Source organism: Pan troglodytes, chromosome 13 (genome assembly GCF_028858775.2).
Source record: "Pan troglodytes isolate AG18354 chromosome 13, NHGRI_mPanTro3-v2.0_pri, whole genome shotgun sequence".
Classification (NCBI taxonomy): Eukaryota; Metazoa; Chordata; class Mammalia; order Primates; family Hominidae; genus Pan; species Pan troglodytes.
In genome coordinates, this window is record NC_072411.2 from 57,768,413 (window position 1) to 58,056,770 (window position 288,358).

The 288,358-nt window shown below is 35.4% G+C and overlaps 2 long non-coding RNA genes and 1 pseudogene across 3 annotated transcripts in view; all 3 read right to left on the reverse strand.

Annotated features, from left to right (window-relative positions):
- Nucleotides 1-21,792: 21,792 nt before the first annotated feature.
- On the reverse strand, nt 21,793-232,076 carry LOC107973709 (uncharacterized). The gene is made up of 14 exons (XR_010149759.1): nt 232,011-232,076; nt 231,790-231,845; nt 227,795-227,917; nt 164,893-165,155; nt 163,957-164,076; nt 163,109-163,182; nt 157,292-157,380; nt 91,862-92,243; nt 90,911-91,064; nt 88,363-88,467; nt 65,206-65,308; nt 63,112-63,209; nt 61,189-61,269; nt 21,793-23,551 (listed from the first exon to the last, which is right to left on the reverse strand). It is a non-coding gene; the product is annotated as an uncharacterized LOC107973709 (long non-coding RNA).
- A 39,417-nt stretch (nt 232,077-271,493) lies between these two features.
- The window catches only part of LOC101056880 (uncharacterized), a 130,129-nt gene continuing 113,264 nt past the window's right edge, over nt 271,494-288,358 (reverse strand). Inside the window, exons 2-4 of one of the 2 annotated variants that reach the window (XR_010149761.1) lie at nt 275,438-275,560; nt 273,629-273,774; nt 271,494-272,857 (exon numbers count right to left, since the gene is read on the reverse strand). This is a non-coding gene — a long non-coding RNA (uncharacterized LOC101056880). Of the gene's footprint in view, nt 272,858-273,628; nt 273,775-275,418; nt 275,561-288,358 lie in introns of both variants that reach the window. The other variant, XR_010149760.1, reaches the window with a different exon arrangement.
- LOC100615788 (heme-binding protein 2-like) lies at nt 284,179-285,018 on the reverse strand (annotated as a pseudogene).

Below are 288,358 nucleotides of genomic sequence, written 5' to 3' on the forward strand. Positions count from 1 at the left end.
TCACTTTAATGTTGACAATTAGAATTTACCATTAAGGATATTGCTACCGAATGATCTCTGTAGTTCAAGTCAAATTTATGAGGTATAGTATGGGAAAAATTGTAGCTTACTCATCTTTGGAATTTAATAAAGTCTTCACGTTCAGTTTAAATTTTTTTGATTTATTGTTTTTGCAATAAAGAGAATATCTCTTTTAATGCTTTTAAACAGTTACATTCAGACATATTGTCCTGTTCGATAATTTATTAATGTTTGCTTCCTTATGATCTTACTAATAAGCAATATGACCAAACTTAAAGTAGATTCAAAGTGTCTCAGTTTGTATTCTGTATTACCCATGCTTCAATTTTTAAAAAATAAACTGAAGGAATAAAATCTCAATTTTGGGAAAAGAGAAACTATATTATACACACAAAAATTAAATATATAGAAATTGTCAAACTTCCCTGCAGATATAATACAATCCAAAAACAACAATCCACTTGACTAAAGTAATTAGTAGCAATCAAACTGACTTATAATTGAGTGGAAAATAAAACCAGGTGAAAAGAGAGTGCTATGTGGTGCTTCCAGATGGGTTAATTGCACTAAAGTCTTAATGAAGTATCTTAATTTCTAATAGAAATTGGAACTGGATACTAACATTTTTTCCCTGCCTTTGATGTCAAATCAAAGCAAAGTTTTTCTGAACACTTTGGTATGATATTACTAAATATGCTGCTGATAGTTCTTTCTACATTGTTTATTTTTCATCGTTGTCTTAGGATAGACTATCTTCATTGCCTAGTCCAAAAAATTCCGACTTTGATACAAGCCAAAATTTCTTCTTGCATGTAGTACACATTCCGAATACTTACAGTACTCTTCTTAAACCTTGGGTTTTTGTCCAATTTTTCCTATTTTCTAGGTTGCTTTGATTGAATTCAGGAGATCCTACTTTGTACTTGAATAGTTTTCAAGAACATTTTTTTCTGAGTCTCTCTCTTGCTGGCCTTTCTTTCTCTCACTACCACCGCCCACCACCTCATCTCATATCACATTTTTTCTCAATAATTCTTGAGAGTGGGGCCTTAGATGAGCAAGCCCTTCACTTTTTAAATGACATTAAAGTTTTATAAAGATCTTAACCACATGGATGAAAGTAGGAAGAAAATAAAATAGCTGCAATTATCAAACATTACAGGTGAAAGCAAGTATTTCCTTTCATTTCATAATTTTAAGTAACTGCTTTGTTTTCAGAAATCTAGTCACTATATTGAAATGTGGAACATGTAAAAGCTAAGAAATTAAAGCTTTATTATAGGTTTCAGGCCAACTGCTATTGGGTTAATTTTGTCAACATGAAGACCTTTTTAAAAATGAAATCATATTTCTTGAAATAAACTTATTTTCAGGACAGACATTCTAAATTATTCAATTGTATTTATTGGTGTAAATTGATTTAGAAAAAATGAATTAAATACATGAACTAATAATAGTTTCTATAAGATCACTGTGGTAAATTTTGCTTCTATATTTCACAGTTAAAATTTGCTATCTGGCTACTACAGACAGCAGCCAGTGAATCTCGCTCAGCTTTATCAGACTATTGGTTGGCAATTCCTCATGTAGGGGATTGTATTTAAAATTTTCTTTGCCTTATGAACTGACAAGTTGATTGGCCTTCAGGCCTGGGATCTTGGGTCAGGCCATTGGTAAAGTTCAGTGGCTAAGAAAGAGGTCACTGATTACTATTTATAATTTGTTTTCTGATAATTTTAGCATGCACATGAACTCAGAGGCCATGGGTTGCAGTTTATAAATTGAAACAAATGAATAAAAATATGTACAACTAATTCTGGCCATTTTCAAAGCACTAAGATATTTGTTATATTCATTTCAATTGGTATGACATTATGCTTAACTTTAAGGCAGAGGTGGACAATAACAAAATATCATCTTGTCTGTTTCCTTCTGAATTTTCAGATGAGTATTTATAAAAATAACGCTGATGAAAAATTACAAAAGTCATAACAAAATATTAAAGGGGGACTATATTCATTTAAACCCAATTAATAATTCTTTATTGCTATTTACTTTATTTCTTAATATTCAAGACTTTAAAAAATTACTTTATCTGTTTTATATTTACCATATAATGTTTCATATAAAAAATATCTTCTAGGCTTCTTGTCATTGGTAAATCTTCATCTCTTGCTATTTATTATTTATTGGTAAATTCTACTAATAATTTTTTGGGGTCAATGGTTTTATTCTGCTTGACAAACAAAAATTTGATATAAAATTTCTTATAGTTTTGTAGCAAATTTTGTTCTTATACTTAGTTAAGAAAATTCTTAATACCTTAAAAGAAGATATAACCATACTTTAAGTATTTTACTAAAAACAAAAAAACAAAACAGTAAATTAAATTTTTGTCTGCACACTAAGCATTAGTTAAATCAAAGTTTTTATAAATGTTATATAATAAATTAATTCTGAAAATGCTTTCTTTCCATTTGTATTTTCTTTTTGCTTGATTTTGATGGGACTCTATATCAATGAGGAATATAAGGTCATTTCAAAAGAACATGATTATATAACCTAAATCTAATCAAATTGGGAACAACAAAAAGAGACTGGAGATCAGAAATTTAGCTATTTTTAACATGATCCTTATATGCAGAGGGCATAGGAAAAAGAGATTCTATGTTATAAAAATGCTCAGTCATTACTCAAAAATTACTTGACATGAAAATAATATACATGAGAATTTTAATAAAAAAGAGATGAATAGAAACTAACCTAGAGATTACCCAGATGTAAAATTTAACAATGAATTTGAAGCAATTATTATGAGTCTGTTCTGTTTCAACACGGATGAACCTAGATCACATTCTGTTAAGTGAAATAATCTGCACACAGAAAAACAAATACTGCATGCTCTCACATATATGTAGATGTAAGTTCTGTAAAAGTTAAACTCGAGCCAGGCACAGTGGCTGACACTTATAATGCCAGCACTTTGGGAAGCTGAAGTGAGTAGATTGCTTGATTCCAGGAGTTCAAGACCAGCCTGGGCAACATGGCAAAACCTCATATCTACAGAAAAATAATAATAAAAAAAAAAATAGTGGTGCATGGTGGTGCACATCTGTAGTCCCAGCCACTCAGGAGGCGTGGAAAGATCAATCAATCCCAGGAGATAAGGTTGCAGTAAGCCATGATCACACCACTACACTCCAGCAAGGGTGACAAAGTGAGACACTGTTAAAAAATTAATAATAAAAATTAAAACTTACACTTATAGAAGCAGAGAATAGTATGGTAGTTGCCTGGGACTGGAGTGTGAGGGAAATGGGAAGATGTTAGTTTAAGGATACAAACTTTCAGTTACAAGATGAAAAAGTTCTGGGGATCTAATTTTCACCATGGGTAGTGATAGATGTGTTAGCTAATTTCATGTGCTAATCATTATATAATGTATACATATATGAAATCATCACATGTACACCTTAAATATATACAGTTCTTATTATAAAACCAATTATTTTTAAAGAACATTAGAAAATATGTAAACATAAAATGCAAAGATGACAATATTGCCATAAGATAAAAAAGTAGTTTTTAAAAAGGCAATATTATATTGAGATATATTCCAAATAAGGAAATTAATCAACATACACTAGAATAAACATGTAAGTCAAAGAAAAATTATAAAGAAAATTTAAAAATATTTTGAAGTGAATCATAATAAAATACATCATATCAAAATTTTAGGGATGCATAAAGAACATTTATGCTATAACAAAAATAAGAACAGAACACTCTGAAAGAAAAATATTTAAGAAAATTAACAAACACAAAAATCTGTTTTTTGAAAATATACAATTTGTAAAAATCTTAGTAAGAGTTATCAAACAAAAATAAACCAAGGATTTGAGAGAACTCACTTTTTCCCCATTTTTCCACTTTGTGGGCAGCCTTGGATATAGACTTGTGTGACAAGATGTCATTGAAGGAATGCCTTGACAGGACATTTATTTTTCTGGTGAGAGAGAATAGGAAAAGAAGAACTTGTGGTTAAAATGCTGAAGGAAGTCTTTATTAACTTTGTATGCTTTTTTATCTTGTTGCTTAGTCCTGAGGGTGATCCCAAGAGAGTGAAACTCAGTCATAGTGAGAAACAAAGTTTCTGAGACTAAAACCTATTTTTCTAGCCAGAGAACCAAGAACTGGAAAGTGTAACATAGAGAAAATCTACATTAAGTGATCTGGAGAAAACGATGCACTAAATGTGCATATTAACTCATAAAACTCTTGGGCTAATCCCCAAATGGAACTTGCGCAAGATAAAACCAAAACAACACAGAACATGCTGAGAACTAACTATAAAGTCAACTGCAGCCCAAATCCAAGACTAACCACTAAAAGGAACATGGGCAATATAGAGCTCAGTCATTTAGAAAAAGCTGTGAAAATTGAACTTATATTAGAACCATTGCCCACAGAAGTTGACATACAAGACTGATCAAACCTAACCAAGCTTATTGTCTGCAAAAACAAACAAAAATTAACTTTGAAGTGAGTATTAACAGCAGCAATAACCCCACAATATACTTTTCAAAATTTCATAGATACATCCAAAATTACTTGACATACTAAGAACTAGAACAATGTGACAAATTCCAAATGGTAAAAATAATGTCGATTTCAAGATGGCTTAAAGGTGGAAATTATTAGTTAACAACTTTAAAGCACCTATTATAACAATGCTTCTTGAGGTAAAGGAAAACACTTGAAATGAACAGAAAAATTTAAGTACTCTTCTGACAAAACCTGTATTAAAAATATAAATTTTGGCACAAAAATATATTAATAATAAATGAATTTAAAACCCATTCACTTGATTGGATCAAGATGACAGAATAGTGTCCATGCACTTGAAGATAGATCAATAGAAATTATACAAGCTTAAAAATAAAAAGAAAAACTTGAAAAATAACAGTCTCTGAAACTTATAAAACATCAAAAAATAATAGCATTTGTCCCAGAAAGAGAGGCAAGAGATTAGTGTGGAAAGTATATTTGATGAAATGGTGACCAAAACCTTTTCAAATTTGGTGAAAGACATAAATTTATAAATTTAACAAGCTCAGCCATCTTAAACAGAATAAACTCAAGGAAAGCCATTCCTAGACACAGTGGATTGAAAACACTAAAACCCACAGATGAAGAAAAATTATTGGAAGCATCCAGCGAAAAATGGCATGTTAATGGTCCACATTGTTTTATATAACTGTGGATAAACCAGACAGGCCAGGAGACAGTAAAATGAAACATTTAAAGTACTGAAAGAGCAGTCTGTTCAGTATTTTGTTGATGAGTTAATGTCCTTTGAAGGGACATGGATGACACTGGAAACCGTCATTCTCAGCAAACTAACACAAGAACAGAAAACCAAATACCGCATGTTCTCACTCACAAGTGGGAGTTGAACAATGAGAACACGTGGACACAGGGTGGGGACACATCACACACTGGGCCTGTTGGGGGAAAGGGAGCTAGGGGAGCGATAGCATGGGGAGAAATACCTAATGTAGGTGACGGGTTGATGGGTGCAGCAAACCATCATGGTACGTGTATACCTATGTAAAAAAACTGCACATTCTGCACATGTACCCCAGAACTTAAAGTATAATTTTTTTAAAAAACCACCATGACACGAGTTTATCTATGTAATAAACCTGCAATTGTACCCCTAAACTTAAAGTAAAAGTTTTTAGAAAAGAGAACAACTGGAAAGGAGCATGAAAAAATTCTCTGAAGTAATAAAAAGGCTCTCTATATTAATAGGGATGGGGATTACATGGCTGTTTGCTTTTGACAAAATTGAGTTAAAGACTTCATTAATGCATTTCATACTTTGTAAATTTTATCCAAATAAAAGACAGAATAGTAAATAAATATCAAATTTCTTTTTTGTAGTAATATTTTAGTAATTTTGAAACTACTTTCTGTGTGTTATAGGCTTGAACAAATGAATAAAAATTTTGAAAATAATGAAATCCCAGTTTCTCGCATTTGGGAATTTGAAATATCAATATGAACTCGTAGTTTTTAAGACAGATAGACATAAACAAATAGATGAAGAAATGATATGACGTATGTCATACTCCGTTTCTCTGCCCATTAAGAAAGAGGGCCTAGGAGCAATGACAGAGGTAGAAAATGAGCACACCTAGTACACTGATCTTGGTTTCTAAATACCATTTTCCATTAAAGTTTGCCAGGGCTTCATGAAGAAAAAGCTGACTCCAAGCTTGAGATATGAAAGTTAATAAATGAGCCTGAAATATCTTCTACTGTGTTCAATAACAAAATACTCAAAGAATGATGGAGACACATCAAAAAGACATAAATTCCAGATTTAAGACAGTCTCACTGAACAAATGTAATATACACTGGGAATCAAAAATAAACAATGATATTTATGGAATACATTGCACAAAATATAAATCCATGAGCAATCCTAATGAAAATAAATAAACAAATAAATAGAAAACTCTGTAGAGTTTATCAGACATTCATAGCTGTTTTTAGGAGGATGTATCTGTTTCATTATACTGGTGAAAAGAGAATTTCTTACAATCAAATTGGATTGCTAAATATATACCACTGTGGCTTATACCTCATATGAACATAATAAACATCTGTAAAATTTGGGAATAAAATATAGTAAGAAAAGCAAGTGATATTATATTCACTCAATGGTTTTCTTTTCAATAAAAATACCAATATAATGTTTTCAATGAATATTGAGACAATTTACCCAAACTACATGTTTTTATCATGTTTCAACAGATTACTTACTCAATCATAGAAAAAACTACTCCTCCAAACAGCAGTCTCTTCTCGATGCTTTCCATGATAGAGTTCCCAAATATTTCACAAGGGAATCCCACACAGAGAAGAAGAGACACACACACTGCCAGAAATGGGACACCAGGGAGCTTACTAGGATATTAATACACGTGAGTTACAGTAAATTAACCTAAATGAAGAGCTGCCACATACGGCATTGTGCCTACTGATTGCATATGAACAATTCTGGATGAACTGCCAGCTATCACCTATTCACTAGGCATCAGTAATGTTTGCTTCTAGTTGCAACAGTGACAAAGAACAAAATTTGAGACTAGTTTTAGTAATTTTGCTCCTGTTATATTCTCAAACACAGAATATGCATTATTTGCTATTGATTATTTTTATTTTTAAAGGTCATGGCCCCCAAATTCTGTTATAGTTTCAAATTTTGCTAACCTAAATGCTTAAAAAAATACTTGTCATGTCTTTTCTTGTTTTAATTTGCAGTGATTCTCTTCTAACCCTTTTTTCCCTGGCTTTCACATTTCTCAACAAAAATGATACTTTTTCTCTTAATTAAAACATATTGAATTTAATATGGACTTTCAGAAAAATAAATGACACAAGAAAGCCACTAAGGCAAGTTCATAAACCTAGTTATCCAATACCAGCTAAAGCATTGCTATACTAAATCTAAGCCTCAGTTGATCTTTTTCTGTCTGGTAACTGACCTTTTACATTTCAGTGGAATGAAGTGATTCGTTTCATCCACTAACTTTCAAGTCAACATCACAGCCTCAGCTTTTTATGCCAAACACCTCCTTCCATTCATGTTCTGTTATAGTAGATACTATGTTCCAGGGAAAAAAGTAAATAGCTCAATTTATGTGCCATATGAAACCTTACAAATTCTCAATGTCACATCTCCTGTTATCTTTTATTGAGATATCCTCATAGAGCACAAGCATGGAATAGTAAGAAGATCCTTGGATTTTACATACATTCATATTCACTCTTTGTGTTGTAAAGTTCTATAGGTTTTGACAAATGCTTAATGCCATGTATATTAGAACCAACAGGAGGTATATATGTGGATATATACATATATATATGCATATGTGTATGTATGCATATGGATACACACAAATATATTAACACACATATACACATATCAATACATGTGCATATATATAGAGAGAGAGAGAGAGACAGAGAGACTTTTTATGGGAATTTGCTCACATGATTATAGAGGCCAAGAAGTCCCATCTGCTATCTGTAAGCTGGAGAATGAGGTAAACCAGTAGTGTAATTCAATCTCTATCTGACAACCTAAGAACCAGGGGAGCTGATGGTAAAACTCCCAGTCTAAGTCTGAGACCTGAGAAAATATAGGTGGGGTGCAGAATTGGTCTGGAGGGAGGGTAGGGAAAATACTAAAGTTCAAAAGCCTGAGGATCAAGACCTTCAATGTCTAAGGACAGGAGAAGATGAATATCCCAGCCCAAGAAAAGAGAGAGAATTCAGGGTTACATTTGGGCCCTCAATGGATTTAATGATGCTCTCCTACATTGGTAAGTCATCTTTATTCAGTCAGCTGATTCAAATACTAATTTCTTCTGAAAACACCCTCACAGACGTACACTGGAAATGTGGAAGTGACTTTGAAATTGGGTAATGGACAGAGGTTGGAACAGATTAGAGTGCTCAGAGGAGGACAGAAAGATGAGGGACAATTTGGAACTTTCTAGACTTGTTAAATTATTGTGACCAAAATGCTGATAGTGATATGGACAATAAAGTCCAGGCTGAGGGGGGGGGGTCTCGGAGATGAGGAAGTTATTAAAAACAGGACCAAAAGTCACTTTTGTTATGCTTTACCAAAATGGTTGGAGGAATTGTGCCCCTGTTCTAGAGATCTGTGGAACTTGGAACTTGTGATAATTTAGTGATAATTTAGGTTATCTGGCAGAAGAAATTTCTAAGCAGCAAAACATTCAAGATGTTGCTTGACTACTTCTAGCAATCTATGCTTATATTCATGAGCAAAGAGATAATCTTAAATTGGAACTTATATTTAATAGGGAAGCAGCACATAAAGGTTTGGAAATGTTCCAGGCTCACCACGTGGTAGAAAAAAAAAATTTCCTGGGGAGGAATTCAATCTGGCTGCAGAAATTTGCATAAGTAAAAAGAGCCGAATGTTAATAGCCAAGAAAATAGGCAAAGTGCTTTGAAGTCATTTCAGACCTTTGCAGCGGCCCCTCCATTACGGCTCTGAGGGCTAGAAGTGAAGAATGGTTTCATGGGCAGGCCCAGGACCATGATAACAGCAAAACCTTGGAATGCTGCTCCTTGTACCTCAGCTGCTCCAGCTCCAGTTGTGGCTAAAAGGGCCCCAGACACACCTCAGGCTGCTCCTCAGATGGTACAAGTCATAAGCCTTGGTGGCTTCGCTGTGGTGTTAAGCATCCAGGTGTACAGAGAGCAAGATTTGAGGCTTGGGAGCCTCTGACTAGATTTCAGAGGATGTATTGAAATCCCTGGATGTCCAGGAAGAATTCTGCTCCATTGGGGGAGCCCTCATGAAGAACTTCTACTAGGGCAGTACAAAGAGGAAATGTGGGATTGGAGCCCCCACACAGTCCCTCCTGGGACTGCCTAGTCGAACTGTGAGAAGACAGCCATGGTCCTTTAGATTCCAGAATGGTAGATCCATTGACAGGTTTCAATGTGCTCCTGGAAAAGCCACAGGCATTCAATGGCAGGCCATGAAAGGAGCTGAGGGGGGACGTACCTTGCAGAGCCACAGGGGTTTACATGTTCCAGGTCTCAGGAACCCACCTCTTGCATCAGCATGGCCTGGATGTGAGACAAGGAGTCAAAGGAGATTATTTTGGCTTTAATATTTAATGACTGTCCTGCTGGGTTTTAAACTTTCATGGGGCCTGTAGCCCCATTGTTTTGTCTGATTTCTCCTTTTTTGAATGGGACTATTTACCAAAGTCTGTACTCCCATTTTATCTTGGAAGTAACTAACTTGTTTTATTTTACAGGCTCTTAAGTGGAAGGGACTTGCCTTGTCTCAAATGAGACTTTGGACTGTGGATTTTTGAACTAATGCTGAAGTGAGTTAAGACTTGTGGGACTCTTGAGAAGAGATTATCGTATTTTGCAACGTGAGAAGGACACAAAATTTGGAAGGGCCAGGGGCAGAATGATATGGTTTGGATTTGTGCTTCTGTACAAATCTCATGTTAAGTTGTAATTCCCAGTGTTGGAGGAGGGCCCTGGTAGGAGATGACTAATCATGATGGCAGATATCCTCGCTGTTCTTGTGAGAGTGAGTGGGTTCTCATGAGATCTGGTTGGATAAAAGTGTGTACCACCTCCCCATTCACTCTTTCTCTTGCTCCAGCTATGTAGGACATGCTTGCTTCCCCTTCACCTTTTGCCATCATTGTAAGTTTCTTTAGGCTTCCTCAGCCATGCTTCCTGTACATCCCATGGAACTGTGAGTCAATTAAACCTCTTTTTTTAATAAATTACCCAGTCTCAGGTAATTCTTTGTAGGAGGGTGAGAATGGACTAACACAAACACAATTTGCATGTTGTAGTGTAGAAATAACTTTTGAACTTGATTGCATAGAAATAAACCTTCAACTCTATTAGTTTTAAAACATACTGATGAATTGTCTTCCAAAATGGCTGTCTCATTTTGAATCTCACCAAAAATAAATGTAAGTTCCTTTGCTCTGCAATTCTCATCAGCATATTAAACTGTTAGGGTTTTTAAAAATTTTATTTTAGCTTTTCTACTAAGTGTGCACTGATACCTTGTTGTTTTTAACTTCCAATTTCAAATGACAAATGATGTGAGAAGATTTTCATATTATTGGACATATATATGTCTTCTTTGGTGAGCTGTCTGTACAAATAGTTCGATTATCTAATTGTATCATTTGTTTTCAGAAAATGTAAGTCCTCTAACTTCATTCTTGTTTTTCAGTATTATTTCTTCTCTTCTAGTTTGTTTTTACCTTTCTATGTAAATTTTAGAATTAGTTTGTTCATATACATAAAATAGCTTGCTGGTACTTTCATTAGAATTGTGATAAATCTGTAGATCAAGTTGGAAAGAATTAACATCTTAACATTATGGCATCTTCCAATCAATAAATATGGAATATCTTTTATTTAATTGTCCCCTCTTTAAATTTTTCTCTAGACTTATAATTTTCTGTATTGAATTTCTATAAATATTTAGTTAGACTTACACATATGTATTTATGTTTATGCTATCATAACTAGTATTATGGTTATTACAAAATCAAATCTTTCAGTATGGATGTAAAACAATTGACTTTTGTTTACTAACCTCATATAATGTGACCTTGCTATAATTGCTTATTAGTTTCAAAAGTTTGTTTGTTTTTTAGATTTGTGGAGAATTTCTATTAGACAATCATGTCATCTTTGAACAAAGACAGTTTTATTTCCCTTTACAATCAATAAACGTTTTATTTTCTTTTCTTGTCTTATTGCAATTGTTAAGGTTTCCAGTACAATATTGAAAAACAGTGGTGGGAATGGACATCCTTGCCTTGTTTCTGGTCTTTGAGGAAAAGTGTCCAGTTTCTCACCATTAGTTATGATTAAAGCTGTAGAAAAGCTGTGGTTTGGGGGTGAAAATTTATATATCCAGTTTTATCAAGTTTCAATTCCTAATCTGTTCAGAGTTCTAATCATGAATATGTTAGATTTTGTCAAATGTTTTCTCCATCAATTGATATCATCATATAATTTTTCTTGTTTGGTGTTTTGATGTGGAAGAATATATTAATTGATTTTTAAATGTTGAAACTGCTTTACACAACTGGAATAAATCTTACTCAATTGTGCCATATAATTCCTCTCTTTACATTGTCAGATTTAATTTGATAATTTTTTATTGAGAATTTTTTGTCTTCGTCTATAAGATTAGTTTTCTATTCTTGAAATGTCTTTATTTGGTTTTAGTAAAAATAGAGTAATGCTGGACTTATAGAATTAGTTTCAAAGTATTCTCTCTGATTTTATTTGTTGGAAGAAATTATAAAGAATTCCTATCACCTCTTCCTTCAGTGTTTGATAGAATTCTCATGTGAAACTGCCTGGACATGGTGATTTCTTTTTTGGAAGATTATTAATTATCAATTCAATCTATTTAATGGTTACAGGCCTATTAGGAATATCTGTTTGTCCTTGGGCAGGTTTTGATAGTTTGCATCTTACAAATAATTGACCCATTTCAACTAAGTTATTAAGTTTTTGGAAATAGATATGTTCACAATATTTGCTATTCTTTAATATTCATGAAATCAGTATTTATAATTATTTATTCAACTTTGAAATCACTAGTTTATGTCTTATTTTGTTGTTGGTTAGCCTGGCTGAAGGATGTAATTTTATTGATTTTTTGCAAAGAACCAGCTTTTGTTTACATAAAATTTTGTTATTAATTTCCTGTTTTCAGTTTTATTGATTTCTGTTAAAAGTTTTGCTAAAGTTTTGCTTATTTTCTTTTTTTTTATACTTTAAATTCTGAGGTACATGTGCAGAATGTGCAGGTTTGATATATAGGCATACATGTGCCATGGTGGTTTGCTGCACCCATCAACCCAACATCTAAATTAGGTATTTCTCCCAATGCTATCCCTCCCCTAGCCCCCCACCCCACACAGACCCTAGTGTGTGATGTCCCCCTCCTCGTGTCCATGTGTTCTCATTGTTCAACTCCCACTTATGAGTGAGAACAAGCAGTGTGTGGTTTTCTGTCCTTGTGTTAGTTTGCTGAGAATGACGGTTTCCAGTGTCATCCATGTCCCTGCAAAGGACACGAACTCATCCTTTTATATGGCTTCATAGTATTCCATGGTATATATGTGCCACATTTTCTTTATCCAGGCAATCCTTGATGGGCATTTGGGTTGGTTCCACGTCTTTGCTATTGTGAACAGTGCCACAATAAACATACGTGTGCATGTGTCTTTATAGTAGAATGAATTATAATCCTTTGGGTATATACCCAGTAATGGGATTGCTGGTCAAATGGTATTTCTAGATCTAGACCCTTGAGGAATCACCTCACTGTCTTCCACAATGGTTGAACTAATTTACACTCCCTCCAACAGTGTAAAAGTGTTCCTATTTCCCCACATCCTCTGCAGCATCTGCTGTTTCCTGACATTTTAATGATCGCCATTCTAACTGGCATGAGACGGTATCTCATTGTGGTTTTGATTTGCATTTCTCTTAAGACCAGTGATGACGAGCATTTTTTCATATATTTCTTGGCTGCATAAATGTCTTCTTTTTAGAAGTGTCTGTTCATATGCTTTGCCCACTTTTTGATGGGGTTGTCTGTGTTTTTCTTGTAAATTTGTTTAAGTTATTTGTAAATTCTAGATATTAGCCCTTTGTCAGATGAATAGATTGCAAAAAATTTCTCCCATTCTGTAGTTTGCCTGTTCACTCTGATAATAGTTTCTTTTGCTGTGCAGAAGCTCTTTAGTTTAATCAAAACCCATTTGTCTATTTTGGAGTTGGTTGCCATTGCTATTGCTGTTTTAGTCATGAAGTCTTTGCCCATGCCTATGTCCTGAATGGCATTGCCTAGGTTTTCTTCTAGGGTTTTTATGGTTTTAGGTCTTACTTTTAAGTGTTTAATCCATCTTGAGTTAATTTTCATATAAGGTGTAAGGAAGGGTCCAGTTTCAGCTTTCTACATATGGTTAGCCAGTTTTCCCAACACCATTTATTAAATAGGGAATCCTTTCTTCATTGCTTGTTTGTGTCAGGTTTGTTAAAGATCAGATGGTTGTAGGTGTGTGGTGTTATTTCTGAGGCTTCTGTTGTGTTCCCCTGGTCTCTATATATGTTTTGGTACCAGTACCATGCTGTTTTGGTTACTGTAGCCTTGTAGTATAGTTTGAAGTCAGGTGGCATGATGCCTCCAGCTTTGTTCTTTTTGCTTAGGATTCTCTGGGCTATGTAGGCTCTTTTTTGATTTCATATGAAATTTAAAGTAGTTTTCTCCAATTCTGTCAAGAAATTGGAAAAAAATTCAGTGCTATATTGGGGTAGCACTGAATCTGTAAATTACTTTGGGCAGTATGGCCATTTTCAAGATATTGATTCTTCCTATCCATGAGCATGGAAAGTTTTTCCATTTGTTTGTGTCCTCTCTTATTTCCTTGAGCAGTGATTTGTAGTTCCCCTTGAAGAGGTCCTTCACATCTCTTGTAAGTTGTATTCCTAGGTAATTCATTCTCTTTGTAGCAATTGTGAATTGGAGTTCACTCATGATTTGTCTGTTTTTGGTGTATAGGAATGCTTATAATTTTTGCACATTGATTTTGTATCTTGAGAATTTGCTGAAGTTGCTTATCAGATTAAGGAGATTTTGGGCAGAGATGATGGGGTTTTCTAAATATACAATGATGTCATCTGCAAACAGAGACAATTTGACTTGCTCTGTTCCTAATTGAATACACTGTATTGCTCTTTCTTGCTTGATTGCCCTGACCAGAACTTCCAATAGTACGTTGAACAGGAGTGGTGAAAGAGGGCATTCTTGTCTTGTGCCAGTTTTCAAAGGGAATGCTTCCAGTTTTTGCCCATTCAGTATGATGTTGGCTGTGGGTCTGTCATAAACAGCAATCATTATTTTGAAGTATGTTTCATCAATGCCTAGTTTATTGAGAGTTTTTAGCATGCAGGGCTGTTGAATTTTGTCGAAGGCCTTTTCTGCATCTATTGAGATAATCATGTGGTTTTTGTCATTACTTCTGTTTATGTGATGGATTACATTTATTGATTTGCATACATTGAACCAGCCTTGCATCCCAGGGATGAAGCCAACTTGATTATGGTGCATAAGCTTTTTGATGTGCTGTTGGCTTCGGTTTGCCAGTATTTTATTGAGTATTTTTGCATCAATGTTCATCAGGGATATTATTCTGAAATTTTCTTTTTTTGTTGTATCTCTGCAAGGTTTTGGTATCAGGATGATGCTGGCCTCATAAAATGAGTTAGGGAGGAGTTTCTCTTTTTCTATTGTTTGGAATACTTTCGGAAGGAATGGTACCAGCTCCTCCTTGTACCTGTGGTAGAATTTGGCTGTGAATCCATCTGGTCCTGGACATTTTTTGGTTGGTAGGCTATTAATTGCTGCCTCAATTTCAGACTTGTTATTGGTCTACTCAGGTATTCAACTTCTTCCTGGTTTAGTCTTGGGATGGTGTATGTGTCCAGGAATTTATCCATTTCTTCTAGATTTTCTACTTTATTTGCATAGAAGTATTTATAGTATTATCTGAGGGTAGTTTGTATTTCTGTGGGATTGGTGGTGATACCCTTTTTATCATTTTTATTGCATCTATTTGATTCTTCTGTCTTTTCTTCTTAATTAGTCTGGCTAGTGGTCTATCTATTTATTGATCTTTTCAAAAAATACCTCCTTGATTCATATATTTTTTGAAGGGTTTTTCATGTCTCTATCTTCTTCAGTTCTGCTCTGATCTGAGTTATTTCTTGTATTCTGCTAGCTTTTGAATTTGTTTGCTCTTGCTTCTGTAGTTCTTTTAATTGTGATGTTAGGGTGTTGATTTTAGATCTTTCCTGCTTTCTCTTGTAGGCATTTAGTGCTATAAATTTCCCTCTACATACTGCTTTAAATGTGTCTCAGAGATTCTGGTACGTGTGTCTTTGTTCTCATTGGTCCCAAAGAACATCTTTATTTCTGCCTTAATTTTGTTATTTACCCAGTAGTCATTCAGTAGCAGGTTGTTCAGTTTCCTTGTAGTTGTGCAGTTTTGAGTGAGTTTCTTAATCCTGAGTTCTAATTTGATTTCACTGTCTGAGAGACTGTTATGATTTCTGTTCTTTTGCATTTGCTGAGAAGTGTTTTACTTCCAATTCTGTGGCCAATTTTAGAATAAGTGCGATGTGGTGCTGAGAAGAATCTATATTCCATTGATTTGGGGTGGAGAATTCTGTAGATGTCTATTAGGTCTGCCTGGTGCAGAGCTGAGTTCAAGTCCTGGATATCCTTGTTAATTTTCTGTCTCATTGATTTGTCTAATATTGACAGTAGGGTGTTAAAATCTCCCACTATTATTGTGTGGGAGTCTAAGTCTCTTTGTAGCTCTCTAAGAACTGGTTTTATGAATTTGGGTGCTCCTGAATTGGGTGCATATATATTTAAGATAGTTAGCTCTTCTTGTTACATTTATCCCTTTACCATTTTGTAATGCCCTTCTTTGTCTTTTTTGAGTTTGTTGGTTTAAAGTCTGTTTTATCAGAGACTAGGATTGCAACCCCTGCTTTCTTTTGGCTTTCCATTTGCTAGGTAAATATTCCTCCATTCCTTTATTTTGAGCCAAAGTGTGTCTCTGCACATGAGATGGGTCTCCTGAGTACAGCACACCAATGGGTCTTGACTCTTTATCCAATTTGCCAGTCTGTATATTTTAATATGCGCATTTAGCCCATTTACATTTAAGGTTAATAAATTTGTGTGTGAATTTGATCCTGCCATTGTGATTCTAACTTGTTATTTTACTCAGTTGATGCAGTTTCTTCATAGCATCGATGGTCTTTACAATTTGGTATGTTTTTGCAGTGGCTGGTACTGTTTGTTCCTTTTCATGTTTAGTGCTTCCTTCAGGAACTCTTGTAGGGCAAACCTGGTGGTGAAAATAATCTCTCAGCATTTGCTTGTCTGTAAAGTATTTTATTTCTCCTTCGCTTATGAAGCTTAGTTTGGCTGGATATGAAATTCTGGGTTGAAAATTCTTTTCTTTAAGAATGTTGAATATTTGCTGCCACTCTCTTCTGGCTTGTAGGCTTTCTGCTGAGAGTTCTGCTCTTAGTCTGATGGGCTTCTTTTTGTGGGTAACCTGACCTTTCTCTCTGGCTGCCCTTAACATTTTTTCCTTCATTTCAACCTTGGTGAATTTGATGATTATGTGTCTTGGGGTTGCTATTCTCAAGGAATATCTTTGTGGTGTTCTCTGTATTTCCTGAATTTGAATGTTGGCCTGCCTTGCTAAGTTGGGGAAGTAATATCCTGAAGAGTGTTTTCCAGCTTGGCTCCATTCTCCCTATCACTTTCAGGTACACCAAACATAGGTTTGGTTTTTTCACATAGTCCCATACTTCTTGGAGTCTTTGTTCATTTCTTTTCACTCTTTTTTCTCTAATCTTGTTTTCTTGCTTTATTTCATTGAGTAGGTCTTCCATCTCTGATATCCTTTCTTCCACTTGATTGATTCAGCTATTGATACTTTTGTATGCTTCACAAAGTTCTCCTGCTGTGTTTTTCAGCTCCATCAGGTCATTTTTGTTCTTCTCTAAACTGGTTATTCCAGTTAGCAATTCCCCTAACCTTTTTTCAAGGTTCTTAGCTTCCTTGCATTGGGTTAGAATATGCTCCTTTATCTCAAAGGAGTTTGTTATTACCCACCTTCTGAAGCCTAATTCTGTTAATCTGTCAAACTCATTCTCCATTCAGTTTTGTTCCCTTGCTGGCGAGGAGTTGTGATCCCTTGGAGGAAAAGCAGCATTCTGGTTTTTGGAATTTTCAGCCTTTTTGCGCTGGTTTCTCCCCATCCTCATGGGTTTATCTACCTTTGGTCTTTGAAATTGGTGACCTTTGGATGGGGTATCTGAATGAACGTCCTTTTTGTTGATGTTGATACTATTCCTTTCTGTTTGTTAGTTTTCCTTCTAACAGTCAGGCCCCTCTACTGCAGGTCTGCTGGAATTTGCTGGAGGTCTGCTCCAGACCCTGTTTGCCTGGCTATCACTGGAGGAGACTGCAGACCACCAAAGATTGCTGCCTGTTCCTTCCTCTGGAAGTTTCGTCCCAGAGGGGCACTTGCCAGATGCCAGCCAGAGCTCTCCTGTATGTTGGCCTCTACTGAGAGGTGTCTCCAACTCAGGAGCCACGGGCATCAGGGACCCACTTGAGGAGGCAGTCTGTCCCTTTTCAGAGCTTGAATGCTGTGCTGGTCAATCTGCTGCTCTCTTCAGAGCTGCCAGGTAGGGACGTTTAAGTCTGCTGAAGCTGCACCCACAGCAGCCCCTTCCCCCAGGTGCTCTGCCCCATGGAGGTGGGGGTTTTGTCTATAATTCCCTGACTGGGGCTGCTACCTTTTTTTCAGAGATGCCTTGCCCAGAAAGGAGGCCTTCTGACTGCAATGGCCTTGTTGAGCTGGGGTCCACCACTTAGAACTTCCTTGCAGCTTTGTTTACACTGTGAGGGTGAAACCATCTACTCGAGCTTCAGCAACAGCCCCTCCCCTGACCAAGCTCCAGCGTCACCTGTCGATCTCAGACTGCTGTGCTGGTGTGAGAATTTCAAGCCAGTGGATCTTAGCTTGCTGGGCTTTGTGGGGGTGGGACCCACCGAGCCAGACCACTTTGCTCCCTGTCTTCAGCCCCCTTTCCAGGGGAGTAAATGGTTCTGTCTCACTGGTGTTCCAAGTGCCACTGGGGTACGAAAAAAAACTGTGGCTAGCTCGGTGTCTGCCCAAACAGCCACCCAGTTTTGTGTTGGAAACCCAGGGCCCTGGTGGTGTAGGCACTGGAAGGAATCTCCTGGTCTGTGGGTTGTGAAGATCATGAGAAAAGCACAGTATCTGGGCTGGAGAGCATGTTACAGTCCCTAATGGCTTCCCTTGGCTGGGAGAGGGAGTTCCCTGACCCCTTGTGCTTCCGCGGTGAGGTGACACCCCACCCTGCTTTGGCTCGCCCTCCTTGAGCTGCATCCACTGTTCAACCAGTCCCAGTGAGATGAACCGGGTGCCTCAGTTGGAAATGCAGAAATCACCCACCTTGTGCGTCAATCTCACTGGGAGCTACAGACTGGAGCTGTTCCCATTCAGCCATCTTGCCAGCCAACTCAAGTTTTGCTTATTTTTCTTGTGGATGTTTTAAGCTTAGATTTCTCTTCCTTCTCTAGTTTTCTATGATAGAAACTTAGATTATTTATGTTAGATATTTCTTTTCAAAAATATTCACTCAATTCTATAAATGTTCATCCAAGTACTTCTTTGGCTATATCAAATTTTGGTAAGTTGTAATTTCACATTTATTTATTAAAAAATATTTGCTTAACTTGCTCTGAGGCCATTAATAATGGCTCACAGTTGTAATTCCTGCACTTTGGGAGGCCAAAGTGGGCAGATTTCTTGAACTCAAAGAGTTTAAGACAAGCCTGTGCAACATAGCCAAACCCCATCACTACCAAAAAAAAAAAAAAAAAAATTAGCTGGGCAAGGTGATGTGCTGTAGTTCCAGCTACTTGGGAGGCTAAAGTGGCAGGATTGCTTGAGCCCAGCAGGTGGAGGTTGCAGTGAGCTGAGATCATGCAACTCACCCCAGCCTGGGTGACAAAGCCAGACCCTGTCTCAAAAATAAAATAAAATAAAATAAAATTCCTGGGGACTTCGTTAAGCTATGCATTATTTAGAAGTGTGTTGTTTAATGTAATGTAATGTAATTCTATTGATTTCCAATTTAACTTTATTGTGCTCTGAAAGCATACTTTTTATTCTTTTAAATTTGTTAAAGTGTGTTTTATGGCCCAGAATGTGGTCTATGCTGGTGAAGGTTCCAAGCTTAAAAAGAATGATTATTCTGCTGTCCCTGGCTGTAGCATTCTATAAATGTCAGTTGGATTCAGCTGATTAATGATGCTAGTCATTTCATATATATTTTTACTGATGTTCTACCCACTTGGTCTATCAAGTGAAAAAGAGATTCTTAACTTACTTTGATGTATTTAGACCATTCACATTTAAAGTAATCATTGATAGAGTAGGGTTAATATCTACCATGTTTGTAACTATTTTCTATTTTTTTGCACTTGCTCCTTCCTTCCTTTTACCCCTTTTCCTGCCTTTTCTGGTTTTAATTGAGAATCTTATGTAATTCCATTTTTCTCTCCTTTTCTAACATATCAATTGTACTTTAAAAAATTGTTGTCCAGGCATGGTGGCTCACACTTCTAATCTCAGCACTTTGGGAGGCTAAGGCAGGAGGATCACTTGAGCCCAGGAGTTCAAGGTCACATTGAACTGTGATCATGCCACTGCACTCCAGCCTGAGTGACAGAGCAAGACCGTGTCTCAAGAAAAAAACAAATGTGTTTCCTAAAGTTTGCCATATGATTGTAAAAGTAATGTAATTCTTGTTTGAATTAATACTAGCACTTCTCAACTAGTGCAGGTACATATAACAGAGTATACTCAATTCCTCCTTCCGGTTCTTAAAGAGAACATTGCAGTTATTCATTCATTTATTTATCTGTTATAATCACACAATACATTGCTACCATTATTACTTTGAACAATTCTCTAAGTCAATTAAGAATAAGAAAAATAATAAATATATTTTACCTTCATTTGCTTTTTCTCCAGCACTGTTTATGTAAATCTGAGTTTCCGATTTACATAAAGTTTCTGATTTTCTGCTAATCTGGCTGGGAGTTGAGCTGTGATGGAAGGTTGCCACAGTTATAGGTGTCAAGATTTTCTAATTTCTCCTATGGCTGTTGTTTTACCCTCCTTTGTTATATTTTAGTTCCCTAAGGATTCCTTCTAAAATACAGTCTGTACCTTGCAGCTCCTCCAGCTCTAATCAACTGTTACTATACCAGAGCCCTGAGTGTGGGTGTTCTATGATGTTATGATTAAATCTCAGTCTTTTAGTGGCCTATGTCCCTGTGCTGTGACCTTTATAAGTGTTTCTTATGTTGTTTTGTTGTTTGTTTCCCTTTCTTCCTTCTGAGGTGAGGTAGGAAGGCTAGACTTGACTAGAGTTGGGTAATTGCCCTTTCGCAGAATAGGTAAGATAAATTTCTGATAAAATCTTCTTCACTAGATTATAGGCCTTTGTTATATAAAACACACTGGGCATATTTCAAGTGTTCACTTCTTTCCTTCTCTGCCAATGACTAAAGATGTTTTTTCTTGGCTCTTCACAATGACTACCTGAAGGAGCTCCTGGAGGTAAAACCCATGGAAGTGTGAAGACTCTCTAAGACTGAATGCCCAGGAGCGTCTCACTCTCAGGCTAGCTCACACCCTGCATCCAGAAGTTTATCATAAATACTATACATGTCCCTTCCAGTTTATGGCTCAGATGGCTTCTGCTCCACTAAGGTAATCTCAGCTGTGCTTCTCTATACTAATCTCTCTTTTCAGATTTCAAAATAGTGATTTTCCTTGTGTTCTCAATTCTTTGATGGATCCAAAAATAGTCATTGATTTTGTTTCTTTAGTCTTCTTGTTCTAGAGACAGAAGTAATGCTTTTCCAGCACTGTACATTTAGGAGCTAAAATTAAAAGTCCTCAAAACTGGTTTGTAAAATAAGAAGGCACCTTGATGAATTCTATGCTGGTAATTGAAAAACTTACATGCAACTCTGTTATTGCTCAATTATTATCACATCACATGTGAATGAATTTTGGGAAGCATTATCAGTCATCGTTGTCATCATCATCACCAACATCATCATCATCATTTTGTTACACTTCCTCAGGTTGTAAAAGTTGGTAAAACTTGGTGGTGAAATTGTGTTTTCAACACAACTTCTTAAACAAAAACGTCTGCAAGTGCCTGTAATCCCAGCTACTTGGGAGGCTGAGGAAGGAGGACTGCTCGAGCCTGGGAGGTGGAAGTTGCAGTGAGCCAAGATCGTGCCACTGCACTCCAGTCTGGGTGACAGAGCAAGACTGCATCTAAAAGAAAAAAAAATTCCTTCCTGTGAAGTGACACCACCTACCTAAGGATTTACTTCAGTTACATACAAGAGCATATCTAGGTATAAAACATAAGTATAAATGTTTGTCTAACATACCAATTTCAAAATGAAAAAACAAAAAGGAGTAAACAACTTACCAGTGGTTTAATACACCAAAAAGTAGAACTGATGCATTTTTAGAATCATGTCTTCAGACTGATCAAGGACATCAAATTCTTTAAGACAGATGACTATTCTGGGATGAATTTTAAAATGCACTGTACATACCTCTGCAAACTAGACATAAAATGATAAGGAATTCTTGCTAACATTCCTAATGCTAACTTTCATGGGAACCAGACCTCTTGGGAAATATAGTCCTTTGGTGTAAATGCTTAAATACAGAGTTATGTGAGCTGTGCAGGCAATATGAAATATGATGAGGTTTACTTTTAGTTAGAACTTAACTGAGCCTTAGAATGATTCTGGAATGAGACTTCCAATGGTGAAAGATAAATGTCTAAATTTACTGTCCCTCTTAATCCTAAACTTTTTCCATAAATTCCCCCATTCCTCTTTATTAATGTAGTACAAGAATAAAAGACAAATTAGTGAAACCATGATCTAAGAATTTGTTTGCAGTACCACTGATTATGCCATTTTTTAATTCAAATGACTTTAGTGGCTAAGGTTTAGGTCCCCCAAAATTCTTATTTTTTGAGGCTTTTGAAAGTTATTTGCATAATTGCAAATAACCTAAAATTATTCTTACAGACATACAAAAAGTATTTTGTAAGTATTTACCAAGGGTAGGTGGTATTTCACCTATTATAAAGAAATTTGTGTAATTTTAAAAAGTCTCCTTTTTCCTAATACAAATTTATTTTTTCCTTGTCCTTCAGTGCTCAAAATAGAAAGAAGATTTAAAAAAACCCACATCTAAATCTAATTCTCTCATCATTTTCTTAAAGGCTACTGAAAGGCATTTTCAAATAGGAATAATCCAACTAGCAATGATGGTTCAATCCAAGAAAAAAAATTTAGTTTCTCAATAGGTACCCATGAAGAATTGTTTATGGGCTGGCCTACAAAACTACATAAAATTTAATTTATACGTAAGTTTATAATAAATACAAACATATGCATGAGGGCTAGATTATTTATAAAATGTTATATGTTTACAGAGGTCAAGACTTTTTTTCTTGTGTATCTTATAGCATATGGTATAGGCTAAAATTAGTGTAAACTTCAAACTACTACATTATCACATGTTTATGGACCCATCACCTCTACCATACTGGGAGTTTATCAAAGGTAGTATTCATTGCCTGTCTTATACTGGATCCTAAATACATTGCTATTAAATGAAACTGCACAAATTGAAATGTATGTGCTATGACTTCTTTCCCAAAATATGTTGTGAGATCCTTGAAGGTAGGCACATTTCTTTGATTCTTTTTTTTTTTTCCTTCACTTTTTGGTGCCTAGAACATGGTCAATTGAACAGCATACCCTAAGGATAGTGTAACCATTGTTACAAATCACTGGTTCTGGCCCGGATCACAGACTTACTTTCTTTGGATCATGCAATGACTTTTAAGAATTAGAATTAGGTGCCAATACTTTTAACGTTGGGAAATTTTATATTTTTTAAACAGATCTAGATGTTTTGCTTTAATCCAAAAAATTGGTAGGTGCAGTCACAAAAGACCTACACTCACACATACCACCCTCCACTGAAGACGCTCCTGTCGAGGTGGGGAGAGCACACTCCACTTAGCACAGTCTGCTACCAGGTTGTTTTGCTTATTTACATTACTTCCCTGGATCCTCTGGGGTTTGAATTTTCTACCATTTATCTTCTTTAAATATTACTTTTCATGAAGTGTTCTGGATATACTAGTCTCAGTGGATGCTCTAAGGAAAAAAGAAAAATCACAACAACAACAAACTTAACTAATCTTGTTTACCCAACATTTTCAGACACTATTGGCTGCAGAGGCCTTTAAAGATACGTAACAGATGTGTAATGATACATAACAGAACTAGCAATTCATGGTATATATTTCATATTTATATCAGTAAGTTAAATGTTCTCACCCACTGAAAATATATGACTTGTCTTGTCCAGGCTCCTTTAGTTTGAGGCAAAGTTTATATGCTAACATATTTTTGTGGAGCAAGAGGATGAAAAAGATTTGCAATCCCAGGGCAACAAGAGTATGGGTAAAAGGAGATTAAAACAGAGAAAGAGGAAACGCTATCCTAAGGTGGTACTCCACTAAGCCAGTCAGGCCTCATAATGACACGTAGCTGAATGCTCAACAACACCAGGTACCACTGGACTGGCCATATGGAGCCATCATGCCTTAGAACAACCATTGCTGGTTCCTTGCTGCCTTCTGTCTCTCACTGACGAAAATTCCCTGCCTATTTTAAGTTAGTTAGCTGTCCCCTCCAGGTAGACACTAGGAAAGCCATACTCAGCCACAAGCATTAGGAGATGAGATTGCTGGTGACGCCTAAGAATCTTCAGTAGGCAAATGGTCCAGAAGGTAAGTAGGAAGTATCAAACCTGGAAGGTAGATAGAGTTTGATATACTCCTTAAAAGGTGATACTTCACTCTGAAAATTTAATGCAGCAAGAACAAAGCAGGAGTTTTCCAGTTTGTATCTGTTTCCACTAAAATCATGGCATTTCTGCCTTCCAAGACTGGCTATCTTCCATTCTTACATGAAATCAAAAATATTGCAAATGTATTCACAATAATTATGTTTAAATGTACTTTATGTCAATAATGTGCAAATAAAGATTGTAACTAAAACCTGCTTTCTTCCTTGGAAGACAATAATTGTTTAAAAAAAAATGAAGACAAAGTATAAAATCCCACTTATACTCTCTGGGATCTAAGTTTGAAGAATTATAACAAATATACCATAATATTTTCCGCTAATGATGTAAACAGCTTAAAATTATCATTTCTTTAGAAAGAAAAGTTTCTATGTGGTATACTTACACCATGGAATACTATGCAGCCATTAGAAGAATGAAATCATGTCTTTTGCAGCAACATAGATGGAGCTGGAGGACATTGTCCTAAGTGAAGTAACTCAGAAATAGAAAGCCAAATATTGCATGTTTGCACTTGTAAGTGGAGGCTAAACAACGGTTACACATGGACATAAGATGGAATAATAAATACTGGAGACTCCAAAACAGGAAGACAAGGGATGAAAAATTATTTATTAGGAACAATATTTACTCTTTGGGTGATGGGTACGCTAGAAGCCCAATTCCCACCAGTATGCAATATATCCATGTAACAAACATGCACATGTACCCACTGAATCTAAAATAAAATTAAATCTTTAAAAATAGAGAATTCTCTTTCAGGATACTGGATATGAGGAGAGTATAAAGAAAGATTCAATTATTTCATTATTTGATAGACACATTTATTTTCCATTGCTTCATTTTTGTTTCTCCACTCTATATTCCTATGTTCATTTTTTTCACCTAGATATTACCTTTTTCAAAAAACTTCAGAGCAATTTTAGGTTTATAGCAAAATAGAGCAGAAAGTACATAGAGTTCCCATATGACCCCTGTACACACAGAAGCACAGCCTTGTCCACTACAATATCTTACACAGAGTGGTAAATTTGTTACAATCAGTAGGCATACACGGACACATAATTATCACTCAAACTCATGGATATGACCTTTGATGTTGCATCTAAAATGTCATTCAATACAATAGCAAATACAAATAGCAAAGAATTCTCAGTCTCTCCACCTACAAACACTTCACACTTTATTTTTCTGCATTTTTCCATAGGAGATTTTCTCCTATGTTATAGTCTAAGAGTTTTATAGTTTACATTTATGTGTAAAATCCCTTTAGAGTTAACTTTTGTAAAGGGTATAAGGTCTGTATCTAGATTCGTTTTTTATCATGTAGATACTGTATCCAGTTGTTCCAAGCACCATTTGTTGAAAAAACTACCTTTTCTTTGTTTCTTTGCCTTTGTTTCTTATCAAAGATCAGTTTACCTTATTTGCGTAGGTCTGTTTCTGAGCTATCTATCCTGTTCCATGGATCTATTTGTGTATTCTTCTGCCCACTACCATACTGTCTTGATTACTGTAGCTTTACAGTCAGTTTTAAAGTTTGATAGTGTCAGTCCTTTGACTACTTTTCTCATTCAATATTGTGTTGCCTATTTTGGGCTTTTCTCCTCTTCATATAAACCTTAGAATCAATTTGTCAACATGTTCAAAATATTTTGCTGGGATTTTGATTGTGATTGCATTAAATCCATGGACATGTTAATAATACTGAGTCTTCCTATCCATGAACATGAAACATCTCTTAATTTATTTTGTTCTTCTTTAATACCTTTCATCAGAGTGTTGCAATTTTCTTCACATATATTTTGTACTTATTCTGTATATGTATTTGTGGAATTCCTAAGTATTTCATTTTGGAGGGTGCTAATGTAAATGATACTGTGTTTAAAATTTCTAATTTCAGCTGTTCAACTTTGGTATGAATGCTTACTTAAAATTCACAATACTGTAAGGTGAGTTTTATTATATTTTTGATACACATGAAGCCACTGAGTCTTATAGAAGCTAAGTAATTTGGTCTTGGTCGCATCAACAGTTAAGTAGCAAATGGAATTTGATCCCAAAACTTTCTGGCTTCAAAGTTCTCCCCCACCTCTGTGACTCACAGCCTTCGGTGATCACAGTAATCTACACACAGCTATCACACATTTGATGGAAAATTATAAATATTGCACAACTATAGTAATGTGGACACCTTCAGTTCCTGAGTCTCTTCAGGGACAAGATTTAATATAAAATGGTTGCTGATAACACAGTTTACAGTCTCTTCATCTGTTCTTCTGCTCTCAGGTGAGTTTGCCCAAGCAAAGGTCAAGTTTGAAGTCCCTAAGCATTTTACGTGCTTTGAAAAGGGAGAGACTGAAGTTATATTTTCCTAGTCCTCTTTGAATATGACCTCAGAATATAACCGTGCCACAAAATATTCCAGAAAGCATCTCATTTGGAGAATTAAAGATGGCTTTGCTTTCCCCAAACTTCACTGAAATTAAGACAATTTTAATGAATTTTCAAAGACTGAGCAAGATATTTTTGGCAACATTACTTCTTACCTGGGACATTCAGAAAATATGTAAACTCTCAATGTTCTGTTGAAAACATGCAACAATTATTCTGTAAATGTTCCCAACACTTTACATATATATATAAAAGACAATTTTATTGTGCTTTCTTCATGCAGCTGCCTTCTCTTCTCATTTCATTAGTCTTAGAGTTTTCCTACATCACAACAAATACTTGTATCCATCCATAAATAAATTCAGGCTGTTTAGGTAAATGAAATTACAACATGTAAATATTGTTTTACATTTATTTATTCAGAAGAAGCAATTGTACAAACAGAAAAGTTGGAGTAGTGAATCATCCACCTTATAATGCCATCCAAGATAGCACTGGTATTCCAGTGGTAGCAAATACCTGCATATTCCCAAACTTGTCTTGAATACTTATGCCATCTCTTGGTATAAATGAAGCTTTTCTTTTTCAAGTTTTCCTTTCACTCTACATATACTTCAAGCACACCATTTGTATCAGTGGCTTCAAATCTCAACTGAAATATAGATTCTAAATATTGACCATTGCCAAATCTATGTCTCTAGCACAGAACTCAAAAGTTTTGGAATACTATGCAGCCATAAAAAAGGATGAGTTCCTGATCTTTGGAGGGACATGGATGAAGCTGGAAACCATCATTCTCAGCAAACTAACACAAGAACAGAAAACCAAACACCGTATGTTCTCACTCATAAGTGGGAGTTTAACAATGAGAAAACATGGACACAGGGAAGGGAACATCACACACAGGGGCATGTCAGAGGGTAGGGGGTTAGGGGAGGGATAGCATTAGGAGAAATACCTAATGTAAATGATGGGTTGATGGATGCAGCAAACCACCATGGCACATGTATACCTACGTAACAAACCCGCACGTTCTGAACATGTATCCAAGAACTTATAAAGTATAATTTAAAAAATAAAATAAATAAGAATTACTCACCCATTTAAAAAAAAAGATAATGTATTTTCCAGTGTGCTTTACTTTTATTTTCTTAGGCTCTATTTTTACATTTCCATTTAGCTTTATTTTCTCTCTTTCTCTTTTTGACCTCTCAGAGGATGCTACACTATAATTTCATGGGTATTCCCTATACATATTCAGTTGGTCTCTGTTCTCCCAGGGACTTAATCTTTGCACTGATGTCTTCACCTCAGCTTGCATTTACTCTATTCTCAATGGCTGACTCTTCTTTCATCACACCTGAAGGCTTTTTCTCCTTCCATCTGACACACAAAAAACTCCATTTTTATATAACTTTAAAAAATTTTTCCATTATAATCTAAATTTCTTGTAATTATATGTTTTAATAAATCTTATTTTATGAAGATCTAATTTCTGACTTCATCTTCCTTTATAAAATATACTAGATGACTGTAACATATATGTTAACATTTTTCTAGTACTTACCAATAGAAACCATTATATTGTTTTGTATATGCATTAACTCAGTTAATCCCATTTCAACACTATATTTGGCAGATATTATTACCTCAATTTTAGAAATGAAGAAATTTAAATATACAAAGTTAACTAACTTGCACCAGGTCACACCAATAGAAAGTGCAGGTTTTAAATCCAGGCTACCTGATTCCTGAGTCTGTCCTCTTTACCTCTATGCTATATTGCTTTGTTATTAGGTAAATATGAAGCATTCATTTAGAGATAATTGTGGCTTCTATGACATAATAAAAAAACTGAATAGGTTACTATAAAAAATAATGGGTTTTGAAATTAAAAACGCTTTTGTCAAAATACCAGTTTTATTTAGTAGCAGTGTGACCTTGAACAGTTCATTCCATCAGAAAACAACACTGAACGTTTAAGAATTAAAAAGCTGAAAAATAAAAGGGGGTGGGAAGGTAATCCCAAAGGATATGAAAGTCATAAAGAAAACAAAAGAGAACTCAAAATTTGTATTATGCAATTTAAAAGAGCTCTAAAAACACACATACATAAAACAAGAACAGATTACTGTAAGAAGTTTCTGAGAATTAAATACATAATTATCAAAGTTTCAAAAGTAATAATAATAGAATGCATAATACATGTAGCTGAAGTCTGAGTTTGTGAACTGGAAGATGGACAGAGAAGAATTCTTGAGGCAAGTGTAAAATTTCAAGCCTGATACTGAACACAGTGGAAGTGGCGTCTTTAGACAGAAAAAGAGAAGCAAATATCCTTGAACAAATACTGATGTCTAAAAACAAAAACAACAACAACAAAAAAAAAACGGGCCACTCCACATTTAGCGAAAAAACTGGGGAAGAGTATTTCTTACTAAACGATCTTGATGAAATTTAAGAATACTAAGAATCAAGAGGAAAATTCTCCAAACCTCCAGAAAGAAAACAGAGATAACCTACAAATCAGTAGGATCAGATTTCCATACACTTGCACATATGAATCTATAGAATAATGATCACAAAAATCTGAAGGAAAGGATTTTAAAATCTTATTTTTATAATCAACAGACCTATTTTTAAATACTGTTACACATTTTTAAAATATGCAAATTCAGAAATTATGTTATTCACATAAACCTAGAAACCATTTCCGAACAAAATAATTGCAGCAGTATATGCCAACAAAATACAAAGTAATACCAAACACCGGAGCCATAGAATACAAGAAAAATGAATTAATATCTACTAATAAAATGTATAATTAATATCAGATAATTGTCGCTATTATGATTGTATATGTTTTCTTTCAAATGGAGATTTCTGAAATAGAAGAAACACAATGGAAAACATTTATTAGCAATGTGAAAATAAAGTTGCAGAAGATTTAAGGGAAGGGATGGGCAATAGTCAAGTTGAAGAAGAAGGTCTTGTCTTACTTGAAGAAAAGCCGTACCTACTGATTTTTATATAGCCTTGATTTTTTCTATGTCTAAGAAAAGCAGAATAGTAGAATAAAAGTAAAACAATAATAAAGTAGAAATAGAAAACTTTGACTCTAGTAACAGATATAAAACCAAACATATCAGTTGCCAATTACAATGTTAGATAGACATTAGACAAAACATATCAATGACTATAATAAATGAATGTTTAAAATTTCTCCCCCTTACACATCTAAGACATTCAGAAGGAATTTTCTTTAGTGCCCCATATAATTCTAACTTGCACATGTCTTACTTTATCCCTTTTTGTTATCCCTTGCCCCTTCATGGGCCCTAATTTCTTTAAGCATTTATAATGGAACATGACTGATGTGTTACTAAGAGGAAAATGTATACCCTTAAATTATTCAGTTCTAAATGGCCCAGGGGTCTAGACAATTGTGAAGGACCTTTTTCAGGGGAACAGATTAAGTCAGATTTTATTTAATAGTTTGTTACTATAATATATAATTTTTAAATATTTAGAGATATGATGTCTAGGTTTCTATCTCTACTCCCACTCTATACCCTCCTAATGTCACAGGTGGGCCTGTACTTAAGATTTACAAATGTGTTTGACAATGTTTTGCATATTATTTTTGTTGCATTCTCCTCTTTCTTCTAAGATTAATTTCTATTTTGATGATATTTATAATTAAGTGTTCCTCTAATGAAGGCTTGTGAATTGTAATCCTCCTCGGTCTAGGCCAGGGAATACCTTCATTTTGTTCTTATATTTGAATCATAAGTAGAAAATTCTGGGAGATGTTTACCTTCAGCATCCTCAAAATATAATTCTGATATTTTTATTATTTATTTTGTTGGTAATGAATCTGCCAAGAATCCAATGATTTTTCCTTATAGCCTATCTCTTGTTTCTTGCCTCTTTAACAACTTTTTTTATTTTTCATGGTCTCAGTTCTCTATAATGCAACTTAGGTGCAAATTTATGTTTTTTATTCTACTCAACAAAAAATAATATCTTTCTTCAAACTGGAGACTGGTAGCTTTTATTTGATTTTTGATGTTCAGTTTTTTGCAAGTAACTCAAATTACCTCCCAAGTACACCAAAGCAGGCCTATTGGATTTTTCTCCCAGTATAAGCATTACGGCCTAAGCTCAAAAACATCCGAAGCAAAAACCCCCACGAGCTTCCTAGATTTAACATTTGCTCACAGTTCTTCTGTTTAGGCCCTTCTTCTTATAAGGCAACCTGGAATTCTCTTTTCTGGGATTCAAATTCAGCTAAGTAAATATTAGTTTCTGCTTGGTCCTACCTATCTACATATATATGGGGGAAGGGTATTAAGTTCTTTCCTCATCAATATAACCAGTCTCCATTACTGATTCAAAAATTTTATCTCTCCTTCATTTGCTCACTAAGGTAATCTCAGTTTGGGAATAAGATTTTTGTTGATATATAAATAAACACTGGAAATTTCTTATTATTTCCTTATTACTTTTTTATCAAGAATTAAGTAGAGGAAAGAAGATATTTATGCCATCCCTACATCTTTCCATCCCATTTTTAATGGTAAACCAAGGAAATCTACATGTTATCCTGTGAGTCACTCTGGTCATTATGTTCCATTTATGATATCATCTAATAACGTCCTTCTCTCTTTTTGTATTTCCCTAAACCAAAAACTATATGTGAAATATCTCTTACCACAAAGATTTTTAGTACTCACACAATAACAAAAACATGTGAGACTGGCAAGGTAGGGTGGCAGGGAGACCCTGTGTAAGAATAGTGTTATTTTTCACTTGGAATAGCGAAACTTATCCTTATTTCCAGGGATACCTGGAAGTCTCGTACTGATCCTTGGTCAGAAAAAAAATGAAGTGTAGATGCAATAGATAGTGATTATCATACCCGTTTTAAAGCTGGAAACACCACTAGAGAAATCCTCTACTATTAATAGCTTGTCTACGTTCTTTGGGATATATAAATAAATGTTCTGTATTTGGTTTAAATGGTTTCCCAGCCTGTCTTTAGCTGTGTGATACGTAGGAAAAAATGATTGCTCTGTAGTTCTGTGGTTGGACTTCCTGGAAACTGATCTACCTCACACTGATCTGAGCATTTCAGAATCTGAATGTGAAGCAAGTCCTTTGTGGCTGAGAAGGATCCTGAAGGGCTGCAGCTGTAAGTTTGAGACATCTCTGTGACTTTCTGCTCCTTGTTTCTCCTGTTGAGTGTATACTTTACCTTCCTTAAAGACTTTATTCCATCTTATCCTGTGGAGTCTTGTGAGTCCTTTCAATTAACTGACCCAGTGTAATTGAGGCAGGTAGAAATAAAATATGTAAAGTATCACTGTATTTATTAGAGACACTTTAAAAGGAAATTTCTAAATCTCTATCTCATTTTACAGATAGAGAAAATAAAGTAGAGAAGCTACACGATTTGTACCGTATTGTCACGTAAATTCTAAATTGTTGTGATTTTTTAATTATATAGAGGAATGGTTATTGAGTTAAAATTCGTAAGAATTGTGTTTCCAACAAAGATCAAAAAAGACAAATAAAAGCATTATATAACGGCAAAGGGTTCAATTCAACAAGAAGATCTAACTATCCTAAATATATATGCACCAAACACAAGAGCACCCAGATTCATAAAGCAATTTCTTAGAGACCTCCAAGGAGACCACAATAATAGTGGGAGATTTCAAAACTGCACTGATATTATTAGATGAATCATCGAGGCAGAAAAGTAACAAAGATATTCAGGACCTGAACTTAGCACTGGAACAAATACACCTAAAGAGTTCTACAGAACTCTGCACCTAAATGCAACAGAATACACATCCTTACTACCACATGGCACATATTCTAAAATTGATTATATAATCGGAAGTAAAACACTCCTCAGCAAATGCAAAAGAACTGAAATCAATAACAGACTCTTGGACCACAGCACAATCAAATTAGAAATCAAGACAAAGAAATTCACTCAAAACCATACAATGACATGGAGACTGAATAACCTGTTCCTCAAGACTGTTGGGTAAATGATGAAATTAAGGAAAAAATCAAGAACTTGTTTGAAACTAATGAGAACAAAGATACAACATACCAGAATTTCTGGGATGAAGCTAAGGCAGGGTTAAGAGGAAAATTTATAGCACTAAATGCCCAAAACAAAAAGTTAGAAAGATCTCAAGTTAACAACCTAACATCACAACTGAAAGAACTAGAGAACCAAGAGCAAACCAATCCCAAAGCTACCAGAAGAGAAGAAATAACCAAAATCAGAGCTGAACTGAAGGCGATAGAGACATGAAAAACCATTCAAAAGATCAACGAATTCAGGAGCTGGTTTTCTGAAAAAAATTAATAAAATAGACCAATATCTAGATTCATAAAGAAGAAAAAAATAGATGATTCAAATAAACACAGTCAGAAATGATAAGGGGGATATTACCACTGACCCCATAGACATACCAACGACCATCAGAGAATATTACAAACACCTCTATGCATATAAACTAGAAAGTCTAGAAGAAATGGATAAATTTCAGGACATATATACCCTCCCAAGACTGAATTAGGAAGAAAATGAATCCCTGAACAGACCAATAACAAGCTCTGAAATTGAGGCAGTAATAAATAGCCTACCAACCAAAAAGAGCTCAGGACTAGACAGATTCACAGCTGAATTCTACCAGATGTACAAAGAAGAGCTGGTACCATTTCTACAGAAACTATTCCAAAACAATTGAGAAGGAGGGACCCCTCCCTAACTCATTCTATGAGGCCAGCATCATCCCGATACCAAAACCTGGCAGAGATACAGCGGAAAAGAAAGCTGCAGGCCAATATCCCTGATGAAACTCGAGGCAAAAATTCTTAACAAAATACTGGTAAACCTTATCCACCACGACCAAGTAGGTTTTATCTCCAGGATGCAAGGTTGGTTCAGCATATGCAAATCAATAAATGTGATTCATGACATAAAGACAACTAAAGACAAAACCCACATGATTATCTCAATAGATAAGGAAAATATTTTTGATAAAATTCAACATCTCTTCATGTTAAAAACTCTCAATAAACTAGGAGTTGAAAATAATAAGAGCCATATACAATTGACACACAGCCAACATAATACTGAATGGACAAAAGCTGAAAGTATTCCCCTTGAAAACTGACACAAAACAAGGAAGCCATCTCTCACAACTCCTATTCAAAATAGTATTGGAAGCCCTGGCTGCGGCACTCAAGCAAGAGAAAGAAATAAAGGACATTCAAATAGGAAGAGGGGAAGTCAAACTATCCCAATTTGCAGATGACATGATCCTATATCTAGAAAACCCCATCGCCTCCACCCAAAAGATTCTAAAGTTGATAAACAATTTCAGCAGTTTCAGGATACAAAATTAATGTACAAACATCATTAGCATTTCTATATACCAATAACAGTCAAGCCAAGAGCTAAATCAGGAATGAACTCCCATTCACAACTGCCAAAAAAAGAATAAAATACCTAGAAGTACAGCTAACAAGGGAGGTGAAAGATCTCTACAAGGAAAACTACAAAACACTACTCAAAGAAGTCAGAGGTAACCCAAACAAATGGAAAAACATTCCATGCTCATGGATAGGAAGAATCAATATCATAAAAATAGACATACTACCCAAAGCAATTTATAGTTTCAGTGCTATTCCTATTAAATTACCATCGACATTCTTCATGGAACTAAGGAAAACTAGTTTAAAATTCCTAGGGAACCAAAAAAGAGCCTAAATAGCCAAGGCAATCCTAAGCAAAAAGAATACAGCTGGAGGCAACACGCTACCTGACTCCAAACTATACTAAAGGACTACAGTAACCAAAACAGCATGGTACTGGTACAAGAACAGAACATAGACCAATAGAACAGAACAGAAAACCCAGAAATAACACTGCACACCTACAACTATCTGATCGTTGGCAAATCTGACAAAAACAAGCAATGGGAAAAAATGTCCTATTTAATAAGTGGTGCTGGGATAACTGGCAAGCCATATGCAGAAGATTGAAACTGATCCCCTCCCTTACATCTTATACAAAAATTAACTCAAGATGGATTAAAACTTAAATGTATAACCCAAAATTATAAAAATCTGGGAAGACAACCTAAGCAATACCATTTAGAATACATGGGCAAAGATTTTATGACAAAGATGCCAAAAGCAATTACAATAAAAGCAGAAATTGACAAACGGGATCTAATCAAACTAAAGAGCTTCTGCACAGCAAAAGAGGCTATCAACAGAACGAACAGACAACCTACAGAATGGTAGAAAATTTTTGCAAACTACATATCTGACAAAGGTCTAATATCCAGCGTCTATAAGGAATTTAAACAAATTTCTGCATTAGCTTGATAAGGATAATGGCTCCATCTATGTCCCTGTTTTTTCCTACAAGAAAAAAAAATACTCTATTAAAAAGTGTTCGAAGTACATGAACAGACCCTTTTCCAAAGAAGACACATATGGCCAACAAACATATGAAAAAAAGCTCAATATCACTTATCATTAGAGAAATGCAAATAAAAACCACAATAAGATACCATCTAACACCAGTCAGAATAATTATTACTAAGAAGTCAAAAGACAATAAGCTGTTGAGGTTGTAGAGAAAAAGGAAGACTTACACAGTGTTGGCAGGAGTGTAAATTAGTTCAACCATTGTGGAAGACAGTATGGCAATTCCTTAAAGACCTAAATAAAGAAATACCATTTGACCCAGAAATCCCATTACTGGTTATAAAGCCAAAAGAATATAAATCATTTTATTATAAAGACATATGCACATGTTTATTCCTTGTGGCACTATTCACAATAGCACAGACATAGAATCAGCATAACTGCCCATCAATGGTAGGCTGGATAATGAAAATGTGGTACATATACACCATGCATTACTATGCAGCTATAAGAAAGAATCAGATAGTGTCTCTTGCAGGGACATAGATGGAGCTGGAGACCATTTTTTTTTAGCAAGCTAATGCACAAATAGAAAACCAAATACCAAATGTCCTCACTTATAAGTGGGAGCTAAATGATGAGAACACATGGACACATAAAGGGGAACAACACATACTGGAGCGTATTGGATGGTGAAGGTGAGGGAGGGAGAGAATCAGGAAAAATAATAGGTACTGGGCTTAATGCCTGGGTGATAAAATAATCTGTACAACAAACCCTCATGACACAAGTTTATCTGTGTAACAAACCTGCACATGTACCCCTGAACTTAAAATAAAAAGTAAAAAAAAAAAAAATTAAAGGAGCTCAATTGAGAATTCACAAATAGACTGAAGAGTTTTCTCTTTTAATAAAGTTAACAAAAAATGTATTAAAAAGAACAAGTATGTCAGAACAAGACATCCAATCTGTAGAGGAAATAATACTCAGAAGCAGATATTATCACAGAAATGAGTACCATTAAACTACTGAAAGTAACTTACTGATTTTGAACTAAATGTTTCTGTTTTCACTAGCATGAAAGACAGATACGAATTAAACACTAAGGAAAAACAGAAATGAGTGACACAAAGGGCATTTTATATGTATACAAATGTATAAAATGTATATATGCTTATCTCTTTCTATATAGAGATAAAGAAGATAGAATAGAGAGTAAGAGAGAGAATAGAGGACAATGAAGGGAATTCTCAAGAGTATACTCCAAATAAAATATATTTATTTCACAGAGTTCTTTCTACGAAAACCAATGTAAGAAGCAGGAGCATTCTGTGCTGGTAACTGGTGAAAAAAGTCAATGATTGCTACAAATGAAGACTTAAGAAGGAAATTTTTCAAGTTTAAAACATAAGGAAGTTTTTGATCAAACAATCCATGATTCTCCTTTTAAAACTATATAAATAACATCTAATGTTAAAAAAGTATAAAAAGCAGATACTGGCTTTATTCCTATATTAATAGTAAAAGAGAGGGTAATAAACTGGAGGTTACTAAGTATTGAAGTGAGATACAATGTTACAACTAAAAAATCAGCAAAACCTAGAAATGGAATCATCACAGGGTTTTAAATAATTGTTTACTATTTGGGGGAACCAATAAATGTTCACATAGAATTATTTTATAGTACATTATATTAAAAATTAAATACAAGTGGGGTTTAAAGTAAGCTATTAGAACTAGTGAGTTATTCTATAACATTTCTGTTTTTATTATAACCAGTGTTACAAAGAACATTTGTAAAGTCATATTTGCCTCCTTGCCTATTGCCTTAGGAGAAAACACAAGGAATTACACTGCTTGGTTAAATGAATTATATTGCTTGGTTGAAGTTAATTATTTAATATAAACTGGCATAAAGATTGATTAAAAAAATTGAAATCATGATTTTGTCTTTCTTGGTGTAGAATCATGATATAGACATTTAAATTGAATACAGATCACTTTACATTTTCTTCAGAGAAGGGTTAAGCTCATTTAACAGGTTGTTGACAAATCCTAAGACACTTCGCTTTTTGAGCTTACTTTGCTTTTATGTGGAAAGTCCAAATTTGAAAATTTCCACTAGATTTTATGACCTTCTGTTACACTCTTTCTAATTTAGTCATTCTGCCTTACAATCAGCCATTACATCCCTTGGGGAAATGTAAAATTTAAACAGACATTAAACTCAAATAACTTCCCTGCCTATCAGAGAAATGACAAGGAAATACTGTTACATATCATGTCATTTATGACACTTGTGATTAAGAGCATATATATATACATATATATATATATACACACACACACACATATACATGTTGAATGCTAAAGAACTGGATGTACTGAATGGATGTATTTGGATATTCCCAAATTTTAAAAGGAAAAAAATCATAGTAAAATAAATTATACAGTAAAAATACAGTTTTAGTTGGTATCAACTTTAAAAAGCTGTGCTTCAAATGTTGATAGAACTCTTCAAACTTTAGGATATACTTACATAGAATACTTTTATGATTGTAGATAAGATACCAAGTTATCCCACAGTAGATTATTTAAACCAAAATGGGATCAGTTTACAAATCTTGCAGTACTGGTTTGAAATCCGGACATTACAGAAAACAGAGGACAAAAGGGGAATAATATAAGCAAAAAGAATAAAATAAAATATGTGAAACATTGTTGGTACATATTAACCTATTCTGTATAATTTTTCACTTCACAGTATCATTTTCTTTGTGTCTGCAAGTACCCAATGTGCTAACTTTGCTCTAAGTCGCTTCCTAAGTCAAATCCTCTGTCCCCTGTAATTTAAAATAGCCCACCTCACCCCTCCTCCAAATTTGGAAACTACGTCTCTCAGAACAGTTAACCTCATTTACATATTAGATACAAGTTAACTTTACCAAACTAATTTAATGTTTGTCTAACTTGGCTGATGATAATAATAATCTGGGTTACATATCAAATACTAAAAAGTTTAGAAACTCCCAGGTCTCATTCAAGACCAGTTGATTGGTCTGTTTGAATTACTCATCCCAACCAGTGTTATGTGTGAATGATGTGTTTATGTGTATATGTGTGTGTATATCTATATCTGTAATATTATGTGTACTAATAATGTGCTTTTACTACCACGCAAGTATACATTGTAATATATATTTATATGCAACATAATGTATGTTGTAACAGTATATCATGTAAATATGCATTTTATGGCAAGCTATAAAATGCACTTACTAAGTGAAGGACATTTAAATTATTTCATAAAATTAAAATGTATTATGAATAACACTGACAAACCTCTTTTTTTGAGACACGGTCTCACTCTGTCACCCAGGCTGGAGTGCAGTGGTACAATCACTGCACCTCAACCTCCTGGGCCCAAGCAATCATCCCGCCTCAGCTTCCCAAGTAGCTAGGACTACAGGTGTGCACCACTGAACATCTTCATAAGTAAATTCCCTTTCCCTTTGTGACTTTTGCTTTGAATAGTCTTTTATCTAAAAACAATAGAAGAAAATGTTTTCAAATGTTTTGTGAAATCCTGACACTTAATCTGCTTTTTATATTTAGAAAGGTGCATAGTTTAGATAAAATAAGTTGACTTGTTGGGGGAGAAAATCATGTGGCAGATTGTATGTAGATAAAAGGCAAAGCTCTTGAAGAAAAGGAGCAAGAAAAAGGAGAGCTGAGGACTGAAATGTTCTGCATTAAAAAATTAGAGGAATTCAAAGTTTGTACCCAGTAGTAGGGAAAGAGAAAAAGAGATGCAGAGGAGAAAATGATGGGAATAGATGGAGGGAAAATAAGAAGGAAAAGTTTATCTAGAAAAAAATAAAAAGGAGAAAGTCAAGCAACATAGTAAGGAAAATATCGTGTAGAATGGAGGAGGGTCTTCTCTGTGCAGGAGTCTGTATGTATGTACAATTTATGCATATCTTTCTGATTCCTGTTAACTATGGGATAAATTCTATAGTTTCCTTTGTAAAAATATATTGCTGGAATTTCCCAAAGTCTTACAGCATCTTAAAGTAGACTAAATTTAATTATTGCATGGTATGACATTACAGAATTTTCACAATGTATTTAACCTAAATACCATTTGATCATAGTAATATAATTTTAGCTATTAGTAATACAATTTTAGGTATTATAAATTCTAAATTAGTGAGCATGTTCAAAAATGAATGTCATCACATAGCTTGATTATTCCCAAAATAGGAATTACTGTAACATATATTTCAAGTGTTTTCCTTAATTGAGATCTGTCAGTGACATAATGGATATTTTTAGGACCCTTTAGTTTATACTTCCAAATTTTCCTTTGGCCTACGAATTTGGCATTATTTCACACTTTATCCGGGTGCATAAGTTTGCCTCCTAGGGTACTCAAACTTCACTAGGTAGTAGATGCTTTTTCTTTTCTTAGCCAAATTGAGGTTAAAAAAAAAAAAGTCTCAATGTACATTTAAGGTGCATTACTGTGAACAATGTTTGCATGTTTATAGACCATCTGTATATCTATATTTTTTCTTTAATGAATTGCCTTGCAAAGTTTCTCTGCTGGGCGCAGTGGCTCACATTTATAATCCCAGCACTTTGGGAGGCCGAGATAGGCGGATCACAGGGTCAGGAAATAAAGACCAGCCTGGCTAACATGGTGAAACCCCGTCTCTACTAAAAACACAAAAATTATCCGGGTGTGGTGGCGGGCGCCTGTAGTCCCAGCTACTCGGGAGGCTGAGGCAGGAGAATGACGTGAACCACCTGGGAGGCGGAGCTTGCAATGAGCTGAGATCGTGCCACTGCACTCACCCTGGGTGACAGAGTGAGCCTCCATTTCAAAAACAAAAACAAACAAACAAACAAAAAAAAAAACAAAAAAAAAGAAAAACTTTTTCTCCTGTTAGATGTAGTGTAAAAGTCTTTTAGCTATTAAGATGATCAATAGTTTATGTATAAGATGTGCTATAACGTAGCCCAACATTATCATATTTTTATTTTGATATGGACATATACTTTCTTTTTTATGTTTATGCTATCCAAACTTCTAATATTTTTCCTTAGGCTTTTTATCACTCCTTGCATATTTAAATGCAAGGAGTTGCATTTAAATATTAAATGGTTCCTCCTAATGTTATTATTTAATTCTTATTTTATTAATATATGTTTAATATATCTAAGACTTCTTTGGCTAAATGGTGTAATATGACAATATAGCTATATCATTTTCCAAATTGCTAAATCAGTAGTCCAAATAATGTTTATTACAGAAGCCTCTTCTTCACTGATTTTTTAAATACTCCAAATTATATATGACATTTTAATGCAATATATTAGTATTTTACTGTTCTTATGTCAGCATCTCACTGTTAAAAATATCTTAACTCTCCTTTCTCCAACAATGGTAGAAGAAGGGAAACATAGTGGGAGAAACTTAGAAGTTACACAAATAGAAAAAAAAATTGGTGTTCTGGTAAACATTAGCATATGATTATAGGAGGAGGAAGTTTCCATGATCAAATGATATTAAGGGTGTATACTAAATAAATCCAAAATTCTACTTTGGTATTTCTGGAGAATGTAATGTGGTTTATCGCTTTTAAATAATTAATATGCTGTGTTACATTAATCAATTACCTAATATAACATTTCTTACATTCCTTAAATGAATATATTTGGTTATTTTGGATTATTTTGAATAATCTATTACACTAAATTGGCTAGTATGCTATTTAGCATTTTATCTATTTTGTAAGTAAAATTGGCATGTAGTTGCCTTTATTGTCTATCATTTAGTAGAGGAGCCATACCATCTTATTAAAATAAATTTGAGATGTCTTCAATCTATGTATACTTAGTAGAGATAGCATAGAAACTAATAAATTGATATTTTGAACTTACTTTTTATTCTGCTATCTCTTTAATTTCTTATTTACCCTAAGTTTCCTTTTAGAAATCTAAATTTGTACAGGCAGATAATATTTTCACCTTTTTAAAATTTTTTAAATCACTATGCTTTAGAGCAATAAGCAAACAGTCCATAAGAAAGCTAACCAGGCTGGGCGCGGTGGCTCACACCTGTAATCCCAGCACTTTGGGAGGCCAAGGCAGGTGGATCACGAAGTCAGGAGTTCAAGACCACCCTGGCCAAGATGGTGAAACCCTGTCTCTACCAAAAATACAAAAATTAGCCAAGTGTGGTGGTGGGCGCCTGTAATCCCAGCTACTCAGGAGACTGAGGCAAGAGAATTGCTTGAACCTGGGAGGCGGAGGTTGCAGTGAGCTGAGATCATGCCACTGCACTCTAGACAGTAAGAATCCATCTCAAAAAAAAAAAAAAAACGTAAAGGAAGAAAGCTAATTAATATGGGGTAGTTCTTTGTATTTGGCTTATGCTTTTAATAAGAATGGCTCTATTCTCTTATTATTCACATAACATTAAGTAATTAAATATTATTTACAGATGAATTAAAAGCATACAGTAATATATTGGATGTTCTTAACTGATCAAGGGCTATACTATTTTACCTATAGTTCATCAAGGTTATTTAAAAATCCCTGAACTACATCAGCATCTATTGATATTTCAATTTCTCTAGCATACATTTTAAGAGAAGCTTCTCTGGAGCCAAACTACCTGGGTTTAAATCCTAGCTGGAACACTTTGTCATTTGTGTGACCTTGTGTAGTTTGCTTACCCTCTTTTTGTCATTATTTGCATGTCTGAAAATAGAATGATCATAAAAGTACCTACCTCACAGGATTATTGTGAGAATTAAGGCTGTGTGTGTGTGTGTGTGTGTGTGTATAAATATATTATATATATTTATATATATATAAAATCTATATTTTTATTTTATTTTATTTCACTTTAAGTTCTGGGATACATGTGCTGAACATGCAGGTTTGTTACATAAGTATACAAGTGCCATGGTGGTTTGCTGCACCTATCAATCTGTCATCTAAGCACTTAAAACCATACCTGTCCCATAGGAAGTGCTAAACGTGTTTATTATTTTACTCTGAGATGTATTAAAGTGATTGATTTTATTTTCTAATATTAAATTCTTATACAAATGTATCTGCATATGTAAACCAATAGGTATTTTAGGTATCTTAGTGTTCACCTTCCTTTTTGTTGTTTTGTTTTGTTTTGTTTTTTTTCAGTAGAGATGGGGTTTCACCATGTCGGCCAGGTTGGTCTCGAACTCTGGACCTCAAGTGATCTGCCCACCTCAGCCTCCCAAAGCTGTGGGATTACAGGCGTGAGCCACCACACCCAGACTCACCCTCCTTATATTGTTTTCCTTAGTGTAGTTGGACTAATATTTTATTTATAGGCTATGGCAAGTTTTGACTGTGTATACTACTTGATGTGTCCATATGGTATGTCCTGTGGTCCAAATTTGCAGAATCTAATTTGTGTAGTTTTTTATTGCTGCCACTAAAAATGACTGCAAACTTATTGACTTAAAAAATAGAAATTTATTATCTAAAAAGTTTTGCAGTTCAGTATTCTGACATGAGTCACACTGAACCAAAATCAAGGTATCAAAAGGGCTGTCTTCTTTTCCAGAGGCTCAAGGGAAAAATCTGTTTTCCTGAGTTTTTCAGTTTCTAGAAGTTGCCTCTCTTTCTTGGTTTGTGGTCTCTGTTATTCCTCCTTAATGACACTTCAGTCATCACATCTCTTTCACTGACTACAGCCATGAAAGGTCCTTCATTTTAAGGATTCATGTAATTAGGTTGAACCCACGTGGATAATCTAAGTTAATTCCCCTAGCTCAAGGTCCATAATCTTAATCACATCTGCAAAGTTCTTTTTTGTTTTTTACATGTAAGTTTACAGATTCTTAAGATTAAGAGATGGACATCTTAGATTATTAGTTCTGCCTTTAATTGTGTATGGTATTTTAAACATCTCCTTACCTATCAAAACTGTAAAATCTCTTAAAATCTCTTGATACCTCATTTACTAATGCTTAGTGGATTCTCTCACTCACACCCTCTAAAATTCTTCCAAAGATTTTGTAACTACCTTGTTTAGTTGTTGCAGTTATTATGTACGAACTTCTGAGATGACTTTACTATGGCTTCTCTGTTTCAGAGACATTTCAGGGGGCACCTTTCAATTATTTCCTAGATACAGACATTAAACAGGAAAAATCATTTCAGTGTACTTTCTGATATTTTCCCTCTCCCCTGGCAGTTAAATTATTTCATGTCTAAATCATTCTTCTTCACCCAGTAATGATTAAAATATCTCCCTTTTTCCTCCCTGTATTGATCTGCTTGGGTTGCCATAAGAAAATTCCTTAGACTGGGTGGCTTAAGCAACATAGATTTATTTCTCACAGTTTTGGAGGCCAAGAAGTTCAAGATCAAGCTGCCAGCAAGATAGGTTTCATTCTGAGGGCTTTTTCCTTAGTTAGTAGATGGTCACGATTTTTCTATGTGCTCATATGACCTTTTCTACATGCATTCAGAGAGCTCTCTGGTGTCATATAGAAAATAAAATTTTGCAATATAAATAAGAGTCAACAAATATAAAAAGCAATAGGCTTACATCAACACCTCTCTAATTTTGGAATATAGAAGAACAATAGGTGATGGAAATAAAATAAATTTTATACTATAATTATATCTTCATTAGGACAAAAATCTCTTTAGCTCCCTCATGTATCCTTATAATCTATTCATATGATAGCATTAATAAAGCCTGTTTAAAATGATTACAAAGATAAACAAATATATAGAATATATGTGGAAATAACAATACACCAGGAAAATAAGAACAGGAAGTATTTTTATAAAGAATCATATAGAATTTCTAGAAATAAAAATATGAGGATAGAAATTAAAAACTCATTTTATGTGCTAGAAATCAGATTAGACACAGCTGAAGAGAAAATTTGTTAACTGGAAGATACATTTGAAGAAATTACCCAGTATAAAGAAAAAAATAAAGAATTTAAAATATAGAAGAGTCATGGATGATAAAATAAGAAAAAATAATATATGTCCAACAGAAATCCAATATATGTCTAAAAGTATAAAGGGAAAATACAGAGAATGGTGGGAGGCAATGCTTCCGGGTAACAGGTGAGAATTTACCAAAGTATTTGAAAGAGTTGAATACTCAGATTCAAGAAGTACAAGTGACCCTTATACAACATGGGTGTGACCCATGTGGGTTCATCTATACATGAATTTTCTTTGCCCTTTGCCATACCTGACATGACAAGTGTATTTTACAAATGATTTTTAAATAACATTTTCTTTTCTCTAGCTTACTTTATTATAGGAATACAGTATATATACCTATAACATCCAAAATATGTGTTAATTGACTGTTCATGGTATCTATAAGGCTTCCAGGTCAACAGTAAGCAACTAGTAGTTCCGTTTTGGAGGAGTCAGAAGTTATATAGATTTTCAACTGTGTAGAGGGTTGGCTCTCCTAATCCTAATGCTGTTCAAAGATCAGCTGTATAATATGCTGTAACTAACTTTCTTTATTTTTTTCATTGCTTTCCACTGTTTTAAGAATTCAGACTGAATAACAATATTTAATTTATTTAAAATATCTGTCAGTCAGACTGGTAAGTATACTATTGTAGTGGCAAATTAGTAAATATTGAGGCTTTTATTCTCGCACCATTTCATTTTGTTTTCATATTGGTCCTATGTAAAGCTATGGGATTATTGTTGGGGAGGGGGTAGATGTGAAAAGGCCATGTTATTGATTAATGAACTTTTATTCCAGAATTTGTTTTTCCACATTGGAAACCAAGCTTAACATGTATTTAATAAGCAAGCAGAGCACATTTGAAAACACAGGGTGTACTCTAAGAGAGACCAAAAGGAAAACTGATGAAGGAAATCTTCTACTTTAGATGGAGTTCAAAACAAGATAAAGTGAAACAGAATTTATGTGACCAATATAGTACCAACTATCAGAGCCTAAATCCAGTTATCAGGCCAATATCGCACATTTAAATTGCTGGTTTCATAGTGGTAATTTAAGGTGTGTCCCACCCCCTAGAAAACACTATAGTTTCTAACACTTAACCTAGTTTATAAAGTCTTTTCATTGTGTTTACATATGACAATAACATAATTAGATATAGAATTGCTGAACATTTCTCCACAGGTAGTATTTACATTTTTGTCTAAATAAATTTAGTTACAAAGAAAAGGCCAATGGCATCATATATTTGGTTTTTCATGTTATCTTTATTTTTATTTCCAGTAGGTGTGTATAATTTTTCAGTTCTTAAATATAAGAAATGAAAGTAATGAATATGTCTCCACAGAGTATATTTATATCAGTTTTATATAAAACAATATCTTTTTTTAATCCTTAGACTAAGTATTCAAATGCAAATATGTATTCTTTTCGGTTTTTTTTAGAAATAATTTTATTATGCAAAATTCATGCATATAAAAATATATAATGCTCATATGAAATACAAAGAATGATATTGAGCTAAATATTCATACAGCAAACACCTTGTTTAAGAATTATAACAGTAATAGTACATTGGCTTGGAAGACATTGTAATAAAATTGCATTCCCTGAGAAAATCACTATTCTGAATATAGTATTCACAATTAATTTGCCTTTAAACATTTTAAAAACATATGGATGCATTTCTAAATAAATATGGTTTATTTTTGCATAGTTTTTAACTTTATACGAATGGAAACATTATAAGTTCAGTATGTTGCTATCTACTATTTTTACTAAATCTTATATTTGTAGTAGTTATATTAGTTTGTTTTCACATTGCTATGAAGAAACACTTGAGACTGGGTAATTTATAAGGAAAATGGTTTAATTGACTCACAGTTCCACATGGATGGGAAGGCCTCAGGAAATTTGCAATCATGGCAGAAGGCACCTCTTCACAGGGAAGCAGGAGAGAGGATGAGTGTCAAGCAAAGCAGGAAGCCCCTTATAAAACCATAAGATCATGAGAGAACTATCACTCACACTCATGATAGTGAGAACACTCACTATGAAAACAGCATGGGGGAAACCACCTCCATCATTCAATTATCTCCACCTGGTCCTATCCTTGAAGCAAGGTGATTCTTACAATTCAAGGTGGGATTTGGGTGGCAACACAGAGCCAAACCACATTATTGCCCCACTGGCCCTTCCCAAATATCATGTCCTTATATTTCAAAATGCAGTCATTCCCTTCCAACAGTCCCCCATAGTCTTCACTCATTTCAGCATTAACCCAAAAGTCCAAGTCCAAAATCTCATCTGAGACAAGGCAAGTATCTTCCACCTATGAGCCTGTAAAACCAAAAGCAAGTTAGTTACTTCCTAGATACAATGGGGGTACAGGCACTTGGGTAAATACACCCATTCCAAATGGGAGAAGTTGGCCAAACCAAAGCTGGTACAGGTCCATGCAAGTCTGAGATCCAATAGGGCAGTAATTAAACTTTAAAGTTCTGAAATGATCTCCTTTGACTCTATGTCTCACAACCAGGTCACACTGATGCAAGAGGTAGGCTCCCACAGACTTGGACAGCTCCACCCCTGTGGCTTTGCAGGTTACAGTCCCCCTCCCAGCTGCTTTCACAGGCTGGTGTTGAGTGCCTGTGGCTTTACCAGGCACCCAGTACAAGCTGTCAATGGATCTACCATTCTGGGGTGTGGAGGATGGTGGCCCTCTTCTCACAGCTCCACTAGGCATACCCCAAATGGGGACTATGTATGGGGTCTCCAATCTCACATTTCCCTTCCACTCTGCTCTAGTAGAGGTTCTCCATGAGGGCTCCACCCTGCAGCAGACTTCTGTGTGGACATCCAGGCTTTTTCATACATCCTCTGAATTCTAGATGGAGATTCCCAAACCTAGATTCTTGACTTCTGTGAACCTACAGCCCCAACACCATGTGTAAGTCACCAAGTCTTGAGGCTTGCATTCTCTGTTCTCTGAAGAGCAATGGCCCGAGTTATACCTTGGCCCCTTTTAGCATGGCTGAAGCTGAAGCAGCTGTACTGTAGCACACCATGTCTCAAGTCTGCACAGAGCAGAGGGGCCCTGGACTCGGCCCAGGAAAACATTTTTCCCTCCTAGGCCTAAGAGCCTGTGATGGGAGGGGCTGCTGTGAAGGTCTCTGACATGCCCTGGAGACATAATCTTCATTGTCTTGATGACTAACATTCAGCTCCTTGTTACTTATGCAAATTTCTGCAGGCTGCTTTAATTTCTCCTCAGAAAATGGGTTTTTCTTTTCTGTTGCATCATCAGGCTGAAAATTTTCCAAACTTTTATGCTCTCCTTCCCTTTTAAACATAAGTTCCAATTCCAAACCGTATCTTCGTGAATGCTAAAACTGAATGCTTTTAAGAGAACCCAAGTCACCTCTTGAATGCTTTGCTGCTTAGAAATTTCTTCCACCAGATACCCTAAATCATCTCTCAAGTTCAAAGTTCCACAGATATCTAGGGCAGAGGTAAAAAGCCACCAGTCTCTTTGCTAAAGCATAGCAAGAGTCACCTTTACTCCAGTTCCCTACAAGTTTATCATCTCCATCTGAGATCACCTCAGCCTGGACTTCATGGTGCATACTACTATCAGCATTGTGGTCAAAGCCATTCATCTTGTCTCTAGGAAGTTCCAATCTTTCCCACCAATTTCTGTCTTCTAAGCTCTCCAAGTCTCTAGGAAGTTCCAAACTTTCCCACATTTTTCTGTCTTCTTCTGAGCCCTCAAAACTATTCTAACCTCTGCCTGTGACCCAGTTCCTAAGTCACTTCCAAATTTTCAGGTATCTTTATAGCAGCACCCCACTCTGCAGTACCAATTTACTGTATTAGTTCATTTTTACACTGCTATGGAGAAACACTGAGACTGGGTAATTTATAAGAAAAAGAAGTTTAATTGACTCCTGTTCCACATGGCTGAGGAGGCCTCAGGAAACTTACAATTACAGCGGAAAGCACCTCTTCACCGGGCGGCAGGAGAGAGAAAGAGTGCCGAGCAAAGTGGGAAGCCCCTTATATAAGTATCATATCTTGTGAGAACTCACTCACTATCAGGACAAAGGTATGGGAGAGACTGCCCCCATGATTCTATTATCTCCACCTGGTCCGGCCCTTGACAACTGGCCTTATCAAAATTCAAGGTGAGATTTTTGTGAGGACACAGAGCCAAACCATATCAGTAGTCTTCCATTTAGAGTTGCATCTCTGTATCTACATGATGTCTTTTCACTATACACATATATTTCCATTTATTTCTGCATTCAAATGTTGAACAAATTTTTGTGTTTGTTGTTATAAACAATATTTCTAATAACATTCTTTCATATATCTCCTTACGTAACATGCAAGGTTTCACTAGGGTATGTATCTAGAATTTTGAGCATCTTTTCATGTTTTTTAACTGTTTATATTTCCTTTTGCGTAAAATGTCTACTAATGTCTTTTCTCTTTTTTGATTATGTTGGGATTTTTTCCTAATTGCTTCTTAAAACAATTGCATAATGCTTTTTGCCTAAGTCTATTCTGATTGATATTAACATGGCTATAAATATTTCTTTCATGTATTCATGTAATATCTATATATCTATATATACTATTTACATTATTCTGTATATATATATACATATATACTTACAAAACTATTATTTTAGTAATTTGTATTGTTTTTGGTAGTCTATCTAGACATTTACAAATAATGACAGTTTTTATATTTTCCACACATTTGTACCATTTATTTTTATTTTTGTTTTTGGGTTACTATGTTGATGTCAAAATGCAATAAAATAAAGAACAGAAATGGGTAAATATGAGTATTCTTGTCTTACTCCCATCTTAATGGAAATAAATTTAACATTTCAACATTGCTATACTACTTGATACAGGATTTTGATACATATCTGTTTCAGATTAAATAATTTCTCTTCTTTCCCTGGTTTTCTAATAGGTGGTTTCTGTTTTACTAATTTACCATAAGTTGGTATTTACTTTATCCAAATGTTTTCCCCTGCATCTTTTATTAATTAAGTTCTTCTTTTGCTTTTAAAATTGTTCAGATAGAGAATTAAGTTGATGACTTTTCTAATGCTAAATCCATTTGCATTTCTGGGACAAATCCTACATGGTTTACACATTTTATACTTTGATGGATTTAATTTGCTCATCTTTATTGGTTTTTGCATCTGGGATCATGATTGATATTGGCCTACGATTTTTCTTTCTTATATGTTTCTTGTTTGATTTTGGTTTTAATATTATATCAGCCACACACATATTTGCATGTGTGTCTGTTTTGGGAAGTGCCCTTTCTTGTATTGTCTTCACAATTATTTGTTTATTTTTGCTATTAACTACATTTGGTATTGTTTAATTATTATTTGGTTGAACCACCCTGTAAAACTTTCTAGCTTTCTTTATGTGCTGATTTCAGTTACTATTTTAATATCTTTAGGAGTTATATGACCATATAAGTATTCTATGTCTTCTTGAAGCTCAATTATAAAGCTACATTTTGCTGGGAATATGACAAATTAGTATACATTTTCAAATTTCTAATTCACTGGCATAAACGTTGTTCATAATATTTTTAACATCATCTAAATCTTTACTGTATTTACTCCTGTTTTCTTAATTGGAAATGTACTTATTTGAGCCTACATTCTTTTTATTTTAAAAAGTCTTGCTGAAGACTTAACAATTTTGTTAGTCTATTCAAACAACATATTCTGGCTTTTTTGATCATGCTAAATGTTTCATTTCTGACATCAATTTTATTTTAATATTTTCTAGTCTTTATTTTTTAAATTCTTCTATTTAGGATTGTTTGTTCTGTTCTCATTATTGGAATTTGATTGCATAACTTATTTATGTTTGCCCTATCATAATATAAATATCTTAAGGCTACAATTTTTTTACTGTTAACTTTAGCTATATCCACTAAGTATTGATATATGAATTTTTCATTGATTTTTAAATATTGTCTAATTTTATTTTAGATAATAGATTCTTGAGATGTTCTTTTTAAGACCATTTTTATTTCTTCTAAACAATATCTTTTAAGTTAACTTGGGTTTGAATATTATTCAGTTTTTTTCTAGACATGAAGAAAAGGAAATACACTATCCTAAGGAAGATGAAAAATCCTGGAGGAACAGAATACTTGGAAGAGTTCTAGTTCAAAGTCAGATATTGCGACTTGAAATATCAGAATCCTAGACAAATGGAAATGTAAAGAAGGTAGATAGAACTCAGAGGGAAATACAGGCCCGAAATATAAGTTTAAAAGTTGTTGGCATAGAGATGTATCTAAAACCCCCAGGAATTAATATGATCTTCTGGGGAGAGAGTGAATGATTAGAACATAAGAGGGCCCAGGACTATAGACTAAGGAATCCCAGCATCTAGACATCAGGATATTTCAAGTGACAAAGTGGAGGTAGCTTAATTGATAAGGTGAAGAAACATACTTGTTAAGCAGAGTAGAGAAATAATTTGGTAGCTGAAGGGGGACATTGGTCAAAATTTTTGTTTTGCTTTGTTTTTTAAGGAGGAAAGTACAAGAGCATGTTTGAAGGCTGATAAAAAGAATTCTGGAGAAAGAGAGTGATTGAAGACAAGAGAAATGAGGAAAAATCTAGAGAAGTAAAAATGCAAGGAAACATAAAATAAAAAGCCTGACAATAACGGATGTTGTCAAGGAGGTGAGACAACCAGAATTTTAATTTAATGTTGGTGGGAATATAAAGATAAGCATTACTTTTGTAAAAAGGCCCATCAGTTTCTTATAAAAGTAGCAATATACCTACTCTATTATCAGCAATTCCATTCAGATATTTTTCCAAAGGAAATATAATCATATGTCCATAAAAAGAATGTTCAAGGGGGGTGAGGGATAAAAGACTACATATTGGGTAGAGTGTACACTGCTTAGGTAACAGATGCACCACGATCTCAGAAATTACCACTAACCAACTTATTCATGTAAGAAAAAGCCACCTGTACTCTCAAAACTATTGAAACTAAAATCATAAATAACAAAGAATGTTCATAGAAGTTTTATTTATAATACCTAAAAACTAGAAAAGGTCCAAGTGCCCATCAATATGAGAATAGATAAACAAACTTCGCTGTATTCAGAGAATGTAATACTATTCAGCCATAAAAAGAAACAAACTACTGATACATTTAACATGGATGGATCTCAAAAAAATGATTTGCAGAGCGAAAGAAGCCACCCACAAAGGAGTACATACTGTATTTTTCCATTTTATATGAAGTTCTAAAACAAGCAACACTAATCTGTATTGAAGAAACAGAACAGCAGTTTCCTCTCTTGGGGTGGAAGTAGAATATTGATTAGAAACGAGATGAAGGAATTTTCTGGGATACAGGTAGTGACCTATATCTTGATAGGGGGTTGGGTTATACAAACATATGCATTCATCAGAACTCAGCAAGTATATATGTCTTGTGTATGTAAAATGTACTTGAAGAGAAAAAATATGGTAAACATATATTAACCTCTAGTTAATTATAGGCATGCTGATGTATTTAGGGAAAGTGTAATGTTGTCTGCAATTTCTTAGAAATGCATTAAAAATTATAAGTTGGATTGATGGCTAGATAATTGGATATGTGATGAAATGTTTATAGTAAAATATCAATGGTAGAATTTAGGTAGTGGCCACATAGATGTTCACCTTGAATCTGTTTGAAATTTTGTATCACAAAATATTGGGAAAATAAGCAGTAAGGAGATAGTGTCTGGAGCTTTTTGGTTGGACTGGTTTTTTTTGTTTTTTTGTTTTTTTAATGCCACTGCGAGGGTTTAGATGGAAAAAAAGGGTTCAGAGAAGTGCTGATCCTGAAATGAACCAACACTGACTGAAAAAGAAGAAATGGACATAATTAAGTCACTTATGTAGGATAAAATTTTTCAGAAAACCCAGCGGCAAAATTATAAGAAATTTCTGCACATTTTCTATTACCCAACTTCTCATCAGTTTGTAAGATTCTTAAGGGTGTAGCCAACATATATTTTTCTCTGTACACTTGACCTGTGGTGACCATGCAATGACGTTTCAATTAATCAAGTGCTCCTCTTCTTCTTCTATCGTATTCCTGAACCATGCAAATAGCCAAAAATCATGATCTTGTAACTGCATAGAGAATCTTCTTTTCGATGTCTTTCGGTGAATTTAAAATCTATTCTTCACTTTAAGGATCTTTTCTTTTGCTCTCTAAATGTTTTGGAGTCAAATGCATCTTCATTTCCTTTTTTGCATGTCCCTCTGACAGCTGACGCAAGCTGGCAGAAGATGAAAAGTATTTAAAGTGTGGCAGCAGGGCTCAGTTCACATAAAGCAATCATCTTCTCCTCCAACACAGTCTTGATCACTCTGAACTATGCTGGTTAAACAAGTCCAATCTCACTATAGTACCTCATACAGGATTTGAATTTTCCTTAGAGGGGCATGCCCTCATTCATTTGTTTGCATGTTTGCATTTTCTGTGGCAAGCAAGGATGAAAAAACCAATGAAAGGTGACGGTCATCTCTAATGGAGAAATGCTGGTGTAGACTAACCTGAAATGTGCTGTTCCGGCATCAGGGCAAACCTAAGCATCCTTTATGGAAAAGGAAAACACCACACATAAGAAGCACTGCCATCCCTAAAATGTTCCTTAAATGCAGTGTGCCCTTTATGGGCACACTATATAAACTGGACCAAGAAATCAAAAGCACAATAAATCTTTTTGTTTCCTTCTTTAAATGACAGAAAGTTTCAGTAATGTTCTACCATCCAGGTTGAGGAAAAAAAAGTCAAAGCAAAATGAGTTGAAAAGTGGCATGTACATTCAAAATTTAAATTTCTTTCCAGTTCAGCAATGTTAGATGTCATAGGTAACACAGGGAATACTTATTTAAGTGGTTCATATACTCTTAAAAGGAATCAAGATTAAAATGAGGAGGTGCACATAATAGCATAAAAAGGAGCAAAATCTCAAGCTTTTTTCTAGGTGAAAGATTAGTCATTTAAGTCCTTTGAATCCAGAAAGCAAACAGCAACTGCTATATTTGCTTGCTTTAGAAACATGCTTGTTAAAAATAGTTCTCTAGACATTTCTACTCTGTTAAATATCTAACATACACTTTTTTAAAAACCACCCTTTTCTCTACTCATCAAAAATAAGGAACTTTGAGGTACATTTGATGTGATCAAACATGAGTGGACATATAAACTCAGCTTTAAGTAGCATGACACATCCAGGCATTTAAAAATATGTTTAGAAATTTTAGTACACCTTATATTGAGGAGTTTTGTTTTTATCTTTGGTATTGTTAGTGCTGTTCTAGAGTAGGTTAGTATATTCTTTTATTATCAAACATAAAAACAAATGAGAAAACATTTTTGTTTCAAATTCTGATTTTTTTCTTCCACATTCTAGTCGTTACTGGTATTAGACATGTAGACATGTAGAAAGATAAGGGACAAGACACAGATAACGCAAATAAAAATTGAACAAAACACAGGAAGATGACATTTACAATGCAGCTGACAAAGCCAGTCACTTCACTTTAAATAATGTGGCAGGCTGCAAAACTATAGTAATTACTAGAATTTCATTTTCATTAACTAATAAACCAAGGAAAACAATTTAAGTATCTGAATGTCATTTTTCAAATGAAAATAAACTGTAAACATTTGAATAACATCACAGCAGGGATAATATACCTAAGGAAATCTATTGAAATATGTTAGTGGATTCATCCTCTTCTATCACATTAAAACTGCAATTGACTGTAAACCTCCTACCACTCTCCACTGAGACTTTAATTGTAAAGATTCCTGTTACATATCATATTAGAATTTAGTTAAAATTGTAGAACACATTATTTCCAATCAGACAGCCAACCATCACTCACAAAGATTTTTAAAAAGGTGATTAATAATTCATCTCAGATAAGGAAAAGATCTATATTTATACCATCTTCTCAGCCACCATAAACTACCTGACAATTGTTCAGTAATGATGCCCAGTAAATTCTTTAAAATGGTAATTTGTCATTCTGTCACTTCATTTGTGACCTAAAATTCCTCACTTGAGGCATCATCAAATAAATTAATCACTTTCCAGGATCCATTTCTCTGTTCTGCACGTTATTATGCCGGGGCTCTCTTGTGTTTCTCTTCATTTACATATATTTAATGGCTGAGCCGTGGTTCACGATGGCACATAACGCACACATCTCATTACAGGTGAAATATTCTAACTGCCACTATCACTGGGAAAGAAAATAACTCTCCCAATTTAATTTTCCTGATGTAAGAAAACCATGATTCTTCACTATGAAATGTTGATGCCATCCATCAGTCACAATCAATAAAATCATCATAGAAGTACGCCTTCTTCAGCATCTTTCCTTCATACTGGTATTATTTGAGGAAGGTAATTAAACTCATAATACGTAATGAATGTAAATGAAGTAAAAATCCTCATGTTAGCTCTCTAACTATGCTTATATTACAGCGTTGATTTAAAATATTTTCCCCAACTTATAAATACATAAGACCCAAAAAAAGAGCTATCAGCTGTAAAGACAATATTCATCAATAAATAGAACTAATTTTTAAAGGAGCATTTTAAATGTAAAAGTACCAAGTATTAACTATTTATAGATTTTTCACTTAAAATGATACAATCTCTTTGGATTTATATATTTCCAAGCTTTCTGGAAATGTAGCTAGTACTTTGGATGTACATGTTATCATGTCACAAAATTAGTGATTTTTTTTCAGTAACCTGGTCTACTTGATTCCTGCCATTTAAAGGCTGCAGGTACCATCTGTTCTCAAGTAAGAAATTTTCTTGTTGAACTGGCAATCTCGCCAATCTCTGCCTTAAAAAGCCTATGAAAATGTAGATCAAAGAAGCAGGACATTTTGCAAACAGTGGTTTGGGAATTAGCCCTTCAGAACTATTTCCACGTACTGTAAATATTCATCTCAAATTGCTATCGTATTATTTTTGTAAAGGTCAATAGGGAGTGTTTTAAAGTAAACTAGTGTCACATAAACATCACCCTGACTCTAAGTATGTTACTACTTAATTTAACATTCATTAACTAGTTCTCCCCACATACCTAGGAACATTAATTTCAGGGGAATGGTGCCTTATAGAAGTCCATTTGGAATGAGGATTCCCTTCATTATGAATTCATCATCAAAAGAATGGCGACTTTCTTTATCTTGGAAGTGGTCCCTGTTTGCCTGTTTAAAATAATGCTTGCAAGAGTGTCTAAAATACAAAGTGAAATATTAATTGTACATCTCTGTAACAAAGGAGAAAGTAGGTGAATACCACTGCTCCACAGATGAATGACCTAACTACAATATTGACAAACCATCTACACAGTACTATTTTCCTTCCTCATTAATTATCATATAGTTATTTTTAATGGGCATTTATTCAAGAAAAAAAAAGACTGCAAGTGCAGTTTGTATGTGTTTTCATTAACACAGCAGCAGTCTGTTAACCTAAAGCAACACACCAACACTCACAGACGTAGCTGGAAAATAGTGATTGACCACTTTCTGGAGTTTTTGGGGGACTGCCTAAGGTGCATCTGCATTTTGGAAAATGCAATCAGTTCAGACTGAAGCAAGAACTGACAGCTTTCATGGGTGTTCCTATATGAGACTGGACTGTAGTCCCAGATGATCTTCTGGTATGGAATACAGCTCATTGAATCTTCAAGTACACATCAAAGTGACTTGGAATGGCTCATTGTGATGACGGTGATAGGGGATAGAAAATGAACTTCTACCATAATCTGACAAAACAGATACAACTCATGTCCTATAGATAATATTATTAGGATACAGTGGTGTGGATTAGAAGACGTAAGCTTGAAAAGTTTTCGGAACATCTTATAAAAACTATAGACAGATAATGCTAAATGTATTAAAACAGAGGCACTGGGCAGAATATATTAAACTGCTTTAAACAATAGGAAAAAGAGAGAAAAATGCTATTTACGAATCATGAATAAACTCTATGCATTTTAGCAAATTTGGTGCTCTGAACATTTAATGAACTAAAGTATACTTTAAGAATAGAAAAATGAAGGTGAATAAGGTTCATGGCATGAACAAAGGAAAGAGGAAAGATCCTTGCAAATACAAATGCCTATATTAATTATGTTAAATGTACCACAGAAACTAGTGATTGCCCACATTGTGGAAGAATGCACTTAACAAGACCACACCTTCAATGGGAATAGGAGACTTTTCTTTATTATTTAAATAATCATCTCTTTTTGCAGAAGCATTCACTCCCCCAGTCATATTTATATTATAATTCTGCTAACAAAAGCTGTCCAAGCTGAGATCCTTTGATATTTTACTCATAGACACCTAGCCATTAACATGTGTACCATAATAATAGCACTAGAAAATATTGTTACTACAATTGGTTGCCTCAAATATTGTTTTCTAAGATCACAGAAAATTTGAGTTAACAGTTAGTAAACAGTTGCTAAATTAATGCTGCTTGGGGACTTCCAAGTAAACTGAAGTTTCTATGGGGCTAATCTTAGTAAACCCAAGGTAGAAAGCTTAGTTTAGCCATCTGTCTATGGCCAAAGGCCAATGTTTATAGACTTAAATAACCAGTTTTGCCTGAGACAAATCATTGGCGAAAATCCGGATTACCCTAGAATGCAAAGCAGTGTACTGGGGCTCAACCAGGCTGTTTGATCCACTTGTTAACTATGTGACTTTGCATAAGTTACTTTTCCTCTTGAGAGTCTCTTTCTCCTGATCTGTAAAATGGGAACTAAAACAAAACAAAAACATAATTCATAGTGTGGCTATCAAAATAAATAAGTAAATGGATGAAAGGGAGTTATAGAGCTTTAAATATTAGGCTAAATTACATTTCTTTTTCTTTGGTGGTGCATTAGTCTGCTAGGGCTGCCATAACAAATTACCCAGACTGGGTGGTTTAAACAACAGAAATGTATTTTCTCATAGTTCTGGAGGCTGAAAGTCCAAAATCGAGGTGTTGGCAAGTTTGGTTTCTCCTGAGGCCCTCCTCTCCTTGGCTAGCAGACAACCACCTTTATGTTCTATACTTATACAACTTTTTCTCTATAAGCTTTATTTTCCCGTGTCACTTTATTTTCTCATAAGGACACCAGTTATTGGATTAGGACCCTACCTTATGACCTTATTTAACCCCAAGGCCCTATCTCCAAATACTCATGTTGGGGTTAGACCTTTAACATTACTTAGGCATTTGAGGCAGATTAGACATCCTGTCCTTTTGCAGTTAGGTAGGAACTTGTGGCTAGTTTTGGCCAATTGGTCATGATTCTGTGCAACCATTTTAACTCTTTGTGTGAAGCTCTCCAGCACTCTATTTTCCTGCCATAGTGATCTGATCTTGAGTTGAGATGAAGTTTCACAAGACCTCATGAGGCAGCCCAGTCAGCTGGGTCTCTACATGGAGGAAAACTACCCTGAGGTGACTCAAAACTGCAGCAGACTTTGCAGGCCCAAGAAATAAACCCTTATTTTGATAAACCACTGTAGAAGGCATGTCCTAAAGTGAACCCTGATGAGTTGTGCCCTTATATCATCTATTCTCGTTGAGTGTAGGCAAAACCAACAACTTGCTCTTACCAAGAGAACATAGCAAAGGTAAGTGGATGGTCAACTCCTTGAATAGGTTATGTCACATGGCAAAGATAATGAGATGTCATACCCATGACCATATTATGCTGTTAGAACAGACTCTGTCTTACAGACTACAGGAGAAAGACTCTCTTGGTGCCCTTAGAAGCTACTATGATATGAATTGCCCAAGGAAAAGGGCACACAGCAAGAAACTGTGAAAGGTCTCTAGGTCCTGAGGGCATCCCCTAGCCAATAGACAGCAAAAGAACTGGACTCTTAGTCTTAAAATTTTAAAGAACAGAATTCTACCAACAACTATGTGAACTTGGAAGAGGACCTCAATCTCTCGAAAGGAACACAGCCTGGTTAACTTCTTGTGTGTAGCTTTGTGCCATTCTGAGCAGAAAACTCTAGTAAATTGTGCTGAGACTTCTGATTCATTAACACTGTGAGATAATAAATGTATTTCACTTTGAGCTAATGAATTGGTAACAATTTGCGGGCTGTAGTAGAAATGTAATACAACTGCTGAGATTTGGAGGCTTTTTGCCTTTACAGAAAAGACCTGTCTTGACTGGCATTGGAACAATTGGTTAAGGTGAAAGCAATAGGGGCTGGTTGCCAAAGCATTTGGATAGAGGGTGGGTTGAACAGTCACAACCAATGTGAGTACAGAAGATTGGACTGATACCACTCAGAAGCATGTCACACACATCTCCTACCATTACTAGTCTCTCACTTGCATTTGTGTTTACTGGAAAATGGGAAGAGACATACTTCTTGAATTTCAAGATATCACAAAGTTTAGAGGGTTATCATAAAGATTGGATTTCAAAAATAAGATCTGAGGATACCTATAAGTATAAATATAACAAATATCAATTAAAATGAGACAAAAAGTAGGCTCGTTTTTACCAAATCCTGCTCTAAACTTTAACAACTACAACTACTTAATTTGCACACCATGAATTCAACTGCTCCTCTTACCTAATATAAGAGGAGTAAACCTGAAACAATTATCTTTCATTCTGGAATATTTGACACCACATTTAATCTGATGTCATCCTCTTTCCTCTCTTTAGTATCTTCAACAAAAGACATGTATTAAAGACCATGCGGGCTTATACACAGAATAAATAACAGAAACAATCCCTGCATATGGGATGCTTTACATCTAAGATACTCCTTTGCACTCATTGAAAAGAAAAGATGGATATAGTTAAAATACAGTAATGAGTTGCATAACGATGCTTTGGTCAACCTTGGACCACGTATATATGACAGTGGTCCCATAGATTATAATATGGTACTTTTACTGTAGGTTTTCTATGTTAGATATGTTTACATAAACAAATACTTATCACTGTGTTACAATTGCATAGAGTACTCACTACAGTAACATGATGTACAGATTTGTAGTCTAGAAGCAACAGGCTATACCATATAGTCTAGGAGTGCAGTAGGCTATACCATCTAGGTTTGTGTAAGTACACTCTAGGATGTTTGCGCAATGACAAAATCACCTAATGATGTATTTCTCAGAATGCATCCCTGTCATTAAGGGACACATGACTGTAGTGAAATACACAATTCTTAAGCATGCAAAGAACTAAATTCTCTAAAGCTTAGAAAAGGGCTGGCTGATGAATCACAAAATGGGATCTTAAAGCATGACAAATTCAGAGTCTTTGTTTGCTTGTTTTTGTTTGGGGGTTGGAACACCAAACAAAACATCAGAGACAGCCCTGTTACTTCAAAAAGGCAACATCACAATAGAAATAATAAAGTGCAATATTTTCTCTACAGTATGTAGAACATCAACAAGTACATTAAGTAAATAATGTCTCTTATACACATTGCCATGGGAATCCATGATAAGAAACCTCATGGTATCTGTTTGTGTATAAGCTTAATAATATTCTCTACTGTCCAATAGAATATAAACACAGACCTCATTGAAAGCATGGTACTGTCTCGTTTAGTCTTTGATTTTTTGTTTTTGAATGATTTTATAATACCTCATTCAAAAATGCTAAAGTGGTTTCCTTTTTTTCCTCTTTTGACAATGGATTGCAATAGGTACACTGAGTTCTATATCAAGGACTCTAGGCTGTCTATATTGAAACATTTAAAAGGGAGAAGTTGTTTATTGTGAATAATGCTGCTGTAATTCAGATGGGCAGTGGGTATGTGAACTTGAGCATTTTCAGTGAAACGATGCCCAGTAAATACACGAGCATTTTTTCAGCTCTGTATATTTTGCAAAATTGGATGGAATGGAACTGACAAGTACAACTAACTAATTCCAAAGTTTCTCCTAATTAAGTCATTTTAGTTCTAGAGAGGAAAACTTAAACCCTGAAATGTGGTCTCCCTGTTTTTCTTGTTACACAATATAGTAAGGGTTTTTTTTTCTTTTAAATTATTAACATCATCATTTGCTGTTTGGGTGTTCTGTGGTACTCAATTTCAATGACAACAATTAGTAGTAGATGTGCATTTGTTCCTCAATGCTGGGAATTGAATTTTTTTTATAAGCACATCCTGTTTTCAGTAATTGGATATACCACCAAGGAGTAAAACAAAAGATGAAACACCCTTCAAAGGAAGACAAATGGAATTAATATTCCAACTGGGTGATTACAATCCACGAGCCTAAAAAACTCTTGTCCTTTCATTTTCAGTCCCAGATTATTGTGCAACATGGCTCTGCTCTGTTACACTTAAAGACTACTTTCTTACACCAAACACAAGAATGCTTTTCAAGTTTGGGTTAAAATAATTTATTTTAATGTTTAGAGGAATGAGTTCTTTGACTTTTTTGGAATTTTCTGGCAAAATACAGCAAAAGAATTAATTTTTCTCAGTGTTCTTGCTGCTCCTATCTTAATTTAAGGTTCAAATAATATGCATCCTTTACATGACACAATGTAACATGTAAGATTTATTTTGCTGAATACAAGTGTGGAATTAATGTTAAGAATATGGACAGGAGTCATACGAACTTGGTTCAAATCTTAATAATGTCATTTGTTAGCAGCATGAAGCACAACCCTGGGAAAGTTACTTAAATATTCTTAGTTTTCGCCTATGCACAATAGTAATAGTTTTTATCTTATTGTACATAATAATAGTAGTTAACCTTTGTGAGCATTTAATATGCATCAATCACAGTTCTAAATCTTTACACATATATTGAGTCATTACATGAACCACTTGGAATAGTTTCTGGTATATTCCGAGCACTCAATAAGTGTTAGCAATAATAATGATAATTATTAGTATCAGTAGCAATCCTAATAATAGAAACAGAGGTAGTAGAGTTCTTACCTCATTGTAATACCATTTGTTGTTATAGATTACAAGCCAGGCTCTTAATCTAAAGGGTGTTTCAAAGGTTCTCTTTCAGTTCTGGTAAGAAATTCAGAGAATATGTTATGAATACATATCAAGGAGAATGAAAATTTCACATTAAATCCTTAATATTTTTAAACTGACTTAAAAATATACTATGTATTGGCACAAAGTAAGTTTCATATAGGTAAGTATAGGAAAGCAATCTGGAGAAAACATAGATTGTAATGTCAGTTCTGAAAATTAATAGAGCCTTACTGAAATACTGAACACTTGTCAACTCTCACCTTTTCTATTAAAAATACAGCTTTTGTGATGATGGGGAGATGCTGGGTGTAGGAATAAAAATTGAAAATGTTAGGCTGCCCTTCTTCCCTATGAATATTACAACTGCTCTGTCTTTGAACCCAAAAGGCGCGACACCTCTTAAGAGGGAATAGAGTAAGAAGCAACATATCACATGCATACACCTTTGTGCATGCTCACAAGTGTATCCACTGCACTCATGAGCACATTTTCTCCCTAGTTCACTCACTTATTCCCTGGAGAGAAAATTTACTGGAATAAATTTGTAATCTCATACATCAACTTTCTTTTGAAACTGTTAAAGGGTATCAATAATTATAAGTTTTGCCATCTATTTTAAAGTTAAGTCAGCATTTTGTTGTTCTTTCATATTTTTAAATGTCAAATAAACACATGCTTCTTGGTAAAAAATAAATCAGTTCAGTAGGACGTAAAGTAAAAGAGCTAAATCCTCCATTCTACTCCTTTGAGGGAACCATTGCTGATGATAGATTGGTTTACATTTTTGCAGGTATCTTCTAAACAAAAACAAATACATTCATACACACAGATTTTTCTACAAATTAAGAATATAAACACATCATTCTATGACTTGCTTTTTTCTCGACAACATATGACTATCCTTTCATGACAGTGTTCATAGGTTTCTTTTAACAAATATTTGAGTACTCTACACACATTGTGAAACAAAACAAAATCTGGAGCTTACATTAGATAGGGTGATCAAGAAAGTAGGAGGGGATATTTGAACAGAGGCTTGAATAAATATATGAGCATGCTGTCCCAGGAAATTGATTTATCATTAGGACATATAGATTGGTTCCATATTTCTACTATTTCAAGGAACTGAGTGATCAGTCCTATGTCAAATGAATGCTGTGTGCTTCTGAGTTTTTCCATCATAAAGATTTCTAAAAGTACGATACACATTTAAAATGTTGACAACTATTTCCAAATTGTCCTCCAGTCTAGTTTTACTAAAGTACCTCAATACCTGACACCAAGACTGTGTAAGTATTCTATTTTCCCAAAACCTTGCCAACCCTGTAGACTGTCACACTTTTTCATTGTTCTGTAAACTTAATGGTGAGAAATGGCATTTCTACTTCCATTTCCCTGATTACCAGTGAGTTTGCAGATCTTATCCTATGTTATGACAATTATTATTGTTTTTTATCTTCACTACCTATTTATATATGTATTATTTTTTTCCTAAGGGATGTGTAAGAGCTCTTTTTATATCCAATTTCCCTTTTCCATCAGTGGGGTTGAAAACAATTACCCAGTTTAATATTGATCTTTCGACTTTGCTTATGCTGCTTTTCTTAACAATTTTAGAAGTTTTATATAGTCAAAAATTACTAGTTTTCCCAGATCTATTCATCACTGAGTACCTACATTCTTTCCTAGGAGGCAAAGATATAGGATTAAAAACGATGTTTACAGGCCAGAAGCAGTGGCTTACACCTGTAGTTCCAACATTTGGGGAAGCCAAGGCAGGCGGACCACTTGAGCCCTAGAGTCTGAGACCAGCCTGAGTAACATGGCAAAACTCCATCTCTCCAAAAATTATCCCAGTCTGGTGGTGCGCACCTGTAGTCCCAGGTACTCAGGAGGCTGAAATGGGAGAATCACTTGAGCCAGAGAGGTCGAGGCTGCAGTGAGCTGTGTTTGTACCACTGCACTCCAACCTAAGAGACAGAGAAAGACCCCGTCAACAGAATGAGACCCTGTCTCAATTAAATATATATATATAGACATAGGAATATATATATATGATTCTTATGTTATGCAAAGTATGAGGATAAGCAAGAGAGAGAGTAAAAAGGTGTTAGGGGGAGGGGGCTACTCCTTTATATAAAGCAATCAAGAAAGGCCTCTCTGAGAGGACGATATTTAATAAGACTCTAAAAGAAAGTAAGGAAGTGAACCACATAGGGGAACAACAGATGAAGCAGGATCCTACTAAGTGCATGTGAAGAATGGCAAAGAGGCCAAAGGCTGAGGGGATCCATGAGTGCTAGGCTGTGATGCGAGAAGCCACCGGAAGATTTCGAGCAAAGGGGTGACATTATCTGACTTACATTACAAAGGATCATTCAGGCTGCACCACAAGGAATAGACCATAGGACATGAGAATGAAAGCTAAGTAGAGAAAACATTTATCAGGAAATTGCAATAGCCCAGGTAAGAGATGTTGAGAGCTTCTAGGCATTTGGACACACTTATAAAAAATGTACTTTCATTAAATGTACAAAGACAACCAAGCATGGTGGCTGACACCTGTAATCTTAGCACTTTGGGACCCAGAGGCAGAATCATCACTTGAGCTTCAGGAGTTCAAGTCCAGCCTGGGCAACACAGTGAGACTTTTATCTCTACAAAAAATTTAAAACGATTTGTTGAGTATGGTGACACGTGCCTATAGTCCCAGCTACTTGGGAGGCTGAAGTGGGGGGATCACTTGAGTCTGGGAGGTCAAGGCTGCAGTGAGCTGTGTTTGCACCACTGCCCTCCAGCCTAAGAGACAGAGAAAAACCCCGTCAAAAAAAAAAAAAGAGTAAAAAGACAGTATTTACATATATTTTCAATTTAATTTAGGTAACTTATTTTAAAGTAAAAGGTAAAATAATATTTCAGTGCCTTTTTCCCACATTTACCTATGTTAGGATTGAATGTTATACACTTAGATCTTTTATCCACTGAGAACCTATTTTGTGAGGGACAAATTGAACATCAAATTTTAAGGGTTTTTCTCACAAAATGCTTTTATTATAACAATCATTTATTGAAAAATTTATCTCTTCCCCACTGGTGTGAGAACTTTTATTTCTATATGTGCAGTCCTTCGTCACTTAACAATGGGGATATGTTCTACAAAATACATTATTAGACAATTTCGTCACTGAGCAAACATGCTAGAGTGCATTACACAAACCTAGATGGTATAGCCTACACCTAGGCTACATGGCATAGCCTGTTGTTGTTAAGCTACAGACCTGTGAAGCATATTAGTGCACTAAATACTATAGGCAATTTTAACAAATAGTAAGCATTTGTGTATCTAAGCATTTTTAAGCATACGAAAAGTACATAAAATACAGTATACAAGATTTTAAAAATGGTATACCTGTATAAGGCACTTACCATAAATGGAGCCTGCAGGAATCTGGCTGAGTCAGTGAATGAATGGTGATTGAACGTGAAGGCTTAGAATATTACTGAACACTACTGTAGACTTCATAAACATTGTATATTTAGGCTACACTAAATTTATTTAAAAATAAAGTAATTGAACTATAACATTATGATGACTACACCGTCACTAGGAGATAGTAAATTGTCAGCTCCTTTACCTTCTTACAGGATCACTACATTATATGCAATCTATCATTGACCAAAACATCTTTATGCACTGCCTGAGTGTACTTGAATATATTTCTGGACCGTGAATTCATGGATCTCTTTATCATTGTACCAGGAAAATGTTATTCTAATTATTGTTGCTTTTAATATATTTAATATATTTTTAGATTTAGTAAAGACAGGAAAATTATTATCTGATATAAACTAGCTACAACCCTTCTATAAAGCTATTTATGATAACTGATGTTCTCTATCATTATAAACTGAAAAAAGCAGAAAATAAGGGCTAAAAAAAATTATGGTTTTTGAAATGTTACTTACATTTCAGAATTGTTTGATGGCCATTAGCACATGTCCCCAAAACTAAATCCTTCCTCTGTCTTCTGTGTTTCTTCATCCTCTGTTTATGAATTTCTATGATCCTCTATGAAAACAAATACTTCATTATGCTGTGTCTTATGTCTAATTGTTTGTGCATCCAAATCTGCAGATTTCCAGATGCTGGAGGACAGAAACACTACATATTAAATTCAAAGAGCTTAGGCATTTAGCATAGTTTGAAGCGAGGCTTTTTAAAAATTTTTGATGAAGTCCAATTTATCTATCTTCTTTTGTTGTTCATATTGTTTTGCTCATATTTTGATGCCATATGTAAACAAACCATTGTCATATCTGCAGTTGTGCAGATTTAGCCCTATCTTTCAAGAGTTTTAGTTTTAGCTCTAGCATTTAAGTCTTTGAAAAACTTTTGAGTTACTTTTTATATATGATGTGATAGAATCTAATATCATTATTTTGTACATGGATATCCAATTTCTCAATGTCATTCACCTAAAACACAATTTTTCCCCCATTGAATGGTTTTGGCATCTTTGTCAAAATTAGATTAACTTTCTTTCTTTTTTCAAGATGGTTGACTAGAAACATCAGATACCAGTTTCCTTCAGGAAAAAAAAAAGTTATCAAGGGGAAAGTGCTGGAGCCTATGAAAAACTCACAGGAAGAAACTGGGGCACAGACAAAGAAGGAAGCACGAGGCTGGCAGGGATTGGCTGGGAACCCAAAGGACTTGTTACTTCATCAAAAGGGTAGGTGTGTGTGGTATTGTCTCCCGTTGCCCCTGCAGTAGACTACCAGTGTCTGAACTAAGAGTGCTCCTCTTTCCTTGAAAACCCAAACACTGCTGTGAGTGTCAATTTAGGGACTTCTTAAGAGCATTACGCCAGACTACCAGCTCACGCAAAGTCACTTGCGCTCCCGCTAGATCCAAGCTGTGGTCGTGGGTGCTATACTTTGAGTACACAGACTGGGGGACTGTGTCCAGCTCAGGAAACCTCAGCCCTTGTGTCACCATATCACGAGAGACACTGCAGACATTCCCTGGCACCCACTTGGATTGTAACAGCTACACAGGACTTGCTGGACCCAGGGGAGCGGCAGGATTACCAGTGGTCTAGCCCTCAGGGAGGGCTGCTCCAAAGAGAAGGGAAAGAGCAGCATACCAAGGGAGTGTGAACAGAGAGGAGACCAGTGCAAACACTCTCCTGGCCCGGGAGCTCCAGTTGGTAGGCTGAGAGTGACTGCGCCACTTCCAGCAGAGATGTGGGTGGTGTGCTTGTCTCTGCAACAAAGGATTGTGGTTCCATCCCAGTGGACAGAAAGCCTCAGTGCTCAGGCATGGACATGGAGAGGGAGAGAGGAACTTCTCCTCTCCCCACCTACAGCTTCAGAGACAGCCCTGGCTTCACATGTGATAGGTTGGTAAAGACACATCAGAGGATAGCCATTCTAGGGCTATTAGGGATGGCCATGTCCCCACTCGCAGTGTGCCCACTGGGCCCAGGATTGCATGAAAGATGAGGCCTGTCATCATCTCTACATGAACCGCCAGATTTCTGCAGTGGTGAGCAGGAGAGCCAAAAACCTGAGTGTTTTGGGCTGAAAGAGGAGATTTTGCACAGAAGATATTTCAGCAGTGAGCGAGAAGGCAAATGTCTTTCATGGCTCTTGGCTATACTGACTGCCGCCTGGAGATAGACGGCAGCGTCCATACTATTTGCATGTCCCAAGCACTGAGACAAGGGTGTGGCAGGGAGCAGATCACATTTTTGCCTGCCTAGGCCTAGGAGCTGGGGCAGCCCTGCTCCTCCTCTGCAGAGATCTTAATAAATTTGACCCTGCCATCCTAATCAGGGCTGGTGCTTGTGACTGATGTTGGGATTTCCAAGGGCAGCCTTGGTGGTTCAACTCAGCCCAGGTTTGTCCCCAACTCAAGGACTGAAAAGGGAGTTCAAGCCACTGTGCATTCCACAAACCAGTTCATGTCCCCAGACAAGTGAGAGCTTCACTAAGTAAACAAAGATCAAGCATATTCCCATCTGCCTTTGCTATATCCAGCTCTTACCCTTAAGCACCACCCACTGGCCTGAAGGTTGAATTGCACAACCCACTACAAAATCTGCTGACACAAGTGCACAGCACTGGGAAACAAAATAAGCTTCCTGAGACCTCCAGCATCCCAGCCCCACAGGAGGCAGTGAGTTAGCTCACACACCCAGTCCATCACTATTATAGCCAGCATTTAAAAAAGCCACCACACAAGAGTTATCTACAACCAAGGAACTTACACATTCTTTGCCACTGAAAGCACCCAGAACCAAACCTAAATGACCTTACACAACATACATTATAGTCACATCATCAATTGGAAAAGAAAAAATTTCTTCCCAAATGAAAGAATAAGTACATTACAAAATAAGAAGAGATAATTTATCCAGTTAAGAAGAAACCATAGAAACAATTTTGGATGTACAGAAAACAGAATATTACAACACACCAAAAGGATCATACTAACTGTCCAGCAATTGAACCTAAGCAAAATGACATCTTTGAAATATCAGATAAATAATTTTAAATATTTATTTTAAAGAAGCTTAATGAAATCTAAGAGAATGTTGAAAATCAACACACACAAAAATGAGAAAAATAATTCAAGGTATGAATGATAAATTTGCTAAATATATAGATGTTAAAAACAAAAAACAAGCCAAACATCTGGAATTTAAAAATTTGTTGAAGGAATTTAAAACTATTGCTGAAATCTTTAACAATAAACTAGACCAAGTGAAAGAAAGTTTCCCAGAGCTTGAAAACAGGTCATTCCAATTAACCCAGTGAGACAAAAATAAAGAAAAACATTTTTTAATGAATAAAGCGTTTGAGTAGTACAGGGTTATGAAAACAACCAAGCCTGCAAGTTGTAGGTATCCCTAAGGGAGAAGAAAGAGTAAAAAGTTTGGGAAACTTATTTGAGGAAATAAGTGAAAGTTTCTTTACTCTCGCTAGAGACTTAGACATCCAGATATAAAGACTCAAAGAACTTTAACAAGATACACTGCAAGACAGACTTCACAATGACACATAGTCATCAAATTACAGACAGTCAATATGAAGAAACAAGAGTCAAATGTCAACAAGAGAAAAAAAAGGCATCTCATAACATATAAAGGAAATTCCATAAGACTAACAGTGGATATCTTAGCAGAAACTCACAAGCCAGAAGAGATTGAAGTCCAATTTTCAGATTCTTAAATAAAAAATATTATCAATCATGAATTTTGTAACTTGCTAAATTAAGCTTTATAAATAAAGGAGAAATAAAGTCTTTCTGGCCAAGCAAACACTAAGAGAATTCACCATCACTAGGCCAGTTCTGCAAGAAAGGCTCAAGGCAATCTAAACCTTGAAATGAAAGGTTGATAATCTCCATCATAGAAACACATGAAATTATAAAACTCACAGGCCTTATAAAACAGTAATTGAGACTATAAAGCAACTAGACAACCGACATTATGACAAAACAAAACTTAACATATCAATATTAACTTTGAACATAAATGAATTAAATACTCCACTTAAATGGTATAGATTAGTGGAATGAATAAAAAAATAAGATCCAACTATATGCTGCTTATAAGAAACCAATCTAATTATTAAAGACACATAGATTCAAAGTAAAGGATGGAAAAAGATATTTCAAACAATTGGAGACCAAAATCAAACAGGATTAACTATATTTATGTCAAATGAAACAGACTAAATCTACAACAGTTAACAAAGACAGAGTCATTATATAATGATAAAAAGATCAATTGAATGGGAAGATATAATAATCCTAAATATATAAGCACCCAACACTGGAACACCCAGAATGATAATGCAAATACTACTTAATATGGTTTGGCTCTATATCCACACCCAAATCTCATCCGGAGTTGTAATCCCCACATGTCAAGTAAGGGACTTGCTCAGAGGTGACTGGATCATGGGGGTGGTCTCCCTCATGCTGTTCTTGTGATAGTGAGTGAGTTCTCATGAGAGCTGATGGCTTTAAAGTGTAGCACTTCCACTTTCTCTCTCTCTCCTGATACCTTCTAAGATGTGCCCTGCTTTCTCTTCACCTTCCACCATGATCATAAGTTTCCTGAGGCCTCCCCAACCATGCAGAACTGTGAGTCAATTAAATTTATTTCTTTATAAATTATCCAGTCTCAGGTGTTATTTTATAGCATTGTGAAAACAGATAACACAGAGAATTGGTACCAGCAGAGTAGGCTGCTGCTATAAAGAAAACCTGAAAATGTATAATTGACTTTGGAACTGGGTAATGGGCAGAGGTTGGAACAGTTTGAGGGGCTCAGAAGAAGACAGAAAGATGTGGGAAGGTTTGGAACTTCCTAGAAACTTGTTGAATTATTTTGACCAAAATGCTGACAGTGATATAGACAATGAAGTCCGCATCAGATGGGGATCTGGTACTATTGTGGACTGAAGCAAAGGTGACTCTTGCTATGCTTTAGCTAAGAGACTGGTGGCATTTTCTCCCTGTCCTAGAGCTCTGTGGAACTTTAAACTTGAGAGAGATGATTTAGGGTATCTGGTGGAAGAAATATCTGAGCAGCAAAGCATTCAAGAGGTGACCTTGCTTTTACAAAGAGATGATATGAAATTGGAACTTATGTTTAAAAGGGAAGTAGAGTGTAAAAGTTTGGAAACTTTGCAGCCTGACCATGGTAGAAAAGAAAAACCCATTTTCTCAGAGGAAATTCAAGCGGGCTGCAGAAATTTGCATAAATAATGAGGAGCCAATGTTAATCATCACTGACAATGGGGAAAATGTCTCCAGGGCATTTCAGAGATCTTCAAGGCAGCCCCTTCCATCACAGGCCCAGATGTCTAGGAGGAAAAAATAGTTTTTGTGGGTCAGGCCCAGAGCCCCACTGCTTTGTGCAGCCTTGGGATTTGGTGCTCTGTGTCCCAGCTGAAAGCTCCAGCCATGGCTATAAGAGGCCAACACACAGTTCAGGCCGTTGCTTCAGAGAGTGCAAGCACCAAGTCTTGGTGGTTTACACATGGTGTTGGAGGGAAAAATGGTTTTGTGGGGCAGGCTCAGGGCCCCACTGCTCTGTGCAGCTTTGAGACTTGGTGCTCTGCATCCCAGCCAAAAGTTCCAGCATGGGTAAAAGAGGCCAATGTACAGCTCAGGCCATTGCTTCATAGAGTGCAAGCTCCAAGCCTTCGTGACTTACATGTGGTTTTGGGCCTGCAGGTGCACAGAAGACAAGAGTTGAAGTTTGAGAACCTTCACCTAGATTTCAGTGGATGTATGGAAATTCCTGGATGTCTGGGCAGAAGTTTGCTGCAGAGGTGGAGCCTTCATGGCAAACCTCTTCTTGGGTAGTACAAAGGGGAAATGTGGGGTTGGAGCCCCCCACACAGAACCTCCAGTGGGGCGAAGCCTAATGGAGCTGTGAGAAACAGGCCACTGTCCTCTAGACCTCAGAAAGGTAGGTCCACCAACAGCTTGCACCATGCACCTGGAAAAGCTGCAGGCACTCAATGATAGTCCGTGAAAGAAACCATGGGGACTGTACCCTGCAGAGCCACAGAAATGGAGCTTCCCAAGGCCATGGGAGTAACCCCTTGCATCAGCATGCAGCATGACCTAGATGTGAGACATGAAATCAAAGATTATGGAGCTTTAAGGTTTTTTTTTTGTTTTTCTTTTTGTTTTGAGACAGAGTCTCACTCTGTCACCCAGGCTGGAGTGCAGTGGCATGATCTTGGCTCACTGCAACTTCCACCTCCCAGGTTCATGCAATTCTCCTGCCTCAGCCTCCCAAGGAGCTGGGATTACAGGTGCCCATCACCATGGCTGGCTAATTTTTGTATTTTTAGTAGAGACAGGGTTTCAGTGCATTGGCCAGGCTGGTCTTGAACTCCTGACCTCAGGTGATCTGCTTGGAGCTTCAAGATTTAATGACAGCCTGGCCAAGTCTTTGACTTGCAGAGGCCCTGTGGCCCCTTTGTTTTGGCTGAATTATCCCACTTAAAATGGGAACATTTACCCAATGCCAGTACCCCCAATTGTATCATGGAAGTAACTAACTTGTTTTTGATTTTACCATCCTATAGGTAGAAGAAACTTGCCTTGTCTCAGATGAGACTTTGGACTTGGACTTTTGGGTTAATGCTGGAATGAGCTAAGACTTTGGGGGACTGTTCAGAAGGAATGATTGGTTTTAAAATGTGAAAAAAAACATGAGATTTGGGAGAGGCCAGGGGCAGAATAATATGGTTTGGCTTTGTGTCCCCACTCATATCTCATCTTGAATTGTAATCCCCACATGTCAAGGGAGAAACCTGGTAGGAGGTGATTGGATCATGGGGGCAGTTTCACCCATGCTGTTCTTGTGACAGTGGGTGAATTCTAACAAGACCTGATGACTTTAAAGTGTGGCACTTCCTCACTCTCTCTCTCCTGCAACCATGTAAGACATGCCTTGTTTCCTCTTCACCTTCTACCATAATTGTTAGTTTCCTGAGGCCTCCCCAGCCATATGGAACTGTGAATCAATTAAACCTCTTTTTTTAATAAATTACCCAGTCTCAGGTAGTATATATATAGCAGTGTGAAAACTGACTAATACACTACCAGACCTAAGAAAAGAGATAGACAGCAATACAATAATAGTGGAATTTTAACACCCCACTGACAGCACTAGAAACATAATTAAAGCAGTAAATGAACAAAGCAACACTGGACTTAAATTAGACTGTAGACAAAATTGACCTGATAGACATTTACAGAATATTCTACCCAACAACTGCAGAATATACACTTTTCACATCATTACATGGAAGTTTTAAGGTAGACCAACTGTAAGCCCACAAAACAAATATTAATAAGTTTAAATAAATCAAAATTATATCAAATATCTTCTCAGACCACAGTAGAATGAAAGCAGAAATTCATTTTAAGAAGAACTCAGGAAACTATACAAATACATGGAAATGAAAGAACATGATCTTCAATTATTTTTGTGTCAACAATGAAATTAATGTGGAAATTTAAAATTTTTTTAAATGAATAAAAATAGATGCACAATAAAGCAAAACATTTGGGATACTACAAAAGCAGTATGGAAAGGGAAGTTAATAGCATTAAATGCCTACATCAAGAAAATAGAAAGACCACAAATTTACAATCTAACATTATACCTCAAGCAACTAGGAAAACAAGAACAAACAAAACCCAAAGCTAGCAGAAGAAAAAATTATAAAAGACATTAAAGAAGAGCTAAATGAAATTGAGACCAAAATACAAAAATAAAAAGGATTAATATAATTAAAAGTTAATGTTTTGAAAGGATGAACAAAATAAATAGACTGATAGCTATATTAACCAAGAAAGGATGAGAGAAGCTTCAAATTAGCAAAATCAGAGATGAAACTGGAGACATTACAAGTGATGCCATAGAACTATAAAGATCATGAGAGACTACTAGGAACAGCTAGCTCTACACTCACAAACTAGGAAACCTAGAGGAAATGGATAAAGTCATAAGTGACTTCAGTAAAGTTTCAGGATACAAAATCAATGCACAAATATTAGGAACATTTCTATACACCAATAATGACTAAGCTGAAAATCAAATTAATTCCATGTATTATAGCTACAAAAACAATAAATAAAATACCTAGAAATTCATTTAACCAAGGAGGTAAAAGGTCTCTACAAGGAAAACTACAAAACACTGATGAATAAATGAAAAAACATTCTGTGCTCAGGGGTTGGCAGAATCAATATTGTTAAAATGACCATACTCCCTAAAGCTAGATACAGATTCAGTGAAATTGCTATCAAAATACCAAAGTCAGAAAACTCACCTGGAACCTACAAGACCCTGAATAGCCAACCCAAGTCTAAATGAAAAGAATAAAACTGGAGACAACACATTAGCTGACTTTAAATTATACGATAAGTTTATAGTAACCAAAATAGCACGGTACTGGTATAAAAATAGACACATAGATCAGTGGACCAAAATAGGGAACCTAGAAATAAAGCCATATACCTATGACCAACTGCTCTTTGACGAAGTCAACTAAAAACGTACACTGGGGAAACAATACCCTATTCAACAAATTGTGCTAGGAAAATTGGATTGTCATATGCAGAAAAATGAAACTGGACTCCTATTTCTCACCATATACAAAAATTAACTCAAGGTGATTAGATATTTAAAATTAAACCTGAAACTATGAAATTCCTAAAATAAAACCTAGGAGAAACTTCTGGACATTGTTACCTAGGCCAAGAATTTATGACCAACACTTCAAAAGCACAAGCAACAACAACAACAAAAGTAGACAAATGGGACTTCCTCAAGTGAAAATGCTTCTGCACAGCAAAAGAAATAATCAGCAGACTAAATAGGTAATCTACGGAATGGGAGAAGATATTTCCAAACTATGCATCTGACAAAGAACAAATACCCAGATTCTCCAAGGAAGTCAAACAACTCAAGAAGAAAAAACAAAACAAATAACTTCATTTAAAAATGAGTAAAAAAACATGAAGACACTTCCTAAAAGAAGACATACACATTGCCAACAAACATGAAAAAACTTTAAACAACATCAATGATAGAGAAATGCAAATTAAAACCACAATGAGATATCATCTTATACCAGTCAGAATGGTTATTCTCAAAAAGTCAAAAAACAACAGATGTTGGTGAGAGTGTGGAGAAAAGGGAATACTTATACACTGTTAGTGGGAATGTAAATTAGTTCAATCTCTATGGAAAACAGTATGGAAGTTGACAAAGAACTGAAAATAGAGCCACCATTCGACCCAGCAATCCCACTACTGGTATCTACCCAAGGGAAAAGAAATCTTTATATGAACAACAAAAAAAAGACATATGCACTTTTATGTTTATCACAGCCCTATTCAGAATAGCAAAGATATAAAATTGACCTAAGTGCCCATCAACAGATGATTGGATAAAGAAAATGTGCTGTGTATATGTACACACAAACACACACTCATGTACACATACACCATGGAGCACTATTCGGTCATAAAAAAAGAATAAAATCATGTCTTTTGCAGCAAAATGTATGCAATCATAGGCCATTATATTACAGGAAATAAATCAGAAACCAAAAGTTAAATACTGACTTGTTCTCATGCGTAGGTGGGTGCTAAATAATGTGTACACATGGTCATAGAGAGTTGAATAATAGACATTGGAGACTTAAAATGTGAAATGGTGGGAGGGGGTGGGGGATGGAAATTATTTAATGAGTACAATGTACACTCTTCTGTTGATGGTTAAACTAAAAGCCCAGTCTGTTGTTTAATTTCCATGTATATGTAAGTTTCTCTAATCTGTGTTTTTTTGACATTATTTTATTGTAGTCAGTGAACATACTTTATATTATTTCTATTCTTTGAAACTTACTGAGCTTTTTTAAAATGACATAACATATTAACTACCTTAAAGAATATTCCCTGTGTACTTGAAAAGAATGTATATTCTTCTGATATTGAATGGACTGTTCTACATATATCTATTAGATTTCATTTGTTTATAATGTTGTTCAAGTCTTCTTTTTTGTTGATATGTGTATTTGATCTGTTATGAGAAGTGGGCATCTGAGTTCTCTATTAGTGTTTAATTATCTATTTCACCTTTCATTTCTGTCAGTTTTTGCTTTATGCATTTTGGTGCTCTGTTATTAAGTGCATATATATGTATAATTGTGATATCTTCCTGATGCACTGATTATTTTATCATTATAAATATCTTCCTTTATGTCTAGTAACATTATTTGTTTCAAAGTCTATTTTGTTTACTGTTATTATAGTCACTTCCTAATTTTTTCTTTGCATAAATCTTTTTTCCATTTTTTATTTTTTAAATTGATTCATATATTTAAACCTCAAGTGTCTTAGATCTTGTTTTCTTAATCCTCTCTAAAAATTGCTCCTTATGAATTGGAATATTTTATTCATGAAGATTTACTGTTACTATTGACATAATTGGATTTTCACGTACCATTTTGCTTTTTGTTTTTATATCTCCTGTGTCTTTTTCCTCCTCTTTTCCTCTTTTACTGCTTTTTTTGCATCAGGTAAATATTTTCTCTGGAAGTATTTTAATATATTTTTATGAATGGTTTACTCTATTGTTTAAGTTATTTCCATAGTGGCTGCTTTCAGGCTTATCATATAGATATTAACTTATAAGAAATGTCTTTATATTTATACAAACTTAATTTCACTGAGATAGGAAAACATTACTCCCATATAACTATTTTCTTTCCCTCCTTTTGTGATATTACTCTCAAACACACTACACTTATTTCTTCAAACCAAATGACGCTTATTAAAATCATAATTTTATATAGTATTATGTACTTTAAAGAAACTAAGGGATGAAGGGTGAGCAAATATTTATTTATAGCTGTTGTTATATTAACCTTCTCATCTATCATTTGTGATTCTGTTTGTTTATTCCCATGGTTTCAAGTTTTTATTCGTAGTCATTTCCTTAGCCCAATACAGCTTTGCATCCAACCCACATGTTCTGTGCTGTTATTAGACAATATATTACAATTGTATGTGTTATAAGTCCAACAATACTATATACACATATAGTGTATGAATGTATGCGTGTGTATATATATTATATATGTATTAAATAGGTATGTGTGTGTATACATGCGCAGACTAGGCATCCTCAATTCAAAAAATTCAAAATCTTTAATGCTCCAAAATCCAAAACTTTTGAGCATTGACATGATGCCACAAGTGGAAAATTTCACACCTAACTTCGGTGATGGGTCACAGTCAAAACACAGGCCCACAACACACAGTTCATTCAGCATCTGTACAGTAACCTTTTAATCAAGACACACAATTGCAGGTGGAGACTGAAAGCCTGCTGTTGTTTCCTGTTGCTGTTGTTTAACAGCCTACACAGGTATTCTGGTGCTGCTACTGTGCTTCTTAGTTACCATGAACACATCATTTTTTCACTATTACTGATATGTCATACTTTTTACTGTTAAGTACATATGTGTGAATAAGTATAAGAAAATAATTACTTACTGATAGCAGAGAAATTCAGATTCAGGAATGATGGTGATGCCAACAAAAACAGATTTTCCACGTGAGTGGCTGAGATAGTGACACTTTTGCTTTCTGATGGTTCAATATGCAGAAACTTTGTTTCATACACAAAATTATTAAAAATATTATACAAAATTACTTTCAGGCTATGTGTATAAGGCATATATGAAACATAAATAAATTTTGGGTTTACACTTGGGTCTCCTCTCCAAGATATCTCATTATGTATATGCAAATATTCTACAATTTAAAAAAATCTGAAATCTGAAACACTTCTGTTCCCAAGCATTTTGGATAAGGGATACTCAACCTGTATATAGATTTCCTCTGAATCTTTGTTTATTTTTCCTCATTAATGTCTTCAAATTTTCTAATTCTTTCCTCTGCCTGTTAAAATCTACTAATGAGCCCCTCTGGTAAATGCTTCATTTTAGTTATTACACTTTTCAGTTTCAGACTTTTCTATTTTTCAAATAATTTCCATGTTTTTGTTGATCTTCTCTATCTAATGTAACACTTTCATCATAGTTTACTTCTTTAATAATGGTTTTCTTTAGCTCTTTGAACATATTTATAAGGGCTACTTTGAAGTATTTATCTATTATACACAATTTCTGTTGTTTCTCACCAGCAGTTTTTGTTGCTTGCTTTTTTTCTAGTATTTGGCTCATCCTTTCATGTTTCTTTGAATGTCTCTTTTTTTTTTTTCTGGAAACTGAACAATTTAGATAATGTATTGTAGCAATTTTCCTCTCCATTCTAGAGCTGGTTATTGATATTTTCTTCTTTACTTGTTTAGTAACTGGCTGGGTTGTTTTAGTGAAGTCTGCGTGATGTTGCTTTTCAGAGGATACACCCTTTGGTAAGCCCAGAGTTATTCTAGGTTCGACAGGACTCTCTTTATCTCTCCTTACCACACCAGATGTTAAGCTCCAGCAATTGCTGGCTCATTGCTCTACTGTTTACAGTAATATCCCAGGGCATAAATTGTTCCACACACTAATCCAATCAAATTTAGGCTCCTTGAAGGTGTAGTTCCAAAGGTCAGTGTTTGAGATTTGTTCTGACACCAGAAGGGCTCTTGCAAGCTGTCTATTTCTCCACTTCTTTCCAACAAGCTAGCTTCTCTAAGAATAGCTCATGTTTCACATGAATGTGTTCATCACTTGTCAACTGCTTTTTACCTAGATGTCCTCCTGAGAGTGCTCCAGTGCCTGACTTTTTTGCATTTTGCTGCAAATGAAGTTCCTTTCTTTAAAGTGGCCTTTGAAGTTCTCTGTTCTATGGCCTGCTTGTTTTCTCAGACAAAATATTAACCCAGTGTTTGGCATTGGGTCAGGGAAAATGGCGAGCTTCTTTCTAAGTGACACCCCAGTTGAAGAGCTGAACACTCAGTGGATAAGAAGAGGGCAGCATCTTTAGGTATCTTTGGCATGCTTCCTTTGTTCTTATGAAATCCTCATCCCATGAGCCAGGGCAAGGGCAACTGGGGGCTCCAGTATGCCCAGACACCACTCCCATACTACATCATTTTTCCCATAAGTGAGGACTAGGCAATAAAAGGGGTCTTCCGTGCCTTAGCCATACTCATCCAGAATTTAGATTCAGAAACAGGTAGCTGGGATCAAGATGAAAAATGTTGATGTTCTGAACCATAAGGGAAGAGAGCCCTCCAACTTGATGCTGGAGAAAGAGAGAAGCCTGTGTTCTTGGCTGTTCCATTTTGGAGTAGAGTTTCTGTCCAGCTGATCTGGAAAAGGGGTGATGAAAGGCATGGGTCTTGGTTTAAGTATCCAGGCTTTTGCAGTTTTTACTAAGTATAATAGATTTCTTTGAATAAGTGCTTTTTTTTCATTTGCTGTATACAATTTTCTGAAAACTTCAATGTTGTTTTTATTTATAATACTCACAAGTTTCACTAGGGAGTGGACCCATGGAGCTCCTCACAGTGATATCAGAAGAGGAGCTCCCATTTTCCTCCCTGTTGAAGTACACATAAAGAGAATCACATAGAGGTACTTTTGTGATATCTGCTTCTTTTACTGAGCATTATGCATCTGAGATACTATTATGCTGTTATGTATAGCAATAATTTTTTCTCTTCCATTCCAATATAATACTTCATGGTATAAATATGCCATAACAAGTCATTGTTCTCTTCAGTGTCATTTGGATCATTTTCAGTTTGGGGGTATTATAAGTAAAGCTCTTATAACAATCATCATATACTTTCTAATCAACATAATCATTTATTCTCAGCATACTCCTATGAATGAAACTTACGAGTCATAAATATATGTATGTTTAACTTTAGTAATATTTGCCAATTTCTCAAGAACATGGTTCCAATATACACCAGCATCAGCAATAAATAAGAGTTTTAGTTGCTCCATACTTAGACAACCTTTGGTATTATCAGGTTCTTTTAATTTTAGCCCTTCTGGTAGCATATCTCATTCTGATTATATTTTCCATCTCCGTTATAACTAATGATGTTAAGTATCTTTCCATATGTTGGCCAAATGAATAGTGTTTTTTGGGTGCCATTTTGAGTTCTTTGCCCATTTTTTAAAAAAACTGGTTTGGCTGTCTTTTTCTATTTTATTTTTAGGAGTTCTTTATATATTATGTTAGATATATGCATTGCATATCTTCTCCTAAACTGTGGCCTACCTCTTCACTCTTTTTATTATATCTTCTGATGAACAAAATTATTTATTTTAAAATGAATTCCAATGTAGCAACCTTTTCTTTTAGAGCTAATTTTTTGTGCCCTTTTAAAGAAATATTTGTCTCCACCAAGGTCATAAATATATTGTCTTATATTTTTTTCTGGAAACATAATAGTTTTACATTTCACATTTGCAACTATAAACTATCCTAAATTACTCTATGTCTAGTATACAATCTATTTTAAAGTCCATTTTTATTCATATGGATATAGAATTTGTCCAGCATTATTTATTAAACAATCTTATGCTCACAAAATTGTCATGGCATAAGCAGGCCTATCTCTTAATTCTTAGTTGCTTTGTTGTTTTAAACTATAACTACATCAAACCACACTGTCTTAACTACTAAAGCTTTACAATACACTATGAAATCTGATAATGTATATCCTTCATCTTTGTTTTTATTTAAGATTGCTATGGCTATTTCTGGTCATTTATATTTTCATATAAGTTTAGAATCAGAATTTTTAAAGTCTAATCAGTGTGTCAAAATGATTAAATCAGAGAGTCATTTCTATCCGCTAGTAAAAAGAGACCCAAGAGATTTCTTTATAAATGTTTTAGAGGACAATAGGTGGGAATACACTAAAAGAAAAAAAACAAAAGATGTTTTAGCTAGATATTCTTGTCTGTAGAATGATGTAGAAGAGTTTGGCAAAGTAGTTTAAAAAATACTGCTTAATACATTTATATGTGTATTAGTTCATTTTCATACTGATATAAACAACATCCTGAGACTAGGTAATTTATAAATAATAGAGGTTTAATTGACTCACAGTTCCTCATGGCTGCGGAGGCCTTAGGAAACTTAAAATCATGGCAAAAGTGGAAACAGGCACACCTTACATGGCAGCACGAGAAGGAAAGCATGTGAAGTAAGAACCATCAAACACTTATAAAACCATCAGATCTCATAAGTACTCACTACTATCATGAGAACAGAATGGAGGAAACTGCTCCCATGATACAATCACCACCCTCCCTCAACACGTGGGGATTACAATTTGAGATGAAATTTGGGTAGGCACACAGAACCAAACCACATCATTCCACCCCTGGCTCCTCCCAAATCTCATGTCTTTTCACATTTCAAAACCAATTATGCCTTCCCAACAAAAACAGAAACTTCTTCTGCCTGATATCCTAAATCATCTCTCTCAAGTTCAAAGTTCACAGATGTCTAGGTCAGGAGCAAAATACCATCAGTCTCTTTGCTAAAGCATAGCAAGAGTCACCCTTGCTCCAGTTCCCAATAAATTCCTCATCTTCATTTGATGCCATCTCAGCCTGGACTTCATTGTGCATGTCAGTATCAGCATTCTGGTCAAAGCCATTCAACAAGTCTCTAGGAAGCTCCACTTTCCTACATCTTCCTGTCTTCTTCTGAGCCCTCCAAACTGTTCCAACCTCTGCCCATAACCCAGTTCCAAAGTCACCTCCACATTTTCAAGTATCCTTTTAACAGTACCTCACTCTCTGCAGTACCAATTTATTCTATCGGTCCGTTTTTACACTGCTATAAAGAACTTCCCAACACTGGGTAATTTATAAAGAAAAGAGGTTTAACTGAATCACAGTTCCCCATGGCCAGGGAGGCCTCAGGAAACTTACAATTATGGCAGAAGGGGAAGCAGGTACATCTTACATGGTAGCAGGCGAGAGACAGCATGTGAAGGAGGAACTGTCAAACACTTATAAAACCATCAGATGTCATAAAAACTCATTACTATTATGAGAACAGCATGGGAAAAACCACCCTCATGATCCAATCACCTCCCTCCCTCTACACATGGGGATTACAGGTCCCTCTCTCAACATGTGGGGATTATAATTTGAGATGAGATTTGGGTAGAAACATAGAGCCAAATCATATCAATATTCAAACCATAATTTTGGGTAAACAACTCCAGTTCTACTCTAGTTCAACTCTATCATAAAGCATTTCCTACATTCTGAGTATATACATTACCAACTACATGTTATCAACTAGAGCATATATACTGCAGTTTACAAAACAATTTATTTGTTTTGTGCATATGAGTCTTATTTTTCATATGAGTTATGAGTAAGATTATGAGTTCCCTAAGGGCAAAGGTCTTTTAGATTTCTTTTTACCCCTCATGACAAGGTAACCCATAGTACTTAGTGACATGCTCAAAATACTGAAACATTCAAGAAATGCCTCTTGATTGATTGGCCATTGACTGAGAGCCTGTCGACTGTCTGCTATTTAGCTGCTGGCATTTTCTATGTATTTCCCATCTAGCTTTGGTGATGATGTTCAATAGAGACAGATTTCTTTGCAAGTAATTATATTGCTTTTTACATTCTCCTTGAAGGAAGAGTGGTCATCAGTGTTAGAGATCTAGTATTAACACAAGAAAAGAAACATGAGTTTAAAAAAAAAAAATCTTTGAAGAGACCACAGCAAATGATAATGGAGAAAGCAGTCCACATGCAATGACACCTTTGGATCCCCTCATACCTAGTCAATCTTCTAATTATACACTGTAGAATGCTAACCACAAAACAGACATACTGTGATTATCTGTAAACATTAGAGGATATAGCATCGAGTTGTATTGCCTCTACCAGGACTCTAAGCCGTAAACTTGTAAGTACATTAGAAGCCGACACTCTTAGCAGACTTTGCTGAATTGCTGGCAGCATCAACATCTGATCGATATGCATGTTCACCAGCCAAGCTGACTAGTACATCTGTTCTGTGAAGAAACATACATTCTGCCTCTAGTACAATCAGTGTAATTAAAAATTAACATGCATTAATTGTTAGAGCTGATGTAAACAGCTGATGTTCCACTTAGCACTGTCTTCTGTACATATCATTAGGCAAAGCCAAATATTGTTAAGTAAACAGGCAGCGCTTACAAAAAGGAGAGAAATAGAAAACTAATTCCAACTAAATAAACTGACACTGTATTAAAAGTCAAATTAAAATGATTAACCAGAGCCAGATTAGGCTCTGGATCTTCAGAGGAAAACAATTATAAAAGTCACATTTAATTATTTGAATCTTATTTTGGTAAATGTATTTAGGCTTAGTCTGAAATAGAGTCAGTGCATGCATAATACACTAGGATTTCAAATGAGTAGAAAAGAACTCTAGGAAAAGTATGATTCAGGATTGATTTATGGCTGAAACATTCTGTGAGAATGCATCATTCACAGCCACTTCAGTAACCAGTGTTCTCTGGGGAAACCCAAATCTGATGTTTAATGTTAAAAGGGGTCTATTTTCTTCGGCATGCATCTGCATAACTACTGTCAGTGTCGATGAGAGTTTCAGGCACATACTGAGAAGAGAATATACACCTCACTACTTAAGTTTCGCCTGACTTCTTTTTTTAAATAATGTCATAGCAAAATGATTTATCTATCTTGATTCAAAACCAGGAAAAGAAAAAAAAAATCTCCAGCAAGCAAATCTGTCCAGTGAGATGCACTACCAGCATAAGTTCACAGACCAGTTCTGTAGTTACAGATTGCCTCGGGCATTCAGCTGCTGGGGCCCCCAGGCTTTTCCTCCCCTTCTGAGGTTTTCCCTGTAAGTGACTTGCCTGTCACTCTCAAGTCTAATTTAAAAATAGTGTGCATTTAAATTTTGAGAATGATTTCTTAGGTTATTTTCTCATGAAGTTTGACCAAGTTTCAAAATACCAAAGTCCCAATAAGTGTGATTTTTTTGAAAAAAAATTAAAATCACAGAGTGTTAAGGTCCAAGGGAGAAATGGATTTATCTAGAAATCACTAGGGAAAACATTGCTATTGAATGGTATTCACAAAGATTCAACCCTTTTTTGTTTTTTGTCATAATTACAGTCATTATAAAGAGAATAACTATAAAAATTTCCTTAGCATGTAGGCATGAAATGGTGAATCCTCCACGGTAAGTATACAGTGATTTAAGAAAGTGCCTACATTATTTATTCATAATTGTGTTAAATTTGAATACATACTGAATTCATTCATGTATTAAAAGTTATAAACATGTTAAAACTACTCATAACAAAAAACATCAGATATGTCAAGAATCACAGCAATCAAAATGAAGCCTATAAAAGGTAAATAAGTTATATAAGTGTAAGGCATGAATATAAAAGCTAGCTTAAGAGCTTCTAAGTTTTCTGTTGCTATTCAAAACCACCATTAATCTCCAAGCTTTAAACATAAAAGTTAAAAATTGGTAGTTATAGAATAACTGTTTTTGAAAATTTGAACTCAATTCCTAAAAGATATGATGATGATGATGATGATGATGATTAAAATGTCTGATATTTACAAAACAGTAAGGCTTGAATATTGTCTATATTATACAGTTTACACTTCTGGCATGATATTAAATATATTTTTCTCTTTTTTAAGATGGAAAAATCCATTTAAAATGCTGTTTATAAATGGCCATTTAAGCAAAATAATTTGAAATGATGTTATAGTTAATTAAAAACTAACATATACCCAATGCATGGATTATTAAGAAATAAGTATAATATGCATTCTATAGAACCTACATTAAATATTAAGTATTTCTTTGATTTTTTCAATTACTCAGAAAATGTTGATGGTCTCATGGTGCCTCGTACTCATGAAAATCTCTGAGCAGTAACTTACAAAATATTGTAGGTATTTATGGTTTATATCATTAGGATAAACTCGCTTTTTACCTTGAAGATTACTTTTTAAAATATTTCTCATATCAGTTGTCTTGACATTTAATGTTTATGTATATTTACATATATGTATATATATGTGTGTATATATGTATGTAAAATTGTATATACATATATATAATTGTATACATTTTGGATATGTAATTATATACAATATGTATATAAAATTGTAAAAATACATATATATATATATACATGTACATACACACACACACACACACACACACACACACACAATAATTCTGGGAAATTCTGCCTAATTGCAGTTTCCTGTGTTTCTGCTGGGACTAGAAAATAATTTGCTAAAATGAAAAATATGTGTCTCTCTTTAAAAAAAAATTGAAAATACTAAAGCTGTCTCCTTCACTTTCAAAGAAAGGCAAGATAAAAATAAATACATTGTTGTTCATGAAAGTAATATATCCTCTGTAGTATTTTTATAAGGACCTTACATAAAATATAATAATGATTATAAATCATCAGTGTATTCAGAAATTTCCTCAAAGAATAAAGCGTGAATTTGTATTATCTTAAGTCTCCTCCATTTCGTAGGAGGCCGTTATGAATGTAGTAGCAACTGAATACATGATTTTCACAGAAAGGATTGGAGAGTAGAATATAAATGTATAAAGAATATTTGTAGTTAAAAAAGCTTTATTACTACAAAGAATATTTATAGCTATAAAAGCTTCATTAATACTAGTGATTCTTAGAATGTAGTTAACACTATTAGAATTGTTTTTTCTCTAAATTACCATCATTTTCTATGTTATTTTATTTTGGAACATTGCTTTCACTCTCTTCTTCTTTGTGGGAACAGGTCAAAGTTGGTTTTCATATTCAATTGTGCTTCCAGGTGATGGAATTTTCAGCAAATGCTATCTATGTATAACTAACAGTTAAAAATGCATTTGTACTCTAAAATTCTTTATAGCACCTCAATCTACAAACAATTTTGCCAATGCAGTTTAAAAAATAAAATTAAGAAACTGATATGAACATTTTTCTGTGTGCAATAAAGCAACATCCAATGTTAATATCATAGGTAATCATTTTGTCTTTGTATTTATTTCAGAAAAAATAAAACTCATAGTTATCTCTGAATCTTATTACAATCAGTTTGTTGCTAAGGATTAGTTTTTCTTGCTGTAGGATACATCAGACTTTCACTTTTCTTCTCCATTCCTTTATCCAAAACTACAAATGTGATGTCTCAGAAAACCATAATTGCAAACATAATAACGTATCTTCAGGCTACTAATGTGGTGAAATATTAGCCATCATGGGCTCACTTTGAGTTTTCATTATTTATGAGTGGTGGGAATAAATGGCAGGTATAATATGGGAAGTAGGTCCACCTAGAGAACACAAATGTCTCAGGAGACATATCCAATGGAAAGGTGAGAAGAAATCAAAGATGCATTTTTATTGTTTTAGCATTTTGTTTAGTCAAGAACTAGAAATCAGGTAGCACTATTTATACTAAAGTGAGAGAGTCTCTCTACTACTATTAAAGGGACTCTCAAGATTTTTAAAGAAGCCAGATGTCTTGAAAGAACAATTACACTAGTTTGAAATCTCAGAGAAATGCTTTCATTTAAATTGCCCAAACAGCGAATGATAGTGACATGGATGTAGTCAGAACAATGTTGAAAATGGGGAAATTAAGATTAAACTTAAACTTTCAGCCTTCTATCACCCTGTAACAAAATTACTGTGCTCATTTTGGAAAGATAAAAGCAACCAACCAAATTTAACTTGGTCCTTGAAGCTGCCCTGGAGTCCTGCTGTTTCTTGGTTTGCTCTCTCTCAAATGCTGTACATTGTAGGGACCACAGTGTCTATTATTCTTCCTCCAATGTTCAATCTTCCCCTTCCCTCTCAAGGGATGCCTCACCTCCTAATTCATAGAATTTTTAAAAGCCAAGAAGTAACAATTGCTTTAATATCCTACCACTAAACCTATAAAATCACCTGCATCTTTATCCTACTTTCCTCCCCATTTTGTGAAAATGTAAGTGTTCTCCTTTTGCTAAGGCTACCATTTCTGCTGGCCTCCAGATTCTAACCTTTGTGACTTCTCAGAGAAACTTCTCTACTCATTTTATGGTCTCTCATTCCTGATAACCACACTTCTGGCAAATGTTCTTTGCATGGTAATGTCTCCAGTTTTCACCTCTTATTGATTCCTAAATGTCTTAGTCTGAGAAATCCAAGATCAAGGGGGCCACATCTGATGATAACCTTACTGTTGGTAGGGAATCTCTGCAGAGTCCCAAGGCAGCACAGGATATCACATGGTGAGGAGAATGAGTGTAGCAGCTCAGGTTTCTCTTCCTTTTCTTGTATACCCACCAGTCACACTCCCATCATAGCCCATTCATCTATTAACCCATTAATTCCTGAATTGATTAATTCATTCCTGAAGGCAGAACCCTCATTACCCCATCACCTCTTAAAGACCTCACCTTTCAACTTTTCCCAATTGGGGATTAAATTTCAATGCAGGGTTTTGAGGAGACAAATATTCATAGTGTTCAACATTAGTTTGCAATTTAGAGGAGCAGATATCAAGAAAAGATTTAATGTGCGTTAAGAGATGTCTGGGAAAATACCTGCAAAAGAGGAAGGGGAGGGATCATGAATAGGTGAGGAAAACCTTCACACTGTGATGAGGATCCCTGTGAAGGAGAGATTGAAGGAAGAATGATTGGTTAGGAAGAGTCTCAGACAATGGCACAGTTTTAAGATATTGTGTCCAGAAAATGGCACACTGAGTGAAAGATTATTTTGGAGCTGTGAGATTTAATGTCTGCCTTGCTGGGTTTCACGATTGTTTAGGGCCTGTTACTCCTTTCTTCCTGTTTATTTCTCCCTTTTGGAATAAGAATGTTTAACCTATACCTGTTCTGCCATTGTATTTTAGAAGTAGATAACTTGATTTTTGGTTTTACAGACTCATAGTTGGAAAGGGTTTGCCTTGAGTCTTAGATGACACCTTAGACCTTTGTGTTGGTGCCAGACCAAATTAAGACTTTGGGGACTATTGGGATGGAATGATTACATCTGGCATATAAAGAGGACACGAGTTGTGGGGGGATAGTAGAACGTTATGGTTTGGATGTGCTTTGTCTCTGCCAAAATTCATACTGAAATTTAATTGACAATATAACAGTGTTGGGAGGTAGAACATTTAAGAGGTGGTTAGGTTGTTAAGACAGATTAATGTCTTTCTTGTGAGAATGGGTTAGTTTCCACCAGATGAATTAGTTCTCATAGGAATTGATTAGTCCTTGTGAGAGCTGGTTGTTATAAAACAGGTCAGCCTTCTTGTCCTGTCTCTCTCTCACATGCTTTTTCTGTGTGATATCATCCACGATTTTATGATGCAGTTAGGAGACCCTCGCCAGACACCAGCACCATGTTTCCTGAACTATCCAGTCTCCAGGACCATGAGCCAAGATAAAACTCCTTTCTTTACAGATTACGCAGTCTCGGGTATTCTGTTATAGCAACAGATAATGGGCTAAGACACCCCCACTGTGTTCAGTCATTGGCGATAGGCAGCCAATGGTAAATATGGACTCTGCTCCAACAGTGGTGAATCCAGAAGTGCAAAACCTGGAGCTATCATTTGGTTGTCTTCCTGCAGCATGTTTGAGTGTAATATTCTTTTGGCAACACACTGAGCCTCCTCCAATTCAACAGTTATACCCCATCATTAAAATCATTCTCATCAAGCTTCCAATTGATAGAGTCAGTGAAATCTTTTTAGTTGTAAATTTTCTTGTTCTATCCACTGCATTTGACACTGCTGACCACTCTCTCTTTAAAATTATCTTTTCTTGACTTCTGTCACACTACACTTTCAGATTTTTTTTGTTTGTTTAAAATCTATTTCTTGTTAGCTTCCTCCTCTGAGAATTACATTTAAAAATCCACATTTCATTATTTCCAAAATTGGCAAATGTCACTATTATATACCAGGATAAAGGGATAAACTATAAAGTTTAGCATTGTTTTGATTTTTACATCTTGCTCTCTCACCATTCATACTATACTTAATTAGCACAATGCTTACCGTTCTGCCCCTCAAACCTCTCAAATCCATCCATTCCCCTCCATCTGCATGTGTTTACCAAAACAGCAAGACACTTTCTCTCTCACTTGGATTGTTGCTAAATGTCTCTTATACTAGTTTCTTTGTCATGAATCTACTCACACTACAGACTGGGTAATTTTGCGAAAATTTAAATCTGTTAAATACCAATTTCTTGTTAAAAACTCTTCAAGGTCCTTGAGATAAATTTCAAACTGCTTAATACTGTACTGAAGGCTCTTTAAAAACTGGCCCCTGCCTACCCTTTTATCTTCACCTTTCCCACTTCCCATTAGACTCTGTAATGAACTCAAACAACACTTTCTTAAAAGTTGCTCCTCTATGCAACACTCTCTTTTTTATGTCTGGCTGGATCTTTCTTTCCTCTAATTTTTCTCCTGACAAGCTTTTATCCATTTATTCAGTAAACATTTTTGAAACTTTCCCCGAAGTCTTTGAGTCCAGATTTGGTACCTGTTCTCCATGATCTGAAAGCATCCTCTTCTACTACAACCTTACAGCAGTCTTCCCTTATTCAAAAGGAGTACATTCCAAGACTCACAGTAGATGCTTGAAACCCTAGATAACACAAAAACTTATACATCTTATGCTTTTTTCCTAAATATACATATCTATGATAAAGCTTTTTTTATAAATTAGGCACGGTAACAACAATAATTAATAATAAAATAGAATAATAATAAAAATATATTGTAATAAAAGTTATGTAAATGCAGTCTCTCTCTCTCTCAAAATATCTATTGTTGAATTCACCCTTCTTCATGTGATGATGTGAGATGATAAAGTAGCTACATAATGAGATGAAGTGAGGTGAATGACAGTGGCATTGTCACATAGCGTTTGACTACTCTTGACTTTCTGGTGATACATCAGAAGGAGGATCATCTGCTCTGGGTGATCCTGAATCACTGAGCCCTGACAATATTGGCTGGATGTCAGGAGCAGATAATGTTAACTAACTGGGAGGCAGTATATACCGTGTGGATATGCTGGACAAAGGGGTAATTCATGTTCCAGGTAGGAAAGAGCAGGATGGCAGGAGATTTCATCACGCTACTCAAAATGGCATAGGATTTAAAACTTATGAATTATTTATTTCTGGAATTTTCCATTTAATGTTTTCAGACCACAGTTGACTGCAGGTAATTGAAACCTCAGGTGAAACCATGGATAAGAGCCTACTGTATTGTTGCTGACCCATTTCCTTTGCTAGCCATAGGATCCATGATAATTGGAGTCACATCTGTTCTATGTGTTATAATGCTTGAGACATAATAGATAGTCAATCAATATCCCCAGTATGCATTTTAGCAGTATGGCCTCAGAGATACTGTCTTTTTTCCCCTATTCTTCACCACGCATATATTTAATAATTTGATCTGGGAGTCAGAACAGCTGATTTGGAGCCTTTATCCTACTACTAATTATCTATGAAGTCTTGAGCTAATCGCTCCAGCCTTCAGTTTCTTCATATCAGGATGTGCTCTGCAAGTGAGTGTTGTCCTTCATTTTCTATCAGAAAAAATGTTGTGTTTCACTGAACTAGATGACCTTTAAGATCGTCTCCAGTTCAAAAATATATTGCCACTGGGGCTACAAACTATTAAGTTGAGGTAGAAGACAAGTGTACAGAGTAACATCACTTAATTATATTAGTATTTAATTTTTACATAGTCTTCTTTTATTAATACAACACTTAGTAATTTCTTTCATTAGTTCTAGTTGACCTCCTGACAACAGCTAGTGTCTCTGTACCTTTAGCCACAGTTCCCAACTCTTCTCAGTCATCCAGCTTGCACTTACTGGCTAATGTTCTAAAGGTTTGTCTATAGTGTCTTAGCTTCTCTCTTCCTCAGTCTCCTCCTCTGCCAAATGGGTATAGTAATAGTACCTGTACATTTTTTTATAAATAATTAAACGAGTTTATTTTCTTAAAGGGCCTGGCACACAGTAAGCTGTATATAATGCTATCAATTATTATTATGGTAAGGAACCAAATCCTTTTTCATTAACCCTGCATTGATACCGGGATTAATCATCCATCCTCATGAGTATGAGGTCATGATATGGACTTTCAACTGGTTTTTGTTTTATTTTATTTTTTCTCTCCAGGACTTTAAATATTTTTCTAGTTTGCTGGATGCCACAAACCTTCCACTTTTGTTTAATAATGTCAGGAGTTTTTTTCTCTTTGCATAAGCAATTTTTGTTACCAAAACAAAACAAGATAAAAAACATATACTAATTCCCTTTTCTTGTTGTTTCCAATTTTTACAGATTTCTCTTTATACCTATCCTTCTCACTCTTCAGCCTGACTGTGGAGTATCATATAGCTTAAACAAATTATGAAGAGTATTTTAGAGAAACTAACATTTATAATATGTTCTTGTATTTCTACTGCAATGACCATGGGCTCAGATCAATTGAACCCTCCAAATCCATTACAACTTTAAGGGAGAGAGAGTTTCATATCATAAATATTTACTAAAGATCACATGAGAACCGTAGTACTCTTGGAGAAAGATATAAACCATACTTTTGAAAAAGCTGTCTCTTACCATCCGGCCCCACAAAGCCCAGTTCTTCTTCTAAGATAAGAACTACAGTACTTAACATTTCAAGAAAGAAAGAAAACAAAAAGGGAAGCTTTTTTTATACTATACCTACTCTGTAGCGTTACAGAAATTTAGCAGAAAAGACCAGACATCCCCAATACTCCCTCCGACTCTAACCTCAGTCTGTCCTTACTTCCATTGCCGCCCCAGGCAATATGGCATGAAAAGGCTCAGCAAGAAATATTCATTTGTAAAAGAAAAACAAATCATTATAGCAACACTCACTGGTCATTCTGTAGCAAATGTGCAATGCTCAGATTTTGTATTTTCCTGAAATAACATGCACATTTTAGGCATGAAATTATGATTGTTTGACTGTGAAATACTGCACCCAAACACCATGTGGCTTTTAGCAGCGTATCATCATATCAAGAACTATTTTTACCCTTTGGCGATTTTTCCTGCTTTGGCTCTGAGAGCTAGTCCATACGGTATTTGTATGTGGCATCAGTGGCAAAGATTTTTTAGAAGAGTAGATTTCTTCATTTAAACAGCATCGCTGTGTAGTACCATGTACCAATGATAGCACAGAATCTAAACTAGAAATTAAAATAGTGTGATTTCAGGTTAACTGGCAAGAAATAAAGTCAGTGAGTATGAACAAGAGAGGAACAAAGATGACAAAGGACTTGGAACATACATGTCTTTTCATTTTCCTTAAAAGGTGATTTAAGTACATACTAGATTTTATAATACCAGAAGAATGACAGTATTTTTTAATGCAGTGTATTCTACATTTTTCCCCCAATGACTCTGAATCCTAGTGACAATGAACTTTGTCCGGCATCTCATTTGATGAAAGCAGGCAGAAAGACTTACAACTTCCATGTATTTGCTGCCTTTCAGAAGCCTGGGCAGAAGAAAAGAGCAACTTCTTGAAAGATTTAAGCATATATTGGTCCCCTTCCAGGACACAGACATGAAGCCATATAAGAAATATTTTGAAAAGACAACCAAAATTAGCCAAACTCTTTAAACTTTCAAAATGCTTGGAGCAAAAGTCTGTTTTAGTTTAATCCAAATTAGTTTGCAGACTTAACTAGAAAGAGAAGCTACAGGAAAATATGAGCTGGCTTAACGTGTGTGTCTTGTCTATAACTACAAAGTTGGCTTTTGTTTCTTGAAGAGACAAATCTGGTTATGGGGTTTTCCAAACCTGTGATGACATAAAAGTATAGTGCCTGTGATGCTGAGCATGGATTCTTAGATTCAAAAATTCAATTTACATTGAAAATAAAACAAAATTACACCAATTCATTTAAAATTTCTACCACCCGTTCTTTCTAAGGAAATAGCATCAGAAGGATTAATTACATCAGCATTATGTTATACTCACCCAATACGTATTGCTGCTTGAGTTCATGTGTAGATGATTTCAAAGCTGCAGAAATCACTTTTTAAGTTCTACTAGGTTAATCATAGATCTCCTTCTCATAGTTACTGGTGCAGTTACCCCTTTAAGTGGCTTTCCAGCACTATTGCTTTATAATAAAATGTTCCAGAGTGTCTATATATAAACTGAAGCTCAACTTGTCCATGCAAACTAACTTGTTGCATATGTATTGCAAAGAAATTCCATTTTGTCAGTTGATTTATTGTTGTATCAAAAGAAATAAACTCTTGAACCCCAGGGGGAAAAAATTATGCTGTTTCATTCTACTTATGATGTTTCAACATAGGCCAAAAAATAACCAGGCTTATTTTCTCCAGTGAGGAAACTGAAGTGAAAGCCAAAAAAAGTAAAATTTTGGTCAAAATCAATGTTTTTATATACTTTTAATTTTAAGAACTGCTCTTCTTTCTGAAAATGCACAAGCTTCATTTTATAAGTTTATCTTTTCTAGAAAAGTATTGCTAAACCATTTGTTCTTTAAAATATATTGTATATATTAAGAAAGAGGATGATAGGTAAAAAAAGGAATTAGATGAAGTAATGAATTTCTTTCTAGCCAATCCTTTTAGTGAAATATTTGCTTAAACATTGGACTTGGTTGAAGCAGTGTAACTGTCCTTGCTATTTTTCATCATCTGTGTTTAAAGCTCTATACAATAACACTAACAGCAGCAGCATCAATAAAAAATAACCATTATGAAATATTTGTATGTTTTTTGCAAAGGCTGAAAAAAAGTAACATTTAAATTTCTCAATCTAAAAGTAGCGACTATTATCCCATTTTAGAGAAGAGTCTGAGGCTTAGAGACGATAAGTAGCTTGCTTCAGGTTATAAATCTAGCAGATGGCAGTCAGAACTTTGAAGCACTTCATCTGACTTTAAAGCTCATGGATGAATTGAATTACTCACATTCCTGTGTTCCCTTTCTCTTGCACAGGAAATCAGCCAATTGGCTACTCAATGAGCTAGATGACCAAAATTGTCTTTATTATTATTTTATTTCAAGTTGTCGTTCTTTCCCACCCCTCTCCCCTACCCTCTCACCACCATCTGGGTGGGGAGTACTGCCATTAAAAATGCAAGTGTGACTTTCAAAAAGGGTATTTGCATGATTAGCAAGGCTAATAGAAGATCGAGTTACTGTAGCTGATTAACTCTACTATGGTTGTCAAACAAAAGAAAGGGGTAAGGAATATCAAATAGAAAAAAAAAATGTCTAAATTAGATTCTCAGTTTCCCAGAATGTGACATATGAAGACTTCTCTAAGGAAGAAAACACATTAGTTCTCTGAGTGATGGTACTTGAAGTTGTTTCAATACGTTATTCAGCTTTATGCTGTGAAGCAACTTACAGTACTCCAATTGTTTACTCACTCAGCTACATGTAAAATGTGTACTTAGGAATGCTTTATAATAAGATATGCAACAAAGTCTGTCTTATTTAACTGCACTGATTAGAAGGGGCAAGCATTTCATTTTGGCACAGTGTGGTGCACTACATCATTTCATCTCGTTTGAAATATTACTCAGAGTTCAGAATGCCAAGCTTTGAGCAGAGAAGAACAATGTGTGGTTTTTTAAAAAAATAAAATAACAATAGCGATGATGAGAAGAGAATGAAATAATGCAATTCTTGATTCTGTCAGATGGCAACTAGTTCGGGGGTGGGGAGGGAAGTAAGTCCCATGATGTTGCCATAACAGAATCTAAAAAAAACCTTCCGAGATTACAAAAGAAGCAAAGTTTAAATCTACCCTGTAGGAGTGCGGGTCACCAAAGCACTCGGTGACTAAATGAGAAAGACTCGAAGAAAATGTCTGTGAGAAGAGCTACTGGTAAGGAAGAGAAAAAAAAATGCCAGGCAGCCTGAAAACAAACCTGACCTTAACGGTGACCATATTCAAAGTATAGCAGTCCCTTGAGCAAAGCCAGGGCAGTGAAGAAAACAATAAAAAGCTATGTGGAATCACTTATGCTTATTTTTTATTGAAATAATGTATTTGGTTGGCGACCCTTGAGATGTGTTACTGTCCACCTATATGAGTTCCAGATTTTGCTCCAAAAAGAAGGGACATCTACTTCTTTTTGAATATAGAATGAGTCCATTTATCTGAAGATGAAACTCACGTTAGAAAATTGTGGTCTATTGCCTCATTCTATCTCATCTTTAGGTGAAGAAAATGATGTCCAAACAAATTGAATGACTGCTCAATGCCATTACCATGCCATTAGTGTAATCACTAGTCCATACTGTACTTGCAGGGTGTGTGTGTGAGTGTGTGTGCACGTGCACACCACAGCAAGGTAAATTGTATTTTAATCCCTTCATGCTAAATCATATATTTATATTTTCACACTTTTACAATTTTAAAATGTAAGAGCATTTACAATTAATTTGTACATTTAAAGAAACCATGTTTTAGCTTTCTTTTATTCTTTTTTGCTTCCTCCCTCCCTCCCTTCCTTCCCTCCTGCCTTCCTTCCTTCTTTCCTTCCTTTCTTCCTTCCTTTCCTACCTCCCTTCCATCTTCCTTCCTTTCTCACTTTCCCTGTTTTATTTCCCCCTACTAAGAAAGCCATTGTTAAAGCTAAGATCCCTTTTACATTCTTGCCTTTGCCAGACAAGTAATTTCTAGACCGAGATCTAAACCAGTAACACAGAATACCTAATAAGCAAATCATGATTATGATGGAATTTTCAACAGAATATCACTACCAGTACAGCTAAAAGTTTTTCTTGTTTAATCATTTCAAATCCACTGAAGCATTAGCTATACAATGATTAGAACACATCTTTCCTAAGTATAAAGTGTTTTCTTCACTCTATCACATTTATCATTTTAATTATTGTTTTCATCCACCAACAATGATTTAAGTTACAGAAAAATACTATGATGCATCTCTCACCTTTAAGCTTCTGGTCAGTACCAAGTAAAATTGAAACTAAGCCAGTATTTTGTAAATTGCATCAGTGTAGATAATTCATGTTTTATAAGATTAGACATGTATAGAAAGTTGTTTTAAAATTATTACATTTAATTAGTTGCTAAAAGTATATTTTAATTAATATATTATAGAGTAAGCTTCAAAGAGTGTTCACACACATTTGCAACAAATCCAGAAAGTGTGGGTAAAGATTTTTGTGGGCTCAATTTAAAAGGCAATAAAATGAGATCAAGTTAACAAAGAAAACATATGTATTTACTTAGCTATACAAATTTTGGGTTATTTTATTAGTATGTTCATATGATACAAATTCTTTCTAAAAACCGTCTCAATACAACTTCGTAAGGTGCCTCATTGCATGAGTGGGGGAGTGAGGAAGGAAGAAACCAACACTGACCATTTATTTTTGTTTCATTTTCTTCTATATTAGCATTCATATTTTATGTGTGCACTTCCTTTGAAAATTGCAACTTGTTTAGCTTTCAGCCACTTTAAAGATTAGAACCATATCTTATCCACTGAATTTTACAGTTAGTATAAGACTGGTTTTTGAGTAGTTTTAGGAGAAATAATAATCTCTCTTTTCCTGATTCTAGCAGATAAGGATACTATTGATTTATTAAAATGCCAATGCTAATTGATAAATCCAAATAGTTGGTCAAAGGAATGGTACAACATTGAGATACTTGCAAAAAGTTTATATTCCTTCTAAAGAGAAATCTCTACCTAGGAATTTTTCAGATTGGGTATATGATGCAACTTTTATGACCGAAAGTTATCTTTTTGCTTGCTTTCTGTTGCAGATTTAAAGAAAGAATATAACTGCAACCATTCTGTGCTTATCAGACACCTCTTTTCTCCAAACAGTCTTCCAAATGAAACAATACAGATCTATTAGTGTAATTATCGCATAAGGTCATTTACCACTTTATAATTGCTGCAGGTTGTGAATGATGTATGAAATGAAAGCATCTGCAGTGCAAATAGAACACAGGCAAGGATGCGCTGTGTGCTAATTAGGTAACCATCTCATGATAAGACCCTAGGGAAAGACAGAATGGCAAAATCCCACAGTGCTCTGCAGTCACAAGGCAAGAAAACATTCCTAAGGAGTTCAAAAATATATCCATTATTAAGTATAATCCTTTCCTCTCTTCAGACTCTCTGAGCTCTGTTCCCTGCGTGCACACAACCCTTCTGTCTCCTTCATCCTGTGCAATGCTAATCAAGCCCTGACAGTCAAGAACCATTTGATTGTTGTGAGAACTGCTCTCTTTTTTCATATTAAAAATTGAGGACTCAATCTTTTATTTGAAGAGTCTTGATAAGTTTCGGTATTTTACTGTGTCTTTTCCTGGCCCTTTCTATTGGCCTTTTTGTTTCGAGAATGGCACATTATGGAATAAGGATGTTAAGGCTCAGTCATTATGATAGGGGACTATTGGGAAGGGAAGAGCATGGTCCCTTTAAATGGCACGAAGAGGGGAAGGGAAGTGCTGGGTAGAGAAGGGTGGTCTCTGGCTAGGGCTCCACCCCCACAGACCTTAGGTGAGGACAGGCATTTCCTGCCCAAATGTTGCATTTCCCAAGACCACCCTGGCCTGCCACGCCCCCATCCTGGGCCTATAAAAACCCGAGACACTAGCAGGCAGACACACAAATGGCTGGACGTTGTGAGGAACACATTGGCAGAAGACACAAGCGGCTGATCATGGAGAGCACACCTGGCGGAAGCATGCGGACAGCCCCTGGTCGGCCTGATGGCAGACCATTCACCAGCAGAATGCTGCAGAGTTTGGCCAGAGCAGTCCGCCAGGCTAGGTGGCCAGACTCCAGGGGAAACCCGTCTTCTTTCTGGCTCCCCACTCTGCTGAGAGCTACTTCTACTCAAAAAAACAAAAAACAAAACAAAAAAAACCCTTGCACTCATTCTCCAAGCCCACGTGTGATCCGATTCTTCAGTACACCAAGGCAAGAAACCCCCAGATACAGAATTCCTTCTGTCCTTGTGATAAGGAAGGAGGTCTAATTGAGCTGGTTAACACAAGCTGCCTATAGACGGCAAAATGAGAGAGAACCCTGTAACACACGCCCACTGGGGCTTCAGGAGCTGTAAACATTCACCCCTAGACACTGCCGGGGGGTTGGAGCCACACAGCCTGCCTGTCTGTATGCTGCCCTAGAGGTCTGAGCCGTAGGACACTGAAGAAGTGAGCCACAGTTCCATGGCAAGCCTTTCGAAGGGGACACGGGAAACTTCCGTTTCAATTACAGCCTCAACTTAGCGGGGAATGAATGAAGTTCATGTTACTTAAAGCAAAACCCTACTTTCTTTATGCAGCAATCTAACAAATTTGGATAAAACGAAATACATAGGCCAGGAAAAAAATGTAATAACAAACTGAGTTCTTAATTCTTAAATATCCAGCTGAGTGTTTTATGTGGGTGAACTACAAATTTCAAGAGTCTGACTGAAACTGAGCACCTGACAAATACATTGAACAATTTGACCAAATTAACCAGTTGGATGTTCTTTCTTCTCTTCTTTCACAATGCACTACTAAAAATGTTTGCTTAATTGCCAGCTGTCCCCATTTGGGTAGAGAGTATTTAATTCTATAAAGTTACCTACCAAAATGCATAATCTATTCATTCTGTACACCAACAATTGCAATTACTTTCTCTTTATGTGTCTGTTTGCTATTTATATAATATTTTCCCCATATCTTGCTTTCTTCTTGAGTGAAACATGATGTACTTTTTATGATGTCACCCTGTCACTTCCCATTGCCACTCCAGTACAATGGGGTTACTATGAACTTGTCTTTAATGACAGCATTTGACCTTGTGGTTAGCTTCTTGCCTTTCTATTTACTGCTATTTGTGACTCATAAATGTTACTAATAAAATGTGTCTACATGCTTCACACAACAGATTCAAGATCTTTGGTAAACTACTCTAGTCTGGAACTTTTGTCTACACTGATTTTTTTCTGCCAATCTTCTAATTGGTGGGGTCTTTGTCTTGATAAATTTTCTCTAGGTTTTTGCTACTTCATGGTTACTTAAATAAGCAGAACTTAATACCTAATGCTTACTGCTTTTTATTCTGTGGCATCAGTTTTTAGATTGTGAATGCAGTTTCCTAAATGTTGATTGTTTATGCAGACAGGGTAAACATTTCTAAACTGCATTTTTTATATGTCTCCTATAAGGGTTAGTCATTTTCTTAATTAAAAAATATGTATTGCATGCCTACTATGTGACAGAAATAGGTATAAATTCTCAGACATAGGGGAAAAAGGAGAGAATGTCATTATTATCACAGAGTTTACACTACAGGTAGAAGAAAACCAAAAAATAAACAAGAAGGTTCTCAGGTAGTTGTAAGTATTTGGTAGAAAATTATGAGTGCAATGCTATAGTGAATGCAAATTTAGACTGAGGATTTAAGAAGGTATCTCTGAGGATGTGATATTTATGCAAAGATCTGAATGACACAAAGGAGCTAGCCGTGATAAAATCTATGGGAAGAACATTGCAAGTCAAAGGAAGAGTTAGTGAAAAGGTCAAAAGGCCGAAATAAGCTTAGTTCCCTTAGAAGTTCCTAGAAGGTCTTAAGCCTGGAAATATGTATACAGTGTAGCATTTTAAAATATATCTCAGGCTACAGTGGGAAGAGTTGAAGAATCAGGGAATAAACAACAGGATTCTTAGTTAATTGTTGCAGTAGTCCAAGAAAGAGAAGATGATGGCTGGAACTAGGGAAGCTGGAGATAATTGAATGCATTTGGAATATATCTTGCAAGTAGAATTTACCGAACATGCTTACAGAAAACTAATGAGAGTAATAAAGGATAATTCCAAGAATTTTGATTATCAACAGATAGATGTGAGTCCATTTACACAGACAGGAAAGAATAGGGGAGGAATCTGTTCTTGGTGGGCGGGGGGGAATAAAAGTTTTGCTTAAGATATATTTTGACTTATAAAGCCTTAGAATCATGCCTGTAGGAATGCCAAATTAGCACTGGAGATAAATTTAAGTTTTATTGGAACCCTGAGACTAAAAAATCTTGCCTAAGGAGTTTATCTAGATAGAAAAGACAAAAGAGAGCAGATCAATGCACCAAGGGCCCTCTAATGTCAGAGGTGGAGGACAGGAAGCAAACAAAGTAGAAAATATCATGATATCATAGTATCCCTGAAGCCAAATTTAAAAAAGCATTTCAAGAAAGAAGGAAAAGTTTGTTATGTTGAATGTTTGGGAGAGGTTCAGAAAATGACAGTGAAGTGACAACTTGATTTGGAACACGGATTTATTTATGACCTTGCTAAGGAAAATCTGAGCAGAGTGATGGAGACCAAAGTCCAGCTGGGTTGTGTTGAAAGAGAATATATGGAAAAGAAGTGATTTTAGTCAATCATTTTAACAAAAATTTTCTGCAAAGTTGAATGGAGAAATGGGATAGAAGTTGAACAGCAATATAGGCAATGGAGCCTTTTGCCATCCAGGGTATCGCATATTTGTGTGCTAATGGAAGAGATCCATAAAGGAAGAAATTGATGATGCTGGGGAGAGGCAGGACTGACCTTTATTACATCTTGTGAATTCTACAACTTTTTGTCACTTTCATTCACTAAACCTGATTTTAGGCTAATTTAAAACTTTAGTTTCTATTTGATTCAAGAGAAGGATCTGTGCCTTTTCCTTTTTCCGGCTACTTGAAGGGCATAAAGAATTTGAAGTAATGAGACTAGTATCTGGGTTTTCCTGTTAGGCTTGCTTCTTCTTTGGGGTCTAGCACCTCTGAGGTTGGAGGCAAGGAGGACAGTGAAGTAGAAAGGAGCTGCATGTCCATTTGGAGGTATCCCTGGTTTTCTTCCAGATCTTTAATTCTTAGAAGGTTTTCTTGAAAATGGTATTTAGCTTTACCCCAAGACTCTGCCACATGGGAGGACTTCACAGAGGGGAAATCCTGGATTCCTTCAACCCTGGTGGTTCTCCACATCTACACTTCCTCTCTGGAAAAGCTTCACTTCACATGGGCTGCCCAACATAACTTTCCTCTCTTCTCACCTCTCACCTCCTCACATCCTTCAGAGAGCCGTAAAAACTGACAGGTTTTTCCTCTTACACTCTAAGAGCTGAGGATAAGTAAGTTGACTTTGATTTGCTCCCATCTTCTTCATAGGCATAATACATTATATTTGCCTTCAGAAATATCCAGATAAGAAGCAGAGACCAGGTCTAAGTTCATATTCTCCTTTGGTCATCAGGGAACATATCTCAACTCTCCCTCTTCCAAGAATACTGTTATAATTTGTGCTTCAATTGACATAAAAGAAAGAACTATAAATTTTATAACTTAGCAAGCATTCAACCAGGTAAGCAGATTTTCAGATTTTTTTTTTCTTCTTTTCGGCACCTGCAATCTCCATGAATGATTCTCCTAAAGATTCACTCTTCTTTATCACTTGGTTTGTGTAGAGAGAACTACTTTACCATATAAATGATGCACTTTTCGAAAAATTTCTCTCCATTCTCTCCAATCATCTCACAAAGACTCCAAAGGAAGGTAAGATGGTGGCTCAGTGCCAATAGCAGTAAGAATATATAGCCAGAAAATGAGCAAGTTTTCCAACAAAATTGTTGGAAGCTTGATTCTGTGGATCTTTGTGCAAAAAGATACCTTACTAAGAGAGCAAATGGGGACTAAAATCTATTCTGTTTAGTGCTGATGAAACCTCAGGTCATGGAGCAGAGCTACAGCTGTACAAGGGATGCCTCCTCTAATTCACTGTAGGTAGGTATGAGTTAGTGCTGCCATGCTTACAATTTTTCTTTTCATCCATGGGCCAATAGCATACTTCAAAGGAATAGGAAACATCCCAATCAAAATCCTTTTACACTATGTATATGCATACTCATATGACTTTCATGTTTATCAAGCCATTCTGGAGTCTACTTTAAATATCATTTAACATTAGGGTGGAATTAACCTGTAAATAAATAAACCTTCCTTCATTCAAGTGAAACTGATTGTGTGTAATATTTGAAAGTTTCTATTATAGAAAAACAATAACAACAAAAAATAGTCATTTAAAAGACTCAGGCAGCAGTGTGTAGAAACTCTAGTTCTGATATTTACTTACTAGATTACCTTGGACCATATATTTAACTTCATTGAATTTTAGTGTGTTCAAGTATAAAGTGAAGCTCTTAGTGCTTATTTCATGAGATTAATTTGAGACTTAGTGAAATAATTATGTAAAACATCTAGTATAATGTCTGGCAATATGATGCATGTATAATAAGTGATGAGTATTTTTATTAACACTCACTGTATTTAATGAAGCCTTGAAAATTATGCCCTGATAATCAATTTTGTTAAACTGTAAGCTATGTGATGGTAGGAACCATGTCTTATTTATTTCTGTATATAATATCTGCCACATTGTAGGAAAACTATAAATACCTGGTGAAATAAATGAAAGGGAATTCTTTGATGGAACTTAAAAGCAGCAGAGCCAAAGCACAACCAGATATTCAGTTACCATTTTTCCACACCAATTGCTGGTAGCAAGCCACCAATTTACCAGCAAGCTGGTATCAATTTAAGGTAGCAAGCCAACTTAAAACTTTGGTACTTAAAACAGCACAATATTCATTTTGCCTACAAATAACAATTTGGGCAGACCTTGGTTGGGACTACATACTCTAGTTAGTGTCAGCTGGGGTTATTCAAAGCTGGGGGCCGGAATCCTTTGAAGGCTCACAAATTTACAAGCTGGTCTCTGGTCTAGAAAGATTTAAATCGCTGAGAGCTGGACAACTTAGTAGCATTCCTCTTTATCTGTGTGTGGTCTTTCCAGCCTGATGGCTTCTAGCTCAGAGCTTCCAAGGCATGAGTCCTGAGAGAGAAAATGCCAGGTGGAAGATGTACCATGACTGAGATCCACTTGCAGTATATTCTCTTCATCAAGTTGTAGAACAGAACATATTATTGCGGACTGTTTTGAAAATACAATCTATGAAAATCTCATTGGCAATATTGTTCTGTAATTGATCTAAGGTAATCTAACCAGCATTTTGTGACTAAGAGCAATGAAATACTTTGATCATTATACCTTTCCTGTTTACAATGACAGTAATGCCTGCAAAATCCTAAGGCACATTTTCTTCAATACACCGTAAGTGCAGGTCATAACAAGTCATAATTTTCCAGATATCTTTTCTCTGAACTCCTTGGTCAATTTAGGTGCTTACATTTGCCTCTATCTGCACACCTTCTGCTAGAATCAACATCCACTGGTACAGATCAAATTAAATATTCTGAATTTCATTGTTTATTCAACAATAACAACAATCACAAAATGAAAACGGAAAATAAAAAATAAAGAGGGGGGGAACTTATGGCTTGAAAGAGTCTTAAGAGACATGAAAACTATTTATAATAATAGACCTACTAGGTCCTTGATTTAAATAAACAAAAGAAAAAGGTTAGATAACTGGGAAATTTGAACTCTGACTCAACATGTGACAATTCTAAGCAATTTTTTTAACTTCTACAAATTATAATAATATTATATGTTTAAATTATAAGACCGTATATTTTAGTGATAAATACTAATTGAATGATATGAATGAGATGATGTCTGAGATGTACTTCAAAATAAACCAGGGGCAGAAAATGGAGTAATTTAGATGGAACTGTGCACACTTTAATAATTGTTGAATATGGATGATAGGTATATGGAAGATTCATTGTTACCTTATTTTTTACTATGTTTGAAATCTTTTTATTTTAAAAAGTTTGTTTGACTTGTTTTTAAGTTCTGATTTAGAGCTGGAAATCTGTCTCAGAACTTCTGGTCTTAATCTTATCAATGTTTAACTGGTGCCTTGTTTTTCTCAGACCTCCTCATATGGGCTTCATACTTTTTTATTTCAGTATGGAATAGAGATTAGAATCAAATCCACTGATTATATTCGTCATTGTTTCACAATTGTCCAATTTGCTATAATCATTGCTTATGTTGACTTTGTGCTCCTGGAAATCCTAAAAGGCTTACCTTTCTGATCCTTACCCCAACCTCACAAGCTTAACCTCGGTCTACATTGGATAACTACTGTTCAAAATATTTGTTGCCCTTCCTTGTTGAAAAATAATCTATCCCTACCCATTGCGATCAAATTTGGTCATATAACTTGCTTTGCCCAGTAGAATGTGAGGAAAGATATGTGTGATACTTCAAAGATAGGTTATCATGTGATTCTAATATTTTCTTTTCTCCCTGACACAAAACCAGCAATGTTTCAGATAGCAGCTGCTACCTTCAGCCTGGATTCCAGAACAGATGTGACTTAGAACAGAGACATAGCCAACCCAGAATGGATATATAGTTAAAATGAGGAAATACTTTGTTATAAGCCACTTGCTTTGAGGCTGTTTGTTACTGCAGCATAACTTAGCCTAAGCTGCCTGACACAAATTCTGTCCAATCAGCATTTGCTATGGCTTGCTCAGTCCTGGATACACTTTTCCACCCACAACAATCCATCATCTACAAACTAACCTGGTTAAGTTTGATGTTAGATATAAAATGAGGTCCTACTTTTATAATTAATGACATGATCATCATAATCTAGATAACTTCATTTGCGATGTCAAAGGGACCCGAGATTAATGTTTATCTGTGTATATTCATAGCCAGCTAATCTCTGCAAGAAATTGTTTTGTGATTATTGGTATTATTGTGTTAAGTTGATAAAATAATGAGCTCAGTTTATTATATGTTCTTAAATATCTGGAAACAAGTATTAGAATACTGAATAATAGAAAGTGAACTTTAACAGCAATAAATATTATTGCTCAAGTTTTCATCTTTTTGGTACAAGCACAGTGATAGTCCATTAAAATGAGGAATGTGCTACTTCTCTTTTAAGTCAAGAATGCCAGATTAGTTATGCATGAAAAATAAAGTAGTACTTTATATTAGTCAAGACAGACTAGGTAACAAACAACCAAAAAATCTCGGTGGCTTAGCATCTCTAATTTATTTTTGGATCATGCAAAGTGTGCTATAGGTCAGGACAGTTGTCCTTTTGGGCAGTTGTCCTCTGTGTGGCAACATAACAATCTAACCTGTTTGAATTTTGCTGCTTCGCCCTCTCAACAAATAATTTTCATGATTAGAATTGAAGAAATGTTGACTAGAGAATGTTGCTCCAGGGGCTTTTCATTGCCTCCACCTGGGATGGATACATTTCATTGGCCAGTTGGTCACCTGGCCTTACCTAAAGTTATGCAAGCTAGCTCAGCAGACTCAAAAAGAAAAGGGATATTGATGAACAGCAGTAATGTCTATGACATGCTCCTTTCATGTTTTAAATAATATAAAAAGACAGCCTACTAAGGGATGGTTACATTGATGGAAATGGAAAGAGAGAAAGGTTGCCCACAAAAAATTTAATTCTAGGGTCATCGAATTCCCACCAAAATAAAATAATGAAAGAAGTGTTTTACCATCAATGCAGTAAGATTACACCAAATTATACAGTACCATCTCCCACTACTGTATTTCTCTCAATAGAAAATAGGATCTATATCACTGGAAGAATAGAGTTGGCAATAATAACAATAATGACAATAATAACAACAATATTGTTAGCTAACATTTGTTGAGGGCTTATTCTATGTTGGTCATTATTTAAAGAGCTTTACAGGAACTATTTTATGTAAAATGTCCTAAACAGAGAAGATCTGGAAAACAGTTACTACTTACCTAGAAAGGTATATTTCAAATCTTTTAGCAATAACTAATAAAGTCAAAATTGCTTCAAAGAAAACATGAATGACAATGACACCAAGGAATGTCTGATCTTAATGACAATATCTTAGTCTATATAGTAGTTTTCATATTTCTTTACATTCTCTTATGATTTGGCAGTAGTTCAAGGATAACATATGTGCATTCCAGTGCTCCAAGTATTTTTGAGTCTGTGCTAACATAAAATGTGCTTTCACCTCACCAACTTTGTGCTATAATACCAACTGGGGAATATTCTCATGTATGTCAATCAGACATAGGGTAGACACTAGATATCTTAATCCTGTCTTAGGTCGGCATGTGGGTGGATGGGGGGAGAACTTAAACAAAGAAATTAGAAGACTGTCTAAGCCCTTATAAAAAATAAGGGAAGAGGCATACAAAACTCAGTACAGTAAGGTGGAGAAGAATATGATAAGGAGGATACACAAGCACCTGTAAAAGGTATTGGTAAACTTTTACTTCTTAAGCTGGTATGGGGTATATAGGTATTTTTTATTTTAAAATGCATATATGCTATACACATTTGCATAGCATAATTTCACAAATAGAAGAAAAGTTTTTTGTGGGCAAAAACCTATACAAACACAAAATCACAGCTATATTTGTTTCCTCAAATCACCTTATAAATTTATTTTTGCAATGTTGAATAAAAGACTTCGGGAGAAGGTGATAATTCAAAAAATATTTTCAGGCAATAGTGACAATTTTCATTGATAGGTAGTTACACACAGTGGAAATATGTCAGAATTAATTGGGTTTGAATTAACAGTCAATCCCCAACACTAAACTATCAGGTACAGATTTTATGAGTGAAAGCACTCTTGTGACTTCTAACTTGTCTCCCTGGGTTTTCTGGCTGTCCATTAGATATATCCTTAAGGCTGATGCCAGTGTATCTTTGGAAATTGCAGATCTGACACCTGATTCCTGCTTAACATCCTTCAGGGTCACTTGAATTTCCATGGAATGGTATCAGGGCCCTTACCTTCATTTTAAGGTTTACCTTCCTCTACTCTCGTCATGTGATAAAAAGTGTACTCAGCCACACGCCGTCTCTCTCCCTTGCTTTTTTCTTTTTCAACTTCCTGCTTTCATATGCTGGACTCTTTTTCAGGTACGTCCTTCTCCACCTTATCTGCCTGGCAAACTGTTACTCACGGTGTAAAATTTAGCTCAATTCCTTACCTCTTCTTAGAAATTCTCCTGACTTTTCTAAGAGGATTTCAATACTTGCTCCTTAAGCTCTCCCAGCCCTTGCCTGCACCTCCATAGTTACACTTAATGCATTTTGTTTGAATCTGTCTCTCCCACTGGAATGGGAGCAAAATGAGAGTTAAGCCCTATTCTATTCATTTTTGTATACTTAGGGTTTAGAATAGTTACTGAAACATACTGGGCACTTAATAAAAGTTTATTAAGTGAATGACTAGAAATGGACGTAGATAAGAATTTTTAGAGCTAAACGTGCAGAATCTCCAATACAACTGAATCTGGTTTCCCTCAAGTTTGATTAAATAATTAGCAAATGAGTCATATTATTTCTTGCTTAACATGATAATGATCTTCTCCTTATATCTCACCTAATGACTTATACAGTGGTTTACATGGATTTCATGTGTCATGAACTGGGCACTAGGTTGATGCTTTGCATGCACTCCTCTAGTCTTCACATCAGTCCTTCTAAAATGAACATTGTTATCCCCATTTCATGGAGAAAACCTAAAGTCTGGAATAATTGAGTAACTTATCCAAAATAAGATAGCTAAAAATTGGTAGACTCAACCTCCGACTATTCTCCAGATGGGCATAGTATAACTCTACTGCACAAGAAAATGTACCAGGGATTATACAGGTATGATGATTTTTCAATCTTCAATAACACAAACCACTAGCAAGCCTGGGTGATTTATTCCCAGATAACCTATTCTCAGACTACAGATTTTCCCAAGGGCCTGTTCCTACATCCATGATGGAAGTATGTGAAGACCTTGAATCTAGAAGCAGGAAGATCCTCTCCCTTTAAAATTAAAGTCTGCATTTCTGAACTATGGGAAAGGAAAAATGTTTTAGTAACTCATTTTGAGAGTTTTCGTTTATACAGTCTGGGTAAACACTTCCATTTTGGTCATCAATATTTGCTGTCACTTCCCTTAAGAATAACAAAAGTCTAAAGCTTCTGGCTTTCTACTCACATGTCAATAAGTAAAACAAAATAGCCTATATTTTGTCTAGTGTGATCCCTAGTTGGAGATTCAGATCCATTACCTTATCATTTTTTAAAGTAAAATTGTTTCACGACCATATCTAGATCATTCTATTTCTAATAAAATATTTGATCACTCCTGACAATTCTGAAAGGTCTATGAAACTTTGCTTTTTACCTGTGTTTGAGCCTATAGAAATCATTTATTTAAACTTTGTCCTTATTTTCCTTTGCTAAAGCAATAAGGAACAACTTATCTTTGTTTTTTTAATGGGTAGTCTTTTGTTCATTGACTGGAAGATGATTATCAATTCAATTGACTGTTTAGTTTATTGAATGTTGGTGATTTATAAAATATTGTGTATAAAATGCATAGTTAAAAGATACATACAAGAAAGATGTCCAAAGACAAATCTCCATAACTAAAATAGAAGACCTGTCTATAACTTTGAGGGTATAAATCCAATGAAAGGCAATGTGCTCCAAAGTGGCTATATTCATGCATGAAGTGCTTAATGAAATATGCTATTTCTAGTACAAATAATTGCCTTTGTTTCCATCATCTTGACTGGTGCATCATAGCAGCCTACAGAATAGTGTACGTTTTATCCTGAACTACAATCAGGCAGTTCATAAAACTAATGGAAATGAAGATTTTGCTGTTTGAAGTGGTCAAATTTCCATTTTCAAACACATCACAGGTTATAACCACTGATGGTATTTGGGTTTGCTTTTGAGTTTTAGGATAATAGCATATTATAAAGAAAATCTACCAATTTTTTCAGTTGAACTATGAGAGAAAAAGGCCCGTTATCTGCCTGGAAGAAAAGCAAACGCACATGGTGTTTTTAAATGAAAAATATATATTTGTTTGTAGCTATGTGCTATTTGCAAATTTAAGATCATTAGTCCTGCTTAAGAGACCAGAGAATTTGTACAAGCAGATAAAACTCTTTCTTCTCTTACTTTTAAATCTATTTTAGAAATAAAAGAATTTTTTAAAAAGCAGTGTGAGAGAGCACTTTTTCTTCCTATTTCAGTGGTCTGTGATCCATAAAATCTAAGTGGTTATTTAGAACAATCCAACCTGAATGGATATGTGTTGTTACTATCTTTGCCTTTCTAATAGTTTTCCTTCTGAATATTCCTTCCACCTATCTTTCTCTGTATGTAACTGAAAACCCCAAAGGCTTTCTACTTCAACTCAAATCCCACTTCTCCTTGGAGTACTTCACCACCTAAACCTCCTAACCCAGTGATCTCATTTATTCAACAAATACTTTGGAAGAGACAGCTTAAAGATCGTCCTCCATACCCTCTACTCAAGTTAGGAAAAATTTGCTACAAGATTCCTAACATATTTAACTGTTGGTTAAATCCTTTCAACTATGGGGAGCTCATTTCTTTGTGAAGCACCAGTTCCTAAAACATCTTCCCCCTAGGTAAGCTAAAATCTACCTGCCTGTAATCTTTATGTATAGGTCTCTGTTCTGCTTCTTAAGAACAGACTGAAGTGATTAAATCCCTCTTTCAAGTAATGGTCCTTCAAAAAGTTGACAAAAGGCGTCGCGTTTCACTCCTGCATTAGCTCCAAGTCAAAATAGAAGACCTGTCTTATATGCCCAATTTCTTCCACTAATCTCCATTAGGTACACATTCTAGTTACCCCATAATGTTGATCTTCTTCCACATACACTTCAGGTAAGTGATATTCCTTTTTAAAATACCACTCTAATAACTGCTCTGTATTTTGATATTAGTGGTGTTTATGTGATCTTATACACTTACCGAGACATCAAACTACATTCAAAATGTGTGAATTTTTAGGAAATATAAATGATACCTTAGTAAAAAACAAAGATACTGGGGCAAAGATACTCACCTAAATGGAACATGGTACCTCAGAAATATAATCAGAAAATAATGCACCGAAGCTCCCAACTCTCTGTTTCTGGACACCATTTTTCTTTTTAAATTTTTCATCCACAATAATACTGGTAAATATGCAGTCAAGAAAAATTACAAGGATCTTCTACCATTTGTGGAAATTATACACAATTAATTTTATAGGCCAAACATAATTCTAAACATACATTCCAGATTTATTTCATATTAACTTCTATGTATCTTCAATGTTCATTCATTCACTCAGCACACATTTATGGAACCTATATTATAAGCCAAAGTAAACAAAAGACTTATGTACCCTGCCCTTTTACAGCTTACAGCCACTTGCAGGGAAATAGTGTGAAACAAAATCAAGAGAACAAGAAAAATAATTACCATTTGTATTAATGTAACGGGGGATGGGTGCTGAGATAAAGAATAGCTTGAGAAGATGGGTAGACAAACCCAATTTAAACTGAAAGTTTAAGGAAAATAACATAAAGGAATTCACATTTAATTTACAACTTTAAGTTTATGTTACAAGAAGCAATGAGGGGAAGATGTAGAAAAATCATAATGTAGGCCAGGAAAACAGAGCTTAGCTTGTTTGAGGAAAAAACTGACTGCCAGAACTGTAAGGGTAACATGGAAGACATGAGCAAGAAATACAGGAGGAGAGTTAGGCTGTACTAAATCATGTAGGCTATCATAGAGGAGCAGATATTTTTTCCTATATGCTTTAAGAAGCCATTAGCAGATTTTCAATAGAAGAATGATATCATCCAAATGCAAATTTTACAAAAATCACATCACCTGATGTGTATGTAATAGATTGGATGTTGACAAGAGGAGAAATGAAAACACATCAATACAAATATAGAATATAGAACAGGGTTAGGCCTGGACCACAATACTTGAGACCTCCTCTTAGATCAAGATATGTCATCACCTTTTAAATAGGATTATTAAACCTAAGTTCTCAAAAGTGTAATGCACACACTTTTTGGGTATGCAAAATGATCCTTTGAGATAAGAAAAGAATAATATGAAATTTCTATTTATGTTAATTTTATCCCTTAAAATATTCTGAGACATTTTTTGCCTACTTCATAATATACATATTGTACTACCTTCATCCTTATATGTATTACATATAAGCACATGTATAATAAGGGAGAAGCTTTAAAAGTTATGTTGATATAAATTTAACCAGCTGATACTCCATTTAAACTATGATCCAGTGTGTGTGTGTGTATCTCTTGTCCATAAGTCTGTGTCATACATATTTGCTTGAGCCTTCCTCTCTCAAACAATATGGCTATAATGGCTTTAGATCACTACACATTTCTGTTAGTAGTAACAATTCTAGGTTCCACTCTGTTTTGTATTTAAACTCTTTAGGAAGGAAAGAAATGATTACAAAAGTTTAAGCATTGCTGAAAAGTGAATGGTCATATAGTCATCTTTAAAATGACAGAAATATTGAACAATTTTTAAATTATTAGCCACAATTAAAAGCATAATACAATTTATAATTACCCCCAAAGCCCCACAATTAACAAAACATCTTATGTGTAAACCTACAAAATAAATATCATATCTATATGCTTCAAATTATATAATGCTGATGAAAGAAAGATCTTAGTAAATGTAGAGATATGCCATGAGCATAGGTTGGAATGCTCAACATACTAAAGGTGTCAGTTCTACCTAAATTGATCTGTAGGTTTACTGCATGCAGGTCTTATTAAAATTCCAGCAAGATTGTAGCCAGTAGAGTGAATCACTCTACCAGATATAAGGGCCTACTAGATAGCTAATAATCAATGTTATGTGGTATTGACAGAGGGGCAGACACACAGATCAATGGAACAGAATAAAGAGCCCAGAAACAGACTAATATAAATATGCTAAACTGATTTTAACAAAGGTGCAAAAGCAATCCAATGGAGAAAAGTAAGCCTTTTCAACAAATTGGGCTGGAACAACTGTATATCGATAGTCGAAAAAATGAAACCCAACTTAAATCTCACATTTTATATGAAAATTAACTCATAATGGATTACAGATTTAAAACTTTAGAAAAAGTTAAAAAAAAAATACTTCCAGAAAAAAAACAGGATAAAAATATTTGGGATCTAGGCCAGGCAAAAATTTTTAGAATGACAACAGAAGCATAAATTATAAGAGAAAATAAACTGGACGTTATCAAAATTAAAATCTTTGATCTGTAAAAGCTCATGTGAAGATGAAAAGACAGACTAGAGACTGGGAGAAAATACATGCAAACCACATAACAGACCAAAAAACAAAACAGTATCTGGAATATACAGAAACTCTCAAAACTGAAGAATTTTTAAAAATTAATTACAAATTAGGAAAAATATATGGAAAGATATTTGCCTGAAAGAATAGACAAATGCAAAATAAGCAAATGAAAAGATGCTCAACATAATTAGCCATCGGAAAAATGAAAATCATAAACCACAATCAATATTACTGTAAATCTATTAGAATACTTAGGGGAAAAAATAGTGACACCACCAAATGGTGGTGAGAATTTGAAGAAACTGAACCATTTAAACATTGGTGGTGAGAATGCAAAATGGTTCAGTTGTTCTTTTTTGGTTTTTTGTTTGTTTGTTTGTTTGTTTGTTTGTTTTAGACAGTGTCTCACTCTGTTGAGTGCAGGCTAGAGTGAAGTGGCACAATCATGGCTCACTGCAGCCTCAACTTCCTGGGCTCAAGAGATCCTCCTGCCTCAGCCTCTGGAGTAGCTGGGAATACAAGCATGTGCCACCATGCCCAGGCTAGCACAGCCATTCTTGAAAACAGTTGGGCCAGGCACAGTGGCTCATGCCTTTAATCCCAGCACTTTGGGAGGCTAAGCTGGCAGATCACCTGAGGTCAGGAGTTTGAGACCAGCCTGGCCAACATGGTGAAACTCCATCTCTAATAAAAATACAAAATTAGCTGGGCGTGGTGGCAGGCGCCTGTAATCCCAGCTACTTGGGAGGCTGAGGCAGGAGAATCACTTGAACCCTGGAGGCAGAGGTTGCGGTGAGCGGAGATCACACCACAGCACTCCAGCCTGGGTGACCGAGTGAGACTCCGTCTCAAAAAAAAAAAAAAAAAAAAAAAGTTAGTCAATTTCTTATCAAACTCAACACGCAATTACCATATGACTCAACCACTGAACATTCGTGTATTTGTCTCATATAAATGAAAACTTATGTTCACACAAAAATCTGTACACAAATGTTCACGGCAGTTTATTTGTAACAGCTAAAAAATGAAAAACCCCAGACATCCTTTCTTGAGTGAATGGTTAAACAAACTGCGGTACATCTATACAATGGAAGCCTACTTAGGAATAAAAAGAAACAAACCGTTGATACACACAACTTAGATACACGTCTAGGAATTAGGCTGAGTGAAAAGTGCCAATCCCTAAACATTAAATATTTTATGATTTTATGTATACAGTCATCCTTCAGTATCTGCAGGAGATTGGTTCCAAGATCCACAGGGATACCAAAATCCACACATGCTCAAATCCCATATATAAAATGGAATAGTATTTGCATATAACCTACACACATCGTCCTGTATATATTAAATTATTTCTAGATTACTTATTATATAAATACAATGCAAATATTTCTTAATCTGTATTTTAAAATTTGTATTTTTTATTATTGTATTATATTTTATTTTTCTCAATATTTTTGATCCACAGTTGGTTAAATTTGTGGATGTGGAACTCAGAGAGAGAGCCAAATGTATAACAGGTTCAAAATGACAAAATTGTAAAAATAGCAAAAGGATGGGGAAGGAAGTTGGTGTGGCAACAAGAGAGATACTTTTCATGTTGGAACTGTTCTGTATCTTTATCAATGTCAATATTTTGGTTATGATCTGATACTATTACACTAATGTTGTAAGCTGTAAGCACTGGGGGAAATTAGTATAAGGTATGTGTGATGCCTCTCTATTATTTCTTCCAATTATGTGTGAATCTATAATTTTCTCAAATTAAAAAGTTGAAGAAAATATAAGAATATAAGATTCAACTAATGTATAATTAGTGTTATCTTTTTAAAATAGAGCATTCACCCCAATCCTTAAAATATATTAGTTATGTGGGAATTTCTAAAGAAAAAGTTCGCAATCAAAATAAAATATTTGAATATATATGTGTGTGTGTGTGTGTGTGTCTGTGTGTGTGTGCGTGAGTGTCTGTGTGTGTGTGTGCATGTATATACATGTAAAAATATATTTCGGCAGGGGAGCTGGGCATCAATAAAGCCCATTTTCATGCCTTCCATAAGGTTCATTTAAGCTTATTTTCCCATATGGGGAATATGACAGAATGGAAAATATTCTGCCCAGAACTTATCAAAATTTCTTCCAATAGTTAAAATGTTAAGAAAGGTAAAATACTAATTTTTAATCCAGAATTTCAAATCAAATATTTTAAATTAATAAAATAATTATCCTTAATATAATACATACTTCCTAATAGAGTTAATATACAAGTAGCACTCTTGCTTATGTGTATTTTCCTCTACATGAATTTTAAAGTGATTGAATCTTCCTGCCCACCTTGTATACTAATGAATAATTCATAAAAGTTTAGTCATTTCAATAAGTTCAGAAGCAGAAATGAGGCTCATGAGCCATACACATATATGTATTTAGAATTGCTATTTAGCACAATAATCATAACAATGTAAATAATATACATAGAAAAAAATAACTGGAAAGAAATTCTTACCATGTGGTTAGTGGTAATGTTAGGATGAGGAGGGCATATATATGGCACTCCTTCGTGTATCACAGCAGACATTATCAATCAATTACAGGTACTGTGGCCAAAGAATCTTTCTCAACCCTCTGTGCTAGAGTCATTACAAACATGTTAAATTTAGCAATCAAATTAAAATATTTTCCATTCCTTTGTGAGAAACTGTGTTGTGAACTATTTTTCAAATTTTCTATAGTCTGTTACTTTTTGTGTGTGTAACAAAGTCTTCCTCTGTTGCCTAGGCTGGAGTGCAGTGGAGTGATCTTGGCTCCGTGGAACCTTTGCCTCCAAGGTTCAAGTGATTCTCCTGCCTCAGGCTCCCAAGTAGCTGGGATTACAGGTGGGCACCACGATACTTGGCTAATTATATTCTATTACATTTTTTATAAATAATGTGATTACATATTAAATAACTTAAAATTTTAAGCTGGCATCAAAACTATCCAAAAGAAATATATTTCTTGTCCCAAGAAGACTTGTTTAATGGGAAATTTTTACTATCAAAATTAAGAGAATAAAATACTTGAACTTTTTATGAGAGAATAATTCCAAATGTTAGGGAGGTGTCAGAATTGTTTCACGAATCAAAAATGTGACAAAGATTTGTATGTTCAGGGATAGAAATCGAGTCTTTTTCTTTTTTTAGAACTTTTATTTTTATTTTTAATTTACAAATAAAAATTGTATATATTTATGGTGTATATAATATTTTGATATATGTCTGCATCGTGGAATAACCAAATCAAGCTAATTAACATATTCACTACCTCACATACTTACTTTTATTCTAGTGAAAATATTTGAAATCTACTGTCTCTTAGCAATTTTCAAGTATACAATGCATTGTTATTAACTATAATCACCATGCTGTGCAATACATTTCCTGAGCTTGCTCTTCTGAACAGAGGCTATGTGTCCTTTCACCAACATCTCTTCAATCTCCTATTTCCTCTTGCCCCTGATAACCACCATTCCAGTCTCTGCTTCTGTAAGTTTGACTTTTTTAGATCCCACATATAAGTAAGATCATGCAGTATTTGTCACTATGCAGTGAGAATTAGCTGTCCATTGATTGGCACTTCGTGTAATTTATTAATAAACATTTACCAGGTGACACTGAATTCATTAGTTCTTAAGGAACAAAATAAAGTTAAATATAAAAATGAAGCTATTTTGGAGAAGGATATGAATAAGACAAAGCATCATGTGGTGAATTATCTTATCCCTCTACTCTTTCTTCCAGCCAGTACCTCTTGAGCCTGACAGAACTTAAAACTTCGATTGGCACCCTTGAGGAGTGAGGCCACTGTTCGGTGGCAAAAAAAAAGGAGACTGCCATGCCCTCCCCACCACAAGCGCCCATGCTTGTCAGCATGATAAAATAGAGGTTGGAAAAAGATATAATATTAAATGAAGTTGAATATTTTTATAAATTTTGGGGACTGGACCTTTTCAATGCAGTGAATTGAGCTTAGAAAAATGATAGAGAACATTTTTGTGTGCTTCAAGATGAGAGGAAGTCATGAGGTCTGATGGAAGCGCCATCAAGAATCAAGGTGAGGATTATCCTCTCAAATGATTTAAAAGACCAGTGAGACAACTAAGTAAAATTGATTTTGTGACATTCTGCTTATTCAATATGCTAAAGACCCAAGTATTTGCTAGTAAGACTATATAGAATGTATATGTACATTATAAAATGTACAAAGCTGGTTCCCCACTAAAACTGACCTTCCAAATAGTCCATAGCTGTTGAACAGCTAACAGGAGTCAAGCACCTATCTCGATGCTGTGATTGTATATGTGTCCCTGTTGAGCCCAAGGACACACAGGTGGTATGGAAGCATCAAATCCTGCATTTTACCCAAACAATCTGAATCAAGCAACTATGCTTGAAACATTAAACTGTGTCTTCTAAAACTCTAAAATCTCAAATTTTAAGGAAAGGATACATTTCAATTTTGAGACACCTTATTTTAGTAGTGTAATATTATTAGGCTTCCTATCTTACCATTGTATTCATTATCCTAATTAAAAGTAAATATTATTTTTCAGTACACATGCATGTGGAAAAAGGAGTTCATTTCACTGAGGCCACAGGACAGACACAAGCAATCAAGTAAACAATTAACAAGAGCAAACACCCTTTGGGTTGGGGTTTTGTGGAAAAGAGTGTTAAAATCTCATATTAATCAACTTTGAGACTTCTAGACATGAGAGTACCTTTTCTTAATGGATACAAGAAAAGGCTTCAGGTATAAATAACAGATTTCAAGGAGTTCAAATGAGATTCACTAACACCAGCTCTTGTAAGCTTTAATAATATGCAGGCCAGAATTATTTAATGACACCTAAAGCAGTATCATTAGAGTCCTGGAGACACTTGTGTCTTGAACCCAAAGTTGGATGAACAGAAATCTGTTATTAATTTCCTTACTTATTTAGAATGTGTGAAAACTGATAGCTGAATAAAGTATTTAACAACTAAATTCCTTTTCAAAAAAAGACTCTTAATGTGAAATTACAAACAGGAAAGAAAGAAAAAATGTTCAAAAGGTTACAAAAATTGATGTATGTAAAAATGTCCATCTAAAAATGACACAACCTCAAAAAGTTGCTTTTTTTTTAACAAGTATGTTCCAAAAGAATATGGCCACATTTCAGAGAGACATTTCTTCTCCCAACACCATGACAAGTGTTGATATCACTAAAAGGATTCTGAAAATGAATTCAAAGCAACATCATTTTTTTTTAATGTTGGAGAAAGCAAAATGACTGGTATGGTATGTCTTGTAAAGACCTTAGTTTTTATAGACTCAACTCAGTTATCTTAATACTCAGAAAAGAGCTATTTGGATTGTTACATGGATCTTTCTCACAAACTTTTTTAAGCACTCAAATTCACACACAGATGCACTTAGACATATACACAAACTTTTATATTTTTTGAAGTGAGCAAGTGAATGTATTCACGATTTCACATGTCTTTTTTCCTCATGGTATATTTTGATCTCTTCTAAGTAATATGAAAACAATTATTTGTAGCTAATGCTCTTATAAAGAGAGTTAGTAGAATTTTCTACAAGTACTGTCTAAGCCCAGGGTGATTTCTCCAAATGGTCTGTAAATTCTCTGTAATTTAAGCACTGGCATTTCACTTCCCTTCTGCTAATCACGTCAAGCTACCTAATTCCTAACTGTAAAATCAAATGTCTTACTGACTTTCCTCTAGCTGAGTCTTCTGGACTATCTGCTCATATTAAGGATTCAATGACTATGCTTTAAATGAACCCGTTTCACTGGCAGGTGCCTGCTGGTTTCTAGGTTTTAAACGGTACCATTACCATCATTTATAAGGATAACATCACATTAAGAATGTATGAATAATTTAAAATTGAGTAGCATTCAGTTTCACAGTCTGTCTGGCATGAAGGTTTGAAAGTGCAAGGTCTTCATTTTATTACAAAACACTGGCTGTCTGGGTAAAAAGAGATGAAAAGTTACTAATTTCAGGCTTTACTTCAAACCCTTTAATCTTGCAAATAAGTGCTTTCGGTGAGGACTTTGTTATCTCCTAAAGCCTAGCCAGAATTGTTCATGCTCTTTGTCTTTTCCCAAGGTCTTTACCTTATCCTAGGTGAGCCAAATGAGACAAAAGGGAATCCACCGAAGGAAGTGATTATTTAATAGAGCTTTTCTTTCTAAACCCGAACTTGTGCTGTTGGCAAACATTATGAAACACGATCATTTCATTGCCATAATAATGTTATATGATTAAAATTCCATTCTGTGGTTGGGAACAGTGTGATAAACTGTTTGCGAATTGGTAATTCTATTTATTAAAAACAGAGGCATTAATTTTGACACATTGAATTATAACACAGACAAACAGATCTTGTGTTTTAATTAAATGCTCTATTTGATGAGCTTTTTTACTCTACGATTTAATACCAGATCCTTCAATTCGTATGGTATAGAGCAGGGGACAATCTCAGCAGGGAATATAGAGAAAAGCTCTGCTGGGATTCAATAGGCACAGAGCAGAGCTCCTTGGACCGCTCCCTAAAGCATCCCTTCTTTGTGTCAGGCCCAGTACCATTAGCTGGTTTGTTAAAGCCTCTCCAAGCTCTTTTTTTCTTCCAAGGCTCCAGCAAGGCTTCCAGTCCGGTAATGCATTCCTTATTTTCTAATCATGAAGCGGGACTGAATATTTTTAAAATAAATAAATAACAACCAAACTGCTTTGAGCTTTCTTTCACATTAAGCTACATTTAATATTCATTTCACATTTTTTTCTATTAATTAAAAGTAAACCGTGTATTGTATGGTACATTATCCCTCTAACAGCCCCATGTGGAGATCATGAAGTGGAAGACTAATGGTGTAGACTTTAGCATTTAGTTTTAACCAGAATAATTTACATATCTGTGAGAAGAGTCCAAGGCATGTGTAAATAAGCAGAACTCTGAGATATCAAGACCCTTGCTCAGTTTACTATGGACTGCCGAGCTATAGGCTGTGTATTTATTCCATCAGGCAGGTAATTTAATGAGACTTACACAGCATCTATTCCTGTGGAAGAGACAAAAGTTATTATTAAGGAGAGGCATGTGGCAGTAAGAAAAATGTGTTTGCTTGTTTTATTTTATTCTATTACCCCAAGTAGCAAAGGTGATCCTATTCAATGTTCATTAAAGTTTACCTTTATAATTTATCAAAGGGGACCCACATCAACAGTTTTTTGCTGAGATTTCAAAATTGGAAACATTAAAATTTGATATAAAATGCCAGATACTTAGGGAGCCTTTTCATTAGAAAAATAACTCCATGGCTTTAATCTATGGATTTTTATTAATGTACAACTCTATGAAGTAAACAGAAGAAAGAACATTAAAGAAAAGTCATCAACCCTGAAAGGGCATATTAACTTCCAATTACCAGAATTTTGGACCAGTTTTAAGGGAGGAAAACTGTTGCTTAAAGAACTGGGAAATTTAAATAAATGATTACAAAAGCTTAATTTCCAGTGATTTCTCTGGAAAGAATTACACTGTTTCATGAATAGTGTTAAGCAGTCACTAGAAGACAGATTATTTTAAGAAAGAGCCCTGATTCTTTGATAAAATTTAAATTGAATGACGTCAGGCTTTAGTCGTCAAACTGATTTAAGTAACAAACTCTTAAAATATGCCTCGTATAAAATGGTTTTCTTTTTTTGAAAATCATTGTAAAGGCTACAAAATTCAATGAGGTCTTTGACTATATGATGCCAGCCATCCCTAAGAAAAGTGAAAAACACAATTGCCAAGGCTGTTTCCAAATATTCATAATTTTTGGCATCCATGTGGCCAAACAGAAATGAAGAACAGAAGTAAGTCACATCCTACTGATAATTCTTTTTTTACTGAGATATTCAGGTAATTGTAAAGGCTGCCTATATAATTCAAATTAGTTGGATATCTATCTTAAATCTTCATTCTGCTTTACCAAAGTGGAAATTAATATTAAAATATTTAGAGTTGATTGAACTGATGCTGTTCCTTTAAAAACCATCACAATCTTTTGTAACCCAAACCAACAGTACGAAAGCACAAATGTTCAGACATAGACACTGCATTTTTACATGGCCTCTTAAGTGTTCACACTCCTACAAAGGCTGTCAGACCTGCTAAATGGCATAGCCAAATTTCTCTTGAATCTTTTTATAATACAATGATGCATAAGTGTAAGTCAACGTAGCATTTGACTCTTCAAATACCACACCAAAAAATCCTTTAAATATGCAACTCAATGCATAGGATACATTTGAGCCAATTTCACAAAAATATCTGTAACTTTACATACCCTTTGCTTATTATAACCTACACATAATTCTTCCTGCACCAAAAACTCATGTTAAAATTCTCTACCTGCAGGGCAGGTCTACCTTATTCAAATCATAAACTTTACTCTGATTAAATGAAAATAAGTCTATAGGGTACATATTCTTGTAAATGCTAATAATACATTTCTATTTTCATTATCAAATAATTTTTATTTCAAAGTATATGGAAAATAATTTATTTCCAAAACATTTATTATATAATGAAAAATAAAACTGACAATGGAAGACAAGCTTAGAAAAATAAAGTTATTTATTTTTATGCATTTCTTGTTATACTATATTTTAATATTTTGTTTTGTCATATTTCTTTCCTAAAGATTGTAAGTTCCTTAAGCCAGAGTCTATAGTTTAGCTATCTCTCTCTCCTCAGCACCATTTACAGTGCCTAATGCATGGAACATCCTTTTTAAAAAACATCTGTATTGAATATTGAATGAGTAGAACTTTTCCAGGAGTCTCAGGAAGAATTTCAAATAGTTTAGTTGCTAGCTGGATTTTAAGATTAAGAAGTAAAAGGTAAATTGCTTTGAATAAGAAAAGTTATACATAAATAATTGAACACATATTTTTAATAACAGAGATGGTCATTCGTTCTGAGAGATGATTAATTTCTCCCCCAAATATTGGTAGGCATGATAGATATGCCACATATTTTTTAAGTTTAACAAAAGAAGAATCAATTCCTATTTTATTTCCACTTAGGTTTTATAAAGTATTTCAGTAGCTCACGTTTAGACTGTCCATTTTATGTTTTTAAGACATAATTTGGCATTTAAAAATATTATACTTTCTTTGCTCTTCCAGTAAAGTGTGATGATATAGTCATATGTGTCAATTAAAAGATTGCTTGCTACATCATTTGCTGGCAGGGATTCAATGGAGTTACCCAGAAAAGTGAATCTTGAAGCATTTACCATTCTTTTATTGTGGGTCTTTTCTATATTTCTGTCATTACATTTCTTTGGACATAAATTAAAGGGGAGTTATTTTCTATTAAATTGCTCAGCTAACCATTAGTGGTTCTGGATTTTCAGTGTCTTTTCTCAGAATACACATGCACACGACCATATCCTTCTTTTACTGGCTTTGATTTTAAAATTCTGGCATGGGTCTGGGGTGTCTCTATATAGCATTTACTGAAACAATTCTGAATTTCCCTCATGCTTAGGAACCACTGTAGGCTTCCACTGACATCAAGCTTCCAATATCATATATGATATGAACTTCCATTTTTGTTTTAATAGTATATGATAGACTAATATTATATGACTAGCCCACTAAAATGCATGTACAAAGACTACATTAATTTTCTGATAATTTCAATGCCAAACTGTTATAATAAAGTGACATATTTTAAGTACTGAATATTTGAAAATTCTTCAATAGAGATGCTAGGGTTTTTAATGATCTTTCACTTTACTTTCTGCTTCTTGGTATTGCAAAACATATATAAATATATAATTAAAATATATTTAATTCCTCTTTAAGTCACAAGTTTAAAAATGGTTCCAAACATTTAAGTGGGCTGATGATGATAACATTATTGAAGCATAAAAAGAAAAAAAAATCTCTTTTGTGTAACATGAAGAATTTTATGATGGAATCATATGATTATATAGATACTGCTAGCTTGAGACAATAGGAACTGGAATGCTGTGGCCTGGAATCTTGTTCTTTATGTATTAATAACACACTTCTGAGCACACATATTCACTTTCAGATTTTTAAGCAATTAGTTTGCAGATGTCACTAAATAAATGGCATTCATTCCTTAAGCAGGAACCATACCTGTTAACCATCTCAGCCTATTCTAGCTTTAAAGCTGGGCTTGATGTGCACAGCATGCTCAAAAACTGTACTCACAGTTCAAATGAGCTGGATTACAGACCATGACCACTGAGACCCTCACATGACAAAGCCTTTGTGTAATTAATATGCAGGGTAAAATGCTCCCTGGACTGCTGCTAAAGCGATTTAAATCATGCACATAAAAAATGTAATCACAAATTTAGCATGGTGGACAGAGTAGTCACACTGGGCTTGATTGCATAGAAGGTTCCAAGTGTGTTTTAAATGTCCTTTAAGATTGAGATTAGGACTTGTACTTACAAGATGCATATTAATCTAAAACTCAACATTTTTCAGTGTGGGATCACAGTAGGAGAACATTATGGGCAATAGAGGTTCATTCTAATCCCAGTAGGTAATTACACTTTGAAATAATATTCTTTAATTAAATCTTGTTTGCAGTTGATTGATTTAAACACTAAATCTAAAACCCTAAATTTGAGTTTTTATCAATTTTTGATGCTTATTGCACACAACTTGGGCTTTAATTGATGTTTCTGAAGTTTTAAAGCCCTTGTCCCCCATATCCTGGTTTAGAATTTAGTATAATTATCAACATCATTCTTTAATACTCTTGATGACTTCTTCTGGAAACTTGGTAAGTTTGAGCAGTTTTACAATTTTAATATATACCCGAAAGGTTTTTAATATATCACAATTCCAGTATTTACATACATGATTCTTCTATCACACCTTTAATAGACACATAATCTAATCCCTTCTCTGAAATACTGACAGAGGGTTCTATTTCCAAAATATTTATCACTTGCAAGATTACAGTATAAAACTTGGGCTATAACTAATAATAGACAAGGTATAAAGAAAAAAAAGGTTTCAAATTCCAGAGGTATTTGCATCTTTTCAAATTTAAAGTAATGTCATTAAGTGACAAAAAAGTTACTACTTTCAGGTATTCACAAAGGAAGGTTGTCCAGCTACACACACACACACACACCACACACACACACCCATGTGTGTGCATGAGTGTGTGTATGTATAATCTTTTATGTTTATATCTTCTTTCTTACCACTTGGCAAAGCTCACCAAAACTCAATTAAAAGACTTATTGTGGCCATTTTAAGATTAATTTCTTTTATATTCAATAATCCATATGATGCCAAGTCTGCATTATAATTGCTAAAAGCAATATATTTCACTGTCACCATTATGAAAGAAGATTATTCTGGCAGGTAACAATAATATCTAACTGAATTTCAGCCTTCTAGATTTTAGAACTCTTACAATTTCTCATTCTTCCAACATAAGTGCTTTTTCTAAAAGAATGTTGTAAAACATTTCATGTCTTATGACCCACAGAATGGAACTTTGATATATGTCCTAATTTGGCGCATGATATTATCTGTCAGGAAGTGATCAAAGATCTTCATAATTTGTTGCAAATTTGCAAATTACAATGAACCCTTCTTAATAGGCATCCATATAACCAACTGTTTTTATGGTTTACAGATTTATATCCAGAAACACAAAATTAGGTATGGAGGCCTAAGCATTGTGATTTAAAGATTCTGTTCACCAATGTTTATATTTAAATTTATACAATAAGGACTGGCCTGGCTTTAGCTTCAGCAGTGCCATATAGCAGTATCTTGCAGATGTAGCTCAGTAAATTACATTCATGATGCCATATTTAATAACTGAAAATTCACATTTTACTACAATTGCATTTGTCACTGCTGAAAAACAAACTAGTATGTGGAATGTTTTATTACAATGACTACATTCTTGTGAGAAATGATTAAGTCACTATAAGAGAAAAGTAAGGCCAAAAAACCTCATTCACCATAACGCAAATATTAATCACACATAAATAATACAGGTGTCTTACAGTAAGCCACATTCCCCTAAAATATAGATTATACATCCTAGGGGCAAATAGTAGCACAACAGACTCAAAATAAATCCCTCAAGCCATGGTGGCCAAAAGGAAATCATTTATGTTTTGACAGTTTAATATACTTTTTGTTTATGCATAACAGATGAAAATATTTACACCAATATAAGAGAGTGAAAGAAAAATTAAATCTGACTAATCGACCTGTTCAAAGTATGATTTTTAATTTCAAGGATTTTTTTATAACTACTGGAAATAATAAATATGCTTTCTACAATTCAACCGTATCCATTCATTTTTAATTATTTTGCAGCAGCTAAAAAACAAGCCAGTCTCTCAACTCAGAGACAACTTTCTCCGGTATGTACACATGCCCCAACTGAAGGAAAAGAGGGCTGACTGCCAACCTAGAACACTGCAGGCTGAGATGAATGAACTAGGTGATCCCTAAGAGCGATGTACAGGAAATAGAGCTGGGAATGCTTCTGGGAACAGGGTCAGAAGGTTGGGCATGGGGGAAATCTATTTGCCACAGATAGATCTCTTTTTGTACTGATTAGCCTTTTGAACATATGTTTATGTTACTTTTGCAATAACAAATCTTTAAAAGGTACAAATCAACAAAATACAAGCTGATAATTATTAGAAATAGATTTCATTTCTGTTTTCCTGCAAGTATTTATTAGGCATTTGTCTCACTTGCAGCACTGGGTTTGGGAATAAAGAAAGGGTAGGAAATTAGGAAACAGGCAGCTCTTTGACCTTTAAGTGTTTAAAATTCATTGAGAAATTTATCTGATAAAATGAGTATCAAGAAAGAACATGTACAAACATGACATTATACGGTTTACACTAAAGCATTTCAGGGAAAAAAATTAACATATTTAGAACACTCAAGTAGGTGGGGATATAAGCAGGCAGTGAGGATGAGTAGTTAGCCTTTGATAGGAACACAGATACCCCAGAAAGTAAGAAGCCTCCAAGTTAAATGCTCGAATTCTGATATTGCTAAATGCATGAAGAAATTATTTATAAAGAAATGAAAAGCAACTGGAGGAACTTCAAGATGGCTCACTAGATGCATCTGGCACATGCCTCTTCCATGGAGAGGAACCAAATTGTGAGTAGATAATCACATGAATTAACAGATCATCTAAGTGAGAACACTAAAATTCAACCGAGAAGTGATGGGAGGCACTGAAAGCAAGGAAGGAGAGGAAATCGAGGCAGCCTGTTCATCAAGGATGAATTAGAGTCTAGAGAGACTTTCTAATGCAGGGAAAGGGTAACTGAGGGAATCCCAGTTGTCCACGTTCCCACCTGGGTGCCTACAATCTAAGCCAAGGAGAGTCCCTCAATCTTCATGGGCCACAAGACAAACATAGGTAGCTGTCTGGAAACCACACAAAGGCATTGCTCCAGAGAGAGAGTTCTTTCTAAATCCCATAACTCCTAAGCTGCAGCATGGTGCCAATTTGAGAGGCTAGTCTCCACCAGAATGCGTCCTACCCTGTAGGCAGCTGCACATTTTCATGTACACTGAAGACAAATTGCAAAGCCCACAATTGCCACTGCTGCAAGCAGCTGTAGGACCAATGCGAAAGCAAAGCATACACCCTCCAGGTACCTGCCTATGGTTCACTGAATCTGCTACTACCATCACAACTGACAACCACTAACATGTACCACCTGTAAGTCTCGAGACCAGCCTGCCGAACCCATCACAGCCACTGTCAACAATGGTATGGACAACTTGGATCCCAGAATGTTGTCCCACTACTTCTAATGCCGTAGGCCATGCCACGCTTCCTGCCCAGGGGCTTGAGAACCCACCCATCGGCCAAACCAATCATTGCCCTTCCCAGCCCCAAGCAAGCCACCTGGAGGCCCTAAAATTGATCTGCCTAGACTCACTAACATTAGAGCCAACATACATTGCCCTGGAGCCCAAGACAGGCATGCACAGCCTACAGCTGCAACCTCACTAGGGTCTGAATACTGGCCCAGCTGGCATATCAGTTCCCAGCAAAACTTCACCACTATCTCTACTAACAACTGTATCCTAAGCCACAGAAGCAATCACAGATCCAACTGACAGTTTTTACAGCCAAATAAATCATACAGAGACTGCACTACAGAATGCACCCAGAATCAAAGACAAGGGGTCCTAACCAAACAACACCACAGATTTATCTCAGGAAAACGTCCTCCCTTAGTACAGCATATTCCAAAAATGGAAAGAAAGAACTATTACACCAGATACACAGATATTAATGTAAGAACACAGGAAACATTTTTAAAAATGTGAAACCTCCAAAAGAACACAATATTGTTTAAGAACAAATCCCAATCAAAAACACATTTATGAAATCCCTGAAAAAGAATCCAAAATATTGATACTAAAGAAGTTCAGAGAGATACAAGAGAATTCTGAAAAATAATAAAGAAATAACTAAAACAATTCAGGATAGAAATGAGAAAGTGACTAAAGAGACAGATCTCATGAAAAAGAACCAAACAGAAATTCTGGAAGTGAAGAATTCCTTGAAAGAAATACAAAACATATTTGAAAGTTACAACAATAGACTAGCTCAAACAGGAAGAAAAGAAATCTCAGAATTTGAATACAGGTCTTTTGAAATAACCCAGCCAGGCAAAATAAAGGAAATTGAATTTTAAAAGAATGAGTGAAGTCTTTGTGACATATGGAATGCCATAAAGCAATCAAATTCCTAAATTTTCAGTGTCCTAGAAGGCAAAGAGAAAACGAAAAGGTTAGAAAGCCTATTAATGAGGGGGCGGTTCCAAGATGTCTGAATAGGAACAGCTCCAGTCTACAGCTCCCAGAATGAGCAATGCAGAAGATGGGTGATTTCTGCATTTCCAACTGAGGTACTGGGTTCATCTCACTGGGGCTTGTCAGACTTTGGTTGCAGCCCAACGAGCATGAGCCGAAGCAGGGAGAGGCATTGCCTCACCTGGGAAGTGCAAGGGATCAGGGAACTCCCTTTCCTAGCCAAGGGAAGCTGTGACAGATGGCACCTGGAAAATCGGGTCACTCCTACCCTAATACTGCACTTTTCCAATGGTCTTAGCAAACGGCACACCCCATATATCCCATGCCTGGCTGGGGGCGTCCCACGCCCATAGAGCCTCACTCATTGCTAGCCCAGCAGTCTGAGATAAAACTGCAAGGTGGCAGCAAGGCTAGGAAGGGGCACCCACCATTGCTGAGGCTTAAGTAAGTAAACAAAGAGGCCTGGAAGCTCAAACTGGGTGGAGCCCACTGCAGCTCAAGGAGGCCTGCCTGCCTCTGTAGACTTCACCTCTGAGCGCAGGGCATAGCCAAACATAGGCAGCAGAAACCTCTGCAGACTTAAATGTCCCTGTCTGAAAGCTTTGAAGAGAGTAGTAGTTCTCCCAGCACAGAGTTTGAGATCTGAGAACGGATAGACTGCCTCCTCAAGTGGGTCCCTGACCCCCGAGTAGTCTAACTGGGAGACACCCCCCAATAGGAGCAGACTGACACCTCACACAGCCGGGTACCCCTCTGAGACGAAGCTTCCAGGGAATGATCAGGCAGCAACATTTGCTGTTCAACAATATTCGCTGTTCTGCAGCCTCTGCTGCTGATACCCAGACAAACAGGGTCTGGAGTGGACCTCCAGCAAACTCCAACAGACCTGCAGCTGAGAGTCCTGACTGTTGGAAGGAAAACTAACAAACAGAAAGGACATCCACACCAAAACCCCATATGTACGTCACCATCATCAAAGACCAAAGGTAGATAAAACCGCAAAGATGGAGAAAAAACAGAGCAGAAAAGCTGAAAATTCTAAAAACCAGAGTGCCTCTCCTCCTCCAAAGGAATGCAGCTCCTTGCCAGCAATGGAACAAGCTGAATGGAGAATGACTTTGACGAATTAGGAGAAAAAGGCTTCAGACAATCAAACTTCTCTGAGCTAAGGGAGGAAGTTCGAACCAATCGCAAAGAAGCTAAAAACCTTGAAAAAAGATTAGACAAATGGCTAACCAGAATAACCAGTGTAGAGGAGTCCTTAAATGATCTGATGGAGCTGAAAACCATGGCATGAAAACTATGTGATGAATGCACAAGCTTCAGTAGCCAATTCGATCAACTGGAAGAAAGGGTATCAGTGATTGAAGATCAAATGAATGAAGTGAAGCGAGAAGAGAAGTTTAGAGAAAAAAAAGTAAAAAGAAACAAACAAATCCTCCAAGAAATATGGGACTATGTGAAAAGACCAAATCTACATCTGATTGGTGTACCTGAAAGTGATGGAGAGAATGGAACAAAGTTGGAAAACACTCTGCAGGATATTATCCAGGAGAACTTCACCAACCTAGCAAGACAGGCCAACATTCAAATTCAGGAAATATAGTGAATGCCACAAAGATACTCCTCAAGAAGAGCAACTCCAAGATAGATTCACTAAAGTTGAAATGAAGGAAAAAATGTTAAGGGCAGCCAGAGAAAAAGGTGGGTTACCCACAAAGGGAAGCCCATCAGACTAACAGCGGATCTCTCAGCAGAAACTCCACCAGCCAGAAGAGAGTGGGGGCCAATATTCAACACTCTTAAAGAAAAGAATTTTCAACCCAGAATTTCATATCCAGCCAAACTAAGCTTCATAAGTGAAGCAGAAATAAAAACCTTTGCAGAGAAGCATCCCCATCATCTCAGCCCAAAACCTCCTTAAGCTGATAAGCAACTTCAGCAAAGTCTCAGGATACAAAATCAATGTGCAAAAATCACAAGCATTCTTATACACCAAGAACAGACAAACAGAGAACCAAATCATGAGTGAACTCCCATTCACAATTGCTTCAAAGAGAATAAAATACCTAGGAATCCAACTTACAACGGGTGTGAAGGACCTATTCAAGGAGAACAACAAACCACTGCTCAATGAAATAAAAGAGGACACAAACAAATGGAAGGACATTCCATGCTCATGGATAGGAAGAATCAATATCATGGAAATGGTCATACTGCCCAAGGTAATTTATAGATTCAATGCCATCCCCATCAAGCTACCAATGACTTTCTTCAAAGAATTGGAAAAAAATAATTTAAAGTTCATATGGAACCAAAAAAGAGCCCTCATTGCCAAGTCAATCCTAAGCCAAAAGAACAAAGCTGGAGGCATCACGCTACCTGACTTCAAACTATACTACAAGGTTACAGTAACCAAAACAGCATGGTACTGGTACCAAAACAGAGATATAGACCAATGGAACAGAACAGAGCCCTCAGAAATAATAACACACATCTACAACCATCTGATCTTTGACAAACCTGACAAAAACAAGAAATGGGGAAAGGATTCCCTATTTAATAAATGGTGCTGGGAAAACTGGCTAGCCATATGTAGAAAGCTGAAACTGGATCCCTTCCTTACACCTTATACAAAAATTAATTCAAGATGGATTAAAGACTTAAATGTTAGACCTAAAACCATAAAAACCCTAGAAGAAAACCTAGGCAATACCATTCAAGACATAGGCATGGGCAAGGACTTCATGTCTAAAACACCAAAAGCAATGGCAACAAAAGCCAAAATTGACAAATGGGATCTAATTAAACTAAAGAGCTTCTGCACAGCAAAAGAAACTACCATCAGAGTGAACAGGCAACCTACAGAATGGGAGAAAATTTTTGCAATCTACTCATCTGACAAAGAGCTAATACCCAGCATCTACAAAGAACTCAAACAAATTTACAAGTGAAAAACAACGCCATCAAAAAGTGGGCAAAGAATATGAATAGACACTTCTCAAAAGAAGACATTTATGCAGCCAAAAGACACATGAAAAAATGCTCATCATCACTGGCCATCAGAGAAATGCAAATCAAAACCACAATGAGATACCATCTCACAGCTGTTAGAATGGTAATCATTATAAAGTCAGGAAACAACAGGTGCTGGAGAGGATGTGGAGAAATAGGAACACTTTTACACTGTTGGTGGGACTGTAAACTAGTTCAACCATTGTGGAAGACAGTTTGGTGATTCCTCAAGGATCTAGAACGAGAAATACCATTTGACCCAGCCATCCCATTACTGGGTATATACCCAAAGGACTATAAATCATGCTGCTATAAAGACACATGCACAAGTATGTTTATAGCAGCACTATTCACAATAGCAAAGACTTGGAACCAACCCAAATGTCCATCAATGATAGACTGGATTAAGAAAATGTGACACATATACACCATGGAATACTATGCAGCCATAAAAAAGGATGAGTTCATGTCCCTTGTAGGGACATGGATGAAGCTGGAAACCATCATTCTCAGCAAACTATTGCAAGGACAAAAAACCAAACAGCACATGTTCTCACTCACAGGTGGGAATCGAACAATGAGAACACTTGGACACTGGAAGGGGATCATCATACACCGGGGCCTGTCATGGGGTGAGGGGAGGGGGGAGGGAGAGCGTTAGGAGATATACCTAATGTAAATGACGCATTAATGGGTGCAGCACACTAACATGGCACATGTATACATATGTAACAAACCTGCACGTTGTGCACATGTACCATAGAACTTAAAGTATAATTAAAAAAAAGAAATCCTATTAATGAAACAGTAGCTAAATATTTCCCCCTTGAAAAAGATTTAGACATCCAGATACAAGAGGCTCAAAGATTCATGAATAAATAAAATTCACAAAAGTCTTCTCAACAGCACATTATAGTTAAACTGTTAGAAGTCTAAGACAAAGGGTGAATTCTAACAACAGCAACAGGAAAAGGATCTAGTCACTTACAAAGAAATAACAGTGGATTTCTCAGCAGAAATCTTCAGGTCAAGGGAGAATGGGATGATATATTCAAAGTACAAATAGAAAAAAAAACTGTAAGCCAAGGAGACTATACACAGCAAAATTATTCTTCGGTTATGAAGAGGAATGAAGTATTTCCCAGACAAGCAAAAGCTGAGGAAATTCATCACTGCTAGACTGATACTTCAAGAAATGCTTAAGGGAGTCCTATACTCAGAAGCAAAACAACAATGACTACCATCATGAAAACACAAAAGTTAAAAAGCATATAACAGAACAAACACAAAAAAGGAAGAGAAAAAACTCAAATGTTACCATTACAGAATACCACAAAACTGCAAAAGTAAAAAATAAGAAAGAAACAAACAAATGATATACAGAACAATCAGAAATCAATTGATAAAATGACAAGAATAACCCCTCAATATATCAATAATAACCTTGAATGTAAACAAATTAATCTTTTCATTTAAAATACATAAACTAGCTGAATGGAATTTTTTAAAAAGCATGATTCAAGTATATCCTTCCTACAAGAAATTCTTCTTACCTCTAGACACATATAAACTGAAAATAAAATGATGGGAAAAGATATTTCATGCAAACAGAAAACAAAAGTGAGGAGGAATGGCTATACCTATATCCAATGAAACATACAAAAATACAAAATTTCTTAACAAAACTAGCAAACCAAATTAAACAGCACATCAAAAAAAAAAATGCACCATGATCAAGTGAGATTTATCCCAGAAATGCAAAAATGTTTCGACATCTGCAAATCAATAAACATTGTATATCCCATCAACAGTATGAAGGACAAAAACAGTATGATCATCTCAATGGATGCAGAAAAAGCATTTGACAAAATTCAACATCCCTTCATGATCAAAGCTCTCAACTGGGGGTGGCTGGCAAGATGGCCAAATAGAAACAGCTCTAGTCTGCAGCTCCCAGCTAGATCAACACAGAAGGCAAGTGATTTCTGCATTTCTACTGAGGTACTCAGCTTATCTCACTGGGACTGGTTAGACAGTGGGTGCAGCCCACGGAGAGTGAGTCAAAGAAGGGTGGGGTATCACCTCACCCAGGAAGTGCAAGGGGTTGGGGAACTCCCTCCCCTAGCCAAGGGAAGCCGTGAATGACTGTGCTGTGAGGAATGGTGCATTCCAGCCCAGATACTACGCTTTTCCCATGGCCTTTGCAACCCATAGACCAGAAGATTCCCTTGGTTGCCTACACCACCAGGGTCCTGGGTTTCAACCACAAAACTGGACAGCCATTTGGGCAGACACCAAGCTAGCTACAGGAGTTTTTTTTCATACCCCAGTGGCACCTGGAACACCAGTGAGACAGAACCATTCACTCCCCTGGAAAGAGGGCAGAAGCCAGGGAGCCAGGTGGTCTAGCTCAGTGAATCCAACCCACACAGAGCCCAGCAAGCTAAGATCCACTGGCTTGAAATTCTCGCTGCCAGCACAGCAGTCTGAAGTCAACCTGGGATGCTAGAGCTTAGTGGTGGGAGGGGCGTCTGCCATTACTGAGGCTTGAGTAGGCAGTTTTCCCCTCACAGTGTAAACAAAGCCGCTGGGAAGTTCAAACTGGGTGGAGCCCACCGCAGCTTGGCAAAGCCACTGTAGCCAGACTGCCTCTTTAGATTCCTCCTCTCTGGACAGGAGATCTCTGAAAGAAAGGCATCAACCCCAGTCGGGGGCTTATAGATAAAACTCCCATCTCTCTGGGACAGAGCACCTGGGGGAAAGGGAGTCTGTGGGCACCACTTCAGCAGACTTAAACGTTCCTGCCTGCCAGCTCTGAAGAGAGCAGCAGATCAAGAGAGCACTCAAGCTCTGCTAAGGGACAGACTGCCTCCTCAAGTGGGTCCCTGACCCCCGTGTCTCCTGACGGGGAGACTCCTCTTGGCAGGAGTCGACAGACACCTCATACAGGAGAGCTCCAGCTGGCATCTGGCGGGTGCCCCTCTGGGACAAAGCTTCCAGAAAAAGAAACAGATAGCAATCTTTGCTGTTCTGCAGCCTCCACTGGTGATACCCAGGCAAACTGGTCTGGAGTGGATCTCCAGAAAACTCCAGCAGACCTGCAGTAGAGAGGGCTGACTGTTACAAGGAAAACTAACAAACAGAAAGAAATAGCATCAACATGAACCAAAAGGACATCCACCCAGAAACCCCATTCTGAAGGTCACCAATTTCAAACACCAAAGGTAGATAAATCCATGAAGATGAGGAAAACCCAGTGCAAAAAGGCTGAAAATTCAAACAACCAGAATGTCTCTTCTCCTCCAAAGGGTCACAACTCCTCGCCAGCAAAGGAAAAAAACTGGAAGGAGAATGAGTTTGATGAATTGACAGAAGTAGTCTTCAGAATATGGGTAATAATAAACTCCTGTGAGCTAAATGAGCATGTTCTAACCCAATACAAGATAGCTAAGATCCTTGAAAAAGGTTAGAGGAATTGCTATCTAGAATAACCAGCTTAGAGAAGGACATAAATGACCTAATGGACCTTAATAACACAGCAGGAGAACTTTGTGAAGCATACACAAGTATCAATAGCCAAATTGATTAAGCAGAAGAAAGGATATCAGAGATTGAAGATCAACTTAGTGAAATAAAGTGTGAAGACAAGATCAGAGAAAAATGAATGAAAAGGAGCAAACAAAGCCTCCAAGAAATATGGGACTATGTGAAAAGACCAAACCTACATTTGACTGGTGTACCTGAAAGTGATGAGGAGAATGGAACCAAGTTGGAAAACACGCTGCAGGATATTATCCAGGAGAACTTCCCCAACCTAGCAAGATGGGCCAACATTCAAATTCAGGAAATACAGAGAACACCACAAAGATACTCCTCGAGAAGAGCAACCCCAAGACACATAATCATCAGATTCACCAAGGTTGAAATGAAGGAAAAAATGTTAAGGGCAACAAGAGAGAAAGGTCAGGTTACCCAAAAGGGAAGCCAATCAGACTAACAGTGGAGCTCTCTGCAGAAACCCTACAAGCCAGAAGAGAGTGGGGGCCAATATTCAACATTCTTAGAGAAAAGAATTTTAAACCCAGAATTTCATATCCAGCCAAACTAAGCTTCATAAGTGAAGGAGAATTAAAATAATTTACAGACAAGCAAATGCTGAGGGATTGTGTCACCACCAGGCCTGCCTTACAAGAGCTCCTGAAGGAAGCACTAAATATGGAAAGGAATAACTGGTACCAGTCACTGCACAAACATACCAAATTCTAAAGACCATTGAAACTATGAAGAAACTGCGTCAATTAATGGGCAAAATAACCAGCTAGCATCATAAAGACAGGATCAAATTCACGCATAACAATATTAACGTTAAATGTCAATGGGCTAAATGCCCCAATTAAACACACAGACTGGCAAATTGAATAAAGAGTTGAGACCCATCGGTGTGCTGTATTCAGGAGACCCATCTCACACACAAAGACACATATTGCCTCAAAATAAACAGATGGAGGAATATTTTCCAAGCAAATGGAAAGGAAAAAAAGCAGGGCCTGCAATCCTAGTCTCTGATAAAACAGGCTTTAAACCAGCAAAGATCAAAAAAGACAAAGAAGGGCATTACATAATGGTAAAGTGATCAATGCAACAAGAAGAGCTAACTATCCTTAATATATATGCACCCAATACAGGAGCACCTGGATTCATAAAGCAAGCTCTTGGAGACCTACAAAGAGACTTAGACTCCCACACAATAATAGTGGGAGACTTTAACACCCCACTGTCAATATTAGACAGATGAACGAGACAGAAAATTAACAAGGATATTCAGGACTTGAATTCAGCTGCGGACCAAGCAGACCTAATAAACATCTACAGAACTCTCCACCGCAAATCAGCAGAATATACATTCTTCTCAGCACCACATCATACTTATTCTAAAATCAACCACATAATTGGAAGTAAAACATTCCTCAGCAAATGCAAAAGAATGGAAACCATAACAGTCTCTCAGACCACAGTGCAATCAAATTAGAACTCAGGATTAAGAAACTCACTCAAAACCACACAACTACATGGAAACTGAACAACCTGCTTCTGAATGACTATTGGGTCAATAACGAAATTAATGCAGAAATAAATGAGTTCTTTGAAACCAATGAGAACAAAGACACAATGTACCAGAATCTCTGGGACACAGCTAAAGCAGTGTTTAGAGGAAAATGTATAGCACTAAATGTCCACAGGAGACAGCAGGAAAGATCTAAAATCAAAACCCTAACATCACAATTAAAAGAATGAGAGAAGCAAGAGCAAACAAATTCAAAAGCTATCAGAAGACAAGAAATAACTAAGATCAGAGCAGAACTGAAGATGATAGAGACAAAAAACCCTTCAAAAAAATCAATGAATCCAGGAGCTGGTGTTTTGAAAAGATCAACAAAATAAATAAACCACTAGGCAGACTAATAAAGAAGAAAAGAGAGAAAAATCAAATAGATACAATAGAAAACGATAAAGGGGATATCATCACTGATCCCACAGAAATACAAACTACCATCAGAGAATACTATAAACATCTCTACATAAATAAACTAGAAAATCTAGAAGAAATGGATAAATTCCTGGACACATACACCCTCCCAAGATTAAACCAGGAAGAAGTTGAATCCCTGAATAGACCAATAACAAGTTCTGAAACTGAGGTAGTAATTAATAGCCTTAACCAAAAAAAGCCCAGGGCCAGATGGCTTCACAGCCAAATTCTACCAGAGGTACAAAGAGGAGCTGGTACCATTCCTTCTGAAATTATTCCAGTCAGTAGAAAAAGAGGGACTCCTCCCTAACTCCGTTTATAAGACCAGCATTATCCTGATACAAAAACCTGGCAGAGATACAACAACAAAAAAAGAAAATTTCAGGCCAATATTCTTGATGAACGTTGATGTGAAAATACTCAAGAAAATACTGGCAAATCGAATCCAGCAGCACAGCAAAAAGCTTATCCACCACAATCAAGACAGCTTCATCCCTGGAATGCAAGGCTGGTTCAACATACACAAATCAAAAAAAGTAATCTATTATATAAACAGAACCAATGACAAAAACCACATGATTATCTCAATAGATGCAGAAAAGGCCTTTGATAAAATTCAACACCCCTTCATGCTAAAAACTCTCAATAAACTGTGTATTGATGGAACGTATCTCAAAGTAATAAGAGCGATTTATGACAAACCCACAGCCAATATCATACTGAATGGGCAAAACCTGGAAGCATTCCCTTTGAAAACTGGCACAAGACAGATATGCCCTCTCTCACCACTCCTATTCAACATAGTATTGGAATTTCTGGCCAGGGCAGTCAGGCAAGAGAAAGAAATAAAGGGTATTCAAATAGGAAGAGAGAAAGGCAAATTGCCTCTGTTTGCAGATGACATGATTGTATATTTAGAAAACCCCATGGTCTCAGCCCCAAATCTCCTTAAGTTGATAAGCAACTTCAGCAAAGTCTCAGGATACAAAATCAATGTGCAAAAATCACAAGCATTCTTATACATCAATAACAGACAAACAAAGAGCCAAATCATGCGTGAACTCCCATTCACAATTGCTACAAAGAGAATAAAATACCTAGGAATACAACTTACAGGGGATGTGAAGGACCTCTTCAAGGGGAACTACAAACCACTGCTCAAAGAAATAAGAGATGACACAAATGAAAAACATTTCATGCTCATGGATAGGAAGAATCAATATTGTGAAATGGCCATACTGCCCAAAGTAATTTATAGATTAAGTGCTATTTCCATCAAGCTACCATTGACTTTCTCCACAGAATTAGAAAAACCTACTTTAAATTTTATATGAAACCAAAAAGAGCTTGTATAGCCAAGACAATCCTAAGCCAAAATAACAAAGCTGGAGGCATCACAATACCTGACTTCAAACTATACTACAAGACTACAGTAACCAAAACAGCATGGTGCTGGTACCAAAACAGAGATATAGACCAATGGAACAGAACAGAGGCCTCAGAAATAATGCCACACATCTGCCAACATCTGATCTTTGATAAACCTGGCAAAAACTAGCAATGGGGAAAGGATTCCCTATTTAATAAATGGTGCTGGGAAAACTGGCTAGCCATATGCAGAAAACTGAAACTGGATCCCTTCCTTACTCCTTATACAAAAATTAACTCAAGATGGATTGAAGACTTAAACATAAGACCTAAAACCATAAAAACCTTAGAAGAAAACCTAGGCAATACCATTCAGGACATATACATGGGCAAAGACTTCATGACTAAAACACCAAAAGCAATGGCAACAAAAGCCAAAATTGACAAATGGCATGCAATTAAACTAAAGAGCTTCTGCACAGCAAAAGAAACTATCATCAGAGTGAACAGGCAACCTACAGAATGGGAGAAAAGTTTTGCAATCTGTCCATCTGACAAAGGGCTAATATCCAGAATCTACAAGGAACTTAAACAAATTTACAAGAAAAAAATCATACAACCCCATCACAAAGTGGGCAAAGGATATGAACAGGCAATTCTCAAAAGAAGACATTTGGGCTGGGCACGGTGGCTCATGCCTGTAATCCCCGTACTTTGGGAGGCTGAGGGGGGTGGATCGCGAAGTCAGGAGTCCAAGACAAGCCTGGCCAAGATAGCAAAACCCCATCTCTACTAAAAATCAGAAAAAAAAAAAAATTAGCTGGGCATAGTGGCAAGCACCTGTAATCCCAGCTATTCAAGAGGCTGAGGCAGAAAATCACTTGAACCCAGGGAGCAGAGGTTGCAGTGAGCCGAGATCGAGCCACTGCACTCCAGCCTGGGCAACAAAGTGAGATTCTGTCTCAAAAAAAAAAAAAAAGAAGAAGAAGACATTGATGTGACCAAAAAACATATGAAAAAAGGCTCATCATCACTGGTCATTAGAGAAATGCAAATGAAAACCACAATGATACCATCTCATGCCAGTTAGAATGGCAATCATTAAAAAGTCAGGAAACAACAGATGCTGGAGAAATAGGAATGCTTTTACACTGTTGGTGGGAGTGTAAATTATTTCATCCATTGTGGAAGACAGTGTGGCTATTCCTCAAGGATCTAGAACCAGAAATACCATTTGACCCAGCAATCCCATTACTGGGTATATACCCAAAGTATTATAAATCATTCTACTATAAAGACACATGCACACATATGTTTTATTGCAGCACTATTCACAATAACAAAGACCTGGATCCAACCCAAATGACCATGGATGATAGACTGGAAAAAGAAAATATGGCACATATACACCATGGAATACTATGCAGCCATAAAAAGGATGAGTTATGTCCTTTGCAGGGACATGGATGAAGCTGGAAAACATCATTCTCAGCAAACTAACACAGGAATAGAAAACCAACCACCACATGTTCTCACACCTAAGTGGGAGTTGAACAATGAGAACACATGGACACGGGGAGGGGAACATCACACACTGTGACCTGTCATGGGGTTGGGGGATAGGGGAGGGATAGCATTAGAAGAAATACCTAATGCAGATGACGGATTGATGGGTGCAGCAAACCACCATTGCACATGTATACCTAGGTAACAAACCTGCACATTCTGCACTTGTATCAGAGAACTTAAAGTATTAAAAATAAAAATAAAAATAAAGCTCTCAACAAACTAGGCCTAGAAAGAACATACCTCAACTTAATAAAGGTCATTTGTGGCAAACCCACAGCTAACATCATACTTAATGGGGGACAGCTGAAAACCTTACCCCTAAGAACTACGACAAGACAAAGATGTCACTTTCACCACTACAATACAACATAGTACTGGAAGTCCTAGCCAAAGAAATGGGGCAAGAGAAAGTAATAAAGGGCATCCACATTGGAAAATAAGTCAAATTGTCTCTCTTTGTTGATGCTACGATTTTATATCTGGAAAAAACTAAAGTCATCAGCAATAACAAAAAAAAAAAACCTCTTAGATCTGATAAATACATCTAGTAAAGTTGCAACATAGAAATCAACATATAAAAATGAGTAATGTTCCTATACACCGATAATGAAGTACCTGAGAAAGAAATCAATAAGGCAATCACATTTACAATTGCTACAAAAATTAAAATATGTAGGAATAACGTAAACCAAGGAGGTGAAACATCTCTACAAGAAAAACAACAAAATATTGATGAAAGAAATGGAATATAACACAAACAAAAAGACACTCTATGTTCATGACTGGAAGACTTTATATTATTAAAGTGACCATACTGCCCAAAACAATGAACAAATTCAATACAAATCTTAGCAAAATACCAATGTCATTTTTCACAGACATTTTTAAATCCTAAAATTTGCATGGAACCAAAAGAGAGCCTGAATAGCAAAAATAATGCTGAGAAAGAGGAACAAAGCTACAGGTGTCACATTACCTGACTTCAAAAGTACATTAAAAGGCTATAGTAACCCAAACAGCATGGCTTTGTTATTAAGAAAAATAAAAGAAACATAGATCAACGTAACAGAATAGAGAATCCAAAAATCAATTCATGCATATACACTGAGGAAAGGCATACTCTTCAATAAATGGTACTAGGGAAGCTTGATATCCACATGCAGAAGAATGAAACTAGGACTCTATTTCTCACTATATGTAAAAGTCAAGTCAAGATGGATAAAAGACTTACGTGTTCAACCTGAAACTATGAAATTAATACAAGAAAACATAGGGAAAACATTTGAGGACATTAACCTAGGAAAAGACTTTATAGCTAAGACCTCATAAAGCACAGACAACTAAAACAAAAATAGACAAATGGGACTACATTACACTAAAAACTTCTGCACAGCAAAGGAACAGAGTAAAGAGACAACCTGTTGAATGGGAGAAAATATTTGCCCACTATTCATCTAGTAAGGAATTAATATCTGGAATATATAAGAAATTTAAACAGTGGCCTAAAGCCAAATGATCACATTCAAAAGTGGGCAAGGACAAGAATATTTCTCAAAAGAATTTTTCAAAAGAAGGCATAAAATGGCCAGCAGGCATATGAGATAATGCTCAATATCATTAATCATCGGGCAAGCCCAAATCAAAACAACAATTAGATATCATCTTATCTCAGTTAGAATGGCTATTATTAAAAAGACAAAAAATGAAAATCTTGGCAAGGATGTGGAGAAAAGGCAACTCTTATACATTGTGGGTAGGAATGTAAATTAGTACAGCCTCTATAGAAAACAGTATGGGAATTTCTCAAAACACTAAAAATAGGACTACCATATTATCTAGCAATTTCACTATATTCCTTTATCCAAAGGAAAATAAATTAATCTATCAAAGGGATACCAGCATTCACATGATTATTGCAGCCCGATTTACAACAGCAAAGATTTATAATCAACCTGAGTATTCATCCATAGATGAATGGATAAAGAAAATGTAGGCCTGGCGCGGTGGCTCACACCTGTAATCCCAGCAGTTTGGGAGGCCGAGGAGGGCGGATCATGAGGTCAGGAGATCGAGACCATCCTAGCTAACACGGTGAAACCCCGTCTCTACTAAATATGCAAAAAAAAATTAGCTGGGCGTGGTGGTGGGCGCCTGTAGTCCCAGCTACTTGGGAGGCTGAGGCAGGAGAATGGCGTGAGCCTGGGAGATGGAGCTTGCAGTGAGCCGAGATCGCGCCACTGCACTCCAGCCTGGGCAACAGAGCGAGACTCCGTCTCAAAAAAAAAAAAAAAAAAAAAGAGAAAATGTGTCATATATACCCAATGGAATGCTATTCAGCCATTTAAAAAAATGAAATCATATCGCTTGCAGCAACATGGATGGAAACAAGAGGTCAGTATGTTAAGAGAAATCAGCTAGACACAGGAAGACAAATTTTGTATGATCTCACTTATTTGAGGGAGGTAAAAAAGAAAAAAAATCTCATGGAGGTAGAAAATAGATACTAGAGGCTGGGAAGAGTTTGTGGGTGGGAGGAGGAATGAAGAGAAGTTGATCAATGGGTACAAACATGTATTTCAATATAAAGTATAAGGTCTAATAGTCAATGGCAGAGCAGGGTAATTATAATTAGTAACAATGTATTATAAGCTAAAAGTAGCTAGAAGACAGAACAAATAGAAATGACAAATATTCAAGGTGATGAATACCCCGAAGACCCTGACTTGATCATTACACATTCTATACAAGCATAAAATATCACATGTACCCTATAAGTATGTGAAATATTATGTATCGGTAAAACAGTAACTTAATAAAAATTAAGCAAAAATCTTAAACATTTCCCAGAAAAATATTTACAAATGGCCAATAAAAATGAAAAAAAGTGTTCAATGTTATTAATATTTAGGAAAACATAAATGAAAACCACAATATTGGATTACTACTCAGCAATACATACAAATGACTCCTGAACATAGAATATATGTTGCTATGTATGTGTATTGTATGTATGTATCCATTTATTTTCGTATGTATACATTTATATGTACATATACAGTGTATGTATATGTGAATGCATCTCAAAACAATCTTGGGCAAATGAAACAGGATACATAGGAAAATCTATTATATGGTTCTTTCTAGCTGAAGTCCAAGAATAGGCAAAAGTCATCTGTGGTGATAAGTACAGATAGTGGTCACTTCTTCAGGGCTGGGAAAGAATGACTAGAAAGGGGGATAAGGGAACTTTTGGGAATGACAGAAATATTTTATGTCTTGCTTGTAATAATGCTTATACACATTAACAAACTGAACCAGTACTCAACAAATTGAACACTTAACATATGTGCATTTTATTGTATAAGAAATATGCCTTAGTTCAGAAAAAAGAAAAAAAGACTCTTTTCCATTTATTTATTAAAATATTTTTGGGGAAAGTTACTATAATTTCATACTTCATCCAAAATTTTTGACTTGTAGTAATGAATGCAATTTATTTCCTCCCATCTGGGATCTTACAGTTCATTATTTTTTCTTTCCATGACAAAAGGAAAGGATATAATACCTGGAGTGCTCTTTCAGCTCTTTAGCTGGTAAGGGACAAAGCTTTATTCAAATCACCTCAAGTAATAAGATTATATTGTGAACATGCACATTGACCTAATCTTGAGAAAACCCAGAAACAGTGGTAGGTTGGACTTCTGGAATTTGGAACAGGTCAAAAATTAAAGAACTCAAAGCATGTTTGGGAGCTAGTTAGCCGACCCCTGCTTCAACAGAAGAACAATGTCAATCTCTCTTTGTTATCAATTCCTCCACTTCTGATCTAGCCACCACCAAGCCAGCTATGTCACATTCTAATGCTCTATATCTTTTGTCTTCCACTTACACATATTTACTCCCTCATAGCCTCTGCTTACTTGTTACTTCAGCTTACTCAACTCTATTATTGCTAACAAAATAATTCCCCCTTTGTCCCTATCTATTCAGCGAAATGTTTCCAGATAAAATATGTGAGCTGGCCTAAATAATCCTCATCTGTGTTTTGACTATCTAGTAACAGAACATTCATGCAAAATTACCTCCCAGGCCATTCTACCAGACAGCCTATAGACTAGCTGCACGGAAGCAATTGTCCTTCCTTGAGTGAAACAGCTGTGACATAAAAACACAGTAAGGTGATGCCATCGGAGCAAGATATGGGTTAAGAAACTAAATTTAGATTTTCCCTCAACATGGGGCTACTCATAACCAGATAAATCTCCTTTAGATGGTGCAATAATTGGTAAAAAATGTGATTGCCTGTCTTGCGTGTTGTTTCTCCCAAATAATACAAAAATAACTGAACTCTATGATAGTTTTTTGGGGGGTAAGAGTTTGGGGGGAACTAGCAGAAAGGTACTACTCCCTGAAGTTGATACTTAATTTGCATTAAATAACCTAAAACAAAAAATTGACAAAATTTATATCAAGGTTTTAGATGTTTTAAATAGAACACATTTACATGTGACATTTGAACCAAAAAATGCGATTTATCCATAATCACAAAACAAGATAAGGTAATCTGCTGCATAATTATCATTATTCAAACAAGTTATCATTGTAGAAACTTACAAGTTAAGACTCCAAAAATCCATTTTAGAAATGGTCAAGTAAAAGAATATCCTATTTTTCTTACTTGATTTGTTTTTAATACTTGTTTCTATCTTTCCTAACTGTCTAGTTAGTAATTCTCTTCAAATGTTATTTTCTTTCTCCAATGTCTACAGCACCAGGAATTCTTCATTGTTTTGCAACCAAAATGTCCAACCAGTCAACATCACAGACTCCACTGTTCCACCTATCAGTAGGAGTGAAGCATCCTACTGCCTGTCAACGGAGGAGTCTTCAACTTACCCCGTGGATTTTTCCTTCTTTTCACCCACTGCATTAGTAAGAACTTTGCTTCTCCATTATAGCTCCTAAATCATAGATTCTCCCTCCTTTCAATTCTATTTGAATCAGCATACAAACATGCTAAATCCTATCTTTTAAAAAGAAGGAGGGAAGGAAGGAAAGAAGAAAGGAAGAAAAGGAAAGGAGGGGAGGAAAGAAGAGATAGGATGGAGAAGGGAAGGAAGGAAAACAATTTTCTTTCTAGTCTACTTCCCTTTGGGCTGTCTCTTTCATCTCAAAATTTATTGAAATAATGATATATATTTACCTTCTCCACATCCTCTACTCTAATCTCAATCTAATCCAACCATACTATCTTTCTAGCCTACTTCCCTTCGGACTGGCTCTTTCATCTCCAAATTTATTGAAATAATGGTATATATTTACCTTCTCCACATCCTTCTACTCTAATCTCGATCTAATCCAAACATACTATCATTCTCACAGCATCACTAAAACTGCTCTTGTTAAAGTAACCACATTTTAAAATCCAATGGTCCAGTCTCTATTCTTATCTAATTTAAACCCTTATCAGTACTTGATAAGTAGTCTCTCTACCTTTCTGAAAATATTTTCTTTTCTTGGTCTCAGTGTTTCTACATTCTCAGTCTTCTTTCTGTTTCACTGATGGCCATTTTGTGGTATCATTTGCTGGATTTTCGTACTTGGCTTAACTTCTAAATTTTGAAGACCTGAAAACTCAGTCTTGTATCTCTTTCTCTTTTGTATCGTCCACCTTGGTGACCTCATCCAGTCCCACAGTTCTAAATTCCAACTGCAAGGCTCTGTCTGTATCTTTCTAAACTCAAAACTCATTATCTAACTACTTAGTTCATTCTGCTTCTTGAACGGCAGAACAAATTTTGTATGGTAAGTAACTAAAACACATTTTTTGGTTTTTTCTTGCCCAAATTGCTCTTTCCTGAGCTTTCTACACTCTGGCAAGATGACCACCATCTGCCCAGCTTTTCAAGCCAAATACGTAAGTTCATGTTCTTCTCTTGCTAAATATGAGAATTCTCTAATGAATTCCCATTACTCCAAGAATTGAGTTGGTGAAGCAGGTTCAACGTGCACTGGTTACTTATCTGAGTTTGCTGAGAAATAACACTTATACACATAAGTTACAAGAAGAGGGTTTTTTCACTTGCAGATAGGCAGCAAGGGACAAGAGCACCATAGAATTAATTGCTGGATGGTCCTCAAAGTCTCAGGAAAGCTTCTCCAGGGTGGATGGAGTCTCAACTGCTTGTTCCCCACTTGCATCACAGCTGAGGGACCCTGGAAAGCAGCCTGCCCTGGATTTTATACTCTGGTGTCACAAGACTCACTGCACTAAAGCACTGCAGGACATCCTGTTGTTACAAGGGACTGCAACAGAGCCTAGGCTATTACAGTCAATCCCCCTTTATCTCAGAAATTTGCATTCCCATCAAATTCTAAAGTTTTTAGTTTTTTTGTTTTGTTTTGTTTTTGATAATTACAAGTAAGAAAGGAGGGAGGACTTGGTTGGTCCAAGGTTAACCAGAGAACTGTTTGGCAAAATCATGGTCTTTGACTTTATTTAGTTACAGTGTTCCATGCAATCTGACCCCATGCACCTTTCTGATGTCCTCTTTTATTGCCCCCCTCCATTTTTTACTATGCTGTAGCTGCATTGGATATTTTCTATTTTTTGAACATTATATTTTAAATTAAATGCTAGACTAGTCAATCGAATATAGCCACCAACATTCTCTATCTCATTATTCTTTTATAATTTTCTTCATTAAAAGCATCACCATCTTGTCTAGCCTTGACTTTTGACAATGAACCCAATTTTAATATGTAGTATTTTTGTATGCCAAACTGGTGTCTTGTCTCTTGTATACGTGGTAATGTTGATTTTATGACTACCATTAAAACACATTTGCTGTGATTAAAATTCATATGATGATTTCAAATGGAAAATTAAAGAAATTATCACCATCTGATATTTATCTTTTTGTTTTTTTTATTTACTATTGCAGTAGAATGTTAACTCTATCAAAGTAGAAACTTCACCTATCTATTCTCTACTATCTTTCCAGAGTTTAGAACAGTCTGGTATATAGTAGACATTCCAACAACTTTCAAATAATTCTAACAAGAATTCAGGAAAATATATGTGAATAGTGTGTGACCCAAAGTACATTAACTATTATTGTTTTAAGTTATTTTTTCACTGGTATCACTATTTGTATTAATAATGTTATAAGTGGTTACAGGTAAAATAGTAAGTACAACATGTGTATGTGTTAGGAAGACTGTAGTTCTCATTAAAATGTTAATGTAATGGGGGCATGTGTTTAGCTTTATTCCATGTGTGCGATGTTGGCTTTCACTAACTACTAGCAAAAGCTTGGATGTGGGAAGGAAGAGCATCCACTTGCTTCACACAGCCATGGGCAATGTGGCGTTCTGTAACAGCCATCTGGGACAGGTCCTAAATTGAATACATGTCAGCCATGTGAAGCTGCATCCCACCTAGTTGATTTTCAGACCCACTACCACCAAATGTCCCATTCTCTCTCCCTGCTTTCAGCTTATTGGTTTGCCCCATGCTTCCAGCCTCAGGCATCTTCTCAACCTTTCCCCAAGGAAAGCTCTCAGTGGTCCCCAGGAAGGCCTTCACCACTATTGGCGAAAAGATTTAAGGAAATGAAAGAAACCTGTCTCCACAAAACACATAAGGTTGCTTCATGAAAGAGAATGATTAGCTTTAGAGATTTTTCAGCTCAAAAAGAAAACATGTTACCTTGTTTTAGATACTCACATTAAAATGAAACCTAATGTATGAACAACAATAACAAAAAGATTATTCCAGCAGTATACTAAGAAATAGATTCTTCATAGTTTACGTGGACCCAATGACTTTTGTAGGTGCTGAGCAATTCTATTTTTGTGGGCCCCTTTCTCAATAAAAATTATCAAAAATATATTTTCTGACCATATTAACTGACATAAAATGAATGTCATTACATATTAAAAATTTTTTCTTTATCTAAAAGTTTCTTGCTTTCCCTTCAGATTTTAAAATAAATTAAAATCTTTTCATAGGCCTCTAAAAGAAGGGAGGCTCAACTGCTGTGCTTACAGTGCCTAATGGATAAGTTGGCCCTGCTCAAATGAGAGGAAAATATTTTGAATGCAGTTTGTCTCTCAAATGGCTAAATCATTCTTCAAACCAAGCACTATAGTTGTGTCTCACAGAGTTTTTATGGTTTTCCATATCACTAAATAATCATTTAACATGTACTTAGAGCACTTAGAACACAAAAGACAAGGACTGTGGTTGCCCAGATTACTAGAAGAGCTAAATTGAATATATTTCTCTAACCAAATTAAAGCAAAATTTTAAAATAATCAAACATGTTGCTATTTAATATCCCTGAACATATGGGTTCACAAGAGCACTCAGTGATTTTTTTTGGTAGGATCTTTAAAAACTAGAAAGACCCACATAAAAATAAATGTTATATCTTGGTCCATTAAAAATGAATATAGAATTGGCAAACCAAATACTGTATTATAATGATTAATTACTCTTCCTTTTTCCCTACTCTTCCTGCAGTTATTCAGACAGGGTTTCATATACTCTGTCCTACCTCCTTTCCCCAATTTGCCCATAGGGAGGATAGCTATACATTCCAATGAGCCTTTGGAATTCTCTGTTTATCCTTTTGCCCCAGTACCTCCCTTTCACTCTTACAAGTTAGACAATGAATCATAGGCATCCTATCTATAGTGACTCAAGAGTTTGTTCTTTCAATTCTATTTATATTCTCATCAAATTAAACTATTTTAACAGCAGAGAAAGATAAGGAAGCTATCTGTACCAGATTAAATCCCTTGAAACATAGGTCTGCATATGTAAGTTCCAGATGCAAAAATTACCATTCACTTTCCATTGGTTATATAATAAAGTTCAATATAAGAATCTCCTTAATCTGATTTTAACCTCTGAATACACCATGCTCTCTCCTATCTAATCTATTTACTGTTCTCCCCACTTACTTTTCATCATACTCTGACTCTCCCCTCTCCTAGATATTTCATATGAAATATTCTGCCCATCCCAGGCCCAGCCCCAAAGAGCCAAATCTTAAAAGCTAGCCTATCCTGCCAGGATCCCAAGAAGATCTTTCTCTTCCACCCTCTCCCCCAACTGTGAAGGGCTATTATCTGATAATTCAATTTTTCCTCAACATTGATAACCTGCTTTATAGGTAGAAAATAGATAAGTGTCTATATAGTTATTTCAGAAATTTAGTTGTGTCTAAACTATGTCTTCTTCTACCTCCTGAAATATTGTTGGAGCTTCATCAAACATATTCTTAAATTAACCTTCAAATACCCCTGAGAGGGAAAGTTTTTAAAGTTTTTGTCAACAATTTATAACCTAGTGTAAGTTAAAATTTTGAAAATAGGTTTTAATAAGGAGAATGGAGGCCTAAGTTAAAGGAAGGGAAAAACAGTATCTTGCCAAAAGAAAATTATTTTGATTTCTAGTCTAGCTAACTCAATAGCCCATGAAATATTTACCTGCTAGAATCAGCTTTGAACCCATTTAAAAATATTCCTGTGTTGTGGAGGCATCCAGCAGAGTGTTTAAAAAAAATGTGCACTAGAGTCTTTGAAATGTGGACACAAACACGGATTCTGCCATTGATTTGCTGTAAAACCTTGTGCAATGTAAGAAAGTTCTCTAAGCTTTAAATTATTTAATCTGTGAAAGATGATCATTCTTAACTAAAATTGTTATAAAGATATGTGAAAATAACATTACTATCGTGCCTAGTTTACCCTGATTTCAGTGAAAAACTAAAGACCCTTCCCTTTGCCACTTTTCAAAAAAAAGAAAAAAGAAAAAAGTAAGACATCACAAATGTATCCACATTACAAGAAAAGAAAGATATGTAAAACTAGAGCAATTTACAGGGCAAAATATCTGACTGGAAATAAACAAGTTAGGTAAAAAATATTCCAGACCCCACCTATAGAGAAACCACTGTATTTTCTCCATCTTTCCCATTCTGGGAATTTTAATCTCTGGAGGAAAAACAAAATGAAACAAAAACAAGACAAAGAAATTCTGGGATTCAAGCACAGGAGATGATGGGAGAATGCCACCACCATGTAAACAGTGGACTAAATAAAAGTTCCCACACATAAGGGTAAGTTCAACAACCTTCTTCTCATCCCACTTTCAGTGTATACAGCTAAGCTTGTATTACCTTACATACCCTGGAAAAAAGCAAGCTGGCCAGCAGGCTGTGCACCCTCTAGCAAAATGGTCAATTGGCAGTCTTTCCTTTGCAAAGTAAGTTTTCAGTCAGCATAACCAACAACCATCAGATATTTGCAAGAAGATCTGAACAAAAGATCTTGAAAAAAAGGAAACATCAAAATAAATAGGAAATAAAAATAAAGATAATAGAATTGTGGAAAATATAATGTCATCAGTAGATTAAGAAAATAGACAATATTGCATTCATACAATATAAAGATAGAATGCCATTGAAAAAATTAGAGAACAAGACATGGGCCATACATATCAAAAATATTTTTAAAATTAAAAATCAATATTAGAGTTAGAATATAAGCTCAAGGAAATATCTTAGAAAGAAAAAAAAAGCATGATAAGTTGGATGAGAAAAGGTAAAACAATTAGAGGATCAAATCCAAAGCTCTAACATCTGACTAGTAGAAAACACAGATGGTGAGAGGGAAATTATTTTAAAAAAAAATACATAAGGAATTGTTCCTGAATTAAAAAATATATATTTTCAGATATGTACCCAGTATGAAGAATGACAAAGATTCATGCCAAAGTACAAAATCATAAAATTTCAAAATGTCACATATTAAAATTAGATTCTAACTGCTTCCCAAGAGAAAAACAAAACACTGTCCTTTAAAAAAGTTAATATACAAGGGATCAAGAATCAGAGAGATATGTGACTTCTTTGAAGAAACACCGGGAGCTAGCAAACAATGGAATAAGTATGGTTAGGGGACAGATATTTAAGACGGAGAAAGCATCAAACAACTTACTTTCCAAGAATTCTTTCTCAGAAAGCTTATTAGAAAATTTACTCCACAAAACTAAAGAAGTAAAGCAAGAGAGAAATAAAGGTAATTCCAGAAGACAAGTATTAGCTATTAGCAGGCCTAGATTGAAAACCATCAAACCAGATTTGAGATGGGGCCTTCTGAGAAAGAAAGAACTGAGAAATAAAATTGACAAATTCAAAAATATGAAGGCATAGAAAATTGTACTAAATATTTGACAGTCATGGGGAGATTTAGCTGTGAGTACAAAGAAATTAAGCAAATTAAAAATAACAACATGTAGGGCCCAGTGGTGCATACCTGTAATCCCAACACTTTGGGAGGTTGAGGTGTGAGGATGGCTTGAGCCCAGGAGTTTGAGACCAGCCTGGGCAACATAGTAAGACCTCATCTCTACAAAAACAAAAACAAAAAAAATCAAAAAATGAGGCAGAGGATTGCTTGAGCTTGAGCTTGAGCTTCGGAGGTCAAGGCTGCAATTGGCTGTGATCACACCACTGCATTCCTGCCTGGGTGGCAGGGTAAGACCCTGTCTCAAAAAAAAAATGAAATTTTTTTTAAGGAAAATTATCAAAAGCTATGCAAGAAAAGAACTACTCCCGCTGAGTTGGTCTGCCTCCGTCACATCTTGGAATCAGAGCTTTTTGCTCTGAGCTGGAGGATGATTAGAACTTTAGGCTACCTGCCCAGCAGGAATTTCAGAGGTACAGGCCAGCCCCCTTCACACTGATGAATTTCCGTTTATCTAGGCCTTCTCTAGCCTTTAACTTCTGAGCATAAGTGAGCTTCTGTTTGGGAGCATATAATAATCTCATAAAACCACTCTTGTCTTGGTTTTCAGCTGACTGGCTTTCCCCACCACTAGCAAACTGTTCTATCTTCATTCCAGTTTATTAAAATTGGTGAACTGTGTGCCTTTTAGCAGAGGAAGACCAAGTCCTTTTTGTTTTAATTTTCATAATTTCACTTTATCTTTATATATTATCCAAAAAATGTGAAAAGAATTGAAAGAAAAATTCTATGACCAGTTGAGTCTTCATTTGATGCCTTGCCTTTGGTAGAATAAATGATTTCAAGATTGCATACCTGGGTGTATGAGAGCTGGGTATGTGGAGCTCCCTTCCAGGTAGTTGTCTTTATTTCCTATGTCCTTTCATTCCCAATTTATGTTTGGTTCCACGGAATTAGTGCCAGGAAGTTACTAAAATCCTGATTTCCACTAACATTAAGTCATTGTGCAAATACAATGGGGGACAAATAGTCCAGTATTTCTAGGTTCAACTGGGATACAATTGGACTGAAATGAGAAGCAGGAATGCACAATGTGAAAGAAATTATGGGAAACCAAGAGCTTTAATCTTGACTATCTTCTAGCAACATAAAAGAGAAACACATGTACATTGATAGCAATTGCAATAGACAATTTAAAACAAAATCAGTGTGCCCCTACCCAAACATCTGGCCATGGATAAACCCAATGTTGTAATAGTTTGGACAAATGAGTCCTGGTCCCTTTCTATTTGCTAGTTGCATCCCTTACCTTATTATGAGACCTACCTCTCTATTAAATTACTTGTCTAACTAGTCAACTTGCCATTTCCTTGTAAACCGGCTAAACATTGAGAGTGGTGAACTTGCTGAATTGCACTGACTGTCTTAATGGAGGTTTCTGGGAGAATATTATGAAAGGTTGAAGGTAGATTTTACAGTCACTAAGTCCGGGGTGAATATAACAAGAATCCATTGTAGAAGTGGACATAGGCTCCCAGGAACCACATTACTTAGGCTATGCTATCGGCAAATGGCCATATGAATCCACCGGTGGTCCTGTAGTGGGTGACTTGCTGAATGGGCACTACCATCTGCACATTCAGATAGATACTTGACACGTATTGCCCTCAAATTCCTGTGAAGTTGACTGCGGCACAGCAGGTGCCATGGAATAGCTTGTGCTCCTTAAATTCATAGCATGTTCAATGTTCAAGGAGTTAATTAAAAAATACTCTCCAGATTTACACATTTTCTCAGAGTAGATCAAAAGAGGGTTTGGAAATACAAGCCTAAAGTAAATAAGACCAACTGCTGATTTTTCAATTAGGTTATGTTTCAGGGATACAAAATTACATATTCCTTTCCTTTGCACGTCCCCTGCACTTTTTAAACACAGAGCAACCCATTATTAAGCTATTAATCACCTCTTCCAATTAATTGCTAGAAAATGACCCAGGTTTTAGTAGTAGTGTTGCAATTGAAAAGCTCTTTGATATTTGGCAAGGTAAAGTTACAGGCAGTAGTAATTTGAGACAGTGAGGCTATTAGCTGCTGTTTAGAATCTCAATTACTCTAAAGATAGATAATTACAAATAAAACAAACTTGTTCTCCTACATTAGTAAGTGCTTCTCTTTTGCTTTATGAAATTTCAGTGATTTTTTCAGCCACTAAATATAATTTCCATGTGAAAAATTGACCTTAACAGTTTGAAGTATAGCTACAAGGAGAAGCCGTGTTTTCATCGAAGAGAATAAATGCATTTCCTGAACTCTGGCTGTTAAAGCTAATTGATTTATTGGCTCTCTATATAGTGTGCTATTGTCTTTATGCTCTTGGGATATGAAAACTCTTCAGAAAAGAGCTAAATTCTGCCACATCAATATGACAGTTGAAGCACACCTCTCCTTTCTGTAAGTGCAGGGTTCCTTGCACCTTAAAAATAAGAAAGAAAATCTCTTTCCAGGATAAGTTGGAGCTAACTGAATGCTGCTGCATCCCTTGGCTTATGGAATGTGTACTTTTACTGCTTTAATGTTCCTGAGAAGTTAATAGTGTGGGGGTTCTTTTCTTTTTAATCATATTCCTTTCACAGTAAAATATTTATTCAAGCAAATGTAAAGTACTTGTCAAAATATGAGAATATGAAATTCCCATTTTTAGGTTTCTTAAACACAGCAGTGATACAAAATATAAAGTGATGCATTTTCCCCCAGGGCTAGTTTTTAAATTCATTAAATTACCAAGTATGTTTTTGTTTTATTTCCCTTCTACCTTTTGGTTGCTATATAAATTACTAAATATGAGAGAAGTTTCTCAGCTACAATTGATCTCAACATTGTACAATCATCTGCATAAAAAGTTATGAAGACAAACAAATAAAGTGAAAAGCACAAACACTGAAATGGTTCTATCTAGATGTTCCCTTAACATGAGGTATAGTCAACAGACTGATGATGCCTTTAAGAAGAATCTCAGTTCAGAAAGCAAAACAAGGGTGAGCATTTTATAGCATGTGTACATCTATCAGGCTGACACCAAAGGCCATGGAATACTGATGGAATGATTCCAGGTTCAAGGTATCCTACACAGCCTGCAGGCCCATGGGCCACCAGTGAGAAAATTTCATCTTCCCCTCTTCCAAACCTACCCTTTATATAGCTGTTGATTTGGGTTGGTAGGAAAGATTAGATGATAGGTTTGTTTTTTCTTAAAAGTTTCTTTACCTCCAACAATATATACATAATAGTATTGTATATAAAAAATACACTGCATAAAAAATATTTTTTCTCTCATAGTAAGAGCATTAGTATATGATTTGCTAATGTCACCATCATGTTTGGCCCAAGTGCCTGTTAAGACTATATGCTGACTACTATCAGAAATAGAAAAATAAAGAGAAGCATACATACGTTCAAAGGAAATTAATAAAACAAATTTCCCTTGCTTGTCAAGAAGGTCTGAATAATAGCTGAAAAATAAGTTAATTTATTTAAGAAAATAGGACTTCTCTTTTAGACATTCATGTTTGGGGGTTATTTCTCTATTCTCCACCACCAGAATGTATTACCCACCAATTTTCCCTAGATAAAGTCTTCCACAATATGTAATTGTTGTCTTTTTCATAGTAGCACATCTTTAGAGCAAACCAGTAGAGTGCTGCTTCCGTTTAAAAGGGAGAAATGTTACTAAGTAATTCACAAATTGAAATTGTCTTTCTGAATGCAGAAAGCTATGCAGCCTTCATTTGAAATCAACAGTTTTGGAACAGAGAAAGTTCGGAATTTCAATTAATTTAGTTTGAACAATGTAAGTTAGTTTATGTGTTGAGATAAGGACAAGACAAAGCTTTATTTTGAAATAGGAAGTTTTATCAATAGACTGCAAATGTTTTCTGAATGGCCATTGGAAATAGGGGGTATGGGCATATGGGATACCATTTAAGAATGGATATATTCCTGACTGGGCACGGTGGCTCATGCCTGTAATCCCAGCACTTTGAAAGGCAGAGGCAGGTCGATTACCTAAGGTCAGGAGTTCGAGACCAGCCTGACCAACATGGTGATGCCCCGTCTCTACTAAAAAATACAAAAATTAGGTGGATGTGGTGGTGCATGCCTGTAATCCCAGCTGCTCGAGAGGCTGAGGCAGGAGACTCACTTGAACCCAGGAGGCGGAGGTTGCAGTCAGCTGAGATCACGCCATTGCACTCCAGCCTGAGTACAAGAGCAAAACTCCATTTCAAAAAAAAAGAAAGAAAAAAAAAGAATGGGTATACTCCCTATATTCAAAGTTTTTATAATCAAATTGTGAAATATACATATTGTTTAATATTCACTATTAGATTATAAAAACATATGTTCACTATTAGATTATATGTATAATCATATATATATATATACACACACACACACACACACACACACACACACAAACATATATATATATAGTGTTTCTCACTGAAGTCCCAGGGGCCTGCAGGCTTTGTGGGATAACTTGAACCTGGAATTATCTCATCAGTATTCCATACTCATTGGTGTCAGTCTGACAGGCGTACACACACTATAAATAACATATCATTCACTATTCACTAACATATATTCACTATTAGGTTATATATATAACATATTTATATATATTAGCATATATTCATGCAATTATTTCCAAAGAGCCTGGCAAGATGAGTCATCAGAATTTTGCAGTGTAGTTAAAAAGAGAAAGCTTACAATCAGATATTCTGCATTCAAAGATATTCCGAATTCTATGTATATTGTGGGCCACATTGGTTAGTAATCCCACTTCTTCATATCCATCATAATGTTGGCTCAAAAACTCAGAGATGGAGTGAGGTATCTGCCAATGATGAGTATTCCCCCAAATCTACCTTTACAGTATTTTCACATTTATTGACTCTAGTGTTTTATTGTATCTTATAAATCTTTGCATCTGTAGAAACTTTCACAGTGACCAACACATTGTAGTACCTAAGTAAACAGTCAATGACTGAGTGAATAAATGAATAAGTGAATCTCAGCATTTCCTCGTGATAAAACACTAAGCACAAACTGGGATGGATTACAGACTTTTCTGAGACCATGCCTTGGTGCACATATGGGAACCCTTTGCTTCACCCACCATTGGAGAAGAGATATCTGCAGATGCTCTGCAAATCTCTGACTATGTGTGTGTGTGTGTGTGTGTGTGTGCGTGCGTGTATGTGTATATATACACACAAACTTGTGAATACACTATAAAAAGCAGCAAAGTTAATAGAAAAAAATCAGCCTCCATCCTAAGATTAGAATTCTTTTCTGGATTTTTCTGGTCCCATAATGTTCACAGTAATTATGACATTGACTATCTATATACATTATATCAGCTAGGTCCTTTCTATTTAGCACTTGATTCAAACTCTAGGATGAAACTCTATATTTCAGTATCTGTCAGATTATTTTTTTCCTAGACTCCTGCTTACTTTTTCCTTTGTTTTTGAGATGATGTCTTGCTGTGTTGCCCAGGCTGGACTTGAATTCCTTGGTTTAAGCGATTCTCTTGCCTCAGACTCCCTTTTAGCTGGGACTACAGGTGGACACCACCATGTCCAGCAAAGACTCCTACTTAGGATGTCTCCTAGTCGGCTATCGACTGTTTCCACATACCTTGTATATTTACCCTAATTTAGTGAATAGAACATGATGAATTGATCATAGTTTATCACATCTTTCAGGTCTGTATCAATTAGACTCACCATTCTCAAAAAAAATTATACTATTTTCTACCTAAATAAGCATTAATAGTCTCCCAGATACAAAGGAGAAACTAATCTGATCAACAAAAGTCTAAACTTGGCTGCTTTCATGTCTTCATAGATAATCAGAAAAAACAAATTTTTATTTATGAATTACAGTAAAGTACCTAAACAGGTAGCCTCTACTGACAAATGAGTGAGGAGGTACAGGACAATGGTTTCATGGTATATCCACGGAAACCCAAACTAAAGCATTTCCATTGCCAGTGTTACTTTCTTAGTAACTATCCATTCTTGGTGAGACAAAGAGTTTGTTGTTCAAAGTGATGACAAGTGACATGTACTAAGCAACACACAGAAGCGTGAAGATCCAGAATTTAAAAAAAAAAAAAAAAAAAGGCAGGGGTATGGCAAAGCAGAACACTTCAAATCTCCTAAAACAATTTTAAAGTTCTTCTGTGATCATACATGACCAAGACTTATGTTAACCTAATAATGCATAATATTCAAGTTCCCACCTAATTGGGCTTGGACAATGCCCCTCTAACACAAAAGATCACTTTGCAGAATATGCACAGGCAATAATTACAATTTGCAGGGAAATGGCAATTCAGGAGAAAAAGTATCAATTATATTACTTTGAGTAGTTGTGAGTCTTTGTCATCCATTTTTGTCAAACTTTTCAAACAAGTCTGAATATTTTCACATAGGTATAGGGAGCCTATTGTTTGTCTGCTTGTTCTATCCTTCCTCCATGAAATTGGTAATGAGGCCTACTCCCATTGGTACAGTACATAGAGAATGAATTGTTTGACTAAGTCAACCAGAATAAGATGTCCCAAGAGCCTGAGAAAGTTTAGAATAGTATCTCAAAGAAATCATTATTCTGCAATCACTTAACTGAATTTCATCTTTTTGGTTTGTTAGGGAGACTGGAACAGGTGTTAATATCTACATATTACATATGTGTATATTACATATCCACAAGAGGAAGAGGAAGAACAAGAGGCAAAGAAAGAACACAGATCAACTCTGACTGTACATGTCTGCACATAATCCACTGCCCTATCCACTTTTCTACTCAGGCCATGTGGGTTTAAAACCCAGCCCCGTAGCAAGTTTTTAAAAAATACGAATTTAGACAAATTATAAATATCAGGAAAAAAACAGGGTGTTTTTTCGCCACCAAATTTTACATATTTTCTTAGAATTTTGAGAATAAATAAAAGGAAGTTTGTTCAAATCCTATTTCATTTACCTGTTCCTTCAGTGCAAAGGGAAATAGCAATCCTGTGCAAAAATGGCCACTCCTGCCTTCCTAGCATTCTTATGTGTTATAAAGCCCTTTATAAGATCTGATACCCAACTGAGTACTTCCTTTCACCATTAACTCCTTAAACCATGAATATTTAAAGCAAACAAAGTTTAAACCCCTTACTCTTTTCACAGTTAGTATCTATAATCCCTTTTTCCAGACTAGGTATTTCTAAATCGTGTTAAATCTTTCATCTTCCTTCTGGTCAATTTCAAGGTTTTTATTGAATCAAATGCAATTTTTTTATACCAGCGTTTCTTTTGCTTTTAGACATTTCTACTGGCTTAGCAAGAGCTGTTCAAATTAGGTGATTATTTTATATGTAGTACCTTGATTTAAGCAGTCTTAATTTTTAGACAATAATCTCCAGGTGAATCATTAATTTATCTCTTTATTTTTAATGCATGGGACAATTAAAATTTGTCCTGAAAAATTAAGGATATTTTCCTTTTGTGGAATTTGAAAATAGTTTGATTTTTCTATTTTGGCAAACAACTCAAACTCTATTTTCAATAATCCTAAAAGTTAAGAAGGCAATAAATGGATCCACAATTAAATATTACATTTTCTTCTGATAAATTGTTAGAGGAATAAACTAAAATCAATATAGTTGCACTATATTGATTTTATAGTACAGTGATTCCATAACAGGGTTTTTTTCCTCACCTGAAATAATTTTATTTTCTATAAAGTTATAAAATATTGTATATCAGACTTTGTTATTTATTTCTCTTAAATCATAAAACCAAAGGAAAGGTAAAGAGGAAGAACAGTTAACCTCTGGTGACCAAAGGTACACTTGATCTGTTATTTTGTATTCTATACTCTACAAAAGAGCAATATAAACAGAATTATTTATGCCCAGCAAAATGTTGCTTAATTACTTATGCACCACTGTTTGCTTGTATTTTAAGCTCTCTCTACCACCCACAGGCAGACGTTAAACAGCTGCTAAAAGCTAGCTTTAGTCTTGCCTGTTTGAAATTAGCATACTTGAGCTTTGAAAAAACTTTGTTACCAATTTACATATGCATAGAGACTGATATTTAGACTCACCATATGATATGTCCCTCAAGAGCTTTTCTTATTGCCTCCATCCTCAGGTCTCAACCTAGAGACTGTAAATCTAGCAGGTGATTAATTCTATACCCTTGAGAAACTAGCAATTAGCACTTGCAACCAGTAAAAAATTGTCATTTCAAAACCCTGTTTACTATGCCCATGTATTTTCTATGAACTCACAGTTAACTCTAAATAGATGGGTATGGCAATATCTGCAGACATTTCTGTCTCTTTATGTAAAATATAATATTGCCACCAGCTAATCAACCTATTAAATATATATAATTGACATTCCTTTTTAAATATAAAATAGCAAGATGTAGCAAGCATGGAAACACTATACATGATGTTTTATGTTACTAAACCTTAATCAGTTCATTTCAACATGACGACTTTGTAGGGTTTACCTGTTCTGTGTCAATTCTTATCTCTGATAGCTGAAATTACCGTACTTCCAGATGTTCTTATGCATTATTGAGGTCTTCTGCAGTAGATGCTGGAAAAGGTAAGATAAGGTTTTATTTCTTTGTAGTAGTCACAACACTGAGATCAAAGATGGTAAAGTGCAGTGCTTAGTATTGAAAACTATGATGAACCTAACATTTATTTTCAGGTCGCAAACCTATCATAAAAACTGCTCATCAATCTTTAGTTAACCATTTCATGTGTAATCTGTGAGTGGAGCAAGAAAATATTTTGAAAGGTTTAAAAACACATATTTGACCACATAATAAACTAATGCTAATTATGCATATATATAACGCTATAGTGGAAGCTCTATCTTGTGAGACAAGAGTGAAAATTAAAAAGAAAATAGGGACATTAAGATTATTTCATAGAATAATTTGCATTAAATAATTCACTTTGGTCAGAATGTAAGAATCTGTTAAAGAATATATATACATATATATATATACACACACACACACACATGCACATATATATATTTTTAAATGGTTTCTGATAAAATCTGCCAGTGCTCCAGAGAGTGCTAACTGAAGTGAAAACAGAGTAATTCCATTTTCTGAAATGTTTTCAGTTCAGTTCAAGGGAAAGAAGATAGGTGAAAATAGCTAACATGCATGCTACCCGCAGTGTGTTAACTTACTATAACCAAAACATTTCATTTTGAATTATATGTTACACATTTGTATGATTACAAGAGTAAAAAGGAAAAAAAATGCCATTTAGAATATCTTGATTCCTAACTTGAGTAATCATCAGTTAACAGATAGCATTACTTTAAAAACAGGCAATAAAAATTCAGAAAACCCATGCAGGAACAATTTAGTTCCCAGTATTAGAACACCAAGGGCAATGGATCTCCTTTATTCAGAACAGCAAAGCTAGAAGAAAATGCAAAAAGATCTCTTAGAAAAGTGGACCTTATTTTCTCCAGTTGCACAGTCATTAGATGGTCTGCTAAAAAGGCCTGCTAGACTTTTGACTAATTACATCATCGGATCATCATACAGTTAAAATCAGTTGCAGGGCACTCATACACAACTAAATCCCTGCGTCTAATTACTATTTTAGTCTCTTTTTCCTTGTGACATGTTGGTGATAGATCATTATTTTTTCAGCAATTTGTTCGCATTTATATGCAATATAATTGGATCTGATTAATTATTATGATTAATGACTGCAGAATTTCCTTGCAAAGCTATTAATACTGGTAGTATCAAATGAAAGACATGGACAAATTAAAGCCAATGGATTCCTGTTGCTCGCACTTGCAGCGCCTGGGCTAAAGTAACCCTTTGCTGTTCCCTAGCAAACAGAAAGTGACTGTAAACCTGAGCTCTTTGAATGGTTTTCAGAAGCTCATAATGTGTGAAGTGTTTAGGATGCTTTTGGGCTTATTTAGGTGCATTGTAAGTGAGTAATCTGGCAGGTCTATGTTCAAGGAGCTCATAGTATTATTGATTTGAAGTAGTAAGAAAATGTGTAGCATTAAAAATACGTAGAAAGCTATTAAGAAATAATTGTCTTGAAGGATATTTATAATTTCTCCATTTTCCTTGACAAACATGATATAAGGCACTTAGTTAACTTCTATTAAATGTCAGATTACAAAATTACTAAAGGACATATTTATGTAGAGTGTGTTTTGTATTTTAAATTATATTCTGGCTTAGTAGTAGGATATTACATGTAAAAAAAGCAAACAACGACTGAGTAGCTTAGGGGATCGACTTGCCTGTTACCTCTGGGACCTGACTTTAAATCTGGCTTTGAGCAAACTGAAGAAAAATCATTTCAATCTAATGGCAGCAGCAAATAAAAAAAATCAGATAGTTTGAGTTCCTTGAAGGTGGCAGCAAGCTTTTTGCTTTATGAAGTGTCCAGAATTCTGGGCTTTAAAGAAAAGAATTGGGTTTGGAGGATGCATGCCTCATTATAAATTGTAAAATCCAAAAGATGTTGAGTATAATTTGCATCTTTCATAAACAGTACCAGCCTTGCTCATAGCATGAGTCTTAACAGGGGGCATGAAGGCTTGAATCTTGCTGAGAAAATGGATTCATTCCGTCTGACCCAGAATTGGTAGTGGTGCCTGCATTAGCACCAAGATTCTCAAAAGAGTTAAAATATAGCTTTTTAGTTAGATCCAAATGCAGGTATCTGATAATATTCAATGTGATAATGCTGGAAAATTAGTATTTTTTTTAACTTAAACAACGCTTGCTAGCCAACCCAATATATAAATGCAAGAGATGAATTTGTTTTATAAACAACTGTATTTTTTCTTTGATGATTCATATTAAACTCACCAAAAAGAGAAAGAAGGTAGCCTAAAGGTATCATTGTGTGGAGGTGAATAGCAAAACATTGAAAGCACACCTGACTCTTTAGTCATTTTAGTTTTTCCCAGACAGTGAATTCCTGTGAAGCTTTCACACAATTATTGGTATTGAAATGTAAAATTATTTATTCAAATTCACACATTTTAAAAGGTATGATTTGTTTAATCATTATAGAAATGATTAAAACAAATGCAAGAACCTCATTAAAAATCTTCTAGTTTCTACCAGAATAAGTAATTTGGCCTATCAGAGTTCTTAAATAGGCCACCACGACCACCACCACCACCCCATTCCCCGGCTGAATGGCTTTGTATACATTATTTATATAAGGATAATGCTAGTTTTTTTCTGAGAGTAGAAAAATGGGATTAATGTGAAGATCAACACTGAAGCTATTTTCATGAGCTCCTTATATATATAAGCCACGTTTATGGCAATTACTTTAGAAATTAGGGCTGGCCTTCACCCCAGGTGAGAGTGAGAGTTGTGGTGAAAGGCAAGAAACTTGTTAAAGGGTTTCATTTCTTTTCCTAGGTAAGCATCACCGCCCAGGAGAGAGAGGGCACTCGCATACCTGATAAATAATGTTGGGTGTTCACAGTTGCTAATATGAGAAAGGTAATGAAACAATTAGTAACAGAGCGATTAATGACATTATTAAATATACTGTGTATGAATTGCCATCAAGAAAATTGGTTTTGAAATATATTTTGTGGAAAAATGCAACATAAAGCAAATAAAACTGCACACCATCCAGGACATCAATAAGAATAGTCCTGGGCCCTGGGTGCTTACAATTAATGTAGATGACCTATCTGTCACTACAAGGGAACACCTTTCCATTCTCCTCTTATCTTGGTTTCAGGTAGTCACTTCCTGAAAAACTTGAGAAAAACTACTTGAGAAAAAAAAATACACATAACATTCATAACTGTAATACCTTGTAGCAACATGTATCCAAATGTTTTACATACTTTCACAGGAGAAATTTTATATTTGACATAAGTATTGTTATTACAGAGACAAAGAGACCCTAGTGTTGTGTCTGATATGTATGACCAAAAGACTCCTCAGAAGAAGACCATTTAAATTTTAATCAAACAAAAGAACAAAATGATTAGAATCACTTTTTCCCACATTACTATTTTAGAAAATAATCTTATTTGTCAATTATTTAACGATTCAGAGCCAATAACAAATCATCTAGCAAACCAGGAGAAGAATTGGGAGTAATACTAGGTCTTTGAATCTGATCTCAGCCATGGACTGACAGCAAACCATTTAAGAGGCAGCATCAACTCACTGCATCCTCTAAGGGACAGAATCTCTAGAAGCTGCTCTCTGGTGCACTACACTCTAGGCAGTCTGTCTTAATTCTATTCTAACATCAAGAGTCTATCCAAACAAGGAGGGCTCTGAGGAAACCTGATCAAGACTGAACAAGGATTAGAAACGTCTCTACCCATTATTGAATTAAACTACTGTGTCAGAGTATAATGCAACCCTGACAGGAATGTCGAGTCTGGGTTTGCCCACGCTTACCTATACAATAGAGTATAGAGCAAGGCGTGGCTAAAATACAAGCACAGCAAGGGGTATAAATCCTTTCAGTTTTTCAAACCCAATACCATGATTTCCATCAGTTTTTTCTACCACATAGTGAGCAACCTAAAATAGCTGGTGACTGCTTCTTTTCTCTGGAATACTCATCCTTCCTAGCCAGTGATGAGTCCATAGTTGTTGTTTTTTTGTTTTGTTTTTTTGTATAATTGCAGTATAGAGTCTTTTATTTAGAGTTTTTAGACCCTTTAAAGACCATCTACTTCATACTCATCATTTTGTAGATGGGAAAACAAGGCCCAGAGAATTTAGATAGTTTGCACAATATTATATAATTAATAAGTGTCAGGGATCAAAAAGACCCAATTCTCTTGGCTATAAACCTATAGTCCTTTCCAATATACTATACAGTTGCTGACTGATATTTTAAAATGTGACATTTAGAGCTCAATTTTTAAAAATTCTTATCAGTCAGAATTCCCTAGGAGATTCATGTTTTGTCTAAATAACCAATACTCTAGCTTAAGTAAAGAATATCTTTTACAAATATTCCTCTAGAAAATGAAATGAAATTGGAAAAAACCTAAATATCCACCTAACAGGAATTGGTTCAATATATGAAATATATTTATATCATAAAATGTTGTTAGATAATCTCAAAGAATGAGATAACTCTTCTTTTCATATAGCAGCATGAATAAATATGCATTATATGTGGTTAAATGTTCCAAATGCAAGCAGCAAAAAAGTATGCAAAGAATGATCCAGTTTTTAAAATTTTTAATTTGGTTATATAAGATGAGAATGTCTAGCATAATGCAAATCAATGTTTAATCATGGGTCTCTCCAGGGATCCTAATGGTGGGAACGAGAGGGATAATTTCGTGACATGCTACATGTATTTCTGGGCTGATTTTTTTTTAAAACAGTAAGGAGATATTTGCTTTTATAATTAAAAATTAAAAGGTAAAACTAAAGAAATTGCATAAAACCGAATTCTAAATTTTACAGTCTTACATGACATTTACAAAGAAAAACTTTGTGGGTTTTTTTTCCAAATTCTTATCACATTTCTGAGGTGCAGACACTTTTTGGTAAGCAAAGTGTTTGGTTTATTTTTTTATTTTTTTATTTTTTAAATACCCCTCTATTTACTATTTTTTCTTCAGTAGGAGTATAATAACTAATGATGGCTGTATAGTTACAAAAGTTATGTAGTCTTACATTTTTATCAAAAATAAAGAAAAGGTTATTATATTTTATTATAATAAATACAGTGCTAGTTTATGCATGAAAATGATGAGTGAAAAAAGAAAAAGTTAAAGACTTTGTCTTTGGCTTTTGTTTTATTTGATTTGTAATTCTTTAATATCACTTCCAAGAATGTTGGTGCACACTCTTTAGTTGAAAGATTCAAAAGACAAAGCAATTTAGTTGTTTGGCAACTTTCTATGACTCTGCCATGCAATTTTAACATGCAATATTTCACCTCGTCTATTTTCCACATATACAGTATATTCTTGGAATAAAAAGATGTAACTTCATGTGGAAAATCATACTTAGTAAGTAAAATCAAACTTGATAGGAATTTGGAATTCCTCAAAAGAAGACATTCCACAAATACTACATTTGAAGAGCCCCAGAATTGTCTATTTAACGTAGAAAACAGTATCAGAGCATCAGTTTTTAAACTCTGTTCTCATCTAAAGTCTGTTATAGCTAAGATTTTTGAAAAGTTTTAATATTATTTTTACTTTTGCTAAAATCTCTAACAACAAAACAAGGTTCTTAATGTTACACCTTAAGAATACACATTACATTTATAAAAAATAAAAACTTCTAAAGCAAAACATGTACCTGTAAATCAAACTATTGATGAGAAGAGAGATGTTGTTTCATAAGTGGTGAATACTTTGTTTCTTTTCTTGATGCTAGGAAGTAAAAAAAAGGTTTTTTATATATTTATTCTAGTAGATAGTGCAATAATTAAAAATTTAAAAATTCCATATTAGCAACACTGTTTCTATTTAAATATGCGGTGTTTGCTTTACAATTACTTAATGAAAAGGACAGCCTCATTTTATGGAGATAACACTGCTCCCCTAAATCACAAAGCAAAAAATAGAAGACCAAATCAATAGCCAAAATAAAGCTGATGTATTGCTGATCTCCATTAATTTTTTACTTTGAAATACCATTTACATGTTTTGGTGTTTTAAATTCCAGCATTTTAGATAAATATTGACCAGAAAGGTCCCATGTTTTCTAATCAAATTTTTACAATAATTACATTATATAGAAATTGTTGTGCTATATATAGCTGTTCATCTAAAACATTGATGATAGTACATTACAAAAAAGAATAAGATCAGCAGCAATATTAGTAGCCAGAAATGTGTTCCTGGATATTCTTGTTTCTCTGAATTTTTTAATCCCACAAGAAACATTCAGAATGATAAACATGCATTAGAAATTGAACTTTGTAAATCAAGTGTTTGGAATTTAAGAACCTGAACATCAAAGAAGGTCAAATGGCATACTGTTTCACAGAGCCCTAAAACGACTAAATATGTGGAAAATCACATATTAAGATACAAGTAAACACAATTTACTAATGATCATCTCTAGTGACATTATGGCTTTGCAAGTACACAGGCTTTGCTTGTATGCAGATTCAGGAAAATAACAGTGATTTGCCATTTTACCTGATAGAAGTTGCCTTAACTTCCAGTTCCATCGCTGTGAAAATACTCCTTCAAGCTTTTTTTACAATAAGAGGAGGATGGCTCATCTCCAAATGTTGAGCTGAGACACTTGAGTATGTTCTGTTAGATCAAAAATTGCAGAAATAAGCTTATTCGCTAGGAAACATACTTGTAGAGAAATTGGAAAACCAAGAAATGTTAAAAGGAAATAGTTGTAAAACACAATGGTGGTGGAGATATAGAGTAAGAATAGGTATATAACATCTAGGTGTAAATTTGAAGGTAAATATTTTAATAATGAAAGATTCAGGAATGAGAATTTTCTGATCGCACAATGAAGAACAATACAATTTGCTCATGCCATTGGCAATACTTGTCAAATAAAACCATATAGTTTGTGAACAGGAAGTATATTAACACACTTCACTTTTTCTTCAAAGATGTACACATGAAATCCATAAAATCAGAGGAAAATTTCTCAAACATGTGCATGCTTTTCTGGTGAATTTACTAAACCAAGAATCTAGTCACTCAACTCTGAATCATGGCAAAAATTTATCTCCCAAGTTACTGCAAGATTAGCTGGGTGCAAAGAAATGTCTGCTATCTAAAAAAAAATAAAAAAAAAACAATAAAAGAACTAAGAATCAACTTTGCTTTCTAGAGGCACAGAGACCAATTTTAGTCATCTCATCTGTTTCAATATATGTATGTATAAAAACAAGCCTTCTACACCTTAGAGCCATTGGTGCAACAATGACCAGAAACACACTTGGGAAAGCTATTCTATGATATTTCGTGATTGCTCTGCCTGTCCATTTCTGTGTCAAACTGCTCTTGGGGCAAAGACTGTAAACATCTGTATTAGTTTGCTAGGGCTGCCATAACAAAGTACTATAGGCAGAGTGGCTTAAACAACAGAAATTTATTTCTTACAGTTCTGGAGGCTGTGAAGTCCAAGATCAAGGTGTCATCAGGGTTGGTTTCTCCTGACGCCTCCGTCCTTGGCTTGCAGATGGCCATCTTCTCACTGTGTCCTCACATGGTCTTTCTCTGTGCTGTTGTACCTCTGGTGTCTCTTTTTACCAATATGCTCTTCTTCTAAGCACATCAGTCCAAATGGATAATTGTCTTCTCTAGTGGCCTCATTGTAACTTAATCACCTCTTTAAAGTCCTTATTTCCAAATGCAGTCATATTCTGAAATACAGGAGGTAAGGGTTTCAACATATGAATTTTGAGAGATACAATTTAGCCCATAACAGCAACCTTTGCACCCTATCCTAAACATCCATTTTAGTCTTTCACAGTCCTCTACTCTGCAGAAAATGTTACTTCATTGTTCTGAGTTCCTCAGTGTACAATGGGAGTCCATATTATAACGTTATTTATTTTAATCTCTGTAAAAATACAATAGTTACTTGTCACTAGTTGCTTAGGTATTTCTATAAACATAGTAACAAATATAAAATGATTTTGAGAAAATTGATGCAACTATATACAGAACTATAACAACTTGGATGAATTTCTCCATTCTTAGTAATTTTATGCTCCTACTGCTTTCTGAAATGCTCTCATTAAACCAATAATCATTTTAATTAACAAGTGGGTTTACATTTCTTTTTTTGTTTCTATCTTTTCGTTAAAGTAGAAAGTATTACATTTTTGTTTTTACATCTATAATACCTACAATTTGTCATGTATAGGAAACATATTTGTGGATTCAGTAATTGTTAACTAGTAGAAAAATTTATAATTAGTGCTTAGAAGAATAAACAATTATTTATATATATATATACATATTACATGACTTGGTGGCTTCAGGAAAAACAAAAAGTTAAAATGATTATTTTTTAATTTAAGAACATTTTCAGACTGGAAGATTTTCTATATTCATATTAACCTATGTTATTTTTCACTTTGGAAGAATTTTTAGCAAACCTTTCTTAAGGAAGCTATTAGCAAAAGATAACCAATTTATGAATGTATTTAGCTTCATGAAAATGTGTTTAATGAACAAAGACTGCTTAATACTTTCTAGAAAATTATGGGATAACTAAAAATATTCTTAATATATTATTACTAATATTTGTAATTCTCTAATAATTGTATCACATAATAATGATTATTAGATATAGTGAATATTGAACAATCACTAAAAAAGTGACTTTGATATTTGCAATAATTCCCTAATTTTAATTTCATTATTAATATTTGAAAATATGATAATTGCTGTCCATTATGGTATGGTTGAGCAATATTCTTAAAGTTTTAAAATGCATACATGATATGATAAAAAGCTCCCTATAATAATTAGTCTCAAAAATGAGCCCCATGATTTAGCTCTCAAAGGTATGCAATAGACCACATACATTAACAGCACCCTAGTGGTCTCTATGGGTCTCACTGACTTCACTGTACAAACACAGCACAAAGATCATAAATAACACTCACACACACTCATTCACTTACATTAATATAAGTCTTCATATAAAAGACAACAGTAGCCACTACTCCCTATAAGGGGCCAGATCTAGCTATTTCATCCTAAAAATAATCACTTATTACTGCTAATTAATAATCTGAATCTTTTTAATTTCTTTTTAAAATTCTAGGCCAAAAGAACATTTGTTAAAGAAAAAAGCTACCTAAAAAGTTGTAGCTAGATGAGTTGATTGTATTATTCAGAATATAAAGAGCAGAGCTTTGAAGTTTCCACGGTCAAACTGTATATATCGAAAACCACAGGATTCCAGGCAAAGCAAACAAACTAAACAAACAGCACTAACAAAACTATTCAAAAGACTCCCTTTTTTCTAATAAGAAGTATCAAGTTTCTATATTTTTAATTTGTTACCCTCTTTCAGACATATCAAACATCAGTCCACTTTTTTATGTGTGCAACTTTCTATTTCATCATCATCTCATCAAAAGTGCAATATAGGTTTATGTAAAACTTCAGCTGAAATGGCCAAATAAGGTTGGTAATTAAAACTGAAAACCAGGCTGGGCACGGTGGCTCATGCCTGTAATCCTAGCACTTTGGGAGGCCGAGGCGGGCAGATTGCCGGAGCTCAGGAGTTCGAGACCAGCCTGGGCAACACGGCAAAACCCGTCTCTCCTAAAACAGAAAAAATTACCCAGGCATGGTGGTGTGCACCTGTAGTCCCAGATACTCGGGAGGCTGAGACAGGAGAATTGCTTGAACCCGGGAGAGGGAAGTTGCAGTGAGCCAAGATCATTGCACTGTACTCCAGCCTGGGCAAGAGAGTGAGACTCCATCTCAAAAAAAAAAAAAAAAAAAAAAACTGAAAACCAAACTCATACGTTATATGGCATAAAAAGGTAGCACCAGCCCTGTCCTCAAAAATTTAAAGCAATATTTATTTCTTCTCTTTTTGACTAGGTACATTGTGACACTAAATCTTTGTGTCAATGGAATAACGTACTTTTTAGGGGAGAAAAAAGCAGAGGTGTATGTATTTAAAACTTTGAAATCGAATAGGATTCTGTTAATAGTTCAGAGATAATAGAATCTATAGTTGAGTTGACCCAAAGGAGGTGGTCATTAAACATCATGGCACTAACATAATAAAGGAATTAGGATGCATGATTTAATAAAAAATTTGTTTACCCTGATTGTATTCCCTATAAATGTTCAGTCTGTTTGAGGTCACCCAACACTTAGGAGTAAGAAAATGTCTAGCAACCTGTTGGGAATCCTAAGAAAAGCCGCAACATCACTTTTCTTAAATTGACAGTATACACAAATTGTAACTATAAAGTTGTAAAATTTGTAATACTCTCCTAAAAAATTCTGTCTTCCTTTGGCATGACTTTTTATAGGACACCAGTGCATTATCTTGATATCAACAAAACAGTTTTCCTTCCTAAAATGGCCCCAAATTCAGAAAAGAGGAAATTAATACTTAAGCATATGTATATCAAATCTAATAAATGAGTGTGTGTGTACGGTGGTGGTGGAGTGCTGGGGGAGTTTCTTTATCCTTAAACCAAAGAAGTTTGAATTATAATATTGGAAGTATTGGTTCTTTTTCCAATTTTTTTCAGGAGGGCTTCTTCATAATGAAGGCATTTTCTGTAAATGACAGATCAGTGAAGACATCAGTTTGAAAATGTAATGTAGAGGGTACGTAGAAGTAGGAAAGGCAAGAATGAGGCTCATAATCAGCTAGTGCCTTTGCATTGTATTAGCAAAATACCATATCATCAATCTCCTTTCTTTTTCTGTGTCTGACTCTGCCACCTTCTTGGCGTGCACACCCGGAGGAGCATAATTATAGGCATGTAACATATGCATTGTGACTTTGAAAGTATGGAATTTAAATTACTTCAGTACATTAATCACCCTTACCCTATAAGTCCATTTTACTGTGCAAATGAGGAAAACCTACTGCTTGTTTACCATACTTTGAAAAACTTAAAAAAAAACCTGTGCATTGCTTAATTATTGGATTTGTAAAAATATGCTTTGATCAAATGAAATGGCCATTTAGTTTGTTCAAAGCTACTTTCCATAATCCATTACACAGCATAAATTTCACATAACTGCTCACATAGCAACTTGTAAATATACCCGTATATTTCCTTCATTTTAGCATCAAAGGAAAAAAGTGAGTAAAGATGTAGCATGTAAATCTCTTTCACTTACAGCTTTTCATTAGAGTTAAAAATCTCAAACTATTAGAATTAACTCAATAAGCCTACAATAAATATATGTTTGATGGTATTTCCCTCTCTCTTTCTGCATCACTAATATTAATAAGCAAAAAGCTTGGGTATCTGGTAAATACAACAAATTCAACAAGATGTAAATACACTAGCATCCCTCTGAAACCTGAAGTAGTCATCCATTACATTCAAAAAACCTAACACAAGCAGAAGTCCAAATCTTAATCTTATTTCCCTAAATAAAATCTTATTTCCCTAAAAAAAATCTTATTTCCCTAAATAAAATAAGGGAAGCTTGGAGAACATAACTGTGGCTTTAATTATTATCTTCTGAAAAGTAGTACAATGTGCTCTGGGGCATGAACAACTAAGAAAGAGTAGAGTTCAGTGAGCGGTTCCATTTATTTCCTTCTACCAATTTAAGGGAGGAAAATGTGTAAGAGTTCTGAGAGAGAAAATAATCAAAACCAATTAATACACGCTCTTGTTCATATAGTTCAGATGGTGCTAGTCTCAATCCATCATCCATTAGATACCAGGTCCTAAAGTATTTTTATTTTCAGTTTCAAATGGCTGTTAAATAGCTAATGCTAAAGTGAATTTCTCTAGTGAAAATCATACTACATTTGAGAAAAAAACATCCCTTTTCCTCACCGCCAACTTTTCAGTTCTGTTGGTTGAAATGTGAATCCTGATTCTATAAAATTCACCCAAAAATCTACACTTTTCATCTATTTTTTAGAATTTTATATATTTCCCAAAAACTACTGACATTAACTTAATAAGATTAAAATAAAACAAATCAAGACTATATGGAGAAGCACTGTCCAATTGAAATGCAATGAAAGTTACATGTGTAAGTCTAAATTTTCTGGTAGCCACATTCACATTCAAACAGCAAAAAAAAAAAAAGTGAAGTTAATCTCATATATTTTTATTTAGCCCAGTATATTAAAAATATGATCACTTTACTATATAATGCACATAAAATGCTATTAATTAAATTTTTTACACTTTTATACCTAATCTTGGAAAATCAGTATATTTTACAATTAACCACATCCTGATATGTACACTAAATTTTCATTAAAAATACATAATTTGTATATGAATTTCACAGAATTTACAGATGAAACAGTAGATTTACACACCCAAATTTCCAAACACATTTTGAAGTTTTTCAATAACTAAACCAAACATCAGATTTAAATTTAAATTAAAATAAAATACAAGTAAAAACTTATTTCTGTAATCACATTAGCTTCATTTTAATTGTTCAATATCTACATACGACTAGTAGCTGCCATAAAGGACACAGCATAATAGAGAAATAAGAAAAATTAAAACCTTAATAAGAAACACTGATGGCGGCCAGGCATGGTGGCTCACACCTGTAATCCCAGCACTTTGGGAGGCCAAGGCAGGCAGATCACCTGAGGTCAGGAGTTTAAGACCAACCTGGCTAACATGGCAAAAACCTGTCTCTACTAAAAATACAAAAATTAGCCTGGTGTGATGGCACGTGCCAGTAGTCCCAGCTTTACTCGGGAGGCTGAAGCAGGAGAATCCTCGGGAGGCTGAGGCAGGAGAATCACTGAATCTGGGAGGCAGAAGTTGCAGTGCGCCGAGATCATGCCACTGCCCTCCAGCCTGGGTGACAGAGCATGACTCTGTCTCGAACAACAAACAAACAAACAACCACAACAAAACACTAATGGCTTTATTATCTAATTAAAGACTGAATACAAGATCCTCTCGATTTCTGTTATCTTTGTAACTTCTTGGTTAGTATGTAGCTAAATTGCTATATATATAAACAGTATATAAACCCATTCACATTTTAAGTCTCCAGTTTATTGGTAATTTCTACCTCATATTTAGGCAAATGCATTTTGAAGTTTGTAAAAATATTTAATATGATTGCCACTGAAAACATCTGAGTAAGGATTTTGGAACACAATTAAAAACAAATTAACACTGAGATAACATCTTCTTCATAGAATCGTAAATGCTTGTAGAGAAGGTCAACTATTTGATTTATTAAGTAATATTTATTATATCATTGAGTAATTTAAGTATGAAAGTATTTTTTCTGTCTTTTATGTTATCAAAGTCCAGGACAGTAAATTTAATACTTCTTGGTGATATCCCACAACATTGGGTAAAGTCATAGCGACTGACAAAACTATGATGACAGAAATAATTGTCTGTCACATTTTGAGAATGTATTTGTCAGGCATTGTATTAAGCTGCTTTATATTCACCATCTAATACTGAAAAACAAAGCCACTATGCATTCAGCATTGTTATCCTCATTTTATAGGTAAGAACATCAGCATCAAGGCTTGGAGAGGTTCAATAAAAGGCTGAAGTCAAATAGTTGTGTGTTTGAACTGGGCTTCAAATTTAGATCTGCTTGATTCCCCCAGATAAGTTTGTTATTACCTCACAATATTATTATCTCCCATAACTGTCTACTTTCACACAGTATCTTAAAATGCTTACTTCATTCTGTATGTTTTCTTGTTTGTACATATAATCTGTCAACTTGACTATGAATTATTTTAACCATGCCCATGTCCCCTTTGAATTCTACACTTCATGTAAAAAGTTTTCAGTAAATTCTCATTCTGCTGAATTGAACTGAAACCTGAGTTCAAGTTCCCTACTCTGTTGTCAATGGCTTTTCCTTAGTAATTACCAGTGGTTACTCTTTTATTCTCTCTGAATTCCCATTTCCTAATATATATAAAATAAAAGAACTTGATTATATTCATGGTTTTCAAAATTATATTTTAACAACAGAATCTATTATTTCAGGTAAATATTGTGTGGAATCACAATATGAAAAATAGATGAAAACTGATATATATGGTATTTAACTTCCCTTTCCTCTTGGTGGCCTCAGAAGAAAAATATAGGTCTAGACAAAACTATAAACTAAATCACAAGTATGGATGCTTAGTCTTAATCTTGTCTAGGTCCATTTACATCCTATGGACTTTTCTTAAAATAATATTTTTAAAGTACAAAATAAACTATGTATAAATAAAAGGAAACCGATCATACTGATATTTCATTCAATCATCTTACAGGTTCCATGTAACTCAAGTTAATAACTCCATCAACTGATCTTTAAAGTTCTTCTAGCAACTATATGCACAGGTGCAATATATACATAATGTACATATAAGAGCGAACAATTGATTAATACTCACTTTATCAACAAACATTTTTGTTCCTAGTGGGTGCCAAGCACTATTATAAACACAGTGAACCAGATGATGGACTTTATGCCCATGGACTTAGCTTATGTTTAGAAGTAGATTTATAATAAAATGTCAAATACATAAAATTACCAAAACAAGGACTTTTGATATTACTGTAATAGTAACAGGAAGACATCTGACTATTTTAATCTGCAACTGTGTGGACTTGAGCAAGTTACTTATTCTCTCTGTGTTTCAGTTTCCTTTCTGTAAAGTCTATATTATAATAATAGTGCCTACTTTTTAGGTTATTATTAGTTTTATCAAGATAATATTAATACATGTAAAATGCTTAGAAAAATGCCTGTCATTCTGAAAGCAATATATAAATGTTAGCTATTTAATAGGGAAGTAATCTAAGCATATATAAAAAGAAAACAATTATATATATATTTAATATCAACACATGTACATTTTCAGTATACAGTCAGCCCTCTGTATCCATGGGTTCTGCATCTGTGGACTCAAGCAACCATAGATCAAAAATATTTGAAATAAAATTGCATCTGTACTGAACATATACAGACTTTTTATTCTTTTTATGACTCCCCAACAATAGAGTAAAACAACTATTTACATATCATTTACATTATATTAGGTATTATACGTCTAGAGATGATTTAAAGTATACTGGAGGATGTGCGCAGGTTACATGCAAATAGGACATGATTTTATATCAAAGACTTGAGCATCCTCAGATTCTGGTATTCATGAAAGGTACTGGAACTCAACTCCTGCAGACACCAAGAAATGTCTGTATTATTATTCAATTCCTATTATTTCCAAGTTTTTATTTCATATACAATTATTAGAAATGTTTCAAAATAATTTTATGTACGTTTTCTCAAGAAAAATGTGAAAGTTGTATTGCATACTCAATTCTAGGAATTGGGGTTTTATGAAATCATTCTTGGCTGGTATTTATTTACACTTAATTTTCTAGTATTGGGCACCTTTACAATTACATAATGACTCACATATGCCTACATAGAAAAGAAGACTGCCCATTGAGTTCATTCATTTATCTTTGTCTTGGAATAGATTGCTTTTTCTTTTCTCTTAGTTGATAAGTTGAATGTGTTTTCTGCTATTATCTCTAAAATATTATAGTAATTCATGTTTCCCTTCAGTTCCAATCTCTATCACAAATTTCTCAATGTCTTATATCATCTTCCAACTACTTACATTCATTGTCTACATTTATTTTTAATAAACATTTGCTGAAGGTCTATTTTTAACTCAATAAATATGACAGAGTTCATGTTTGCTACCAAATTATGATGCCAAATAGTGAAGCAGCTTTAATTGATTGTGAATATTACAATCTTCATATTTCCACTGTCATGTCCAGACTTTCTTTTTTTTTTTCTTTTTGAGACAGAGTCTTACTCTTGTCACCCAGGCTGGAGTGCAATGGTGTGATCTTGACTCATTGCAACATCCACCTTCTGTGTTCAAACAATTCTCCTGCCTCAACCTCCCAAGTAGCTGGGATTACAGACGTGTGCCACCCGGCCTGGCTAATTTTTGTATTTTTAGTAGAGACGGAGTCTCACCGTGTTGGCCAGGCTGGTCTCGAACTCCTGACCTTGTGATCCACCCATCTCGGCCTCCCAAGTGTTGGCATTACAGGCATGAGCCACTGCACCCAGCCCATGTTGCCACCTTCAAGGTTTCCCTTCCCCTACGACTATAGAAATGACATTCATGATATACTGCAACATTTTCTATATTGATAAAATTAAACAAAAAGCAACATGCACATGTATGTTCACTGCAGCACTATTCATAATAGCAGAGACATGGAATCAACCTAAATGTTCATCAATGATACACTGGATTTAAAAATGTAGTACATATACGCCACAGAATATTATGCAGCCATAAAAAAGATCATATCCTTTGCAGGGACATGGAAGGAGCTGGAAGCCATTATCTTAGCAAACTAACACAAGAACAGAAAACCAAATACATGTTCTCACATATAAGCGGGAGCTAAATGATGAGAACACATGGACACATAGAGGGGAACAACACACACTGAGGCCTTTTAGAGGTTGGAATTGCAAAGTATTGTCACCTAGTTGATATTGTAATTATGACTTCAAAAGACCATCCCACCATTCTATCAACCCAGCTTCTTCAAGATGATGGGGAACATGGTTTAAGACCAGTGAATTCCATGAGCATGAGCCCACTGTTGCACTTCTTTAAGCATTGTGTGCAGGATAGGCAAATCCATATCTGGAGTAAGTATATATTTCAGTGAAGACAAACCTCTGCCCTTTCCACCATGGAAGAAGTCCAATATAATCAAACTGCCACCAGGTAGCTGGCTGATCACTCCAAGGAATGGTGCCATATCGAGCTCTCAGTGTTAGTCTCTGCTGCTGACAAATTGGTCACTCAGCAGTGGCCATAGCCAGGTCAGCCTTGATGAGTGCAAGTCCATGTTGCTGAGCCCATGCATAACCTCTATCCTTGCCACCATGGCCACTTTGTTTATGCGCCCACTGGGAGATGACAGGGGTGCCTGGGGAGAGAGGCTGAATGGTGTCCACAGAATGGGTCATCCTATTCACTTGATTATTAAACCCCTCCTCTGCTCAGGTCACCCGTTGGTGGACACTCACATGGGATACAAATATCTTCATGTTTTTTGACCACTCAGAGGACTATCCACATACCTCTTCCCAAAATTTCTTTGTCACCAATTTTCCAATCATGCTTCTTTCAAGTCCCTGACCATCCAGCCAAACCACTGGCTACAGCCCATGAATCAGTATGTAACCTCACATCTGGCCATTTCTCCTTCCATGCAAAGTGCACAACCAGGTGCACTACTTGAAGTTCTGCACACTGGGAAGATTTCCCTTCATTGCTGTCCTTCAGGGATGTCCTAGTAAGGGGCTGTAATGCTGCAGCTGTCCACTTTCGGGTGGTGCCTGCATATCGTGCAGAACCATCCATGAACAAGGCTATAGTCTTCTCTTCCTCTATCAACTGATCATAGGGAACTCCCCATGAGGCCATCAGTGCAGGCTGGGGGAGAGAAGGCAGGGTGGCAGGAGTAGAGACCATGGACATTTGAGCCACTTCCTTATGTAACTTACTTGTGCTCTCAGGACCTGCTCAAGCCTGATCACATATATATCACTTCCATTTGATGACAGAATGCTGCTGTGCATGACCCATTGTATGTCTAGATGGGTCAGAAAGCACCCAGTTCATGATAGGCAGTTCAGGTCGCATGATGACTGGATGATCCATAGTCAAACGTTCAGTTTCCACCAAAGCCCAGTAACAGGCCATGAGCTGTCTCTGAAAAGGAGAGCAGTTATCTGCAGAAGATGGGAGTGTCTTGCTCCCAAATCCTAGAGGCCTCCACTGTGATTCACCTATGGAGGCCTGCCAAAGGATCCAAACAGCATCCTTATCTGCCAATGACACCTCAAGCGCCATTGTGTCTGCTGGGTCATATGGCCCAAGTGACAGAGCAGCTTGCACACAAGCCTGGAACTGTTGCAGAGCCTTCTCCTCTTCTGGACCCCACTCAAAACTGGCAGCCTTTCGGGTCACTCGGTAAATGGGCCAGTGTAACACACCCAAAAAAGGAATGTACTGCCTCCAAAATCCAAATTCAGGTCACTCTATAAATGGGCCAGAGTAACACACCCAAATGAGGAATGTATTGCCTCCAAAATCCAAATAGGCGCACTAAGCGTTGTGCCTCTTTCTTGATTGTAGGAGGGGCCAGATGTAGCAACTTGTCCTTCACCTTAAAAGGAATATCTTGACAGGCCCCACACCATTGGACCCCTAGAAATTTTACTGAGGTAGAAAGTCCCTGAAGTTCAGTCAGATTTATTTCCCATCTTCTGGCTTGCAAATGTCTCACCATTAAGTCCAGTGTGTTTGCTACTTCTTGCTCACTGGATCCAATCAGCATAATGTCATCAATGTAATGGACCAGTGTGATATCTTGTGGAAGCAAAGAGATTAAGGTCTGTCCAAATAAGATTATGACTCAAAGTTGGAGAGTTGATATACCCCTGTGGTAGGACAGTAAATGTATATTGCTGGCCTTGCCAGCTGAAGGCAAATTTCTTCTGGTGGACCTTATGGACTGGAATGGACATAAATGTATTTTCCAAGTCAATGGCTGCATATCAGGTACCAGATGTGTTAATTTGCTCAAGCAATGAAACCATATCTGGTACAGCAGCTGCAATTGGAGTAACCACTTGGTTAAGCTGATGATAATCGACTGTCATTCTCTGAGATCAATCTGTCTTCTGCACAGGACAAATGGGAGAGTTGAATGGGGATGTGGTGGGAATCACCACCACTGCATCCTTCAAGTCCTTGCTGGTGGCACTAATCTCCACAATAAGGGATGTGATATTGTTTTTGATTTACTATTTTTCTGGGTAGAGGCAATTCTAATGGCTTCCATATGCCCTTTCCCACCATAACAGCCATCACCCTACCAGTCAGGGAGCAAATATGAGGGTTCTGCCAGCTGCTAAGTATGTCTATGTCAATTATGCATTCTGGCACTGAGGAAATGATCACAGGATGAGTCCAGGGACCCACTGGATCCACTGTAAGTCAGATCTGAGCTACAACTTCATTAATAACCTGACCTCCAGAAGCCCCTACTTTAACTGGAGGACCACATGATGTTTTGAGTTCTCTGGAATCAATGTCAGCTCAGAGTTAGTGTCCAGTAGTCTGCAAAATGTCTGATCATTTACCTTTTCCCAATGCACAGTTACCCTGGTAAAAGGCTGGGGGTCCCCTTGGGAAAGGATGGGAGAAAGATTCTCTGCATAAATTATTGGTAGTGTAGTGGGATCCTTCCTCAAGGCGACCCAGCCTCCCCTTCATTCAAGGAGTTCTGGGTCTGTAAACTGCCTCAATTCTGGAAATTGATTGAGGGGTCATGACTCTGCCTTTGTAATTCAAATTAGTCTTTTGTCCATTCAACCTAGAAGTTTCCTGCTTGTATAAAGTAAGTAGGAATGCAGTAGGCTTTCTATTAATTTCACTGCTGAGATCACCATGATTAATTAGCCAATGCCAGAGCTCTACATGACTCAGACTATTCTGATTGTTGCTTTGCCTCTACTGTCCATTACAGTAGCTACACCCACCTTGCCTTTGATGGTTGAGTGCCACCACTTGGCCCCTGCCACCTCGGGATCCAATTATTCCCATTGTATTTAAATTTTGTAATTTAAATTTTGCAGTTGAGTGACTGCTGTTCCCACTGTTAGATCTGGCATAGAGAGAAGATCAATTACAGGCCTCTTCAAAGATGCAGGTGCTGCCCTCACAAATCTATTTCACAAGGATATATATTCTGGACCCTCCCAACTGGGATAAGTAGGTCTAAAGTGACTAATCCACTCCACCATCCCAATCTCCCTAACCCTTTAGATCCCTTCCTCTACATTAAACCAAGGAAGATCAGCCATTTCCAGCTTGCTCACAGTGGGCCATCTTTTAATGCATATTTCAGCTAACCAAGCAAATAAATTATTAGAACCTTTTTTTAACTCCTGAGCTGCAACATTAAATATAGAGCCTCTATTTAGTGACCCTAAATCAATAAATTCAGGCCGATCCAATTCTATGTTTCTTCCACCATTATCCCACACCCTTAATATCCATTCCCATGCCTGTTCTCCAGATTTCTGTTACATAAATTAGAAAACTCAAGCAGTTCTTTTCAAGTTAACACACATCCTCATGGGTCACACTCTCAACCTCACCTCTTTAGCCTAGGGACTGAAGTCTAGTTATAGGTCTAGAAGCAAACAGGGGTGTTGGGGGTGGCTCCTGAGGAGAATCAACATTATCTTGTATGGCAGCTGCCTCAGGGGAAGCCATCACTGTTGCCTCAGGCAGCACAGGATTTATCTCCTCAGACAAAGGTGGAAAGGCTGATGGCAGCATGGGTCGGGAGGGGATGTTGCCACAACTGGGGATGAGGAAGCTGTTTCTTCTGGCACAAAAGGTTCATCAGAGTTTACAAAATCAGTGCCCCTGGCTTCATCAGGGTCCTCCCACACATCCCCATTCCAAGATTCAAGGTCCAATTATTTTCCAATCAATGCCCTCACATTAACAGTAGACACCTGGCAAGGCTGTGCATGCACCTTTCATTGCAGGTCAGCCACTCACGTGATAAGAGCTTCTGTCTGTTTTTCCACAATTTCAGCTCCTTCTCTACAGGAGATAAGACTCTCTCTCAGGGTAATCTTAGCAGACTTGAGGCTTAGTATCTACTTTTGAAGCCAGGAGATGGAATCCCTGAGTTCATCATTTTCTTTCATCTCTTTGTCCACTGAACTTAAGAGCAACCAGCCAGCTTCATTATGCTCCTAGGTTCTCCACATATGGTCAAAGGTATTATGTATAGTCACTAAACTCCTTGCCTCTCATGAGCAGTGAATCAGGAGTGTCAAATGCATTTATTTTGCATAACTCTCTAAACATTTACACCAAGGACTATCAGTGTTCATCATACTATTAGAAGTAGAGTCCTTAGCATTTTGGGGTCTAATCATATTAAGAAACCCACTCCAGAAACCCCAAAACCAATTAAAGAACTCCATCTCAATATTTTGTTTCTCTAGAACCCCTCCTGGTACCAAAATCTGCACTAATCAGGGTTCTCCAGAGGGACAGAGCTAATAGGATATATATATGTGTGTGTGTGTGTGTGTGTGTATATACACACACATATATGTGTGTGTGTGTATATACATATATATATATAAAGGGGAGTTTATTAAGCATTAACTCACATGATCACAAAGTCCCACAGTAGGCCGTCTGCAGGCTGAGGAGCAAGAAAAGCCAGTCCGAGTCTCAAAACTGAAGAACTTGGAGTCAGATGTTTGAGGGAAGGAAGAGTCCAGCATGGGAGAAAGATGCATGCCAGGACGCTAGGCCAGTCAAGCCTTTTTTTCGGTATTCTCCGTGTTGTCTATTTGCACAAGCAAACTTTGTCACCCCAGGTCTTAAATAATTTATGTTCTAAAGGGGTCTACTCTTTCTTGGTATTTCCACTTCCAGAGACTTCCCTTTAAGTTTCCACGTGATTTTCAAACCTGAATGCTAATTTCTGGCATATTTTATTAATAAAGCTGTGGTTTTCCTACTGCAATGTCTGATTCCTCAATGCTGTTTCCTTCTGCTATAAGTCAGGGATTAGGCAGCTCACGAGCCAGAAAGCTGCAAAATCTTTTCCAGTTCCGTCATTGGACACTTTCTTGTGTGCTTAAATTTACATTTTTCTCCACTTTTTATAATTTTTTACATATTAAAAGTTCATGGGACCATTTGACACCATTTGTTGAACAATAGCTGAATCTCTGATGCAATTATTGTTTAGCGTTCATGGGCTAGATATAGAATTTCTAGTGGTCTTCTCTGTGCTTACAAAGTTTTATTTGGAAACCAGTGGTGTTCCACAGGTAGTATTAATATTTTTTCTGATATGAACTAAATAAGGACATATTTGTGATTTTTAAAAATTAGATACACATCTTTGATCATTTTTATAAAGCCTCTTAATTTTGATATGTTTGTTATTGTGCTAATCAGAGTTGTCAGGTGAATGAAACCCTGCAAGAATCAAGAAACTTAAGTCAACTTTCGATTTAGTCACTAACCTATCTGCTCATGCATCGACATTTTAAAATAATTTATTTTCTGTTAGAATACCTGCAGAACCAAAAACAGAAGGCAATGGAAAATTCAACATTTTGAGAAAAAGCTTCACCACTTATTTTGTGGGATTTTTATATTACAATTCAACATAAAATTTGTTGAAGGAGAACAGTATAACATAATAAGGAACACTGCTATTTTTCTTGCCAGGGAAATGAGACTTACCCTGGAGCACCAATAAGTGGATTGGTTCCTATTTTCCTAATACTTAACCCAATTCCTGTACAATGTAACATGAGTTCCACTGGCAAGATAGAAGGGTCACGTTTAAGGAGCATGTGTAGTTCTATATTATGGAGTTCAGTGTAAAATTTAAAATATATAAATTAGATCTACATTTTAAGTTCAGATGAAAATAATATAAAATGATTTTTGATGCATAAAGAAAAAATGAAAAAGATTTACTTTTTAATCTTCTACAAGAATGAAAAAAATGTTTTAAAACCTTTAAAATATTTTTTCCTAGGTGTCATACTCAGCCAAATTTCTTAAATCTTGGTTATTTACTTCTATAGTCATGAGTAGCAAGTGACCTATTTTTTTGACTGTCGATTTGTTCTCCAGAAGTTTGTTTTACATTCAACACTTCTGATATTTTCACACCATTGTAGCTCCAACTTGGCATACATAGTGATGCTCTCACACCATTCTATCTTAGAACTAGAATTTCACAAAAGAAAAAATAAGTAGAAACTTCCTGTTTCTCTAAAGAAGTAAGAAAGAATTGGTGGTGTGGTAAGCAGATGGTAAAACTATGGATAGGGAGAAAAAATATATTCATGGATTTAATAATCCATCAATTTAGGCAAGTTATTAACTTCTCCCTGAGTATGATAATCTCAATTTAGTTCTGTAATGAAGTCCAATGTATCAAGAGGGCAGAGGACTTTGGCAGAGTAGATTTGTAGAATAACAAAATGGCATCACTGTTGGCAAACTAAACCACACATCAGGGTATTTCTTCTGGTCTAGGAAGAGTCTCAGAGTCAGGGAAGAAAAATCACTGTGATTGTAATCAGAGTAATAACAAAATTTGTTATCTAAACCTGGACATTTTTAAGAGAGAAACTCTGTTAAAAATTAGAGTAGGCAATAAATATAGTTTGACTCTACTGTGCAGGGCCCACTTTATGTATAGTCTTCTTAGCAACAGGCAATCAGAGAGAGGAAAAGATGAATGCCAATGCAGAAGAATCAGAAATGCAATTTGCCGATTTAGAGTACTAAAGAAAAGCTCCTAATAGCAATAAAGAGTGTTCCTTGAAAGACAATGCTCTATGTTGGTAGCTGACTGAAATCTAAAATATTCTGCAACTCATTCTTGCAAGTTAAATAAGAGCCTGGACAAAATGTGGCATGGTATATCATGAGGAGCTAGATATATCAAAATTATTTGTAAATAATCAAAATTATTTATGTTTCTATATCTAAATAAAGAATCGCATATTCTAAGCCAGTTTTTCTCAAAGTAACACTAGAACTGGGAGATATAAAATGTTACTATAGATAAAAATGATTCCATCTTTAAATAAATTTGGAAAAGTATGATTTAAACAAATTAATACTTATGACTACAGACCATCACAGTCTTTAACATGCAAACTTCACTAACTCCAAGAGTGAGTAGTAATAAGCAATATATATTTATCTTAAGTCTGATTCCCCATTAGCAGAGCTGGAGACAGGCATTCTAGTGCAAATGATTTATTGAGGCAATGTTCCCGGAGCAAAATACTGTATCAGCTGGAGACTACTTTCAGTTAGCTCCCCTCAGAGAGCACAAATTCCACCACAAAGTTAGTTCTGCTTTGTGGCAAGGTGGCTAGCCTCTACATGACCCTTTGTCAGTCAATCATTGGTTAGGTGTTGCCTGGATTGGGAGTGTAGGACATTCTACCTCCTATGTCAGACAGCTCCTCTTTAAAAAAAGAGGGTAATTCTCCAGGAAAAAAAAAAAAAAAGAGAGAGAGTGGGGAGGGGGAGGGGGATAGTGGTGAACTCTTAGTAACCCACCTTCATAGTAGCTGAAAAATGACTCTATCTGACAGTAAAAGGGACCTAGTCAGGGCAGTCTTCATCTGAGCAGGTAATTGTAGTTTGTTTTGCAGCATATTAATAAGAGAAGTATTATTTTAACACACTTGAAAGAACACTGCTCTGAGGACATCATGCATTATACAAAGTTTTTGTATCTACTTTGCACTCTGTTACGCTAAACTCTAGCATTCTGGCAGGGAAATCCCAAACTCTTCATTGTCAGATAGTTTCCAAGCAAATAAAACCACAAGCTCCTGGGGCAGAAATCTTGACATCTGGGATACTGACAGAAAATTAATATAAAACCAAACTTCAACTCATAAAGTTGAATTTTCAGATAATACAGAATCATCATGGTTGAAATTTTTTATTTTCTTGTTGAAAGGGGCTATGGAAGTCTTAAAAATTCCAGTGCAGTTTTTGGGTTGAAAGCTTCAGGAAGACATAGTATTAAATATAAGTAATTAGAAGTACTGTTTGCAATAAACAAATAAATAAATAATTATCAAAGTGAATTATATGTTGATGACCTACTGAGAGATATTTTTCATTTTAACTTAACCAAAAACCTAATAGTGTTTTTACCAACTGAAATATTCAAAATAGTATTCCAGTTTTTTTCATTGCATTGAGATTACTTAAAATTTAAAGATCAATATTAAATAATCCCAAATTTCTAGAAAATACAAATGATTAATTGAACCAAAGGATTTTAAAATTTTCAAATGTAATTTGGAATAATATTGTTATCAAGTCAGTTATATAAACAATAATAAAATAATATTCAATATAGACATAATTTTATAATTTTAAAAAATATTATATTTCCCTATACTCACAACCAAATAAATTAACTTGAGAATATCAAAACTTAAGGTTATCCAAGATACTGAATATTTTCTTTGCATACAAAACAGAAAACAATAACTGCAATGTCCTTTGCCTTTTATAAAGTAAGTGGTTAAAAGTAGTGTGCTCCCAATTCATTTAAAAAATCAATAAATTGGGCTTCATCAGAATTAAGTACTTCTGAGTTCCAAAATGGTGCTAAAATCATAAAACAATAAGACACAAACTGAAAGAAAATAAATGGAGAAAAGATTTTAACAGAACCTTTTCAAAGAAGAAATACGTAGAGCAAATAAGCACATGAAAGAAGCTCATCACAGTCAGTACTTAGGGAAATGGCATTCCAAACTTTTATAATGGCTAAAATTTAAACAATAATAATAATAATACGAAAATGTCATCAGAATGTGGAGTTGGTGAGAATGTGGAGCAACTGGAACACTCACGCATTGCTGGTGGAAATGCAAAATGGTTCATCACCTTTGGGAAACGAGTAATTCCTTAAGTTATACATTTACTTATCATGTAACTTTGCCATCCCACTCCTAGCAACCCAGGGAAATAACAACATGTTCACACAAAAACACAAATGCAAATATTTAAAATGATTTTCCTTATAATTATCAAAAACTAGAAAGAAAAACAACTCAAATGGGTACTGAATAAATAATATACAATGGAATATTAGTCAGCAGTGACAAGGTAAAAACTACTGTTACAGCAACAACATCATGGATAAACCTCAAATGTATTATGCTAAGTGAGAAAAGCCAGAATTGAAAGGTCTAGCACTATGATTTCATCTGCATGATATTCTGGAACTGTCCAAACACTCAGGGATAGAAAACATATCAGTGGTTGCCAGGGGCTGGGTTGAGAAAAAAAGTTGACTAAAAGAGACATGTAAGAAGTTTGCAGGATGATTAAACTTTTCTATTTCTTGATATTACAAAACGATATATGATTATCAAAACCCACACAACTGTACACTGAAAGTGGCAAATGTTACTGTATGTAAATTATATCTTTATTTTAAAGATGGGAAAAGGTAATATGTATTTACTTAATAAAGTGGTTTTTCTTATGAGAATATTGTGGCAGTCTAATTAATCTTATTTTGATGCTTGAGCTTGAAGAAAAACCACATGCTACTTGCCATAGTATCCCATTTGTGAGAAAGCTCTTCACCTCCTTAAGACGAATCAATGAGAAATCTTCCAAACCAATCTTGGTTTAGTTGACCACTTAGTGAGACTTTAGAAGTTCAGTCAACTATTATGAATGTACTGCAATCTAAATTTTTCTAGTTATATGTAATTTTTTAAAGTGTGATCCAATTGATTCTAATATCTGAAAATCATTGTCACATTAAAATGACTTTCCACTGAAATGGTCCCTTTTAATTAAAAAAATAAGTATTGTTCTTTATGAGACAAATCTGTCTACATTAGAAGACTTCAAAAATTAGTATTTATTCCAAGTATTCCTATACAAATTAGCACTAAATTTTGATAAATAGAAATTATACTTAAAGACTGAATCTGGTTAATAATGACATTTTCACGGTTTCACAGGTTTCATGGAGCTCATCAAAATTAACTATTTGGACAAAAAAAGAAAAGATGAGTAAAGGATCCAAGAGGATTGCTTATGTAATATTCAGCTTGAACATTCTCCAATTCTTTTTCAATTGGACTCTATGTAAAAGGAAAAATCTGGAAGTGTCCCTGGAGTGTGGCTTGTGGCCCTCTAATAATCTGTCCAGGTTTTATAAATGAGAAATTTTGTCATCTTATCATAGAGTTCCAAAACATTGTAGCAAACTTTATCTGCTAAGTGAACCTAAATAATTCCAACTTTAACTTCAAGAAAATTACCCTTGGAAACATTTCACAGTTCTGCACATTGCTGAGGATATAAAAGTTTTTCCCCTTTCCAAGAGTTATTAACCCTCACAACAGATTCTCTGAAATCTTAACAGTAGCAGTTCAGAAACATTCAATTATAATAATCACATTTTTAATTTCTCTTCTAAAACTGTTTCCTCCAGATTTTACATAGAAAAACAAACTCAGGTCAAAAAGCATTAACAATTTATTCAGTTTGCAGCTGCCTAGTTCTTTATGTGAAATTGTTACTTTATTGACACTGTGGCGTACACATCAACCCTCAGGAAATGTTTTACAAGGCATACTTCAGATTTAAAGAAGTGTGATTCTAAAAGTATTCTTGGGATACCATATCAAATTCATATAGAAATAATAGAAGAAATGCCTAACCCAAAGGTTAGCACTGTTCTTTAAAAACAGCTTCCCAAGGTTGGAAGGTTATGTTTTTAAATTTTAAGTTTGAACTTTCGGGAGGCTATTCTGGGAACCTATATACTAAAGAGAAGCAACAGTCAATCTCCACATATACTCCATATAACTTGGAAAGACTATAGTAAATTATCTAGTTTTAGAAAATGCAAGATATCCTCATCTAATATCCACAAGCATAATAAAATCTGGACTGTCACACTGATATCAATTGCACAATTCCAATCTTTGTTTCAATGAATTATTTCCACCCTGTAATTCAGACAACTGAAAAATTTCTCTTTCACACATCTTGATTTATCATCTCTGTGCCTTTGCTCAAATAGTTCATTGACCTTGAACGTCCTTCTTCCCTATCTCACTGTGCCCAAATCCCATTTTTTCTAAAAAGATCATGTGAAATGTACATTCCCCTATGAAGCCTTCCTTGACCACCCAACATTTGAGTAATTAATCAGATTCCTTCTTTGCTAGAATTTCTATAGAACTATATTATACCTAATGACAATTTTTTATGTTATAATAGAACTGCTTATATGCATGTGTTATATCCATTACTTGATTATAATATATTTAAGGAGACAAAATATTCTGATTTAGTTTTAATCCTCTCCCTCCATCAGGCCATACCATGCTTAGCACATGTTGAACTCTCAATAAATATTTGACAAATAGAGAAGGGAAGATGACAGTTCTCAGTTCAAGTAAAAATGAGCTGGAACAGTATGTATGTTCTGCACAATCATTAAAATGAAACAAGTCTCTTTGTTGCAGTTTCAATGAAAAGTTATTGCTGTTCAAGACAACAGAGACACTTAACTGAAAAGGTAGAAAAAAGAAACTATCTTTTCTGGTAATACTGACTCTTTATATTGATACTCATAAACACTTTTATTTATTCTTAATCACTGTAATGCAAAAACTTTATCGTGCCATGCGCTGTAGACAAAATATTAAGAACGTAGTTTCTGTTCTCAAGACATGAAAAAATATAGGTTTGTTTAAACCTGGGTGTCAGAAAGGTAAAAATAAAACCTAATTTAATGAGAACTATGCTAAACATGAGTACAGGGTGTTTTGAAAATGCTCAGCAAGGCATTACAGCTTTGGGTGACAAGGAAACTCCCTAATGAAGAGGAATTAAGGTATGTCCTCAAAAGTAAGAACAAATTTCCCAAGCAAAAAATAAGAGGGAAGTTGAGAGTGCACAGGGTACAAACACCTGGAAGTAAGATGGAGTATGATTCCTTCAGTCTGCAAGTATTCCTTCCTGGAGTGAGGGGCTAAAGAGAAACTATCCAAAACAGCCTAGCCCAATATGAAATGTGAGAGATCCATGGAGATGATGGAGACAGCTGGCCTGTGAGGCCTTCTCTAACTGCCCTCCCCGTCCAGCGTTTAAGGAGCATTTGTGGGTCATTCTCTGTAGATACTATCCAACAAATGATCTGACACTTGCTTTATGGCCTAGCATGTGGCCTATTTTGGTGAAAATTCTACATGCCCATATATTTTGTAGTGGTTGCACATAATGTTCTATACAAATGTTAATTAGTTCAGTTTTATTAATATTATTCAGATGTTCTATAAACTTCCATAATTGTCCACTTGTTCTAAAAATTACTGAGAGATATGTCTTCAACTATTATTAGGAATTTGTCTACATCTTTTTTGTCTATTTTCCCAATTTGCCTTCATAGACTTTGAAATTAGGATGTTAATTGCATATACATTTAGAATACTTGGGACTCCATGAATGAATTGACCCATTTGCCACTTTGAAATGTCTTCTGTTATCTTTCATAATTCTCTTTGACTTAAAGTTTACTTGATCCAATATTAACATAGTGCAATATAGGTTTTGCCGTGCTTTTACTTTGGAATTATAATACATGTATATTATATTTGGGTTTTATTTTATACTGCGTGAGAATTTTTTAAACTGAAACTTTTATTAAAACTTTATGTTGTAATTTGTACAGTTAGGTTTAAATATGTTCTATTTGTTTTCACGTTTGCACATCTATGTGGCTTCTTTATTCTCTCTTTTCTTGTTTTTTTAAGTTAATAAAGAACTTTTTTACAATTCCATTTTAAATCCTCTACTGGCTTTTTAGCTTCAACTTTTTGTATTTTTAATTAGCTACTCTAGAGATTACAATATACATTTTTAACTAATTAGAGTCTACATAAAGTAGTGTTTTACTCCTTTATAAATAAGGTAAGAACATACCAATAGCATACTTCTATTTATTCTCTTCTCTTAAAATCTGTGCTGTTGGATGCTATATTTTACCTCTATGTATGTTATATGTCCTAAAATCCATCATCTTTTTTGTTGCATTAAAGAGTAAATTTCTTTAAAAAGGTTTTAAGCATCTTTAATATTTACCCAAATATTTACCATACTCGTGCAGTCCCATGCTCTTATCTAGAACATTTTTTTTAACCTGAAAATTTTCGTGTAGTATTTCCTATAATATGAGTCTTCTGGCAATGAATTTTCTTAATCTTTCTAAAAATATCTTTATTTGATTCCATTTTTCAGTGGTTTTCAATGAATATAGAATTCTAATCTGACAATTATTTGCCTTACAACTTTAGAGTTAGTATTCCATTATAATTTTGGCTTCCATTGTTTGTATTTAGAAATAAGTCTTTAATCATTGTTGCTCCCCTGTAAATATTATATCTTCTTCCTCTGGCTGCTTGTAAGGTTTTCTCTTTAACTTCTGTTTTTAGCAATTACACTATGATGTACCTAGGTATGAATTTCTTTGCATTGATCTTACTTGGGGTTTGCTAAACTTCTTGAATATGGAGATTGGATTCTTTGTATCAGTTTTAAAGAAATTTTTGGTAATAATTTTATCAAAATTACTTCTGTTCTTTCTCTTCTTTCCTTTTGGGTCTTCAATTATACATGTTAGATGACATGGCAAAGTCTCACATCTCTGACATTCTTTTCTGCCGCTTTTTCTTTCTTTGTTTTCTCTCTCTACTTCAGACTAAATCTCTTTCTTTGAGTTAACTGGACATTTCTTCTGCCGCATTCAGTTGTTGTAAGCTTATCCAATTAACTCATTTCAGGTATTTTATTTTTGTTTCTAGAATGTCCTCAAGTTCTTTTTCCTTCAAGATTCCAATATGCTGTTGAATTTTTTTTATCATTCTTTCATTTTCCATTTTTTTCTTTATTTTCTATTACAAATCTATGGTAGCTATTTTGAGTTACGTGTCTGGGATTACAGTGTTTGTATCATTTGTGTTTCTGCTTCTATAAAATAATTTTTCTCTGCATTATATGGTTCACATGTTCTCGCATCTTTCCATATATTTCATAGTTTTGATTACATGCCACAGATTCTGTATTTTGAAAATGGTAGGTAATTTGATATATATTTTTCCCCAGGCAAGGCGTGTCCTGTTCTCATAAGGCAGGTAGGGTAAGAGGCTGATCGCCTGGATGTATTTGAGAACTGAGCTGTGTTGAGGCTGGTTTGCAGTATTATTTAGTATCATTTACCTCACGTTAAAATGTTTTGAGGGCATGAACATTCTTGTGTTTTATTGCTGGTCCCCTTTACAAGAAGAACTGTCTCCTAACCATCATTAGTCTGTGGGAGTTTTTTTCTCTGCCTTTCCAGGCTAGCTCCTTACTCTTTCACACCCAACAAAATCTTTAAGGGAAAACTGATGGTGATGAGTGGGGGCACGATCAGTGAGTTAAGGGGTCCTGAGATTCCAGCGGTCACACTGGTCAGCGTGCTCACTAAAATGTCACTGATTTCTTCTCACATACAATCCCTCAGCCAAAGGGAGCTCCACATTCTGCTCACTTATGTCACTCATGCCCAAAGTGACTAATGCACCCAGCAAAAAACAGTGGCTACTAATATATATTTATCCATCTATCTTCCTCTATGGAATTGAGGTCTTTTAGATTTCTTATAACCACAGTTTTCTATGCCTTTTAACTTATATGATAGTATAGTTTCCTAGTTTTGAAAGTACAGATTTGCTGTAACTTTTCTGTATTCCAACCAGAAACGGATCTAGTTTTACTTGTAATCAAAATATAATGTTAGTAATTCAGAATGAGTTAGCATATGAATATGTATAAATGCATGTGTGTGTATATATATATACACATACACACACACGTACATATATATATACACATATATAATTTCCCCATATATAATTATATTCACATATATAATTTCCCCAAATCTGCCCATACATCTCAGGTATTCCTAAAAGATTAATGTTTCTTAGGAAATAGAAAGAAAAATAGGCACCACCTGCATGGCTATTGCAAAGAAAAGTTTATTCACAAAGTCCTAGATAAATTCTTAAAATTGGTAAATATAAATTTAAGAAAGCATTTCTTTACTTGGTTTTAAGAGCTCACTACTTCTGCCTTTTCTGCCCCCGTAAATAATAATAAAAAAAATAAGTGACAAACTCTTAATGAGCTCTAAAAAATAAGAGAGTTTCAGAAAGAGTAACTTTTGAAGTTGTGACCATGAACAATCATGCCCTTCCACACATGGCTACTTGCTACAGTGGTCAGAGCCAAGACACTGGGCTAAACCCCAGCTTGGAATCTGACTGTAACAAGGCAATGCTCCTTTTCCATCTTATGGTACAAATAGTATTTTTATGTCTCTGGGTACATTTTTGGAAAACGGAAATGATCATATTTGCCTTGGATGATACTTGCAAAGAAAATAGCTTATCTTAGAGACAGCATTTTTATAAGTACAAAAAAAGACCTCTTTAAAAGTGTTTTTTTTAAAAAAAGCAAACAATAGCAACTGTACAACTTCAACTCAAAGTTTACCAATTTTTTTTGTTAGGTCATTCCAAGTTAAGAGTAATCAGATGCACAAAAGGATAAAGAGAAATAGCTGAATTTACTCCAGTAAGGGAGACTTGAACAGCTATTGATTTACGGATACTGACAGACTAAACTTCAGAATTATTACGACGTATAACCATGCTTTTCTTTGAAAACTAGAAAAATAGTATTGTATTTACAAATCTTAGAAGTTTTCTCTAGATGATAGTTGCAGATTAAAATTAAAAGACAAATTTGCCTTCTTTTCTAAGATGTATGTGTGTGTACATATGTACATATTTTAAAGACAACTTCATTTCTTTAAATAAGTTATTGATAAATTATCACTTTCATTATAGTGCTTCCATGGTATTTCTTTTTTTTTTAACTTTTATTTTAGGTTTGGGGGTACATGTGAAGGTTTGTTACACAGGTAAACATGTGTCACAGGGGTATGTGGTACATATTATTTCATCACACAAGTATTAAGACCAGTACCCAATAGTTATCTTTTCTGCTACACTCCCTTCTCCCATGCCCTACCACCCAAAATGAGACTTAGTTTCTGTTGTTTCCTTTTTTGTTTTCATAAGTTCTTAACGTTTAGCTCCCAGTTGAAAGTGAGAACATGCAGTATTTGGTTTTCTGTTCTGTGTTGGTTTGCTCAGAATAATAGCCTCCAGCTCCATCCATGCTCCTACAAAAGACATCATGTCATTCTTTTTTATGGCTGCATAGTATTCCATGGTATATGTGTATCATTTTCTTTATCCAATCTGTCAGATAAATAAATGGGCATTTAGGTTGATTCCATGTATTTGCTCTTGTGAATAATATTGCAATGAAAATTGTGTCTTTATGGTAGATGATTTATATTCATCTGGGTATACACCCAGTAATGGGATTTCAGGGTCAAGTGGAAGTTCTGCTGGGTCAAATCGTCATACTGCTTTCCACAATGGTTGAACTAATTTACACTCCCGACAACAGCTTATAAGTGTTCTCTTTTCTCTGCAACCTCACCACTATCTGTGATTTCCTTTATTTTTACTAATAAACATTCTGACTGGTGTGAGATGGTATCACATTGTGGTTTTGATTTACATTTCACTAATGATCAATGATATTGAGCTTTTTTTTCATATGCTTGTTGGCTGCATGATTGTTGTCTTTTGAGAAGTGTCTGTTCATGTCCTTTGCCCACTTTTTAAGGGGTTTGTTTTTCTCTTGTAAATTTACTTAAGTTCCTTATAGATGCTGGATATTAGACTTTTTGTCAGATGCATAGTTTGCAAATATTTTCTCCCATTCTGTAGGTTTGTCTGTTTACTCAATTGAGTTTCTTTTGCAATGCAGAAGCTCTTAAGCTTAATTAGGTCCCACTTGTCAATTTTTGCTTTTGTTGTGATTGATTGCTTTTGATGTTTTTGTCCAGAAATCTTTGCCTGTTCCTATGTCCAGGATGGTATTTCCTAGGTTGTCTATCAGGATTTTTATATCCAGTTGTGGGTTTTACACTGAAGTATTTAATCCATCCTGAGTTGATTTTTTATATGATGTAAGGAAGTAATCCAGCTTCAATCATCTGCATATGGCTAGCCATTTATCCCAGCACCATTTACTGACTAGAGAGTCTTTTCTGCATTGCTTGTTCTATCAGCTTTGTCAAAGATAAGATCAAAAAAGATGAAGAAGGACATTACATAATAGTAAAGAGTTCAATTCAACCAGAAGACCTAACTGTCTTAAATATATATGCACTCAACACAGGGGCACCCAGATTCATAAAGCAAGGTCTAGAGAGATCTACAAGCAGACATAGACTCCCACACAATAAAATGGGAGATTTCAACACTCCACTGACAGTGTTAAATAGATAATCGAGACAGAAAATTAACATGGGTATTCAGGACCTAAACTCAGCACTGGACCAAATGGATCTGATAGACCTTTACATAACTCTCCACACCCCGCCCCCCAAAAAAACACAACAGAATATACATTCTTCTCATCACCATATGGCACATACTCTAAAACTGACATCATAGTTGGACATAAACCAATTATCAACAATTGTAAAAGAACTGAAATTATACTAAACACACTCTTGGACCACAGCACAATAAAAAAAAAAGTCAAGACTATGAAAATCACTCAAAACCAAGGCACTCAAAATCACTCAAGACTATGAAAACCATGCAATTGCATGGAAATTAAGCAACATGCTCCTGAATGACTTTGGGGTAGATAACAAAATTAAAGGAGAAATAAAGAACCTTTTTGAAAATAATGAGAACAAAAATAAAACATACCAGAATCTGTGGAACCCAGCTATGTCAGTGTTAAGAGGAAATTCATACTATGAAATGCACACATCAAAAAGGTAGAAGGATCTCAAATGAATGACCTAACTTCACAACTGAAAGAATTGGAGAAGCAAGAACAAATCAACCCCAAAGCTAGCAGAAGCTAAGAAACAACAAAAATCAGAGTGCAACTGAAGAAAATCAAGAGTGAAAAAAAATTCAAAAAATAAAGAATCCAGGAGCTGTTTTTTTTAAAAAAATTAATAAAATAGACTAATAAAGAAAAAAGAGAGAAGATTCTAATAAATGCAATCAAAAGCGACAAGAGGGATATTAGTTCGTTCTCACACTGCTATAAAGAGCTACATGAGACTGGGTAATGTACGAAGAAAAGAGGTTTAATTCACTCACAGTTCTGTAGGCTGTACAGAAAGCATAGCTGGGAAACTTACAATCATAGTAGAAGGTGAAGGGGAAGCAAGCACGTCTTACCATGGCGGAGCAGGAGAGAGAGAGAGGGCTAGGGGGGAAGTGCTACACAATTTCAAAAAACAAGATCTCATGAGAACTCACTCACAAGAACAACAAGGGGGAAATCCATTTCCATGATCCAATTGTCTCACACCAGCTCCCTCCCCCAACACTAGGAATTACAATTAGACATAAGATTTGGGTGGGAACACAGAGCCAAACCATGTTAGCAGATATTACCACTGACCTCACAGAAAAACAAAAAACCATCAGAGAATACCATGAACACCTCTACACACACAAACTAGAAAACCTAGAAGAAAAGGAAAAATTCCTGGACACATACACCCTCCCAAAACTGAGCCAAGAAGAAACTGATTCCCTGAACAGACTGATAATGAGCTGCTAAATTAAATCAGTAATAAATAGCCTACCAACCAAAGAAAGCACAGGACCTGATGGATTCACAGCCAAATTCTACCAGACATACAAGGAAGAGCTGGTAGCATTCCTACAGAAACTATTCCAAAAAATTAAGGAGGGAGGACTCCTCCACAACTCATTGTATAAGGCCAACATCATCTTGATACCAAATCCTCACAGAGGCACAACAACAAAAAGAACTTTAGGCCAATATCCTTGATGAACATTGATGCAAATATCCTCAACAAAATGCAAACCTAATCCAGCAGCACATCAAAAAGCTAATCCACCATGATCAGGTAGGCTTCTTCCCTGGGATGCAAGGTTGGTTCAACATATGGAAATCAATAAATGTGATTCATTGCACAAATAGAACTAAAGACAAAAACCACATGATTATCGCAATAGATGCAGAAAAGGCCTTTGATAAAATTAAACACCCTTCCAGGTTAAAAAACTCTCAATAAACTAGGCATTAAAGGAACATACCTCAAAATAATAAGAGCCATCTATGACAAACCCACATCCAACATCATTCTAAAGGGGCAAAAGCTGAAAGTCCTAGCCAGAGCAATCAGGCAAAAGAAAGAAATAAAAGACATCCAAAGAGGAAGAGAGGAAGTCAAACTATCCCTGTTTGTAGACAACATGATTCTTTATCTAAAAAAACCCATAGTTGTGGCCCCACAGCTCCCCTAGCCAATAAATAACTTCAGCAATGTTGCAGGATACAAAATCAATGTACAAAAATCACTAGCATTCCTATACAACAGCAACACCAAAGCAAGAGCCAAATCAGAAAGGCAGTGTAATTCACAACTGTCACAAAAGTAATAAAATATCTAAGAATACAGCTAACCAGGGAGGTGAAATATCTCTACAATGAAAATTTTAAAACACTCTTCAAAGAGCTCAGAGAAGACACAAACAAATAAAAAAGCATCCCATGGTCATGGATAGGAAGAATAAATATCATCAAAATGGCCATACTGCCCAAAACAATTTACAGATTCAATGCCATTCCTATCAAGCTACTAATGACATATTTCACAGAATTAGAAAAACCTATTTTAAAATTCACATAGAACTGAAAAAGAGCCCAATTAGCCAAGGCAATTCTAAGCAAAAAGAACAAAGCTGGAAGCATCATGTTACCTGACTTCAAACTATACTACAAAGCTACACTAACCAAAACAGCATTGTACTGGTACAAAAACAGGCACATATACCAATGGAACAGGATACAGAGCCAATCTACAACCATCTGCTATTCAACAAAGCTGGCAGGGCACTTGTTTTGTAAGCACAGGATTATAAAATTTCATTCTCCCTCTTCTATACCAAAGAACAAAATAGTTTTCCACATGTCTGTGACAGAGTTTATCCTTTTAATCTTATTTTTAAAGTAAGCTTTTCCTTTGAATTGTCATTGTTAGATTCGGTTTCTAGAAAAGCAGAGACAAAGTTGCAGTCTAAGATTCCCTTTCTTTTCAGAGAATTATAGATTATAAATTGCCTTTTTCATTCACTTTTTAAATAGCCATTTTTACTAAAGTTTTAAAAACTCCTCAGTTTGTATAGAAAATCTGTATAAAATATAGTACAAAAATAACTCACTTCTAAATATGCGTATGAAGATATGGCTAGGAAAAAAGAGATTATTTTATTTAGTTTAATATTCTGAGGAACTGAAAAAACAGATACTTGATTCAAATAACTCTTCTAAACAATATAAGCTCTCCCTATCCCGCACGAATCATTTTAGGGAATACAAATATTAACTTAGTATTGGAAAGATGGTAAGCAATAATGATTGGTTGCCGAAAACTATTTAAGATAGGTGTGATAAAAGACAATGAAGAGATGGTTGAAAATTTGATCTATCCTCTTTAAACTATATTAAAAATAATATTAAATAATTGCATGCAGAATGTTTACTCTTTGCATTATATTTTTAAGATCAACTATTTAAATTGATTCTATGAAAATTAACAAAAATGTTGACTAATTCACTTAAACAAACAGTACATTCCACTTCTGCTTCTTAATCCAAAGGCTTAAGATTACATTGCAAAAGAAATCTCAAGATATTGCACACTTGTAAAGCCTAAAATATGATTCTCAAAATCTAACTGTAGTCATTTAATGATGATAATATCCACTAAGTAGATACTTTAACTTGGAATTTTAAAGGTAATCTCAGTGATAAATTATTATGTTTCTTTTCCTCATAACTCCTGAAGAAACTTGTCTTTATTATTTAATCCTTCAAAATGTTAACTATATGGTGTAGTTAATGAATATTTTCTCATATAAAGTAATCAAAGTAGCATAAGAATCCAAGAATATCATTCCACTGGTCAATGCATGCAAAGCATTTGTCTCTGGGAGAGAGATTCAAGGAAATTCTTGTCATAATATCTAACTACTTCCTATGATGTTAGTCATACTTGTTTAAATAAATCCTGAAACTGTGTTGTCCATTATGCATATATAATTTTATGCATGATTTTATCTCTGATCTTCTGGACTATACAGTTTAATTCTGTACTACTTCTCAGCATTAAGAGCCTATAACCACTCTGTGAAAACATGGTAGAGTAGAAATTACACTAACTACAGTAACTAGTGCATAATTAGATGTGCCATTTAATTTCTTAATGTGTTTTTCATTATCTGTAAATTAGAGGGCTTGTTAGACTGAAAAGTATAGATGAGAATGGGTTCCTATAGGAATTTGTGTGTCATCCTGCTGTGGCTGGGAGTTAAATAAAACAATTTATTATTTTGGTTTCAACTCCCAGTTCCATAGATTCTCTCTATTTTAGAATTCCCATATCTGCATAAACTGTTATACCTTTCCTGAAGATAAGCCTTTCACTGATTTCCACCCCAAGATCTTCTCACACCAATCATATGGTGATATTAGTAGGTTTTACTGACCTTGAGAGGAAGGGGAATGGCTCAATCATCAGCAGATCCTCTTTCTATCACATTTTTCTACTATCTCCCTCTCCAAAGAAATAAACACATTTTTCTCCCTCTCCACCTACCCTCAATCTTCAAGTCCAATATCACACTAAATGTTTTTCCACTGATCTGGAGCCCTCTTTGTTTTACTTTCCATTCCAAGGTCTTTGAACAGGTTTCAAAGTATGAAAGCATTCATTTCCATAAAGAATGCAGCTCACTTTCCAGGAGGAGTTATAGTAACACTTTTTTTTTCTATTTTACTATCATTCGATTTGACATAAAACATCCTTGCAAAACGGCCAAGTTTTACTTTTCAGAGATTGTGTAAAAACATAATCTTCTTTGCACTCATGATTTTGTTAAAATTTGATTATGTTCCCCTCAAATTTTACCTTTTCAGCCTCTATTTATATATATGCTATGTATATATATCAGCTTCTCTCTATATATATATGTATTTATATAAGTATTTGATATACATATTAAGTATATACACACACACATATATGCTTAAGGAAATTCTTTAATTCCTTTTTTCAGTGTTAAAATTTCATTAAATCATTCTGACCTGCTGCCTTGAAAATCTTTTGGTCATTATGGTTCCAGTCGCTTTGAAAAAAAATAAACTCCCATGCCCTTCTTTAATAAGATTAATACCAATAAATTAAAACAGGATGTTATCGTCTATCTTAATCAGGACTTGGAAAAAATATGGCCTCATAACCAGTACCTTTGTAAGACATGATTATGAAGCCAATATACTAAAGTATTAAAATCAGGTCACTAATAGTTCAAGATTTGTAAACTTAAACAATTGAAAGATTTTGCAGCCTATTTAACATACTTTATTTTTGCAAAAGATTTGGAACACCTGTACACTCGTTAGGAAAAATTATTTTATAAAATTAATATTTCAAAATAAAACATGCTATAAACTCTACTTTCAACAGAATATAATCTATAGTGTATACTGAAATAAAAGCCATTGGAAGAGTTTAAAACAACCATAATTTATTGTTTTAGGCAAATGTGGGTTAAGATTTGCAACGTACAGCTTCCATGTTACCATATAAATACAAAGGCTTTTTTTGCTCAGAAACAAACCGGTAGAAGTTCACAATATAAAGATTGCATAGGCATCTATAAGAGCTTTTAAACTATCCCTACAAAGCTGCTCTACCAGATATAGATTGAAAGAATCCATTATTAAAAGAGGGATCAAAACAGGCTGCAATTATGCCCAGTTAATCCCCTCAAAACAGTGTGGTATTTCTTCACCAGAGTAATTATTTGCACAGGAGAGAAAATAACAACCATATAGAACAAATTAAAACTTTACCTTCAGATGCTACCTCAATTGTTATGCAGATTTCACTCTGTACATTCAGTGACAAGCAGGGGCATCAAAAAATAAGATTTTTCTTCTCTAATAAAAATATTTTAATATTATTTATTCCCTACATAGTTGAAAATGTTATAACATTTCACATATTTTCTCTTTTATACTACCATATACATTTTAGCACACTCAAAGAATGTCTTTAAATACCCATGTATTAAAAGGGTGAGCAAATACATCAAGCATCCTCAGAATTTCTGTAGTCTGCACCTGAATGCATGTGCAAACACACATCAAATGACCACTGCCATGTACAAACTGCTTGTTTAGGCTTTTTTAAATACGACGATCACATGTTTAAATGTCATGCTGGGATTTAGTTAACTAAGGTGGCAGGTTCTTAAGATGGAGAATTTATTATGTTGAAATTTTCCAAATGTAAGACTGAAAAGGAAAAAAATATGTCAACTTTTATTTATTTCCCATATAAACACAGGCAATTTAGTTCTTCCCCAAAATACAGGCGGATTAGATGAGTTAGACAGTAGTCAATTCATTTTGCATAGGAATGGCTCATTAAAAAAAAAAGGGCCCTGCATTTGTATTAAGCTCTGATTGGACAGAGCACAAAATGAATTTACAGTGTCACTCAGAGATGTAGCAGGACTAATGAGGGAGGAATGGTGCAGCGTAGGGTGGGTAAAGCTGTAGTGTGTTCATTCATTCCTTCAGCTGGTATTGCTCATGAAACTGAGGTGTCCCTCATTATGCATGTGTCCCAGGGGCATTCTTTAATATTTTAATAAATAACAACATCAGCCCAACAAGAAATTAATGAATAGTATCATTAATAATGAGCTGGAGTCTTGTAGTGATAGGACAGATATTAAATTGAACCACTGTGGTGCTATCTCTAGAGACTTGGGATATTTCCAGTGGCAAACAAGGCATCTGAATGAAGCAACCAGCTCTCTGTGCCAACAGCTTTTACAACAGGTTGGGAGTAATAAAAGAGGATTTTCTGCACGATAAAGTTAAGCCCTAGAAAATCTGCTGGTGTAGATCGGTGTGAAAAGTACTGCCAAACGTGATCCTTAATTAAACTTTAATTAAGATAAAGCTTTTATTTTTTTTCTCTTCCAAGAAAAGTAGCAGCCAAATGGGCCTTGGCTATTTTCTACCAAAATCTAACCTAAAATCATTTTGTATTATACCATAAAAATTATGCTAGAATGATATTAAGGTGCTGACTTAAATCCGCCAAAGGAGAATATTATTAGGAATAGCTGAAATGGCATAATTTCTCACCACAACAGTATGAACGTGTGTGCGTACGTGGAGTTGTATGAACAATGAAGGGGTTCTCTGTCTTAATTTCTCACTTTCTAGTATCCTCATTTTGAAATCACTTTAAAATATTTCAATTTTGCTTTGTAATATCAAGAATTTTTTTTCTTGAAAACAAAGATATGGGTTATATAACTTTTCAATTAATTTTGGGCCTCTGATTATATTCAGATTATATTAAATTGCTTACAACTTGAATAACTGTTATCATTTTTATAAAACTGCTTCAGATGCTGAAAAAATCTTTAGCTTTTCTTCTAATTACATGACATGCTATTGTTAGTTTTATTTAGGTTAATACTTTTCTTTCTGTATTTTTGTTAACTAAGGTGGTATAATTTAGTTCCTGCTTTTCTGTTAAACTGTAAATTATGCAGAGATGTGTTATGCTGATTAATAGATACAAGACTCAAAAGAATTACTAATAACTATTTTATTCACATAGTTTACACAGAGTATTAAATATTATTATTGTGGAGTTTTCACTTTCTACTTACCTAATATTTGCTATATTGAAAAACACTAAAAGATGTTATTTCAAAATTAATTTTAAGAAAATGTGAACATTCCTTTTTAACACAGAAATCTACATTTGATTACTTTAATGAAATCTATCTCTTTCAAATTTCTCATTCATATCCTGAATTGTTTTTCTAATTTCTTTGTATTGTTTTTCTGCATTCTCTTGTATCTCATGAGATTCTTTAGTATCATTATCTTAAATTCTTTTTGGAGGGATTTCATACTTTTTCTTTTCATTGGAATCTGTTGCTGGAGAATTATTTGCTCCCTTGGAGGTGTTATATTTCCTTGCTTTTTCATGTTTCTTGTGTCCTTACTTTGATATCTGTGCATCTGGTGTAACAGTTGCTTCTTCCAATTTTTTGGATTTGCTTTCATAGGGGAGTACTTTTTCCTGAAGTTGTATCTGTGGTGTTGGTTGGGTAGGGTACTTTGGGTTTGATTCCAGGTGTGTGTAGTAGTGTAGTCTCTGTATGATTTCTTCAGCCTTTCCCTGCATTAGGGAGCCCCTCCTGGTTCCCAGTTGATCCCAGCAGAGCAGGCTGCCTCCTTCCCTTTCCTTCCTTGCTGTAGGTGTTTGCTGGCACTTCTTTGTTAAACTCCAGTGTTCTCCCTTAGATCATCTATTAGAAGTGTGATTAATATCTACTTATTATTTTGGTTCTTCTTTGTGGAGGAGGTGAGTACCAGGTGCCTCTAGTCAGCCATCTTGAAGCTCTTCTCTCCCTTTCATATTTTAATAGAATAAAAGATGGTTTTAAGGTCTATACATGGCTGCAATGCTCTATGGTTTTTATTCATGTTCAATGCTCTGTGTTTTTTATTCATTTTCAATTACATGCTTTATTACATAGTGTCAAATTTTAAACAGTTTGCTCTTCAATGACAATTTTCAGACATAAGAATTCTGATAATAAATTATTTGAGTATAATCTGTGCAATTTTATTATGTCTGTAGTTTATCACTAATTTTTTACATAATATAAAATTAATGGCTGTCACTTATTTTAGAGATGGTTTTTGTAAGCTTTCGGGCCTCCTTCTGTTAACCAAGAATGAACACTGTCAATAGAAAGTATACAGGATTTTATCCACCATATGGCCTTTGAACAACGGAGGCAAGGAGCAATGCAGAACTAATGCTAACCTAAGAAAACAGCATCTTCGTTTTCTCCTTCTTCATATAGTTTCCACACCAACTCTAGGACAGTTTAGGAAATAAACATCTCTTCAACTTCTAAATAGCGGCAATTGGATAGGGTGGACTCATCTATAAGGATATATAGATAGAGCTCATCTATAAGGAGAGCTATTATAAATGTCTGTTTTATTGTAAGTACTATGTCATTAAAAAATAGTCAAAAAAATGATAGAGTAGTTCTTGTCAACTTCTGGCTTAGATAAAGAACAATGGCTAGAAGGCTCAAGGTGTGAAGAAGGAAGTAGAGAACCTTGTTAGTTTTCCCCAATCTGCTTGTAAATAGTGACAAGGTGCTCCTGGGAGGAAGCTGAGTCAATGAGATGAGATCAAGAACAGGACTCTTAAATTTAGCGAAAACAAAGTTATTCACTGCCCTATGTATCTCATTTTATTTGATCTGAATCAAGTTAATTATGCCTCCTTTTTACAACATGCATACACAGATCTCAAGTCAAATAAACATTTAAATTAGTTCTACTCTAGAGAGCTTTGAGCCATTTCCAGCTCACAGATTATATTCATTCACACAAGGAAGGTTAGTTTTTCATATTGAGTTTCATCAAATGTGTGTCAGTAAGATCCTTTTTGACTGCATAACTGAATTAATCTATTGTTTATTGAAAGAAAAAAAGTATAGTGCATTATGTTACATGTCTTTATGATCACAATAGCCTAGTGTCTCTAGAATAACATAGTGTCAATAGAGTAACAGTTAACAAAGCATATTCTTATTGTGCAGCTGAGGCAAAATAACTCATACAACATTCTCATAATCTTAGCATTTATGTATTATTTGTAATCTCCATCTTGATGCCAGTAATCCATATGGATGATGATTGGACCCTCCCACATGTGAAACACTAAGTACAAAGATGTTCAACACACAATTATTTATAATAGGAAAAATTTAGAACTACCCACAAATTACAACAGTGAGCTGATTAAGTAAAATATGCTGTATTAAATCAATAAATTACTCAGTAACAATTTAATAATAAAAATTACTATTTTAGGACAGGCACAGTGGCTGATGCCTGTAATCCCAACACTTTGGGAGGCTGAGATGGGTAGATCACTGAGGTCAGTAGTTCAAGGCCAGCCTGGCCAACATGGAGAAACCCCACCTCTACTAAAAATATAAAATTAGCCTGGCATGGTGGTGGCACCTGTGGTCCCAACTACTCAGGAGGCTGAGGCGCAAGAATTGCTTGAACCTGGGAGGCAGAGGTTGCAGTGAGCCAAGTCTGCGCCACTGCACTCCAGCCTGGGTGACAGAGTCAGACTCTGTCTCTAAAAAAAAAAAAAAATACTATTTTAAAATTCAGTAAGATCATAAATACTTGTGTTATAAAGTTTCAATATTAAATTCAAAATTATGATAAATAAAGAAAAGACATGTATAAGAATGTTCATGCCCGGCGCAGTGGATCACGCCTGTAATCCAAGCACTTTGGGAGGCCAAGACGGATGGATCACAAGTTCAGGAGATCGAGACCATCCTGGCTAACATGCTGAAACCCCGTCTCTAATAAAAATACAAAAAAAAAATTAGCCGGGCATGGTGGTGGGTGCCTGTAGTCCCAGCTACTTGGGAGGCTGAGGCAGGAGAATGGCGTGAACCTGGGAGCAGAGGTTGCAGTGAGCCGAGACTGTGCCAATGCACTCCAACCTGGCGGACAGAGCGAGACTCCATCTTAAAAAAAAAAAAAAATGTTCATAGAATTGTTCACAGGAGTAAAATTTGAAAAGGTTCAAATGTTTATCAGAAAAGAATAGATACATAAACTTGTATATACTCATACTGGAATATTACAGAGTAGTCAAAATGATTTTACAGTGACATAGAACAATGTGGTTGAATCTGAACACCTATTAAATAAGAAAAGAAAGTCGAAAATAATTAGTTCAGCATGACACCTTTTGTACAACTTTCTTTGAGACATGGTCTCACTCTCCTCCAGGCTGCAATGCAGTGGCACTATCATAGCTCACTGTAACCCCAAACTCCTTTGTTCAAGTGATCCTGCCAATTCAGCCTCCCAAGTAGCTGAGACTACAGATGCACGCCACCATACCCAGTTAATTTTCTTATTTTTGGTAGATATGGGGTCTTACCATATTGCCCAGGCTTGTCTAGAACTCCTAGTCCCAAGCTATCTTCCTGCCTTGGCCTCCCAAAATTCTGGGATTACAGGCATGAGCCACCATGCCCAGTCCCTTTGTACAATGTTACAAATTGCACACACACACACACACACACACACACACACATATCACATAAATGCAACAACAATGTATAAAAATGAAAGCTAAATAATCATAAATATGGCTTCAGGGTGATACAATGTGGGAGAGCTTATAAATAAGGGTTTCAGTTAAATTCCAAGCTGTGTGGTATATTCACAGGTTTTTATTAAATAATGCAGATAAATTGATGATGATGTGATGATGATAAAGATAGGCAGATGATAAAGATAGATATAGATAGATAATAGAGATAGGAAAAAAGATAGGTGATAGACAGATAGATAGATAAGAAAATAGGAGGGCTAATGATCAGGGTAACATCACTGAAGATTATGATTAATCCATTTCTATGTACCTAAATCCTGAGATAGAATATGAAAGTGAAAAGGGCAGTATGTTATATTGGTTAGGAGCATAAAATTTTCAAGCAGGGTGACAGGTTTGAGTCCCAGTTTGAGTACATAATAGTTTTTGAATAGAAGAATAATTATTTAAACTCTTCAAGCCTCAGGCTCCTCATACGTAAATGGAAAAATTATCAGTATCCTTCTCACTGTTGTAAAGCATATTATATATAAAGGACTTACAAAAATGCCTAGCATATAATAGCTCCTCAAAATAAATGTTAGAGTCATTAACCGTATGCCAAAATAATATTTAAATAAAACAAGCATAGAGAAAGACTAGAATAAAATATTTCAAAATGTCGACATTGGCTATTTTTAAACAGGAAAGTGGTTTTGTTTTCCTTTTCATTATATGCTAATGTTTCTCTAATGAATATTCATTAGATAACCCTAATAACAGAGGCCTTATCCCTGAGAGACTGAGCTTAAGACATGACAATCGAATAGGACATTCCAAGCTAGGTATGCCAAGAACCAAATGAGTGAGGGGAAACAGTCACACTATAGACTCCAGAAGGATGCTCAAACAACCCTGACAGGAGCAGCTTGGAATGTTCACAAAGAAGATGAGTCTTGGAGAAAGAGTATATAATCTAACTAAAACAGAGAAGCAGGCTTAGATTTCAGGCAGACAAAGTGATGTGAAGAAATGGCCTAAAGCCTACCTATTGTACTTTTAAAACAATGAGTAAACCATTTGGTTATAAAAAATAGTTTTGTAGTGGATATAGGAAGTGATAGATTGTAGTGAATCTTAATTCCTGAAGCAGAGAGTTTACATTTTGTCTTGTGGCATGGGAGCCATGGAAGATTGTTGAGCTAACTGATAAAGAAGTTTAGAAAGGTGAAACTGCTGTATGGTGTTTTCTTAGATTGACCTTCTCTGAAAGCAAATGTTGAGACTACAGCTTGAGTTTATTTGGTGGAAATCTCAGGACAGAATCGATAGAGAGAGGAAGTGGGACAGGAAGGGAGAAAGGCATGAAAGGTGCATTAGTGAGTGAGCTATCATTGTGAGCAACTTGGGCTCAGCATCACTGGGTAGCCTGTGAGAAACCATGAACACATCTCATAATTATATTACAAATGCTCCAGCCTATCCATGCCCAGGATGATCAGGCTGGGTACTTTTCCATCCACTTCTACCCCTTATTGATTGGAGGTTGGCCCTGAGAGTGTTAACTTCCTGGTATTTTTACATTGCCCTGTTTATGGTCAAACAAGTTCCTGGATGGTACAGAAAGCCCTTAGGCAGAGATGGAGAGAACCACAGGCGCTTGAGCACACCTAGAACGGTCTACCACATGTAAAGGTGAATTTAAGAAGACCAAGAAGAAATGAAACAAGACACCACCAATTAATTGGGAAAGAATGAAACTGGTACAAGAGAACACATTTAACAGGACATTAAGCACTGGGAAATCTGCATCAAAACCCCCTTTAAAATAACTGTGTTCCGTGCCTTATAAGAATGAAACTGTGTTCTGTGCCTTATAAGAATGAAACAAGACACCACCAATTCATTGGAAAAGAATGAAATTGGTACAAGAGAACACATTTAACAGGACATTAAGCACTGGGAAATCTATATCAAAACCCCCTTTAAAATAACTGTGTTCTGTGCCTGATAAGAATGAAACTGTGTTCTGTGCCTTATAAGAATGAAACAAGACACCACCATTCATTGGAAAAGAATGAAGTTGGTAGAAGAGAACACATTTAATAGGGCATTAAGCACTGGGAAATCTATATCAAAACCCCCTTTAAAATAACTGTGTTCTGTGCCTTATAATTTCATTTTTAACATCTAGTCTAAGAAAATAAAATATATATAAGGATTGTGCAAAGATATGCTTGTCAAAGAACTATTTATACTGTTGAATTTGGAGGCAATTTCTAACCAAAGAGTTTGGTGAGGATGATGATGATGATGTTGATGATAGTGGTGGTAGATGATGATGATGATAATGGTAGGGAGGGTGGTTGGCAATGGTGATAATATAAAATAATAATACAAATAGTTAACATTTGTTGAATACTAAGAGGACGCCTGGCATGACTCTATGTGTTCCATGACTATTATCTCATTTGTTTTTCATAATAATCCTATGGTATTAGTTTCCCTATTTTATGAGTGAAGAAACTGTGATAGAAAGAATAAGTACCTTCTCCAAAATATTGCATCTTTTGTAATAGTTGAAAGAGGCAGAGCCAAGAATCAAACTCAGACATCCCAGCTCTAAAATACAGAATATTGTAAATCAATGGAAAATGAGATTTACAAAGAATTTGTGGTCATAGGAGAAGTGCTTATAATGCCACATTAAGTTAGACTAAAGCATATAAAATTGCATATACATAGATATGAATTTAGGCTGAATTTAGAATACTAGCAATATTTTGAGCTGAGCCTATATAGATTTCTCTCTAACTACAAGTACATAAGTACATAGAAATGCTAGCTAATAGACAACACTTAGAAGTTAGTAGAAAGAGAAATTCCTGAGTGCCAGAAGAGAAAATCAAGTTTAGAGCAGATTGCTACTATTACAAGTCAATGCTGCAGAAGCCCAGGTGAAATTGCTTCAAGATTTAGGACCTATAAACGAGAGAATGCAGCTTTAATACTCCATAAGGAATTTTTTAAAAATCTACTAGGTCAAGAAAGATTTACGCCTTATCTAGGTAGAAAAATAAAAAGCTATCTATGAGGAGAAATCAAAAGCACAAGCCTGTAATAAACATGGATGTGAATTCAAAATTTTACCAACATTCATCCATTCAACAGACATTTGTAATGTAAAATAAAACAATTATAACAACCGTAACTTGAATTTTGTGTCATTAAAGTTAGGTGAACCTAAAATATGAAACAATAGTATCATGGAAATGAAACTGTAAGGAAGAAATTTCAGTTAAAGTATGCTGACAGTATGGCATGGAGAGGATAGCTATGCTGACGGACTTAATAGGTAAATTATGCATGCTAAAAATTCAAGGGTAACTGCTAAAAGAAAGAAAGAGAGAGAGAAAATGCTGGTGGGGGGGTAAAAAGTCAATAAACTTAATAAAGGGCAACAGAGGAGAAATAAGAAAGAATATTGTAATCAAAACTCACAAAACAAGATGATAGAACCACCATCTAAATATTATTAGTTATCCTAACAAATGTAAAACAATAACATTTTTAATTTTCTCAGGTTAGATTATAAAAATCTGTCCATATGCTCTTCGTAAGAGACACACCTAAAACCAGGGAAATAATAATCAAAATGAACTGGTATGAAAATATTAGTATCAGACAAATTAGTCTTTAAGTCATATGCAATTTAGGGGGAAAGAAAGTCATTAAATTACACAAAAAGAACAATTAGGAAGGTATAATATTACTAAAACTACATGAACTTAGAAAGACAGTCTCAACATACATAAAAAAAACTGTTATTAAGAATTTGAAACATACAATCATACTGGGAGATTTTAACTTACCACTTTCAGAAACCAAAGTGAGCAGAAAAAATTTTTTTTAAAGTTTACATATTTGAATGACTAATTTATCATTAAAGAAGATACTGGTAAGATCAACAAAAATTCTGGAAATATCATACATTTCTTGACAAGGAATCATATAGCTCAATCGTTTGTCAGAAAAAAGAATCAATTGCAGTACATTTTATGTAATCGCTACTTTCTTATGTTTTCTGAACATATTTGGTAGTCCTAAGCTTAGCTAATGGTTCATGGTATAGTGGTCAGATAACTCTCTATAGACTGGAAGTGCCTCAAGGGGATATTTCATTAATTTTGGTGCAATATATTAAAAATAAGGATAAAGTAATAAAATTTTGTGAATTAATCTAATGCTATCAGATGTATTATTAAAATTCCTTTAAAGCAAGGAAAAAATATCATTATAGATTACTATTTTGCTGAATACGTGTGTGTATGTATGTACACATTTTAAAAACTATGCTTTTTTTTTTTTTTTTTTTTTTTGAGACAGACTCTCACTCTGTCGCCCAGGCTGGAGAGCAGTAGCGTGATCTTGGCTCACTGCAACCTCCGCCTCCTCGGCTCAAATGATTCTCCTGCCTCAGCTTCCCAAGTAGCTGAGATTACAGGCATGCACCAGCACACCCGGCTAATTTTTGTATTTTTAGTAGAGATGGGGTTTCACCATGTTGGCCAGTCTGGTCTCGAACTCCTGACCTTAAGTGATCCACCTGCCTCGGCCTCCCAAGGTGCTGGGATTACAGGCATGAGCCACCGCACCTGGCCAAAATACACATATTTTTTAAAGTATGCTGATGTATATAGCAGTAAATCTGATAGTAATTATATGCATTTATACATGTACCAATTATCTCTAGATGAATATACAAAATGTTGGCAGGAGTGATTGCTTCTCAGGAGGGATACTTAGTGGCTGGGAAACAGGCAAGAGGAAAGTTAAGTGTGCACGGCATACTTTCTGTTCATTTGGAACCACATACATGTTTAACTCACTCAAATAATTAAAATGTACAATCAAAATGCACTTATTAGATGAAATTTTAGTGACGGTAAATAATTTGTACAGCTTAATATTTTTGTCTGAAAAATTAATAATAATAGCAATAATGCTATTGCATATACAAATAGGATGCCAATGATGTAAAAATTATGCATAGAAAAAACAAATGTATGCAAATATACTAACAGTAGAATACTCTGGGTGATAAAATATGGAATTTTGTTACTTTTGTATTTTTTCTGAATCTCTACGTGTTTTACATTGAATATGTAATTTATTAAAAATCAAGGAAAAATACTCTTTAAAGGGAATACTATTATAACCATGAGCTTAGATATTAATAATAGAATTGGAAAAGACATTATAAAAAGGTTTTTTCAACTGTTTGGATATTGACAGACAAATTTTAAAAAGGATAATTCTGAAGTTTGGCTTGACCAAATAGCAGTAATCAACAGGAGGGAAATTAAGAGGAAAGGAAAAGACATTTGAGTTTAAAGTAATGACAAGACATAAAGTAGAAATGTCCAGCAATTTTTCAGGAGTTTTAAGAATAAATTTTTAAACAGAATCACCAAGAGAGTTAATGAGCTGTTGTTTGGATTTTAAGGCCTTTTATTAACTGGCCCTACTTTACTTCTACCAGCTTAAATCCAGGACAGCAATAATAAATCAACAGTAAAAATTCTGAAATACATGATTGGCAAGTTACAAACTGATTTATTACATATTATCTCATTCACACTATGAAGAAGAAAAAACTGTTACATGATCTATTTTACCAATGAAGAAATCGAGGTTCAATGAAGTCATTGAGTACTTTGCCCTAGGGCCTAGAATTCAGGTCTCCAACTCTCTGTAGAGAATTTTGAGTGAAGTTTGTATTAACTCCAGCCAAGTGTATGCAAATAAAATAAGATACTTTCTAAATAATATCTAGATGTGAGTATATTTTAAATCTGAACCTCTGTAAATAATTATTTTTATCCTTAGATTAGTTTTCTATTTCAGCAATTTCATCATTGATTTCTCTCTTTCCTATTTCAAAATATAAATTTAAATGTTACATAATTTCTTATTCTGTTAGCTAATTTGGTTATTCTGAAAATGGTTTACAAACTGTAGAACAACACTATGGGGCATTTTGAAGGGAATAACCTCATAATTTTTATGCTTTATTATCTCATATATTATTGCCATGAGCATAGTGTCAACATTCTTGAAATAGAATTATTAACTTTCATTGGAGCCTACTTCACAATATCATAACTGAATCAATGTGGAATGGTAAGTAAATAATTTTGCACAACCTCTGCCTCCCAGGTTCAAGCAATTCTCCTGCCTTAGCCTCCCAAGTAGCTGGGATTACAGGTGCCCACTACCAGACCTGGCTAAATTTTTTTTTGTCTTTTTAGTAGAGACAGGATTTTGCCATGTTGACCAGGCTGGTCTCGAACTCCTGACCTCAGGTGATCCGCCTGCCACAGCCCCCCAAAGTGCTGGGATTACAGGTGTGAGCCACTGCATGGGCTTTTTCATGCATTTCTGATCTTAGTATTGAAGAATCCTGGTTCCTGTTTATAATACTGCAGAATGCAAACAAAACAAATGCCAATCACCATTATTTCCAGAAAAAAATAAAGATAAAAGTTCATTTTATAAATGGCGACACAGTCTCTCAGCATGTCAATGAACAGGATATCTTGTTATCAGCTCTTCTTATATAAACAGATCAGTTAAGGTGGCAACGTTTGAAATCATCTGATGATTTTGATCACAGTATTGCCATAGTGGTTTCTGAAGATTCCTTGATTATAGATTATGAAAAGGCATCTAGGTACATAAAATAAACACCCATTTGTGGAGCCCATTGACAGATATGACTTCTTTCAATTTTAAATAATAATCCTCTACCTCTCTTTAAAGGGAAGCAGCATTTGGTCTGCGTTCTCTAATTAATTCTTGCAACTAGAAATGAATATTTGTGATTCTTGAACTCACAGACTAGCTAAGGAAGAATTTGTTGACACTGACAGCTAGATTTTGAAAAGAGGTTTCTACTAGGCCTCTAACCAAGGATTTAGAAACTGTGAGCACTTATATAGGCATAATTCCTTTTATTGTTTTATTTTGCTTGGCAGATAATGCATTTTTTACAACTTAAAGATATGACAACCTTACATGGAGCAAGTCTATTGAGACCATTTCAACAACATGTACTCATTTTGTGTCTCTGTGTCACATTTTGGCAATTCTCCCAGTATTTCAAACTTTTTCATATCATATCTGTTATGGTGATCTGTGATCAGTGATCTTTGGTGTTACTATCGTAATTGTTTTGGGGTGCCATGAACCACATCCATATAAGACAGCAAACTTAATAAAAGTTGTGTGTGTTCTGATGGCTTCACCAATGGCCAACCTCCGGTCTCTCCCGCCTCAGGCCTCTCTATCCCCTGAGACACAACAATATTGAAATTAAGCAAATTAGTAACCCTACAATGACCTCTAAGTGTTCAAGTGAAAGGAAGTGTCCTATGTCTCTCACTTTAAATCAAAAGCTAGAAATGATTGAGCTTAGTAAAGAAGGCATGTCAAAAGCCAAGACAGTCTGAAAGCTAAGCCTCTTACACTGAACAGTTAGACAACTTGTGAGTGCAAAGAGAAAGCTCTTGAAAGAAATTAAAAGTGCTACTCCAGTGAATTCGTGAATGTTAAGCATGCAGAACAGCTTATTGCTGATATGGAGAAAGTTTGAGTGGTCTGGATAGAAGATCAAACGAGCCACAGCATTCCCTTAAGCCAAAGTTTAATCCAGAGAAAAGCTTTAACTCTCTCCAATTCCATGAAGGCTTTAAGAAGTTAGGAAGCTGCAGAGGAAAAGTTTGAAGCTAGCAGAGATTGGTTCATAAGGTTAAAAAATATAAGCCATCTTTATAACATAAAAGTACAAGGTGAAGCAGCAAGTGTTGTTGTAGAAGCTTCAGCAAGTTATCCAGAAGATCTCGTAAAATTTCAGTGTAAACAAAACAGCTTTATATTGGAAGATGCCATCTAGGACTTTCATAGCTAGAGAGGAGAAGTCAGGTCCTGGCTTCAAAGCTCCAAAGAACAGTCTGATTCTCTTGTTGCAAGCTAATGTACCTAGTGACCTTAAATGGAAACTAATGCTCATTTACTATTCTGAAAATCCTAGACCCTAAGGATTTATGCTGAATTTGTTCTAAATCTACTCTGTCTGTGCTCTATAAATGAAATAACAAAGCTTAGAATTGGATGACAACACGTGTTTGCAACATGTTTTAGTGAACATTTGAAGCCCCCTGTTGAGACCAACTGCACAGAAAAAAAAAAGATTCTGTTAATATTACTGCTCACTGACAATGCACTTGGTCACCCAAGAGCTGTATTTAAAATATACAAGGAGATTAATGTTGTTTTCATGCCTGCTAACACAATGTCCATTCTGTAGCCATGGATCAAGTAATGTCAAATTTTAAGTATTATTATGTAAGAAATACACTTTGTAAAGCTACCTATCAGACCCCGATAGGTCTGAACAAAATGAATTGAAAACCTGCTGGAAAGGATTTGCCATTCTAGATATCATTAAGGATATTCATGATTCATGGGAGGAGGTCAAAATATTAACATGAGCAGGAGTTTGGAAGAGGTTAGTTCCAACCCTCATGGATAACTCTGTGGGGTTCAAGAATGCAGTGGGGAAAGTAACTGCAGATGTGGTGCAACTAACAAGATAAATCGATTAGAAGTGAAACCTGAAGATGTGACTGAATTGCTGCACTCTCATGATAAAACTTGAGCAGATGAGGAGTTAATTCTTATGGATGAGCAAAGAACGTGGTTTCTTTAGATGATGGAATCTACTGTTAGTGAAGAGGCTATGAACATTGTTGAAATGACAAGAAAGGATTATATTATATAAACCTTGTTAATAAAGCAGCATCAGGGTTTGAGAAGATCAACCCCCATTTTGAAAGAAGTTCTATTGTGAGTAAAATGCTGTCAAGCAGCATCACTTGCACAGAGAAATCTTCCTTGAAAGGAAGTGTCAATGAATGCAGCAAACTTCATTGTCTCATTTTAACAAAATGTCATAGTCACCCTAACCTTCAGCAACCACCACCACGATCAGTTAGTTGCCATCAACATGGAGGCAAGACCCTCTACCAAAAAAAAAAATGACAACTTGCTGAAGGTTCAGAAGATCATTAGCATTTTTAGCCATAAAGTATTTTTATAATTAAGGTCTGTACATTGTTTTTTCCATTAATTGCACACTTAATAGACTGCAGTATAGTGTAAACATAACTTTTATATGCACTGGAAAACAAAAAAAAATTGTGTGTGGCTTACTTGACTGCAATATTTGCATTATTAGGATGGTCTGGAAAAAAATCCATAATGCCTGTACTTTGAAAATGGGGTCAGATGGCTAATGGGGCTGGCGAATGGTAATCTGCTGACATAACTACCTAACTCCAGCACAGTTATTTGTATTTGTGATTTGAGGTCCAAAATAATGAGGCCACAACAGGGACTGAGGAAGTGGGATACTCTTTCTAGATTTGACTCCATACCTCTTCTTCTGTCAATTAAACAGTCCTCCAGACAGGATGCTTATTTTATTCTGGCAATAAGTATTGGGCAAGATGTTCAACATGCTGATAAATTATGTAGTAAATAAATTAATTTTATTGAAGTGTATTATTAATTAAGGCATAATGAAATAGTTAGGTGGCCTTTTCATTTGACAGCTAGGAGTTAAAATTTGAGAGAGCTGTTTATTATATAGCACAAATAGCATCAAGATCCCAAAGTAGAGTACGGGAAAGGTATATGTCTATACGCACTAAATGCTCATATTTCTGGTGACTCTCATGCAATTACAATGCACTAGCTACCAAGTCATTTTTGATAGCATTCTCTTAGCTTTTAATTTCTCGTGTGGGGAAAAGATAATAGAAAATCCTCCATTGCTCCGACTACACTACAGTGTAGTCTGTACAGTCTGTCTACACTAGAGTGATATAATAAAACCATAGCAGTGATATATGTAGAAGTCACACTTTGTTTAAATGATAATTGTTTCTTTTATGCTGCCATCCAAAGAAATTGTCTAAAAATGGGGATTGATTCACATACTCTCAAATTATTTTATGAACATATTAAGAGACAGTACATGCCATGATTGTGTCTATACCTATATCCATGTGCATGTAACTTCTATATCTATATCCATTTAAAAATGTGTGTATCAGTGACTCTGTGTGTATATACACAATGGAGAATGCTGTTTAGATCTCTAAATGATTTTTCCCTGCCCTTAATCTGTATTTAATCAGGAAACCATTCTGTAATGAGAAAACTGTTCATTTTAGTCTTTTATGTTTGCGATCCCAAGGTTCCTCCTTAGTGATTACATTTAGTAACTCCCTTTCGCTGTCTGAAAGCACAGGCAGTTTTTCCATAATAAAAACTGGATTAGCACATATCAGGAAGAGACACCACCAGCTGTCACTTTGAAATCAGACCACTCGGCCCTATTTGAGATGACAATGGATAAACTGATAAATGACAGGCAGTTTTCCTATATTTATCTAGTAAGTGGTTAATATGGGCTAACACTGTCTGTAATAAAGCTATAAACAGGGTCAAAGAAGAAAAAAGCTTCATTTGAATAGGATATACATTATTAAGAGAAAAATCCACTATAGCACACTGTATTATTTATTTCATTCAGTTGAGCTATTACAATTGTCACTAATAGTTCCACTTCTCTTTCCTTATTTCTTTTGCTGTCTTCCCATTTGATAATATTACAGTTATGTTACTTCTGCTGTACAAATTCTGAATACATATGTTTAAGGACAAAATCCAAAATGATTAAAACTTTTTTCTTCTAAGAATTTCTGCAAATCATAGCATTTCAGAGAATTCTCTGTAACTGAAATTAGTGAAATAATTTTATTTCTCACTATATTTAGCAAGTCTTATGCTTCAGGCAGACCTCAAATACTGCCACATTGTTAAACTAATCCAAACTACAGTTGAACTAAAATAAACAATGTATGAGCAATATGTATCAATAATGGTTTAGGGAACACTTATATTGATAGTGGGCTATCAGTAATCATTAGGAAATTAAGGGATTGTGATACTCTGATATTTGTCACTTATAGTACAATGGCCTTGGGGGTTTAAATGATGACTGCCGGATTTAGGGCCTTTTAGTTAAATAATTTGTTTTTAAGTTTTTCTTCATTCATTAACTAAATTATAAAAATAATAATTATCTTTTCAAGGGTTGAAAATATATACATCAAGAAAAAGTTAATAGTCCTCTCCATTCCCCCCTTTATTTTTGAGCTAATCAATATTATCAGATTGGTATCTGCCTTTACCTGACTTCCTTCATGTTATACCCATGTTAGAGATGATGAAACCAGCAGAGATAGATTAAGTAACTTGCAAAAGATATGGACCTACCAAGTAACATAGCCGGGATTTAAACAAAGGCAGTCCACTTCCAAAACCTACATCAAAACCATTACACTAAAAGGCTGCTTCTGTTAGATTTTATGACCGAATAAGTGAATGAATGATTTAGGTGACATAAAAGTTACATTGACCCCTATGTTTCATTTTGGGTGAGTATAATCATTAACAGATATTGGGTATGAAGGGGATGGAGATTTGGAGTAGGAGTTACATAAATTCATTTTAATTACTTGAGTTGTATTTTAAAGGACATTTGTGCTTTAAATGCTTATAAAACTTCCAAATTGCATATGTCCAGCTGGCACAATAGCAAACCAGAAATGTCTGGATTGGATATACAGAATTGAGAGCAGCAGCATACAAATAGTGCTTAAAGCCATGTATGATAAAGGAAGAGAGACCAAGTCACTTGATGATGCCACGTAAGATGCAAAGTGGAGAAAACTAGAAAGAAAAGACTGAAAAGAAGTAGCCAGAATGCTGAGGCCAAACAAGAAAAAGAGAAGTCACAGAAGCCAAGGATGTTGAGAGTTCTTAAAAGAGTAGTCAAAAATGTCCATCACTTCAGAGAGGCAAATTAAAGGAAAGCTAAAAGGAGAATATTGGATGTGGAAGTTAGAAAATCATTCTACATTTTTTTTTTGCCAGAACAATTAGTGAAGAGGTAAATAGAAATCATGAAGGTAGAAGGCGTTTTCATAAGTTAGCTAATAAAGGACAGAGATTGATAGGCCAAGGGATTTCAGGGTCACTGTCATTTTATTTGTATTATTTTTCATGGTTTTGTTTTACTTTAAGTAGGAAAAGTAGTTGAGTATATTTAAGAACTGCAGAAAAAGAATCAAGGTGAGGGTAGAAAGATTGCAGGGGATAAAATCTGACCGTTAACCATTGTATATACCCATAGCATCTTCCACGGAATCTGATATCAAGTGGATGTTTGACCTCCTGAACTCTGATCTGAAGAATAATAATACACAAGTTATTCTAAGAAGGAGAAATTCACTTTCTGGAATTTTTGTTTAATGGTGGATATGTTTTCCTCTGGAAAAAAAAATATTTATATATATACCTGGGAATTTGAGAAAGGATTAGACAGTCACTAACCACACATGTCCTGGTTACTCTCGTCACCTCTTACCTTCCCTTTTCTGATAATAGAATGTCTGGTTCCTACAATTTAAGCCCAGTCCTAAAGGCTCCCTTCAGGGCCCTTGGGCACTGTCATGCCATTTGGACGCAGAAACCCAGGCTTCAACACGCCCCTTTCTTCACCTTGGGGTATATGTGTGATGTCTCCTCAGTTAAAAGATAGGTGATTCAGGGGTCTGTCAGCACACATGTTCCATTAGACAAACATTGCCCCCAAACTCACCCAGTCTCTGCCCTTTGCAGACACTGGGAAGGGCTGTTGAGGCTGTTATCTATCACTGTGCCCTAGCTACCTGTGACCGAATGTTCCTAGAGACTCCCTTAACCTCCAAATTCTAAGAAACTAAAGTACTAAAGTACTTTTACACTCCAGTTTATTTTTCCTAGTACCAGAGTTTATACCCTGCATGCTTGCTGGGGTTGCAATGTAGTACACCCACATACAAACACAAACACACATACACACACATACACACACACACTCATAATGTGTAGCTATACATAATAAAATATTATATATATTATATCAGATAATATGATTTTCTAAAATTACTATTATACAGAAATGTAAGGATTGGCCAGTTGAACACTAAATGACCTAATTTGTTAATAATGCTATTATACCCTTAACTTCCAAATTTAAAGTTTTAACCTTTAAATCTCGAGAGTTATATTAAAGGTTTTTGGACATAAGCTATTTTTAGAAGGGAGGGGGTTCAATGATTAAAATCACATATACCAAAATTACTGTGCTTTTTTAGTAAGAAAATAACTGAAAGAACTGTCTAAACTCTCACTTCTATGCTTATCGTGAATTTACGTTCTTAATTAAGCACTTAATTAAATACTTAATTGTAGGTGTTTTTGGAATCTCAACCCCTTTCACATATGAATGTCTATTTTAAGAGATCAATGAACAATTTTCCAACATTATGCTTTGTTATTTCATATTCTATTCATATGTGTTAGTTGGCCAGTTTCTTTTTGGTTACCTTAATGTCTTTCTTTTTTTAAGATTACAGATATAATCTTAGTCATTTTTGCCATTATTTATAAAACCCAAAAATAACATGAATAAGGTCTTTTCCCTTTGCCATTGTTTTACTCAAATAAGATTAAACTTAAGTTTCTAAATGTGGGAAACCTTAACTAGAATAGCGTCTCAAAGAGAAACAAAGGTTCTTTTTTTCCCCTTAAAATCTGTGTATAATTTTCATAGTTCTGTACTTGATTTGGTGTTTCATTAACTCATCTATTAAGATTTGATTTAGAACTATTATGACTGATGTGGATAATATACCAGACCCCTGTCCCATAACAGTAACTCAAGTTCAAAATAACGTTTTTTTATTATTCTGTTGCCAGGTAACTAAAAGCATATAAAAGCACCCATAAAATTATCAGATACCTGAAAAACTCTCTCTTTGATTACTCATTGGTCATTCACCTCTATTGTTCCTTGTGCAAAGAACCTGATTTTGTATGGGTATGGGACAGTCATATGCTTAAGATGAGATGGGACACTCTCCACTCTCATCTCATGAAGTTTGCTAGGACCAGTGGCTGAGTTTTGATTAGTGTGAGTCAGTCATCAGGAATCTTGTCTCCTTGACCATGGTTGTTCAAAAACAGGCATGCAATGGAATTCTGACTGACGGGCTGTAGAAAAAGACAGTACTTGATAAATCTCTTACAAAGAGACATCAGAAGAAACATTGTCCCATCTAGTTCTTGAAATTGTATTGTGAGAGAACATGATACTTGGAGCTTTTGTAGCCATTTTATGACTATGACAAAATAAATTCGAGGTCAAAGCCAGCATAATGAGGATGTCAGAACTGAGTTATGAAACATACCTTGGCGGGGAGGAGCCAAGATGGCCGAATAGGAACAGCTCCGGTCTACAGCTCCCAGCGTGAGCGACGCGGAAGACGGGTGATTTCTGCATTTCCATCTGAGGTACCGGGTTCATCTCACTAGGGAGTGCCAGACAGTGGGCGCAGGTCAGTGGGTGCGCGCACCGTGCGTGAGCCGAAGCAGGACGAGGCACTGCCTCACTTGAGAAGGGCAAGGGGTCAGGGAGTTCCCTTTCCGAGTCAAAGAAAGGGGTGAAGGACGCACCTGGAAAATCGGGTCACTCCCACCGGAATACTGCGCTTTTCCGACGGGCTTAAAAAACGGCACACCACGAGATTATAACCCCCACCTGGCTCGGAGGGTCCTACGCCCACGGAGTCTCGCTGATTGCTAGCACAGCAGTCTGAGATCAAACTGCAAGGCGGCAGTGAGGCTGGGGGAGGGGCGCCCGCCATTGCCCAGGCTTGCTTAGGTAAACAAAGCAGTCTGGAAGCTCGAACTGGGTGGAGCCCACCACAGCTCAAGGAGGCCTGCCTGCCTCTGTAGGCTCCACCTCTGGGGGCAGGGCACAGACAAACAAAAAGACAACAGTAACTTCTGCAGACTTAAATGACCCTGTCTGACAGCTTTGAAGAGAGCAGTGGTTCTCCCAGCATGCAGCTGGAGATCTGAGAACGGGCAGACTGCCTCCTCAAGTGGGTCCCTGACCCCTGACCCCTGAGCAGCCTAACTGGGAGGCACCCTCAGCAGGGGCACACTGACACCTCACACGGCAGGATATTCCAACAGACCTGCAGCTGAGGGTCCTGTCTGTTAGAAGGAAAACTAACAAACAGAAAGGACATCCACACCAAAAACCCATCTGTACATCACCATCATCAAAGACCAAAAGTAGATAAAACCACAAAGATGGGGAAAAAACAGAACAGAAAAACTGGAAACTCTAAAAGCAGAGCACCTCTCCTCCTCCAAAGGAACACAGTTCCTCACCAGCAACGGAACAAAGCTGGATGCAGAATGACTTTGACGAGCTGAGAGAAGAAGGCTTCAGACAATCAAATTACTCTGAGCTAGGGGAGGACATTCAAACCAAAGGCAAAGAAGTTGAAAACTTTGAAAAAAATTTAGAAGAATGTATAACTAGAATAACCAATACAGAGAAGTGCTTAAAGGAGCTGATGGAGCTGAAAACCAAGGCTCGAGAACTACGTGAAGAATGCAGAAGCCTCAGGAGCCAATGCGATCAACTGGAAGAAAAGGTATCAGCAATGGAAGAGGAAATGAATGAAATGAAGCGAGAAGGGAAGTTTAGAGAAAAAAGAATAAAAAGAAATGAGCAAAGCCTCCAAGAAATATGGGACTATGTGAAAAGACCAAATCTATGTCTGATTGCTGTACCTGAAAGTGATGGGGAGAATGGAACCAAGTTGGAAAACATGCTGCAGGATATTATCCAGGAGAACTTCCCCAATCTAGCAAGGCAGGCCAACGTTCAGATTCAGGAAATACAGAGATTGCCACAAAGATCCTCCTCAAGAAGAGCAACTCCAAGACACATAATTGTCAGATTCACCAAAGTTGAAATGAAGGAAAAAATGTTAAGGGCAGCCAGAGAGAAAGGTCGGGTTACCCACAAAGGGAAGCCCATCAGACTAACAGTGGATCTCTCGGCAGAAACCCTACAAGCCAGAAGAGAGTGGGGGCCAATATTCAACATTCTTAAAGAAAAGAATTTTCAACCCAGAATTTCATATCCAGCCAAACTAAGCTTCATAAGCGAAGGAGAAATAAAATACAGATAAGCAAATGCTGAGAGATTTTGTCACCACCAGACCGCTGCAAAATCATGCCAAAATGTAAAGACGATCGAGACTAGGAAGAAACTGCATCAACTAATGAGCAAAATAACCAGCTAACATCATAATGACAGGATCAAATTCACACATAACAATATTAACTTTAAATGCAAATGGACTAAATGCTCCAATTAAAAGACACAGACTGGCAAATTGGATAAAGAGTCAAGACCCATCAGTGTGCTGTATTCAGGAAACCCATCTCACCGGCAGAGACACACATAGGCTCAAAATAAAAGGATGGAGGAAGATCTACCAAGCAAATGGAAAACAATAAAAGGCAGGGGTTGCAATCCTAGTCTCTGATAAAACAGACTTTAAACCAACAAAGATCAAAAGAGACAAAGAAGGCCACTACATAATGGTAAAAGGATCAATTCAACAAGAAGAGCTAACTATCCTAAATATATATGCACCCAATACAGGAGCACCCAGATTCATAAAGCAAGTCCTGAGTAACCTACAAAGAGACTTAGACTCCCACTCATTAATAATGGGAGACTTTAACACCCCACTGTCAACATTAGACAGATCAACGAGACAGAAAGTCAACAAGGATACCCAGGAATTGAACTCAGCTCTGCACCAAGCGGACCTAATAGACATCTACAGAACTCTCCACCCCAAATCAACAGAATATACATTTTTTTCAGCACCACACCACACCTATTCCAAAATTGACCACATACTGGGAAGTAAAGCTCTCCTCAGCAAATGTAAAAGAACAGAAATTATAACAAACTATCTCTCAGACCACAGTGCAATCAAACTAGAACTCAGGATTAAGAATCTCACTCAAAACTGCTCAACTACATGGAAACTGAACAACCTGCTCCTGAATGACTACTGGGTACATAACGAAATGAAGGCAGAAATAAAGATGTTCTTTGAAACCAATGAGAACAAAGACACAACATACCAGAATCTCTGGGACACATTCAAAGCAGTGTGTAGAGGGAAATTTATAGCACTAAATGCCCACAAGAGAAAGCAGGAAAGATCCAAAATTGACATCCTAACATCACAATTAAAAGAACTAGAAAAGCAAGAGCAAACACATTCAAAAGCTGGCAGAAGGCAAGAAATAACTAAAATCAGAGCAGAACTGAAGGAAATAGAGACATAAAAAACCCTTCAAAAAATTAATGAATCCAGGAGCTGGTTTTTTTAAAGGATCAACAAAATTGATAGACCACTAGCAAGACTAATAAAGAAAAAAAGAGAGAAGAATCAAATAGACGCAATAAAAAATGATAAATGGGATATCACCACCGATCCCACAGAAATACAAACTACCATCAGAGAATACTACAAACACCTCTACGCAAATAAACTAGAAAATCTAGAAGAAATGGATAAATTCCTTGACACATACACTCTCCCAGGACTAAACCAGGAAGAAGCTGAATCTCTGAATAGACCAATAACAGGATCTGAAATTGTGGCAATAATCAATAGTTTACCAACCAAAAAGAGTCCAGGACCAGATGGATTCACAGCTGAATTCTACCAGAGGTACAAGGAGGAACTGGTACCATTCCTTCTGAAACTATACCAATCAATAGAAAAAGAGGGAATCCTCCTTAACTCATTTTATGAGGCCAGCATCATTCTGATACCAAAGCCAGGCAGAGACACAATAAAAAAAGAGAATTTTAGACCAATATCCTTGATGAACATTGATGCAAAAATCCTCAATAAAATACTGGCAAAACAAATCCAGCAGCACATCAAAAAGCTTATCCACCATGATCAAGTGGGCTTCATCCTTGGGATGCAAGGCTGGTTCAATATACGCAAATCAATAAATGTAATCCAGCATATAAACAGAGCCAAAGACAAAAACCACATGATTATCTCAATAGATGCAGAAAAGGCCTTTGACAAAATTCAACAACCCTTCATGCTAAAAACCCTCAATAAATTAGGTATTGATGGGACGTATTTCAAAATAATAAGAGCTATCTATGACAAACCCACAGCCAATATCATACTGAATGGGCAAAAACTGGAAGCATTCCCTTTGAAAACTGGCACAAGACAGGGATGCCCTCTCTCACCACTCCTATTCAACATAGTGTTGGAAGTTCTGGCCAGGGCAATTAGGCAGGAGAAGGAAATAAAGGGTATTCATTTAGGAAAAGAGGAAGTCAAATTGTCCCTGTTTGCAGACGACATGATTGTATATCTAGAAAACCCCATTGTCTCAGCTCAAAATCTCCTTAAGCTGATAAGCAACTTCAGCAAAGTCTCAGGATACAAAATCAATGTACAAAAATCACAAGCATTCTTATACACCAACAGCAGACAAACAGAGAGCCAAATCATGAGTGAACTCCCATTCACAATTGCTTCAAAGAGAATAAAATACCTACGAATCCAACTTACAAGGGACGTGAAGGACCTCTTCAAGGAGAACTACAAACCACTGCTCAAGGAAATAAAAGAGGATACAAACAAATGGAAGAACATTCCATGCTCATGGGTAGGAGGAATCAATATCATGAAAATGGCCATACTGCCCAAGGTAATTTACAGATTCAATGCCATCCCCACCAAGCTACCAATGCCTTTCTTCACAGAATTGGAAAAAACTACTTTAAAGTTCATATGGAACCAAAAAAGAGCCCGCATTGCCAAGTCAATCCTAAGCCAAAAGAACAAAGCTGGAGGCATCACACTACCTGACTTCAAACTATACTACAAGGCTACAGTAACCAAAACAGCATGGTACTGGTACCAAAACAGAGATATAGATCAATGGAACAGAACAGAGCCCTCAGAAATAACGCCGCATATCTACAACTATCTGATCTTTGACAAACCTGAGAAAAACAAGCAATGGGGAAAGGATTCCCTATTTAATAAATGGTGCTGGGAAAACTGGCTAGCCATATGTAGAAAGCTGAAACTGGATCCCTTCCTTAACACCTTATACAAAAATCAATTCAAGATGGATTAAAGACTTAAACGTTAGACCTAAAACCATAAAAACCCTAGAAGAAAACCTAGGCATTACCATTCAGGACATAGGCATGGGCAAGGACTTCATGTCTAAAACACCAAAAGCAATGGCAACAAAAGACAAAATTGACAAATGGGATCTAATTAAACTAAAGAGCTTCTGCACAGCAAAAGAAACTACCATCAGAGTGAACAGGCAACCTACAAAATGGGAGAAAATTTTCGCAACCTACTCATCTGACAAAGGGCTAATATCCAGAATCTACAATGAACTCCAACAAATTTACAAGAAAAAAACAAACGACCCCATCAAAAAGTGGGCGAAGGACATGAACAGACACTTCTCAAAAGAAGACATTTATGCAGCCAAAAAACACATGAAAAAATGCTCATCATCACTGGCCATCAGAGAAATGCAAATCAAAACCACAATGAGATACCATCTCACAGCAGTTAGAATGGCAATCATTAAAAAGTCAGGAAACAACAGGTGCTGGAGAGGATGTGGAGAAATAGGAACACTTTTACACTGTTGGTGGGACTGTAAACTAGTTCAACCATTTTGGAAGTCAGTGTGGTGATTCCTCAGGGATCTAGAACTGGAAATACCATTTGACCCAGCCATCCCATTACTGGGTATATACCCAAAGGACTATAAATCATGCTGCTATAAAGACACAGGCACACGTATGTTTATTGCGGCATTATTCACAATAGCAAAGACTTGGAACCAACCCAAATGTCCAACAATGATACACTGGATTAAGAAAATGTGGCACATATACACCATGGAATACTATGCAGCCATAAAAAATGATGAGTTCATGTCCTTTGTAGGGACATGGATGAAATTGGAAATCATCATTCTCAGTAAACTATCGCAAGAACAAAAAACCAAACACCGCATATTCTCACTCATAGGTGGGAATTGAACAATGAGATCACATGGACACAGGAAGGGGAATATCACACTCTGGGGACTGTTGTGGGGTGGGGGGAGGGGGGAGGGATAGCATTGGGAGATATACCTAATGCTAGATGACGAGTTAGTGGGTGCAGCACACCAGCATGGCACATGTATACATATGTAACTAACCTGCACAATGTGCACATGTACCCTAAAACTTAAAGTATAATAATTAAAAAAAAAAAGAAAAAGAAAAAAGAAAAGCAACGTTCAACTCTGTGAGATGAACGCACACATCACAAAGAAAAAAAAAAACCTTGATCCTTGATCATATCACATAATACTAAATTAATGAATCTTCAAATATTCCTACATCTCTGTTCCTTTTTCACTAAATAAAGTCAGTTTAAGAAGGTCATATAATACAAGGTCAATACAAACAATTAGGAGTATTCCTGTATAATGGCAACATAAAATTGGATTTCTTTAGTGTCACTAGATAAAACATTCAGTATAAAATTAGTAAGTTATGTGCAATATTTATACCCTGAAAACTAAAAAAACTGCTCAAAGAAATGAAAGAGGACCTAGAAAAACTGATTGATAGATTCAATGTAGCTTCAATCAAAATCCAAATAGGCCTTTTGTAGATATTGCAAGATGATTCTAAAATGTATGTGAAATGCAGTGACCTGTGTAATAACCAAAATAATCTTTAAAATGAAGAACAAATCTGGAGAACTTACACTGTCCTATTTCAAGAATTACAACAAAGCTACAGTAATCAAGACATTGTGATACTGACAAAGAATAGACATTCAAATCAACGGAATGGAAATAATTCAGAAATAAAAGTAATACATGTGTCATAAACTGATTTTGGACAAAGGTGTCAGGGTAATTCAACAGAGTAAAATAGTCTTTTCAACAATGGTTCTGGAACAGCTGGATATGTTTATACAAGAAAAAAAATAAACCTTGACCCTTACTACACATCATTTGCAAAAATTAACTCAAAATCAGCCATAGAGCTAAATGTAGCAGTTAAACCTATAAAACTTCTAGAAAAAAAAAAAAAAAGAAAAACAGGAGAAATTCTTTGTGACTTTATGATAGTTAAAGTTTGTTTGATGTTATTCCAAAACCTAGATTCATTTAAGAAAAAAATAAAGGTACATTGTACTTCTCCCAAAGTGAAAAACTTTTACTCTGTTAAAAAAAAAAGAAAAAAGAAAAACTTTGAGAATATATGACGGATCATCTTCTTACAACTCAATAATTGGAAAACAATCAATCTCATTTAAAAGTTGAGCAAAAATGAGCAAAAGACTTGAGTAAATAGTTTCCTGATGAATTGCAAACAAGCACATTAAAAAAATGTCAACACCATTGTTTATCAGGAAAATGCAAATTCAGATAACAATGAGATACTACTACATGCTCATTTATCTTAGTCATTCCAAGATGCTAAAACAAAATGCCATAAACTGGGTGGTTTAAACAATACGTATTTATTCCTCACAGTTCTAGAGGCTGAGAAGTCCCAGATTAAGATAACAGCAGTTTGTTTCTTGGTGAGGGTCCTCTTCCTGGCTTGCAAGCAGCCTCCTCACTGTACCCTCATAAGACAGAGAAAGAAAGCTCTGGAGTCTCTTCCTCTTCTTGTAAGAGATATTAATACATCATGGAGCCCCTACCCTCATGATGACATCTAAACCTTATTACCCCACTAAGGCCCTACCAGCCATTTCCATCATATTGGGCATTAGGGCTTCAACAAATGAATTTTGGGGAGGAAGAAACATTCAGTTCATAGTGCCACTTGAATGACTAAAATTAAAAAGACTGACCATACCAAGTGTTATTGAGAATGTGATGCCGTTGGAATTCTAATACATTGATTGTGAAAATGCAATGCAAAATTATAACAGCCACTTTAGGAAAGAATTTGTCAACATCTTATACAGTTAAACATAAATTTACTCTAAGGCCCAGCGATATCACTTCTAGGTATTTCCCTAATAGAAATGAAAGTATATGTTCTCACAGAAGCATGAACTCCAATATTTATAAGGCTTTATTAACAACAGACAAAAACTGGAGTATTTATCAATTGGTGAATAAATAATTTGTTGAATATAATGAATATTAAGTCAGCAACGAAATAACTACTGATACACATAACAACACAGAAACATTTCAAAAGTGTTATGTTAAATAAAAACAAGCCAGAAACAAAGACTACATACTTTATGATTCTATTTTTATGAAATTCTGAGAAAGGCAAAGATGGAAATCAGGTCAATTGTTTCCAAGGGCTGATGGGGGAAATAGGGAGGAATTTACTACAAGGAGCACAGGGGACATTTTGGGGTGATGGAAATATTCTACATTATGATTGTGGTTTAAATTTTCAGATACATATATTTTCAAAACTTATTGAATTGTGATTTTATTTTATGTGAATAATATCAATAAACCTGATAAAACTTAAATGTATTTTGCTTGTTACTGCATCCCTTCACTCCTTTCTTTATCCTCTTCAACCAAGAAAAAGAACACCTAGACAATGATCCTTTGATGCTGTGACAATTTTGAGGAATGTAAACACTTTGCAAAATGTTTCCATTTTTTTTCACTAATTCTGACTCTCTGAAAAATAGTATATGTTCCAGGAATTACATTTTTTTAGGATAAAAGCACTGACATTGCAAGTACTATTTTGTTTCTTGAGGCAACAAATGCCAAATGTTGTGGGAATTCAGACCAAAGAATTAGACAAGAGAGAATAATATATGGTCAGTATCATCTTATGCCCCCTGTTATTACCTAAACTAGAGTGCAAAATGTTGAACTAGCAACGATCTTGATCTTTCACATCACTTTCAATCTTTGAATAGATTAGAAAAGGTTACTAACAGTTTTTGAGTCTGTTTTCTCTCTCTCTCTCTAACAAACCACACAGTTTTTCATATATAAATTCCATTTTTACTTCTTACAATTAAGAAAGTTTGCAGTGTTTAAAAGTGAATTAACTACAATCTTATTCTAAAATTCAAATTAAAATGCTTTTGAGATGTGGATATATTTAGTTAACTCTTTATTGCCACTTTTTTGGCAGACTATGAAAAAACAGTATTTGTACAGCATTTATAATTTTACTACAGCCAAGAAAAGTGAACAAATTTCTGACAAGAACTCCATCCTTATGCCTCAACAAAAGAGACTTAAATAAATCTCAGATCTTAATCTGAAATCTGAGATGATTAAACCAAGAAAATCACATTTGGTATATTAACTCTTTCTAGCTTTCTTCTACCCTTTCCACTGTCATTGTGTATTGTAATCATTTTCTTCACAAAATTTTCTTTTCATTTTTTAAATTATTCTTACCATGGGAAACTAAGTGTTCAGGAACAACAGAAAGGTTTGAGAGACACAGGTTATATTTCGATTCTCTTCATACCTCAGGCACTAACTTAAACAATTCTCTATTTTACTTGTTAATTTTCTTAAATATAAAAATATTAAAAATAGCCATAGCAGCTAATGTTCACATGGTAAGGACACGCCTTTTAAACATGATAATCATCAACAGTGTATTTAAAAATACAACAATATTCTCTAAATTTGGGTGCATGTAAGAGCATTTAGGCAATTTTTATGTATGTTTTCAATTTCTTTGTTTTCTTGGCATACCTTATTTTTACAATAAACCAATCAATATTATCTGTTGTTTTAGAAGAAAAGAGGGCAAAATCCTCTCTTCTGACTGCTGACATTTTTTATTTGTGCATATCAACATCGTTTTTGGAAACTCTACAAGTATCTCCAAAGTATTCTAATTTATTTAATTTAAAAGTAAAAATAAGTAAACTTTAGGAAAGTAATAAGTAGAAACCAAAATACTGGGAATTACTATATCTTCTCAGATGCATATAATTCTGTGTTGTAATTTCCAATATGCTTTTGAAATGAAAATATACCAAAAATTTAAAGAAAAAGCAAAAATCTAGGAGAAAGTTTGTAGTTTATTTTCTTAAAAACTGGCAACTTTAAGCCTGTTTTTTTTTTTTTTCTGTGCTCATGAGAAAAGAAATTCCATATTTTCTGGAACTGTTTTAAGATCATTTAGTAATAAGCTACAAACACTTTTAGCTGTTAGTAATAAGCTGCAAACACTTTTAGCTGGTGGAAAAGTTGGTCTCATAGTGCAAACAATACTTCTTGGTTTCAGAAGAGGGGGAGCTAAAGGCCAAAGGGTAAATTCCACTTGTAACAGGCTGCATATTTTTGTGGGCAGAATCAATGCCAGAATGGTCAACAGCCTTTACACCACCAAGCTGGCTTGTTGCTAATGGGATCCACTTCCTTTAGATATGATAGAAAACTCATGTTGAAAAACTAAATGTATTGATAAGTTGTGGCAAATTGACCCCTGCCTTATTTTCTTAAATTTATGATTTATGTATTTTCCTCTTGAAGATCTGCTTTGTGAGGTTTTGTCTTTGTTTTATTCAGAGTGTAGGAAGAGAAGGAGGGTGTGATGAAGAAAAAGCCTGTGAAAGAGTTTGTTTATAACATTTGTTCTTATTGTTTAGAAGAATTTTTAAACCATTATGGAAAAGGCCAAAAATAAGGAGAAGGGATAATTATGAAGACAATATTTTTAAGAGTCTTTTTGAGAATAGGGGTAAAAAAAAAAAAGCCAGTTATAAAGAATGTCTCCCCAAATCCAAGTTTCCTGTCTAATTAGGTTCTGGCAGAAGTTACATTCTAAAGCGCTCTTCAAAACATTTGGGAATTTTAAAAATTCTCTCTACAGGGGACTATATTGGCAAGCACAGGCCCAACAGTGAAGAAAATGAGGGAATCAATAAGACAGCCCAAGTCAAAAGAGGATGCATTCTTGTACTGTACCTGCCCAAGGGAAACGTATTATGCATATTAATTTAAAGAAATAAAACTTTAAGAGAAAGCTTATATTGTACCAAGTGTGGTAATATATATCTTGTTTTGATTCATAGCAATTTTCATACCAATTTTTAATTATTCTACTCAATAGATATTGATGACATTACCTGTGAAGATATAATATTTAGGGTAGTAATTAAATGCATGCCTTTACTGTGAAACTGTGAACTCAAAGGACATTGGTGGAGATTATTTATGTTCTTTTATTTCTGCATGATTCCAGGCAATAACTGTTACAAATGGAAAAAAAAAAGTTTTTAAAAACTAGCCAATATTTAATAATACCTTGGAAACACAAACCCACCACCCACAAATGTTCATCTAAACTTTGGCTTGGAAGTCATTAGCTACCCATCAGAAATACTGAGTATTCCTAGTGGAAATTTTATGAGTTAAGATAATTTGGGTTCAAGTGCCATCCTTGTTACTATTTTGGTTTCATGAATAAGAACTTTGTAACTCTGGAGTTTAGCTTTCCCATCAGTAAAATAAAGTCTTTCTGATTTGCAAGGTCTTCTCAAATTGTAGGAATAAGTAACTAGTAAGCACCAGTTGTAGGCCACCACTAATTTTCGTTATCTATTCTACATTCATTCTTCTCAGTTCCATTTAATTACAGTTAATCTGAGTAGCAAAATTAACATTCAAGGATTAAAGAACAATAAAAACTAATTTTTACTTCGTTCCATCTTTTAGATAACACGTTTTAAAAAATCCAGAAGCATTAAAGTCACAGAATGTTGAGAAATTTCAGGCAACTTAGCTGGTCCAAGAGGGAAAGTCATGTTGGCAATTCATTATTTTGCTTCTAAAATCTGTCTACACTACTCCCCTTTCCCACCCAGGTTTTTGTATCTTATATGATCATGTCTTAGCTCAGGCTGTCATTTTAAAAATACTATAGACTGGGTAGTTTAAATAACAGAAATTCATTTTCTCATAGTTTTGAGGGCTAGAAATGCACGATCAAGGTTCCTGTAAATTAGGTTTCTGGTGAGAACTCTTTCTGGCTTGCAAACTTCCACCTTCTCACTGTATCCTCACATGGCAAGAGAGAGAGAGTTCTTCTGTCTCTTCTTATAAACACATGAATCCTATCAGATCAGGACCTCATTCTTATGACCTCATTTAACCTTAATTACCTCAAAGACCCTATCTCCAAATACAATTGGAGATTGAGGTTTCAGCATATAAATTTTTGGGGGGACACAAACATTCTGTCCATAACAGATTAACAACTACTCTCTCAACCAGGTTAGAAACTGTCTGACTCCTTCCTTGCCTTATTAGTAGTTAAGTCCAACTCGATTCCTCCTTCCAATGCGTTTCCAATTCTACTTTTTCTTCCCTCCTTTTCAATGCTTCTCATTTCTTGGATTTTTCCAAACAGATACAGTGAACTTCATAAAACAATAATGAATTTCTAGTGACCCAGGTAGTGGTACTGTGTGTGTGTGTGTGTGTGTGTGTGTGTGTGGTGGATAAGGAGGTGTGGCTGGGGAGTGGGGGTAGTAATTAGTCAAATTAAAATCACAAGAAAAGCTTTTGTAAAACATATTTTTTCCAAGAAGTTCTCTTGTCTACCTATAAGCTTTCATTTATTTAAAAAAAAATAGTACTGGTAATCAACCCGCATTCTCCTCTTTTGCCCAACTGCAGTGTCACCCCATGTTCTAAATTACTGACGTTCAGAATAAGTTTCACAGTCTTTATTCTGATATTTATTCCAGAAAGTAACCATGATGTATGGTTACTTTTTTTTAGGCTAAGTATGCTTTACAACAGGGGTCCCTAACCAGTACCAGTTCATGGCCTGTTAGGAACCAGGGCACACAGCAGTAGGTGAGCAGTGGGCGAGCAAGTGAAGTTTCATCTGTATTTATAGTCACTCCCTATCACTCGCATTACCACCTGAGCTCCACCTCCTGTCAGATCAGTAGTGGGATCAGATTGTGAACTGCTCATGTGAGGGATCTAGGTTGCATGCTTCTTATGAGAATCTAATGCCTGGTGATCTGTTACTGTCTGCCATCACTCACAGATGGGATCGTCTAGTTGCAGGAAAACAAACTCAGGGATCCCACCAATTCTACATTATGGTTAGTTGTATAATTATTTCATTATATACTACAATGTAATACTAACAGAAATAAAGTGCACAATAAATGTAATGCACTTGAATCATCCTGAAACCATCCCCCCTCCCTGGTCCATGGAAAAATTGTCTTCCACAAAAATGGTCCCTGGTGCCAAAAAGCTTGGGGACAGCTGCTTTACAACAAACATGTACACACACTCTACTTAACTACTCTACACTAGTCACAAATACTAAACGTCATCCTAAATCAGTGATTCTTAAACTTTTTGGTATCAGGACTGCTTTATACTTTTAACTAGCATTAAAGAATCCAAAGAATTTTTGTTTGTATGGATTATGCCTATTAATGGATACCATATTGGAAATTAAACCCATAAACTTCTTAAAACACAAGTCTATACAGCATACATTCTGTTAGTGTTCAGAGTGATTATGTAATTGTAAGTCAAATAGCTTCTGGAAAACTGCATGACACTCAAGAGAGAATGAAAGTAAGAAAGCAACTAACATCCTGGAATCATTCATTATAAAAGTTTGAACTTTTGTCTCAAAGAACTCCATGAGTCCCGTAAACTATATGTTGTGCATCTGTACTGTAGACTCTTCATAATTACTAAGTATCAGTCTTGAAATTTTTGATCCTAAAATCACTTCATCCCCAATTGTATTTTTTTCTAGAGGCCTAGTTCTCATGTCAAGTTCTCTATGAAGCATTTGTTGACCTAGTTATTACATAATGATGGAGGTGATGACAAAAAAATCAATAAAATCTATATTAAAGTAACTAGATTAAACAAAATATATTTATAATAAAGTAAGTGATAATATATTTCTACTAAAATTATATTAATATTTTATGTAGAGTGGAAACACTTGCTAATGGGTTATAAAAGAAATAGAGAAGAGATGTCAGCAAGGTGGTAGAATATGAGGCAAGCTTCTCATACCATCCCCAACAAAAATAAGAATTCTGCACCTATCCACAAAGTCTCGCTGTGAGATCCTCGAAATTTAGGTAGGAGATTATGAAATCCTGGTGAGGTACAAACCTAGAAAGAGTGTTTTGAGAGTGCAGACCAGCATCCAAGTTGCAGACCCTCTGATTGTGTTCCCAGATTCAAACCTGGCAACAGTGTAGTTCCCCAAAGGGCATGGCTACAATGCCATTCAGACTTGAACCTGCAACCAAAACCATTTACCAAGGGACCTGGAAGGAATCATGCACACTAGTCTCTCAGCATAAAGGCTCACCTGCCCACTAACATTGATCTTGGGAGTGGATCTGAAAGTTACCCTGTAAATCACCTCTAGCCACCCTCACCTCTCAGCTTATTACAGCTCACACAATAACCCAGAGGGAAACTAACTTACATCTCAGAGCCTGGGAATTTGCCTGAACCTTTGTAATGGGCCCATTGTCCTACAGCAGTTCCTGAGGGAGCCCAGCTCAGTTCTGGGCCTTCTTGCTACTACTGGGGAACTCCTCTGTTAGTGCAGGAAACTGCTGGGAAGCACACATGTCTGGGCCACTGAGATGGGCTCACCAGCATCTTTTCACATCAGATTCAGAGGAAGTCCAGAGTCAGCTCCAGCACCCTTGCAGCAGTCATGGCATTGTCCCACCTATACAGGAATCTTCTGGGAGACACACATCCATCTTGGCCACCAGGAATGACTTCTAGACTTAAGTTTCTGGTGAGCTTTTCCATATAGCCTGGGTAACCCCCTTAGGTTTTCCCCAGATCCATATGGACAGAGGTGCCAAGCCAATCTTGGAGCCCTCACTGTGAACCAGGGATTAGGGCAATTGCTAGTGCTGAAATGGTTGCCGTTATCACAGTCTCTGACAACAGTCTGCTTAGATGACTGGATAGGCCCACTGAAGAAAGACAGGCACACACAAAGCCAGAATGAAAAGACTGGAGTGAATACCTAACTTGTTAATGTGCAGACATTAGCATATGTCCACAAGCATCAAGAACAATTAGGGAATTATGACCTCACCTTATAGACAAAACAAGTCACCAGTGATGGATTCTAAAGAGATGAAGATGTGTGATCTGTTAGAAAAGAAATTGGAAATAGCTTGGTTAAAAATGCTCAGTGAACATCAAGAAAACACAGAGAAACAATTCAGAAATTTATCAGAGAAATTTTAAAGAAATATTAAAATAATTTTTTAAAAAAATAATATAATTATCATATTACATAATATAATAATCCACCTTGCTCAGGAGGCATGAAAGATTTGAAGCGAGGAGAGAAGGTGGCAATAGTCATCTAGAAGGGTGAGTGAGTGAAAGGGTTATCGAAATGTAGAATTCTTGGGTGGAACTAAAGGTCTCCTAGGATATAGTAGTCATAGAATTGAAAGTGAAAATAGTGTGATAACAAGAACTGGCAGAGATCTTAACTTGAGATCTGTATTAGTCTGTTCTCACACTGCTACCAAGAATGACCTGAGACTGGGTAATTTATGGAGAAAAGAGGTTTAATAGACTCAAAGTTTCACATGGCTGGGGAGGCCTCAGAAAACTTACAATCATGACAGAAGGCAAAGGGGAAGGAAGGCATGTCGTCACATGGCTGGAGAAGGAGGAAGAGAGCAAAGGGGGAAGTGCTGCACACTTTTAAATAAACAGATCTTGTGAGAACTCACTCACTATCACGAGAACAGCAAGGGAAAAATCCGCCCCCGTGATCCAATCACCTCCCACCAGATCCCTCCCCCAACACTCGGAACTACAATTCAACATTAGACTTGAGTGAGACTTGAGTGGGAACACAAACCTAAACCGTATTAGGATTTATCCCCAAGGGATCTGTGGCTGAAAAATATTTCAATATAATTGATTTTGTAAATACTCCTTTGTAGTATGATCATATGTATTCGTGTATATTTGTGTGCATTTAAAAACATTTTACTGAAACGGGTACAAAGAATTTACCAGACTGACAAAGCAGTTCATGCCACAGATAAAGGTAAAAATTTTTGGACTTTAGGGAGTATCTATAAAAGTCACAGCTGGAGGTCAGATGAAGGACAAAAACATTGGGGAAAAATCCACTACTTGATGTTTGCTGATAGAGGCAAGCCATTCTGTGAAGGGACTTTCTTACTCTGAACAAGAATCAATCAATATATGTTGAATAAATGAGTATACTCACCCAATAACCTGGGCCATCCACTTTCAGAGGTAGATCCTGAAATACATTTTGATTTTTATTTCTACAAATATTGGTCTTTACAAGCTTTTTAAATCTTACTTCTTGAGTGAATTTTTAATTTGATATTCATCTGTCCATATGCTACATTATCTAGTTCATCCAGACTATGAAATCCATGGCTTGTAAAATTGGGTATTTTTTCCCATAATTATTTCAAACTCTACCTCATTTCTGAAATTTTACCCCTTTCTATTCTTAATGTTTACTTTTGCATTTTATTTATCTTTCTGTGCTATCAGACTTGCTATGGGTTTGGTTTCTTTACTTGATCCTTTCAAAGAACAATCTTTAGAGTGTAATGATGCAATCTAGGCTTTTTGGTGTGTTTTGTGTTTGTTTTGTTTTGTTTTGTCCTGCCTTGTCAATCCTGGGTTTTAATCAATGCCAACTTCATCAGTGTGCTAGCAGGGTGATCTTAGGCAACTTACTTAAGCTTCTTGTGCATCAGTTCCTTATCTATAACATAGGGATAATATTTTCCTGCCTCATACAGTTGTTTTGAAGTCTCAATGAATTTATGATTAGAGTTAGAAGTGTGGCCAGCTCATAGTATGCTGTCAAGAAATATTTTGTTTACGATCACTATTTTCTGTTTTCTCATATATAAAACACACAAGACATTTTCTACTTTTCTTGTTTTCTAATAAATAAATGATGGCTATACATTGCATTTTCTAACTTTGTCTTTAATTCACAAGTGTTGATATATATAAGTACTCTGTCATTCATTTCAACATTTCTTGTCATCACAGTTGTATTTTTCTCTTTATATGCAAGACTTAGAAAGGCTTTAAAATGTTCCACTAGATGGATTATTAGGATCATGGGACATTCTTTTGTGGTTCACTTCAAATTTTACCATCAAATAAATATCTTCTCTTATTTTGGTGTATTAGAATTTTCTAGAGATTTTCTTGTAAGTTGTTCATGGTTTTTATTCAACAATTTCTATGAATGATTCATTGAAATTAGAGGATAATTACTTTCTCTGTTTATTTAGTGCAAAACTATATTTGTGTATGCATATTTGTGTATGCATACATATTTATGTGTGTATGTATATTATAAACAATTCTGCTAAATCTCTTTCATTGTTATTTACTTTTGTTGTTGCCTATTTCTGTGAAAACTAGGAATAATCTGCCAATTGCTGAATGTCCATGTCTTCTTTTATTTACATCATAAATTGCTTTATATCTCGATGCTGTCATGTTGTTAATTGAATAAAGGCACATAATTCTACATCTTCCTGGTAGAGGTATGCAATTTGCCTCAGTAGCATTTAATGCTTTTTGGTTTATTTTTGTCAGAAATTAGTTTATATTGTGTAGATAATAGCCTATGAACATGTTTCCTTCTTCCATTTTCAATTTTCTGCATAATTTTGTTTTCTGGAGGATTCTTACAGATACCATGATTTCTAAAAAGATTTAAAAAAACAAGTAAGCAGTCTCTGTGTTTAAAAGGATTGTTTAATCCATGTTTAATATTGATCACGATTTACTGGTCTATGTGAGACTATTCCTGCTATATATTTTTTAGCTGTTCTGCTTGATATTCTTTTCTATTGTTGTATTTTCTTCCCTTTCCTGCCATTTGGAAAATTATTCAAGTTTTCTTCCTCTATTTTTCCTTTATTTATCTGGGGTTTTGGAAGTTATACATCTATTTCTATCCTCCTGCTAAATTGTTAAACAATGTATTTAAACTTAAGATATTTCCAAGAGTTAATCTATATCATATTGTTCTCTTTGATTAGACAAATATAAATAAATAATCAGGCTTTCCATATCCTTTCTCCCCAGCTCTCATATTTTTGGTCGCACAAGAGCAAGTTTTTTTTACATTTCAGACTCATTCTTTTGACTTTCACCATCTTTGAGCTTTAACTTGGATAGGGCATTTAGTATTTGTGCTTCAATTCTCTGTGCAATAGAATTTACAATTAAATAGAGGCATACTGTGTACCATCAGCATTATAATTAACATAGAATAAAGCTATACAAATTCTTAGTGTGAATTTGTTGAAGAAATATACACATAAATCAGTGAAATAGAATAAAGAGTCCAGGGAGATAAATGCCTATGTCAGCATTTAAAAATCTGAATCATTTAGAAAAAATTGACTATTTTATAAATGACCATATAATAATTGACTATTTGGAAAATATGAAGTTCAATTCCATATATGCATGCAACATACCTAAAAGTATATTTCAGAGAGGTATAAAGACAAACGTAAAAAATTTAAAGATACAACACATTAGAGAAAAAATTGAAATATTTTAATAGTCTTGAAATTAAAAAGCCTTTTTAAATAAATTACAATCTGAAATCCATAAAGAAAACATTTGACAGATTTGGCTAATTTTTATACTTTGGTATTTTCAAAGATCTTATGGCCAAAGATAAAAAACAAGGCACAAACTAGAAAAAATATTTTCAACATATGTAATAGTAAAAATTTTTATAATCAAAATATATATCTACCTCCTACAAAGCAAAAAGAATAAACAATGTAACAGAAAATGAGAAAAGAATAAGAGAAAGCAACTCAGAGAAGAAATATGATTAGCCAATAAATACACAGATTTCAATGTTTTGTTTTGTTTTGTTTTCTTTGAGGCAGGTTCTAGGTCTGTCACCCAGGCTGGAGTTCAGTGGTGCATTCTCAGCTGACTGCAGCCTCTGCCTCTCAGGTTCAAGCGATTCTTGTGTCCCAGCCTCCCGAGTAGCTGGAACTACAGACATGCCACCACACCTGGCTAATTTTTGTATTTTTAGTAGAGAAGGGGTTTCACCATGTTGGTCAGGTTAGTCCTGAACTTCTGACTTCAAGAAATCTGCCCTCCTCGGCCTCCCAAAGTGCTAGGATTACAGGTGTGAGTCACCATGCCCAGCCAGATGCCAATGTTTTGTCAAAAAAAGGAGAAATAATTCTTTTAAAAAATATTAATATCTAGTTTGGGTAAAGGTGGAAAAAATGAGCAAATTTCTATATTTTTGGTTAAGCCTTTTCAGAGAGAATTTTTTTAAATGACAAAGTTATTCCACATCTAGAAATGTATTTTAGAGAAATGCAAGCACATGTGAGCAAAAAAGACTATGCAAAAGTATTCATTACAGCAATGATTACTTACCTAAGGAAAAAAAATTTAAGTCATCTTGATGTCTCTCACTAGAGAATGATTAAATAAATTATGATTCATTCATACAATATCTTACAACTGTTTTAGAAGTATAAGGTAGAACGAAATATACTGACATGTAATGATTTCTATAACATTGGGGGCACAAAGTCATCTGCATATATACAAATATATATTTATATTCCTTTTGTGTAAGATAGTGACAGAGAAAGAGAGAGACACATAAAAAAAAGACAGAGAAGTGAGGGGCAAAAGGAGGAAAGAAGAGGAAAATGAAACATAGTCATGTATTCATACAGGAAATATTTATTGAACATCTGGATATACCAGTCTTTGTTCCATGATCAAGACAGACAGGGTCACTGCTCTTAAAGAGCTCTTCTCCTAGAAGCTGACAATGAAATGTAAGCAAGAACATGAACAAATAAATATGTAAGGAAGTCATCCACACAGTAATTATTCACACATTAAGAAGTATTATAAAGAAAATAATATGGAGGATGCCATAGAGAATAAAGAATGGCTGTGGCAAATAATAGATCAGTCCTCAGAGAAGCCTCATTTGAACTGAAACCTGAATGATGGGAAGGAGCTAACCAGAGAAGGGAAAAGAGAGTTTCCGGCACAGAGCATGGCATCTGCAGTCTCTGAAGCAGAAATGAGTTTAGAGTGCTTAATTTAGGAAAAAAGAGACAACCAATATGACTGGTGAATATCAGTACAGACAGAATTGTGAGAGCCAAGGCCAGAGAGGTAGGCAAGGACCAGGTCACATGGGGTCTTGAGGGTCATAGCGAAAGGTCTGGATTTTATTCATAGTGAATGATTATTGGAGGGTTTCCATCAAGTAACAAAACTTGATATGTGTTTATATGTATTCACTTTCACCACTACATATAGAATGAATTGCAGGGGCAACAGTTGAACAGAGGGACCATTTAAGAATGTGTTACAGTGGCATAGATGACAGAGTATGATGGTGTGCATTGTCAGTAAAAATGGAGAAAGTTAAATGAGTTTAGCATACACTGAGGAGGGAAAGCAGCAGGGCCTACTAACGTGGAGAACATGAGAAAGAAATCAAAGAAGACTCCAAGGTTTTGGAATTCAGGAATTAGGGTAGATGGTGTAACAACTTATTAAACGGAAAGACAAGGGGAGGAGCAGATGTTGAACTTGTAGGAATCAAAAACTCAGTTTTGGTCATCATAGGCTTGATTACTATTAATAATAAAGCTAAGTCTACTGTAATACTGTGTATGTTTTAAGCACTTGTTATATATTACCTCACTTAATCTTTATAAAGCCCTATAGCATAATACTTCTATAGAGTTTAAAACTTTTTAATGTTTTGTTTCTTTAAAAAAAATGGTACTCTATAGATAAGATATTCATAAAAATTCTACATTAACTTAAATACATTTGTTTCTTATTTTGTCACTCTAGGTGTGCACTTTTTAAAAACATGAATGTCAACAGTTGCAGATAAAATTTAGAAAATTTTGCGAGAAAGTTGAACATTTTGGTTTATTAAACCTAAAAGAAATGGATTTTAAACATTCCTCATAAATCTGATCCCTGATTCTGAGAGTTCAGGCTCATTGGAGGGGGGAAAGGAGAAGAGATTACATCACAGTTTTTCCTCAGGTTTCTTTATCAGCTAAGGCAGGGTGACTATTTGTACATCTCATCCTCTGACACTCCATTCCTAACATGAAGACTAGTGAAAAGTTAAACAAATTACTATTTTAACTGAGTTTGAAGAAGTTTATAGCTGTAAACTTAACTGGATAAAAATCTTGACATTCTATGGGTTTCCAGTTTTATTCAGCTCCTAAAAGAGAACTCTTGTCATCCTGTTTCTATATATATTTTAATTGCACTTTGTTCTAAAGAACTACATTCATCCTACAGCAAATTGGAATGGGATGCATATGTTTGCTCATAAAACCTATAACAGCCCTTAAAATGTAATCAATTTTCTCTAAAAAGACTGAATATTCATTCACAGTCCATCAAGCCACTCCCAGGAAAAGCAGTCTAATTTATCTTCTCCTAAGACCTTCATAACAACTACTTTTTTTTCTGAACAGAAAGGAGGAAAAACATTTCTTCATTTCCCTAGTGACGTCTGGGACAATGCTTTGTCCAAAGCACCTGACTGCAACTTTCTTCTTCTTCAATCCATTGACAAGTGGTTTGTAAAAGTATTATTCTGTAAAATCACTAGACAATCGACGAATGATGCCCTTCCAAACAACACTTCTTGAAATTTCTAATCAAAATGTTCTATCTGAAGTAGCTTGGGTCTGACAGCAAGCCCCACCATGAAATGCCAATGTTTATTCATTCAGCGCTCCTCTGCCTTTCGAAGACGACTCCGGCTTTGTCCTCCTGCAGGGAAGAGCATGCTCTTACGTTTGCAGACAGCATTTGACAAAGTTCCACATCAGAGATCAAGGTCTTGCTAGAGAGATTGAGGTCTAAAAAAGGAGGAAAACAGGATGGACATAAATGTACATAAAATGGATTGAATGCTGGCTAAAGGGCAGAAGAGGGTGTGGTCATAAATAAAAACTTTTCATGGTGACAAAAGGTAACTGGAGATATATTATTGGATCACTGTGAGGATCCCACTTATTTATTAACTGTTAAGGTGAATTTGGCAATCGAACTGAAAGGAAAATATCTTGTCTTTTAAATATAGTCATGTCAGAGAAATGGAGAATAACATTGAAATTCTATTTTCTGCAGGAAAAAGCAACATTAAATTATGGGATATATATTTTATAAATTGATTCAAGCTAATAGGCCTTCAGTTTGAAATGTTAATCTACATTTTTTGATATCTTTTACCTCCACACTATTATTAAAAAGGGCAAGTAAGAAAATTGTAAAGAGAAGGGAAAGAATTGAAAGTAGAGTGTCCATTAAATGAAATTGAAAAGAAGAATCTTTTTTCAAGAGAACAAGAAAATTATGAACTCAGCATGTAGCTATCATTGCTGGGGACCCCTTTGCCCTCTGACTCATCACCCAGAGTGTGTCAGATAAAATACAGGATTCCTAGTTAGACTTGAATGTCAAATAAACAAATAATAAATATTTAGTATAAGTATGTTCCATGCAATATTTATGGGATAGACTGGGCACGGTGGCTCACGCCTGTAATCGCAGTGCTTTGGAAGACAGACAGGGGAGGATCACTTGAGCCCAGGAGTTCCAGGCTCCAGGGAGCTATGATCGTGCTACTGCACTCCAGCCTGGGCGACCCTTCCTCAAAAAATAATAATAATAAACAAAAAATAGAAATAAAATTTTTTTAAAAAAATCATGGGATCTAGTCATACTAAAAATTATATGTTGTTTATCTAAATCTAACTTTATTGAGTTCCCTGTTTTTTGCTGCCTCCTGTTGTTGTTTTTTAAAGTCTTGCAACCCTAACGCAGGCATAAACTGCCAGCCAACAGTTCTGAACATTTAAAAACTCTCAGCGAAAAAAACGGGATACTTGGGACCATGGTGTGGAAGGAGCACCTTGCCTGTGATTAAAGTGAAATCAAACAGAACTAATTATCATTATTAAATTAGATTTAGAGGGCAATGTCTTTGATTTTATTCTCTTTAACATAATCTTCCTCCCACTTTACTTTTCCTGTTCTCTTCATTAGGAATAAGATAGTTTGTAATAAGTTACATTTTACTGTGCTTAATGCTATAATGCATTTTTTGAGTCTTAAGGACATTTTTGTGTCTTGGTTTCTTTTAATAGAAAAAAATTGTTTTAGATTACATTAAACATATCAAAGTAATTTTAGACAGTTTGAACCTAAAATTAAATTCCTCAAAGCTCCTATCAATACAGGGTAATTTTAAAAAGCGACATGAGAGTGTCAGGAGGGACAGGAAATGTAGTTTGTCTGTTCCACTAAGTCGTATTGTATCTTTGAATAACTCTGTGACTTCTTTTGGTCTCTGTTTATTCATATATGAAAAAAACAAAGTTTAAAAATATCACAAGATTATATTAAAATCATCTCCTGTCTCAACACTTTAAAATTGCAAACATTGGAATTAAATAGTTATATTAAACATTGAAACTTTTATAAAAATGTACCTGTTTTTAATTGATGCAATTCTTTTTTTTAATCTATAGTTACAGGGCCTATGCAACTTGAAATTTCTAGAATAGTCCCACTTTAAAATTCATTCCAGGACTTGCATTTCCAGCAATATGACTGGCTATTATGAAAACTCCCTTGCTATGAAAACTGCATAAATATAGCATAAAGCCTTTGATGTGCATAGCTGAGCTCATGAGGCAGTAAAGAGCTATCCCCATGGAAAGAAAATGGAGGAAAATTAAACACCAGAGAAGGAAGTGGACACTGACACTTTATTGTAGCTGTCCTGCTTCTGAGTGTGACTACAGGGGTAGCCTGAAGTTGCTGCTAGCCTTGGCAACCAAGAGTTTGGCCTTTCCTTTTTGTTTCTTTTCCTGAACTTTCATTTTAAGTTTATGGGGTGCATATGCAAGTTTGTTACACTGGTAAATTGTGTATTGCTGGGGTTGGTGTACAAATGATTTGCCACCCAGCTAGCGAGCATACTATCTGATAGGTAGTATTTCAAACCTTCCTCCCCATCCTTTCTCCCCCTCTGTAGTCCCCAGTGTCTACTGTTCTCATCTTTATGTCTATGTGTACCCAATGATTAGCTCCCACTTAAAAGTGAGAACATACAATATTTGGTTTTCTAAACCTGTGTTAATTTGCTTATGATAATGGTCTACAACTGCATCGATGTTGCTGCAAATAACATGATTTTGTTTTTTTAATGGCTGCATAGTATTCCATGGTGTATATGTACCACATTTTCTCTATCCTATCTATCATTGGTGGACATCCAGATTGATTCCATATCTTTGCTGAGATGAACATACACATACATGTATCTCTTTGACAGAACAACTGATGTTCCTTTGAGTGGGCATCCTTGTCTTATTAGAATTCCTTTGTATATATATATATATATACAGTAATGGGATTGTTGGGTTGAATGGTAGTTCTGTTTTTAGTTCTTTGAGAAATCTCCAAACTCTTCCCACAGTTGCTGAACTAATTTGCATTCCCACCAACAGTGTATAAGCATTTCCTTTTCCCTGCAGTTTTGCCAACATTTGTTTGTTTTTATTTTGGACTTTTTAACAATAGTCATTCTGACTTGTGTGAGATGATACTTCAGTGTGGTTTTTATTTGCATTTCTGTAATGATTAGGAATGTTGAGCATTTTTTCATGTTTGTTGGCCACCTGTATATGTTCTTTTGAGAAGTGCCTGTTCAGGTCCTTTGCCTACTTTTAATGGGGTCAGTTGGTTTTTATTGATTTGTTTAAATTCCTTATAGATTCTGAATATTAGACCTTTGTTGGATGCATAGTTTGCAAGTATTGACTCCCATTCTGTAGGTTGTCTGCTTACTCTGTTGATGGCAGAAGCTTTTTAGTTTAATAGATCCCACTTGTCAATTTTTATTTTTGTTGCAATTGCTTTTGGAGACTCCATCATGAAATTTTTGCCAAGGCAGATATTCAGAAGAGTATTTCCTAGGTTTTCTTCTAGGAATTTTATAGCTTAGGTCTTACATGTAAGTCTTCAATCCATTTTAAGTAGGTTTTTGTATATGGTGAAAGTAAGGGGTCCAGTTTCAATGTTCTGTATATGGCAAGCCTGATATCCCAGCACCATTTATGGAATAATGAGTCCTTTCCCCATTTTTTTGTTATTGTCAACTTTGTTGACAACTTTGTTATTGTTCAACTTTGTTGAAGATTAGACAGTTTTAGGTGTGTAGCTTTATTTCTGAGTTCTCTAACTTGTTCCATTGGTCTATGTGCCTATTTTTGTACCAGTACCATTCTGTTTTGGTTACTGTAACCTTGTGACATAGTTTAAAGTCCAGTAGTGTATGCCTCTGGCTTTGTTTTTTCTGCTTAGGAATACTTTGACTATTCAGGCTCTTTTTTTGGTTCTGTATAAATTTAAGAATGTGTTTTTCTAATTCTGTGAAAAATAATGTTGGTAGTTTAATAGGAATAGCTTCAAATCTGTAAATTGCTTTGGGCAGTATGACCAGTTTAACAATACTAATTATTCCTATCCACTAACATGGAAAGTTTTTCCATTTGTTTATGTCATCTCTGAATTCTTTCAGCAGAGTTTTGTAATTTTCATTGTAGAGCTCTTTCACTTCCCTCTGTAGCTGTATTCCTAGGTATTTTATTTTTAGTGTGTCTGTTCTGAATTAAACTGTATTATTGACTTGGCTCTTAGCTTGGAAGTCATTGCTGTATAGAAATGCTACTGATTTTTGTACATTGGTTTTGAATCCTAAAACTTTACTGAAGTTGTCTATCAGTACTAGGAGCCTTTCAGCAGAGACTATGGGGTTTTATATGTATAGAATCATATCATCTGCAAAGAGAAATAGTATGACTTTCTCTCTTCCTGTGTGGATGCCTTTTATTTCTCCTTCTTGCTTAATTTCTCTGGCGAGGACTTCCACTTCTGTATTGAATAGGAGTGGTAAGAGTGGGCATCCTTGTCTTGTTCCAATTCTCAATGGCAATGCTTCCAGTTTTTCCCCATTCAGTATGATGTTGGTTGTGGTAGTTTGTCATAGATGACTCTTGTTATTTTGAGGTATATTCTTTTGATACTTAGTTTGTCAAGGGCTTTTCTCTAAACTTTTGTGGTTACATAGTAAGTGTATATATTTATTGGGTACATGAGATGTTTTGATACAGCATGTAATGTGTAATAATCACATCATGGAAAGTGGGATATCTATCCCCTCAAGCACTGATCTTTTGTGTTACAAATAATCTAATTATACTTTTTAAGTTATTTTTAAATGTACAATTAAGTAATTGTTGCTATAGTCACCATGTTGTGCTATCAAATATTAGGTCTTATTCATTCATTCTACTTTTTTGTACCCATTAACTATTCCCACCACACCTTCACCTCCCTTCTTGACGGTTTTTAACATGAAGGGGTGTTTGAATTTTATCAGATATTTTTCTGCATCTATAGAGATGATCATGTGGTTTATGTTTTTAGCTTTATATGTTTAATCACATTTATTGATTTGTTTATATTAAACCAACCTGAATCCTGGGAATAAAGCCTACTCAATCTTGGTAGATTCACTTTTTGATGTGCTGCTAGATTCGATTTGCTAGTATTTTGTTGAAGAGCTTAGGGTCTGTGTTCATGAAGCACACTGGCCGGAAGTTTTCTTTTTTTTCTATCTCTGCCAGGTTTTGGTAGTAGAACGATGCTGGCTTCATAGAATGAGTTTGGGAGGAGTCTCTTCCTTCTTGATTTTTTTGGAATAATTTTAGTAGGATTGGTACCAGCTCTTCTTTTATGTCTGGTAGAAGTAGACTGTGAATCCTTCTGGTCCTGGGCTTTTTCTGGTTGGTAGGTTTTTTATTAATGATTCAATTTCAGAACTCATTATTGGTCTGTTTAGAATTTCTATATATTCCTGGTTCAATTTGAAAGGTTCTATGTTTCTAGGAATTTATCTGCTTCTTATAGGCTTTCTAGTTTGTTTGCATAAACGTATTCCTAATAGCCTCTGAGGGTTGTTTGTATTTCTGTGGGTTTGGTGGTGATGTCACATTTGTTATTTCTGATTCTGTTTATTTGGATCTTTCTTTTCTTCTTTATTAGTCTAGCTAGTGGCCTATCTTGTTTATTCTTTCAAAGCACCAACTTTTGGTTTCATTTATCATTTGTAGGAGTTTTGCATCTTTTGTTGTTGTTGTTGTTTGTTTGTTTTTGTTTTTTTTGAGACGGAGCCTCGCTCAGTCTTCCAGGCTGGAGTGCAGTGGGGCAATCTCAGCTTACTGCAAGCTCTGCCTTCCAGGTTCACGCCATTCTCCTGCCTCAGCCTCCCATGTAGCTGGGACTACAGGTGCCCTCCACCACTCCTGGCTAATTTTTTTGTATTTTTAGTAGAGACGGGGTTTCACCGTGTTAGCCAGGATGGTCTCAATCTCCTGACCTCTTGATCCACCCATCTCGGCTTCCCAAAGTTCTGGGATTACAGGTGTGGGGTTTTGCATCTTAATTTCATTCACATCTGCTCTGATTTTGGTTATTTCTTTTCTCCTACCTGCTTTGGAGTTGGTTACCTCTTATTTTTCTAGTTCCTCAAGGTGTGATGTTAGGTTGTTAACCTGAAATCTTTCTAACTTCTTAATGTTTAGTGCTGTAAACTTTCCTTAGAAGACTGCTTTAGCTGTATCCCAGAGATTCTGGCAGGTTGAGTCTTTGTTTTCATTAGCTACAAACAAAAAATTTATGTCTATATTAATTTCATTGTTTACCCAAAAGTCATTCAGGAGCAGGCTGTTTAATTTCCATGTGATTGTATGGTTTTGGTATCAATTTTTATTGCAGTGTGGTCCAAGAGCATGCTTGGTATGATTTTGTTTCTTTTGAATTTGTTGAGAATTGCTTTATGGCTGAGCATGTATTCAATCTTAAAGTATGTGCCGTGTACAGATGTGACTAATGTATATTCTGTTGTTTGATGGAGTGTTTTGTAGAAGTCTGTTAGGTCCATTCGGTCAAGTATCAACTTTAGGTCTCATATATCTTTGTTAGGGCTGGGTACAGTGACTCATGCCTATAATCCCTCCACTTTGGGAGGCTGAGGCAGGCAGATCACTTGAGCCCATGAGTTTCAGATCAGCCTGGCCAAAATGGCAAAGCCCCATCTCTATGAAAAAATACAAAAATTAGCCATACATGGTGGCATGTGACTGTAGTCCCAGCCACTCAGTAGGCTGAGGTGGGAGAGTTGCTTGAGCCTGACAGGTGGAGGTTTCAGTGAGCCAAGATCGTACCACTGCACTTCAGCTTGGGCAGCAGACAGAGACTCTGTATTAATGTATTTATATTATGTACTATATATTATATATTATATATATATGATATATAATGTATTAGTTTTCTGCTTTGATGATCTGTCCAATACGGTCAGTGGGATATTGAAATTTTTCACTTATTATTGAAGTGGGATGCGGTTATCTAAGTCTCTTCAAAAGTCTCTAAGCACGTGTTTTATGAATCAACTACATTTTTGAGGGAATTGTATCACCAAAAAAATTCACCAGCCTGTACTTAAAAAGCCTCTTACTGATCATTAGAATAATGCCAAATTCTTCAATATGTACAGGCAGCTTGTAAACACTGTACAGCTCTGAGAAGTGCATATTGTGCAACACCCACCTTGGATATAGCCAAATTAAATAATGGACAGGGCAGAATTTACCAAAGAGTGGAGTCAAGGACCATAAACACCAGTGGGGAAGATTATTTCTCCCAGACAGTCAAATTAGGATAATCAAAGAATTTCCTCTACACCTAGGGAGGGAACCTTCCGAATGACTGTCATAGTGATTTTGTAATTGCTATGGGCCAGCAACTATTGTGTGTCTCTTGTCCTTTCCAAATGGGGTATTAATTATGATTTTTTAATCCCTGCTCCACAATTCTATATTGGATGGGTAAGGGAGAGGAAAAGTAGAAAACTTGTTGCCCATGAAAAACATCTAGACTTGATGAACAGAACTGTCCATTAGCTAGAGATCCTGGTTGGATTTAGAGTTGAGGAGGGGATGTGTGATCCATATTTGAAAGGAATTATTTAACGGATGTGATAAGAAGATAGACTCTGGCAAGAGTAGCCTATGTGCTCACTAAATAATTTTCCTTTTCCTTCTCATCACACAGTTTAACTGCATTTTCTAACATCATTCACAGTTAGTCATGGACATATCACAGCTTTGGCTATTGAAATTTGGTAGACATGGGTATATATTTCCAGCATCTAATATAGTTTTCAAGATAGTAGATGCTCAATAGAAAATAATGAACACTTTCCTCTCCTCTCACACTTCTTTTCAATTTAGTTATTGTATAAATACTAATTGAGTACTCTCATTCTTTGGCCTGCTAGGACTCTCATGTATAAGGCTGATCCAAGACTTCATAATAACTTACAATCTGCAATATTTCACATACCCTCACCACTATCAGAATTTACTTCTCTTTCCTCTATGCCTTCTAAATTTTCCAAAATGATATCAATTAAACTGTTAAGCCATTATTAAGGGCATTCTCACTTGTTTCTTTTTTACTTCAATGCCCTAACTTTAGAGACACACTTTCATGAAGGATCTCTCAGGATGTGAGTTAGGTTAGTGAGGATTTGCCCTTTCTGATGTAATCTTTCCACAAGGATTATCCTGCCTCCAGAAATTGATAATAAACCCGTTAGGGAAAGTTTTATAAAAACATATCACTCTAAGTATAATTTCTGGGAATTGCATTACCAGGCTCTTGACATCATTGATAAAAATACAATTGCAGTGGCATGAGTCTCAAACACCTCTTTGGAAAACAAAAATATGCCTGATAGATCACAAAGCCAAATTTAAGTTTTTTAATCTAAGATATCTTCACAACAGCAGTACTATTTGTCTTTCTTTTGTGTGATCCAAAATTAACTGTGAGCAATCTAAAAGAAATTCTAAAATGGTAAATATATGTGTTCTTTGAAAATAAACAAACACTTTTTAGACATGACCAGTTGCTTAAACACACTATTGATCATTATAATGAAAGCCCGAGTCTTTTACTAACACACAAAGCATAATCATTCTGGCTTACGAATTGTCTGTGACAAGGCCCTTCCCCCTCTTTTTTTTATGGTCTTTAAACATCACCTTCCTACACTTTTCTGTATATAGACTAATTAAGAAAATAACATTACATTTGATTTTCCTATTTTTATCCAAAGTGATTATCTTTAACAAATTCTTTAAATTATTCTGCTTTTTCTATCAGTGATTAATGTATTGTGCCTGGTTCCTCTTGCCTGCTAATTGTTTTATACAAGTGGATGCTAATATAAGCAATAAGGTTTTATTAATGTCCCAATCAAATATATTGAAGCATATATGTGTTAAATACATGAGTGCTAAATAGGTGATCTTTCTTAAAAGAACATTAGGTTTTGAACATTGATCCATATGTATTAATTAATGTCTCTTTCATGGCCTTTCTGTAAGATGATTAAAATTGTTTATATTTTATTATGTAAAACAGTACATTTATTAACATACAGATTTATTCACAAAGTATGAGAAACCACACTACCTGAAGACACAAGCTTGAATATAGTTAGACTCATAATTCAAAATTATTTTATATTTATTTCAAAATATATATTTTATTAATAAATACCTTAAAGTTTTGCCCTGCCAATTTTTTAAAGTTCTATTGTTAAATAAAATAGAAACTGGGCCAGGCATGGTGGCTTATATCTATAATCCCAGCACTTTAGGAGACTGAGGTGAGTGGATCACTTGAGACCAGGAGTTGAAGACTAGTTTGGCCAATATAATGAAACCCCATCTCTACTAAAAATGCAAAACAAAATAAAACAAAACAAACCAACCAACCAACAAACAAAAAACTAGCCTGGTGTGGTGGCAGGTGCATGTAATCCCAGCTACTTGGGAGGCTGAGGCAGGAAGATCACTTGAACCCATGAGTTGGAAGTTGCAATGAGCCGAGATCATGACACTGCACTCGAGCCTGAGTGACAGAGTGAGAATCAGTCTAAATAAATAAATAAAACAGAATCTGCTCAAACCTAAAAAGAGAAAAATAATTGTTAAATATGATACTCTTTTACTTCAAAAGTGTAGTTTCCATTATTAATAAACATCTGAAATTAGACTTGGCTGAAGCTTTAGTTACAAAAGCACATAGATACTTCAGGAAAAAAAAAAAAAAAAGATTTAGCAGAAACAGAATAAAACATTGATGTCACTGTAAATGTGATCATATGAAACAAAATTTAACTCTTTTTTTTCTCAATTTTCTAAGAGTTGTTACCTTGGAACCTTACCATAATGTTTTACTTGCTTAACTTTCGAAATTGAGGTGCTGTCCATGAATAAATTAAATCTGGTCATAGACAGTCTCTGAAATTCAATTTCTTCATTAATTCTTACCTATTTTTTTAATTTGAAATTTCCAATATCAAAAATAAGCCATGAAGACAGATATCCTATCTGTCTATCTGAAGCCTGGTCAGAACAATTTGTAAGAATCATAAGATAGATGCAAATGGTTCACAGCCACAATAAGATAAGCAAGGAGTTAGTAAAATTCAATAGGAAAAAGACAAACCATCTGTGATAGTTTTAAAACACTTAGTTTAAACTCTCTATTCAAAAACATGTTTTACTTCTCTCAGTGAGAAATTAGGTCTATGTATGATCTCTAGGATCTGGGTGCAGCCCTGTGACTGTTTCAACCGATAGAGTATGGCAGAGTAATGCTGTGTGACTTCCAAGGATGCAAGACAGTGCAGCTTCACTAGAACACTCACACTTGGATCACTCAATCTCTGTGTAAAAAGTTCACCTATTCTGAAGATACTCTGCTATGAGGAAGCCAAGCTACATAGAGAGACCTTAATAAGTGTTCTCCTCAGCAGTCTTGGTCTTTGAGTCATCCCAATCCAGGTGCCAGACATATGAGTAAATGAGTTTGTGTATGTATTAGTATTATGTGTGTGTATTAATACTGGTGTATATTAGTTTCTGCAGTGGACTGATTTGCTGGTCCCCTCCACCAACAATTCATATGGTGAAATCCTAATTCCACTGTGATGGTATTTGGAGGTGGGGCATATGGGAGGTAATTAGTTCATGGGTGTGAAGCTCTCATGAGTGGAATTAGTACCCTTAAAAGAATAGGCCAATACTGCCCAAATAAATCTATGGTTTCAAATCTGTTCCTATCAAACAACCAACATCATTTTTCACAGAATTAGAAAAAACTATTCCAAAATGCATATGGAACCAAAAAACGAGCCTGAATAGCCAAAGCAATCCTAAGCAAAATGAATAAATTCAGAGGCATCACACCACTTGACTTCAAACTATACTACAAGGCTACAGTAACCAAAATAGTGTGATACTGGTATAAAACACATAAACCAATCGAACAGAATAGAGAACCCAGAAATAAAGCTGCATACCTACAACCAACCGATCTTCAACAAAATTGACAAAAATAAGCAATGGGGAAAGGATTCCCTATTCAATAAATGGTGCTGTGGTACCTGGTTATCCATATGCAGAAGAATGATGCTGGACCCCTACTTGTCACCATATACAAAAATTAACTCAAGATGGATTAAATACTTAAATGTAAGACCTAAAACTATAAAATTCCTTAAAAAATAACTAGGAAATACCCTTCTCGACATTGGCCTTGGCAAAGAATTTATGACTAAGTTCTCAAAAGCAGCTGCAACAAAAACAAAGATAGATACGTAGGACCTGATTAAACTAAAGAGCTTCTGACCAGCAAAAGAAACTCTCAACAGAGTAAACAGATAACCTATGGAATGGGAGAAAATATCCACAAACTATGCATCTGACAGAGATCTAATATTTAGACTCTAAAAGGAACTTAAACAAATCTGCAAGCAAAAAACAAATAACCTCACTGAAAAGTAAGCAAAGGACATGAACGGAAACTTCAAAAAAAGAAGACATACAGATGGCCAGCAAACATGAAAAAATGCTCAATATCACAAATCGTTAGAGAAATGCTAATCAAAATCACAATGAAATACCATCTCACACCAGTCAGAATGGCTATTATTAAAGAGGAGAAAAAAATCAGATATTGGTGAGGCTGCAGAGAAAAGGGAACACTTACACATTGTTGGTGGGAATGTAAATTAGTTCAGCCACTGTGGAAAGCAATTTGGAGATTTCTCAAAGAACTGAAAATATAACTATCATTCAACACAGCAATCCCATTACAGGATATATACCTAAAACAAAATAAAGTATTCTATCAAAAAGACACATGCACTTGTATTTTCATTGCAGCACTATTCACAATAGCAAAGACATGGAATCAACTTAGGTGGCCATCAGTGGTGAATCGAATAAAGAAAAGGTGGTACAGATACACCATGGAATACTACACAACCATAAAAAAGAATCAAATCATGTCTTCTGCAGCAAAATGGATGCCACTGAAGGTCATTTTCCTAAGTGAATTAATTCAGACACAGAAAATCAAATACTGTATGTTCTCACTTATAAGTGGGAGCTAAACCTTGGGTAAACGTGGACATAAACAGAGGAATGATAAACACTTGGGACTATGGTGGAAGGTAGGAAGAGAGCAATGGTTGAAAATTACCTATTGGGTGTCATCCTCACTACCTGTCTGACAGGATCAATCATACCCCAAACTTCAGCATCACACAATATACCCACATGACAAATGTGCACTTGTATACCCCCATGAATCTAAAATAAAAGTTGAAATTTTTAAAAACAGAGCAGTCCAGAGATCGAGTTGCCTCCTTTCTCACCTTGTAAGGATACAAGAGGTCAGCAATCTGCAGCCTAGAAGAAAGTCTTTACCAGAACTGCACCATGCTTACTTCTAGCCTCCAGACCTGTACATAATAAGTTTTCATTATTTAGAAGCCACCCAGTCTACGATACTTTCTTTTAGTATCCCGAGCTCCCAGTTTCCTGCTATAATAAATGCTGCTATAATAAGTTACTACAATTGGTGACTTGAAACAACACAAATATATTATCTTGGAATCTGGAGATTAGACTTCCAAAGTGGGTTTCTCTGGACTAAAATCAAGGGAATTGACTTGGCAGGATTGTGTTCCTTCTAGAAGCTCTATGGGAAAAAATTTTTTCTTGTTTCTCTGGATTCTAGAGGCTGCTTTCATTCCTTGGCTTGTAACTGCTTCATCTGCAAAACCAGTAATGGCGAATTGAGTCTTTCTCCCATCACATCACTCTGACACTCTCTCTCTCTTACCTTCCTCTTTCTCTTATAAAGACCCTTGTGATTACATTGGGCCCAGCTGGATAATCCAAAATAATATGCCTATCTCAAACTATTTGATTTAATCACACTTGCAAGTTTCCTTTTACATATGTACCACAGTCACATGTTCTGGGGTTTAAGATGTGGGTACTTTGGGGGCATCATTCTGCCTATCATAAGGTGATACAACCAGAACCGGCTTTTTAATTTGCAGAGTCCAGTGTAAAATGAAATGCAGGACTCCATATTAAACAATTGTTAAGAATCTCAAGATAGCCACAGCAGAGCATAAAACCAAACATGGGGCCCTTCTAAGTGCAGATCCACGTGTAGCTGTACAGGCTACACATTCACTCTTTGAACTGGTTCTGGAAACAGCCCAGAGGTACCACATCACTCCCAGGCTTCTGGTACCCCCTAGCTGAAATCCCAGACATCATAGAGTAGAGACACCCTGCTGTGCCTTTCCACATTTTCTGACCCATAGAACGCAGTAACACAATAAAATTATTGTTTTAAGTTGCTATGTTTTAGTTAATTCACTGTATAATAATGGTAAATGGAACACTAATAGAAATAATATTATATGATAAAACATATGATTTTAGCAACAGGACTGTCAATAGTCAATAAATATACAAAAAAGCATATCAACTTTATAATTAGTCAAATAAATGCAAATTAAACAGTAACATCAGTTGGACTCTTTCACGTTGTCAAAGGATTGAAAATGTTATGGAATGAAGAAATCTTGATGTGTTCATAATTTGTGCCAACATATTAGAAGGGCAAATTGTTAATACCCAAAAATATTTAAAGTAAACACGTCTTTGACCCAATAATTCTACTTCTGCAAGTATTCTCAGAGATTTCCTTGAGGTGACTAGTATAAAGATGTTTACTGTAGCATGATTTGAAACTGAAAAAGAGAGACGACCTAAATATATAATGATGAGAAGATAATTGCATAAAATACAGTACAGTACTATGGAATATGAAAGTAAAGAAAGAGTTATCTCAGTAAGAATTAATGTGGAAGTATTTTATAATATAATGTTGAATTAAAAGAATAAAATTTGCACAATAGTTTCCACTTAATCCTGCTTTTGTAAAAATATGTATATGTATGTTTATATGGAAAAATACCTGGAAGTTTATACTACTAAAACTTAATTGTTAATTCTGAGGGATGAGATTATAAAATAGGAAAAGGAATAGGTGAGGTGATCATAAAATTGGTTCTGAGGGGCAGTTCTAATTCACCTGTGTTCCTGAAGTAATTAAGTAAGTTTTAATTACTTTTACTTTTATTCTCAAATATATTCCAATTTGGCTAAAATGATCACACTCTAGGAATAGGAGCTATCACTTTTTATTTTGCGAATTTCTGTGCTGTTTGAATTTTCTAAAATGTGTATTTATTATTTTGTCACACACACACAGATTTTTAAAGAAAAATTTGGCAATTGTTCCAAAATTTTTAAGTGTCTATCTTTTTTATTAAACTTTTTCCCTTCAAGAGAAGAGGAAGGTACAAAGATTTTCATTAAAGTATTTTATTTTTTGTAATAATAAAAAGCTAGAAACAAACTAAATGCTCACCAGCAGGAAAAAGATAAACTATACACAATTGAGTGGAATACTAAGCAACAGTTTTTAAAGAATAGGTAGGTTTACAGGTCAATATATAGAGACATGGGACAATTGAAAGAGAGAAAGACAGACTGGAAGAGGGAAAGATAAAGGAAAAGGGAGTGGGGGTGAAAGGGAAATGGAAGGAAAAGAGGGAAGAAAGAGGGAGAATTGTAATAGTTAAATAATTTTTTAATAAAATAAAATAAATGCACAACAAGAGGAATGATTAAGTATAATTTGATTCAATCCAATAACATAGAATACCATACAACCATTAGCTGTGATCATAGACATTATTTACTACATAGAAATCTATTTATAATAAATTCTTACTATATAATTTTTTTGTTTAATAATAAATGAAAACTAAATTGACAGAGAAAAAATAATTAAAATAAATACCTATGGCAAAATTATGAATATTTAATTTCACCTTTGTATATGTGCATTTTATAATTTTTACTCAAATAATATATACTTTACATAAAGGTTTATTTTTACTCTTACAATACAGAAATATTGCAGACAATAACGGGTTATTTGCAAATCAATTTGCAGTATTTTAAGCTTTCTATAAGTCTCATAATACACAAACACTGAATGAATTCAAGTCATTTCTAAAAATATAACATCTCTTTTTCTCTTTCAAATTTTTGATGTTCTTAATAAGATGAAATAAATTAAGTCTAATTTTTCATATAATAATTTATGTATATGTATATATATAAAGTTTTTTCAAAGTAAAATATATTACACATTAAGATTCAGCAAACTATTTTTTCCAAAACCAAGATCACAGTTCTGTAGCTTAAAATGCCTATAAAATGACCATGACAATTTACAAACCCACTGCAGATTTTTCACCTATTTGTATTTATTCTGTTTACCATTTTCATAATTCAATTTGAGTCTTGTGAGTTTCCATAAAGTCTAGCTTAATGGATTAGTTTCCAGGAAATTGCCTATGGATTAAATTCCCAAACTTAGCATGGCATTCAAGGTTGTTCGCAATCTAGACCCTCCTGACTTTCAAGCCTTATCTCTTGTAAAAGTCAGGAGGCTCTAGATTGCCAGTAATTTTGAAGGCCATGCTAAAATTTGGCAATTTAATCTATAGGCAATTTATGCAAATTTATATATGCACTAACCTTACCTAGGCATAAAATATATTTTTTGTCTCCATGCTTCTTTGTTTTCTTCACCTGGAAAGTTTTTCCTCATTCTAATAAACTTGTTTCACAGATTCTCAACAGAGACGTTAAGCTAGAAGCACCAAAGGAATTTTGTAGTTGTTTGGTTGGTTGGTTTTACTTTGTTTTAACATGAATGCCCAAGCTCCATCCAAGGGATCTACTTAATCAGAATCTCCAGAGTTTACACAAGATAAAGCCATAATTTAAAAAAAATACATGTGATTTTAATAGAACTAAAAGCCACTGACCTGAAACAGAAAGTAATTTCACCATGACAATTGTGCCCTTTCTGCACATCTACCTGGGAGTTATATTCAACTATTTACTTGTATTACCTTAATCTTATGCCCATTTAAGCAATTACAAGGTCTTATTGGTATAATTGTATCCTGGGATACAATTTTTTCCCTCATTATGTCTGAAGACTCTGCCCCTTTTCATGTTCATCGCCTTCATAGTAAGGCCCAACACAACATATTTAGACTATTGCAATAATTATCTAATTGCCTCTAGTCCTAACTGCCTTTAATCCAGACCTCACAAATCAGAGGGATATTTTTTAAGTGGTTATCTATTGTTACTTGTCTGCATCAACATTTTATTAACTCCCCATGATATAAATGTCCATACAGTAAGGACCAATTCCTTCAGAATCTCTATAGGACATGCCCACCTGACCCATTTTAACTCAGATTCTCACCCTTTTTCCTTGTTTGCCTAATTTATCATTCAGGTTTTGATTTAAATAATTTCCTTAAAAGCCTTCCTTAACACTCACCCACCCCCGATCATAGGCACACATGACCCTAAGTTAGGCCTTCTTGTTATCTATTATCAGAATCTTTGCTTTTTTTTTTTTTTTTTTTTTTTCTGTCACCCAGGTTGGAGTGTAGTGGTGTGATCATGGCTCAGTGCAGCCTCACCCTCCCAGGCTCAAGTGATCTTCCCCTCTCAGCTTCCTGTGTAGCTATGACTGTAAGCATACACCACCATGCCCAGCTAATTTTTCTATTTTTTGTAGAGATGGGGTTTCCCCATGTTGCCCAAGCTGATCTCGAACTCAGGAGCTCAAGAGATCCACCCACCTCCGCCTCCCAGAGTGCTAGGATTACAGGCATGATCCACTGCACCCGGCCTGGTAATTCTTTCTGTAGCCCTCATCGCGTCTCTAATTACTTGCTTTCCCAGGTATTACTGTAAACTTTAAAAGAGCATGCACTGCTTTCCTAGTACATGGCGAGAATTCCGTGTTTAATGAATACATAAATGAATAAATTTGAAAAAATGACTGCAAGCAATTGTTTCCACTTACCAGATGTTTTGTTTTGTTTAAACACAATTTTAAAAATTAGAGAATGCCAAGCTAAATATTTTGTTGATTTTGTCTTAAAAAAAACAAAAACTCTTGTTTTCTCTCTACAGATGCATTGAAGCTTTAGATGAAGAAAATGTTAATTATTATAAAACATATATTTTCATACAGGAAAAAACATAGTCACATATATGTGGATAGTGTATTAGTCATGGAGTGAGCCAGAAACAGATGGCACATCACGGAGGAGAGTTCAATAAAGAGATCCTTACCATGGTGTGGTTGAGCGTAGGGCAACCTCCATGCAGTCCTGCAGCACTAGTTAATAGCAAGCCAGCCCTCACTCCTTTCTTTCTTCAGTCTCCTGCTGGGTTTCCATTGGTAAAATCCCACTGGAAGCCAAAAGGGAAGGAGTTTTGATGTATCCCAGGTCAATGTCTCAGGACTGAGAAGAGAGTGGAGAGGAGAATAGAGGAGAGTGTGTCTCCAGGGGCAAACAGAGAACATGCAGCTGAGGGAAGACAGGGCATAGCTATCTGCATAATCCAGGCTCCTTTATCCACCCTCGCCCTTAAGCAGGACTATTAACAAGAATCAGAACACTTTGGTAAACAGAGATCAATAATATTTTTTCTTTTCAGATAAGGCAATAACAACCAAAAAAAAAAAAAAAGTACAGGCTAAAGCAACTAGCAAGGATAGCGATTTTTCTCTTCATTAGGCAAACAGAAAAATGGAAACAGGCATATAGGTTAACCATAAGAATATGTTTTCATAGGGTAGTCTTAAAATTAAGCCTGTTGTCCCGTCTTAATTAATAGCACCCCCTTTCACTCTCATGAGTTTCTTGGTTTGAATGTCAAATTATATGGTCATGCTATCAAAATACATGAAGCAAAAGTTTTAAAAATAAAAATAGAAATGAACAAGAACAAACTAGAAGTTTTTACCAGATCATGCTTAATTTTGATCAAGTTAGTGTACAATAGCTAAATTAAAATGTAGCATATAAATAATGTAAATTTTTTTAAAATCTTAATTTTAAGGAAATTGGTTCCTATAGAGTTTATTTCACTTATAAAGATAAAAAATAAATGTATATAAGCTGCACAAAAGAGAACCAATATATTTCAAAACATGATGAAAATTTTGAACATAATCTTTTACCCATTGTAGGGGCAAAAAGATGTAATAATGCTATGGGATCTTTGGGGTGTCACTTTTCTGGCTGGAAATTTGTGGCCAGTGGTGCCCTTGCCCCAGGTTTTGCTAGGGCCCACTGGGCTTGTTCCACCCACTCAGACTGGCACGCTGCGCTCAGCTCATGCTAGTGACCTGGATCCCACGCCTCCAAGGGAGACTGTCAGTCATACGTGGAGCAGCGAGGGGTGTGTGAGCAAGTATGGGGCCTGGCCACTGAGCAGTCAGACACACCAGCTGCTGCTGTGGCATGGGCAGCTCCAGGTGCAGCATGGGCACCAGCTCTCTGCAAGGGTGTAGCTGGACCAGGTGCATCACAGCAGCTTCCCTGGCTATCACCAGGGAATGCATTGATGTCCAGGAGCTCGGAGACATCAGGAACCATAGGGCCCCAAAGAGGGAGTCACAGCTCTGGCTCGGGGAGTTCCCAGGTCTGGGCTCCTCAAAGGGCCACAGCTCTTCTCTCCTTCTCTTCACCCACAATGTGGCAAGCAAGGGGCATGTTTCAGCCCTGTTTGTGTTACTGTTCTTTTAGCCTTGCCATTCGGCAGGCCCCAAGTTCTTGTCCTGCAACTGGGAAGAATGAGATATGCAGACAAGTGAAGGGTGAGCAAGATGAAGAGAAGCTTTAGTGAGTCATAGAACAGCTCAGTATCCTGCAGGGGGCAGCTCCTTTCTGCAGCCAGGGTGTCCCATCATGTGTTCAGCTCCTAGCACAGAGAGTAGCTCCTCTCTGCAGCTGGTTGTCCCATGGTCTGTTCTGTTCTGGCTGATCCTGGGGCTTTTATGGGCCTCAAAGGGAGGAAACGTGTGCTGATTGGTCCATGGGCAGCCATGGGTAGGCCTGGAAAAGGCACCACAAGCTCCCACTTCAGTCAATGGGACTGGAAGCCCAGCCCTCAGCCTTCAGGCCCTCCCTGGCCTGAAGGTGGGGCCTCACCAGGGACCTGACCCCTTCCACCCAGGATCCTGCAGCAGTCCATGTAGCAGTCCATGGTACCCAGGCTGCTTGCACCAAGTGGCAACTGCAGACCAGTGCCAGGCTGTCCTCAGCACCCTCTTTGGCTCCCTCTTGTGCTTCTTGGTGCCCAAAATCCAGAGGGGATCAAGGCGACAGGGGGCTGGCGTGTCAGTGCTGTCCCAAGTATGTGCACCTCTGGCCAGGCTGTGACAGCACCTGGGCTCTGCCCCACATTGCTCCAAGATAGGAGCAGGCACTAACAGTGAGGAGAAACCAGGCAGTGGGAGCAGGCACTTCTGAGCCTGCAGGCCCAGGGTGGGGGCCCTTCCCAGGTCCCAAAGAGTACAGAGATGCCTAGGTCCACAGCACTGACTTGGGCAGTTGCAGCTGTGCCTGGGGGTGGGCAGGGCTCCTGCCCGCTCCCAACCCCCAAGAGCAGAGGGAGGCCTGGGTCCACAGCCCCAACTTGGACTGCTGCCTGCTCCCAGCTCCTGCCGGCTCCATGGAGCATGCAAACCCGGCCGCACGCCCTCACAACCTGGGCCAAGGGCTCCAAGTCCTCGCTGGGCCCAGGCTGGCATCCAGGGCAGGGGCAACATCACTGTGATCTCCATCCTGGGGCTCATCCTCACCCGGCTCAAGGTCCTACCCTTGGGGCACCTCCAGGAGTGGATCATGGGCCCCGGGCCCAGCCACTGGGAGTTTCAGGTTCAGCGTCACCCTGATGCAGGGTGGACCTGGGGACCCAGCCATGAGTGACCCCATGCAGAGCCACCTCCAGAGGCATAGAAACCCAGAGCCCTCGTGGGGTGGGCACCATGGCTGTGCTGCTGGCTGGTTCCCCCAGGTAGGTGCCATTCCCACTTCCCACTCCAGGACCCCAAAAATGTAGCCCTAGCTCCCCACCCAAGCTGAGTCCCCACCCTCCATGTGCAAGTGCAGCACTGTTCCAGGCCCAGCTCTGTCTCAGGGCCCTTCTCTGCCCGACCGCACTGCTGCCTCACTGGTGGGTGACCCGGAGCAGCCCCATCATGGCTGCCCCCAGGGCAGTAGGTTGCAGGGGGCTGTCCACCTCCTCTCCATTCCCTTCCCACAGTGGCAATGTGATGCCAGTGGCCACTCCGGATAGCCTGCCGCTGCCATCAATAAATTTCTTCACCCATCATAAGGGTCCTGACAGACACTCTTATGACAAAGGGCAGGTTAACAAAAGAAAAGCAGCCAAAAATTTACTTAATCAAAGTTTTATATTACACAAGAGCCTTCAGGAATGAAGACCCAAAGACCCAGGGAAAACCGTCTGTGTTTATTCTTAAGTTCAATAAAGAATAGACAGCCATGTAGAAATGTGATTGAGTAAAAGAGTATGAGCTAACACTAGCAGACTGAGGGGGAAAACCCTGTAGGCTTTGTCTGTTCAGATTCTTCATGGCCTCTCTGTGTGGCATTTTTTCCCCAAGGTTTAAGGCAGGACACCTATCACACGAAGGTCTTCAAAACAAGGAAGAAGGTCGTAGGATGACCTTTCTAGGTTTTATGACTTGAATTGGGGAAAAATAATTCTGGTGTCTATGACTTGATTTGGGGGGAGACAAGAGGACAGTAGAAGGTGAGAAAAGCCTTACTTCTGAGACCCTTCCAATCTTCTTCAGTTCAAAATAGCACACAAACACAACATATTTTGGGGTGTTGCATTCTGAACCCTGATACCACAGTACCATAAACTAGAAACAAGTAATAAAACTTAAAGTAATGATAACAATTACATTCTCAAAACATTGGAAATAAAATTATAATTCTCCTAAATCATTATAGAGTCAAAGAAGAAATTCAAATTGCAGTTAATATACTGGTGTAGAAAGCAAAAATGAAAACCCACAAAACCAGGCCTATGAAATTAGCAAAAATGATGTTCAGCAGTAAATTTATTGTTATAATATTTTTATTTCTAAAGATAGAAATAAAAAATAAATATGCAGCTCTAGAAGTTAGAAAAAGGGGCAACTTAGCCGAAAAAAAGTAAAGGAAAATAAAAATTAAAGAGAAAAATCAGTGAATTAGCAGAAACATAATTTAATTATTAAATATATTCGATTCCTTATTCTAGTAAAATAGATGTTATTGAAAATATATTTTAAATGCTTGATATATTAAGTTTTCTCAAAAAAATTAACATACACCAATTGGAAAATAATTTTAAAAGTTATTTTAAAATTGCTAATGCTTTTATTTTTATTAAATCCATTAAAATATAAAGCATATAAATATTAGTTTGAAGAGTTATGAGGAAATTATTTGTCATTGTTTTTGTAATTTTTTTCCTTGCGTTTTTTTCTTTGCACTTTTACTTTCAGCAAAATAACCTCATTTTACTGTGGTTTCTTTCAAATTTTTAAGAAACTGATTCTTACATTGCTCTGTCACACATAAGATGCACTTGCTTTTATTACAGTAGCAAATCTTTCATCCCAAAGCATCAAAAATTTGTTAAAAAAAGGAAAACTAAGCTGCTTTTACTTATAAACACAGACAAATACTGCTGAAAAAAATAATAAAATAATAACAATAAAATTTCAACAGCATTAAAAGAATTCACCACAACCACATAGCATTTTGTGTAATTATTATTCAATATTAAATTGATTAATATATGACATCAATTTATAACAACAAAGCAGATGATTGCTTCAATAAATATTAATAAGGAGCTTAATAAAAATGCAGTGTCTATTCCTGATTTAAAATATAAATAAAATCTAGGTAAACTGAGATCTCCACTATATGACAAACCTTTTATTAGTAAAAAGCAGATAACACTATTTGCAGATAGTATGATTATCTTCTTTTAAAACCCAAGATACTTTTTTGACAATAATTAACACAAATAACAGCACAGGCAAGTGGTCAGTTGCACCAGTAAATGCAATCACCCTCTGTGTGTATCTTTGCAAGTTTTTGGTTATATAAGCTGTGGACTTAATGCTCAGTTTCACTATTCAAACACTACTTGTACAAGATCAAGTTAACTATTCCTAAACCATGAGGTTTACATCAATTTGAGGTCTTCTCTCATCTATTGTGCTGTATTCGTCCATTTTCACACTGCTGATAAAGACATACCTGAGACTGGGCAATTTACAAAAGAAACAGGTTTAAGAGTTCCATGTGGCTGGGGAGGCCTCACAATCATGGCAGAAGGTGAAAGGCACATCTCACATGGCAGCAGACAAGAGAAGAGAGCTTGTGCAGGGAAACTCCCGTTTATAAATCCATCAGATCTCGTGAGACTTATTCACTATCATGAGAACAGCATGGGAAAGACCCGCCCCATGATTCAATTACTTCCCACTGGTCCCTCCCACAATGTGTGGGAATTTGGGGAGTTACAATTTAAGATGAGATTTGGATAGGGACACAGCCAAACTACATCATGTACTTACATCAAAATAGAGTTTTTCTCTTTCATAATATTTATACTTCGTTAGAGTAAAAATGGCTTTCAAATTACCAATAAAATGACAGACATCAATATGTACTTGATTCTTTAAGAATTGTATATCTTGTATTAATTTAATCTAAATGTCAACTCTTTCCTCTTAAATTCCATAGAATTGACACAAACTCCATCCTCATTCAGGGGGAAATCCAGTGTTCTCTCCAGGATGTCTGCAGATGCTAAGGTCATGATGTAATTTAGTCACGTCTGCCCACTCTGTGTTCCTTGGTCTTCTCTCTTTCCTTTTACCACTATCTTATTTTTCCTCTTATTTGGCTTTCCCCAAGCCCAATTATCTGTTCATTTCTGATGTTAAAGCATTTGGCAACTCTCAAACAGTCTCTTTCTTCCCTCTTTAAATTTTTACAGCCAAAAAGCTTAACTCTGCTTCTCTAAACAAACAAGCAAACAAGTCCTTTCCCTAAGGAGAATTCCTGTGTCTCCTGCAGTCAGTTTACCCATTACAGTGTGTAATTAAATCTGCATATTATCAATATTACCAGCTTATAAAACAGTTTTGCACAGAGGTTAAAAACCCATTAAATGGCTTTGGGCCTGTCTAGAACTCCTCCCTCATCAGCTGTGTTGACCACTAAAGAGCTGAGTCTCCTCTTCAAGCTTCAAGTTCCTCATCTATGAAAGATAAGCCATAGAAGAATCAATTTCATGGGTTATTGTGAAGCTTATGTGAGGTGTTTATTTAAAAATATTTACCAAAGTGCTTGGCTCATATTAGGCCTCAAATTAATTATTTTTATTAATAGTATTTTTGCTAGTTTGATGCTTAAGCTTAATAGAAACATTACTGTTTTTATAATAATTATAATGCTGAATAGTGACAAGTATACATATAGGAATACATAAGTGCACTTTAAAAATCAATATTTTTTCTTTATGAGATCAAAAAGCTATCATAAAATTAGAATAAAATACCGTACTTGCACACTTGCAATAACAAAAATATTAACTAAGATAATCCTAGCAACAAAAGTGTAGGGTACATGAAGGAAGATTCAGGGAAAAAGCCAACTTGGGCTGTTTCTCAGTAAGAAAACAACATTGCCTAGATAGCCAATCACCACCCACAATAGATTCATAGTTCTAAAGTAATTCTAATAAAATACCAATAGGTTTCTTTTTTCTTCCCCCTCCCCATGTAATTACTCAATGAGTTCACCTTGCCCACTGCCTAGACAAAGCCAATTTATCAAGACAGGGGAATTGCAATAGAGAAAGGCTAATTCACACAGCACCAGCCGTGCAGGAGACCAGAGTTTTACTATTACTCAAATCAGTCTCCCCAGCCATCCAGAGATCAGAAATTTTAAGGATAATTTGGTGTATGTAAGACAGACAGCTGAGAAGGGCTCCAGCTGGCCTGTGCACTGGGAGAAATGCACACTGGGGTGGAGCTACAGAAGTCTGCACCATTTGCAGTGGGGAGGAGCCTGGCCCCTCTTCTTCCTGTATGGAACCTGGGATTCAATCTGTGAGGCAGGAAGCCCATGGGCATGAACCATACTCTCTCGATTCTCTGAGTCTCTGTTTCCCCCTTTTTTTTCCTTTTCGACCAAGAAATCCCATTTTTTCTCACTCTTCAAATCGTCTGTGAGCCTAAATTTTCATGGCTGTGTGACAAGGACCCCATTTTTAGGTGAACTAAGGAAAAGTCCCACAACAGATGTGGGAAGGCCGGTGAGTCAAGAGTGCTGATCAGTTGGGTCGGAGATAAAATCATAGGGAGTTGAAGCGTCCTCTTGCGCTGAGTCAGTTCCTGGGTTGGGTGCCACAAGATCAGATGAGCCAGTTTATCCATCTGGGTGGTGCCAGCTGATCCATCAAGTTCAGGGTCTGCAAAGTATCTCAAGCACTTATCTTAGGAGCAATTTAGGGAGGGTCAGAATCTTGTAGCCTCCAGCTGCAAGATTCCTAAATCATAATTTCTCATCTTGTGGCTAATTTGTTAGTCCTACAAAGGCATTCTAGTCCCCAGGCAAGAAGGAGGTTTGTTTTGGGAAAGGGCTGCTATCGTCTTTGTTTTAAACTATAAACTAAGTTTCTCCCAAAGTTAGTTCAGCCTACGCTCAGGAATGAACAAGGACAGCTTGGAGGTTAGAAGTAAGATGGAGTTAGTTGGTTAGGTCAGATACCTTTCACTGTCTCAGTTATAATTTTGCAATGGCAGTTTCACCCACACCCTAGTCTCTCTTTTTTTTTAACTTCAGAAAATTATTCTAAATTTCATCTCAAAGGCTAAAGGTTAATATACATAAAAACTCTTAAAAATATTGTCTTCTTCCTGAGAATGACTTGTTGACCTTTAGGAGGTATTAGTTTTTCTGTGATACATATTTAGGAAATAAAGATGCTCATAACTAATAACCTTACTTTCCTTTTGTCAGTGAATCCAGAATTTCTAAGTATGTTGTTGTTTAAGACAGTGAAGAGAAACAAGATAGGATTCTATCAGAGTTCCTGGCACAATTTGTCTACCTAACTTTTTCCCTAAGAGTGTTTTCTTTTTCCTCTCTCACCCTCTTAATAAGAATATTAAGATCCTGAAGTTTTATAAAAGACAACGTGTCTTAGTATTGGCGTCCTTGTATGGTGGAATATCTCTAGGCTGGAGAAATGTATTCTATTCAAATTCCAGCCCTCTTTTATTTTGGCATCAAAAGGCATTTGTGTTTTCTGCAGCAAAAATGAAAAATGATAGGACCACCTTTTTACTGTTTTCTCCTACTAGGCAGAGGGTTCACTCTTGAGGGCACACATATTTTTTTTTTCCTTCCAATGATGCCATTTTATTTTTTAATAAACACGAAGTGAATGTTTTCTGAGAGGAGAAAGACATGGCCTCAGAGAATTCTAATACTGACTAGGTTGTTTATCTTCTAACCGAAAATGTATTTATTGTTTGCTGCACCTTCACTCAACTTGCAGTCTAAGTTTGAGAGAGGGAGAGAGACAGAGAGAGAGAGAATTGATTAAGGAAGAAGATGGGAAACTACAGGAAGGAAAGTGTTTTAGGTCATCGGTTCTTAACAGCCATCTTTTCTGCCATATAGAAATCATAAAGGAAATAATTTAAAATTGGCAAACAATGTCAATCTTTCTAAAAGCTTATTATGTTATAAAGAAAGTCAACCTATATATGAATAAATGGAGCTAAAGAAGAAAACTCAACCTTAATTAGTTTTCTTCCTCTGTCTTTATCCTCTTTATCATCTCCTAACATTGGACTACTTTAAACTTTCTTGAAAATTCCTTCTCTTTGATTCTCCGACCTAAGTAAAGTTACCTGGGGATGACCTCTGTTTATCCTGCCTTCTTGGAAATGTAGCCATCTCCTAAAGTTTTGTCCTCAAAACTCTTCTCCCTTTCTGCACTCTTCTATTCAAAAAACACAATCATCCCTGTTGGCTCAATTATCACACTTCAGGAAATTTACTCCTAGATCTGTCTCTTCGTTCCTGATTACAATTCCCTAGTTGCAATAACACACTCAACATTTGTGTGTTATTTTATATCTAGACTGTTTTCCAGTTTCTTAATTCGAAAAGTCAGATTCATATTTTTTATCCTTTTTTACCCTCAATTTTATAACCAGTTCCCAAATCTCAATGCTTTTTGCATTGCACGTTCCTCTTCCCATTCTTATTGCCACCAGCCGGTTTGAACCTTTTTTACTCCCTACCTTGATTGCCAGGATCCCCGGTCATGTCTTGCCCTTCCCCACTAGTATTTATCCATCCTACACACTGTGGTCAGCTTAGTTTACTGAAAGCATTGCTGAGATCCACTCCGCCTAAAGAAATCACAATCTCCACTTTAACATCCATTTGAAATTCCACTTCCTCCATGGCATTTTTCCTCTGTATACACACTATAATATCTTTATAATATCTTCCTTATTTTACATCCCGTAATATTGAGTGTATTTTATGTCAGTTGCCTTACCCCTATAGCTATTTTTGTGACAAAGCAGATAGAAAAAGAGAAATTCAGAACTTTTCAAAAAACCAGTATCACAAAAATGAATCTATGTCTCTCAATGTTATATTTTGCATGCTTTGCTTATGTAAACTTTCAGAGTATTAATTTGATAACTGTTTTTCAGCATTCTTTGAATTCTTCATTCACTTGAATGTTACACATTAAGACTGAACTCTCTTAATTATTCAAAGACTATGATATAAAGTAAGATTGACACCTTCTGGGAAATGGTAATCTGGTACAAAACAAATGTAACTAGAAAGAGTGAGAGACGACATGGAATGCAACCTGTATGTACTATTATAGTTTTGTGAACTTTGAATTGGATTTCTGAAATAAAGCAGCTCACTTTTGCGTTATCTGGAACCTGTCCAAAATGAAACCTCAACGACCTGTGATTCCTCAAGGCCACACAAAAGCCCAGCTCTAATGATGAACAATAACCTCCATTCTTCCTGTTTCTTAGCCTACTGTCACTGATGGCTTTTTAAATGGCTGCAAAAGTGACAATTACCCAAGTCTCAGAGAAAAAAAAATGTACTGCCAAATCAAGGGTGTAGCTAGCTCATTTATACAGATTAAAAATATCAATATTCTTTACCACTGTTTTTCATCTTGCCCTATAGATATAGAATCACCCAAAAGCTAGCAGCCCAAAAAAATTACATCATTTTTTAGTATTTTCATGGTACAAAATTGTTCTCATGTGGCTGGCAATCTGAAAGATGGCTTATATTTAAAAAGAACTTCAACCAGAAATTAGCACATTTGGAGTCCATGTGACCGTGGTCACAATGTTGAACAGCTCTCTTGACCTTATTCCCCACTTTTTGTTTTCCCTAAGGAGAAAAAAGTATGTTAACTTAGTTAAGTATTCAAATTAAATATCTTAAGTGAAAAATACTCAGGTCTGACTGGAAGAAAGAGGAGATTGAGTAGAAGGAAGAGATGACTTATAACTAAATTTTTGTATGCACAGTATCAAAAACAAAATGAAGTAATGTCAAACCCAGTGACTGCATGCTTCATAAAAACAGTGCTATCTCTCTTCACTTCAGTGAAAAGAAGCTTCCTCAAATTACTTAAATGATTGGAGGCAAACATTTTATGGCAAAGAGAAGCTTTCAGCTGGAGGTTTAAATCCTTTAGATTTTTAGAACACATGAAAGTCTGAAATAATCTAGAATAAACCAAAGCAGCATCTCTCAAATTCTTTTCTATACTTTGTTTGTTAATAGGATCTCTTAAACTTTTGGAAATCCCAAATAATGCTGTCAAAAATTTGAATATTTAACTCACCCCACAGATTAATATTTTTGAAAATATTTATAATTAATAGAATGATCAGACTTTTGCTACATGATCCATAAGTTAACATCAGACTTAAGTCCTAGAACATTTACTTAAGTAATAAAGTTGAACTGAACTTCACTCCTAGTAGAATTCTTGCTTAAAAATAAGAAATACCTCTCCTCCTTTTTGCTGTCTTCTAAAACCCACTCTTAAAGCCACTTTGGTTTGTTAACTTTCATATCATGTATTCTCACTACAGCCTTCAACACCTGAAAAATTAGTGGAAGAATTTGACTGATTATAGAGGCTGTTTTCCTTGTTCCTTGGCTTGTTCTAAAAGGGACACTCAGCAGAACTTGCATTTTTTTCTTTCATTTTGTGCTGTCTGCATGAGTAATTACCTCCCTGATTTCTGAGATGCAATTGAGTAGCTTCCACATTAGAAAAATCCAAAGATTGATAGAGCCATCTCTCCTAAAGGATTAGACTGCTGCTGTAATTCCATGGAGTAGGTCATTCAAATAGCAACATGCTACAAAGTTTAATTTATCTGGTTTTTAAAAGCTAGATATTGTTACCAATTCAAGGGAAACTGGAAAGGTCTCATAGGTCTTTTATATAGGTGATGATCTTTTATATTCTCCTGCAGCATTGCTTCCTGTCCTCATGGAATGTGTCATTCCAGGAGATGACCAAGGTTCAGAGCTCACTATTTTGAAAATAAAGCATATGACAATTAATTTATTCATCTGTTAATTATAATTTCTGAATATCTGTGCTGATAACTTCAGAGCAAGCTGAAATCAACAGTGAAAACTTCTTTGCAGTATTTGAATTATGAAGAAGCTTTATAACCTGCTTCAATAATGAAGAATTACTTCTTTTAAACAGGTGTCATCGAGTCAGGTAGCCTGTCATGGCAAAATAGCATAGACTGGTGGCATAAAGAATAGAAATTTATTTCTCACAGTTCTGAGGGCTGGATATCTGAGATCAGGGTGCCAGCATAGTCAAATTCTGGTGAGGGTTCTCTTCCTGGGTTGCAGATGGCTGCCTTCTCACTGTGTCCTCACAAGGTAGGGGGAGAGAAAGCTATCTCTGGTGTGTCTTCCTCTTTTATAAAGATACCACTTCTAGCAAATCAGAGATCCCTGTCTTTACGACCTCATTTAATCTTAATCACTTCCTTAATGGTCTAATCTCCAATACAGTTATACAGGGGGTTAGAGCTTCAATATATGAATTTTGGAGGGACACAATTCAGTCCATAACATAGTTTGAAGAAAAATAAAGAGCCAGTGAGAACTCACACATTTATATGCATAAAATCTGTACAATTCCCAATTCATGTTATGTGTGAAATCTGGGCTTGGGCTCTGGTTCTTTTCTTTCTTTATTTCTTTTCTTTCCTTTTTAAACTAATCAGTCTGGTGGTCCCCTGTATCAGGCAGGGTATCTGGCATGCATACTACAGAGATTGCAAAAACCATTACAAATAAAATTATTTGAGCTAGCCAAAGAAAACTGAATCAAATTTTGTTTATTCCCTCATAGTTTTCAAGTTAGCTTGTTTATTATGTTTACAAGCTTATTTAATTTGTTGCAGATGTTCAGTGGACAGTTTTGTAAGCATTCATTGTTAGAATACTTTTTCATAAAATCCATTTTCCAAATGTCTCAATAATGACAAAAGACCCCCTAACAGAATATTAAGCCAGGAAATTCATCTAAACATCATAACTGTAATCATAAGTGGTACAAGCTGTAGTTGTTGTCTGATTAATTTTGGCTCAGTGTAATGTTGCTGGAATGATTATTTTTGACTCAATTTTTTTCTCTTTAAATAAAAGTAAACACCAAAGTGAAGAGGATACAGGAAGAAATGGTGGCCTTTTAAACTAAATTATCAATAAAAGCAATGAGTTTAATTCTCAGGTAATCTTACAAAAATGTGCTATTTTCTAGCAGCAATATTGAAAATAGACTCATACTTTCTAGATAAAATGACTGTTTATTCATTTAAATATATTTTTACTCTATTGGCATAGTTGGGTACATTTGTTTAAAAAAGTTTTCTGTTATATCATTTATTCTTGGCTTTTAAAACTAGTTCTGCACCATAGTCAGTTTAACTGAGAAGCAAGATCTTTGTAAGTTCGCTGCACATTTAATTAATAGAAATCCAACCTCCCAAGACAAACCACAGATGCTGTACATATTTAGCAGGGTCTTCTAACCAGCTGCACTAATCTGGGCTGTAACACTACCCTGTAGCTAAACATCTGGACAGAGCTAGAAAACAGAATAATAAATAGTTTTAGATTTCTTTGAGACAGATGCCTACAGGTGACATCACAAAACATAAACATGGAAATAGAAACAGAAATATTTGTTGCCTGATACAGCATTACAACTTGAAAGACAGGTCATGCAAATTTCTCAATACTGCCCTCAACAAATTTGACTTAAAACAACACCATTTTCCATTTTATAACTAGCTGTCAGATTGCATAGTATAAAATCTTAGAGTTCAAACACAGATGAGGTAGTACAGTTATAAAAATTGCACCACATTCTGAAAAAGCTAAAGCACTGGCTCTCTTATGATTTAGTACTTATGTTAGAAATAAATTTAACTTCCCTAGAGAGCATCAAGTCAAAAAAAATGCTCTTATATCCTAACCCTTCCCACATTATTAGGACACTATTGAATTCACCCTAAGACTGGTGAGAACTGGTTGGTTCTTTTAAAGCTTCTATCAGAGGGGTAGATTTTTCTAACTGTACAGAATTTAATAGGGTAGTTGACATTAATTTTTTTTCATTTTAACACAGTTGGAAGTTGAAAAGACTTCTATACCAGTTGCTTTGAGTATCACGCTTCCAGAGTAGCCAAACAACTTCTCCTTGTTTTCAGGGTAGATTTAAACTTCTTTTGATGATACAGAGAAATAATAAAGAATGTCTTATCCCTAATGGCAAATTTTCATTGTAATAGATAGAAATTCGAACTATAATTATACAATAGACATATTCCTTCTAGAAAGGGATTAATTGTAAATATCTCTCCCTTTCTCAGATTAGAAATCAAGAGCTATCATACTCAAATAATTTAAGCCTAAAATAAACATAGCCAATGCATACACGATAGGTTATTTGAAAACTTTAGTTTGATTCTACAGGAACACTATACATTTAGAAAATAGTTCTTATCTCCCTGGGAACTCATAGCTCATTAATTAAGGTCTCCATGTAATCCTAGATAAAATGTGATAAAGTTTTATTTTTTAATTCAGATTTGTCTTTCAGTAATTTGGAATAAACATTCACAGTTCAGAGTTCGTTTTTATCCTTTCAATGTTATTTCAAATATATCTAGAAAGTGAGCCTTAAAAGCTTTCTCAGGAATGCAAACTTAGATATCAACATTCGTGGAGGACAATATTGTTCTCTTAGGTTCTTAGACCAAGGGTTTTTTTTTTCCTATCATATCTTTTAGAAGATTTATTTGCCTCTATATTCTGATAAAATGGCTGTCTTCATATGAAAAAAAAATTTAGAGGTTTTTGAATGTTTATTATCCTTTCTATTGTAGGATAAAATAGTCAAATATATGCTGTTAAGAATTCACAACATCGCTATAGCTGAAAAAAACAGAAGTTTACCATTTGACGATGAGAGAGGAAAGAATACCCTGAAAACTGATAGTTTACTGAGCATCATTTTTACCATAATAAAAAGGTAATTAAGTTTCATAAAGTGTGTTTAGAATGGTATCAAATGAGGAAAAAGGATTTTCTCATTCTAATGTTCAGTGTCCTGATTGAAAGACAGCCCAGGGCTTGGGGAGTAGAAGAATCCTAGAGAAACTTCATTAGAGGATAAGGTCATATCTAGACAAAAACCAATAAATTAAAATATAATAGGATATAATTGTACAAAAATAGAAGGATAAATAAGCTGAACATAAAGACATGGATTAAGAAACTTGTATTTACTTCATTTATAAACACATTTATGTGTATTTGTATATAACTATATAGCTAGAAAGATGGGTAGATTAATAGTTATATAAAGATATCTATCTATATTCACAAATCTATGCATATATTTTTTCCAGGAGCAAAAGTCTAATATTTGATAGAATATTTCCTCCAGATAGCAAGAAACAAATCCTACTTCTACAGTGTAATACCTTGTTATTATTTTACGTTTATTTCCAAATGCCTCATTGTAAGTATATTATGTAGCATACTCCCCAAATTTTTGCTAAGACAGCAATATGTAGGAAAAATTATCTTGTCAATTTACTCTGTATAACATACTTGACTCAAATTATTATTTGGAAACTATTCAGCCCAGATAACAATGCGTATGGGGTATCCTCAGTAATATATTTATATATTTTTAAAACAATTAATTGGAAAAGATTGATATCAAAATTGTGGGGTAAGGGCTATATATAGTACAATCAAAACATTACATATTATATATACACATATATACTATAGGTACATGTATATAATATACATGTGTAATATATACACACAACACACATATGTGTACTTACACGTATAATTATGTAATATATATGCCTAAATAATATATTTATTTTAAAATCATATATTGTCTATGTAAAATATAAGTATATATATTGACATGTAACAGGATGGATTAGGCAAATCCAAGAGATCATCAAACGTGCAGAAGTCAAAGGTGAGTATCCCCCACTGTGTTACCTCTCTGATTGCTATGCTGCTCCTTGAACACATCAGGTATGTTGCCACCTTGAGCCACTGGATTTAGCTGCTCTCTCCCTGTGGAATGTTCTTTCCCCATACAGATGCACATATTTCTCCATTAACTCTTTCAAATCTCATTCAGGTTTCAACTTGTCAGCTTGCCATAAGAACTTCCAGGCCCCCTATTCAGAATTGCTCTTCTACACCCCTAGTGCTTGTACATCTTGTCCCCTTAGTTGCTCTAGGTTTGATTGTTGTGGTGGTGTGGTTGTTTTGTGACGGTGATTGTAAACTACTTATTACTTTTGTTATAAGTAGTTTAAATTAAATATAACAACAATCATTGTAGTAGTATAATAACTATTCATTGTTACTAATAGTTGTAGTTACAACTAATAGTTACTGGGATTCCCCCATGAAAAGAGGACACCTTCCTGTTCCTGAGGCTGTGGGGATTTAAGACATAGAGATGGCATATACTACCTTATAAAATGTAAATTCACTGAATTTTTTGGATAAAAAAAAACACCTCACATTTTGACAGCACTTTATTCCATTGGATCATCACAAGATGGAGTTAGGACAGATATCATCAGTCTTCATTTTTCAGATGAGGAAACGGGATTTAAACAATTAAGCTTTTCAAGGTCAAATCTCTAGTAAGCGAAAGAACTAGGACTATAATATGTCTCTGGCTTTTAATCTAATGCTGTTTTTTCTAAATCATTCTGCTACCCTTACATCAAAGCCCAGGTCACAGCAACTCTGATTTACTGAGGGTACTGATACCAAATTGAGGGCAACCTGAAGCAACACTCATTCCAATTCATTTCCAGTTTGTACGATTCTTTTTCCCCCACTAGCTTTAAATTTCATCATTCTCTCCAATAACAGTAATAACCAAGATTTATTGGGGACCTACTCTCGACCATCATTATACTAGTTTTACATTGCACTGTTTCATTTATATCCCATAGTATAGGAACCCAAGAAGAAGAACTGACAGAGAGAAAAAGAAAGAGAATGAGATTGTGTTTACTCAGACTTCTTCCAGGAATTCTAATAAATCAATTGACTGACTAGGTTTCAATCATTCACATTTCTATTCTTTCTAAATGTATCCAAGATGCAAAGATATCTGCTATCTAATAGGAAAGTCGGAAATCATTCCCTCTATTTGCACTCAGAACAGAATTTCTTAAGCCTAACAGAAAAGAAAGTACATCACTTATGTCCCTTATTTCATAGGACCTCTTAAAGTCCCAGGAGAATGTTCTGTTCATTAAGCAGTAAGCCTGGGGTTATTGGCAAAATTTCACTAAATCCTTCCACATCACTTACTGCTGGCACGGATTTCTGTGCAAGAGAGCACATATTCTCCATCCTGGTGAAATGCCTTGTACTGGCTAAAGTGCAAACCAAATTTCCTGCATCTTAACTCCTGAGGGGAGTGCCTCTCCTCATCTTATCACCTATAACCCTACACTCAATTTCCTGGTCCAACCCTCTACTAGATCTGACTCATAAGGGATTAAGGAGAGGATTGAATAGAGGCATGCTGATCTCCAAAGGAACTGAATTTACTTCCTGCATACTAAAATCTTACTGTCATGCTTTATTTTCTGAAGGGATTTTTCCTCCAATAGCCTCAAATGAGATTGGGAACCCTTCTCCAGAAACTGAAAACTAGTTTTTAGCCTGTTAATTCACAAGTCACTGGAAAATCTGGTTACATTACCTGAAACAAGCCAAAGGCTATCACCAGCTTCATCTTAACTAGGTGGAATGATCACCAAAGATACCTGATCCAAGAGGCATTCCAATAATCTCTCCCCAGAGTGTGACACGTGGGAGGGGCAGTGCTTCTCAGAATCTTTGTGCTTATAAAAAGGAACTAGATAAAGAAAAGAAACTAATTAAACAAAGCAAAAACAAACAAGGCAGCAAGGGCAAACACACTGTAATAAAAGATAACTAACAAGTTTTTTTTTAATGCATGGGTTCAAGGATTTTTAATGCATAGATTTAGAAATTAAGGATAATTGATTCTAAGACACACTTTTTTCAGTTTAACATCTCTAAAATCAGAATCATAGTGGTACAAAAAATAAGGTGCATCTTACAATGAAATAATTTATGTTGCTATGCTCTTATAAATAAGAAAAATAATAGTTATCAAATATCTTACCAAATTGTTTTGAGGTGACTTTCAGCATATAAAGAAAATTTCAAATATCTTACCTATCAGAAACTGCCTCAGAAAAATAAAAACAGAATCTGGTTTAGGAAAAATAGTTTTTATGCTAAAATTGTAATAAGTAAATTGAAGGCATTAGAACAGGAAGCAAAACCCTGGGGAGGTAATTAATGATTTAAAGTTTCTAGTCTGACTGGAAGCATTCATTCCACACACTGAAGCATAAAAATTATGTTTATGATTATGATATTATGTCAGAAAATAATAAATGTATGAAAGTTATGTTTTATAAATATTTTAGATAAAATGTAAATATTACAATATAATTTTCCATAGAATTCTTATCTTAGGAAGTTGAATAGAGGTCAGCTTAAACCCCTTTGATGAAAAATCTTAGGGTAAACCAAAATACTTTTTCTATTAAAATGTCACCAATACCAATATTACTAGAGCTTGTACAATACTTACTGTATTATGTGTTCTGACCCAGGCATCCGTCATAAGGAACATGCTTGTGGGGACAATCTCCGCTAGATGTCAGCAAGACAATTTTAAGAGACTCCAACTTACTCTGGGGATGTGGTATATTTGTCAGTAGACTCAGGCTCAGGAATCTGCATAATGAATAAATATGTGGGATTTATTAGCATATTCAATTTTTAATAAAAGTACAGTCAATCCATGTAACAGTAAAGGACTAAAAGTAGAATTAGATGATAGAGGAAATGTGGAGAAGGTATAGCTGGTTGAATAGTGGTCTCCAAAAAACTATGCCCAAGTCCTAACACTGGCACTAAATGTGACCTTACTTGTAAGTCTTTGTAGATGTAATTAAAGATTCGCAAATGAGATCATCCTGGAATTAGGGTGGGCTCTCAACCCAATGCCTGGTTTCCTTAAAAAGAAGGGAGAGATTTAAGAGATAGACATATAAAGAAGTCCACGTGAAGACAGAGGTAGAAAGAGGTTGGAATGGTGCAGCTACAAGTCAAAGCATGCCAAAGATTGCCTGCTGCCACCAGAAGTTAGGAAAGAGGCATGGAACAGACTCTTCTGCGGAGCCTTTAGAAAAAAAAAAAATCTCTAACACTTTGATTTCAAACATCTCACTTCCAAAACTGTGGAAAAAAATTAATTTCTGTTGTGGTAAGACACCAAGTTTGTGGTAATAGGTTACAAAAGCTCCAAGAAACAAACACAGGAATTGAGAGTAAAACTGCAGACAGACGACAAAATAGGGAGTGAAACAAAGTATTGTGCAAATGAGATGAGCTGGTAGACTACGCCATTACTTACCCTAAAAATATTAGAAGTGCTAAAGGTAAGTAGGTAGCTTTAGCACTGGCTGCATTTTTTATGATAAAATAAGACTTTGTCAGGTGCCATCATATGATCTGCTCTTCAGTTTCCATTTCCAAAACAATAGGAAGTATAGCAGAAAGATTAAGCATATGGATACTGAAGGCTAAACTGCCTAGTTTCACATCCTCCTCCATTGCACAGCTTGTGTTTCGTATTTGTGTGTTTGTTTCATCTGTAAAATGGTGATGATCATAAGACATATCTCAGAGGTGTTGAAAGGATTAGATGAATTAATATATATAAAGTGCTTAAAAGAGTAAAAGTTCTATATATGTGTTTACTTTTATTATTCAAGGTATTGTTGCCATCAAAGTATGTGAATTCTCTAATTTTAACTCAACAATGTTACAGATCTAATGCACAGATTTAATTTTTGAAGTGAGCAAATCATATTACATTACAAAGAGGATGAAAATGATAGTAGGAACTCCAAAAAGGAGTTCAGGAGATAGTGAGAGAATACAGAATTGAATCGGGGCTCTGTTGAAGATGCTGACTTCTCTGCTCTGCTCTGCTCTACAAAACAAGATACCAGCTACGGCAGCACTGAGAAGGGCTTCCAGAAGGAAGCTGGGGCAGTCTAGGGCCATATGGTCACTTCACAGGTCCATGGACCCCCTTCTACAAAAAACATTCTCTCCTCCTATACTTTGTCTCTCCGCATCTGTAGTTTGAGATTATATTTATTACTTTTTTCCTATTTAGTTTTCTTATTGCTCCCTTTGTTGAACTCTCATTTTGATCCAGTTTCTTTATCTTCTCATGACTTTTAATTTATTTTGTATTTTCCTTTGCTCATCAATATTATTTATATTGTATTCACTTAGAAACTGAATGGTGATTTTTATCCCTTATCCTCTTAAATTGTTTAGAAGTAAATCTTATGTATCACATACACACATCTTATACTCATGCCTTTGCTTGGACCTTATGATGAAAATCTTCCCCGATTTTTTGAAGTATCTTCTTCACTCTTCCCTGATTTTTCCAAGTATCTTCTTCCATCCCTGCATTATGTGAGAAGACCATTCTTATTCACTGAAACAAGAAATATTTTACCACATTTTAAAATATTGCATGGCTTGGTAAATATCCCAAAGGGAGTACCATTTTTCTAGCAGTTTAATTCTTTTGAAAGTATCAACTACAGTATACTGAAGCGTTAATGTTAAAAGAGGCCTTAAAAAAAATCTTTTGAAAGCATTTTGAAAAAGTGTAATGGAGTCCAAGTTAATTTTTTTATTAAACATTCATAAAAAAGAAAATGTGGAAGAGCTCAACCTTTTTCATATGAAAATAAGATTTAAGTAATTCAAAGTGATGATTAAATATGGGTATTAAGTAGATTGCAATGTAGTAGCAAGTTTTTAAGTAAATTCTAATTTTTTCTGTACCAGATATCCCCCACAATTTCCACCCATCATCTCTTAACTTATGATAATATATAGACAATACTATAATCATTTTCTTAAAAATATTGGGCCATGTTTACAGCTTTAAAGTTAGTCACATGAACTAACATGATCTCTAAGACTCTGATATTTTGTGATGATTTAAATTTTGCATTAAGGCTTTCTCCTTGGTTCAAAATCTAACTATAGGACCAATGCAGGTGTTTAGTAAATCATCATCCAGCTTTTTAATACACTCTAACTTTTCATAAATATCACAGAATATTTGGAATAGGGGAAAGAAGGTAAGAAAAGAATAGGAAGGGGAAAAAACAAAAACCAAGTTGCATTCATTTTTACTTTGTGATCTAGCACAGTAATTATTTTGCCTACCTGTTGGAGGTGGACAGAGCTGAAACAGTTTTTTTTTTTTTAATTTTGTTGATATTTAAGAAAGTGTATAAATTTAACCTTAGAAGAGGAACTTCTGTATGAGGTCTGGAGGTATGTGCCACATCTGGGTCCCACGGCAAGGGAGCAAGACTACACCACAGTTCTGTTGTCCCTGGGTTTGGAAGAACAACAGCTGCTTCTGTGAACATTCAAACCTGCTGCCATTTTGAGTAGTCTTCTTCCACACCTCCCGGAATTTCAAGCTCCTTAGAAAATGGTGCTTGCCATCTATACCTATGCAACAAACCTGCACATTCTGCACATGTATCCCGGAACTTAAAGTTAAAAATAAAAAAGAAAAGAAAACTGAAAAAAAGAGAAAATGGCGTTTGCCTTATGAGGCATATCAGTTGTGTCTCTGTGATCAAAATTCTGTTAAATCTCAAGGGGCAAAAAGCAGTGAGGCTCTGGGAAAGTTAATGTACCTCTTTCTCCTTGTAGAGACTCCTATTTCTTACCTTGCAGATAGGCAACCAGTTTTGTGTGTTCTTGCCTCAGGAATTTTGACTTTTGTAATGGAGTAAAAGACATGAAAGATAATGGCAAGTGTCCAAGAGTGTGAACTTAGAGGGAGAAAGCTTGTGAAGTCAAGAAGAATCTCTAAGACAGGTAAGAGGACGTGTTTTTAACTTCTGTAATAACAGTAATCATTCAGATATGTGTAAAACATATCTGAAGATAAGTTCCTAGCCATTGAAGTTTCAAGATTCATAGAATCCCTGTGCCTCAAGAGTAGCAAAGTAGTTGAAGAGCTTGCATATTTAAAGGGGAATCTCTAAAGTTACCAGTGCAAGACAATGATTGGCTCTTCCCTATATCTCAGTTCTATGAGTGACTGTCATAACCCTTTTAGGGAGGGTCTTATTATTCAGATTAAATTTCCAAACTGTCTTATAGGAGGAGAATCTCAGTGTTAGAACTGGGTTGATTTTTAAGAACATAGAGGAAAGCACTGGCTCCTACACAATGAGTTTGTAAGCTAAAACCTGCTAAGCATTAAAGCGACCCTTATTGTGGGAGTTCTGAAGGAAAACGTATCCTGTGGCTCTTGGAATTTTAAGCAGAGATGGCAGGGGGAAAAAAATAGGCCACAGGAATAGAATGACAGACAATGTCCTTGGGTAAGAGAAAACCAAATGGCCAGAAATTGATGAAAGAATAAATTTTCTTGAGATAGAGTTCAGAAAAAAAGCATTGATTTGAGAATGGATGTTGTACACCTTGATTTTATACACAGATCTACCTACAGTTTTACATGTGTGAAATACGAAAAGTCTATTACATTACATGATTCTTTTCAACAAAGCTGCTCATGATAATTGTGATCACATACAGTGAGAAATATTCTGTATGTAATACAATATTAAGTTAGAAAAAGAGAGAGGTTACCTCTAAAATGAAATGTAGATATTTTTATACATAACTATGAAAACAAAGTATCCCTTAATCCTATATAATCAGATATCTATTGGGTCAGAATAGCAGGAATAAAAAAAGAGGGAGACTGTTCATAATAGCAAAGACTTGCAACCAACCCAAATGCCCATCAACGATAGACTGGATAAAGAAAATGTGGCACATATACACCATGGAATACTATGTAGCCATAAAAAAGGATGAGTTCATGTCCTTTACAGGGACACTGGTGAAGCAGGAAACCATCATTCTCAGCAAACTAACACAAGAACAGAAAACCAAACACCACATGTTCTCACTCATAAGTGGGAGCTAAACAGTGAGAACACATGGACACAGGAAGGGGAACATCACAAACCAGGGCCTGTCGGGGAGTAGGGGGCTATGGGAGAGATAGCATTAGGAGAAATACCTAATGTAGATGATGGGTTGATGGGTGCAGTAAACCACCATGGCACGCGTATACCTATGTAACAAACCTGCACATTCTACACGTGTATCCCAGAACTTAAAGTATAATAAACTTTTTTAAAAAAGAGGGAGATATGGTCTTGTCCTTCGAGATCTCACAAAGTGTCTAGAAAAAACAAATCTATGAATGAATAATTTGAAAACAATATATTTATCCTAATGTTAGCATATTTGGCAGAGAGTAGTAAACATCCAGAGAAAGAGAAGACTGACATGACAGGGAATTCTTCCCAAAGGATAGGGAAAGACTCGAGAAGAAATTCAGGCCATAGAAAGATCCTTCTAAACACATATTTTCTGTCAGATTTACTTTAACAATGGACAAGGGTACTGCCACCATATTCAAAATTAAAGTAAAAATAAAATAACTGAAATAAGAACAATTGATGGGGTCTGTGCATCGATATTTGAAAATTTATATAACATATATGTTTTATTACCAAATTTACATTATCACAGTAAACATGAAAGTCTAACTTTACTAGCGCCCATGGGGAGATAAAATAATCAACTCTCAGCATCCAAAATTTCTCCTCCATTTTACTCCAAATACATCTTATCATTCACTTAAATGTTGGAATTACTCCACATAATAAAACACATCCAAATTTACCCCAACACCAGAGATTCTTCCAAACTCTAAGTTTCAGCTGCGGAAAGGAGCAATTGAACACACTTGATATTCAGACCATCACAAGTCTCCTAGGTCAGTTCTGAGGGTTTGGTAAAATGATAAAAATCTACTCCCCAGTGGGAAGTCTAGCTGACTACCATAGTTAGACATGGAATTCTAATCATTATTCAGCATGTCTTATAAAAAGGTCTAAAATCATGAGAAAACTCTTTGTTTTTTTCTTACTTAAGTGGCACACAAGGAGGTGAAAACCTACAAAAGCCATTCAACATAGTTCTTATTAACCAACATTAACTGCCTGCCCTGGGAATTGAGTCCTGGTTCTCAAAAGCAAATAATAAAAAGTAAATTTCATCACACAGGGATTTTTTTTTTTTGGTTGAGTTTACAAGTGTAGTAAAGAGATTAAACAAAATGGCCTTAAAGGCCACAAATGTCCAACAGAGAAAGCTTGCTTCCTAGGATTCAAATCTATTGCAAAAATGACCTATTTTTATAAGACAGTTTTCTTTTGATCTCTATAAACTTGCTGAGCTCCCTTATACTCTCATTGCACACAAACCTTTTATGAAGCTCCAATTAATTTCATTGTTTATCTAAGTGAATAAAACTCTACAATTTCATTACAGTTAAATCAGATAAAGCATTCATGTAATTCTGATAATTGGTGCATGTGATTTTTCAGTATTTATATGTATATGTTAAAGATATTTGGACAAGATTGTTAGTAGATACATTCTGATGGATTCCCTGTGGTGTTAATTCACCAATAAAATATCCATTTGGCATGTAATATAACAAATACAAGATTTAGTTGGCATTGTTAGACCTCAAAAATGGACCACCAGAATAATTATTTATATTCTTGCTCCACAATTAGCTACTTAATTATTGTGAATGAGTTAATTATGTAAGTCAACTAAGTATTATGAAAGGATAATATATGAAGGCTAGCCCATAAATTCTTTTTTTTTTTCTTAGATGGAGTCTTGCTCCATTGCCCAGGCTGGAGTGCAGTGGCGTGATCTCAGCTGATTGCAACCTCCACCTCCTAGACTCAAGCAATTCTCCTGCCTCAGCCTCCCGAGTAGCTGGGATTACAAGTGCGCCTGCCACCACACCTGTAATTTTTTTTTTTTTTGTATTTTTAGTAGAGACGGGGTTTTACCATGTTGACCAGGTTGGTCTTGAACTCCTGACCTCAGGTGATCCACGCACCTTGGCCTCCCAAACTGCTGGGATTACAGGCGTAAGCCACCACGCCCAGCCTAGCCCATATATTCTTAACTTGATTGTGTGTTATAATCATGCTCAGGGAGTAAACATTTCTAGCCAAACTTTAGCATAATCTAGTTTAAGTATACAAATCAGGTTAATAAATGTATGCGTTGATCTACATTTGGTTTCCATCTTCCCCAGTACCTCCTGGTTTTATTTACCATCTAATTACCAAATCTGATCTTTAACAGAAATTAACTAATACTGTTTTAGAAATAAGTAATTATTAATTTATAAATTAGGGCCGGGTGCAGTGGCTCACGCCTGCAATCCCAGCACTTTTGGAAATCAAGGCGGGTGGATTACCTAGGCCAGGAGTTTGAGACCAGCCTGGCCAACATGATGAAACCCCGTCTCTACTAAAAACACACAAAAAATTAGCTGGGTATGGTGGCGGGCACCTGTAATCCCAGCTACTCGGGAGGCTGAGGCAGGAGAATCACTTGAAGCTGGGAGGTGGAGGTTGCAGTGAGCTGAGATCATGCCACTGCACTCCAGCCTGGGCGACAGTGCAAGACAAAAAAGAAGAAAGGAAAAGAAAGAAAGAAAGAGAGAGAGAGACGGAGGGAGGGAGGGAGGGAGGGAGGGAGGGAAAGAAAGGGAAAGGGAAAGGAAAGGAAAGGAGGTGAAGGAGGGGAAGGAGAAAAAGGAAGGAAGGAAGGAAGGATGGATGGAAGGAAGGGAAAGAAAGAAAGGGAGAAGGAGAGAGAGAGAAGGAAAGAAAGAAAGGAAGAAAGAAAGAAAGAAGGAAGGAAAGAAAGAAAGAAAGAAAGAAAGGAAAGAAAGAAAGAAAGAAAGAAAGAGGGACGAAGGAAATACAAATTAGAAGACAGACTAACTATCTTTGAGCCCCAATGCTTTCATCTTGTCCTTTCTAGAAAGGCCTCTAATAAGTTGTAGATGTCACTACAGGGAAATGCTTTATCTTTTCAGAGAATCATCCAATATTTGTGTTGATTTGAAATTAGTTTTTTTTAGTATGCTCATAGAAATTCAAATAAAGAAAGCTATCACTAATTTTGTCAGGGATTTTAAACCGAAATGTCTACTCAGGCCAGAAAGTTGATTCAAATGAGTAAGATTGCCCAAGCGTGGACTGTTACAAAATGGACAAACCAGACTTACCCATCTGAGGGATGCGGCACCACTCAGCAACAGCTTATCATTTTCAGAATAGCATAGAGCCTAGATCAGACAAATTTTCCAAGAGAACTAGAATTCTGGAATTTTATTTTAAAAAATCTCTTGATATTTAAATGCTAACATCAACTAAACATTTTTTTTAAACACAATGCAAGTCAAAATAAATATATCTGCTGTCTGTATTAGGACAGTTTGGACCTCAATTAAATAATAATGCACTGCAATCTGGATAAAACATTATATTTTATTCTTAAATGCCATTGTAGATTATGACTGTTCTTATCTCTTTTCCTTATGGAAGGTTATTTTAATTTTATTTATCTCATATACCTTTGTATTTTATGTATATTTTTATCATTCAACTCAAAATTAACCATGAGTGAACTAAGGTTAAGGAGAAGGATAATGGTAGGGAATGTTTCTGTGTTCAAAAGCAAGGGTGGTTAAATGCCTTCTGCACATATTATTTTCTATTGCCTAAGTTTAGATTTTCCATCCTGACCCTAAAGTAAACCCACAAGGAAAGTGCAAACTCATACTGGCTCTTGTTAACTGAGCAGAATTAAAAATCAGTGTTCTGTTCCTATGGACTAGAAGGCAATTTAAAACACCCAGGACATCAGCTGGGAAACTTCTTAATTCTTAGCTTTATTCTCATTCAAGACCTATATATGGAAATTCTAATCAATGTGTTCATTAAACAAGACACCCAGATATTAATCAAGCTTCTTGCAAAGCCCTTTCTACTGTCTGACAGTTGGTAGCAAAAAGGAGGGTGCTTCAATAAATGCTCAGAATTATGATTACAAAGAATAAAGATATTTTCCTGATTCTCTCAATAAAGGGTAAGTGAAGCATCACAATGAAAGAATTTATAATTAAGTTGCTTGGGTTGTATTCAATTTCTCCTTAACACATATGCCCAGACTGATTCACCGAAGGAAAAGCTTTGAATGATTCATTTTGGTGGAAGGAATCATTGCTATTATCAAGAGCTAAGAGACACAAGAACTGAAATTATCCACCAGCCAAGAGACAGAATCGATTGTACTTCTGCCAGGTCATCACTCCTTATAATTAAGAGAGAACATACAACATTCTCTAATCAGACCTGGTAAGTGTAAGAACCTAATGAAGAATTGTTGATTTATAAAAACCAAAAATTACAAACTAATATCCCTCATGAAGACGCAAAAATTCTTGAAAAATTTGTAACAAATTCAATTCAATAATCCATAAAAAGGTTAATACATTATGACTAAATACATTTTGTATCAGGAATGTAAAGTTGAATGAATCAATGTCATTCATTATATTTAAAAAAGGGATTAAGTAATAATATCTCAGTAGATACAGAAAAGCATTGGATAAAGTTCAGCACAACCTCATTAAGAATTCTCAGCATGCCAAGAAGAGAAGAGACCTTATTTAATTTGATAAAAGTCATCTATTACAATTTAATATTTATAACTAATGTTATAATTTAATACTATTGGGAAAAGCCTAAATGTTCATCCGTGGGGCACTGGTTGAATAAATTATGGTATATCCAACCAAGCAACTACTCTAATAGACATAAAAAGTAAAGAGGACAAAGACTATGATGTAGAGTGGTTTGCAAGATATACTGAAAAGTGGAAAAGCAAGGTGTTACACTCCCTGCAGGAAGTGGAGCTTAACTCTCCACCCCCTTTTTAGCATGAACTGTACATAGTGATTCACTCACTTCCAACGAATAGAATATGGAAAAAGAAAAACAATATTTTTTTAGTGGGAAACTCTAGCAAGTACTACCTTAACCAACTGAGCACAGTTAACATCACTAGTCGTAAGTCATGTTGATAGCATGTCCCCATATGGCCTGATGAGAAAGGTACTTTATCTCTGTTGTATTCTTCCCCAAAGCCCATAATCCCAACCTCTTCACGAGAAAAACATCACCCCATTTGGTGGGTATTCTACAAAATATCCAACCAATACATCTCATGGCAAAGTCATGAGTAAATTAAAAGCTGACAAACTTTAACAAACCACAGAAGACTAAAGATACATGTGACAAAATCCACTGTGAGATCCTTCATGGGATCCTGGAACAGAAAAAGAATATTAGTGGAAAAACTCGTAAAATCCAGTTAATAGTCATTTGTAAATGTTGATTTTGTTTGTTTGTTTCACAAATATTCCATAGGAAAACATAATTTTAACTGCAGGAGAAACCATGTGAGGGGCATATGAGAACTCTAATATCTTTGCAACTCTTCTGAAAGCCTAATGTTATTTTAAAAGAAAATTTATTTTAAGAGAAACAATACGGAAAAGAGTGTATGTAATGTCAAATATGTTGTGAGAAATAAAAAATAAGAAAATAAATATGTTTTTCCTATTTTTACAAAAGAAAACACAGGAAAGATAGACTAGAAACTGATGACAGAAGTTTCTTATAAGAAATAAGTAGGATTGGAGTAGATGGGGTATGTGTGAAAAGAAGACTTCCCTGATTATATCACATTCTATAGTTTTGATTTGTTAAATAAAATCTTTAATATTTTGATTGATAATATCTGGAGAGGATGACGTCCAACTGGCACAAGGCAACATGATTGTGATGCAGTGAAGAAGGGGGAATCAACATTACATTTCCTTGAATCCCCACAGAAAACAAAGACCACCATAGTTATGACCAATTTACATGTGTGTAGATTATTGTCCCCTGTGACAAAGCTTCACACACTAAAAAGGCACATTGGGAATGAGCTTGAGTCATTGTAGTGCTCTCAAAAAGATGCTAGACACACACTTTATGATAGGTAGTGTTAATGTCTAGGTTAAACAGAAGCTTTCCCCTGGCAATGGAACTTCCTTTCCTTTTCTCATTCATTTTCTTTGGAGGACTCCTTTTTCTCAATCAATTAAACTTTATTATTTCTATTAAGCAATTTGAAAGGACTGGTGTAGCCTGAAGTGTAATAAACCTTTTTATTGAAAACTTTTCCTTCTTCCCTCAAAATGCTTAAATGCTTGCTAATGTCAAAAGTTGTTCTGTTTTTTTTTTGAGACGGAGTGTCCCTTTGTTGCCCAGGCTGGAGTGCAGTGGCTCCATCTCTGCTCACTGCAACCTCCGCCTCCTGGGTTCAAGCAGTTCTCCTGCCTCAGCCTCCTGAGTAGCTGGGATTACAGGCATGTGCCACCACACCCGGCTAAATTTTTTTGTATTTTTAATAGAAACGGGGTTTCAGCATGTTGGTCAGGCTGGTCTCAAACTCCTGACCTCGTGATCCGCCTGCCTTGGCCTCCCAAAGTGAAGTTGCTCTTGATTCTTTGGGGCACTAGAGTATCCACTGAATGAAACACAGCATATCGGCTGTGTCTTCAATAAAGTCATCTGACTCTGAAGGCCTGGGCAGATGGAATTGCTGTTCAGAGGAGATACAGGGAAATGGTCTTGGTAGACTCACTAAAAGGACATGAACCAACCTCTGTGTAGCTTGTGACTGGAGCTGTCACCATTATTTTCATCTCTTTCTCCTTTTGCCTTGAATGTAGATGTTCAGTTTTGTAAAGCCTGTCTGGATGGCTGAACCCCTGTTCATAGACTCAACAGAAGTGCTGACCCACTTAACTGTCCACACTGTCAGATCCCATGACTTCAGAGCTGGGGGCTTCCAACCTCTGGGGCCTTCCAGCCCAGTGTCCACAGCTTGAACCACCATGAAGGGCTGACACCTGGGTCTACCTGCCACCAGGCCAATCAAGCTGTGCCACCAGTTTTGATTTTTGAAGCATGTAAATATTCTACATGTTCAAAATATAAAATTATGCCAAAAATAAAAACATAGAATACAAACAGAAACAAATGAGCCTGAAAGTGTTCTTGCTGGATATTTTTGTACTAAACCCTAAATAAACAGAAGAATCTAGTATATGGGACATCCTTCAGGACAACTGACCTGGCCTATTTAAAGCATTCAAAGTCACAAAGGACAGAGTGAGCCTGCTGAGGGAAAGAGGAGCATTCTAAGGACACTACAGAGACATAACAATTACAATGTGTGAACCTCGATTGGATCCTATGTTAAAAGGGGGAAAAATCATCTATATAAAACATTTTGGAAAAGCGGGGAAATTTGGTATTTAGTATGGACTACATACTGTGTAGTATTACATAAGTAGTATTGATTTCTTAGATAGATGATGGCTCGGTGTTTGTTGGAAGATGTTCCTGGTGTTGCTAGATGCATACTGAAGTTTTTAGAGGTGAGGTGTCACCATGGTTGAAATATGCTTTCAGATGATTTGACAAAAAAGAAATATGTGTCTATCTATAAAGAGAGATAAAGGAAACTTGGCAGTTTTTAACAGTAAATCTAGTTGTGGGATACACTGGTGTTCATTGTACTACTCTTTTAACTTTTCTATAGTTTTGAAAATTTTTCAAATAAGAGATTTTAAAGTCAGTTTATTCACTTTTCTAATCTTCCTTCTAATGAACATTCTCCATCACCTTAGGCACTTTGTAGGATTCATTTTTGTCATGTATTTCACTCATTTTGTCTATAGTTACCAGCCTACTTATGTATTATATTTCTCTGATCAATTTTGCTGATTTTTCTTCTTAGATCACCCATGTCATCCATAGTTTCAAATTCTTTAGCACTCTACATATTAAAGAGTACATATATAAAGCATTGTTTAAGTTATGAACTTCCCACCCAAATAAGTTTCCACTTTCTTCCATATTTGTCATTTGATTTTTAATTTCTCATATGGAAGCATATAGGATAACTATAGAAACAGCCACAAGCAATATAGGCCAATATATTCAGCCCTTAGAGCCAGTTAACTTGCTAAGTGCCCACTAGATTTGAAGGCACCAGTAGCAGATAGCTAGGGGAAAGTGCTGGTCATAGATAAATATGGGATTGATACTAGGAAAAGTGTGGTCCTTTATCATTAACCATTAAATATGCTAATGTATACTATCATTTTAACCTCTTTTGCTCCTACATGCCTTCCTCTGTCTTATTTTTGAAAAGACAAGATACAGTCACAGCCACACAAGTTGGTCCCAGTCCAGTGGTACTGCTGGGATGCCTGGCAGATGCAAAGGGCAGACTCACAGTGGGGCAAGATTTCCTCAAATGCAAGATATTTTCCTATGTACAGGATGGCATTTTGGAAGACTGTTTTCTGATTGTGTTTCTTCTCTCTAAGTGCTTTCTCCATAATGTAAATATCGAAGTCTTGCTATCTGAGTTACAGAGCAATTAAAGAAAATATTTCATATTTCCTAGTCTTAAAATATTAAAATCTAAAACCTGGAAATAACACAAGGAGAGAAATCCAAATACCGCATGTTCTTACTTGTAAGTGGGAGCTAAATTATGAGAACTTATGAACACAAAGGGGGAACAACAGACACTGGGGTCGACTTGAGGGTGGAGTGTGGGAGAGGGGAGAGAAGAAGAAAAGATACATATTGGGTACTGGGCTTAATTCCTGGGTGATGAAATATGTACAACCAATCCCCATGACATGAGCTCACCTCTGTAACAAACTTTCACATGCACCCCTAAACCTAAAATAAAAGTTAAAAAATAAATAAATAAATAAATAAATAAATAAAACCTGGAAAAATACTAATATATATTTTGAGGACAGCTTATGCCTCTGAAGAAAGAAATAAAATATTTCACCCCCAAAATATTCACCTAGAAGTTTAATAACTTAAATATGATTCTCTAAAAATCATATCAATATTATTCAAGAGTTTAGAAGTCTGTATTGTTATAAGAAGTAGATGTTTCTTCTATATTTTCCCTCTTTTTAAATTTTAATAGAAGAGGATGATAATTTAATGAGGTCTAAAAGTAAAATTTAGAAACTAAAATCTCATCCTGGGGTATGTGGGAAAGTGCATGGGCTTTCTGAGTTCAAATTCTAGCTCTGCAACTTCATAGCACATGGTACTGGGATAGTCACATTTCCTCACCTGTAGGTTAGGGTGAGCAAATACCTATCAAAATAAAAAGAAATAATAAAAATAAGTTGAAAGCTGGAAACATTGTTGAATAAATGCAAAACAAATTAGTGCTAGATAAAATATAACAAACTTATTTAAAATTTACCTCTTAAGAAAAAAAAAGAAAATACCAGAAGATAGGAATAAAGGGGGAAATTAAGCCATAGCAATAATGCTAAGTCTGATTCTGCAATAGCTCTTGAGTGGGAAAATGGGACTATCAAAGTCAGTTAAGACTAAGAGTTCAGATTATGTTGCCCAAGCATGCAAATATTTTGAAGCCTTAGTACTAAAAATTGCATAAAATTAGAAGTGGCATGCCTTAATTACGAAATGCCTCAAAGGACTGGACTACCAGTAAAAGAAGATCTTGGGGGACGGGGTGGGGGGAGAATATGTTTTCCTACAGAGGAAAAATGAAGAAGTTTGTTTCTGTCTCAGCTGTAAATAAAAAAAGAAAAGAAAGAAAAAAGTCTTCCCTGAGAAATTGAAAACACAGACTGTGCCTCTCCTAGGTTTAGAATCTAACTATATACTATTAGCATAGTATGGTAAAATTCAAGTTGACTAGTTAAAATTAAAAGTTAGTGAGGCAAAATCTAGGAACATAAATTGATACAAAGTACTGACTGATGCTAGTTAGCCTTCAGCAGAGCAGATACAGGATCATAAAGGTGAATGATTGTATTAATCCAATAAGGAGCATGCAAAAAGACATGGAAGAGTAGGTATGAGGGTGTTTAAAAGAAGAAAAATCAGGGCTTAAGTTAAAGAAAATGGTAAGTGAAACTATTTGATGCTGAGAAATAGGTAATGGTAAGACACAAAAGCGCTGGAAATCACAATGATGTCAAAACAGGTATAGTGAGAGAGAGAGATCTGAAAGGTCAGGTTTTCGTATTAAGAAATTAATATGCCACATTTAGTATGTTAAAATTTAAGATTGCTTTGATGGAGTAAGCTCAGTAAGAATTTCTAAACGGAGAGAATTCCTGAACAGAAAAATTAATAAAGGTTTTTACTGTTAAAGA